This window comes from Triturus cristatus, chromosome 3_2 (genome assembly GCF_964204655.1).
Source record: "Triturus cristatus chromosome 3_2, aTriCri1.1, whole genome shotgun sequence".
Lineage (NCBI taxonomy): Eukaryota > Metazoa > Chordata > Amphibia > Caudata > Salamandridae > Triturus > Triturus cristatus.
The window spans coordinates 502459122-502747479 of NC_140584.1; the positions used below are offsets into that span (position 1 = coordinate 502459122).

At 44.8% G+C, this 288358-nt stretch overlaps 1 long non-coding RNA gene across 5 annotated transcripts; it reads left to right on the top strand.

The window, feature by feature from the left end:
- Positions 1-7845: 7845 nt before the first annotated feature.
- LOC146857620 (uncharacterized) lies at positions 7846-239331 on the top strand. Of its 5 annotated transcripts, XR_014979931.1 has the most exons (8): positions 7846-7979; positions 8068-8142; positions 8489-8569; positions 163197-163231; positions 163329-163404; positions 172278-172312; positions 172403-172478; positions 238536-239331. It is a non-coding gene; the product is annotated as an uncharacterized LOC146857620 (long non-coding RNA). The 5 variants fall into 5 exon arrangements; XR_014979929.1 differs by lacking the exons at positions 163197-163231; positions 163329-163404; positions 172278-172312; positions 172403-172478; positions 238536-239331 and adding exons at positions 28679-28800; positions 29591-31113; XR_014979928.1 differs by lacking the exons at positions 163197-163231; positions 163329-163404; positions 172278-172312; positions 172403-172478; positions 238536-239331 and adding exons at positions 28679-28725; positions 29591-31113.
- Positions 239332-288358: the final 49027 nt, after the last annotated feature.

Genomic DNA, 288358 nt, shown 5'->3' on the forward strand with positions numbered 1-288358 from the left:
CTCAGGCCCTATAGTGGCAGGCCTGAGACAGGTTTGAAACGTTACTTCTTTGTGTGGCACAATCAGTGCTGCAGGACTATTAGTAGCATTTAAATTACAGACCCTGGGTATATGGTGTATCACTTTGCAAGGGACTTTCAAGTAAATCAAATATGCCAAACAGGTGTAAGCCAATTATACCATGTTTAGAGGAGAGAGCACATGCACTTTAGCCCTCGTCAGCAGTGGTAAAGTGCCCAGAGTACTAAAGCCAACAAAAACACAGTCAAAAAAAAGATGAGGAGGAACGTGAAAAGCTTGGGGTGACCCATGAGAAAGGGATCCTTTCCAACACAGGGTTACTACTATGATTTCACTCATTGTTGTTGTTTTGCAAAGTGGATAAAGTTTACAACTTCACAGTATAAAGGTTGACAATCCTGCAAAACTTTACTAATGGGATTTTATTCCATCGCACCCTCAGCATCAGGGTGACTTATACCTTTGTATTATTGAAGCACCCTAACTCCAGTTCATTGCCTTTATTTTAGAAGCAGTTGCATGATGGTACTTATTGTGTTATAGTTCTTTCAGTCTATTTATTTTCATTGTAAATCAAGACTGGATTGCAGAATTGATTGACCCACAAAATGAAAGCTGAGGACTGAAAATAACCAGATAGAAGAGTACCTACAGAAAACACCTTCACAAAAAGTTTGTTTCAAGTCTTTTTTCAAAGAATGTCCAACCTGCATGTCCTTCCTGTGGTAGGCATCAATACATCACCATAAAAATTATCAAGGAAGTAACTGCGGATACATTACACTGCCAATTACCTACGGGACAAAGCTCTTAAAAGGGCAATAGCACCTAAACTTAGTATCCAGAAAAAGATGCCAACTTTTCCGTGTTTTAATGAAATGACTATAGTTGTTTAAGGGTGGCTTGTAGTGATTTTATACTCTTAGAAGCAAAGGAAATTATCCAGTGATTTAAAGACAGATCCTCAGTTTCATGATACTCTACCTTGAAAATCGTTTTGTAACCCTGAATGATCCACGCATAGCATGTCATCTTCAAAATGATTTAAATATTTTTTCTTGAAAATGCAAACTCTTCTAACAGCTTAGAAATGTCAGTGTGAAGAGTACTCTTTGGACATGTTAACCGAAGAACCTGCACGCAGTGTTTTCTTTTGTTAACTATACCCAATAACTATGTTACCAATAAAATTATAGTTATAAATTGTATGAAAATGTTTGTAAATATTCTGTTATGCTCTAAAGCCCTCCACGTCGTTGTTCGCTCTCGCACAAAATATTCAAATTGAAATTTAAAAAAATGATTTGTACTCCTCATCTAAGTTTTGTGGTGGAGTAGTTGGAAAGAGAAGGGTATTGGGCTCATTTGCAAGGTCACCAAAGCATGGGTGTCAATTAAGGCAGCAGCTTGCACCTATAACATTTTGGTGAATTTGCATCCATGCACCTAAGGTTGGAACATGTGTCACAAAAATGGTAGCGTAAAGTAGTACGTGAGTCTTCCAATTATAGAACATAGTAGTGAGGGCTTCCCCTGGATTAGACCAGTGTGGAAGCACTCTATAGGTGTAAAAAACCTGAGCGCCAGAGTTACATTAAGGCCACTGTAAGGTTCTGACTGTGAATATCGAGGAAAGATCACTAAAAGAGCACCAGGGGCCATTTTATAGAAAGTGTCCTGCGAGCACAACGGTCATCTGTGCCCACTTTGTGCGACCCCAGGGCATTTTGGTATTGCAGAAAAATCCGCACGCACTTGTGCGGTCCCTTCTCTAATACAGATAGCTCTGGTGCATATATAGTGGCAGCGCTAACTCAAGAGGGTGATACCTCATTTGCATGGGGGCATGGCCCCATGCAAAAGACTGAATCTCTTTGCCTCTGCACCCGTGCATATTATGGGCGGAGGCGCAAATACAAAGAATCGATCAGGTGCACTGACAGTGTGCCACCAAAAAGTGATACACTGTCAATGCGCCCCCTGATGGCATTCCTCTGTAAGGACCACAGGAGTTCTGTGGACTCCCAGACATCACCTTGCAGGTGAATAAGGTCACTCACTGCACACGCCTGCAAGAGGTTCTCTCCCCTTCTTAAAAGTGCAGGCAGGTTGCCTCCTGTACAGTGAAATACGGAGCAGCTTTGAAGCAGCTGCTCCATATTTCACTTCAATGCACTGCCCTCAGGGCAGCAGAAGTTCACAGCACATTCAACATAATACGCTAAACTTTCCCTGTTTGCACACGGCACCCCTTTTTGAAGGTACGCCGTGGCACAAAGAGGGAGAGTGCACTCTACATGTAATAGGGTGCCAGATGGCATGTGATGTATAAGGGAAGGGAGTGCCAAAACCTCTAACATCATTTAGCCTAGTGCCTGGAACATCTGTGTGCCGAAGCTGAGAGGCCTCATTTCATCAAATTAACAGAGAGAAAGAGTGTAGGGGAGAGAAGAGAGATGGTAAGGTTCAAGAATATGCAGTCTTTATTAGCATGCTACCATAATAATGCAATAAAAATATCAGCAACCAAAATTATGCTAAGATAGGTTATCCAAAAGTCCATCAAAGTAATAGACGCACTCTCGGAGGTCAAGTTGCTACACCAAGTTTAATTCTTGTTTAACCGCTACGCGTTTCGACACCAACTAAGATAGGTTATGCAGGTAAATATAGATTTGCTATACTTAGCTACACATTTATGTGCCATGCTGATATATTTTTTATGTACTACCAAAAAGTGGTATTTTCAAATGAATTAAATTTGGACTAGCCATCTAAATTGCAGAAGAGGTTATTTAGTTCATTCCAAACTGCAATTAGGAGGGATTGTGAAAGGGGCTATTTGGAAATATATTTATCATTGGTTTCTGACTGCAGTTATGATAGCAAGCCATGATAATTTACCAACACCTCAATGGAGGTGGCCATTGGAAACTCATTTGTAAAGGGGAAGCTGTCCATGTTGCTTCCCCTGTAGGAATTGTACATGCAGCCTCCTGGGGAGTAGGTAGTGGTCCTATATAGGTCGCAAACAGATGGTGCCCGTTTTTCACTCACTATGTGCAACCTGCCTGTTAGTACATTGGGCCCAATGTTTTGGTTTGAGCATGGCGGCCAGTATGAATGTTTGTTGGCTCTGTCATTGGATGAATGGGTGTTTTCAGGAAATCTAGGTTCCTTGTGTAAAACCCCCTTACCAAGACTGAATCTATTTGGAAATGCAGCAGCAGTTTAACTGAGCAGCCTAGCTTGTTACCCCTCCCTTGACAGTTGTTAGACATTGGGTTTCTGGTTGACAGAGGTATGCACCCTCTTTAAGCAGTAACCACAATCCTTATCAGGGTAAGTCAGATACACATCCTAAATTAACCTGTGCTCACACTCTGGTAGCTTGCCATAGAGCAGTTCGACTTAACCTACAAGGCAATGTGCAAAGTATTGGTTGCAACACTTCATACAGTAAAACAGCAACAATACCACACAAAGATTCCACACCAGTTTAGATAAATAGCTTATATTTTTATGAACAAAACAAGACCAAAATGACAAAATCCAATAAGTGTAACCAGAGGTATGAATTTTTAAAGAATAAATGGAAATATAGTGCTTAAATGCTTAAAGCACCAACAGGGGACATCTGATCGAGCTTGGCCGGGTTGAATCCATTAGTTCAGGCCACCTGTGATGGAGCACAGGTCAGATACAGGAACCAGCCTTGACCCACTGAAACGTACATGGGATGTGTCTTCAATGGAGTTGAGATGTTAGAAGCAAAGAGGCTATGTGTCAGCATTGAACCTCTGGATCCAGGGAGGTGTGCTGTCATCAAGCCGCGCAAATCGGAGATGCGTCTTCGTCGAGCCACAGGATGTAGGTAATGCGTCAGAAACTGGGGGTGATGCGCTGTTCAGTTGGCAATGTGAGGTCCGTGTTGCAGCGGCAATGCGTTGGCATTGAGGGAGATGTGCCGGTTCTTATCACACAATGTCATCACTGTGTGTATTTTTAGCAGTTGCAGCACTTTATTCCCACTTCCCAAGGTCCAGGACTGGATCGTCATCACTTGGCAAGGTAAGGCTTGCAGCAACCAAACTCCAGGTGCTGTTGCAGGTGGATAAGAAGTCTTAGATGTCTCTAAGACTTAGAACAGGGGGCAAGCCAGCATGCTCTTGGAGTCACCCTTGATTCAAGTTAGATGGGTACAGTCCTTCCCCAGCAGGGCCGAGGGTAGCAGGCAGCAGGGCAGCACAGCAGAAAAGCAGTTCTTCCAAAGCAGCAGTCCAGAAGAGTCACATTCCTTGTAGCAGCACAGCAGTCCTTTCTCCTAGCATAGTTCTTTACAGGTCTAGTAGTGTCTATTTTGGTGCGATCATGGACCAAGTACTGATCCCGGTTGTGTTTTTGAAGTGGAAGGGACTTCAAAGAGGGGCTTTGAAATGCACAGAGATCCTCTCTCCCAGCTCTGGCTCCAAACTCACTACAGGGGGGCTATGCAGTAATTTGTGTGAGGACATATCCTATTCAGGTGTAAGTGTCAGCTCCTCCCTCCTGTCCTGCCCAGGATAGCCCGTCAGGATGTGAATGGCCACAAATCCCCAGCTGTCACCCACCCAAGATGTATATTGGAGGCAGGCTGCAGGCACACAGGGCTAGAAGCAGAAAAGTGCCATCTTTCTAAAAGTGGCATTTTTACAAGGGTAGTGATAAATTCATCTTTACCAGAAAAGAGGATTTATCATTACCATTCCAGTGATGTGAAAGATGTCAGATCTACTTCTCAATCCGGAATTGTAGCTTACAAGAGTAATGAGGAAATCCCAATGTTAACCTATCAGAGGGGTAGACCTCACATTAGTGAAAAAACGAATTTGGGTGTTTTACACTACCAGAACATGCAAAACCTAATAGTAAATGTCCTACCTTTAGATTACACAACACCCTGTCCTATAGGTTACCTAGGGCCTACCTTAGGGGCATCCTATATACAAGAAAACTGGAGTTTAAGGCTTGGCAAGGGGATTTAAATGGAAAATTGATATGGCAGTGTACATGGCACAAACAGGATCTGCAGTGGCAGACCTGAGACATGTTTAAAGTGCGCTATGTGTGGGTGGCACAATCAGTGCTGCAGGCCCACTAGTAGCATTTAATTTACTGGCCTTGGACAGAGGTAGTGCAATATGCTAATTGTGGAAAGTGGATCTAACAATGTTTTAGGGGAGACACAAATGCACTTGTTGGCAGTGGTAAAGTGCTCAGAGTCCTAAGACCAACAAAATGAATTCAGCAAAATTGGAGACAAGCAGGCAAAACGCTTTGGGAAAGACCACACTAAGGCAGTCAAGTCTGATAGCAGTTGTGTTGCATCACAGCATTTATCGGCACCTAAAGAGTTCAGATACTGATTACTTAAATGAGGATAACAGTACTCTGGTGAATTTTTGCATGTATCTATTCTCCAGCTTCCCCTCCTGCTAAGGGCCCTATATCCCACCAAGCTAAACACAGTTAATGTTTAAATACAGGAAGCATATTTTCATGGCTGGTGCACCATCCTACCCCTCCTCTAGCATTAAGTGGCCACCACTTTTTGGTACGCACACAATGCACTGGGCCATTGTTTTAGGTTGGGGAAACCGTTGTGGGCAATTTGGGTCTATTTCCCTTTTAGAGAATGTCTTTTGATTTTAGATTTTTAGGAAATATGTTGTCACTCCCTGATCAGTGGTAAATGGCCACCCATCTATTTTGACCTTTCCAAACAATAGGGAATGGGAGATGAATTGATATAGGGTGAAGAGTCCTCTTATCAATACAATGCTTCTATGAAAAACACCTTTGTCCTTACGATTGGACACTTTCTTTCTGATCTTTCTGATCCTTTGAATTTGTGTATCACAGTAATGGTAATCCATAATGCTGTCACTGAACATAAAAATATTGTTAAGGATGCTGAATTGTCACCCATGATATGTGCCATTTTTAGGTCTCGCCTGAGCCAGCGCATGTGCTGGTCTGGCGAGACATTTAGTGAGTGGGTTTTAGAAATCCGACCACAAGCTTTTGATTGTGGCCTAAAGCTTGTGGTTATGCACGCGGACACGCGCACAGCTGCCATCTGGCTTTCCTCGCGGCACCCTTACAGCATGCGATCAGGCGCCATCTGGCTTTCCTCTCGCTTGCTCTCCCAAGCGCCTCGCTCCGCCCTCCCCCACCACAGAGCGCGTCTCACTTCGAAGTTAGCTCCCCACACCTTCGCCCCATCAGGAGAGATGTCTCATGAATGCTCACAAACGGATCATGAAAATTCAACGTATTGAAACTTTGAAGGGAAAAGGAAGTAAGAAACTTTCAAAACAATCAGTAAGACTTGTGACTGATTACACCCAATTCTCCTCAGTACTGCAGAGGAGTATTCACAAACACTGGCAAATTCTGAGGGCGGATAAAACATTGGACACTTTCACGACTTCTAGAACTCTTATAACTTATAGGAGGGGAAGAACGTTGAAATCGATTCTGAGCCCGACGGTACCTAATACCATGTTAGGCAGCAATTGGCTTACACAAAAGTCATTGGGTTTTTACAAATGTGGTGGTTGTGGGGTGTGTAGATGGGCCATGCACAATGTTACATCCTTCCATGGTTCGAATGGACGACAGTTTAAGATTAAACAGAATATCAATTGTCTAACACGGTTTGTAGTGTACATAATTGTTTGCAAGTGCAACAAACAGTATGTAGGCAGCGCTATACGTATGCTCAAAGAACGCATCAGCGAGCACATACGTGCCTTAAAACAAGTAGATGCCAGGTATCCCATGGCCATTCATGCTTCATTGTGTCCAGCACAACAAACCTATAAACAATTTAGTTTCTTTGGTATTGAACATATCCCACCAAATATGCGAGGTGGGGACAGAGAACTTAAGTTACGTAGGACTGAAGCTACTTGGATTATGAAATTGAAATCGGTTGAGCACGGGCTCAACACTGATCATGAGTTACAATTCTTTCTGGGGAACTGAGTTGGGCTTCTGGACGTATTTGTACTAATACGGCAAGAGAATTCTCGCCAATAATGTTTTTGTAAATTCCCCTTGCCCATAGATGCTTGTGTGAGAGGCATCAGGGGTGGATTCAACCCATTTTGTATTCCAAACATGTGGGAGACCTAGTCTGGATTTTACAGACATGTGTGCTGAGTTTGTCTTGAAATTTGTCTTCCTTTGGCTTATGATTACTGGTCATTGTGATGTTTCAATTACTTACTTCACACTTTCACACTTTGTCTTCTCTTATCTGTCTCTCGTTTCTCTTCATTGGGCAGTGACCTGACTAGTACGTGTATGCACATTATTACTTTAGGGTGGTGTTGCGTTCCACTGTTCGCTGTTTTCTTCTTTCTTTATTGATGGTTATCATTATGCAGTGATCTATGTATATCACTATTTAGACGTGGAAGGGTTAATCAGTGCTCTCGCATTTTTTCTGACCATGTGAGCAGGCACCTCAATATTTTCGAGGTTGCCCTGTCCTGAATGAGGAGCATCTCTAAACTTATGGTGAACTCTCCTGCTTGGATTTGCTCCGCTTTTTGATACTTTCCCTGAGATTTTGAACATTTAAATATTTTGCCATTTACGTGTTTTTTAGTCTGTTTAAATCAAGATATTTCTGTTAAACTAGTACTGCAGGGTGGTGTTATCTATAATACATGATTTTTAAATATTGTTCGGTTCGTTTTTGATTGTTTTGAATGGACAGGCATTATGGGACTTACTAGTCTTTTATTTTCATGCCACGAACGGCATCACGTCATTCGTATACGTTACGTAATGGTGGCACACATGAGATAATGCTGGGTCACGGCAGGCTTTTTCACTTCCGGTTTATTGACCGCCAGTCACGAATTGAGGGCACACACGGGACTGTTTTGTCATTCTGTATGCATGAGGTGAGTTTTAATTACAATAGGTCACATTATTTTTGCTACCTTAAATACGCCACCGCTTATTTCATTGCGGTCATTTGTTTATTTTTAGTGCAACTTTGGCCGCCACACTCGGCTTCTCCTTCCCGTTGTGCCACACGCCACTGGAGTTTGGTCTCCATAGGAGGTAACTATTACTTTGGGTTCATATGGTTTTTAGATTTGCCAGCTCTTACGTGGTGATAGGCTTTACATTTTGTCGCTGTTGGATCATTTCATAATCAGCCGCAATTTTGCTAAGGACAAATTAGCCGTTTGGTGGTTTAGTTTATTTTGTTTCATTAATTTCAGTTAGGGTTTCCTTCTCTTGATATTTGCACACAACTAGATGGATTTCCTTCATTTTTGTGGCGGATTCATATCATTGGTTGCGCAAACTAATTTCTAAGACGTTAATTTTGAGCATTGGTGGCTATTTATTTATAGTAGATAGCGTAACCTGATCCTTGCCCTCTACTTTTACGTAATTGCAGCTCTTTGGATCTGAAGTACAACTCGTATGTCGATTTTGACCTGATTACTTGCACCGTTTTGGAAAGATTACCGGTACTGTGGTATGTCCCCCTTGGGTGCACTTTCACTCGCTATAATGTCATCATGATATTTAAATGCATAGTGATTTCATCACCCCCTCTTTTGTGTTCCTGTGTTTGAATATTTTACAGAACTTAACGAATTGTACCTTTTAAGTGCCGTGAAGGTAGGATTGGGTTCTAAATGCTTCTCATTAACGATTGAAGCAAAATTTTTATTATTTCATACGTTTTAGTTGCTTTGTGGTTATTTTCATAAAATAGGTGGTGCTTATTTACCTTTTATTTTCTCCCTTCCTTCTTTCCTTGAATTGAGCATGTTTGAATGTGGGTATTTTTCTTAAACATGCCAGAAAACTGTCTGTGGTGTTAGGGCTCTAACAATAATTTGTGGCTGAATTTTAAGATACAATCATGTCAGAATGTTTATTCAGTATGCGTACAATGATGTTTATTCAAAGTTATTGTGCCCATCGAGTATTTTATTTGTGTTTTGTATATTGTCACTTCAATTTTTTGCACTGGGACTCTGTGATATGTAAACACAAGACAATATTTTCTTTTTTCGGCATTTTGTCTTTCTGCGATTTGGGGCTGTCACTTAGGGTGATTCACTTCTGATGTTAAGTCATCATCAGTCTGTTGTATAGTTTGTTGTATGTTGAAACCTACTATTGTATATTATTCCAGCCTTGAAGAAGTCGTGGGTGTTGACCCTGACGAAACACATGTCGGCTGGGCATTGAGATCTCCAATAAACATAACGAACACGAATCATCTGGAGTGTTCCTTACATATTATTGTGCCTGAACTGATCTGTATGAATAATATAATAGTCAGACTTGGATCAAGAATTAGACAGTACTAATTGTCTACATCTAATTACGTGTGTGCACAGGCCATTGAGTATAACACCCAAGATGTATATTGGAGGCAGGCTGCAGGCACACAGGGCTAAGAGCAGAAAAGTGCCATCTTTCGTAAAGTGGCATTTTTACAAGGGTAGTAATAAATTCAACTTTACCAGAAAAGAGGATTTATCATTACCATTCCAGTGAAGTGAAACATGTCAGATCTACTTCTCAATCCGGAATTGTAGCTTACAAGAGTAATGAGGAAATCCCAAAGTTAACCTATCAGAGGGGTAGACCTCACATTAGTGAAAAAACGAATTTGGGTGTTTTTCACTACCAGAACATGCAAAACCTAATAGTAAATGTCCTACCTTTAGATTACACAGCACCCTGTCCTATAGGTTACCTAGGGACAACCTTAGGGTCATCCTATATACAAGAAAACTGGAGTTTAAGGCTTGGCAGGGGGATTTAAATGGAAAATTGATATGGCAGTGTAAATGGCACAAACAGGATCTGCAGTGGCAGACCTGAGACATGTTTAAAGCGCTCTATGTGTGGGTGGCACAATCAGTGCTGCAGGCCCACTAGTAGCATTTAATTTAATGGCCTTGGGCAGAGGTAGCGCAATATGCTAATTGTGGAAAGTGGATCTACCATGTTTTAGGGGAGACACAAATGCACTTGTTGGCAGTGGTAAAGTGCTCAGAATCCTAAGACCAACAAAATGAATTCAGCAAAATTGGAGACAAGCAGGCAAAACGCTTGGGGAAAGACCACCCTAAGGCAGTCAAGTCTGATAGCAGTTGTGTTGCATCACAGTATTTATCGGCACCTAAAGAGTTCAGATACTGATTACTTGAATGAGGATAACAGTACTCTGGTGAATTTTTGCATGTCTCTATTCTCCAGCTTCCCCTCCTGCTCAGGGCCCTATATCCCACCAAGCTAAACACAGTTAATGCTTAAATACAGGAAGCATATTTTTATGGCTGGTGCACCCTCCTACCCCTCCTCTAGCAGCATTAAGTGGCCGCCACTTTTTGGCACGCACACAATGCACTGGGCCATTGTTTTAGGTTGGGGAAAAGGTTGTGGGCAATTTGGGTCTAGTTCCCTTTTAGAGAATGTCTTTTGATTTTAGATTTTTAAGAAATATGTTGTCACTCCCTGATCAGTGGTAAATGGCCACCCATCTATTTTGACCTTTCCAAACAATAGGGAATGGGAGAAAAATTGATATAGGGTGAAGGGTGAGTCCTCTTATCAATACAATGCTTCTATGAAAAACACCTTTGTCCTTACGATTGGACACTTTCTTTCTGTTCTTTCTGATCCTTTGGATTTGTGTATCACAGTAATGGTAATCCATAATGCTGTCACTGAACATAAAAACATTGTTATGGATGCTGATTTCTCACCCATGATATGTGCCATTTTTAGGTCTCGCCTGAGGCAGCGCATGCGCTGGTCTGGCGAGACATTTAGTGAGTGGGTTTTAGAAATCCGACCACAAGCTTTTGATTGTGGCCTAAAGCTTGTGGTTACGCACGCGGACACGCGCACAGCTGCCATCTGGCTTTCCTCGCGGCACCCTTACAGCACGCGATCAGGCGCCATCTGGCTTTCCTCTCGCTTGCTCTCCCAAGCGCCTCGCTCCGCCCTCCCCACCACAGAGCGCGTCTCACTTCAAAGTTAGCTCCCCTCACCTTTGCCCCAATGTTTTCAGTGTGCATTTTCGGTCCAAAAAAATGTCCTTTTTATAATACAACTGTTTTTAATTATATTAAGCGCAGTGATATCTTTAGGTTAAGTTCACGATATATAAAATTGATACACCGCGGCGCATATAGAGCTTTAAAGCAGCTCCATACATTTTCAGAGCGATGTTATCCACGTGTGCAAAAAAAAATGTCCTTCTGTAACACAACTGTTTTTTTTTATATAGAGCACTGTACAATTGGTTTTTATATGAAGCGCTGTAATAGCTTCAGGTTAAGTTCACGCAAACATGTCCTTTTGTAATACAACTGGTTTTCATATGAAGCGCTGAAATATCTTTAGGTTAAGTTTACACTATATAAAATTGACATATGGTAGGTGTAGCCCTTTGAAGTTAGCTCCCCACTCCTTCGGCGCAATGTTTTACACATGCAAAACAATGTCCTTTTGTAATAAAACAGTTTTTTATACAAACCGCTATACAACCGATTTGGATATGAAGCGCTGTGATATCTTTAGGTTAACTTCACGCTATACAAAATTGACACGCAGCACCGTGTGCAGAGCTTTAAAGCCAGTTCCCTACACACAGGCCCCGCGTATAAACTGTAGCATCCTGTTGCTGCTGCTGGTTGCATTATGTATTTGTGAATTTTTGTGTGTGGGGCAAAACACTGTGTATTATCTGCGTACATATGTAATATGTGTGCATTCAGTTGATGTGTGTGTGTGTGCGTGTGTGTGCGTGCGTGTGTGCGTCTGTGTGTGTGTGCGTGTACTCTGTATATGCGTGTGTATATTATGCGCGTGTACTGCGTTTTTCACGCCAACACAAATTTTTACCAAAAACAATGGTTACAAAACGGTGGAGCAGGAGGATTCTGTTTTTGCTCTGAGAAAGCCAGCCTGTTGGTATTTCTAAGTAGAGTTTATTGCAAGTGTTCACACTACTGCCAAGGTGTTTTATGGGTGCTGCAGAAAGGAGGTAACCCTGATAAGATAAGGATCCGGAATCAAAGACTGTGTCTGTCTTTGTGAAACATACGTGGCTGTATTCTTGGTTAGAACGTGTGCAGCTTTTCTGTTATGACAATATGGTGCAGCGTGCCTATGGGTTTTGATCCTTTGAAGGCCTACACTAATATGGGGCTTTAAATCTTGCCCTAAAGCTTAACATTTTGTGGTTCTAACAAACTTACTTTTCTCCACATGCCTGCAAAAAAAGTGTCCTACTGTAAAACAACTGGTTTTCATATGAAGCGCTATAATATCTTTAGGTTAAGTTCACGCTATATAAAATTGACAAGCAGCACAGTGGTGCGTGCAGAGCTTCTATGCCAGCTCCCCGCACACAGGCCCTGCTTGGAAACTGCAGTGCCCTGGGGCTGCTGCTCCTAGATGCCCAGTGTTTGAGTGTGGGGGAACATTATATGCTCCTTATGTGGGTACATATGTAATATGTGGCATTCAATTGGGGTACATTGTGTATATGTGTGTTCCTTCTAGACCTGTTCTTGTGTGCGTCTACGGAATTCTTGTGCCTACAAAAGAAAATATGTTCTTTTATAATGCAACTGCTGCTCACCTGAAGCACTTCGGGTAAAGTTGAAAACTTTGGGCCCAATGTTTTCCACGTGTTTGTGTTCGGATCACAAGCGCGTGTGTTCACATTCATCACGTTTTTTCGCAAGCCCATCACAAGTCAACAGTAATCTAAAGCCCACCGAGATCACATGGACAATATAGCCAACTGATTCAGGCTGCTTCCTGCACTCAGCTGGCTTAAGAAGACAAGCAATCAACTCTACATAATTCAAAAACACTGCCACACAATTAACTGCTATGCAATACTACAACATACAAATGCACACTTCATAATTCCACTACATAACACATTCAGTATCACCACAGCATCACTCAGGCAACCACAGCATCAATCTGAGCCAGCACAGCATCACTCAGCGCCACCACAGCATCACTCAACGCCACCACAGCATCACTCAGCATAACCACAGCATTACTCAGCACAACCACAGCATTACTCAGCGCCACCACAACATCACTCAGTGCCACCACAACATCACTCAGCGCAACTACAGCAACACTCAGCACCACCACAGTGTCACTAAAGCACACAACAATATTGCTCAGGGCCACAACAGCATTGGTCAGCGCCACCACAGCATCGTTCTAGGCAACCACAGCAACACTCAGCACCACAACAGCATCAGTCAGCACCACCACAGTGTCACTCTGCACCACCACAGCATCACTCAGGACCACCACAGGATCACTCAGCACCACCACAGCATCACTCAGCACCACCACAGCATCACTCAGGGACACAACAATATCACTCAACATCACCACAGCAGCATCAATCAGCACCACCACAGTGTCACTCAGCACCACCACAGCATCACATACGTCCACCACAGCATCACTCAGCACCACCACAGCATCACTATGCACTACCACAGCATCATTCAGCACCACCACAGAATCACTCAACACCACCACAGCATCACTCAGTACCACCACAGCATCACTCAGCACCACCACAACATCACTCAGGGGCACCACAACATCACTCAGCGCCACCACAAAATCACTCAGCGCCACCACAAAATCACTCAGCGCAACCACAGCAACACTCAGCACCACCACAGCGTCACTCAAGCACACAACAATATCGCTCAGGGCCACAACAGCATCACTCAGTGTCACCACAGCATCACTCTACGCAACCACAGCAACACTCAGCACCACCCCAGCATCACTCAGCACCACCACAACATCACTCAGGAACACCACAGCATCACTCAGGAACACCACAGCATCACTCAGTACCACCACAGCATCACTCTGCAGCGCCACAGCATCAATCAGCATTGCCACAGCATCAGTCAGCATCACCACAGCATCACTCAGGGCCACCACAGCATCACTCAGGGCAACAACAGCATCACTCAGGGCAACTACAGCATCACTCACCTTCACCACAGCATCACTCAGCAGCACCACAGCATCACTCAGAAACACCACAGCATCACTCAGTGCCACCACAGCATCACTATGCGCTACCACTGCATCACTCTGCAGCATCACAACAACAATCAGCATCACCACAGCATCAGTCTGCACCACCACTGCATCACTCAGGGCTACCACAGCATCACTCAGGGCCAGCACAGCATCACTCAATGCCAACACTGCATAACTCAGAGCCAGCACAGCATCACTCAATGACACCACAGCATCACTTTTTATTTACAACTTCTCAGCATGCTGCACAGCAGCCACACTTCTCTACAGCACAGCTTAGAAACATTGCATAGCCAATAGGTTTCACCTTTGGGACATTATAAGTGTTTAGTTATCCAGCACAATATCCTTCATTAAACAACATCAAGTGTTGCATGGCTAATCACTTATAAGGTCCCAAAAGCGAGACCTATTGGCTATGCCAATGCTTGTTCAAAATTATGAGCTCGCTTAACTGTGGATCTGCTTCCTTATAGAACCTCCCAGCAGGGCTCACAGTGTGTTTTAGAGATGAACCAATAAAAAAGCAGAAGTAGAAGTAAAAAAACATCTGGGGGCAAGGGTATTGAGAATGTTGTGATTTGTACCAGTAGAAGGGGAAGGAACTATCGCAGAATCAGCTCCAGACTGAGTTGCCAATTTAACTAAGGCAATTTTATCACGAACAGAAACAAAAATACTTAAGGCCCGATTCTAATTTTGTTTGGAAGGCCTCCGAATCGGATTTGGCTTTCCCGGATCCGATTCGTAGCCCTTGTTTCGGACCGAATCGTACACAGATCCGAACGACCAAGTACGATGCGAAGATCGCGGACGCATCGGCTGAATAGTTTCCGGGACCCAAACCTGTCCGTACGACTCGTTCGTAGCCGAATCGTGCCGCGCAATGGAGCCGAATTCTGAACGAGCGAGTACGATGCATGATTTGGATAGCCGCATCGCCTCTGTCTCAGCGAGACATAACAACTGTCGGAATTGTACTTCAGGGAGCTGTAGCAGGCCCCCCTTCTCCCGGGTCCCTCAGAATCTGTCACAGGGGTGTGCCCATGGGTCCCCCCAGGCATGCACAGTGTGGCGGGCACCATGGGGTGCCCCCCACAAGGTGTACGCTTTTCCCCACCCACCCCTTTTGGCCATGGGACCTGTGTACGCGTCTTCATGGGAGTCCAAGGAAACTGAGTCCGTAAGCATACGGCTGCATCATACTGGCTCGTTTGGACTCCCAGAGCACATTTCGCTTGGAAAGCCCTCCGGATCAGAGTCTTACGAGCTTTACGAGCAAGACCCGACTCGGACCCTTAATCGTGGTTTTGTTCCCATGAATTTACATGATCCTTTAATTATACAAAAAACAAGGTTCAGTCATTCTTCAGTAAAATCATACATAAGTTCTTGTTTTACAAGCAAAGTAACTATGCAACATTAATAAGATTGGTTTGAGAGATCCCTCCTTTTTCATGTCTCCTCTAGGAAGCATTCTCCCTAATGGGCTGACTTTTGAAAAAACTATTTGGAAAGACCTCAACAGAAACCAATTAATAAGGAATGCATAACAATCAGCCTACAATTATTAAATTCTCTGACAATATTGTCTTCAAACTGGCACATAAGGGTGGTGCTACAATAGAGCAAGATAAAAACACTACTTAGTAGTATATCTTAGGTTATTGGCAGAAGTAAACAGCCTCAATAAACTCTCTGGAGAACCACACTTAGTCAATCAGACCCCCAAAACAAGACTCTGAGTTCTTACTTATTAACAGTGCCAGCAATCTGTCCTTTTATAGTCTGTCCAGATACATAAGAACAGATCACCTGCACTAGGAAATCCTATTGTATTGGACATTGTCTCAATACTGGAGCCATTATCTTAGTTTGTTGATTTTTTATTTATCAGCAGAAGTGGAGTTCACGCCCTCTTTCCTGTAAGATCCTTACACAACCTTGACAATACTGAAGCACATTAGTTTGTCCCTATTTGAAAGAGTTTGGTTAGCCTTGACATTGAGGCCTTATACACTAGTATTCCACACCAAGAAACATTGCATGCATTAAGAAGGCTGCTAAGTTCAGCTTAATGGACCTGCCATACAGCAGCCCAATTTGTGATCAATTGTGCTGAGTTAGCACTAACAATTTGTTTTTAAAACTTTGAAGACTCTTTCTACCTTTGGGTAGGTGGTACTTCGATTGGCAGTTCTTTGGTGCCTTAGCCCAACAAGTCTGTGCAAGGGTCACTTAACACTAAATCATATTTGAATTCTAGAGACAGAAATGTTGATTTTCGAGAGTCATCATCCAAGATTACTCATAGAGCACCGTACTTTCGAATAATTTTTAAGAAATAGGCAGAACAGTTGAAATGTAGACACCTTCAAAGAGCAAGCAGATAATCGTAGCACCAGATTAAACCAAAGAAAATATTTTAAAAACTTGATTTAGAGAGCATCAAACATCAACTCAAAAATAATAAAGAAGCCTTGGTAGAAACATATTAAAACAATAATAAACTGGCATCAGAGAATTTTACAAGAAGTGCCCAGTACCCTGAAATACTTTTATTTGACTTTAAGAGAGAATAAATATCTATGACCAATTAATTGACACTGACCTATACCCCCGAACAATCCACAAACACAGATCATCCTTTGGAACTTGGCCCAACAGGTGGCTTTCCATGGAGAGAATGTAATGTTCGTAACCAAACTAAACCAACTACCATGACTGATGAAGGAACAGAATCCTCATGAAAGCAACACAAACATACTAAATGAAACAACACAAATGTAGTGCATACATTTGTATGCCTGTGTGACAGGCATTCAATAGGTATGACACCCAAAATAATAAAGCTAAGAACACATGAACACAAAATTAGCATTTGTTGAGCACAATAAATGCTTAATTAGTCTCTAAATACAATACAAACATTTTCTAGTATACCTTGGTTTCCTTCACTTTAAATGCCTTAGAATCTTTCTTGGCCTAATTTGAAATGTTTAAAATACTTTTGCAATTCCAGCAAGATCTTGTGGACTCTTTGTACATTTCCTGAAAATGCAATGTGTGCTCAAACTGCCCACTCTATCACAGTGAGCTTTCAATAGAAAGGCAGAGATTTAATTTCTCATGACCATCGAGCAAGGCATTGTAATGGCTAGAAACATTATCATGTTGATGAAATCCTCTTATGAAGATGGAGGTCACCGTTTTCAATTATGCGGATGACCTCCAGCTGGTCTTTAATCTCTCTTCTCCCTCTGCTGTCCTTAACTTCCAAACTGTCATGCTTCACATCAGGGACTGGATGAACCACAACCACCTGAAACTCAACCCTGATAAAACCGAGTTGGTGCTGACGGGCGGTTCATCCAGCCCCTGGTCCCCTCTTTTCTGGCCCCCCGCCCTTGGTCCCTCTCCTGCTCCCTCTTCCTCAGTTAAAACTTTAGGCATAAAACTTAATTCTCAACTCACCCTTCACTCCCAGGTCAGCTCTGTGGTATCCTCTTCTTTCCTCTCTCTGCGCACTATACGCAGGGTGTCCCGCTTCTTCACTTTTTCTGCCCTCAAACTCATTATCTTGGCCATGGTGATGTCCCGCCTGGACTATGGGAATGCCCTGTATGCCGGTATCCCCGCATACAGTTTGCGTCGCCTACAACAGATACAAAACCAGGCGGCTCGCCTGGTCTTCAATCTCCCTAAATTTCACCATTCCACCCCACTTCTGAATTCACTACATTGGCTCCCCGTGCGAGCTAGAATTCAATTCAAGCTCTCATCCATTACCTTTTTGGCCCGATCGGGCTTGGCGCCAGCCTTCATTTCTTCTGAAATTGCCTCTTATATCCCCACCAGGACTTTACGTTCCTCCTCCCAGTTCCTCCTCACCATCCCACGCTTCCGGAGAAAGAAGTGGGGAGGATCTAAATTTGCTATCCTTGCCCCTACCCTCTGGAATTCCCTTCCCCTTGAACTTCGTTCCATCACCCTCTATTCACAGTTCCGCAAATGCCTTAAAACCCACTTATTCGCTAAATCTCTTGTATAAACACTCCCCCTTCCCTCCTTGTTTTTTAACCTCAGTCTCCCGTCAGCCATAGCGCCAAGAAACCGCTGGTATACGTGCGCTCTATAAATACTTTCAAACTCAAACTCAAACTCTTATCCTCACATCATTAGCATCCTTGACTTTCCTTTATAACACACTGTCTTGAAAGATCAATTTACAGTTAGTGTAGGTAGTACATTGGTAGGTAGAATGGCTAACTCCTCACTATAGTGTTCAAAACAGATGGGTGCCATGTTGGGAATTAGTCTTCATTGAAGGAAATTTGTTAGGAGCCCAAGAACTTCTAATGTAGCACATCATTTAAAACATGATCAATACATTCATATCCTTGGAGCATAGTGTGCTAATCAGCAATTGATTGTATGACATATTTCGATATGAAGTTCTCCTATATTATGCAGAGGACAGAACAGTCTGTAGTTGTTATGAAGCAGGAGTTTTGTTTGTCCTGAAATCCCCTTTACGTCTTCCCTGTTTCAGATTTTAATCTTGTGACAGGAAGATGACAAGCCCATGCACAAATCAACTACACAATTTTATTATTGTTCAAACCCCTTAGGTGAAAAATCATCTTCACCTCAGAGAAGCCCTTCTCGGCAATAAGTAATCTGTTGATAACCAGTTAATTTTTTAGAAGCACACTATGAACACTGAGGCAAACATGAAGGGAATTGCGTTTGAAATGTTTTTCCTGATTCGATAAACTAGCATCGAGCAGTGTACACACCAAAGGCAGCCTTAAGGACCCGATTACAAGCAGTTTTGCTCTGTGCCAAAAAGTGCAGAGATAATGCACATAGTTTCTGAACAGTTTCTTAGTTAAAGCAATAGAAGACATCACAAATTGGCTGTATTTTAAACTTAGTACCATTTTGTTTATTTGTTGTATGACAGAAGCATGCGTTGCTAAACCATGCGTGCCTCTACAATCTGGCCCCAATAACAAATGAGACTAAACAACGCATTCCTTTACCATGCATGCCTTTTACCAAGCATGCCTTTACCACACAATTTCATGGTAAAGGCATGATTGGTAAAGAGACACGCATGGCAAAGATCACACCCTATCCCCCCTGCCCTGAGGCCTAAAACCTGGCCCATGGCACTAAAAACTACCCTGACCCCAGACCCACCCTTGAGCCCTTATACTGCCCCAGGTCTTAAAACTGTCCCATCTAGCCAGCCCTTAGCCTTAAACTCGTCCCAAGTCCTATAAATGTCCTCAACCCAGTCCGCCCTGAGCCCTAAAACTGCCTTCAGCTCTGAAAACTCTCCCTTCCCCCACACGCCCCTAAACCTCAGCCCCCATGTCCTAAAAACAACCCGACCCGAGCCCCACACCCTGAGCCTTGAAAACTGACACCCCACACAAGAAAGCGACCCCGCCTCCCCTGCCCTGGGGCCTAAAACCCAGACCCTGCCCTAAAAACAACCCGACTCCCCCTGAGCCTTAAAAATGAAAAACCACCCCATAAACTACCCCCAACCTCAAGCCCGGCCCCAGACCCACTTACTAGACTGCATCCCAGAGCTTCTTCTCCCAATCCTTCCTCTTCCTGTGCCCGGCCATCTGCGCATCTAGACCACACACTGCCTTAACCACGCATATGCGAGGGTTCTGCTCGTGGGAAAATTACATAACTATACTACACCTAACTATAACGTTGCATTAACCTTTGGTCTTTTCAGTGCATTTCTAATGGTTTTTTTTTAACAGAAACAAATATTTTTATCACACCTAACTATAAAGTTACTTTAACCTTTGTTTTTCTTCAGGGAATTTCTAGCGTTTTTCAACATAAAGTTGGCCGCAGGCAGAGGGTTTGGCCTCATGGTCTGCCTGCCCTGCAAGGCAACCAACCCCATGCTGTGCATGACCTTTGCTGTGCACAGCATAAGGTTGGCCCTCGGGCCCTGGGGATACCAAGCATTTTTTGTTTTGCTTATAACTTTGGCACCATTTGAGCCATCCTCATGACATTTTCAAATCTAGTACGCCAATCACTTCAGCTGCTGTCTGAAAAGTTTCAGCGTGATTCAGCCTGATTCATTAAACTAGGGCTGAGAAAAAGGGAGAGTCCCAAAACGCGTTTTTCTCATGCAATTTCCAATTGCGATTTTTGACATGACTACATTCCGAACCATTGAACAAAATTACACCAAATTTGGCAGAAAGCTAGCTATTGGTCAAGAAAGAGCCCTTATGTAGTGCAAGTCCGTTCAGTAGTTTTGGACTTATTAAAGAAAAAAGATTTATGTATATCTGGGGACACGAGTCCTCTGCGGACCTGACAGATCTCATGGTGAGATCTGATTGGCTACCAACACTTCAACCAGGAAGTGTTGGCAGCCATATTGGGACTCGAAGTTTGCCAAGTCCGAGAAAAAGTTAAAAACAAAGACAAGGGGGCAGGGTAAAAATACCCTGACCCCCTAGGCCTGGTATTCGGGTCCCACTGGGACCCCGCCGGGAGCAAAAAAAAATGTTTTTTAAATACATCCAATTCCCATGAATTTGCAGAGGATCAGTGGATCTGCAGAAATGTTTTAAAAAAACAACAAGCACGGTTCTCGTGCTTGTCGTTATTAGACCCCCAGATGGGCCAGGTCCCAAGGGGAATTACTTTATATTTGACTGGTGAGAGAGGCGCACATGGCCCTCTTTTTCGGGTCACTTTCAGTCCACTTGATGGACCACCAAACCCACAGTGGAGGTGCGGGTCCTGCCGCACTGGTGGTCTAACTGCCCTATTACAAGTTGGACTGCCAAGGGACCGCTGCTGCTGCCAGGGATCCACGATCCCTGGTGGTCTTGCAGCAGTCTGCGGCCCCTAATATGCTGGTGGTGCTGCTGCGGCACCGCCAAGCATATTAGGAGTTTACTCACTTCCACTGTTTTCATGGTAGCGAGCCCACCATAAATTGTGTGGCATGAGGAAACAAAGGACCCCCTGTTGCCACTTCACCAGGAGATGCATGCAGGGGGGCACATAGTGTGCCTCCCTATATACATGCACTCTCAATTCCTGCAGGGCATGGATTTGACAGTCCATGCCCTGCAGGAATGTGCAATGGCGTTCCCATTGTGATGCCTTGCTAAGGCTCACTTATGAGCCTTATCACTGCACTGCTTTGAGCCAGCCGTTGCTGGACCGCCCAACCTGAATGCCAGTCGGAATCCGGCGGGCGGTCTCATCATGGCACTGGGGCGCTGACAGGCAGCCCACAGCCACACTGCCAAAGTTATAATAAGGCCCTAAGTCCAATCCTAACTGGCAGGAGCATGAAACATGCTCCAGTCAAGCGGGAGCATACTTTTTATCTGTTTCCCTGCCTGCAGAAAGCAGCATTTTTAGTTGCTCCCGGTGGGCGGGAGCAATGCCGGCTCCCGCTGGAGGGAGCTATAATTTGCGCTCTCGCCACTCACTACTAATTACCTTTCATATTACATCACTCATCACATCTTCTATATCATCATTGATAATATCAATGCAGCATTTGCTGTAAAATTATTGATGAGAAAACTGTGCATGGCGGGGGCAAGAGTTATAGTTACTTTAGGACATGAGTTGTAGTTACTTGAGATAACTCTAACTCTATCTGCTGGATTTCCATGGTTTTGTGTGTGTAAAATCTGAACCAATGTATAATGTCCCTGGGCTGTCCCTGAGTGCCCATGTCCAAAGATCTATGTATATGAGAACGAAGAAATGCCAATGCTGATAATTCATTCAGAGCAGTCAATGAATCGTGGAAGATAACATCAAACAACCATGAAAATACTAATTAATAGTATTTATTTCAATATATATTCATAAAGTTTTTGATCTATCTTGTAAAAAAATTCTTTGGATACAAGAGTGAAAAGCCGTCAACACATTTATGTACACGAACATATAAACAATTTTTCAAAAAATAATTTTTAGAGAAAAACACTACACTGAACTGGTCTGCCGGGAAGACAGACGTGGTACTTTAGACCAACATTCATACACCACTCTTCATACATACCATCACACAATCAAACACAATTTCCTTCAGTAACCTACATTCATACACCACTCCTCATACATACCATCACACAATCAAACACAATTTCCTTCGGTAACCTATTTATCACTTTTTAGAATTTACCAAAGGACCAACAAAACCTGGTGGGATTGGAGCAAAAATATTTAGAGGTGCATGTCGACAATTGCAACGCGTTTCGAACCCCTAATCCTTGAATGTAAAGTGGGGGGGTTCTCCTCAGGACCAAGAAACAGAGTGGCAACGCGAGTCATGCCTTTTCAAACAGGGCCAAATCCATGGCGGAAGTATTCCCTTGGGAGAGAGAGGAATTTTCTTTTATGATGTAGTGGCGAGTTTCATTATTGAAGTGGAGCGGGGAGCTCTTGGATCTCCCTTCGGCGCCCCGCGCTGAATTCTCTTAAAATGGAGACGGCACCGCCGAATCTAATTCACGACGGGAAGCACTCGGCTTGTGGCAGGATACGGAACTTGGACCTCTGCTTCTTGGTCCTGAGGAGAACCCCCCCACTTTACATTCAAGGATTAGGGGTTCGAAACGCATCGACCTTGACCTTGTGTCTATTGTGTGAACAAACACTGGTGTAAACATAAAAAGCTGGTGCATTTAAACACATTTTTCTTAATTGAGAAGGATTTGATTAACAATTGTCGACATGCACCTCTAAATATTTTTGCTCCAATCCCACCAGGTTTTGTTGGTCCTTTGGTAAATTCTAAAAAGTGATAAATAGGTTACCGAAGGAAATTGTGTTTGATTGTGTGTTGGTATGTATGAGGATTGGTGTATGAATGTTGGTCTAAAGTACCACGTCTGTCTTCCCGGCAGACCAGTTCAGTGTAGTGTTTTTCTCTAAAAATTCTTTTTTGAAAAATTGTTTATATGTTCATGTACATAAATGTGTAGACGGCTTTTCACTTTTTACAAGATAGATCAAAAACTTTATGAATATATATTGAAATAAATACTATTAATTAGTATTTTCGTGGTTGTTTGATGTTATCTTCCACGATTCATTGACTGCTTTGAATGAATTATCAGCATTGGCATTTCTTCGTTCTCATAGTTATTTGGCTCAGCCTTGCTGATTCGAGCCACACCCATAGTTGTTCACAAAGATCTATGTAGGCAGCACTACCTTGCCTGTACACAAGAGAATCCTTCAACATCTTAGGGCCGTAAAAGAACTTGATACTTCATATCCAGGAGCTAGATATTTCCACAAAGCACACAAAGGTGTTTAAAGAGAGTTGAGATTTTCTGTGACAGATGGAATCACTAAGCCTATGGGGAAAACAGTGAGAAAAAAATGAAAGTGTTGGAGTCCAGGTATATCTTGGCATTCGACAGTAAAGAACCCATAAGATTTAACGGTGATGAATAATTGCATGTCCGTTTATAAAGAAGCAAGATTTACTTAGCTGAGTTGATTGAGAACGATTCTTGCTGCCTATCATGAATACTGTGGTAGACGTTTTGTAAGCTTCATTTTGGCTTGTTGAAAATTTGTTTTAGGTTGGTCTGTGTGCATAAGTTTTTGTTAGTTTGTTCTTTTTTATATATTATAGATCAGTCACTTGTGAATTGTTGAGTTTGGCAGTTTCTGTCAAATTGAGGATGAAAAGAGCTAATATATCGATGGTAACACCCACTTAGACCCAATTTTGTAATGGATCTTTGGCTGCTGTCTGGTCTTTGTGACTCTGATTGAGATGTCTTCAATTATGTTATCAGTGAGGTCACTGACCATGTCATAAGTGATGTAATATGCCATGTCATAAGGAGTGCATTGTGGGGAGTAGGTTATCTTTAGCTTAGGTAACAATAACTGCTGAATTTCTATGGTTTTGTGCATGTAAAAGGAGTGCCTAAGTATAATATCCCTGTAACTTTTGGTTTTTCAGTGAAAACCTATGTTTTATGTTATTTCCTAACTATAACATCCCTGTAACTTTTTTTTTTAGAAAAATTCTACAGTTTTTTTAATTGTATTTCTTAACTATAATGTACAATGTCCACTGTCAGAATAAACAAGTAATATTTATACTCAGATAACTCTCCATGCTTTGTTCTCACGATTTCAATTATCTAAAAACATAGCTACAGCAGTGTAAAAAAACTAGATATTATAGGTGCTTTTAAAAATATTTTTGGGGGGATTTGCAAATCTAGCACAAACCATTCCGATACGTACATTCCTGTACCACAGAGATTTCACAGAGTTGGAGTGATTTTTTTACAGTACTTAAAAATATATATAGACACTACAAAATGTATGTGTGAGGTAAAATCATACAATACCATATTACAATAAGTAATTTTACAATAAGGTTTTTTAATACATATTTCAAGATTTGCTGTGACTTTCTTCCATCACCGTGACATTACTGCGAACCCCATGTGACACTTCAACAAAGGGGTTAGATTAGTTAATACACCTTTCATGCATCTATAGAGGAAGCCCCTCCCAGTTTTTTTCTCCTTTGGGTGTGGTTGTGAGAAAACACACCTTGAGATAGACTCAGCAGAGACAGTTGTTTTTCCATTACTCTTTTTGCATTTAAATTCTGAATTTTTCTTAAAATGGCGACTGGAGAAAATAAAGAGTGTCACGCCACAAAATAAAGAGGTCATCAATGTATGTTGCCCAAAGGGTGACCTTCTCCACCCACTGCTCATTGGGCTCCGCCCAGGCCATGTGCTTATCCCACCAGCCAACAAAAAGGTTCACATAACTGAGGGCGAAGCATGTGCCCATGGCAGTCCCCTGTGTCTGCAAAAATAGTTACCCAGAGAACAGAAAGATGTTATAATTCAAACAAAAGGAAGCGATTTGCAATAACATCACATTGAGTTTTTGATATTTTAATGGCCTACTTTTCAGGAAAACATTTTAATGCAGTGAGGCCCTTTTACTGTATCATGCAGGTGTATAAACTGGTGATATCTAAGGTGATGGGCATGAAAACTGCTTCCTAATGGATATTCTGTATAAGCCAGATAATATCCGTGGTGTGTTGAATAAAGGAGCTTAGATCTTTGACCATGGGAAATAAGAAAGAGTCTACATATATATGTGAATGTCTGTATTAGTGAGTCATTGGTTGTCTGAGTACCTGTATGGGTATATGAATGTCTGTGTGGGTGGGTAAGGGTGTGTGTTACTGCCTGCATTAATGAGTGAGTGGGTGAGTCAGTGGCTGCATGGGTTAGTGAGTGCATCTGTAAGGAGCTGTATGGGTGACTGATTCTGTGTATGGCTGTGTTGGTGAGTGAATGGATGTGTCAGTGGTATATCGGTGAGTAACTGCATATGTGAAAGGGAGCATAGGTGAATGTTGGAGTATATGACTGCCTGTATGTGTAAGTAAGTGATTGTGAGACTGGCTGTATGGGTGAGTGTGTGCTTGTGTCACTGACAGTATCGGTGAGTGAGTATGTGTTAGTATCTGTATGAATAGGTGAGTGGGTGTGTGTTTAACTGTATAGGTGAGTAAGTGGCTGTGTGATTGACTCTATGGGTGAGTGAGTAGGTGTGTGAGTTGCTCTATGGGCGACTAACAGTGTGTGAGTGGCTTTATGGGTCTATGAGTAGATATATTAGTGTCTGTACTAGTGAGTGAGTCGGTGTATGAGTAGCTGTATGCATGTATGAGTAGATGTGTGTGTAGACCTATGAATCAGTGAGTGGGTGTGCCAGTACTGGTATGGGTGTGTCAATAGGTTTGAGAATGGGAGTCTGGAAGTTGGAGTGGGTGTATGAAAAGTTATATTGAGGTGTGAGTGGGTGCATCGGAGATACTGTGGATGATGTCATTTGAGATGTCTTCAGTGATGTCATCAGTTATGTCACTGACCATGTCATGAGTGATGTAATATGGCAGGTCATAAGCAGTGCATTGCGGGGCACAAGTGATAGTTAGCTTAGCTAACTATAACTGCTGAATTTCTCTGGTTTTGTACGAGTGAAACTATAACGTCTCTGTAACCTTTGTTTTTTTTCAGTGAATTTCTAACTTTTTTTAAATTCCATTTCCTAACTATGATGTCCCTGTAACCTTTGGATTTTTCATTGAATTTCTAAGGTTTTTTTAAATGCTAATTTCTAACTATAATGTCCCTTTAAGGTTAGTTTATTTCAGTGAATTTATATGGTATTTCAAAGTCTATTTCCTAACTATAACATCCCTTTAACCTTTGTTTTTTTCAGTGAATTTCTAAAGTTTTTTAAATGATAATTTCTAACTATAATGTCCCTGCAACCTTAGTTTTTTCAGTGACTTTCTATGTTTTTTAATAGTCTATTTTCTAACTATACCATCCCTGTGACCTTTGTTTTTTTAAGTTATTTTCTAAAGCTTTTCAAATTCTATTTCCCAACTATAATATGAATGTAACCTATGATATGTCGTATACACACTCTCAACACAAAGACTCCTGTCAGTGCACCCAAGAGGCCAAAACGTTGGTCTATTTCTTGTCAAATATTATTTTTTTAGACTTTTTGAAACTTGCGGTGACATCGCAATTATCGCGATCACATTGTGAAATCGAAAAACAAAAGCAGACATTCAACAGCTACCACCACGTTCAAAAATGTTAACATAAAAAATTAATTCTATCTAATGCATAACACACATGACTAACAGAGAACATGTTTGTACACATATATCTGCAGTAACTTTTTCCAAAACTGTGTTTGAACCCTACTTCCCATTTTCGTGATTACACCAAGAGTCGCGATGCCTCCGGTAACTGCGACGATCGCACCTATTTTAGGGTGTGCAAAACACATACATGCACACATTTTACAGTATTTTAGACACAAGGTGTTTATTACTACACGGTTTAGAGTGCTATTTTTGTGGGGAGTTTTTATAAAAACAACCATTTAAACCTATTGTCTGTTTTTGCTGTGACGCCGTGTGCTCCAACGAAATCAGTAGCCACTTTTATCGCGAATATGTAACAAAAGGACAAAATAAATGCAGACATTCAATTGCCACCACCACATTCAAAGCTTAGAACTGCATCGAGTATAACCAACACACTAAACATATTACTATCTAAATAACTGTATAATAGCATGTACAACTCCCTTACTATTTCTATAACACAGTGCATAACTTTTTCAGTGTAATCTATGACTGCATGCATCACTGTATCACTATGTCTCTCATTCACTGTACAAGTAGTTGAGGGGATCTGTGAGACGGTGCATGAGTCTATCAATACTTCTGTAATGAAATGCGTGACTACCTCAGTGCATCTATGAGTGGGTGCATTAGTGTCACAATGGGTCTGTGTAAGTCTCTTACTAAATCTGCGAGTAGGTGCATGAGTGCCTTTGTGCATTTGTAAGTAAGTGTATGACTGTCTGACAGGATCAGTGAGTCGATACATAAGTGTCTAAGGGGGTGTCTGAATGGGTGAGTGGGTGCATGAGTGACCGAGTGGATCTGTGAGTGAGTGCATAAATCTCTCAGTGTGTTTATGACTGACAGAATGAGTATCTGAGTGGTTATGTCAGTGGGTGCGTGGGTCTGTGGGTACTGCTGTGCATACATATATGAGTCTCTGAGTGTATAACTAACTGGGTACATAAGTCTCTGAGTGGGTCTAAGAGTGGCTGTGTGAGTGAATTTATGGGTGTGTGAGTGTCTGAGTAGGAATGTGAGTGGGAGTATTAGTGTCTGTGAGTGACAGCATAATCTCTGAGTAGGTGAGTGAATGGGTGCATGCATGAGTGTTTGAATGGGTGTGTGACTGGGTGTGCGAGTGTCTGGGTGGGTCTGTGAGTTGCCACATAAGCCCTGACTGGGGGAGTGAGTGGGTACATGTATATATGAGTGAGTTTGTGAGTGGGTGTCTGAGTTAATGAGTGTATGAGTGAGTGAGTGACTAAGTCCATAAATCTCTGAGAGGGTCTGTGACTGAGTGTGTGGGTGCCTGTATGGGTCTGTGAGTGGGTGTAAGAGTCTCAAAGAAGGGATGAGACTGCACGCATGAGTCTATGACTGAGTCTCTAAGTATGTGCACGAGTCTCTGAGTGGGTCTGCATGTGGATGTGTGACTCTCCAACTGAGTATGTAAGTGGGTCCATAGACACCTGAATGGGTATGTGAGTGTGTGCATCAGTATTTGAGTGGGTATGTGACTGGATGTATAAGTGTGTGAGTGAATATGTGAATAGGTGTTTAAGTGTCTGAGTGAGTTTGCGAGTGCGTACATTAGTGTGTGACAGTGACCGACAAGTGTGAACAAATATAAATATTTTTTATATTTTCACCAATATTTATGATGTCCCCGTGATGGTGCATGGGGGACCCTGATGGCAGTCGCTTCATTGTCGCGAATATTGTGTGCGATGAAAAAATCCATCACTAACACACCTATTTCTGCTTTAGGAGCCTTGATCACGGGAGGCAGTCTCTCTGATTTTCAAACAGCCCACGTGAGTTCCTTTTATCAGCGCGGGCCATTTATTCACACAGAGTGTGCACAGGAAACATTATTTTGGCTTTTAAAGGTTAGAGATGCTGTTATTTTAATGTTCTTCAAATGTTCATAACCACGTTACACCCAAACTTCTTATTAATAATATGCCAGTCCCTGAGCACAAAAATGAAGTCAGCCTGATTGCACAGTTCGTTTTTCTTTTTTTCACTCACTTGAAAGACGAGCAACTCCAATCTGCAACTTTGGAAATGCATCCTGTTGCTCCCAAACTCACCACACTTCTGGAACACAATCCCAGGGGGCAAACAGGTCGGGCTCCAAACAAATTACAATCCACCACAATTGCCACGCAAAAAAAACCCAAACCTTCAGAGGGTGGCCAGTGCATCAGCTGCGAGGCTTGCAGTAAAAATTCCAACCATTCCTCCTTTTCATTAAAAGAAGGTACACCGACACTGATTGGGTTGCCAGTCGAACACTTTAATGGTGAAAAGACACAAAGACAAGAGGCTTCCTATTCCCAACGTTTCTGCTCTAGGAGCCTTGATCACGGGAGGCAGTCTCTCTGATTTTCAAACATTTTTCTGCATTCAAAGTCCTACGAAGGAAAAGACATGCATTTGAATATTAATTACTAACAGGAGCCCACTTTGGGGAAACTTTTGCTCGTCATGGAACTACTTGTCCCAGCATGCCACTAAACTGCACTGTGCAAAGCCTATTAAGGAAAACAAATGATGATGCATGCGGATATAAACATAAAAGAGAGCGTTTCCTGTGGTGAATTTTGCAAGCCAATGAGGAAGATGCTTTCTGCATCGAAACTCGTCAGGCTAAAAACTTTCTTTTTTGTTTTGCAGAGGAGAGTTAAGAATGAAAGCCGGATGGCTGGATTGCTGCCGAGTGCCCTCCCGAAGCTCCAGGGCATTTGTTTGAAAAGAATTATCCACACGGCGGTCCGGTCGTGGGGAGGGGCACCATCTCAAGTAAAGGCAACAGAGAGGCTGTGATGGGAAACCATTCCTTGACTGTGCAGCGCAGCGATCCGAAAAACAAAGAAACTTTTCTCTGCATTCAAAATCCTACGAAGGAAAAGACATGCATTTGAATATTAATTACTAACAGGAGCCCACTTTGGGGAAACTTTTGCTCGTCATGGAACTACTTGTCCCAGCATGCCACTAAACTGCACTGTGCAAAGCCTATTAAGGAAAACAAATGATGATGCATGCAGAAATAAACATAAAAGAGAGCCTTTCCTGTGGTAATTTATGCAAGCTTATGAGGAAGATGCTTTCTGCATCGAAATGCGTCAGGCTACAAACTTTCTTTTTTGTTTTGCAGAGGAGAGTTAAGAATGAGAGCCGGATGGCTGGATTGCTGCCGAGTGCCCTCCCGAAGCTCCAGGGCATTTGTCTGAACATATATATAGATATATCAATCATTAACATTTGAAAAACAAAACTGCAATGAAAGATGATCTCCTAGGAGTTGCAAGAAAAAAGTGAGCAACGATGACATAAAATAAGAATAAGATGACATTTAGAGCTGGGTTTAGAGTCAGGGCTTCATGCAAATTCCTCTGAATTTGGGGGTACTGTTAAATGCTTGGTTGGATGATTCTCTTAGGGGGAAACTGCACAGGCAGATTTACCTTCACCATGTACTACAGCCTTGGATATACCCTTAGTTATAGCTACAAGCCTAAAGTCAGTAATAAACTGAGAAGTAATGAAGCAGAGGAAGGGACCATTGCATTGGACAAAGGATAAGACGGAATAATGGCATCAATGACCAAGTGCAGTATATGGGCGGGATAGGGATCTAATGGTGGGCCTAATTTTATAGAAAGGAAATGTTTTTTAGATCATCCTATTCTAATGGAAATGAATGCTGAGAGTCACTTCCTGGATTAGGTGGAGGGTCAGCACATGCAGGCTCTTCAAAAGTCTCATCACAACTTGAGTTCCCATCCGTAAACTTGTTGTTGTGCAAACTGCACCTGCCTAGTTTGCGACTGTGAATGGTACAGCTGACCCTTAAAGTTTAATCAAAAACGCGGGCAAATGGATTTGTGATCCTTTTCAGTATATATAGGCTGTAAAAGGTGTGGTATAGCAAGAAGAGACATGCTAGGTAAAATATTCAGAATTTAAAATGTAAACCATTTTGAAAGGTAAGATGTAATTCCCAAAACGCCTCACTATAAAAATTATCTAATATATTGCGCAAAATGCAGCTCTTTATCCAACATGCCAATAGAAGCCTGAATATTTCTTATATAGAAATTTGCCACATTTTGGCAACTTCACAAAAGCGTCAGTTACATTGTTTTATAAGGTTAGATTTAATAATGTTGCAGCATGAAAAGTTGTGTAATTCATTAGGCCCGAGTAACACACATGGCCAAACCTTTCAGAGCAGCCTCTAGCTTGCCTCAGATAATGGATGATCACAGCACTGCTATTCCCCGTGAACTCTGCTTGTATTGCTCTAGAGTTAATCCAATCAATATCCGTTGCCAAGGAATTATATCTCTGCTGGTGCATTTCAGTGTTGTGGGCAAGTTAGCTCTAGGGATACACAGACCTTTCGACTGGAGAATGCGTGAATGAATTTTCCAGGAAACATTTAGAAAACAGAATGCGCCATTTTGGAGATGCCAACTCTTATGATAGAAGCTTTCAAAGCGGTTATGCTCTCAGTCTGCCGTTTGAGTAACCCAACTGGACCACACGTACCTGGAGCGTGCAAACTCCATCTCACCTTCTGCTGTGTACAGGGGATAAATGTATCAAAAATATTGATGACCGAAATATCGACAAAAATAAGATAAAGAGTTGCTACACGTAAGTTTGTGTAAGTGTACCTTGACGTTAAACATATATTCAAGGGTGCGTAAATATGATGTTAAGATGAGTAAATCTATCCTTTCCGATACATGCTTCCCTCCACAATATTTTGGTTGTCGATGTTCATGTTGGCATGGTGTTGCTGTGGTAGATATTCTGGAAAAACAACAGTTGATGGACAGAATGCAGAACAATGTCATACATTCACCCCAGTACAGAGATCTGGGCCTAAATCCATCGTTTTTTTGCTCACCATGCCATTCCAGTTTGAACTCAGCCATATGCAAATCAGTCTTGACCCTGTGCCTCATGGGAACAGTCCAGACCGAACTGCCAAGCCAGGTCCTCCCTGGACTGGAAACAAGCATCCTAGGACCGGTTTCGGGGTTTCACCCCTCTTCAGCCAGGATAGCTTGATTCCAGTGGCATGGAGAGCACGGGACTCATGTATGAGCATAACCGTCCCCCTCGGGTGACAAATGGAAAAACAACAGTTGATGGACAGAATGCATAACAATGTCATACATTCACCCCAGTACAGAGATCTGGGCCTAAATCCATCGTTTTTTTGCTCACTATGCCATTCCAGTTTGAACTCAGCCATATGCAAATCAGTCTTGACCCTGTGCCTCATGGGAACAGTCCAGACCGAACTGCCAAGCCAGGTCCTCCCTGGACTGGAAACAAGCATCCTAGGACCGGTTTCGGGGTTTCACCCCTCTTCAGCCAGGATAGCTTGATTCCAGTGGCATGGAGAGCACGGGACTCACGTCTGAGCATACCCGTCCCCCTCGGGTGACAAATGGAAAAACAACAGTTGATGGACAGAATGCAGAACAATGTCATACATTCACCCCAGTACAGAGATCTGGGCCTAAATCCATCGTTTTTTTGCTCACCATGCCATCTAAGTTTGAACTCAGCCATATGCAAATCAGCCTTGACCCTGTGCCTCATGGGAACAGTCCAGACCGAACTGCCAAGCCAGGTCCTCCCTGGACTGGAAACAAGCATCCTAGGACCGGTTTCGGGGTTTCACCCCTCTTCAGCCAGGATAGCTTGATTCCAGTGGCATGGAGAGCACGGGACTCACGTCTGAGCATACCCGTCCCCCTCGGGTGACAAATGGAAAAACAACAGTTGATGGACAGAATGCAGAACAATGTCATACATTCACCCCAGTACAGAGATCTGGGCCTAAATCCATCGTTTTTTTGCTCACCATGCCATTCCAGTTTGAACTCAGCCATATGCAAATCAGTCTTGACCCTGTGCCTCATGGGAACAGTCCAGACCGAACTGCCAAGCCAGGTCCTCCCTGGACTGGAAACAAGCATCCTAGGACCGGTTTCGGGGTTTCACCCCTCTTCAGCCAGGATAGCTTGATTCCAGTGGCATGGAGAGCACGGGACTCACGTCTGAGCATACCCGTCGCCCTCGGGTGACAAATGGAAAAACAACAGTTGATGGACAGAATGCAGAACAATGTCATACATTCACCCCAGTACAGAGATCTGGGCCTAAATCCATCGTTTTTTTGCTCACCATGCCATCCCAGTTTGAACTCAGCCATATGCAAATCAGCATTGACCCTGTGCCTCATGGGAACAGTCCAGACCGAACTGCCAAGACAGGTCCTCCCTGGACTGGAAACAAGCATCCTAGGACCGGTGTCGGGGTTTCACCCCTCTTCAGCCAGGATAGCTTGATTCCAGTGGCATGGAGAGCACGGGACTCACGTCTGAGCATACCCGTCCCCCTCGGGTGACAAATGGAAAAACAACAGTTGATGGACAGAATGCAGAACAATGTCATACATTCACCTCAGTACAGAGATCTGGGCCTAAATCCATCGTTTTTTTGCTCACCATGATATTCCAGTTTGAACTCAGCCATATGCAAATCAGTCTTGACCCTGTGCCTCATGGGAACAGTCCAGACCGAACTGCCAAGCCAGGTCCTCCCTGGACTGGAAACAAGCATCCTAGGACCGGTTTCGGGGTTTCACCCCTCTTCAGCCAGGATAGCTTGATTCCAGTGGCATGGAGAGCACGGGACTCACGTCTGAGCATACCCGTCCCCCTCGGGTGACAAATGGAAAAACAACAGTTGATGGACAGAATGCAGAACAATGTCATACATTCACCCCAGTACAGAGATCTGGGCCTAAATCCATCGTTTTTTTGCTCACCATGCCATTCCAGTTTGAACTCAGCCATATGCAAATCAGTCTTGACCCTGAGCCTCGTGGGAACAGTCCAGACCGAACTGCCAAGCCAGGTCCTCCCTGGACTGGAAACAAGCATCCTAGGACCGGTTTCGGGGTTTCACCCCTCTTCAGCCAGGATAGCTTGATTCCAGTGGCATGGAGAGCACGGGACTCACGTCTGAGCATACCCGTCCCCCTCGGGTGACAAATGGAAAAACAACAGTTGATGGACAGAATGCAGAACAATGTCATACATTCACCCCAGTACAGAGATATGGGCCTAAATCCATCGTTTTTTTGCTCACCATGCCATTCCAGTTTGAACTCAGCCATATGCAAATCAGTCTTGACCCTGTGCCTCATGGGAACAGTCCAGACCGAACTGCCAAGCCAGGTCCTCCCTGGACTGGAAACAAGTATCCTAGGACCGGTTTCGGGGTTTCACCCCTCTTCAGCCAGGATAGCTTGATTCCAGTGGCATGGAGAGCACGGGACTCACGTCTGAGCATACCCGTCCCCCTCGGGTGACAAATGGAAAAACAACAGTTGATGGACAGAATGCAGAACAATGTCATACATTCACCCCAGTACAGAGATCTGAGCCTAAATCCATCGTTTTTTTGCTCACCATGCCATTCCAGTTTGAACTCAGCCATATGCAAATCAGTCTTGACCCTGTGCCTCATGGGAACAGTCCAGACCGAACTGCCAAGCCAGGTCCTCCCTGGACTGGAAACAAGCATCCTAGGACCGGTTTCGGGGTTTCACCCCTCTTCAGCCAGGATAGCTTGATTCCAGTGGCATGGAGAGCACGGGACTCACGTCTGAGCATACCCGTCCCCCTCGGGTGACAAATGGAAAAACAACAGTTGATGGACAGAATGCAGAACAATGTCATACATTCACCCCAGTACAGAGATCTGGGCCTAAATCCATCGTTGTTTTGCTCACCATGCCATTCCAGTTTGAACTCAGCCATATGCAAATCAGTCTTGACCCTGTGCCTCATGGGAACAGTCCAGACCGAACTGCCAAGCCAGGTCCTCCCTGGACTGGAAACAAGCATCCTAGGACCGGTTTCGGGGTTTCACCCCTCTTCAGCCAGGATAGCTTGATTCCAGTGGCATGGAGAGCACAGGACTCACGTCTGAGCATACCCGTCCCCCTCGGGTGACAAATGGAAAAACAACAGTTGATGGACAGAATGAAGAACAAGTCATACATTCACCCCAGTACAGAGATCTGAGCCTAAATCCATCGTTTTTTTGCTCACCATGCCATTCCAGTTTGAACTCAGCCATATGCAAATCAGTCTTGACCCTGTGCCTCATGGGAACAGTCCAGACCGAACTGCCAAGCCAGGTCCTCCCTGGACTGGAAACAAGCATCCTAGGACCGGTTTTGGGGTTTCACCCCTCTTCAGCCAGGATAGCTTGAGTCCAGTGGCATGGAGAGCATGGGACTCACGTCTGAGGATACCCATCCCCCTCGGGTGACAAATGGAAAAACAACAGTTGATGGACAGAATGCAGAACAATGTCATACATTCACCCCAGTACAGAGATCTGGGCCTAAATCCATCGTTTTTTTGCTCACCATGCCATTCCAGTTTGAACTCAGCCATATGCAAATCAGTCTTGACCCTGTGCCTCATGGGAACAGTCCAGACCGAACTGCCAAGCCAGGTCCTCCCTGGACTGGAAACAAGCATCCTAGGACCGGTTTCGGGGTTTCACCCCTCTTCAGCCAGGATAGCTTGATTCCAGTGGCATGGAGAGCACGGGACTCACGTCTGAGCATACCCGTCCCCCTCGGGGACTGTTCCCATGAGGCACAGGGTCAAGACTGATTTGCATATGGCCATGTCTAAACTGGGGTGGCTTATTGGGCAAAAGAACCATGGATTTAACCCAGATCTCTTGACTGGGGGAGAATGTCTGCATTGTCAGCATTCCGTCCATCATTTGTTTGTTGTAACGCTTTTCGCCCTAAGTGGGATGGGTATTCCCAGACGTGGGACCCGTGCTCACTACGCCATTGGAGTCAAGCTATCCTGGCTGATGACGGCTGATAGCCAGAAACCGGTCCTAGGATGCTTGATTCCGGTCCAGGGAAGACATGGCTTGGCAGTTCGGGCTGGACTGTTCCCATGAGGCACAGGGTCAAGACTGATTTGCATATGGCCATGTCTAAACTGGGGTGGCGTAGTGGGCAAAAGAACGATGGATTTAACCCAGATCTCTTGACTGGGGGAGAATGTCTGCATTGTCAGCATTCCGTCCATCATTTGTTTGTTGTAATGCTTTTCACCCTAAGTGGGATGGGTATTCCCAGACGTGGGACCCGTGCTCACTACGCCACTGGAGTCAAGCTATCCTGGCTGATGACGGCTGATAGCCAGAAACCGGTCCTAGGATGCTTGATTCCGGTCCAGGGAAGACATGGCTTGGCAGTTCGGGCTGGACTGTTCCCATGAGGCACAGGGTCAAGACTGATTTGCATATGGCCATGTCTAAACTGGGGTGGCGTAGTGGGCAAAAGAACGATGGATTTAACCCAGATCTCTTGACTGGGGGAGAATGTCTGCATTGTCAGCATTGCGTCCATCATTTGTTTGTTGTAACGTGGTAGATATTCTGACATACAACCCACCGTTATATTTCACGCCATTTTGAAGTACGGTTTTCAAACAATGTTGTGAATCTTTACCAAGGAAGGGTGCATATGTCCTTGGGAGCCCTCAGTGTGAAGAACGAGACTGAGCCTTGATCAGTTTCCCATCCATCCTGCTTTCTGTGGTACTGCCGCCTGTGCATCCTTCCAAACACACAGATTCTCCATGGACTACTTTGCACAACATTTCTTTCAATTTTGTGCATTTTCATTGCAGGGTGGCCGATACGTTTCAAGAAAATGTTTGTCTTTGTGAACGATCCCCTGATGTTTTTTTGACCGCACCAACTGTCATGTTTCCAGTTCTATTCCGCACGAGAGTATTTCTGCTCCCACACCCAACATGTCTATTATGTGTTAGACCAGGCAAATCTTGTTTCCTTAACCTTGGATGGAGACCTTGCATAATGCGCCTCTCATTTGCTCATCTACTGCGGCCACAACTTAAGCATTTCAAGGTATAGAGAGATAGCGAACACATTCCTTAAAAACAGCAAGCTATCGGGAATTCCCCTTCCACACATCAAACTTTGCTTTTGAAATGATACATTTGCATTTGAAAATGTAGCAATGTAATGAGAAAGGTAAACAATCTATAAGGAAGAGATATTGACATAATAATGAAGAAGAGAAAGAAAGCTTTATCATTGAACAACAGTGTGAAGAAAGTCACAAATTTGGAGGCAATATTGATACGTGACAAGACAGAAATTCGGTTGATGTATTTTGAGTACTATTGATTAACACAGAATTAAGAAACAAATGGGTCGTCATAAAGGCAAATAAAATAACTGTCCTATCCTACCCTGTCCTGTCATGATGTTTTGTGTAGCCATCATGTCTGCCGAGGGCCTGTTGCGTACAATCATTAAAGGGGTGTGTGAAATCCAGATACGTTGCATAACAGTGTGATGACATTCACATCAAAGCTTGCCTAGATGTTCACAGACTAATCGTTCTTCTACTTTTAAAAAATCTAACCACCTACAGAATTATTTATAAGCCTTATAAAACCTCATTCTTCCCATATTAACCCACCCTACAGTTTTCCTGTATAGGTGTGTTCTGACTGCTGGACTTGCCTGTCTGAGACAAAGAACCATTCTGTTAGTGATTCTTGCTTTTTAGAACAACCATAACATAAGATAACATATCATAACATAACATAATATAACATAGCATAACATATCATAACATAACGTCTTGAGGTGGGGGCCTTCAAATTGGTGCAATTCCTAACAGTTATTATGTTGTGAATTTCAGATACAACGTAAAGTCTGGCCTTAACTGTTCAGAGTGTCAGGCTGTCTAGGGAAGGTATTGTGCCTATGGGCACTTCTAGGTGTGAGAATTCAAGTTTTACATTGGCCAATGCTAACGTTTTCTGAAAGGAGCCTGCCCACGAAAATACAATACAGCTGATAACTTGACTATCAACCACATAGAGTCCTGCCAAGTACCACGCATCAGGCTTTAGACTAACATATTTCAGTGTGGTGGTCGGCATCGCCACACTGAAATGCAAAGTCACACATTTATAGCGCCTCCTCAGCTGTCAAACCAAGGGCTCTAATTAGCACCACTGTGTGACTGAGCAAGCTAGTGGCAGCACGCATCCATGCTGCCTGCAGATGGCTTGGGGGCTGGCTCAGCTGAGTTCCCTCTAGCTACAATGTTACCCATTCAGCCGACACCGCAGCATTCAGCACTGACGTCACAAGAGTTAGTCTGATTTTGCCCAATGACTGCTGCAGAGACAACGAGGACAGACACTCATTTGTCAAACAGACACACCCATAGGTGGGCCACCCATGGCAGGTGTGCGCCGTGCGGGGCACTGCAGTGCACAGTTTAAGTTTCAAACAGCACAGTCAGCCAGCTCCCTCACCTTCATTGACTCATTTTTGCTGACGGGAAAGTGTCTAACATAGTTGTTGAATTTCACTCATAATTACCCTGAAATTATGAAGATGTCACAGATAAGCAATCTGAAACCTTGCCAGCTATGCACATATTAGTGTATCAACTTCACATGATTAACTCTCATCTTGTCAACAATAGCTAACAGATGTGAGGAAAATTTAAACTTGTCTGCTGGCATAGATTGAGTAACCCTCAATAACAATACAGCATCTTTAGCATAGTTGTAGAAATGCATTACCCTGGGTGTAGCAATGCCATAAAGGGAAACATATCGATGTTAAACACAATTATATCATGAATTTAGATGTGCATGGTAAAAGAGCAATGCCTGTGTCAGATCACAGGTACTCTTTCATTTCATCAAGTGTCTGTATATTGGAGTCTATATAAAAGCAATTCACGGTAAGCATCAGCTTCTTAGGCATCTTAATTAATCTGATTTACATTATTTAGTGGTATGAGATCTCCTTTTTCTGATTGCTTGTCATGGTTTGCTGGTTTGCATGACCAGCAACATTGGTGCCTGGCCAACCCAAAACATATGTCTTGAACGAACGGTGTGATTTTTGCTGTGCAGTGGGATTTTCTGACAAACGGTACATTGATTTGTGCCTGGTTTTATTTTGTGTGCACTGCAGGCATTACTGCCATAAATGCTGAAGATGAAAATCTTTACTCTGGAATACCATTAATTGTGTGAGGCCGAGAGGGGCCAGAGTCATTAGTGGTGGCATCACAAGGAGTGGAGATAATGACAGGCAACCCATGCAATAATTTTGACAAACTCTGCCCCTAAAAAAATTGGCAGCAAGTAAAAGTATAATAAAGAGCTTTGCTGGTTTACTTAATGAGTTACAAACAGACTGCATTTTCATACAGCTGTGGGGTAAGCAGAGGTTTAAGTGGGCGGAAAAACTGGGGTTCCTAAACCTAAAGGGTTGTGGCTAAGACATGTAACTAATAAATATTCATAGGAGTTGGGGTATCTGTAACCGCTGGAATGTCTTTATGCCTTTGGGCTAGAATCAAAGTGATCTCTTCCTCCTTCACTTGATCCTCTTCACCGCCTCCTTCTTCTAGTATTTCTTCTTCTCTTAATCACCCCCTCCTGGCCGTTCTCACCATTCTGGTCCTCCTCAATTTGCTCATCATCATCATTTTCTAGATCTTCAGCAGTCCCTTATCTTTCTCGTTCTCTCATTATTCTTGTGTTCCTCCTCCTTTTGGCTTTCCCCCTAGTGATGGCCCTCTTCTGGGGTCTGACCCAACCTTGGTATTTTCTTATTGAGTTTCTGGTTGGCAGAGATTTGCGTCCTTGTCCAAACAGAAACCACAATCCTAGTCAGTGTAAGTCACAAACACATCCTAAATAAACCTGTGCTCACCCTCTGGTAGCTTGGCACAGAGCAGTCAGGCTTTTGTAAAGTATTTGTGCAACACTTCAAACAGTAACACAGTGAAAAGATTCCACACAAGGTTTGAAAAATAAAACTTAATTTTATAAAAACCAAGACCAACATGACAGAAATCCAATGAACGGAATTTGATATATGAATTTTTAAAGAAAAAATAACAATATAGCGCTTACAAGCACTGATTTGGAATATCTGATCACACTACTCAACAGATCAGGCAGCCCGCAATGGAGTGCGAGTCAGATACCGGAACCAGGTTTGGCCCACTGCAAAAGTACCTTGATGCATCGACGACAATGATGAGATGTGGGGTGCAGACAAGGCAATGCGTCATCGACAGTCCACACTGCGACAACAATGCATCAATTTTCCTCATGCAACGGTGGAGATGCGTTGGTTCCAAAGACAATGCACTAGTTCTGAAGGGAATGAGTTGACTCTGCTTTGATAGTAGAAGATGCGTCACTTCCAGAGGCGATGTGCTGGTTTTGAGAGCAATGCTCTGGTTCTGAAAGAGATACGCCAGTCCTGCTCCCACAACAGCTTCGATGAGTTGATTCCGCTCTTGCAGCAGAAGAAGCATTGGTGCTGTATTAGAACACCTCAGGCGCACTTCCAGTGGTTCAAGTTGAGGGAGCAGGGTGGGTTGAAGTTCGTTCTGTCCCTAAGTATTCGGGTCAGGAGACTAGCCAGCTAGCCCTTAGAGGCACTCTGGGTATTGGGGGCAAGAAAGGCAGGTCTAGTCCTCCCCCAAGAAAAGAGGGCAGCAGGCAGCAGGTCAGCACAGCAGTCCTTCTTCTTGGCAGGGTATCCTCAGTAGGAGTGAGTTGAGTCAGAAGTCCAGTTCTTATACCCAGTGGTGGCTTTGAAGTGGGAGAGACTTCAAAGACCGATTTGAAGTGCAGAGAAGTCCTCCTTTCCTGCCCTGGCTCCAGACACATTAATGGGGAGAATGCAGCCCTTTGAATGTGGACAGGACACAGTCTATTCAGGTGTAAGTGTGAGGCTGTGTCCAGCTCCTCCTTCCCATCCTCCAAGGAAGACCCATCAAGTCATACCTAATTTCCCTTTGTGTGTGGCTGCATAGAGGGAATGCACAAAGTCCAGCTGTCACCCACACCATATGTGTGTTAGAGACAGGCTGCAGGCACACACGTCTGGTAGCAGAAAAATAGCATCTTTCTAAAAGCGGCATTTTTAAAATAGTAATGATAAATCAACTTTCCCAGTAAAGACGATTTATTATTCCTATTCCAAAGGTATTAAACATGACAGATCTACTCTCTCTCAATCAGGAATTAGAGCTTAATTAGTGTAAAAAGGAATCTTCAATGTTATACTACGAGAGGGGTAGGCATCAAAATAGTGAAAAACACATTTCATTTTTTTCACTACCAGCACATGCAATACTTAAAAGCACCATGCCCTTTGGGCTACAGAGGGCCTACCTTAAGGGTGACTTATATGTATTAAAATGTGAGTTTATGGCTTGGCAAGGGATTTTAAATGCCAAGTCGACATGGTAGTGTAAACTGCACACACAGGCTCTGCAGTGGCAGTCCTGAGACATATTTAAACATCTACTTGAGTGGGTTTCATAAATTGCATTTAATTTACAGGCCCTGGGCACCTGTAATGCGCTCTACTAGGGACCTATAGGTAAATTACATTTGCCCGTTATGGGTAAGTCAATCAAACCATGTTTAGGGGAGTGAGTGCAAGCATTTTAGCGCTGATTAGCAGTGGAAAAGTGCACAGAGTCCTACGGCCAACAAAAATAATTCATTAAAATTAAAGACAAGCAGGCAATACATTTGGGGGAAGACCTCCCTTAGACTGACAGGCCTTACAGCAGGCCTAACAGTATTTATTGTCCTAATCCTCCTAGCCGTCCGAATTTATCTCTTCCTCCTCTGGTCCCTGATCTCGTTCCTCTTAGTCTTGATCCTTGTTTTCCTGGTCTTGTTCCTCAGGGTGAAAGCCTCTCTTACCCTTCTCCTTCTTTCAATTTTGTCCCTCCTCTTCTCCAGGCCCTCCTCAACATCCTCCTGTTCTGCATTATGTTTCTCCTTTCCTTCTGGTCCTCATTCTCATCCTAAAGTGGGCCTCCAAATCATGAACTTCTTTGACCTTATAATCCTTTTCCTACTGGGATTCTTGGTCCATGGTTCTGGTCTTTCTCTGGGTCCTGCCACTATTTCTGATCTTTCTGATTTTTCTTATTGTCCTCTTGATCCTTGTACTGATAAACCTGCTCAATCAGGGCCTTTTCACCCTGGTCCTCTTTCTCCTGGCTCTCCTGGTCCTCTTAGCGCTTGTTCTCCTGGTCTTTGCTCATGGTCCAGTTCATCCTCTTCTACTAGATCTGGTCCACCTCTTCTTCATGTCCTGGTTTCCCTAATCATGATCCTTCAGATCCTGCTCCAATTGTCATTCTCCCCTTGTTCTTTATTTCTTGACTTGATTTCATTTGAATTTTGTAAAGCACGACGTTTGCCCTAGAGCACCATGGTGCTACCTGTATTGTGAAGGAAGAACCAGCCTCTAAAGTCTACATGGGAAAAGTGAACAGCCATGTTTTAGTGACTTTCAGAAAGATAGAAAACTAGAGATATTCCTTAGGTGCTCTGGCATTTGGTTTCAGAGGTAAGAGGAGACGTGGGAAAAGCTTCTACCTCTACAAGAGGCTTTATGAATGTAAGGAACAGACACTTTCTTGGCTGTGAATGAGCACAATTAAATGTTTGGAGTGTACCATGAATTTCTGTTTTTAGGAAAGTCAGGGCCTTGAAGATACAATGCTCTGTGGGCAATGCAGAGTGCCTTAATTGCAACCCTTTTTTTAACAGGCAGTCCGTGGAGTTCTGCCCTAGCTTTGGAAACATGTTCAGAACTTTTTTTGGACCTTTTTCAGAGCCCCAACTGCTGCATTTTTGCAGTCTCTGGAGTCTTCCCTAAACAAACTGCTGGGCTCCAGCATAAAGGACATTACAGTAGTCTAGCTTTGATATTGTTAGAGAGGTGATCACTGTCTTCTGTAGATCAAATGTTAAGAAAGGAAGAATTCTCCTCAGCATTATTAAAATATGGAAGCATGAGGAAGTCAAATGATTGGTTTGGTCCCTAAAAGAAAGATTGGTGTCAAAAATAGTTCAAATTATTGTTTTAACCAATGGTTCTGGAAGTGAGCCCAGGGCTTGAGGCCACAAAGACATTTTCCAGGAAGAGGTATCCCTCCCAAAGAAGAGAAGCTCTGTCTTTCTAGAATTTCATTTGAGACAGTAGGAGATCATCCAGTTGAAAATAGCACTCATCCATTTGTTGAAGCTAGAGGTCACCTCTTCAATATTATTATTTATGGGGATGATAATTTGAGTGTCATCTGCATAAAACACTGCAGTAAAACCCGTGCGACTTTATCAATCCCATTAGAGGGTCCACATTTATATTGAATAAGGTTGGACTTAAAGAAGAACATTGGAGAACACCACAAGGCAGGGAGAATTACTTTCACCTATAATATTTCATATTGACCATATGTTCCCTTTCATCCAGAAAGGAGCTAAGTAGCTTGAAAGCCAAGCTTTAGACAACTATCTCCAACAAACGTTGTTTCAGTATTTCATGGCTTACTGTGTCAAAGACTGCAGACTGGTCCAAAAGGATCACCGCAGCCTTATCTCCCCGGTCAAGAATAGCCCTGACCTCCACTGAAACTGCGACTAGCATTGTCTCTGTGCTGTGGGCTTTCCTAAAGCTGAACCGGGAGTCATCCAGAATACCATTCTGGTCCAGAACATTTTAAAAATTCCATTAGTTTCTCCGAACGCCAAGGGGCTGATGGATGCAATCTGCAGTTGATAGAGGGGCCAGTTTATATGCTGCTTCTTATATCAAGTTAAAATAATGGGAAGCTGCAATGTTAGGGGCATGTGTAAGGGGTGGTTGGGTGGACTCAAGGTTCCTTATTAGGTCCAATCCATTGACTTTGTTCCATGACCTGACCAATTTGGCCTGGTTGGTAGAATTCAGGACTACTGTTGTTTGATTAGTATAGAAGCTAAACTGAACTGTTCCTCCAGGTGTTGTTCATCATGGGCCTTGTTCGCATTGCCCTGGTCCTCCTGGACCTGATCTTCTTGCTCCTCGTGACTTTGGTACTCATTGTCATCTTTATGCCAATCCCTGTGCTCCCAAAGACGCTCATCCACTAGGCCTTGTTCCCCATGGTCTTGATCATCCTAGTTGTGGTCCTCCTACAGGTGCTGGTGTCATGATATGTGGGCCATACTCACCTGTAAATACTAGAGAGTGGAGGAGATATGCTCCTCTGAACATCTTGGGTGTGTGAATCTTTCATAGCAGAAGAGGTCAGCATTATTCACTGAGTGTGAGTGCCACTCAGTTTGAGGCATCACATCTTCAAAACAGGCACCGTACAGATGGAGTAAATATAGACCACGGGGCACATGCATCATTCTTAATACCTGTCGCAAAAGGGCAGATTTGCAGAATATGCCCCTTTGCGACCAGTATTTTTGCATTTGGAATGCATCAACCCAACTGCAAATTCGCAATTTAAGTAATCGCAAAATGTGCGATTTCTTAAATTGCAAATGCATTTAGGGAATTACAAATCGTGATTCCCTAAATGCAATGCATGATGCAATTTTGTAATTGTGATTTCGCAATTAGGGATCACAAATTACCATACATTTAAAGTTGATGGTAATTTGTGGGAGTTCACGGATGGCCTCCTTGATTTTGGTTGTGGTGATAGGGCCTGATAGGTCATATTGGACCACTCGCAATAGTTGGGGATAGGTTAGGTTGTTCAGGAATACACCCGTGGGTTCCCTAATTGTTTCCTGGGGGGCTTTATGTAGTGTATTATAGTATTCATAGAATGCCTCATTTATTTCCTGTTGTGTGTTCAAAGTGATTCCTTCGGACTTAGTTATTTTGTGTATTGTATTGGGAGGGGGTGTATCTCACGGTATAAGTGCAAGGAGCGCTCCTGATCTGTCTGCCTCTGCATGTTTGAGCTGGGTGTAGGATTGGTAATCCATTACTCGGAGTCGCTCAAACAGTTCGGTATATTGAATGCGTGCCTTCTGTCGTGGCTCCTTTTTTAGAAGGATTGCTTGTTGCTTTCTGCTCTATATTTTTCATGTTGACTTCCACAGATTTAAGCTTCCTGTGCATTTCTTGTCTTTCCCCTACTGTGGTACCAATAGCGGTGCCCCTTATCACTGTCTTGAATGCATCCCAGTCTTTGAGGCATAACGAGTTCGAGTTAGCATTCTCTGCAAAGTAATTAGTGATAGCCAATGCCATGGTACAGCCAAAGACTGCGTCTTTTAGCATCTGGGGCCATAGTCTCCAGGTAGGGACCAGTGTAGGGATTCTGCCCGATGATAGGGTGACCTCTAATGGATAATGGTTGGAGAAGGCCTTCCCCAAGTAAGTGGCGTGGGTCGCTTCTGTTGTTATGGAGAGGGAGCAGAGTATTCTGTCTATCTCGGTGAGTAGTTGGTGGGTCAGGGAGTAGAAGGAGTATTCCTGACTGTTCGGGTTCTTTAGCTGTCAAACATCTCCCAGCGACCAACCCTTCGCCCATCTACGCAAGGCCTCCATTTGCCTGATGGGGGCTGCTCCCTGAACTGGGGCATGGGAGCGGTCCAACTGGGCATCTAGGACCGTATAATAGTCTCCACCCAACACCCATGGGTAGCCCACCCAATCTGTTAGTATTGTGTTGAGGCTTGTTAGGAAATTGTCCTGATCGTAGTTCTGGGCATATATGCTACCTAGTATTATGTTAGTGCCATCTAGCGTGCCATGAACTAAGATACACCTGTCCTGAGGGTCTAATCATTGCTCTAGTGGTACAAATGGGACCCAGTGTCTGACCCATATAGTCGCACGTCTAGCCAAGGCAGAGTATGAGGTAATGAACACTTGGCCTCTCCACTTTTTGGAGAGTTTGACCGCTTCAGAGTCTGTGAGGTGGGACTCTTGCAGTAATGCCACTTGTGCCCTACGCCTGTTTAGCTGAGCATGAATCCTATGGTGCTTGTGCATTGAATCCATCCCCCTGACGTTCCAGGCAATTATACTATACGTTCTCAGCATGGGCAAGTGTTTCTGTTTGTGGCTCGTTAGCCTGCCCGAATACCTGGGGCTAGTGATGTATGCTGGGTGGTAGGGGGTAAGCCAGAAATCCCAAAAACCCTTTCAACTTTCAATACTAGGTTCAGCTTCGTAACTATGCTGGTCCAAATAGAGTGCACAACTGTGTTAACTTTTCCCACGTTTCGGTATGCTTTCTCTATGGGCAATATGCTATTAGCTGATTGACCGGACCATGGTCTTTAATAAAGGTTTGGTGAAGCCGGGGGGATGTAAGGGTACATGACATTAGTTAAATCCATGCTAGGCTCTGTGGGCTGCACTATCAGGTCAGGGCGCCCCAGATGAGGTCCCCTTCAGCCCAAAAAGTCATCTGCCGTTTGAGGGGTAATAGATGGGCACAAAGCCATACTGTTCTCAGAGTCTGAATGCATAGTGTTTTCCTTGGAGGATTCCGGCGTGGAGGGGGGGGGGGGGGTCGCAGTCTCTGAAAGCAGCCTCTGTGGCGAATGCTGATTCCCTGTCCTTTAGGGCCTGCTCCGGTGAGGGGTTCTTTGTGGTGGTTTTACGAGTCGACTTGGTGCGGCACGTTCTTCCCCTCTCTGTCCTCCACGAGTCCTGGTGTGTGCTTTTTGACGAGGTTTCTGATGTTCTGGGGGGTAATGTGATTTCTAACCAGTCATCCACCTCTTCAGAGCTATCAAAAAAGTGTGTCTTTTGGTCATGGATGACCTTCAAGCCGGCAGGGAACAGCAGAGAGTATTTGAGCCCTAGAGCTTTAAATTATTTTTTATTCATTTGATACGAGGATCTTCTGCGTTGGACCAGGACTGTGTAGTCTGGGTACAGTGAGATCAGTCGGTTCTCATGTTGAATTTGGGATTTTACCCTGGCCATCTGCAGCAGCGCATCTCGGTCCCTATAGTTCAATATACGAGCAATCATAGAGCGTGGTGGGGCACCCATCTTTGGCCTCCCCGTGGGTATTCTGTGCTCCCTTTCGACACAGAAGAGGTCGGATAAGCCCTCAGGGCCACATGCTCTCGCATCCATTACTCCATGAATCGGGTGGCGTTAGGGCCCTTGCAGCATTACGAGGGACCTATAATACGCACATTGTTCCTCCTAGCTCTGTATTCTGCATCCTCAACCCTATCTTGCAGACCGGATACTTGTCTCTGTAGCAGTGCTATTTGCTCCATGTGTTCCTTGTGTTGCGGCATCAATTCTGTCAGGAGTTGGTTGTTGGACTTTACTGTGGATGCCAGTCAGGGTTGGATTGGGATTAGAAATCATCCCGGGCATGCTATAAAAACTTGGCCCACATTTTCATATTGCCTTTCCCCAAAACACTGCTTTGGCGAAGTTTTATAAACACCTGAAAACAAGTGAGGCCACTTCTGCTCAGGCTTATTGACCCTGCTCAGTATGCACACATTAATTGGCCAGCCCAGCGAGAGAAAGGGAGTGACACCTCTGCCGGTTGATAAAAGGGAGGTAATGGACGTCCATTTGCCTCCAGAAAGGTCACTCAGTGCCCTGCTGGTGACACATCTGAACACACCAGACACAGCCCAAATCGGACCCCCCAGGCTGCCAACATAGCAGCCCACAGCTGGAACTTCCATACCGGCCCCTCGGCCATTGCCTGAATACCTGCCCCTGCCTTACCAATCCGACTCTGATGCCAGTTTGTCGTGTTCTGTCTTTAGGCGTGCAAAGCCGGTGGTCAGTGAGCCTATTTGTTGCTCTATTGCTTTTTGTGGGTCTCTTACCTCCTGTAAGATTAGGTCCAATTTGTCCGGGGCTGACTCCATGTTGGTGGGTGGGATGCTGCTTAGTAGTGGGGTTTGGGTGAAGTTATCTACTTCCTCCTGCTGCTGCGTGGTGGGCCCTTCTGGTCCCTTCCCTTTAGGTCGTCCCATGGTGAGTGGTGGCTGGGCAAAGGCACTCTATTGGCATTCCTGTGTCTTGAGGCTGTGGTATCCACAAGCTAGAGGGCATAGGGATCACTGTCTATACAGTTCGGGGCCCGGTCTAGCGTCGTGTTGAGCCCCAGCTCCGGGATCCAGGTCACCGGACACGTTATTCAGAGCTTTCCTTCCCCACAGCGGGCGGGGGGAGGGAAAGGGATGTGAGGAGTATGTGTGGCCGCTTTCACAGGGGCTTCACCCGTACCAGCGTTAGGCCTGCACCAGAGTCTGGGTTGTTCAAAAAGGATCACGTCTGTGACATCAGCGTGTAGTCAGTCGGGTCCACTCTGATAGCTAGGTACCCAATAGGGGGATAACACCCCTCGCAGTGCCTCTCTCCGCTGTTCAGTTCATGCAGTCTTCGCAATGGAGAGTATGCCGCTTGCAGGAAACTAGCTCAGCAGGGTCTAGGCCGCATGAGGTATTGCTCAAGTAAGAGGCCCAACGGCCACAGGTTGCTCGCTTTTGTGTACCTCACACCCCTTAGATTGCACTGTCATTCATTCGACTCACCGCCATTAGGAACAGATTCCTTGGGCCACTACCCTGTGTATGCTCCCGGGTAGAGCGAAGGTAGTCCGTCCAGCCTCAGCCATCACCCCACCATCACAGGCTCAATCTGTATGGATGGACATCTTGCTCCCTCAGCCGGGGTCCAGAGTTGACTGGGAGGCCACTTGGGAGGCCTCTGTTAGTACAGGCCAGTCTAGTGGCCCAGCCACCCAGGCCCCTCGTATCACGGAAACGGACCCACAAGCGCAGCAGTGCAGTTGGAGCTCAGCGGGAGGCCCGGGGTGCAGATGCCTCCGTCTCTGCTGGCCACTCTCAGTTCCAGGCCACACGTTGGGGGGAGACCTGCTTGTGGTTGAAGCACACTGCTAGCACCTCCCCTCCGCTGCCAGGCACGTTAGGTTCTAAGCATGCGCTGCGACCGGTTTGGGCGTCTCCACCACAATCGGAGATCATTAGACATCGGTGACCTACACACCGCTCGTTCGGTGTCTCTTCTGTTCTCCTTTGCATTGGGGGTTGTTATTATTGTGGATTACGAGGTCCGGTCCTAGAGCTCGGCTACAGTGCGGCGCCATGTTCGGCGGTTAGCCATGCCCCCCAAAATGTCAGACCTGATAGCATATGTAAAATCCGTACTGGTCACAGATTTAACTTTAAGTGCCAACCCTAAGATATGTTCATTAGTCATATATTTCATTATATTGATCTGAGTTTCCCTAGGATTCTTCTGATGTGGATTATGCTTAAACAGATCTCTCTGTATTCTCTGAGCTTGGTTCTAAATTTATATAGCACTACTCTTTAAATATATCCTGTCAAAGCAAGGTTATTATAAACCCTTTCAGATCGCCACCTTCTTCTCCTTTGGGAGCATTAGGAATTCTCAAGTTTTTTCAGCTGGAATGAATTTCCAGTCTCTCGCTCATCTTTCATGTTTTGGTTCTGCACTTTCCCCTGACCTACGTCCCGATGTTCATTGCCAAATCCTAGTTAGCTTCACCTATACAGACCTCTAATGCTGTAGTCCTTTCTGTCACATCATCTCACTTTTTCCGAAGCTTGACACATGATTTGTGTACCTTTTTGATTTGATTTGGAAATGTCAAACCATTTCTGTATTTCCATCCTAAAGTCTAGTAGTATGTACTCTAAGATTGTATTTCTGGCAGGTATTCTCCTCTGGTCTCTGCCCTCTCATCTGTTCTTGTCATATCCTCTTTGCTTCTGGAAGTTTTTGTTTGGCCCAACTTGTTCCACTGTTGTGTGTGTCACCCCTGATACCAGTCAGTTCCTCAAATTTATTTAAAGTAGGTGTACCCAGATTTAATAAACTGTGTAGTTTTCCTACAGCTGACTGCTTAATTAATTCCTGGATATTGTCCACTTTCCCTGTCTGACGGTGTGGTCCCAGCTGCTAGGATGTCTTTAGTCCGTTTCGCCAAGGTTTGTGTGGCCTTCAGCTCTCCAGGGAGGTCTGAGTTATTTTGGCCCACAATTTCAAAAATGTAATTTATTGAGGGAGTACCTTTAAAATGTAGGGGAGTGTTTATGGTCCCTCTTCTTGCAGCTTTCCTAGCAGGATTTCTTATCTGAGTATCAGCCCTTTTTTGAGTAGTGCGAATTTAGTACAATGTTTCAATTCACTTGTTTTATGTGGGAGGCATTATTTCCGCTCTCATTTAAGAATCAGGTTCATGGATCCGTTTGTGACAATTGGTATTTAAACTGTCTTTCAATGTCAGATTGAGGCACGGAACGGTGTGAGCGGAGTGAGTATCTATTATAACTATTATGAACAACCCGACTATTTATATCAGTATGGCGCCTTTCCTCATTGCTAGTTGCCATAGAGGTTTTAGGGTTAATGAGGCCCCCTTGTACCTTGTCCATGTTGCCACATTTCACCCTCCACTGACTTGGATCTTTCTGTTACCTGCCGTTTTTTAGGTCGAGCCTGGGCAGCGCATGAGCTGCTCTGCGAGCTATGTTGTAATGGAATATGTACTTGAAGCCTCGCCCACTCTCTGCCCATATTTTTCATTGACTTGTGTCATTGTCCTTCGTAAATTCTGGCTTCTGATTTGTTATTAGGCTTGTTAGTCCCTCCTTAGTACCGCCATGTCTTCATTTGTATCCTCCCATGAGGATTGGCCCTTTTACTTCAGTTGTTTCACGGTGCGCCTTCTTTATTCTGTAAGCACTATTTTCTTTAATGAGTTTCTCTAACTGTAGGAGGGCAGGAGGGTCTCTCATGCGCAGTTGTAACCACCAGCTTGTTTATTTAACTCTTAGCAACCAGGGAGCTCTTCAGGTGCCATGGGAGACAGAAGGGGGAACTCAGCGATGCCTTCAAGCATTTGGAATGCCATAGGTCTTGCATTTGCAAGAGTTTCAGCTATTGACATTGTAAATGACAATGCCTTTTATTTATGTTTTTAAAACCAAAACAGAAATTAAAGGCATTGTTATTTACAATGCCAATAGCTTAAACTCGCGTAAATGCGCGACCTATTGTATAGCAGATGCTTGTCTCACTTGCCTCGCAGTAGAAGGAAGGTGTTCACACAGTCCAGCTCGAAGCTCCTATCCTGGACAACCACTATTCGCACGATAAGTCACGTACCACTATACCCTTTATTATAGTAAAAAAGGCCACTTTATTAAGACAGGTATATAGCATAAACTTCATTGATACAAACAATGTAAATCATTCAACCTCACAAATACATGGAAAATTCTAACCATTCCCTCCACCCTTAAAATCCCCAAATAGCTCAACATTGCTTCAATAAACCCCATGGTCTTCCAGCTTTCCCCATTATTCCTTCCTTCCACAACGTTTCCTTGCATAACCCAATCTCACGATCTTCCCCCATCAAGCATCCTCAAGCGATCTGGTCCAGTGTTGTTCAAAGCCACATCATTTACTCTTCACCTTCCCTGTGTTCTGTCCTCCCCCCGAGGGATGGATAAGCCCACTCAAGACTGTACAGCACCCAAAAAACCACCATCCAAGAAAACTGAAGAGTTTTCCTGCCCTTCCCAAATCTGTTGAAATGTTTGGGGAATTTATAAAACTTAATTAGTGTACCATAGGTTCTCCTTCCATAGTTTTGCAAATAATTCCCTAATTGCAAGCAAATAATATGTTTGTCCCAATTTGGATAAATGCACCCTATCACCGCGAAACATGTGAGCATTGTTCACTTTAAGATTCCCAAGAGACAAAACAGTAATGCCCATGTCAGAACAGAAAATGTTCCTTGCTCCATACAATTTACTTCTTGCTGCGTGAGTCCTTGCTCCTCTTCATATTTTCCTTGGGATAAATTCAGGCCAGATTAAGCATGAGTTGTGTTGTATAACTGACAAATCCAATTGCATTGGCTTTGTTAGTGTCAAACTTGACAGTTGAACTAAATCATTTTCCTAATTGTTCCAAGATGCGAGCCCTACTGCCTTCTATATGTGTCTCTTGAACACAAAGAAAATCTATACGTAAAGATTTAAACCAGATTGCCGCCCTGTGCCTCTTGTTTTGATCGTTTAACCCACAGATGTTAACTGTCGCAATTCGTAAACTCATGGTTTAAAATTCACCCTGACCTTACAAAGAACCCTCCTCCTCCTGCCATCTTTAAATCTCTCAATGCTTAAGTTTGCTCTCACCACGCTCCTTCGACCACCATTTTGCAACCAAATACAAACATTTTGCCTCCAGATACTCAGCTTGTTCCTTCCCCTCACAAATCGTGCTAACTCATATTGTGCTGATCCCAAACCAAACCCCACCTTAGAGCCAGCCCACCCCCCCTCACCACCCTACATCCCTTACAGACAAATAGGTCAGTCATGGCCTATGTATGGCAGCTGATCTTCCACCTCAAGCAGCGCCAGCCCCCCCCGGAAATTCCCCCATACCAATAATAAATAACCTCAGTGGACTCATCCTTAATAATAATCAAGCCCAGTGGGCCCTAACCCTTAAGACTTAAATAACCAGCAAACAACAGCGGAAAAAGAAAAGTGTCATATTTCATATCATACTTCATGTCTCCCAAAAATAAAACTCATGTCCCGTGTAAAACATTAATCAGCAGCTGTTGCCCCTCACTGTGCGATATTGCCTGTGGCCCTCTGCCCCCGCATTTCCTTTAGCTCCGTAAGAAATTCCTGCGCCTTAACCTCAGAAAAAACATTCTGACCCTCCCCTTCTGAATAACTTTTAGCCGAGCAGGAGAAAGCAAAAAAGCTTCGCAGTCCAGCCCCTGAAACGGGGTTATCATCTGTCAAAGTCTCCATCTCCGCTCGACCGTTGTATGGCAAAAGTCAGGCCGAGTAAAAGAAGGTGTGCTCCTCATATGATCGCTTTGAGTCAGGTCTGGCCCGATCTATTATAACCTGCCTTAATAAAAAGTTGCCAACAAAGATCAGAATAGCTCTAGGTTGCTCCCCTTGGCTTTTCCCATGAGCTCTCCTAAACATTGGGAAAAGATGGGCCCGCTGTATTTCCATCTCTCAGTTCCAGTGGGCAAGATCCTGAAAGGCGCCCTTCAGCAGAGTGGTAACAAAGGCCATAATGTTTTCTCCCTCCACATTTTCTTCCAAGCCAAGCAGCCGCACATTGTATCGGCGCTGCCGATTTTCAAATTCCTCAAGCTTCCAGCATACATCTAGCGACTGTTTTTCCTGGGTGGCCTTGAATGATTGTAATTTATCAACTTCGACCTTAAAGGCCCATGCAGCCATGCTGGGCATCCCTGAATTGGTGTGTGTGCAAACCAGAGTACAGAGCAAGAGGAAGGGTGAAAAAGTAGGTCTGGAGTCTGACATAATGGCCCAAACAACCAAGAGAAAAGGTAAGAAGACTGGGGAACCAGCTTCTGCACAGCAAAACATTCAGGACCCCTCTCCATCGGGAGAGGATTAGGATACCCCTGAGGGAACTGAGCCCATGGAGCTTGACCCTTACCAGGTTGAACTCTTGGGCCCAGGGGGACCTTCTGTTTCAGAAGCAAAGGGACATATCAGTGGTACCCACAGAGCTTATTGGGAAGAGGGATTACTGTATGCTGAGGCAAGAAACCCCACTCCTGGAACCACCAGGAGGGTGGTAGTGCCACAGAAGTACAGGGAGTTCCTCCTAACTTTGGCTCATGACATCCCCCTAGCTGGACATCTGGAGCAATCCAAAACTTGGAAAAGGCTAGTTAGTCACTTTTACTGGCCCCAGATGCACCAAAAGGTGAAGGAGTTTGTCAGCTCCTGTGTTACCTGTCAAGCCAGTGGCAAGACAGGTTGCCACCCGAAGGCCCCCCTAATCCTACTGCCAGGTGGGCACCTTTGAAAGGGTAGGAGTGGACATTGTGGGTCCACTTGAACCTCCCACAGCCTCAGGGAACAAATGTATTCTAGTAGTAGTGGATCATGCTACTAGGTACCCTGAGGCAATTCCACTTAGGACTACTACAGCCCCTGCAGTAGCCAATGCCCTCCTGGGTGTCTTCACCAGGGTAGGGTTTCCTAAGGAGGTGGTTTCAGACAGAGGTTCCAACTTCATGTCTGCTTACCTGACACACATGTGGAAGGAGTGTGGAGTGCAGTACAAGTTTACCACAAACCAATGGCCTTGTTGAGAGATTCAACAAGACATTGAAAGGCATGATCATGGGTCTCCCTGAGAAACTCAAAAGGAGATGGGATGTCCTGTTACCATGCCTGCTTTTCGCTTACAGAGAAGTACCACACAAGGGAGTAGGTTTCTCACCCTTTGAACTTCTGTTTGGCCATCCTGTGAGGAGACCACTTTGTCTTGTAAAAGAATGAATGAATGAATGAATGAATGGAGTTTTTATAAAGCGCGATGGCTACCCTGAGGCGTCCCAGCGCTAGCGAACTGAGTATAAAAGAGGGCTGGGAGAGGCCTCTTCAGGAGCCTAAACAAGACATAGTGGACTATGTGCTTGGCCTAAGGTCCAGAATGGCTGAGTACATGGAAAAAGCATCCAAGAACCTTGAGGCCAGCCAAGAGCTTCAGAAGCACTGGTATGACCAAAAAGCTGCACTGGTTGAATTTCAACCTGGACAACAGGTGCGTGTTTTTGGAGCCAGTGGCACCAAGGGCCCTCCAAGATAGATGGAGTGGTCCTTACCCTATCCTAGAGAGAAAGAGTGAGGTCACCTATTTAGTTTACCTGGGCACTAGCAGGACACCCAAAAGGGTTTTCCATGTGAACCGCCTTAAGCTCTACAATGACAGGGCTGACATCACCATGCTGATGGTGACTGATGAGGGACAGGAAGCAGAGAGTGAACCTCTCCCTGACCTTCTCTTCTACAGCCCACAAGATGGGTCAGTAGATGGTGTGGTCTTTTAAGACACTCTCTCTGCTCAACAGCAGACTGACTGCAAGCAAGTCTTGCAACAGTATGCTAGCCTCTTTTCCCTGACCCCTGGTCTGACAAACTGGTGTACCCATGATGTGGACACTGGTGACAGTGCACCTGTCAAAAACAAGATCTATCGTCAGTCAGACCAAGTCAAGGAAAGCATCAATGCTGAGGTCAGCATTGATGGGGGTTAGGGGTCATTGAACCCTCTGAGAGCCCCTGGGCTAGCCCAGTGGTTCTGGTCCCCAAACCTCATCAACAAAGTAGAAAGAGAGAAATGAGGTTCTGTGTGGACTATAGAGGGCTCAACTCTGTCACCAAGACAGATGCTCACCCTATTCCAAGAGCAGATGAGCTGATAGATAAATTAGGGGCAGCCCAATTCCTCAGTACCTTTGACTTAACTGCAGGGTACTGGCAGATTGGCATGGCCCCAGGAGCAAAAGAAAAGACAGCATTCTCCACACCTGATGGGCATTACCAGTTTACTGTGATGCCTTTTGGGTTAAAGAATGCCCCTGCCACCTTCCAGAGGTTGGTGAACCATGTCCTGGCTGGGCTGGAGTCCTTTAGTGAAGCTTATCTTGATGATATTGCTGTCTTTAGCTCCACATGGCAGGATCACCTGATCCACCTTGAGAAGACTTTAGAGGCTCTGCAAAAAGCAGGTCTCACTATCAAGGCATCTAAATGCCAGATAGGGCAGGGCACTCTGGTGTACTTGGGCCACCTTGTATGTGGAGGCCAGGTACAACCCCTACAACCCAAGATCCAGGCCATCCTGGACTGGGTATCTCCAACAACCCTGACCCAAGTCAGGGCATTCCTTGGCTTGACTGGGTACTACAGGAGGTTTGTGAAGGGGGATGGGTCCATTGTGACTCCCCTCACAGAGCTCACCTCCTAGAAGATGCCCAAGAAGGTTAACTGGACAGTTAGTTGCCAAAAGGCTTTTGACACCCTGAAAGAAGCAATGTGCTCAGCACCAATTCTAAAAGCTCCAGATTATGCCAAGCAGTTCATAGTGCAGAATGATGCCTCTGAGCTAGGGATAGGAGCGGTCCTATCCCAGACCAATGCTGAAGGCCAAGACCAACCTGTTGATTTTATAAGCAGGAGGCTACTCCCCAGAGAGCAGCGTTGGAGTGCCATTGAGCGGGAGGCCTTTGCTGTGGTTTGGTCCCTGAAGAAGTTGAGGCCATACTTGTTTGGTACTCACTTCCTGGTTCAAACTGACCACAGACCTCTCAGATGGCTAATGCAGATGAAAGGGGAAAATCCAAAACTACTAAGGTGGTCCATCTCCCTACAGGGAATGGACTTTGAAGTGGAACACAGACCAGGGACTGCCCATGCCAATGCAGATGGACTTTCCAGGTTCTTCCACTTAGACAATGAAGACTCCATAGAGCAAGGTTGGTCTCATCACCTTTCTTTGGGGGGGGGTTGTGTGAGAAAGTGCCATCTTTCTTGCATGATATGCCCCCACTTTTTGCTGAATTGCTGAATGTACTTTGACTGAGTGTGCCCTGGACTCCTGCCAGACAGCTGCCCAGGGCCTATGTCCCTTCACTAATAACCTCAAACCCAAATTGGCAAACATGTCAGCCCCTAATAAATGGCACCCTAGGTACCCAGGGCCTTGTGACCAGGGAAGGCCTCTAAGGGCTGCAGCACTCATTGTGCCACCCTTAGAGGCCCTGTACTCTACCACACATACACTGCCCTTGCAGGCTGAGTGTTTGGATACAAGACAAAACAAAGAGTCGACATGGCACACATCCCTGTGTGCCATGCCCACCACTTACAATGCCCTGGCATACATCAGCCACTCCTCTAGCTGGGTGCCCTATGCCAGTGGTGTGGGCACAGAAGCATGAGCCCTGTGCCCCTACAGTATCCAGGTCCATTCCTGGGCACTGTAAGTGCAGTGCTGCCATTTAAGAGTACATGGTGCTGAGAGCTCGTCAATCAATCAATCAATCAATCAATCACAGCATTTATATAGCGCACTACTCACCCGGAGGGTCTCAAGGCGCTCGGGGGGAGGGGGGGGGGGGGGTTTGGTCCGCTACTGCTCGAACAGCCAGGTCTTGAGCTGCTTCCTGAAGGCGAGGTGGTCCTGGGTCAGGCGGAGGTGGGACGGGAGGGAGTTCCAAGTCTTGGCGGCCAAGTAGGAGAAGGACCTTCCTCCTGTGGTGGCTCTTCGGATCCGGGGGATGGCGGCGAGGGCGTGGCTGGTCGAACGAAGGTGGCGTGTGGGAGCGTAGAAGTTGAGGCGGCTGTTGAGGTATGCTGGTCCTTGGTTGTGCAATGCTTTATGTGCGTGGGTCAGGAGACGGAAGGTGATTCTCTTGCTGACCGGGAGCCAGTGCAGGTCTCTCAGGTGTCCGGAGATGTGGCTGCGACGGGGGATGTCCAGGATGAGCCGGGCTGAGGCGTTCTGGATCCGCTGGAGTCTCTTCTGGAGTTTGGTGGTGGTTCCGGCGTAGAGGGAGTTGCCGTAGTCCAGACGGCTGGTGACGAGGGCCTGGGCGACCGTCTTCCTGGTCTCGGTGGGGATCCACCGGAAGATCTTTCGTAGCATGCGTAGGATGTTGAAGCAGGACGAGGATACGGCGTTGACTTGCCTGGTCATGGAGAGGGAGGAGTCCAGGACGAAGCCTAGGTTTCGTGCATGGTCTGTTGGTTTGGGTGCGCTGCCCAAGGCGGGGTGCCACCAGGAGTCATCCCAGGTGGTGGGTGAAGATCCTAGGATGAGGACTTCCGTCTTGTCCGAGTTCAGTTTCAGGCGGCTGCTCATCATCCACTTGGCTACTTCTGTCATCCCTTCGTGTAGGTTGGTTCTGGCGGTGGCGGGGTCGTTGGTGAGGGAGAGGATCATCTGGGTGTCGTCGGCGTAGGAGGTGATGTTGAGGTTGTGTTGGCGTGCGATGGCTGCGAGAGGGCTCATGTAGACGTTGAAGAGGGTTGGGCTGAGCGAGGAGCCTTGAGGAACGCCGCAGATGACTTCGGTGGCTTCTGATCTAAACGGGGGGAGGCGGACTCTCTGTGTCCTACCGGCGAGGAACGAGGTGATCCATTCCAGTGCCTTCTCCTGTATTCCGACGTTGCTGAGGCGCTGTACTAGGGTGCGGTGGCAGACAGTGTCGAAGGCCGCGGAGAGGTCCAGGAGGATGAGGGCCGCTGTTTCTCCGTTGTCGAGCAGGGCTCGGATGTCGTCGGTGGCTGCGATCAGGGCGGTCTCTGTGCTGTGGTTGGCCCGGAAGCCAGACTGCGAGGGGTCGAGGGATCCGTTCGTCTGGAGGAAGGCGGCCAGCTGCTTGTTGATGGTCTTCTCGATGACTTTAGCGGGAAACGGGAGCAGTGAGATGGGGCGAAAGTTCTTGAGGTCGGTGGGGTCGGCTGATGGCTTCTTTAGAAGAGCGCTGAGTTCGGCGTGCTTCCAGCGCTCCGGGAAGGTGGCGGTGTCGAGGGAGGTGTTGATGATGTCTCGCAGGTGGGGTGCGATGACAGCATCGGCCTTGTTGAAGATGTGGTGGGGGCAGGGGTCGGTCGGGGATCCGGAGTGGATGGAGTTCATCGTGCGGATGGTGTCTTCGGTGCTGATCGGGGTCCAGGCGCCGAGGGTGGTGGTGGGTGGCGTTGGTGCAGTCGTGGGGGGCGTTGGTTGTGTGCTGAAGCTGTTGTGTATGTCAGCGATCTTGTTGTGGAAGTAGGAGGCGAGGGAGTTGCAGAGTTCCTGCGATGGTGTGATGTCGTTGTTTCCGGCGTTGGGGTTGGAGAGCTCCTTCACGATGTTGAAGAGTTCCTTGCTGTTGTGTGCGTTGTTGTCCAGCCGCTCCTTGAATGCTGTTTTCTTGGTGGCGTGGATCAATTGATGGTGCTTTCGGGTGGCGAGCTTGAGGGTGGTCATGTTGTCAGGTGTTGGGTCTCTTCTCCAGGCTCTCTCGAGGGCTCGGCAGTTCTTCTTGGAGCTCTTGAGTTCGTCGGTGAACCATGGGGCCAACTTGCTGTCGGGTCTGCTGGGCGGGTTCCTCAGTGGGGCGAGGTCGTCTGCGCAGTTGCTGATCCACTTCGTCAGGTTGTTTGCGGCCTGGCTGGGGTTCGCTGAGCTGGCGGGAGGGTGCTGGCTCAGGGAGGCGGCGAGTTGGTCGGCCGTGATCTTGTTCCAGCTTCTTCGTGCGACCTGTCGCTGGTGGTGGTGGATCGTGGTCCTTCTGAAGCTGAAGTGGACGCAGCTGTGGTCCGTCCAGTGGAGTCCGGTGGCGTGGCTGAAGGTGATGTCTTTGCTGGATGAGAAGACGGCGTCGAGCGTGTGACCGGCGAGGTGGGTGGGGGTGGTCACGAACTCCACAGCACCATAATGGCAATACTGAAGACTGAGAAGTTTGGTATCAAACTTCTCAGCACATTAAACCCGCACTGATGCCAGTGTGGGATTTAATGTACAAAGCACCACAGAGGGCATCTTAGAGATGCCCCCTGAAACCTAACCTACAATCCACGTCTGGTCTGGGAGGCTGCCTAGGCTGCCACACAGCAGACATGTTGCTGGACCCCTGGGTAGGAGAGCCCCGCTCTCCTGGGCCTGCAACAATGCACATCCTGGGCGAGGTTCTAGGTCTCCTCCCCCAGGATGGACAGGGGGAAGCCTCAAAGGCATGCCGCCTCTGTGAGCTTCCCCAGGCCAATTGCTGCGCCCACTCTGGCGGGAAGCCTGGCCGGAAACCCCAAATAAGGACAGGGGATGTGCCAGCCTGCCAACCCCACCCCTCAAGTGGGGGAGGTGAGGTGAAGCACATCTCCGGGCGCTGGCCATCATGAAGATGGGGGCCCTGCCCAATCAGGACTAGGCTGCTGCCCCCCTCCCACAGGAGGGTGGCAAGATAGGGGATGTACCCACCCCAGGGCAGGGACCCATTGGTCCCTGCCCTTTACCTGCCTATAACGCCCCTAAATCTAGTATTTAGAGGCCCCCTGAACCTTCCCTCCTGAGATTCCAGATTCTGAAAAACAAACAAGAGCAAGAAGAAAGAAGACCTGCCGTGAAGCTGCTAAGAAGAGGAAGACACCAACTGCTTTGGCCCCAGCCCTACCAGCCTGTCGACCCTCGAACCTGCTCCTGCTACATCCTAGGACCTTTTGTGTCCAGCAACCTCACAAACCCCGGAGGACCTGGCTACTTTTTGGCTCTAAGCACCTGGGACTCCCATGAGCAGAGGCTCTGCTCAAAACCATCTTCTAACCCCTGGCATTAGCCCGGAACCGCGAACCCTGCACAGTCTGCACTCGCCAAGCCTGGCCTGTGCCTGAGTGAACAAAGGCCCCGAGGACGTCCCCCCAGCGACTGTTAACCCGAATCTGGCACCCAAGGACTCACCTCGACACTCCTGACGACGCCTGCAGCCTCAGAACCAGGTACCCCCCAACCGTGATCAACAGAGGGTAAGATTTCCCGACACCAAAAGGCACTCCTGCACCTGGCGCCCTGCGGCCCCCTGTGCCCAACTCCTGGGTACCTACCTATCCTCCAACTACCCAACTTACCTCTCGAAGTGGTGGTGGCACCTAAAGAATCTTCGTCCCGAGCTTGCAGCCTTTGTTCAACCAGGAGCTTTCCCATTGCAATCCATTGAGCGCCCGAAGGCTCAAAAGCACCCTGCACCCAGTCGCCCGAGTGGCCCTGGCAGTGTAACCTCTACACCTATCTACTTCCCCATTTGCCCTGAGCAAGTGACCAGGAGCCCAGCTCCCACAGCCGCGTGGCCTGCTATTCAACAGCCACCAACCAAGGCCCTCCTGCCTCCCATAGGATAACATTGGGCCTAACTCACTCTGCACCCGGCTGCCCCTGTGCCGCTGAGGGTGTAACAATGTACCTACCTGACCCTGGGTGACCCCTGAGTCTGTGCCCAGAACCTTAACTATGCCAGTCGAGTACTTACCCAAAAGCCGATAACCCAATTTTCCTCCATAAGGTAACATTGACTGGTTTCTTCTGAAATTTCTACGAAAACAAAAATACTCACCTGCTATTAGGAGAGATCCCAGTGCTGGATCATGGTGCCCAGCACTGACCCTGAAAAATATTCACAACCATACTTACCATTAACCCAATTTTCTTCCATAGGAAACCATTGACTGTTTTTTTGTGAAATTTCTTCGAAGTGTCGATTTGTGCATACTTTAAATATTCTTTAAAAATCGTGCTAACTGTGAAAACGTAATTACTTACCTGTTTTAGATAGAGGTCCCAGTACTCAGTCTAGGAGCCCAGTACTGGATTACAAAAGTAACGAGAACATACTCTACCTACAGCTTGAATTTTCTCCCATAGGGAATCATTGACTGTTTTTCTATGAAATTTCTTCTGTCAACTTTTAAAATAGCACAATATTGCCTAAAAATCACAACAGTAACTAAGTCGACTTTTATCACTTGTTTCTAAGAACTGTCCCAGGACTGAATCTAGGATCCAGTCCTGGAGTTACAAAAGTAATCCTGAAAGTAATCTATTGCAAATAACTTAACATTTCCATTGAGCTCAATGCATTATTGTGTTTGAAATTGTGTTGCCTATTGCAACAACCTGTAACTATCTACAAAAGTCAATTGCATATTGCAAAAGCATTTAACTAAAGCATCTCATTCTGAGAAAGTATATTTTAATACCTATTTTTGCTCCTAAAATAAAACAGACATTTATTTTTTATATAAACTAATGGCCTAGAGTTCAGTTATTGAGTGTGTGAGAACATTTGCTGACTGAGTGTGTACAACAAATGCTTTACACTGTCCTCTGATACTGCCTTACTGCTCGACCAGGCTACCACTTTAGGGGCATATCAACAACAACCGGCGATAATTATCGCTGAGCGCACTTAGCGCTCGGATAATTATCGCCGGCTGGCGCCGATTTTTATCGCTGAGATAGCGTGCTATTAGCAACGCTTTACTCAAAAGCGATAAAAATCCTAGAACTAACTGGCTAACGTGAGATTATCGCTGAAAACCCAGCGATAATCTCACGTTAGCTAGTTGATAGGGACTCACAAACTTAGCCATGATATCCACCTTCCATAGGATATCATGGCTAAGTCAGTCCTGAAGCAGGTGTTAGGAAAGTAGCGATAACAGGTGTTATCGCTACTTTTCCTGACGCTATGCTTCATAGCGTTGATGAATATAGGCCCCAGCTAGGCCCGCGGAGTACCAGGGTTCGCTCTCCTGTAACGGAAACTAGAAGGAAGTTGGCACGGAAACTGCAAAGTACAAAGACAAAGTTTATTAACCCTTAAGGGTGGTCCTACAATCCATACAACACTCTTCAGTATTGCATAGAGTAGCACAAAGAACTTGCGTACACGGTCCCCTTTTATACACAACAGAGGGGCTCATAAGTGGGTGGATACAACATGAAGCAAAGAATATTGCCTTTTATGGACATTTTCGATACAGAATCAATATATGGGCGGAGTTAACACACTCCTTGAGCCCGCGAAAACATGGTCAAGAAAAGACTAACTGATAACAGATGTGGTCAAGTCTGGGCATGCGCCAGATGGATAAAGGAGCTATTTATAGACTGTTACTAGGCAGATAACGAGAGCAGCTGACACGAAGATAGGACTCTTCTCGTGCTGAGCACGTGGAGACATGACAATACAAAATGGAGTCCAGACATTAGTCAACATAAGGGAAGAAACTCGGTCCTAAAGGGGAATTCATGTCTTTAGTGAATGCTTAATCACATCGCTGTTTTCATTTTTCAACAGACGACCCTTTCAGCATTTACTGAAGACATCCGGCTTATTAGAATAATCATCGTATATGTCAATTTTCATCATTTCTTCTATTTCTTTAGTTAAATGTTTCTGATAAGTGACATTGGCAATAGCTTTCTTATCAGGAATACAGAATGACACACATAGGGAACAGAGTAAAGGACCACATTGGATACAAATGCAACAAGAAAACAGAATTGCCACGATAATACAGAGACCAGTTAAAACCTTCCACCCCCATGTGGTGATCAATGCCCAAAACCATCCAGAAAAGGTCCAAGTGCCGTTTTCTGTATGGATTTCAGCTGCAATTTTATGTAATTTATTGATAGCATTATAGACTGATGGCGTGTGGTCAGGGATGAACACACAACAACTACTTCCGATAATTTTACATGCTCCACCTCGGTCAGCTAACATAACATCTAACACCATACGATTCTGTAATGCAACAATTCTAGTAATTTGCAATTCTTCAGTAAGATTCCCAAGTGCAGCAGCGGTTTGATTTGTCACAGCCTCTACAACTCTTGTTAATCTTCGAACTTTCCTACTATTTAGGGCAGCTCCAACAAAGAAAAACAATCCCAAGTTGAAATCAATATACTGCTGCAGGCTAGTATCAGTTTGGTCAACATCTTCAACAGATAGAGTACGTTTATACCTATTTACAGTCACATTATTCAACAACTTCAAATCTTTATGATAAGATGCAGGTGCCAAGAATACAGGAGGTAGTAGGAATGCTACATAACATACTCCGGACCAACCGGCTGGCAAACGATAATAACCCTTATTCCCACATACGAAGTATGTATTATGGGATGCTAAGAAGGTACTATTATTCAACCCGTCAATGTTCAAGATAGTGATACAGTCACTAACACCAACAGGAATATAACCCATACTCTGGACGCACAAGTCCGCTTGAGCTTGTGCCACTTGAATCACGAATTGGTCCTTCCCCACAGTGTCTCTAGTGTTCGTGAAAATGTAGGGGATCGATTCATTGTCTGGTCGATACTCTTCCCATTCCCATACTGTCCCATTCGCTTGTGGATAACCATCTTTATCTTGATGACATTCCCTATTAAGTCTGAAGAGTAACCGTCCCATTGTAGGTTTCCGTGTGGCAAAAAGCAAAGTGTACCATGCTCTACAAGAGCCATTATGAGAAAAAGGAAGAGGTATGAACGGCGTCCCTCCTTTCTTCTGAGGAACTGGCATCATACCACATATCCAACAGTTCGTAGCATTCGTAGCAACATGGGTATGATGCAACATCTGGATGAAAGTGTTATTCAAATAAGACTGACGATGCTTCAATTCTTGATACGGAAGGGTATAAAAGTAGTGCTCCTCAGGCACTGGAGTGGTCAAAACAAGCAACTCACGGGCAGGAGTCACATCCTCAACAAACCATGTGGTTATACCAACAGCAGCCACAATGATAATAAAGCTTGTTGCACAAAGAATCCTTTTCTTCTCCATCTTGTAGTAAGAAACCAATATCTTCCTGAAACTAAAAGGTTGTCAGAACTCTTCCCCTTAGGCAGCCGTTGATTTCTTCACCAGCGGGCCAAGACGGGTGTCACTACGCTAATTCAGGTCTGATCCCCCCCCCTTGCCTCATTGGCTCTCCGTTTCACCAACCTAAGGGCCGTTCTGACAATTTGTCCCGATACTGAAGAATCCACTTCCTTGGTCTGAGATGATATTGCTTTACTTCTGGAATCGTTTGGTCCTAGAAGAGCTCCTCGCTGTCGTTCGGTTCCACAACACGGCCTTTCTGGGTAGTCAGGATCTCTCGATGGTCGGTCAACACAGCAGGCTCCACCAAACCTGGCGGCACTTTCCGACAGTGCGTGGAAGGAATCCAGTTCTTCCGATTGGAGACTCGCACCGCTGTTCTTGTCGCCAACAACACCTGCTCAGGACCCGACCACCTCGGCTCCAGACTGTTCGTCCTCTCGAACGCTTTGATTAGGACATAATCTCCAGGTCGAAGAGAATGGCCTTCACCAGTGGATCGGTCAGGGAGCGCTTCTCAAACCTGTTGATGAATAGAAACCAAATTATCAGTCAATTGTGCCAAGTAATCGCTCATCATTATACAAGGTAGGTCATACACTAATTTTGGGTTTGGTGTACCCCAAATATTCATTGGGCGTCCGAACACGATCTCATATGGCGTGAGACCGGTTCGAGAATGCGGTATCGATCTAATTGACAATAATGCCAGCGGTAAGGCATCTGGCCAAGTCAAAGAAGTCGAAGCTTGAATCTTCGCGATCTTAAGCTTCAAAGTGCCATTGTACTTCTCAACTAATCCCGCAGACTGAGGGTGAAACACTGCATGAAATTTCTGGGAAACTCCCAGTCCTTTCAGTACATACTTAATAACATCTGCTATGAAATGGGGTCCGTTATCACTCCACAACAGTCTGCAAACTCCATATCGGGGGAAAAACTCCTTCAATAGCATCTTGGCCGTAGTCATTGCAGTATTGTCTTTCGTAGGGTAGGCCTCAACCCATTTGCTGAAGGCACAAACCACTACTAGAACATACTTCAGATTATTGCAGCGTTCAAGCTGAATGTAATCCATCTGCAGTACCTCAAAAGGTGCAGTGGGTGTTACAAACCCTCCTGCTGGAGTTCGTGTCCCTTTTCCAGGGTTGTACTTCAGACAAATCATACAAGTCTGTACCACCCTCTTTGCCGTACTAGCAATCTCTGGATGCTCCCAGACTTGAGTAAGCAACTTTACAATTGCGGAAGCTCCAACATGTGCTAGCCCATGTGCCATCTGAACCATAGGTTGTACAAAAGCTGTGGGTAACTTCCATCTATCCATCTGCTTATTTCTCCAACAACCTTCATCATCCAATTCTCCATCATTAGACCATTGCTCCCGTTCCTTATCGGAAGCGGTCCTCTGTATTTCCAGCACTTCTTTCCTTGCATCGTGCCATCTTTCTGCCTGCGACTTCACAACGTACATTGCAGTAGCACCAGGCTGCATCGCAGTCTCTCGTGCCACCCGGTCTGCCAAAGCATTCCCTTCTCCAACTTTATCAACCACTTTCTTATGGGCACTACATTTAATTATAGCAATCTTCTTCGGATATGTTAATGCAGTCAAGAGGTTATGAACTAACTCTCCATGCATTATCTGTGCTCCATGTGACGTTAGAAACCCTCTCTCCTTCCAGAGTAGGCTGAAATCGTGCGCTACTCCGAAGGCATAGCGGCTATCTGTATAAACATTCACACACAATCCTGCACTGAGCTCACATGCTCGTGTTAATGCTATCAGTTCCGCTGCTTGAGCTGATTTCTGTGGTATGCGTGCTGTCTCCACTATTGTTTGCAGTGTGGTAATTGCATACGCTGCTGAAGTCGTACCATCTGGGAGCTTCAGGCATGATCCGTCCACCCACAGTTCTCCATCTACATCTGTAAAGGGCGTATCCTGGAGATCAATGCGACCCTTTGTCTGTTCCTCAGTCACAAGAATACAGTCGTGTGCTTTTTGTGCTTCAGACTGAGTTTCCGGGAATGGCAACAATGTGGCCGGATTTAACGTTACACACCTCTTTAACGTAATATGAGGAGCCAAAAGCGTCAACTCATATCCCGTTAAACGGGCACTGGTCAAATGCTGCGTCTTTGTCTGATTAAGCAGGGCATCAACAGCATGGGGGACTAATACCAACAGTTTGTGAGATAACACAATTCCCTCACTTTGACGTATTGACACAGCTGTCGCCGCAACCGAGCGAAAACAACCAGGCAATGCTCGGGCAACAGGGTCAAGTACAGCCGAAAAATATGCACAAGGGCGCTGCTTGTCGCCGTGCATATGCACTAAAACTGATAATGCACATCCATCTTTCTCATGCACATACAGTGAAAAGGGCTTCATATAATCAGGGGTCCCTAACACTGGTGCTGAACAAAGGGCCTGTCGCAATTGCTGGAAGGCAATTTCACACTCATTTGACCAGGCAAGAGGAATTGGTGTGTCTTTTGTCAAAAGGGCTAACAATGGCTTAGCTATGTGTGAAAACCCTAATATCCATTGCCTACAAAAAGAAACAAGACCCAAAAATGCACGCACGTCCTTCTGTGTGGAAGGCACTGGCGTGTCCAAAATAGCTTGAATGCGATCTGGTGTGAGTGCACGCCCCTCCTTAGACAAAAGGTGACCCAAATAAGTCACCTTTGGTCTACAGAATTGCAATTTCTTCCTCGACACTTTGTGATTGTGAGATGCCAAAAAGGAAAGCAAGGATAACGTACTCTTCTCACACAGCTCAGGAGTGTCAGCCGCCAACAAGATGTCATCGACATATTGTATAAGGGCGACACCCTCGGGCAGAACAAAAGAATCCAATTGCCTTTTCAATGCTTGACTGTAAATGCTAGGGCTTTCTGTGTAGCCCTGAGGGACTCTACAAAATCGATAAGACCTATTATTCAAAGTAAAACCAAAAAGGTATCGGCTATCTGAATGAATAGGGATCGAAAAGAAGGCATTTTTCAAATCAATAACTGAAAACGTGGTCGCCGTTGGCGGGACCAAAGTGAGCAATGTCGTGATATCAGAAACCACTGGATACTGGGGAATCACAATCTTGTTTACTTCCCTTAAATCAATGATAAACCGATAAACTTTGGCGTCCGTATCTTTCTTCAAGATAGGTAAAATAGGACTGTTGCAAACATTATAGGGGACTTCTTCCACTACCCCCACCTTAATCAAATCCTGCACAATCTGAATGAGTGCCTCCTCCCCTTCCTGGGAAATGCGATACTGAGGGAGGCGCGGCAACACCGCACCCTCCTGGACGCTAATGTGGACAGGCGGGATCACCATCTGCCCCACATCGGTATCTGAAGTAGCCCACAAAGTACGAGGGAGGGAAGCTAAGACAGCCTCCTCTGTAACCACACACATACGGTCTGTCATAGGCTGGTTATCGTTCAAGATCACACGCACTCCAGTAGGGGAGCAGCGGATCGTTGCTCTGAAGTACTTGAGCATATCAAGACCCATAATGTTGTCGGGCGTGTTAGGGGCAAGCAAAAACGGACAGGGTGCAGAAAAACGGTCAACATGGAATGCAAGGGGTCGGGAAAGAGGGCTTCGAGAGAGTGTACCATCAAACCCTACCGATGTAACCATTAAGCTAGATGGGGGAGCCCTCGGAACCAATTGTTTGGACAGCGCACTGCGGGTGGCTCCTGTATCAACGAGGAACCGATCAGTAGAACCCAAAACCTTTGCTGAAACATAAGGACCCTTCTGATCAACCGGCACTTCAACTGATTCCAACCCCCATCCAACGCAATCCTACGCATGCTGCGAATCATGGTACCCAGAGCGGTCAGTCCCAGACATCTGATACTGATGTTGTCGATCAAATACGTTAGGTCTATCTCGTTGCTGAACGGTAGGTTCAAACCGAGTACGATCATTAGAATTTCCTCTGAAATTCGAAAAGCCCCCTCTACCTCTCTGTGGTCCTTGGCCACGTCCCTGACGAGATGCATACAACGCCGGGCAATCTCTGGCCCAATGACCCGACTGTTTACAATACGCACATTGATTCCTATTTACATCTGACCGACCTGAAGGGGGACCATAGAATCCTCCCCTACCTCTATCGACACCCCGACGAGGCGGACCATACACTTGCGCTAACATCACCTTTGTTTTTAAATCCTTCGATTTCTTCTCCTCCTGTCCCTTCGCTTCTTGTTCCTGACGCTCATAATACTGAGCCATAGTCAGGAGGGATGCCGGAGACGAAGTGGACCAGGAACTTTCACTCGCTTTTAGACGAGCTGCTATTCCCGGTAATAAATTCGCCACATACTTATCCACAAAAAGATGGCGACCCGTATCATCCGTAAGTGACTGACCACTGAAATCGTGAAATGTCTCCTCAAAGCGCGTAAAGAAATCTGAGACTGATTCATCAACCTTCTGTTTACACGAAGCTAACATATTCCAGTCAATCTTTTTAGGGGGAATAATTGTTTTCAACTTGGTCAAAATAGCAGCGGGGAGATCTAAAATAATCTGAGGCGGTTTTTGCGCGGGTTTCCTCTCCCTATCCTCATCCTCAATCTCAGACCACTTGGCCCTAAAAGCGGCTTCATCATCCACCTTCCGCACAGATAGCCACATATCCGGTGGTAAGATAAGGCCAAAGAACAAATCTATATCTGCTAAGGTCATAGTACAAGAATTCAAGGCCCCTTCGACTTCTTCGTAAAAGGCCGCTGGATTCTTGCGGGGGTCAGGCAATGCATTCTTTAATGCCATAACATCAGCCCTATGCCAGGGAGTATAAACCCAATTATACACAAAATATCCCTTAGCATCGGCGGAAGTAATATCTGAACTAGTTCCCGCTCCTTTAGGAGGAACATACAAAGGTGCCGCCTCTCGCATTGGTTTAGCATGCACTAGTTCGCTCTTATCTGAGTGGGAGGTAGATGAGTGGTCATCGCCGATACGTGAATCCGACTGCTTTTCCTCCTCTGCTTTTAGGCGCGCTCTCTCTTTAAGGTCACTCGCCGCGTCCCGTAATGCAAACAGCCGTCGAGCCGCATCAGGCGCCTTAGAGGGAGAAAAAACACCGTTACGTAATGCTTTAGCATCTAATACCACATCATCAGGCTCAAAAACGTATGAATATTTCCGAAAAACAGTAATCACTTCCTCAGAAAAGTGTCCCAAAAAATACAACTTCTCTTTATCCTGCCACTTTTCCCAAGAGTCCAACAAGTCAGTAAGGGATAGCTTGCCCTTGAGTGCACGAAAGGAAACTTGCCGAAGCTCACCCATTCGGTCAACTGATAACATGGACCGCGTGTCTACCTTACCCGCAACCAATCCAGAATCCTGTGATCTCGGAGCAGACGCGCCAGCATAAGGAGGCGGAGAACGATCTAATAAATAAAAATCATCTTCAAGATTAGTAAGGACAGGATAAAGTGGCTGACGGACAGCATATTGACCCGAGACTTGCAACCTACGCTCTTTCTCTTGTCTCTCCGTCAGTTCTCTTTCCTCCCGACGCTTCGCTTCCTGTGCTCGCACATGATCATTCTTCCGTTGCTCTTTATCAAACAGCGCTTTCTCACGTTTCTCTCGCTCACGCACTTCCTTCACCCATAACCGCACACATTCAAACATATCTTGACGAGCACGCCGTTTACACATACACTGTTCCACATACTCAATCTTACGCATATCAAATGATCCATACAAAGGCCAGCGCAACTCAGGATCCTTCTTGGTGTATTTCCTCCATACTGTGCTGTACATTATAGAAGAAAGACCATGTTTCACATACATATCCCTATTAGGAGTCCCCTCTGGGGGAGCTGGAGCAGATTCCTCGAGGTTCAACCGATTTCCAAAGCAGCAGCACCACTTACGGAGTGCGCTAAAAGCAGGCATGCTCAAAAATAATGCAAAATATGCAGTATTATCAAAAAAATGGCACTTAAACTCTGCGCCGTTCAAATTTACACAGCTCCGGAGAAATATCTCCACATTACCTGCCTATATGTGTTGCAACGCATATATTCTCACAGTAATCAATACAAAATATGACCGGTCATCACAAATCAAACTCAAATGGCCAACCCAGGCGTCAAAACTCGGAGCAAGTACCGTACAACGGTTCTTACCAATCAAGAGTGTCCAGATTCCAACTGCCAAGCTCCAAAATTCGCCCAAACGGCTGTCACGGCAAAACCGACAGAAGAGGTCTCAGTCGAGGACCGGCGCCACCCAGATGGTCAGTTCGGAAGGGAAGGAAGAAAACCTCGGGATGCCAGGACTAAAATGCCTCTGGCAGTGATCACATCCCCGGCCAAATTCCTCACCTTCGTCACGACCAGTCCTTCGAGCATCCGAGTCGCCGATGAGCCCCATGTTGGGCGCCAATTGATGAATATAGGCCCCAGCTAGGCCCGCGGAGTACCAGGGTTCGCTCTCCTGTAACGGAAACTATAAGGAAGTTGGCACGGAAACTGCAAAGTACAAAGACAACGTTTATTAACCCTTAAGGGTGGTCCTACAATCCATACAACACTCTTCAGTATTGCATAGAGTAGCACAAAGAACTTGCGTACACGGTCCCCTTTTATACACAACAGAGGGGCTCATAAGTGGGTGGATACAACATGAAGCAAAGAATATTGCCTTTTATGGACATTTTCGATACAGAATCAATATATGGGCGGAGTTAACACACTCCTTGAGCCCGCGAAAACATGGTCAAGAAAAGACTAACTGATAACAGATGTGGTCAAGTCTGGGCATGCGCCAGACGGATAAAGGAGCTATTTATAGACTGTTACTAGGCAGATAACGAGAGCAACTGACACGAAGATAGGACTCTTCTCATGCTGAGCACGTGGAGACATGACAATACAAAATGGAGTCCAGACATTAGTCAACATAAGGGAAGAAACTCGGTCCTAAAGGGGAATTCATGTCTTTAGTGAATGCTTAATCACATCGCTGTTTTCATTTTTCAACAGCGTGGGGCTTGATGATAGGAGAAATGTCGCTTAGCGACATTTCTCCTATCATGTCAGGTCAGGAACGCCCACTTTGCATCTCATTAAAGATGTAAAGCTGGGCGTTAGACATCCCCACACTAAAGCAAGGTTTCACGCGTTAGCGTGGCCTTGCTAATATAGTAATTTTTTATCGCCTCGTTGTAAATATGCCCCTTAGAGAGTAAGGTTATATCTAACTTTAGCCTCTGCGAAACCTCTGGGGACTGTGGACTCTGTACACACTGTACCTATTTGGGAACAGTATATACAGAGCCACTTTCTCACAACCACTCAATGCCTAAGTTCTAGATCAATACAAGTTAAAGAGTTTTATTACAAAAAAATCACAAAATGTGAGGTACAAAGATATGCAGAAAAATGCAATGAAGGCTCAGAGATAGAGTACATAGTTAGAAATCAGGAATTATTCTAAACCCCATTAAGCAGAAAAGTCAAATTCATGAGAAACACTCACTGCATCCCCAGGCAAAAGCAAAATCTCTAAATAGTCGGACAGAGTTCTTGGAGGAAAATGAAAAGTCTCTCTCAAAACAAAAACAGAATCCTGGTAGAAAAAGGAAATCATCTCATGCTCCCACTCCTCACCCCCAAAACTAGGGATTTTTCTACACATTATACACCTAAGAATGAGCAAAACAGGAGACTCAGCATGGCATGACTAACAATAGTACATATTGGACAAATCAGAAACGAGAACGCCATTAAAGGTTTTATAACACTAACCCATTTCTAAGGTAGAGGAAATCTTTCTTTAGCTTCCACAGCAACAGCGATCACATATATAAAACACAATATCGAAACATTCCTAAACAAGGACTCATACACTAGTGTGCTAGCAATCTTTCATCGGAACCTCTGGCAGAAGTGTCCTTCAGAAAGATACATCAGGAATACAATGAGAGTTTCATTCACAGTACATGCTCTCTAAGGAAAGTAATCAATTACTTCACAGTGTGTTTTGCTCAGTGAAAATTGTGGGAGAGAGGACTCACAGGGGGACAATGATTGGGAGGGGGGAATGGGCATAAGCAAGATGAACAAAAGTCTAGAAATTGCATTCTTCTTAATTAAATGGTATTTCCATGAAAATGTGGCATAACTAAGCTACGTTAATAATCACACTTTCTAATCATCATAGTTAATTGTTTCAAGTGCAACATCATAAATTCATCGGTTACAACTATATTAATCATAAAAATCATTAGTATGCACAACTTATTTCTCACACAAATTTACACTTTTGAAAATGCTTTGACAAGGCAGACTCTCCATTGAAAGAGAATCCTCAAATAGATTATTCAGCACTGTCATAACAAACAAATCAGAATTTCTGATACCTCCTAAGTCTCATTTATAGTTTTCATATAAATGTGATAATGGCAAAGCTAGGCATTGTGGAGAATCCACACTTTAGACCATATAGACACTCTGCTTACTGCCACTACCCTTATCTTATGAATTCCTATATTATTTATGTTTGATCATAGTGTATCTAAAGACTCCTACGTTGTCAAAAGGCTATATGTTGGCCTACATAAAATCCACAAAAGTTGGCACTATTAAATTAATAATAGTGTGCCCATAATAAAAGGGGTTTACAACAATGAACTAAAGAAGTGAAATATAACTTCAGACCAAATGATGCAATGTTCATCAAATGAAATTATTGTGCCTTAAACAATGATGAAGAAATGAATTAAAACCAATGATTGAATTGAGACAAAAACGAAGCTTACTGTTTTCATTACATGAAATAGATCTATAGTATAAAACTTTCACAAGAGACCACGTCTCACAGGAGTGCTGCATGGGCACACTATTATTAATTTAATAGTGCCAACTTTTGTGGATACTGTACCCAACTCTCGAAGGCCAGAGGGAGAAATCCACCAGCACCCAAACAGGATAAATCGATGAATTCATCTACACGAAGCTACACATATTAAAATACAGTGTGCCACACATCACTCCCTTATTTTACGGCCTACATAAAATGACATGGTAAGGAAAGAAATGTAGCAGTCGAACGACAGACATTTCTGTCAACCAGTGAAATATCAGGTACATTTTTAGCCTTAATGGAAGGGAAAACAACAACTGGCAGTGTAATGTGGGAGCAAAACCGTACTCCAAAATATAGACATGCCAAAAGTTTACACCCCAAAATGTTATCTCATCCAGTTCTTCCACAGGTTAAATTGCACATGTAGACACTTTTTAAGCATCAATTAGCAGAGTGAAACAGTTCAAATAAATAATGGGCCCATTCAGTAATTGAGCTCTGGATCAGTAAAAAGTTAAAGGGTTTCATTATAAAATTCAAAAATAAGTGAGACAGGGTAAAGTACTCAGTTATACAGAAAATGCAAATCAGAATTATTATAAGTCTCACATTGAAAATCCAGGAGCTTCTATACAAAATTTTCATATAACAAATCAAGCAAACTGTGAAATCATTGTGCTGTGAGCACAAGTATCATTTCTTTAGCAAATCAGAACACAAGGAAAATTACATGCCACACCTGAAAACAGAAGCACTATCCCATCTCATTAAACCTATTTAGCACCCTCTATGATATTACCATCCTGAGATGTCCTAACTAATATGAAACATTTAAACAAAGGAACTTTTCAGTGAATGAATGAACTAGAATGTACAATAGAAGGCAGCGCATAATAGGCATAACAGTGGAAATTTTGTTAATTCAGCATATATATGCAAAATTGATTATGAAAAAACATATTATTCATCATTATTAATAAACAAAATTTAATTTATTTTTTAGAAAGCTCTTAATACTGCACTTCTTACACGTGTAAGCACTGTAATTGACAGGTACATTGCTGTGATGTAACAGCAACTAATTTACTGATTATGGAGGGATGAAAGGCTGAACTGCCCTTTGCTGGCACTCAAACGCTTAACTTGGAGTGTCTAAAGCTTGCGTAATTGTCATTTCTGTAATCACGCAACATTTTTGAAAAATTACAAGAAAACAAGCAAAATACAAAGCTAACATTAATGCCACATTTTAGCATGAAATGATTCCCAACATTCATTTTGAATGCAAGGATGCAATTTACACAAAAAATAGTGTAACAAACAAGTGTGGCATTCTGTTCATGTACATTGTTCCTGTGCTCCCACCATAGGATTTTAACGTCATCTTTGAAGATAAGTGTTATGCCTGTTTTTGATGGAAAGAAAAATGCACAACTAGGCCGGAGAGGCAAGTATTTAGTACACCATCAGCCAGCGAAGAAGGAGGTAACTGATACCGTGATACATCCACAGAAATTGAAATGAGCCTCTTGGAACCTGACTCGTTAAACAAAACCACAGCATATACAGATGCTAAGCATCAGACATATATATTCAGCATCAATGAATGCAATGTGTCCAACCGAAGCGATCAAGAGTGAGTTAGGTATGTTGCCTAGGGATAATTCACTTAGCGAGGCAGAGGAAGGGGGCTGTTTTGGAGTATTCAAATCATCTTTCTGGGTAAGTACAATCTCTGTGAAATGTCCCTCGCTGTATACAATGGAAAGACAGCTAGCATTTCACTTGGAGTTCGCAACAAGTGTCACAAACTGGGGGGATGCCTGCTCTAAAAGATTTATTGAAACTCATATTTATTTTTGCAAAAGCCTTAAAATAGCATTATAATTCTTGAATCAAAATCAAAGTGTGCTTATCCCCAGCCAGCAGTTATTCTTATCTGTTAACTGTTCCATGAAGGGCCAAATGAGGCCTTGGCTTGGTAGTTGCTGTTCCAAGGCAGATCCATTCATTTGTATCTTGATAAAAAAACATAAAATCATACCTAGAACCACTAGAAGACGTTGGACAATGATACAGTTTCTTGTTTACTGTTCACCCGAACCCTCCCACCCCACATCAAAGAACCGCGCTAAACGGTTGCTTTCAAACATTCATCACAAGGCCCTGGGACACACGTTGTCATTGTAAATAATATTGCATGATATATATATATCTCATATATATTACCGACTGGTGGTCAACAGTAGGTACTTATAGTTAGGATGTAGTTTCCATAGAAAGAGAGTTTTTTTTCATTTGACGATAACTTTGACCCTGTTTAGGCCTTCATTTGTGGTGCTGTCTTAAAAGTTTCAGGTTGAAATGCCAAGCAGGGGCTGAGAAAATGGGGGGAGCACAAAACACGTTTTCACTATGTTCATTTCCATAGGAAATTTAAACACAGCTACAGCCCGAACTGCTGAATGGAATTACACCTAATTTGGGAGAAAGGTAGCTGTTGGTCCAGAACATTACTTTTTTGTAAATTGGTGCAAATCCGTTCACTTCAAACCAGGAAATGTTGGCAGCCATCTTGGGACTCGGCTTGAGCAAAGCCCCAGAAGTAACATTAAAAAAAGGGAAAGGGGGCAGTGTAAAAATACCCTGACCCTCTAGGCCTCTTGCGAGTTCCCATAGGGACCCCACAGGGACCAAAAAGCATTGAATTTTTTCAAAAATCAGCAAGAGTCGTGTTGGAACCGTGGATCCCCCAAAGGTTTTTTTAAAAATGAAGAGCAGGTTCCAGTGCTTTGTGAATAATTGGCCTCCGGGTGGGCCAGGTCCCGTGTGCATATTAATGATAAAGGAGCAGGGACGCACGCACCCCCCTTCCTAGGGCGTACTAATGGCCTGGGGACCACCACCTCCCCGCAGCTTATTTACACTTAATTGGGGGACTCTCAGACCTCCCTTGGCCCCTGGGGTTCACCACCTCCCGAGCCATATGCCAAAATGAATCGTGGGACTTCTTGGACCCCCCTGTGCCCCAGGGATTACCACCTCCCCAAGGATAATGTATTTATTATGGGGAGCCTTTTAGACCCTGCTATGGCCCCAGGGACGACCACCTCCCTGAGGACATAATGACTATGTATTGGGAACTTCAGGGACCCCCCCCAGGTGCAGGGGATTATCATCTCCTCTGGGCCAACTTCTGGGCCGTTCTCAGCCCCAGGAACCACCACCTCTATGGTCCATGGTGTTCCCGGGCCCGATATCGGCCCCCTCCCCTAAAAAAAATAGAAATTAAAAAGGCCGTGCCCCGGGGAATGAGGTCCCTGAAGTCGAAAGTGGCCCAAGGAGGGGGGCCGAATAGCCCCCTTCCCTATTGACCCCAAGGGATGGGGTCCCCGGGGCTGAAATCGGCTGGGGGAATGGGAGTCATGCGGCCTCCCTACCCTAAATCCAAAAAAAGTAAAACATAAAAAGCCAGCCAGTAAGTTCCTCCACCACTCTGCAAACCTTGGCTGCTGAAGGTCCTTGGGGGCCAACAAGACCTCCTGTTACCTTCAGCAAGTCCCACACAGTGGGATTGCTGAGAGGTCTTCAGAGGCAACAACTCCTTTCTCCACCCCTCTACAAATGCACCTCCTGGTGCACTACTGGTTGGGGGAAGAAGTACTCTTGGATGCTGAGGGTCCTTGGGGGCCAAGAAGCCCTCCTGTTACCTTCAGTAAGTCCGACACAGTGGGATTTCTGAGAGCTGGTTGGAGGCACCACTCTGCAAATGCGACTGCTAGTTAAAAAAAATAAACATTCTTTGAAAAAAACAACGGTACAGGGATGTTATAGTTAGGAAATGGAATTTGAAAAAACTTAGAAATTCACTGAAAAAACAAAGGTTACAGGGACGTTATAGTTAGGAAATAGAATTTAACAGGGACGTTATAGTTAGGTTCAGTTTTAACTCGTACAAAACCAGTGAAATTCAGTATGTATAGTTACCTGAGCTAATTATAACTCATGCCCCTGCAAGGCACTGCTTATGACCTCACATATTACATCACTCATGACATGGTCAGTGACATCGCTGATGAGACTACTGATGACATCTCAAATGACATAACTGATGACATCATATAAATATATAATGAGCTAGCCATTAGTAAGACATGCTGGGAAAAATGTGTAACCAAATAGAAAAGTATCTTTTCTTTGCACAATATAAACCAGTCACCTCTTAACATCAGACAACAAACTGGTGTTGGAAATGGAAAGGAAATTGTACTCTGGGAACCCATAAATTAGAGGTCAAGGTGTGGCAGCAGAAAGGGGGTCACGAGAGTCATGAAAAGCAAGTCTGACAGACTTGTACATTTTAATTTTTTTTAAACACTGCCACAAATAAATTGGCAACAAGGATAAATGTGACAATAACTCTGTAGTGGTTACTTAATTGGTTATCAAGACGCTACATTTTAAAATATCTTACGGAGATAAGACAGCTGCTGCAGAAGTCTTTTGTGCCAGCAATTTGCAGGGAATAATAACATAAGATAACACCGGTGAATAATGCACTTGCTGGAGAGATCTCTGTTTTGTCTAGCCACAGTTTTCCTTAAAGTAGCACAGAAGGTAATGTGTCTACTGCAAAGGAGATCTTGTGACATGCAAGTCACAGATTTGTATTTAATGTAGACAGTTCAGTAGGTTTCTCTTTATGTCACAGAAATATTTTTGTTACTTGTATTTCATAAGTTACAATCCTTCTAATATAACACAGTGAGCTATGAATCGGCATCAAGAAGCTGCATGCACCTGCAAATCATAGGTTTATTGCCTAATTGTTCAAACCTTTTGCTATGCTAAGGTTATTATAAAGGATTCCATTGGGTAGTAATAACATCTTATTAGTATAGGAAACCCCAATCGCTGCATTATGTTTTAAATTCTGGCATTGCGTTTATTCAGACGACACATTCTTACCACATAACACCTGCAGAAGGGACAATTTTTGACTCCTATACCTAGTAATCCTCATTATCTCATATACAGTTCCTGCACATTGATTTATACCCTGACACCCGACATTGGCATCAGTAGCGCTAAAAAATAAATAAAATAAAAAATAAATTAGTAAATGTTATTTAAATCATTACTCATACGGACAGATACATTAGACATTTTTGCAGTGCATGCTTATCTCGTTCAGGTGTGGAACAAAGTAAAAAACCTGCTTCCTAATCATAGTTTCCCTTAAGTATGTGTAAAGTTAGAAAAAACTGTGCACCATTGTTTCCTTCTATTACATTGGCATTGATGTGTTACTCGAATAAAAGGAGTATTGATGGCACTTTAAATCAAATCTTTGTTTTGGACCCAGCTGGAGGTGAAAATAAGAAGCCCCTAAAGCCCCCCACCCTGCCAACACCCACTGGTTGCTGCTTTGGATGGAAAGCACACAATATGTGGGTGCTGCTGATTGTATATTCAGTACATTTCATTGGGGCTAGCTTGGATACTGGAAGCAGCTAAATAACAACTGCTGGCTCCAGTTGCATACCCCTGTTTTCACACACTGCACCAAACAGAATCTGTCACATAAGTATTTTGTATAAAGTGCTTTCATTATGTGCACAGGTGGGCTTTTCCATAACAAGGGTGGAATGGGCTCTAGTGCAACCAATAAAATGGCCCCATTCTCCCTAGTTAGGCAGAAAAATAGAACCATAATTGCAGTGCAATGGGTCCATCATTACCCTTGGCCTCAGTGCATTGCTCCTCCTGCACTGCTTCTAAATACACCCCTGCTGATGGGAGCTGCATAAATTATATTTGTTAGCCCTTTAATCTGGCACCTAGAGCACTGAGAGCAAGAACAGTCTCTGAAACACAGTACTCGTCATATCTTCTAAAAGAAATGAATGCGAGTGACAGAACTTTTCAGTGACCAGGCAAGCAGAAGATTAATCCTTTCCAACACTATTCTGAAAGGACTGACATGAGAGGGTGATCTGGTACAATACTGATGCTGTAAAGTAGCAGAGGCTTTAAAACGCTGTATTAATGTACACAGCGAGGCATTAGGTCCTGACAACAATACATTTAGTTGGGAGAGGAGGTAGAAATATATATGTGGGTAATTGAATAACAGAGATATTTTTCACCAAAGAGTTCTGAGTGACATGAACTAGACAAGCAGTGTAAGGCTCGAGTTTATATTATCACTCAAAACCAATTTGAAAAGCATCCCCATTATTCATAGTTACTATTACAAATTGGGGTGTTGGTTGAGCCCAAGTCAGGCAACTACGACAATCCTAGTCTGGGTATGAAGCAGGCTACCCTAAATGAACGTATACCACCATCCCCCGTGGTAGCTTAGCACAGAACAGGCAGGCTTAATTTAGAGGCAATTTGTAAAGTATTTGTGCAACAATTCAAACAGTAAAACTGTGAAAACACCACTTTAAAAGATTCCACAACAGGATAGAGAAATAGAACTCAACTTATTAAATAAAACAGCCAAGATGACAAAAATCCAATAAGTAGACCTTGAGATATGAATGTTTAAAGAATTAGCTGTAAAATAGAGCTTAGAAGCAATAAGCGCTTATTTGGGAGATCTGGTCGCGCCGGACCGGGGCAAATTCTAAAGTTAAAGCCAATCACGATGGAGTGCCGACCAGATACAGGGACCCTTTAACGGCTGAACAAAAGTACCTTAATCCTGGTTGCGCTGATGTCAAGGATGGGGGGTGCAGCAGAGACGATGCGTCGGTGCAGACCCACTTAGCAGCAGTGATGCATTGGCTCCGATGAGTGGTGAGCTGCCATGCAGAGGTCGCCATCATCATCGAGATGGCTGTCAACCGGGATGCGAAGGCCTTGAGCCGGGAAGAGCGTCGCTCAGGGGAGGTTCCAAAGGTGATGCGTCAAGTTCGATCCAGGAAGCAGAGCCAATGCTCTGGTTCTGGTCCATGCAGGTGATGCGCTGAATCTGAGCCACGCAGCGGCAAAGTGTCACTTCGACAGAAGATGCATGGGTTCTGATGTAGCAAACACCTTAGCCAACTTTCAAGGGTTCAGGACTTGGGTGGCACCACTTGGCAGGGGAGACTCACAGTTGGCAGAGTCCAGGTGCAGAAGACAGATAGTTGGAAGTTTTTTTATATCTGTGAGACTTCTGATCAGGTGGCCAGCCAGCTAGTCCTTGGAGCCACTCTGGGTTCAAGGGAAGCAGGTCCAGTTCTTCTCACACAGTCAGGGAAACAGCTGGCAGCAGCAAAACACAGCAAGGCAGGAGTCCAGCAAAGCAGCAGTCCAGCAGGGTGGCAGACCTTCAGCAGCACAGCATTCGTTCTTCTTGGCAGAGTCTTCACCAGAAGTGTACTGATGTGGTGGTGTAAAGGGTCGAGCACCCAGTTGCGCCTTTGAAGGGGGGAGGGTACTTCAAAGACAGGTCATTGAGCTGCACAGAGGTACTCCCTTCCTCCTGCCCTGGCTTCAGACTCACTACAAGGGGGTACGCAGCCCTATTCAGGTTTAAGTAGGCTGGGTCCAGCTCCTCCATCTCATCCTGCCGGATGGCCCATCAGGTCACATCTAATATTATGATGTCATGACTTTTTTCCATGCATTATAACAGTCTGTTAATTCAATGATGCTTGGTATTGACTGGAGTTCCAAAAGGAGGTCTTGATACTATAAACTATTGTGAACTTAAAAAATTGATAGAAAGGAACTTTGCCTTCTAGGAAAACTACAGGTAGAGTACACAATCGTAAAGACCAAGCTACCTAAAAGCCATTATTGTTCTTGCCCAAAGTATATGGTTGCACCAAGAAAATGCAGACTAACTGCAGAAGAGCCGATCTCTATCTGTTTGGAGAGCGAGTCCTTTATTTATTTTTATGCCCCTTGAGGTATTCTGTGTCGTTTCTTTTTGTCTAGAGTGCGCTTGGGAGCGTGCTTCTGTGTTACCTAGGCTCGCAGGCTCTGTCAACTACTGATGACAATGTTACCAGGACAAAGACTTCCTGCTATTAAAGACTGCCACGCCTGGTATTGGGCGCTTGCTGTAAAGTTTCCTGATTGAGCGGTGATTGGAGCGGAGGATTCGGAGTAGCCGCCACTTGAAGAAACCGGCATTTTGAGACATTGGTGAACACGGTAGGGCGAGTCTTTTTGATGCGCTTACTTTTTGATTTACTTTAATGACAATAGACAGAGAAAAAGATGCTAATACTTATGTAAAGTTGATGAATACCAAAATTTGGGTGTGTTCATAACGTTGATTTGTTTTCGCTACTATTTGGTGGTCACTCAGAGCTACTGCTGTGGGAGTAAAAAGGAGTTTTTCACGATTCAACATCTAAAAGGAAAGTAAACAGAATTGAAGCACAAAGAACTGCTGCACATAAATTATGAGGAGCATTATTGGTAATATGAATACTGCCTGCTGATAAGACGCTTATTTCTCTCATCCTATTATCTAGTGGAGAATACAGAAGGGAAGAAAAAAAGACTCACAGTGACTTTATTCTATATGTTTGGAATTCTCTGTTTAAAGTCATTGTTCAATGCTTGTTGGGCAAAGAAGTTATGAGATTAAATCTATATAGAAAAACAGACACTTGTCTTCTAGGAGATCTCATTGGCACAAAAGTACACGAGTAAATTACGAGACTTTATTTTTCTCTTTCAGGTAAGCAAGAAAACATAGGGGCATATTATCAAGCACGGCGTTAAAATTATCGCCGCTTTAGCGTCAGAAAACTGCAGCTAAAGCGGCGATAATGGGCTTGATAATATGCCGCAGAGAATTCCAATAGAAGCCCATGTTGACACCAGAACATGGGCTTCTATGGGGATTCTCAAGGGTATATTATCAAGCACATTATCGCCGCTTTAGCAGCAGTTTTCTGCCGCTAAAGCGGCGATAAGTTTAACGACGTTTCTTGATAATATGCCCCTTAGTTATTGCTAATAGAAAATATTACTTATGCAATTGAGTTCTGGTTTGAGACAAGGTTCGCTAATCACAGATTCCATCTGTTCCAAGTCTCCCTCCCTGCAGTATCCTCCTTAATTCCCTTACCCTCATATAGCCACTCCGAACTTCTGGTTAAACTAATACAGAGTTGGTGCTGCTGGAAGGTGGGCTTTGAGGGTACTACTCCTGAGGAACCGTGTGTCTGCCTGTCACCTAAGCTCTCATTGTATGTGGCTGTCTAGGGGAATGCACAAAGCCCAGCTGTCACCCTCCTCAGATGTGTATCAGAGACAGGCAGCAGGCACCAAATGGCTAAAGTAAGAAAATGTCAACTTTCTAAAAGTGGCATTTTCAAAATTGCAATCTAAAATTCAACTTAAGTTTGGATTTTAAATTGTGATTCCAAAGACACCAAACATGAAAAGTCGATCTCGTCACAATTGGGAATGATAGGCCTTGAAGTAGGGAAGAATGCAAGTGGGAGTTTTTCACTACCAGGACTGTCATGTCCTTTAGGTTAGTCCCATCATGTACATACCGACTACATAAATTGTGTCCCATCCACACGACATAACGGTCTTACACAGGTGACCTTTTACCTAGTAGCTTACTACTGTCTCTCCGACATCAGGCTCTTGGTAACATATCTTAATCCCTGTACCTGAAGGACACAAACATGTCCCAGGCACGGTAGATTTATTCTGTACAAGGGTCACCACTTTTTTTCCTCCAAGGCCAAAAGCCAGCTGTGCATGATCATGTTTGCTTAGAAAAGGATTAGCAGGGAATTAGCAAATGTTTTCAAAACATATCAATTCTAGAAAAACCTTGGAGGGACAACTTTAGCATAAAAGACCCTCACTCCTCCTTAGAAAATCAATCAATCAATCAAAGACATTTATAAAGCGCACTACTCACCCGGAGGGTCTCAAGGCGCATGGGGGGGGGGGGGGTGCCGCTACTGCTCGAACAGCCAGGTCTTGAGCTTCTTCCTGAAGGAGAGGTGGTCTTGGGTCAGGCGCAGGTCGGTCGGGAGGGAGTTCCAGGTCTTGGCGGCCAGGTAGGAGAAGGACCTTCCTCCTGTTGTCGCTCTTCGGATGCGGGGGACAGCGGCGAGGGCGTGGCTGGTTGATCGGAGATGGCGTTTGGGAGCGTAGAAGTTGAGGCGGTTGTTGAGGTAGCTCGGTCCTTGGTCGTGTAGGGCTTTGTGTGCGTGGGTGAGGAGACGGAAGGTGATTCTCTTGTTGACGGGGAGCCAGTGCAGGTCTCTCAGATGTCCGGAGATGTGGCTGCGTCGGGGGATGTCGAGGATGAGTCTGGCTGAGGCGTTCTGGATCCGCTGGAGTCTCTTCTGGAGCTTGGCGGTGGTTCCGGCGTAGAGGGCGCTGCCGTAGTCCAGACGGCTGGTGACGAGGGCCTGGGTGACCGACTTCCTGGTCTCGGTGGGGATTCACCGGAAGATCTTCCGTAGCATGCGCAGGATGTTGAAGCACGACGAGGAGACGGCGTTGACTTGTCTGGTCATGGAGAGGGAGGAGTCCAGGATGAAGCCTAGGTTGCGTGCGTGGTCTGTCGGTTTGGGTGCGGTGCCCAGGGCGGGTGGCCACCAGGAGTCGTCCCAGGCGGAGGGCGAGAAGCCCAGGATGAGGACTTCCGTCTTGTGAGAGTTCAGTTTCAGGCGGCTGGTCGTCATCCACTCGGCTACGTCTTTCATCCCTTCGTGAAGGTTGGCTCTGGCGGCAGCGGGGTCGTTGGTCAGGGAGAGGATCAGCTGGGTGTCGTCAGCGTAGGAGATGATGTTGAGGTTGTGTTGGCGTGCGATGTCCGCGAGGGGGCTCATGTAGACGTTGAAGAGGGTGGGGCTGAGCGAGGATCCTTGAGGGACGCCGCAGATGACTTCGGTGGCCTCTGACTTGTACGGTGGTAGGCGGACTCTCTGTGTTCTTCCGTCGAGGAAGGAGATGATCCATTCCAGTGCCTTCTCCTGGACTCCGACGTTGCTGAGGCGCTGCACTAGGGTGCGGTGGCAGACAGTGTCGAATGCCGTGGAGAGGTCTAGGAGGATGAGGGCCGCTGTTTCTCCGTTGTCCAGCAGGGCTCGGATGTCATCGGTGGCAGCGATGAGGGCGGTCTCGGTGCTGTGGTTGGCTCGGAAGCCAGACTGTGAGGGGTCGAGGGATCCATTCGTCTCGAGGAAGGTGGCCAGCTGTTTGTTGACGGTCTTCTCGATGACTTTGGCTGGAAACGGGAGGAGCGAGATGGGGCGGTAATTCTTGAGTTCGGTGGGGTCCGATGTTGGTTTCTTTAGTAGAGCGCTGAGTTCGGCGTGCTTCCAGCTCTCAGGGAAGGTGGCGGTGTCAAAGGAGGTGTTGATGATGTCCCGCAGGTGGGGTGCGATGACAGCGTCGGCCTTGTTGAAGACGTGGTGAGGGCATGGGTCGGTCGGAGATCCGGAGTGGATAGAGTTCATAGTGCGGATGGTGTCTTCTGTGTTGATCGGGGTCCAGGCGCTGAGGGTGGTGGTGGGAGGCGTTGGTGCGGTCGTGGGGAGCGTTGTGTGTGTGCTGAAGCTGTTGTGTATGTCAGCGATCTTGTTGTGGAAGTAGGAGGCGAGGGAGTTGCAGAGGTCTTGCGATGGGGTGATGTCGTTGTTTCCGGCGTTGGGGTTGGAGAGCTCTTTCACGATGTTGAAGAGTTCCTTGCAGTTGTGTGCGTTGTTGTCCAGCCGGTCCTTGAATGCTGTTTTCTTGGTGGCATGGATCAGTTGATGGTGCTTCCGGGTGGCGAGCTTGAGGGTGGTCATGTTGTCCGGTGTTGGCTCCCTTCTCCAGGCTTTCTCGAGGGCTCGGCAGTTCTTCTTGGAGCTCTTGAGTTCGACGGTGAACCATGGGGCCTTCTTGCTGCCGGGTCTGCTGGGCGGGGTCCTCAGTGGGGCGAGTTCGTCCGCGCAGTTGTTGATCCACTTCGTGAGGTTGTCGGCGGCCTGGCTGGGGTTCGCTGAGCTGGCGGGAGGGTGCTGGCTCAGGGAAGCGGCGAGCTGGTCGGCTGTGATCTTGTTCCAGCTTCTTTGAGCGACCTGTTGCTGGTGATGGTGGGTCGTATTCTTTTTGAAGCTGAAGTGGACGCAGCTGTGGTCCGTCCAGTGGAGTCCAGTGGCGTGGCTGAAGGCGATGTCTTTGCTGGAAGAGAAGACGGCGTCGAGTGTGTGTCCGGCGAGGTGGGTGGGGGTGGACACCAGCTGCTTGAGTCCGAGGTTGGCGAGGTTGTCAAGCAGGGTGGTGGTGTTGCGGTCGTTGTTGTTCTCCAGGTGGAAGTTGAAGTTCCCGAGGAGGATGTAGTCAGCGGAGGGGAGGGCGTGCGGGCTGATGAAGTCTGCGATGTCTTCGCTGAATGGTGTGCGTGGTCCCGGTGGCCGGTAGATCAGGGTGCCTCTGAGGGTGGTCTTGGGGTCGGTGTGGATCTGGAAGTGTAGGTGTTCGGCGGTTGTCAGGGTGTCGTCAGTGTTGGTCGTGATGCGGATGGTGTTCCTGTGGATGATGGCGATGCCTCCTCCTCTGGTCTGGTTGGCGCGGTCCCTCCGGATGATCTTGTATCCCTCTGGGATGGCGATGGCGATGTCGGGCGCTGAGGAGGCGTTCATCCAGGTTTCCGTGAGGAAGGCAACGTCAGGAGATGTGGTGTCGAGGAGGTTCCAGAGTTGGACGGCGTGTCTGTGGGTGGAGCGGGTGTTGAGCAGGATGCACTTGAGGTGGTTGCTGCTGGTGTTCGGCTTGGCGGGTGCTGGTGCAGGGCAGGTCCGGATGCAGGTGAACTTGCAGGCGTGGCAGCTGAAGGGTCCGTGGCTGCGTCTCGGGGTGGCTCGGTAGCATCCCGGGATTCGGCCGGTGTTGAGTGCGTTGAGGGTGGCGGCGTCGTAGGTCCAGCGGGAGGGCGGGCGTCTGCGGGGGCCAGGGGGTCTTGCGCTTGGCGCGGTCCAGGCGCGGACGGGCGCAGATGGGCTTACCTTTGGCGCATCTTCGGCGCTCAATCGGTGCTCCCGCTGCGTGCGTCCGCTGCGCGGGCGCTGAGGGGGCGTCATAAGTGAGGAGCCTGGGAGGGCGGGTCAGCTGGGTGGTGGGGTCGGCGAATGGGATGGAGGTGGGCGGGGCCGCAGGGAGTCAGCGGCGGGAGCTCTGGGCGGCGGCCTCAGCTCGGGGGCAGGCGAGACAGGCGAGGCGGCAGGAGGGGAGATCCAGGCGGCCCAGCGGCGGCTGGGTCGCTCTAGTGCTGGAGGAGGTCGCGGGAGGCGTGGGAGGCGGGAGGGGTGATCCAAGCGGCCCAGCGGCGGCTGGGTCGCAGAGGGTGCTGGCAGGCGAGCGGGCTACTGGAACTGGCAGGCAGCTGGAGCAGCGGCTGGCAGGAGGGGTGACCTGGCCTTGACAAATAGAGGAGAATTTCTTCTAAGCTGAGACGAGGCTCTGCCGACTGATCCTTCGACAAGCAGAGATCTGACATCCCTTGCGGGGTGCCATCCTCGACGCAGAGACCGGGTCCTTCATTCAGAACCATCAGGTGAGGGGTTAGGACTTCCCTGGGGGATTCTTGGCTCCATTAGGCTTCATTCAGAAACTGTCCTGACATTCACACATACATGATTCACCCACATACCTAGGCTAGGTACATGTAGGCAGGCTACGTATTGTAGGAGTACACCAATGCTATTGTTTTATGTAATATGCTTTTATTCATCCTATTAGCACTATGGTCGAAATGTATCTACTTTTCACAATATTGGTACTAGCAATCACATTTGTCTGCTCCTGTCTTTTGATTGTCGCAGCTGATATATTTCACATTAGACTGACACTAGACTAATCAATAATTATTGAAACCATACCAATCGTCATTCTATGTGTATTCTGGGAAAAGTAAGCACGAGTGACTGAACGAAAGATACCGTATTGTTTCAACGATACCTGAGGAATCAGGGTTGTCATGTTCAGCGGTTGCCGGAAACTACCTACCACACTGTATCCAACAGGGGGGGTGGTAGTGGCACTGTAGAGCTAGCAGGTCTAACGGCAGACTCATCCTGTGGGGGTGTCCAGAGTCTGTCTGCAAACCAAGCCCTCAGTTTAGGTCACCCAAAAGGCGCAGGTCCTGGGGGGTCCTAGGAACTACACGACACAACATGTACATTTTTAAATTATGTGTCCTGCCTTTTAGATACATTGCACCTTGCCCTCTGGGTTTTCCAGGGCCTATTTTAGGGGTGACATATATGTATATAAAGGGAAGGTTTGGGCCTGGCAAAAGGTTTCTTTTGCCAGGTCAACATGGCAGTTTAAACTGCACACACAGACTCTACAAAGGCAGGCCTGAGACATGGTTAGAGGGATACTGAAGTGGCTGGTGTAATCAGTACTGCAGGCCCACTGGTAACCATTTAATTTGCGGACACTGGACACATTGTAATGTATGGTATTAGGGGCTTATAAGTAAATTAAATTTGTCAATTGGGGATGAGACAATATTATCATGTTTAGGGATGAGAGAACAAGCGCAGGTAGACAAAAAGTTGGAGGGAAGACCTCCCTAAGGCTGTGAGGTCTAACAGTTACCCTAAATACATTTTTATGTTATGTATGACCCTCTCACCTGCTGCTCAAAAGAGCCATGCATGAGTACAAGAATAATGGTGAAGACATAAACAACCCAACCTTAACTTCTACAAATGTAAAACAAGCATTGACCAGGCTGATAGGTCTTGCCTTCGGGACCTACGGTTTTGCCAATGGTTTTTGAAAATGCTGTACAGCATCAGCAAAAAGAGAAAAAAACCAAATGAGTCACAATGCATAGCGTGTAAGGGTCATAAGACTATTGAAACTTGCGTGCTAATGCAGGATGACATATGCCCGCATTTGCGTCACCACACACACAGGCGCCTACTGAATGTTGAAGGTGCTGTTTTGTTAATTTTTTTATTTATCGGTCCACTATGGCAGACACCACATGGCAGAGTAAATAAAATAAATATTTTCAATTCTGCTAAACATCAATTGAGCAAGTGGAGTGGCCCAACAGCAAATGGGAGCTGCTGGGGCCTCCAAGAAATGCAGAAACCTAACTTTTAAAGGACTATAAGGGTTGGATGCGCAAGAGAGGAGTGGGTGGGGGAAGCAGCAGGAAGTGAGTGGGGGTATTATAGAAAAATATTAACGCCAGGTGGCAGCATTTAAGGAAGGGAAAAGTAGCACATGCGGAGAGAGCCAAACGATGCATAGGGGTTTGGCGGAATGAGAAGCACATGAGAGAGCAGCACTTCATAGCGAGAGCAACACAAAGCAGGGATGGGTTTTTGCAAGAAGAAGAAGCACAGGAGGGAGACAGCTGGAAAACACATGCATGTTCATGGTGTGCGTAAGCAAAAAGAAAAAAGTAGGTCCCTAAAAGTCAGCAGTGGAAGGGTATAAATCAACCAAACAAAAAGTTATGAAAAAAAGCTATGCTCGAGGTGTGAACAATACACAAGAAGAGGAAGGCAAGCCGTTAAAGAGGAAGCAAGCCAATGTGAGTGACAACCAACCAACCAATGGTCAGCAATGGATGGGCTTTAAGCCCACTGTAAGTTTTTGATGTGGGCGGCCAGAGGCTTTCACCTACCAGACAGCTTTCAGGTGTCTGGTAGGCGAAACCTAAAAATGAGTTCGTGCAATATCACCAATCCCCCACCACCCTCTTTTTAACAGGAAAAGCAAAACCACAAAAATCAGCTTGTAAGGAAAACATAGGAATGGTTGACAGGCAGAATCCTGAGATGTTTGCATCTGTTTTACACAAAACATTAATATTGTGGTGTATAATTATATACTAAATAGTATTTTATTACAAAACAAAACACACGGTAAAAGGGATTATAGATGGACATCACCTAACCTTAATTTTAAAGATACAATATCATTCAAGAAAAATATAGGGAAGTTATAATGACTAACATCCTTCTCTCTTAATGAACTAAAGATAGAGTTAACAAGTACAATGCAGTGTGGCATCTAAAGAGTGTTCTTGCTGACCAGTTCAGGAATAGCTGGAGAAGTGCAAGGAATATGGGAAGCAATGGCTTGAGAATTCAGCAATTTTCAGATTTCTATTTTGACCCACTTGCAAAGTAATTAATTATCAGATTTATATCAAACCACGCTGGGTGAGCTTACCCTGAGACCCAGCCCTATTTGGGCAGACCCAAAGTTTTCCTGACCTTAATATACCTGTTAAACATTTTAGTCTCATTGCAGGGTTCACTGAGCTTGACCCATCCTGGTTCCTGTGGTTTCTTCTGGGGGTCTGAGGATCCACAAATGTAAGGGTAGGAATAGCAATAATAACTTTATTGCATGATTTAAAAGGAAACCTTTGCAAAGTACAAAAGATAAAATTGTGACTAAATTGAAAAAAAGTATGACACTTGTTAGGTTTGATAAAATAGAACCCCGGTTCCAGTTATAAAAAGCCCCCGGCCCCCCACAAGTCCGCGCTCTCTTGTAGGTGCGCTGGACCGCGGGTGCCTATGAAGGCAATCCCTTCAGGGCAGTTGTGGTCGTGGCCAAGGTTGTGTTTTGAGACCCAAAGTTGTCCAGCCTGTGCGCCCATCCCTTTTTTATTATCGGTTTTGTTTGGTGTTTCCGACAGCTTAGTGTGTCTGGGTGCCCACAAGGCAAGACTTCCTGCTATTGTAGAGGTCCATGGATCTGCGCGTCTAGCTGAGGTAGGGGTCGACATCTCCCCTCCCCTCGTTTTTTTGCTGCACAGACCATAAACCTCACCAGTGCACAGTCTAAGTGTGTGTTCCGTGGGTCAAAGCAAGCCAATACTGCAGATCTGCACAATCTTACTTCCTTGTTGTTCCAGGCCCTCCGTAGGAGGGTCCTTCTTTCTATCAGGAGACTTGGACACAGGCATAGAACGTGAATTATGTGTTCCCTATGGTTGCCACAAAGTCGACATAGTTCCCGGGCTTGTTCTCTTTTCCATTTGGGGAGATGGCAGGACAAGTTGATTACCCCCAATCTTAGTTTTAACAAATAGAGTTTGGTACGTGCGTTAAAAGGACTAGTTAAATAACTCTGAGGTGTTAGCTGATCATACGATATGAGGGTCATCCAACCATGGCTTCTTCTTGCAAGACCCGCCTTGTCTTCCATAGAGGAGAGCTTTTTTGCATTTATTTTTGCTAGCCTTTTGAACTCTTTTGGCTAACGTGTAGGTCCCAGACTTCGCTCAGGCCTAGGGTTTTTAGCCCGCTTGACAAGTAGCCTTGCCCCGCTAGCCATCGTTTTGTATTCAGATTGGACTATAGGTGTTCCGCTAGGTTGCCCTCTTTTGATGTCCTCAGCTTGTGGCAGCACATTAGAAAATTCATCATTCTGCCCAGCGATTGTTTGCAAATACCCAGTTCCAGCCTGATTTGTGCCGGTGATGTGAAAAATGGTAGCTGGAAGACTGTTCTAAAGATTTTAGCTATGATTTTATCTAATTGGCCACTATCCAGTCCTTTTAGCACCTCACTTCCGTATATGTTAAGGTTGGGATGACTTTTGCCTGTGCCACCTGAAGTATTGGAGCGAATGTTGGGCCAAGTAGTTTCTTATGGATAGAACTAAGAGTAAATGCTAGCGCTGTGCCTTTCTTTTTTTGCTCTCCCAGATGGCTTTTATATCTTCCATTGTTGTTAAAGAAGACTTCTAAGTACTTGTGGCATTTGGATTCTGTCATACTTTCCGAATGTAAGACCCATGCCATATTCTTTGGCATTCCCGGGCGAACCGCCAAGATTTTAGTTTTCTTGTTATTAATCGGGAGCTCCTTCTTATTTGAATAAGCGGCAATTGCGTTCATGAGCCTTTGTAAACCTATCTTTGTGTTGCTTAGGAGGACCACATCATCGGCGTATAATAGGTTTGACAGATGGAGGCTGCCTAGTTTGGGAGCATGAGAGTTGACTGCGTTTAGGGCTTCTGGGAGATCCGATAAAAATAAGTTAAAAAGTGTAGGGGCCAAGACACATCCTTGTTTAAGTCGTTTCGTTGTAAATATTGGTCGCGACAGTCTAGAACCGTCGCCAATATTTATCCTTACCCATGTGTCCTGGTGCAGTAGCTGTAGGGCTCTTAGTAGACCGTTTGGGATGTTCAATGCGGAAAGCTTCTGCCATAGCTTGGCCCTATTAACCTTGTCAAATGCCAATCTATAGTCTATAAATCCCATGTAAAATGGTCTGGCGCTAATTTCCGCCTGGTCTATCAGACACAAGAGATTAATAAGGTTAACCGGAGTGCCAGTTTCGCTTGTGAAACCAGTTTGGTTGGGAGGGATTATTGAATGTTCCTCGGCCCTTTCACGCAATGAATTCAGCAAGATCCCTGCAAAGTACTTTGATTCATTATCAATGAGAGCGTCTAACCCATAGTTTCCTGGGGATTTTTGGTCCCCTCCTTTAAAGATTGGAACAAGAATTGATCCTTGCCAAGAGGGTGAATGGTGTTCTTTGCTAAGATGGAAGTGAAGAGTGGGGCTAGCTTAGAGGCCCAGAAGGCCGGATCCTCCTTAAACAAGGCCGGAGGAATACCACCTGGTCCTGGGGCCCCATCTTTCCTGCAAATGTAAGGAAAAAAAGAATTTGGTGCAGGGCCAACCCCCACTGTGCACAGCCAAAGGTTAAGCACAGCAGGGATTGGTTGTTGGGGGACGTTAAGTGCACATTCTGGCTGATTTAATGGGCTTGCAGCCAACCCTAGCTGCACACGGCTTGGTGTAAGTCACCTTGAGGTACCTGAGCACAATACCTTGCTGAATGATCATACTGTAAACTTTGACATTAGATTAGGTTTGACAACCGTTTGTAGTGATACCTTAAGAAGGGCCCATGGTAGGTCTTCAAAACACACATTTTGGAGTGGAATGGAGTAGAGGCTTTAATTGTATTGGGGTTTTACATTTTTTAGAGAAATAAAGGTATAAATGATATATTTATAACAGATGCAAGAAGACAATTGTTAATACCTATGATTATGTCCACATCAAATTATCTCTCAATTTACTTCATTGTAACACCTTAGATCTCCTTTTGACCCTTCTGTTCCCTTTCAAGAATGATTACATCTTCCTCATGCGTGGTTTCATCTTATTTTTCTGGAATGTCACACTTTCTATAATGATTTAAATAAGCCTAAATATCCCTCTCAATCCATCATATTTTAGTATTTTTTTATTTTGGGTTTTCCATCACACACTCCAAAAATGCATATAATGCTTCTTATTCTACGCTTACCTAGATTTTCTCTCCTTTCCTACTTTTGGTTTTTGCAGCAACCTTGCCACAGAAACTGCTCTCCAGTTTTCATTAAGCTCTACTCCTCTGACAGTGATTCTAAATTGTCTTCTATTCTTGTCAGCTTTGGGCTTTTCCTTTTGTTTAACAGTCTTGTTATCCACTCACTAGTTGTCTTAAACTATTTCTCATTTGGTAATCTCTGGAAATGCTTTTCATTGGCTATCAGCTTATCTTCTAACTGCCCTCTTTTGGGACAAATATAGCCCCTTGTCAACATGGTGTAAGTTAGCTGTAAGAATGTTTGCAAGGTATTGCTCCCGCTGCATGAAGTGTCCGAGGGGATGTTTACACTTAGTATACATGCTATTGTACAGAATCTTCTGCCAGAGCCATTGGTCATTACAGGAAACATATGTGCAAGATGGGAACAGCACACACTGAATGCAGGACCATAGCTTTTAGTGTGAGAGTGCTTGAGTTTTACGTTCCTCTATGCTGTGCATAGCGTGTCCATTGAAGCATAAACCCACAGCCCCTATAGAACTGCAGTCAAGCTTGGTAAACCTATTGTTGGTCCTAATAAAAGGGAGCAGGCCAATTGGAGGTGGGGTGGTCCTGAAGTGGGGGTCTGAAATATAGGGAGAAATAATCAACAGGCCTTATTTCATATTTTCCAGGAAGTTCTAGAGTGTCTGAGTCAGGATTTAATATTAAAGTAGTTATATCCTTACTGGCAGAAGAACATGGGTGTTCATCCCAAAATACTACAGGGAGAAGCAAAGACAAAAGTCTTTGGACCACTGATCCATATTGAAGAAATAAGTATTTTCTCAACAGATCCAAATGAAGTTCCAACTTTCTATATAATGATTTGCCCCTCACTAATATCCTTAACTACTTGTTGCTAGAAACAAGGCTTCTTCTTTATAATTGCAATACCTACTTTAAAAATACCTAAACAAGGCATCTAGCAGGAGAAATCCAGCAAGAGGAAATCTCCAGGGCATTGAGTGGATGGACCAGGTCCAGGAAGAAAGACTCCAGGGTTTGTCAAGGAATGCTTGGAGGACATCGAATCCCCTAACAAAAATAGAGCATGTGCCCAAAAAAAGGAGGGCTTAAGCCGACTTGTGAAATAAGAGGTCATCAAGGTGATGGATTGAGGGCTATTGATAGGAGTTTACCTGTTGTAAGATCGAGGGAAATGTGGGGGTCATGACGAGTTGATTCCAGTTAGGTGGCCTTTAGGCACTAAAGCGAACCTACACAAGATGCCTTATCTGCCTGTGATTTTTCTAGACATTGAACCCCTTTCTACACATAGGGTTCTCTCAGCTTAAATGACAGCATTTTTGTACAGCATGGGATGGTTCAAGGAGCATAGCAAATCTATAGTCCGATAATGACGGGGGAGTGCTGCAGGGATGATGCAGTAATAATGGCTTCATTGTTTTCCACTCAGTGGTAGAGAATAGACATTAACTGCTATGGTGTAAAACCCTAGAGATGGAAAAAGCCTTCATGGTTCTTATTGGAAGATGGTACTGTTCATATGCAGAATGATGAAAAAGCCAATTTGTTGATTTAATGGAATATAAATTTCTCCAGTTGTTCAGCCCATGTGCGGGGATAATGAATTGCCTCAGTTACAACCTCAGCTCAGAGAGAGAAACATTTGTCATAATACTTCAGCCTCCATAGAGGAAGAATTAATCGTGCCACAGTTCAATTCACAGTTGTTCCACAACACAATGGCACATAATATATGTATTGATAATAACTGGTGAATACACATCAAACCATAGGAGTAAATGTAGAACTTGTCTGATGGGATTCTCAATCACAAACATGACAGATATCCCATCCACCGTATTACAAATGCCATGGGATATAATTCACTTGCAATACGACGGACGGGATATCCATCACATTTGTAACGGAGGATCCCATCCTCCAAGATCTAAATCAGGCCCTTAGCCACATTAACGGAACTTAGAGGCATCTTTTATTTCCATTGGAAAGATTCTTTTCAATAACTAGGTTACACATAGAAGATTGGAGTGAGTGGTGTATATTGGATACTGTTAGACCTGTCATCCTTAGTGTTGTCTTCCCCTGGACTTTTTGACTTTTGCCTCCTCATTTTGCTGATTCTTTTTGTTGGCCTTTTGTCCCGGAGCACTTTTTCACAGCTGACCAGTGCTAAAGTGCTTGTGCTTCTCCCATAAATATGATGACATTGTGTTAGACTTGGGGGTTTCTAGTTGGCACAGGTAGGTACTTGTGACAAATAGAGACCCTCTCCTCTAGTCAGGGTAAAGGGGTACACTCCTAAAATAACCCCAACATCCTAAAATAACCCCAGCTCACCCCCTTGGTAGCTTGGCACGAGCAGACAGGCTTATCTCAGAGGCAGTGTGTAAAGCATTTGTGAACACATACAGTAATCAAGTAACAACACTACAGATGGACACCACACAGGTTTTATATAAAAAATAAGTCTTCTTTATATAGATTTACCACAAGACCATAAACGACAAAAATCCACAATACTGTTACTTTAAGATGATAGAATTTAGCTTAGTTCTCTTTAGTTCTTAAATGTGACACTTTAAGTCAATGTACCTTTTGGATGCAACACGCAGGGCAACGAAAGTGTTGCAACGATGTTGATGCGATGAAAGTTTGGTGCAAAGAAATAAGGACGTGAAGATCTTCCAGATGCGGCACGCTTCTCCGATGTTGCGAGAAGACTCGATTTGATGCGTCAGCTGCAGCGGCAACACCACTCTACGTGATGCGACGACAGCGGCTTTGGCGGCGACACTCTTCTCCGATGTTGCGAGATGCTTCCGCTCGATGCGATAGCTTGCAGCGGCGACACACTTTACGCGATGCGACGACCACAGCTCCGACGGTGGCACGCTTCTCCGTGGATGCGAGGCGCTTTTCTTGATGCAGTGCAATGCGTCAGCTACGAAGGCTGCAATGGCGACACGCTTCTTCGGCATTGCGAGACACTTCTTCGATGATGCGAGACGCTTCCGCTCGATGCGACAGCTGCAGCGGTGACACCACTTTACGCGATGCGACGACAGTGGCTTCTCCTTCTTGAGTCACGCTTCCAGCTCCTTGCGACACGCAGTCCCTCAGAAGGTCCCAAAACAGCAGCAGGCACTTCCAAAGAACTCTAGGGAGCTGGGGGTGAGGTCTGTTGTTCCTGAGATTTCAGCAGGAGGCAAGCTCTTTTCCAAGCCCTTGGAGATCCTTCACAAGTTGAGCAAAGGTACACACAAAGTTCCTTTCTCCTCTCTTTGGCAGTAGGCAATCCCTGCAGGCCAATCCCCCAGTTTCAGGTATAGTCTCTCCTCTGTTTCTTCTTGGTTCCTCTCCTCAGCAGAGGTTTCTTCTTGTTATCCCAAAGTGATCAAAATTCTTGGGATCAGGGTCCCAATACTTATACCACAAAATCCTTTGTCCTCTGAGGGCAGAGGGGCCTTTGCCTTGTTTCAAACGGGTTCTGGTCAGTCCTGGAGCACTTTGTTTACCTGACTCCTTCTTTCCTTCCAGAGTGCAGGGCAGAGACATCAGACGCACCACAGGAGGTGGAGCCAGCATTGTGGAGGGAAAGCACAGCCCTATTCAGGTCCCAGGTGCAACTCCTCCCATCCATCTACATGGAGATCTCTCTATTCAGCCCTGTGCTGACTCACCCTGTCTCCGGGAAGTTCCCAACACCCTGGAATTCCCCAGCCCCTGTCACTCAAACTCCAGACAAGGAATACACAGCCTAGCAGAGGCAAGTTTGAATGGTTAGACAAGAAAATGTCTACTTTCTAAAAGTGGCATTTTCAAACACAGAATGTTAAAACCAACTTCACTAAAAGATGTATTTTATCATTCTGAGTTCAGGCATACTAAATTCGAATTTCTACCATGTTCCCTGAGTCAGTTAGGATTATAAGATGTAATAATCAAACTGCCCATTCTAGCCTATGGAGAACAGGTAGCCTTGCAATAGTGAAAAACGAAAATGGCTGTAATTCACTATTAGAACATGCCACACACACCAGGGCATGTCCTACCTTATACTTGCAATGCACCCTGCCCTTTGGCCTACCATAGGGGTGTCTGATATGAAGAAAAGGGAAGGTTTAGGGACTGGCAAGTGGGTGCCCTTGCCCAGTCAGCATGACAGTACCAGACTGCACACAGGCTCTGCAATGGCAGACCTTAGGCACACTTTTACTGGCTGCTTCTGTGGGTGGCACTACCAGTGCTGCAAGCCCACCAGCAGCATTTGGATTTACAAGCCCTGGGTACTCCTGGTGCACTGTACTAGGATCTGACAGGTAAACCAAACCAACCAATCATGGAATCACTAATTCATACATCAATTTACAATGGGGAGAGTATATGCACTTTAACACTGATCAGAAGTGGTAAAGTGCCCAGAGTCATAAAACAGCCAACAACAGGTCAGAAAAAATATAGGAGGAAGGCAAAAAGTTCAGGGATAACCCTGCAAAAAGGACCAAGTCCAACACATTGTATATACCTATATACCTTATTGGCATATTTGTTGTACTAATAAGTCCCTTTTAAAGTGATATACCATATACCGAGGGCCACTACTATTGGACCTGCAGTGCTCATTGTGCCACCCACACAAGTAGCCTTTCAAACCTGTCTCAGGCCTGTCAGTATAGTGCCTGTGTGTGCAGTTTACTGTCACTCTGACTTGGCATTTAAACTATTCTCTGTACTCACTGATCTTTGCACCTGGCAGCCTGTCTCCAATCCATGTCTGGGTTGGGTGACAGCTACACTTTGTGCATTGCCTCTGGACAGCCACAAACACAGGAAGGTGAGTGTTATGGTTTGTCTTTTCATGTAGGGCTCACCAGCCTTGTGACTGGCTGTACCTATGGGCATTTAGAATGTATGACATCTGACATTAGGTCACACTGCAGCTGATGCCTTGGAGGATGAGTGTGTCGTCCTAGTGTTTATGGATTCTTGAATAAACTTCAAACCATCACAGCAGATTTAGTGTACTTATTTCAATGGTACACCACAACAGTTAGGCTCATCTGCATTCAGAGCACTCATCTGCATTCTGATGGGTATTACTGGGAAGGGACGAATGGGAGGGACTAACAATTACACTCCAATAGGTAGTGTCCTGTCCACACACAAAGCAATGATTTACCCCCCAGGGTTAGCCTGGGAGCAGGACAGGGTTTAAAGCGATCCTTGTGCACTCCAGAGAACTCCTCTGAAGTCCCCCCTACATCAAAGGCACTTTTGGGTATATGTGCTAGGGCTCTGATGCCCACAAATCAGACACTTATGAATCTTGAACCGAACCTCTGTTTGAAGGACTGCTGTGCTGCCTGAAGTACTCAACTGGACTGCTTTTCTAGAAGGGCTGCTTTTCTACTTGTTCCCTGCTGCCCCTTGACTTTGCTGGAAGGAGAGTTGGACTCTGCCTTCCTGCCAAGTGATCTCCAAGGGCTTACTGGTTTGCCTCCTGTTTTCTGAAGTCTCAAGGACACAAAAGACTTCCTGCAATTTTGCTGGTGCTGCTGGACTCTGTCTTCTGTAAGTCCTACCCTAGCCTGAGGTCCCCCCTTCACGTTCAGGGCCTCAGAAGTGGATTCTGCAGCTGTTTTCTACAAAACCCGACACATCACCCCAACTCCGTGTGAAATTTCGCTGCATCGCTCTTCAACGCCAGCACAGAGGCTGCTCGACGACATCGGATCCACAACCTGCATGGCTCGACGACGATGGACAGAACGGCTCCATGACGAAGCATTGCCTACACTTCAACGGAGCTCGACGCGGGACCCCCTTTGCCTGGCTCGCCAACGATGCAGTAGGCTCTCAAAGGTGACACTTGCTCCAGCAAAGGCATTTCTTCAGTGGGACCTGCTAAGGTCCTGTAGCCGGCCTGCCGTCAATTACGGTCAGACTGAACTTTGGATTTACCTCAGTCTAGCACGACCTCAAGTAACCTTTAAGCACTATTGACTTCTGAGCACTGTTTTCACATTTATTCTTTGAAAATTCATATCTTGACTTCTGCTGATTGGATTATTGTCGTTTTGGTCTTGTTTTACTCAGATAAATATTGTCAAAGTTCTTAAACCTGTGTGGAGTCTTTATATTAGTGTATTCATTGCGTTACTGTGTGTATATGTGTGTGTGTGTTGCACAAATACTTTCCACATTGCCTCTTTAGATAAGCCTGACTGCTCTGTGCCAAGCTACCAGAGGGTGATCACAGATTATCTTTTAGTGTGTAACTAGCGTACCCTGACTAGAGTGGTGGTTTCTGCCTGGCCTGGGTGCATATCTCATCCAACGAGGAGTCCCATTTCTAACAGAGACTTTAGCATGAGTCAAGATACTGATTTCAATATTACATATTAGTCTTCCTTAACGCTGACTTCGTCCTACCCAGTGGTGTCTCATACGTCACCTGTAGCCACTAGATGATGTCTGCAATAGACACCAATTCAGCCTTCAACAGTCTCACACAACCTTCTGTGTCTGAACCTCTGGGGTTATTATATCTTCTCTGGCTGCACTATATCAAGGCTCGCTTGCATTGTCTGTAAATATGAGAGTTTGAAACTCGGCACTCAGTTTTTAATTATTTTAATGTTGGAATGCTAACCCTTGTTTGAAACATGCAGTTTACAATGCAGCATCCATACTAGAACAAATATTGACAGGCATACTACTACTAGGTAGAGATACCAAGTACTAGGTAGAGAACCTTACACATTCCAAAGTTTTACGTCACTAGCAGAAATTAAAAGTGGTGAATGACTGCATGGAGGGAGACAAGAAATGTGAACTATGCAATATGCAGGCTGATGAGAGAAAAAAATTCATTTTGCAGAGGTCAGACTCTAAAAGGCCACAGTTTGACATGGTGTACACTACTGACTTTGAAGAGTGTAAGTTTGATAATGCATTTCTACTCATTGGGCCCTCAGGCACGTGCATAAAATGCAAATGGATGTGCAGTGTATGTAGCCATTAAGCAGAAGCCTTTGCTGTGTCTCTCGCTCTATGGCCCTTGGTCCTTGCAAGTGTTTGTTGAACACTACTGGGGTTAAAGCAATATAACTGAGCCCCCTGATCTAGTGTATTCTTACCAAAAGCTGGAATGCCTTTTCTTTAATATGGGATCCGGGCCAGCTCTTGCACCGTGCGAATGAGGGAATCAATGTTGTAAGTGCTCATAATAATGAAGCATTCTCACAAACAAGGAGGCCCTAGAGTTGACGAGCTGCATTTGCACATCCCACTTGGTAGCACACCCGTGAGTGTCACTTTGGAAGGGGCATGGAGTGTTCCAGAATCTTTGAAAATTCTCCAATAGTGGGCGCGTATTGCACACCTAGTGACTGGTCCCTGGCTCCCTTCCAAATGGAGCCTAGCTTTGACCCTGCAGAGCCACTGGCTGCCAGAATCAAACCAGGAGCAGCCTAAACCCAATGCTTGTAATGGACTCTGTGGGCCATGATTGGGGGATTCTGTGGTCTGGACTCACTCAAGCGATGAGACTTACTCAAGTGATGGGAAGCCTCAACATACAGACACAGAGCTGCAGATTCACCAGCGGATCAGTGCCCATCTGCTGGGCCTTCTGTTTGGCAGGCACTCACCTTGCCCGTAGTAGGCACCTTCATAAGGAATGCCCTTATTTTTTAAATTGGTGCAGGGGCCCGATGTCCACTTGTTGCAACAATTGTAGTGTTGCATGTGCACTGACAGGGGCCATGCGTCTGCCATGTAAATATGGCCCTTGTGTGCCTTGCATACATCTACCATCCAAGGCACTCTTTGTAGACCAACCTTTCATGGGACATGCGCTGGAACATTTGACCTTTTCTCATCTACACTGCGATCGCCTTTTTGCAAATGAATTAGTTCTCCTTGTGTATTAGCTAATGAGGAAAGTCTGCCTCCATCCTTAGTGTTACAGGATGTGTCAGGGCATCGGTAACACCAAAGTTTGGAGGGTGCACAAAAGCAAGGACGTTCAGCACCACACGCTCTTTCCGTGACCAAGGCCGTCGTGTTCAGATAATACATGTTGTGACATTGACAAGAAAAAAAGCTGTTTAGAAATGCAATTTTCTGTCTTCGAATGAATGACAAGGTATGAAATTTGAAAACGTGTATCAATAATAAAGATAATTGGCTGCAGTGTTTCAGTCTGTATTCTTACAGAAGAGCTTGACTTTCGAATCTAAAAGCACATTTTGCTTGGAGTGACATATCTGAAAATTCCTTTGACAGGTTTTTTTGTTTGAACAATTGACGGTATGAATGCAATTTTCATCTTAGCTCTTCAGTTATTTTCCTGGACACGGAATGAAAAGAAAGTAGATAGAATTCAAATTATGGCAGGAGGATAAATGAAAATGCCATTCAAAAGAGTAGAAACAAAAAGCCAAGCAATAAATGGCTTGCATCAGAAATATAAACAAAATCTATCTTCAAGGCGTGGAAATGGTCTGTCACACTGTATTCTTAAATTATGATTCAACGCTGCCATGTCTTTGACAGGTTCATGAATGCAGGCTGGAAGATTGTGGAGAATTAGGAGTAAATAGGAAAGAAGCTGTAAAGTACTTTAAACTTTCCACCTTTCAATCAAAAACAGTTGGGCACCGAAAACCATTTCAAATATATAATTGGACATTATTTGGATGTCTCCAAAGCTTTACTTTCCATCCAACAATCACATTTTCCATTGTATATGCGGTAAATTAAAGAGAGAATTGTAGACCCATCATCTTAATGACCACCCGTGTGTTTGGATGTCAAGATAAAAGGTGGTCTTATTTTAAGACCTTTCGGAAGAAGCCCCAAAATCCCTGCATTAGTATTGAATTATTAATATTTCTTGTTTTTCTTGGGTAGTTTTCCACAATTTCTGAGTTCATGCTAGTGACAGTGGCGTAACTTGATGGACTGGATGATAAAGGCCCGTATTTACAGAGAATAAGGGCCAGGCTGCTCCCTCAAAACATGGTGGAAGTCTAGTCTGCCATATTAAAAGTGCCCCAGCCTACAAAGCACTTGTAATACAGTTGTAATGTTTCTGATGAAGTACACAGTCCCCAGCCTAAATTCTCATTTTGAATCACACAATGGGGAGGTCCTATGCTGTGGACCTCAGTTTGTGTTTTATTGATTTAAAAATATAACAGTATTCTCTTTTTTCTAGATACGCTACGCAAAATGCACTTCTTTGTTGCAAACAGAATCTGAAGTCCATCCTTTGGCAATGCACAATCCTGCCCTTTTTTAGTATCACTTCCACGGTGCCATTGTTGAGTGTTTTTGTTGTGTTGTGTTGGGACTCGGGCTTTCAATAGTTTTAAAAAATCTTTCTACACGTTATGCAGATATGAGATTTATAATTGTATGGAATCCTAGCCAAGCCTGGTATGTTTACAGTCAGAAAGACCTGGACCGAACTCCCCCTCAGCATCAGACGAAGCCCGACACTGCACCTATTCAGAAAGGACCTCAAGACCTGGCTCTTCGGATGACCACGGATCTGCCGCAGTTCCCCCAGTCCGGATGACCACGGATCTGCCCGCACCCCCACCCCCTCAGCGCCTTGAGACTCTAACGGGTGAGTAGTGCGCTCTATAAATCCCTGATTGATTGATTGATTGGAAGGCACGCTGAGGGTAATTTAGGAGTTTTTTTAAGACTGCTGGCCCCTTGCGGATCATTCAAATGGGTGGGAAAGGGATGTGCTTAAGAGTATTTTTTCACCAAGATGCATATTTTGCACACTTTAGTTGTAACCAGTCCGAAAGCCTTTAGTTAGTAGTGCAGGATGATGCCGCGCCATCTTCCTCCTTGTGGGAAAAAAAGATGAGCAGGAGAGGAGATGTTCCTTATTTTGTTTCAACAGGAAAACTGATCGCTAAAAGATAACAGGAGGAAGAGTGCGCGTGTGAACAGAGCTGCCCAGAGCATCAGAGGTAAAAAAAAAACGTGGTCGCATGAGGAGAAGGCACATACGTTCAGGGTCACAGTCTTCCTGGAGGATGCAGGGTAATCAGCAGTGGAACATGTATGGCAAAGCCAACGCCGCCTTTCATTTGGATTATGCATTAGTCTGTTTTAAGGGCACTTTATCCCTTTCACTGAACACCTGCATTTACCTTGACTCAACCACAGCTCGGGCTTTTTTGTTTGCCTTATACGCCCTTTTTTATATTGAAGTTACTTTGTACTGATGTTTTTGCCTTTTATGCTATATGCATTTTCTAATTTTTCTATTGATATGGTCTGTGAGTGCTGCCGAATCTTGGAGTTTTAAAAGCACTTAGATGTCATTACTGCTGGCACAGTAGCGTCCATTCATTGCCTGGGAGGTCGCGCGCTGCTCGGGCAGGTCCGGTGTAATTGGAAGTTGAATACAACCACTCAGCCCTGACATTCGAACTGAGCCTGTTTCCATGGAGAAGTATTTTTTTTTATATAAACGCCCACATTCTGCTAAAAAGATAACAGGAATAATAGATCGACTTAAATTAACACTGGCGGTAGGGTCAGCGAATGAAGACCCTGGCACCGCTAATCTTTCTATTCACCTTACAGTGTGGTAATAGCTTTCACTTTTTTTTTTATTAACGAATGTTTTCAACTTTCATTATTCCCTTAGCTCCTGCCGCAGCTGCGAAAGAAACTCATCTATGGCATGCTCCCAGCTTCTTTCGCACCCCAAGGACTTTGCTCATTTTAGTTTGGATTTTTAGCCTGCTGTGTTGCTAGTAATAGGAATGCTGGTGTATGTGGAAGGAAAGGCCACACGAAGAAAGGGTGATTTATCTTCCAGGTTATATGTTCCTGGAGGTATTGCAAGGCAATAAATTTAATGTAGCAGAAAGTGCAAACCTTATTCTGAGTCTGCTGTCGGACAGAAGGTTGAACACATTTTTTCAGATGTATCTACAACCTGTAAATGCTTGTTACGGTGCACTACTCTGACATGCATTGGAGATGAAAGGGCATTTTGCTTGTAAATAAAAATGAAATCCCCCCATTCCTAATCTGCTGGTCAAAACGCGTCCTTTTGTAAATATGAATAAAGATCATTTTCTAATACAATGCTTCTCGATCTTAAAAGGAAAGCCCATAGAGTGCAGGTTAATCCATGCTATCCAATAATAAGAACAATAACAACAACAACCACAAAACAATAACACAATAATAATAATCATAATAATTACAATATCCACAACGAAAACAACAGCTTCTTTATTTGTGATGCACTATTTCTGTTCTTCCTAGGCCACTGTAATAAATGCCCCCTCCGACTTGACTATTAGCGCCTTGCCCCCTACTCATTAGCTCCTTCGATGTTTTACATATCGGTGTTTGGAACAAATCCTTGTGGGAGTTTTGCTTTTTTTGTTTTTTTAGTTTAACATTTTTCAAAAAAGAATGAAACAAAAGCAAACAAATTATACTTAACTTTGACAAGCCAATTTATGAGTAATATGTTGTAAACTTAGAAGTTAGACAATACAACATGTTCAAACAGCTTATAAAAAGAAAGCAAAATCAAATAATGCTTGTGTTAAAACACTTGTCAATGGGAGAAGACCCAAACAAAATTTAGAAAAGAAGAAGATAGGATAGTAGAGGGGAAAGAGGAAAAGGAAAGGAAGAAGAAGAGAAAGAAAGAAAAGAGAAAAATGCAATAGTAAAAACTAACTAAGCACTCTGGATTCACAACGACTAAAAACATAAACAAAAGAACATGGTAAGTATGAAGTGTAATATTTATGAACAAAATACAGTGATATTGGCAATAAAATAAGCTTTACCACATGGATGAAGGGATAAGTGTCTGGCAAGTAGTTCCCACAAAGCTTTGCTTTGCTTTTCTTGCAGACCAGTCACGATCATACGGTTTACTAATTTGCCATGAAGTCTGTTATGAAACGAGGGATTACTTAAACCACCTAGAAATAAATCATACATTTAAAGTGGAGAGCTGATACCTACAATAACACTTATTTATCCCCACACTTGATCCCAGAACTTAGAGAGCTTGGGACACAGGAAAATAATGTGGAGGTACAATGCAACAGTTACCTATTTTGAGCTTTTTCAAGTTGAAGAGATGTGCTGGGGCATAATAAAGCCTATTGTAACAATAGTATAGTTTTTGAGTGAGATTTGCAGGGTGTGCAGTGTTGTGAATTTTCTCAAATATTTTCTCCTACATGGTGATGGATTATAAATCTAATTCCAAAGTGAGTTTAATTTTGGGTTTGGGTCTCTCTGTTGAAGTGTTTTTTGATGTTCTGTAGATAAGAGCTGCTTTGGAATGGGTGGTGATAGAGATAGGGAAACTCTGTGGGTCGTGATCCGGTGTAGGAGTGGATGGGAAGGAATGCCGTGTGGGTGAGAGCATAGGTTCCTAAAGCAGATATTGGTTAAGACATTTAGGTGGTAGCTTAAAGCATAAGGAAAGATTGTCAAAATGGATTGAGCATTGCTATAATGTAGCAGTTGTGAGTTGGTTAATAAACGGCCGGTGTACCACTCCTGCCAAAAGAGTGCTTTACCATTTTTCAAGACCAGTTTGTTATACCAAATGGGACTTTGAACAAAATACTCATATGAAGATGGGTGGACTGCCAAATACGGCTTGAACAAGGAACAGGAATTTGAAATAATTAAAGGTATTCAATACTTAGGGGGATGGCACATATAGAGGATGTCCTTGTGGATGAATCATGGCATGCTCCAATTGGTATCACAATTTGAATGTGGGATCGAAGTGATCGTAAAAACAACCTTGACACAGCTGAATGCCAAATGCTTTGTGAAGAAGAGAAAAATCAGGGAAATTACCCCCCCCCCCATAAAGACTAAGACACCCTGAGGATGTGAAGAGAAATTCAAGGAGATTCCCCATTCCAGAGAAAAAGAGATAATAACTTTCAATGGCTGTAAAGTACTTCCCAGGAAATTTAAATAGGAAACATCATAAGATATAAATTAATTCTAGAAAGTAACATCATTTTCATTGTATCAAGACAACCCCACCAAGACAGAAAGAGTGGTGACCAGCCCTGTGTCAGATTAGTAATTTTGGAGAGAGGAATATCTATATTTGTTTTGAAGGTATCGCTGAGATTATTACTATACCAGACCTGTAGGCATTTATTTTTTCAGGGTTCCAGGATAAGCCCATTCCAGTCAAGGTGGTTTTGTAATGGAATTTATTCCAAGGCATTACCTCAGACCTTTCTACATTGTTTGCAGTCAAACACCGCCAAATATGTTTTTAGCTTAATAAAGAAATGTTGAAGAGAAGATTCTTGCTTGGAGATGTAAAGAAGGATATCATCCGCATATGCAGTAAATTTAATGTGAATGTTGTAATGAAAACCAGAAATATCAGTGGAATATTTAAGTCGATGCAAAAAGGGTTGAAGGGCTATGATGAATTAAAAGGGTGATAAGGGGCAACCCTGCCTCCTGCCTCTATATAGAGGGAAGTATTGGAACTGTACTCCGTTAACCGTAACAGAAGAACATGAAGAGGAATATAGCAAGGAGTTCAGGTGTGGAAATTGAGGGCTAAACCCGTGTAATCGAAGGGCATGCATAAGGAATTGCCCATTAACTCTATTTAAAGCATTTTCTGCCTCTAAAGCTATCGCCGCATTGAAATGCTTAAGGTTGAGGGCTTTGCTTGAAATATCCGGAAAAATATGCAAGTTATTTACTTTGTGCCTATTTTTAACAAAGCCTGATTGTTAAATTTCTACTAGATCGGGCATGAGATCATTAAGACAAAGAGCTAACAATTTGGCAACAGTTTTACAATCAGTATTAATCAATTAGATGGTCCGGTAGTTTTTACATTGAGTTAAATCGCTATTTTTTGGGGGATGAGACAAATCATAGCTTCTGTAAAAGAACCCGATGAGCATTCCTTTGAGAGAAAATGATTTAGTAATTTAAGAAATTTGGGAAACAGTAATTTTGAGAAGTACTGATAAAATTTGACTTGAAAGCCACCTGGAACCAGTGCTTTACCCATAGAAAGGCGTTCAACAGCTGAGAATAATTGTTCTATGTGTAATGACTGTTTGAGAGAAATCAAATCAGGATGTGTGGACTTTTGCATGGGGTGATGAATGATGCAATAGATTCCTTAGGAGGCTTAAATGCAGGAGTGTGCAGGGCTTGGTAGTAATCAGCAAAGCAACTAGATATGTCTGTAACCCGAAACAGGTGATTACCCGATTGATTGGTTATTGATTTTATGGATAACTTATCTTTCCTACATTTCAAATAGTTGGCCAACTGAGTACCTGTTTTGGTTTTGCAGCCATAGTATCTAGCATTCATTTTTAAAAGCGTACAACATGCTTTGTCTGTGGTTGATTTGTTGAATTGAATCTTTGTAGCCACTAGGGTGTCGAGATCTGCTTTGTTGTTTCTAGAAGTGTAATACTTGTGTTTTTTATTGTTTATATTTCATAGGACGGAGGCTGATTCCTTCTACTTAGCTTTTCTTTTGCTAGAAATGTAATTAAAAATAAATCCTTTGGAAGCAGCTTTGAAAGTATCTCAAACAAATTGAAAATTGGTCTTTCCTGTGTCATTAATCCCAAAGAAGTCATGCCCATAAGCTTCAAACAAACTGAGGAAATCTTTGTCATATAGTAAGTTCTTGTTGAACCTCCAGCAAGATTTGGGAGGATGTCTGGGAGAATATATAGATCAGTACAGACAGGGGCATGGTCTGAAATCAAGATGGAACCAATTTTCAAATGACCTAGGACCTGGATCAGATTTCTACTGAGAAAGATATAGTCAATTCTAGTTTGGGAATGGGACGGAGCAGAGTAAAAAGATTCTTGAAGAGCGAGGTGAAAAAGCCTCCAGAAATTGGAGAAAGCATTGTGAGTAATTGTGTGTGTAAATGCTTTATGGGCTTTATGGGGAAGAAACTTTGTATTAGAACATCTACTTAGAAAGGGATCAAGGTTTTGATTTCAGTCACCACCCAAAATGAAATTTACCATGGGAAATTGCGCAGTTTTCTTTAGAGATATTCCTCCGAAAGGTTGGGTCAGGGTGTGTAGGACCATAGATATTCCTAATTGTAACACTGATGACATCAATTTTGAATTGAACTATGACCCATCTGCCTTGCTCATCATTATTCTGAAAAACAAGTGAAATGTTTAAATGCTTATGACACAATATTGCCTCTCTATTTTTTTATCACTCTATTTTTATGCAACACAGATGGGGGGAAATAAAGGTCGCCCAACCACTGTTTTTTAAGTTTAGCATTGTCTGCATCAGTAAGGTGCATTTCTTGAAGTAATGCCATTTGACAATTTAGTCTAGAGAGGTGAGACAAAATATGTTGTATGTTATGAGATTTCTCTAACCTTTTACTTTCTATGTTGTTATCCTATGTGGCATCTTGAAAGAAGTAATCTGTTAACAGTAAAATAATACATATACATGGGAGGCAACGGACCTTACAGTAAAATAATACATAGGTATCTTAGTTGTAAAGATAGTGATTATCCACTTGAAAGACAAATTAAAGAGGGAAAGACAGAAAAGAAGAAGGAAGAACAAATAGGGACGGATAGGGGATGAAAACCACCTGAAAAAGATAAAGCAAGTGGGCAACACAGGAAAAGAATTCCTTGGTTACAGAAATATCACTAGAAACAATAGAGACCATACTGAGGTGCATGGAAAGTGATGAACAACTTGAAGAAGATTGAGCCTGACTCTGCCCTAGCGAAAAAGAAAAAAAAGAACACATTGAACTTGTAGAGAGAAATACTACACCATTAGGGAAGGATGTAAGGGGCTGGAGGAAATAGAATATGAAACTGTTACTCAAAAGGTAAGAACAGAAGGCTAGGTTTTACAAAAAAGAAAAAACTTAACATTGGGTACAAGGGGAAGGAGTCAATAGGAGCAGCGCACTGTAATATTAGGGCAGGGATAACAGAGCCAAATATATACTTCATATGAAATTCTAGTGCTGAAATACCAAGAGAGATAAACAATTATGTTACAAAGGGGGGATTACTCTGAAGCAAACACAGTGCCTTAATAGAAAAACAATGAGTTAGTCATATAAACAAGCGAACTTGTTAAAGGCCACAGTTATGTTTTGGTAATATTGCCGATCTCCATGTCCTCATGACGATGTTGGCGGAGTCCTGGAGCTTAGATGGGTCTTCAAAAGTGTAAGAGGTCTCTTTGTAAGTATTTTTGAAGAAACAATGGTGAACTAAGCCATATCTAATGTTTATGGACGTAAGTTTTGGATTTGGGACCTTCTGAACTTTCCAGAATACCATAAAGTTGTACTTTATTCCTCTTCTCTAAGTCCTCAGTGGTCTTTTTGAGTTGCTCAATTTCTTTTGTCAACTGAGGTATGTCTGTAATATAGCACTCTATATCACTAATGCACTGCTTTATGACAGTGATACGTTGGCCTTGAGTGGACCATTTCTCCTCAATGCATATGAGAGAGACATTGGTCTCCACCACAAAGGTTTTTTTTAAAGGCCTTAATTTCTTTCAAAACATCTTCGAAAGTGAGAGGAGAAGGTGATTTGGAGGGCTTTTTGTCAGAGAAGTGGAGAATGATACAGAACTTACCATCCCAAAGTCATTGGCACCATCCATTAGAAATTAGAAATTCTCGGGAAACAACATTTACAATGCTGTCATTATATCCCAGTGCTATTACAACGCAGTTGTTTTCTTAGTACGCGATGCCTTTACATCGCAAGTCATTAGAAGGACTTGCTGTAGGGGGTGCTAAGGTATTAGAAATAAATTCCAACACCTTCCCTACTGTTGCGCAAACTGGAGTAGGAATAGTAAATAATACTATTCCTAAGTCCAGCGCGCCCCCCTACAGCAAGTCGTTCTAATGACTTTCGATGTAAAGGTATCGCGTACTAACAACGCGGTCATTGTAACGACCACGTTGTAAAAGCACGCGATGTAATACCATGCGTTGCGACATGCTATATTCGAAATTCCCAGGGATGAGGTCCCTTTGACGATTTTATGGGGGAATGGTAGGCTTGGTTGAGGATGGGAGAGTAGTGCCTCTTTCCTTTTGCTTCAAAGGTCTGCCCAATCATAGAACAATGGTAAGAGTGGGAGGCGCCCGCCTTCCGACATCCAAATCTAGTCGTGTTGTGGGGGAATGGTACATGGAAAAGGCATATTCTAGGATTTCAACTGAGCCGTTCAGAATCATTATATTCCAGGGGCCATCTTGGCGGCGCATGCAATGCGCTTCTCTTTGCTTTTATTTTTACCTAAAACTTCTCCAAGAGCAGACCCAGAAGGCCCTCCAAGTCCATCAAGAAGACCAATAGCAACGTGCAACTTTGTCCTCTATTTGGTCCCAAAAGGCTAACTCTACCATACTCTGAGTCACAACAATATCATAAAACATGGTTCGCTAAAGTCTTGAATCCCTAAAACACAATAGTAAGTAAGTAAGTAAAAACGTTTTTTTGCATAGTGTGTGATTACCCAGAGGATGTCATAGCGCTTGGGTTCCAGAAGAAAACCACAGAGCCTAAACAAATTGTCCAAATCATTTAACCTAATGAGAGAAAAGCCAAGTTTTTAGCATTTTCCTTAACAACTGTAGAATTTATCGAGATATTAAATTTAATGGCATAGCATTCCTAAGCTTGCTGGCACAGAAGAAGAAACTCCTGCCGCTTCATCTCGCCTTCTTTACTCTAGAAACCATCACCAATCTGGCCGCGCTGATTCTAAGTTTCCGACCAGGAGAATGTCATTGAAAGATTTATTTTTTAAATCAGGTCAAGTTGGGTGAAGAGTTTTATGCACCAGGCACAGTGCTTTGAAATTAACTCTCTCCTAGACTGGTAACCAATATAGGTTCAGCAAAGAATGAGAAATGGAGGTGAATTTAGGAATTTTCGAAAGCAGCTTAGCGACTGCATTCTGAAGAGAGTGAAGTTTTTTCACACAACGCTTCCGAGCACCCAGATACAAAGCATTACAATAATTGATCCTGGTAATGACTAGAGCTATGACGACTGTCTTACGTAGTTCCATCGGAATACATTGAAAAATCTTTTGCCGCAAGCAAGAAGAAGCAAGTAGAGGTGGTCTGATTAATTTGTTCTGAGAAACACAACCGAGTGTCGAAGACAACGCTCAGATTTTTAGTCTTTTGAACTAGGGACGGAGAGCCGAAGTCAGACGGCCCCCATGTGGCTTTCCAAAAAGTGGCATCAGTGGCAAAATAGACTACCTCGGTTTTTTCAGAGTTCAACTTAGGACACTTTCTGTGCATCCACCTCATGATGCAAGTCATGCGGTTGCAAAGGTGTTTAGCAACCTCTTTTGCCTCAGGTGATATCAACACCACAATTTGTGTGTTGTCAGCATAGGAAATAACAGCAAAACCAAAGCTATGGGTCAGACTGGGTAAGGGGGTGACATAAATATTAAAGTGTGGGGTTCAGAGAGGATCCCTGAGGCACCTCACATGGAAGGGAGAAAGAATCAGAGAGAAAGTCTCCATTGGCCACCCTCCTCTTCCTAATGCACTAGAAAGAACTAAGCAAAGCTAATGCTGAGTTCTTAATGGCAATCCTCTCAAGCCGATTAATAGGAAGAGAGTGGTTGACCATGTTGATGCCTTCCCACCCTTGTCAACCACCATTCTTATCCTCAGTGGCTGCTAGTAGTGCCAATTCAGTGTGGTGGTTAGCCCTAAAACCATACTGTAAGGTGTTGAGAAGATGATTGGAATTCAGAAAGGAAAGAATATCCTCATACAAAGCCCTTTCCAGCACCTTGGCTGGCAAGGGGAGGCGAGAAATAGACCTATCGTTTTTCACATCCTCGAGATCTAATGAAGGCTTTTTAACCCACTGAAGTATTGATGTTTTTTCCAGGGGGCTAGAAACTGTCATTCAATTAGAATTGTGTTGAGTAGATCCATTTAAAAAATGGACACTGTCCCAAAAACCTAATGTACAACATTCAGGGGGCAGGGGTCCAAAGGTTCACAGGACTTGGTAGACATAATGAGCTTAATTACTTTTTCCACGGACAGAAGAATTAAATTATTAAGCTCATTGAGATTAGTTACAGTATTCATATTGCACAAAATATTGCATCATGCCCAAATCAAAGCTGCAACAAGGTATACATATACTTTGTGCTTAATATGCCTACATTCAGGGATGATCAGTGTTTCTTTTGGCTGCAGATCTCAGCCATGGCACAAAGAGTTTAAAAACTTGTGCCGTACAGGTCTCTAGCCACAAAGGGAAGAGGGTAAGCTCATAAGATGTATTCGCAATAATCAATTATAGACACAGTAACTAAAGAAAATCCTAATAGGATACAAAGGCAAACATTGCAAGTTCCATAGAGCATGCTCTAATCTCAAAATAGGTGCATCCATCTTTGCAGTGATCTAATATAGTGTAAAGGGAAGAGAAAAGGTGGAAAACAACTTACTCAGTGTCCCCTATATGAAATTTGCCTCTTGTAGAGGGGCCATGCTGTCCCAAGACTATCGAATTGGGTCCAGTTTACTATATTAGGGCTGATCAAGTCCCACACTTGTGTGTCTCTCCTCTGAGGAATCATCCCTAAACCTCCTCGTATTTGGCCAGCCTATCATTAATCTTATCTGTCATTTTTTCAAAGGTTGCCATGTCATGCATAGCATGCAACCAGTGGTGGAGTGTAGAAAGTGTAGACATTTTCCAATGCCTGTGATGGGAAACAGCCTTTACAACGCTGCCTTTACATCTCGTTCCTTTAACAACGCGGTCGTTACAACGACCGTGTTGTTAGAATGCGATACCTTTACATCGCATGTCATTAGATAGACTTGCTGTAGGGGGCGCTCTAACCCAGGAAAAGTATAATTCACTAATCCAACACCTTAGATGGTCAATCAGAACCAAGTATGAGTCAGCAGTCATCCCACTATAAGCCTTCCATCTTTGGAGCTATTCAACTGTGGGCGACTGGAGTAATACAATCTCTGTGCAGCCCAGTATAGCCCCCAGTGTGCATGAAAATTGCATATGGCGCCAGTTCTGCAAACAAGGTATGTTATAATCCTGATGGAATTTTGGAAATTTTTTCAGTTGACCGTCCTGGACCATGTCATCTAGATGCAGGATTTTATGTCACTTCCATAGTGTCCAACTGATTTACTGAGTCCCTAGGGTCACAGCAGCATTACGCCATATAGATGCTTTAGTGTAAACAAATTCAGAGGTTTGCAACAGGGAATGCGTTCTGCACCATACAGAACCAGAGGCAAATGATTATGGGATTTGTGATTGCCAAATCCCTAGGTCGTTTCGTGTAGTATAAAGAGAAGTCACCTGCCACACCTAGGATGTGACTTTGCCAGTTGATAAGCCAACAGTAGCTCTCGATGTGGAGAAGGCGTAGCACACCTTTGTTGCTAGCAATGTATAGTTTTGAACTTTTCAATCTAGATTTCATTGCTCCCCAGACAAAGCACATAATCATTTTCTTAATGTCTCTGAGGAGCTCGCAGTGAACCAGCAAGGGGAGTATATCAAAGGTGTAGTTGCGCAATGTTAATTTTATTATCTTGCATCTTACCCCAAAGAGAAAGATTGAGCGACAGCCATTTCTGAAAGTATGCCTTCATTTTCTCCATCAAAGGGAGGATATTTTCAGGGATTTTATGTTGTAGATCCTTGGTTACAGAGTCCCACGTGTTTCAGCTTATCAATCTTCCATTAAAAAAACAGCATGGCCAGCAGTTAACATCAGGGCTTTACATTTCAACCATTTTATTTTGTATCCAGGAAATCTCAGGACTTGTTTGATTGGTGCCGTTAGCATCACAATCAATTTAGGGAGGTGTGTCAAAGTTAGCAAGTTGTCATTGTTGTAGTAGAATGCCTTACATTATACCACTGATGTATATACCGTGGCTACGGCCAGGGGCTCAAGCTCTAACAGAAATAGCATTGAGGAGAGCGGGCACCCCTGGCAGGTGCCACAGTAGATCCGGAAGTAAGGGGAGCAATGTCATCAGCACTTGACTGAAGCTATGGGGGAGAGTACATGTTCTTAAACCAGAGTAATGAATGTGGGGTCTACCGCCATCCTTTCCATTGTTCAGAATAAGTTACGCCATTCTATCCTGTCAAAGGCCTTTTTGGTACCTTTTAACCTGGTCCTCCAGATCGTCCTTCATGGTATTTAGACAAAATATCGAGTTTAAAATATCGGGAGACATAAATATTTGAAATTAAATATTTTGATAGATAACTATCGTAATACACAAATATCGTTGACAAGAATATTATTGTTTGAGGTAAGTGATATCATTTTAAAGACTTTTGATGTTTTTAATATCATTTTAAGTTGTGAAGAATGTAATTTTTTAAATTATTTTAATGTTTTTAAGCTGATACATTGATTTTATGTGTTACTATTGTTTATATACATGCTATTAGTTAAAAAAATATTGCTTATCATTTTAAGTTATTTAGAAGTATTATTTAATTATTACTAGTAATTTATAGTGTTGCAGCAGGTTGGTGGTTTTTTGGGGGATAAGTTGGGAAATTAATTAGGTAATAATTAGTTATGAACTTTTCAATACATTTTATTGATATGATTGATATTTATTATGTAAATTATGTAATACTGATTTATTTTCGTTATATGTTATCTGCAGGCTGTTAGGTTGATAGGGTATAGCGTGGGAAGTTAAGTAGTACTCAGTTATTATTTGTCAATTAATTATTTAATTATTTTTTATCATGCAGATTATGGAATGCTAATTTATTTTAGTTATATTTTAGTTGTGGGTTACTAGATATGTAGGGGTATAGTGTGGGAAGGAGTGAGTATTATTTTTTTTTTGTAAATTCTTTTTATTAAACCAATTCGACTGAAATACATCAATTACACATTAGCAGGCGACTTCAGTTTCTATCAGCAACAATTTCTCATTCCAATATATTTTACAAGCAATGTTTCCTTGCAGCTAGGGGGTTTCACAAGCCTCGTCATTTGCTTGCTGGCTAGGTGGGGAACACACATCACCTCTATATTGGTTCCAGGCTCCCCATACCCTACTTCACTTCCCGGGGCATCCCCTGGCTACAAACACCGACTTTTTCCTAAACATGCACCAATCCAAATCCTCCTTCCACCTCTCCAAAAGGGGCGGCTGAACTGCACCCCACAACTGCGCGATGTTCCTTTTTGCAATCATGAACGCCAGCGTAGCCCACTGCTTAGTGCATGCGTTGAGGTCAGTCGGTTCCCAGACATTCAGCAAGCACCGCCGCGCCTCTGGCTGTATATCGACCCCTAATACTGTCAGCATGGTGCGATGTATGTCTCTCCAATACGCCTCTATCTGCTGAGAGCTCCACAGTATGTGCATGAAGGTCCCAGTGTCTCCACACCCCCGTCTACACTCTCCGCTCTCCGCCTGCCCCATGCGAACCAGCCCGGGGCCCGTTACATAGGTCCTATGCAATATTTTTAGCTGCACTAATCTAAGCCTGGCCTGGGCTGCCACCACCCTCGGGGAGGAGACCGCTTCTTGCCAGTCTTCATCGTCCAGTTCTAGGCCTTCACTGTTCCACTTGCTCTTAAGAATCTGCAGTGGGTCCTCCATATTGTTAATTAACTTCCTGTAAATAAGGGAAATAGTCTTCTCTTGGGATGTGCCCGTCCAGCACTCTGGCCTCCAGTGGGGAAGCCTCTGGCAGTGTATCGTCCCTAAGGACCTGCGCCAGTAACGCATGGCGGATCTGGAGATACTGATAATATTCAGTGTCCATCATGCTATACTGTTTTTTAAGGGATGCAAACGGCAAAACCGTGCCCTTCCCCCATACATCTTTGATTCGTGTGATCCCGATAAGATCCCATTTATCAAAGCCCTTGGATTTCCAGAGGCTCCCTAACTTCTCCGAGTTCCATAACGGCGTGGCCAGTGTAAGTTTACCGTCCCATCTCAGATGCTTATTGACTACGTGCCATACCTGGACTGCGTGCGCTGTGGGGCCAGTCAACGGGAACCTGCCGGGCTTGGCATAGAGAGCCCTAGTATAGTCGCCCCCCGGGAGCAACCACCTATCCATAGCGTACCCGGGATCATCCGGGCTGCAATGTATCCCGTGGTTGATCGCCGCCAGCTGAGATGCCCAATAGTATTTTTTAAGGTCGGGGAGACCAATGCCCCCATCGTACCAATGCAGGGTCAGCTTTGAGTGTGCGATCCGGGGTCTACCGTCCCAGAGGAGGTTTCTCTGGAGACTCTCAATTTCCTTAAAGTAGGACATTGGGACCGGATCCAAAGTGTTCTGGAGAGCATACAAGGAATGAGGGAGGGCCATCATCTTGAAGAGGACCGCCCGTCCCAGCATGGAAAGAGGAAGGGATCTCCAACGTGCCACATCCGTTTTGAATCGTTGCAGGGGTGGGTCCAGATTACGAGTAAAGCGCAGTCCTGCATCCAGGGTCACATAAATCCCGAGATATCGGAAGCCTTCCGAAGCAATCGTTATTGGACAACTCTGCGGTATCTCGGGCGGGTCGCCTGCCAGGACATAAATTAACGACTTGGACCAATTAACTGTAAAACCCGAATATCTACCAAAAATAGTTAGTATGTCCAATAGGCAGACCAGTGACGCCCTAGGAGCCGCGATATAGAGTAGGATGTCGTCTGCGTACAGGGAGATCTTATCCTCCCAGTCGTTGGTCCACCTCAGCACCCAGATAGATCGGTCCTGCCTAATCCAGGCTGCCAGCGGTTCAAGAGCCAGCGCGAATAGAAGCGGCGACAGGGGGCACCCCTGGCGAGTGCCCCTGCTCTGCTGGAAGCCCTTGGACTTCTGATTATTCACCATTATACGGGCCATCGGGCCGGAGTACAGGAGACGGATCCAGCCCAGGAATTCCGGACCAAACCCAAATTTGCCCAGCACCGCAAACAGATAGGGCCACTCAACGATGTCGAATGCAATGGTGGCATCTAATGAAACCAGAGCCGCCGGTTCCTGTATAGAGGAGGCTCTACTCAGTACGCCATGGAGGCGGCGCAAGTTGAGGGCTGTGTTGCGATGTGGCATAAAACCTGATTGATCCGGGTGGACCAGTGTATTAAGTACCTTAATCAATCGTGTGGCCAACAGTTTCTCCAGGATTTTAGGCTCCGTATTTAGGAGCGAGATTGGCCTATACGATGCGCAGTTCAATCTGGGTTTGCCCTCTTTATGGATGACGACTATATTGGCCACTCGCTGATCGTATGGAAGCATTCCGAGTTCTCTACTCTCCTCCAGCATCGCTCGGATGTGGGGGGTGAGTTTATTAGCCGAAAGCTTGTATAACTCTACGGGAATACCGTTGGGACCTGTGGCTTTCCCGGACCGCACCCCTCTGATAGCCTGCGCCTCCTCCTCGTCCGTCAGTGGGGACTCCATGTATGCCCCGTTTTCATCCGAGAGTGTAGGAAGTCGTATGTCCCCTATCATCACGCTGTTTTCTTCCTCCGAGTATACCCTGGAGGTACTATAGACCGATTGGTAATAGTCGGCAAATGCGTCAGCTATTGCCTGCGGTTCGGTGATAGGAGGCGAGCCGTCTCCCTGTATCTCGGGCACCAGACGTGAGGCCCACTCCCTCCTGTCTAGCCACGCTATCAACTTCCCGGCCTTGTCACCCAGTTGGTACACTCTGCTCTGAACCTCCCTACACTGCGCCCGCGCTCCATCCCTGGCAATGCTATTGAACTCCTCCTGCCTCAACTTCAACCTGTGGAGGCCGTCTGTGGTCACCCCCTGGGCTATCTCCTCCTCCGACTTCAACACATCCTCCTCCGCTCTCACCAAATCTGCATGTCTATCCCTCTTTTTCCCTGCTATCGAAGAAACAACCTCTCCCCTAATGACTGTTTTGTAAGCCTCCCACGGGGTCTGCGCAGAATCGACCAAGCCCCAATTCTCCTGAAAGTAGTCATCAGTGGCCTTGATAGTAGTTTTTATGGATGTTCGGATCCTTCAGGTACCATGGGTTTATTGGGGCTATCCTGCCTACAATTGAAGCCACACGGGGGAGTGATCGGAGATACCCCGCCCCAGGTGACGAATCTCTTGGATAGTATGGGCCTGCGATGCTGGGACTAGGATGTAATCAATGCGCGACAGACTGCGATGCACACTTGATACATGAGTATACTGTGTCCTGTCAGGGTTGAGGGTCCGCCACCCATCCACCATCCCCATTGTTTCTAGAAAATTTGACAGCCACTTCTGAGAGGGTCGCAAGCCTCGCGGCGGGTGCCTATCCATCTCTCCGGCTACCACCGCGTTGAAGTCTCCCCCTATTACCAGGATACCCAGCGGGAATGTTAAAAAGATGGAGCCCAGATCTTTGAAAGTGTCTGCTTGCAAGCCGGGCGGGACATATATGGAGATAAATGTAGCCGTCCTCCCCTCCCACTGGCCCGAAACCCCGACATATCTGCCACGGACATCAGTCCAGGAGGCCTTGATTGTTCTTAAGTAGTATGCCCACCCCTCGGGACCCAGATGTGAATCCCGAGTGTGCTACCATCCTGTACCCTCCCCTGTGCAGGGCCATGCATTTATTCCCTACTAGGTGTGTTTCCTGTAGGAGGACTACGTCCGGGGCATGTTTCCTGACGAATTGGCTGACCATCCCCCATTGCAACAACCAACTCAACTGTAATACAAATCTCCCACCCCCCCATCCCCCCCCTCCCTGCACCCCTGCTGATTGGGTCCCCCCATAACAAACTGGCAGAGTGCCTGTCGCCCCATATCCTATCCCCAACGACAACTAAATGTAGTACCGAGGAGGCAGCCCACCCACCACCCCCAGGACCTCGAACTCTAACGGAGTTATACCCTGAATGTCACTCAGCTGTCCATTGCTGCGATGACATGTTTCCTTTGATTATGTCTCTTTCCGGGGTCCATGACCCCCATACCTGACCACGAGCACAGTGCCCATTAGTCCGCTCGCCAACTTCAAACATGTTGCTGCATCTCTTCTTCCTCGCTTCTGCGGCGTCCTCCAGCTCCATGAGCGTGTCGGCCATCTACCCAGTCTGCAGCCATTTCGGGGGTATCAAAGAACCACACCCTCCCCTCATTCTCCACTCGCAGACGCGCCGGGAACATCATAGCATACTTAATCCCTTTGTCCCTGAGCTGTTTCTTGACTGCGAGAAAAGTCTTACGTTGTTTCTGCACCAGCTGAGTGAAGTCCGGAAAGAAGGAGAGGGTGGCATTCTCGTAGCGCAGAGGGGCCGACGCCCGGGCTGACTGCAGGATAGCGTCTCTGTCTCTAAAATTGAGGACTCGCGCAATCAGTGGGCATGGGGACGCTCCGGGCTTGGGTCTCCCACCCGGGACCCTGTGCGCCCGCTCGATGGTGAAGAATTTTCCGAGGCCCTTGGGCTTGAGGTGGTTAAGAGCCAAGTCCTCCACAAAGAGGTCCGGCGCGGGTCCCTACGATTTTTCGGGCACTCCCAAAATGCGGACGTTGTTCCGTCAAGACCTCCCTTCATAATCGTCCAACTTACGTTCAGCCAGGTCACAGAAGCTCTTGAGATCTTGGACCTCGCGCTGGAGTTGCGTCACATCCTCTGTCAGGCCGGCCGTTTTTATATCCAGAGTTTTGACTTTCTCGTTTACCTTAGTGAGGTCTGTCCGTATTAGATTAACTTCTATGGAGACCGTGTCCAGCTTGTGCTCCACGGATTCCACAGCCCTCCGGCCTCCCGCGCGAGGTTCGCAGGCAGGCTCAGTCACTTAGCCCCCGGTAGCAGAAGGGGACGGGCACAGCGATCCTATCCCCCGGTCACGGTGCGCCCCTTTCAATTCACCAGCCGTGCAGTGAGTGTCTTCTCCTCCAGGTGCCGCCGCCTCAGGCTCCCCGCTCACTCAGTGGCGTCCTCCGGCGTCTCCGACGCCGCGCCGACGCCGCACCCAGGGGAAAGCCGTAGTATGTATCTGCAGCGGGAGGGAGGGGAAAAGACCACCAGTATGCCACTCAATTCCGACCCCGACCGGCGACTTTCGGTCCTCCGCCGCACTTCCTCGCAGCCCCCGCAGCACTCCAGCTCCCGGCTCAGGTACCTCGCACAGGCCCCGACCAGCGGTGCCGAGAACTCAGCCGTCAGTGGGGGCACCGACACTGGAGTTTCAGGCTTCAGCACCGCTTGCCTAGTTATTCCCAGACATGGGTAATGCAGGACAGGATCGCAGGCAGGATAAGAGTGCCCAGGAGTGGCGACTACGGAGCCTGGAGATCAAGCGGCTATCTTGCTCCGGCGCTTGGCTCCAATTATGGAATACTTCTTTTAGTTAAATTTTATGGGTGGGCTGATATGTTTGTAGGGGTACAAGCTGGGGGCTAATTAATTTATAATGAATAAAGCTTTCCATACTTTTGCACAGATTGGAGTGGGAATATTAGATGTTACCCCTTTCAAAGTCCAAAATGTTCTATAGTGTTCAGCAGTGGAGTGGGAATAGTATATTTAAACCCTCCGAACTCCAACTCTTTCTATACTTTTGTACTAACCTGAGTGGGAATAGTACATTTTACGCTCGATAGTCCAAGATTGTGTTATTTGGAGTGTGAATAGTCAATTTAACCCTTTCCGTGCTCATGACGGAACCACTCCGTCATGAGCCACGGGTGCCGTGTGCTCATGACGGAGTGGTTCCGTCATGCTGCGGCCGTTGGCGGCCGCTCCGCCCACGTGGTGCTAATTCCCCGCCTGTGCGGGCGATTAGCGCAGTGGGCGGAGACGTGACGGAACCACTCCGTCATGAGCACAGCTCAACCGTGGCTCGTGACGGAGTGGTTCCGTCACAAGCACAGCGCCACCGCACCTGCCCCCAAACCCCCCCAGCGCCGCGGCGGAATTCCTGCCGCGGCGAAGGGGTTAACCCCCTCAGAAATCCAACACTGAGTTGCACAGACTAGAGTGGGAATAGTAAATTTTGCCCATCTGAAGTCTGGAGTTGTAATAGTAAATTCTTCCCCTCCGAAATCCAACGCTTTACCTGTTGTTACCCTGTTTGTAGTGAGAATGGCAAATTTAACCTTTCTGTGAAGTCCAATGATTTCCCTACTATTGCATCGAAATGATCGCCATGCCATATTTTGAGAAAACATTCTGTGATACCCACTCCATACCGTAGAACTTATTACTGTACTTTTATGCGAGTAACTCAGTTTTGAGTCCATAGGCGGTCAGTAACCCATGGCAGATTGTTTCTGTATTACATTCTGTTTTAGGAGGACACCCTTGAGGCGATCTTTCTACTTCTACCTCCTTAGTTCTGGCTCAAAGTTCTCATGCCATTTTCTAATAATATCGGCAAACTTTTTGACAATCTAGTTTCAAACTCCTCAGAGTGTTAGTTATTTAAATTGATGAAAATGGAGTATGCATTTGGCACTAGATCGAGGTCTATGTCAGCAAATTTACTGATACCCTTAGTCAAATCTCATATTGAATGCATATTTTCATTTAGCTAAAATCTCTAGTTTAGTTTCAGTTCTTATCTTTTGTTTTAAATGCCTTCAATTTAAAACATCCAAAGGAAAATTCTGTTAAAATGAATAATGTTAAATTCTTACAATAATATACAAATAATATACTTTTTAAATTATATTGCAATATTGCATGTATTACTGTATGCGTTATATAACTTGAATGCAAATATTAAGATCTAGTTTAGAAGGAAGAATACTACTTTGATTGAATCTTCTCGCCTTTCCTAAATATCCAATTCATATAAGTTAACAAGCTAAAGAATCCCATGATTTAATTTGCTATATCTTCATCGTTGGGTCCTTACCATGTTTACAATATGCAGGTTTCTTTCCAGCTGTTTACATACTCACTCTACTATTTTACATTTTTAAGGTATCAGATCATAACTAGTGCACTATACTATTGTTATAAATTCAAATTTTCCAATTTGACTTCGCATTTCATTCTTGTAGTTGGAATTACAATAGATTCATCTGGATGAAACTGGTCAACGATTCAGTCACACTAAAGCAGTGACAATAATAGCCATTCATAGGGTTTTGGGATATTTCTCCAACTAGAATTTGGCCCTACTTTGTCAATCGGTCCAGTCATATTTATTCTACAATGTTATTATGTATGGGTGGATGCACCCTTGGCACAAGTCGGGCTACAGGCAGGTACACGGTATCCACCCACTCTTTTCACAGGGTGAATGCCGTCCCCCCTGCCAAGAAGTTGGGCCCCACAGAAATATGCTGAAGGTGTCCAGGTGTCATTTTCAGACACCGGGACACGTTCAGCAGTGCCTGCATGTATTTGGTTTCCATTCACAGCAGCAACGTGCAAGCAGAGAGGGAGCTTTTTTTCACCTCCAGCTGGGCCGAAGTTAAGGGGCCATCAGGCCTCCTTTTGTTTGAATATCTTGACTGGAGGCGCCCTGTAACCTCACACTTAAATGGTAATGCCACAGATGAAACAAAGGCACACAGCTTGTTATCTCTACACAGGTACTTAGGAGAGGCACCTTTTGCCTTTGTTCAGTCCATGTACGTAAGAGATGCATGCACTGTAAGAATGTCAGGTGTGTTGGTCTGTCCAAGTATTTACACAAATAACAATTTCAGTAGCACTATGTTATTTCTATTATAGCAATATGCAACCCAATGCAGGGTGTCAGAGCTATTTATGTAATATACACATGATACATTCACAATAAATCATGTACTTGTGTAAATCAATGTACAAGATGAGTTACATAAGACAGTGAGGGTAACAAGGTGTAGGAGTCACATGTCCTTCGTACCCCACTGTGGTCTTTTAGAAGGATTACAATTTATGAGCTGAAGGTAACAAAAGGATCTCTATGTTAAATGCAGTCACCCACTTTACTACCTACAAAACATAAAAATCTGTCATCTTCGTGTTAGATGATCTGCTTTTGCAGGAGACACAATTTCCTTCTATATATTACTTTGATTCAAATCTGGTACTTCCCAAAACACAGATCTCTCCAGCAAGTGAATTAACTACCAGAGTTATCTCACCATTATTACTATTCCCTGAGATGTACTGGGCACCTTCAAAGCAGATGCCTTCACCCAATCAAATATTTTAAAATGTAGACTTTGCAACCAATTAAGCATAAAAGATCTACTACCATGCTTCTCCTTGTTGCCAATTTCTTTGTGGCAGTGTTTAAAAAACTAAGGGGGATATTCACAAGGATCTATCACAGAGTTAACTGCACTTTTTTTTGCAGCCAAAGTTGCGATAAACTTATCGACCCAATCACAAGTTGGTGTAAACAGCCCACAGCATCAATTTACCCGCGATAGCAGCCGCAAAATACATCGCTACAGATGACCCCCGCAACTATCGCTAATAAGATGCAGAGTAGGCGTTCCCGCGCAAAAAGCAGCATCAACACCACTCCACAACTTTCACAACGACAAGCCAGGACTGTGATAAGAACACAAAACAGGCGATAAGGTGCGTTAGCAGCAGGAAAATAACACCTGCTCTGACCTGGTGCAAAGTCAACCCACAGCCTGCACCACAAAAGGGAGGACAGCCCACAGTCACAGCCACATCGGAAGGGCAACAGATGCCACGGAGCCACTGGTCATGCGGCCAGGACACACAAGAGGGCCACAGCACCCACCGCCACCACCCCAGGACCCCAACCCCCACCCGGAACACCCCCCGACCACCACAGAGGCAGCACAGACAAAGACAGCAGATCCCCAGGAAACGCACCAGGCTCACAGACCCAACATCTGACAATGTCATTGCTCACTACAGGCTCAAAAGGACAACCATCCTACGCATCCTGACCAACAACGCCCAACAGCCCGACGGCACGAACACAGCAGACAACCAACATCACACCCCACACAGAGCTGCTGGCTGTACTGCACCTGTTGGCCCCTGGTACCCCCAACCAACAGCCACCAGAATTTGAGGAGTCACACAGCCAGCCACATCCAAGTCCCTCACACCTGTCCTGGACATCATCATCAGCCTGGTACCCCAGTCCCCATACATCCAACACAATGCACAGGATCTGCTGGAGACCAAGCAAGGACCATAAGCCATAGCTGGATGCACGCACGTGTTGGGGGCAATCCACAGCACACATGTCATACCTGTGCCCCCTGGTGACACAGCACACAATCACCACAACAGAAAGCACATGTCTCACATCAATGTGCAGGCAACAACCGAACACCGTGGAACCTCCACCAATGTCACCTTCAAATACCCAGCCAGTGTGCATGATCCCTTCATCCACCGACAGTCCATTAGCAACCAGCGTTCCCAGGATGGCACCAAGGGAAATGCACAGCCCCTTGGCAAGTTCCAAATAAACACCCCACTCACCTCAACTCCACAACCATGCAACTCACAACTCTGGCAATGCAAACGTCACAAAATCACAACCAACATGCAAAAAAACATGCCCACGCACCAGACACGACAGAACAACTCGCAATGGTAACATGAGCCATCAACGGCATGGCACCTCAGCCACACACTGGCCCAATGTGGGGAAAGGTGGCAACCAGGCATGTGTGAAGGATGCAGGAGAACCATGATTGTGAAAGTACACAATGCCAAGAGTGGCGGAGATGTGCTGGACAGACCGCAGTATGCCGAACACACCCATATCCATGGTGACATACATCGCTGGTGCATGGAGTGTAGTGGACAGTGGACGCAACCATGTCACCCCAGCCAGCGGGGGAGTTTGCAGAAATGTTGCCTGTTACGCCCCCCATAAGCGTGATCGGAGTGGGATGGCCCGGCGTATGCCAGGCCAGCGTAGGGGTGTGAATAAAAAGTATGTAACCCTGGGCGTGGTCCTCTTCTGGAAAGCCCAACGTCTCTGCCAAAGTGGCACCTCTCACCATGCCACGAGGCCGAAACCGTCCTCGTGAGCGGAGTTGCCTGTGATTCTGTGCGCCTGCCGTACCCCGGCCCGCTGGACCCCGAACCCATCAGGCCCGCCCCTGCGCAGCCAGGCCACACTGATCACCTTCCGACACCGGCGTGTGTATAGGAGAGCCCACCACATGCCTGCACAAGCTCCAAACCCGAGGCCCGCGACCTTGGCAACCTCTCAGACTATCACGGTCTCCACGACACCGGCCCGCTTTAGTCCTTTCTCATTGGCATACTCTTCTGCCGCCTCCGGCCTACACTACGGCGGTCAAGTAGGCCACACATTTGGAACTGAGTCTTGATTACACCATGGCAGTGAACATTATTTAAGGCAGAGTTCATGTCACTATACTCTCTTCAATGTGGTGCCACCAAGTCTGTGCATTGCATCACAACCACACGTGTCTGCGGACTACTGCCCTCAGCCTACGCTGTGCATGAGTAGGTCACAGAATTGGAACTGAACATTGATCATTCAAAGGCAGAACACATTTCATCGCACGCAAGGAGAGGAGTAAGAGGATGACGCGTTGCAGTCCGGAGGGAATAGGATCATCGTTACGAAGGTGATCAAACAATACCGACAACTGCCCTGGTGTCACTAACTCTGTGCCTCGCGAGTCAACGACAGGTGGGTGTGGTCCCCTGCTGACTACTGCCTTTGGCCCACACTACAGCCAAGTAGGTCACACATTTGGAACTGAGGCTTGATCATACATTGTCCGTGTACGCACATAAAGAAAGATTCAACTTCACTGTACTCCCTTTGTTCAGGTGGCAGCAACCATGTGCATAGCATCCCAACGACACGTGGCTGTGGGCCCTTGCTGACTGCTTTCCCCGGCCTACACTGTGGTCGAATAGATCACACACACCTTTGAATTCAGCCTTGATTTATTTATGGCACACTTTATGTCAATGTACAGGCCTCATCGCAGACTGCATCCCCTTTCAGCTCCGGTGCCACTATGTCTATTCCCCGAGACCCATGGACACTTTCTGGTTGGACTTTGGTGGCGACTGAATCCATGGACTTGGGGTTGTCGTCACCATCATGGCGGTTATACTGAATTTGTGGCAAAAACGAGGCCGTGGCATTCCACCCCTCCATTTGCTGCTTCTGGACAGCTTCCACCCTCTGCATCATGCTCTGGAGGACACCTTCCACTGTACCCCGCAACATTCACCTCAAACATTGATGAGGACCCGCTCAGGTCACATGGCCCATCTGACTGCACCGCAAGTCACTGTCCCGTGGCAGGGTTCCTGTGCCGGGCGCAGTGCATCCGGGGCCACTAAATCTGTGCTGCTCATGTCCGGGACCCCTTCTTCTGAGATATTGGATGGCCTCTGAGGCAATGGCCTTGGAGTCATCAACGCCATGTGTCTGTGGCCCTCCGCTGTCCGCTGCCTCCGGCCTACCACTGCGGTCCACCAGGGCTCACACATCAAATTGAGTCCTGACCGGCCCGGACGTTGCATCACCGCAGGATGCACACGCCACCACCGCCAGGACCACCTCCAATCGCCATCTGCCAGAGTCGAAACTGTGGTCTGACAGGCTGAGGGAGTTGCTCACACCTGTCGTGGATGCCATCATCAGACTGATACCCTGTTCGGCACTCCAGGTGCCATTGACTCAGTGCACTGCAAGCCATTGTCCGTTACTGATAGAGTTTTGTGTTGTTGAGAGTTTGCGCATCAATGTCACCTCAAGCAGTGTGGGAGACCTGGGACGTTGATGAGGAAGATGATGCAGGTATAACACACACCACTGCATCTGCATCAAGAATCTCTCGAAGGGACACCATCCAAGACTTTTTCTTCACATGGGCACGATCAGCTGTAGTGCCCCAACCTCAGTGCACTGCAACTCACGGACACTTCTGTTTGCTCATTGTGTGCCCTCTGGACTTGCTCAAGCTACCTCCATGATGCTCCGCAGTTGTCCCCGTGATGCTGGTGTTGTCTGTTTACTTATTCAGTGAGTTAACTGTTGTATTTGTTGCCAGCATCCAACAACTCCTTGATGGCTGGCTTGCACCCACCCCACACACATCCAGCACAGGCGTCACTGTACACGTGGCCTTGTCAATAAAGGGGCTTGGCGCACGTACCCGTAGTCAGTTCAACATCATATCTGCATGTGTCCCTGTGGTCTTGTTGTATGCATGATGGCCCAGGGCCCAACAAAATTACATTGTGCTGTTATGTTATGTTATGTTATGTTACATACATTTGTAATGCGCACTGCTGCCCCAGCTAAGGGGCGTCCAGGCGCATGGCAGGTAAAAATGCAACACCACAGGAAACACAACAGAAAGGAAGAAAGTGAATTTATTAAAACAAAAAGGATTTTAAGGCTTTACGAAAGACTAAAAGATCATCTAGCAGTCGCAACTCTACAGGAAGGGAGTTCCAGAGCTCGGCTGCTCTGACCCGGAAAGAACGGCCACCGACCCGACACAGCCTGTATCGGGGAATCACAGTGAGTGCATGACCCATGGATCTCAGGGGCCGAGTAGGCACATACCAAGACAAAAGGTCCGCAAGAATAGGGGGACCTACCCCCCTCAGAATCTTGAACGCCATACACAGCACTTTAAACTGAATTCTGGCCCTGATAGGCAGCCAGTGCAGTGATCTCAATGTGCTGGAGGCAGAACAAGTACGGGGTAGGCCAACAATAGCTCTCGCCGCAGCGTTCTGGACACGTTGGAGGCGGGTAACCTCAGCCACATTGGACCCTACCAGAAGAGAGCTGGCATAGTCCAGGCGAGATAACACTGTAGCCTGGACTATCAGCTGCCTGGTGCGATGGTCAAAGAACTTCAAAACAGGGCGAAGCGACCGTAAGATACCAAAGCAACAGGCCGCGATTTTCTTCGTGTGGCCAACGTAGCTGAGGGAGGGATCCATCCATACTCCTAAGTTCTTTAATTCCGTGACCGGAAGGGGGGCCGGCCCCAGCTCCATAGGCCACCACCTGTCCCCCCATAGCTCCGATCTCTTGCCTACGATCATGATCTCTGTTTTCTTGGCGTGTACAGCGGATGCAGGCATGTCACCGCAGGCATCGGGTATGAGCTTGGACATGTAGCTTTATCGTCACCCACTCAATTCGTAAGGGGAGTGGCCTGGGCCATCGTACGCAGGTCCGACGTGGGTGTGTGACTGATATAGGCGTGCCCCTGGGCGTGGTTGTGTGCTGTGAATGTGCATCTGCATGTGTCTCTATGGCAGTGTGGGTCTCGTTTGTGGGGTGTAGGTGGTCCCTGAAGTGTAATAGACACCAATGTATGTGATCTAATTCGCCTTCCATGGGTTCGGACCCCACGCACACCTGTTCGGCCACCTCCTTTTAGCATGCTGACACATGGCATTGGGGTGCCATGTGTGGGTGAGTGAAGTGTCGTGAGCCAGCTGTGCTTGCGGGTGCTTCCTGCTGTGTGGTCTGTTGCAGGCTCTGTGTTCTCCTCTAAGTAGCTTGGCTGCCCGGGTCCTGGTGGTGGGTTGAGTGGAATGTCCATGGGCTGTTGTAGGGCATTGGTGTCAAAGGTGTGGTGGTCCTCTCCGGCATCACAGATGTGTTGTCTTCTGTGCTCTGCTGGAGGTGTTGTGTGCCCCTCTGCAATGTGAAGGGGAGATGCATGTTTACATTGTGTTGACATGTATGTTGGCGCTTTGTTCTGGGTTACATGCAGACTGTGTGACAATGTACATTGTGACTGTTTGGGAGGTGCTGACTACTGCTGCGGGACAGTGTACATTTGGACTACATGACGGATGTGAGGTCGTACACGTACATTTCCATTTCATGGTTTCCTGCTCTGTCAGATGTAGTAGGCATGTTTCTGTACATGTGTGGAGCCAGTTGTTCCCTCTGTTCTGCAGTGTCGGGTTTGCGCATTGTACCACGTTGTCGTCAATGTGGGTGTGCTGGTCTTGCAATGTATGAATGCTGCAGTGTGCCAAGGGGATGAGGGACATGATCCAGGGTAATTGTGGGTGTGCAGTGTGCTACACCTCGTTGTGCATGTGTGCCATTGTGCCTATCTCCCCCCGTGCCCCCAGTCCCTGGTCGTTACTCACCCTGTTGATGTTGTGCCAGGTCCTCTCGAGCTGTGTCCATACTCCCTACTCCTTGCACCGTCTCCGCACTGATGACTGTGGCCTCGGTTTCCTCCAGCTCCTCCTGTGGCGCAGGACTGCCACCTCCTGTGGCCGTTGCAGCCTTCCTGTTGGCAGCGGGTTTGTGCCTGGTTTAGGTTGTCACATCATGCCAGCGCCTCTTGACCTCCTCGATTGGCCTCCTCGGCCCTCTGATTGCATTATAGGCGGTCTACTTGTGTGGGTCAGTTGTTGGTAGTTTTCTGTCACCTCTGTGACGCTGATCTGGTTTTGCTGCTCCTCTCCCTATTCTCCTCGGCTGTCCCCGTCCCCGTTGTTCCTTGCTGGTGGTCTGTGGGGGTTGTGGGATTCGCGTTGGCCTCTGTGCTGGGTTAGGGTGCATCCATTTTGCTACGTGCTTTGGCTTGTTTCTGGTGTGTTGTTTCTGTGGTTTTTATGGTGCATTTTCCCGCCAGATGCGTGGGACTTGCAAGTCTGTGGCTGATTTTTGCTACTTTTTGTACTACGATTGGCCTCATCACATGATTTTTTGCGTTCTGGTTCTGCATTTTTGCGGCATGGCATTGATTTTTGCGCGGCCGTTTGACGCGTTATCTGGTGACTATCGCATGCTACCGCGGCATTGTGGATACATGGTTGGCACGGCGTAATTTTCCCGCGATAGGCTGCGAGAGTTGCACTAAGCTACTCTTGCGGTAGTTATCACACATTCTTGTGAATAAACCCCTAAATGTATTAGTTGAGGCCCAGATTTTGCGTCAGGATTGCTCGACTTATTTGGCACAACCCCATTGACAAATCTCATTTGTTTAATCTCATAATGCGCTTAAATGTACCTGATAACCATATGTCTGATGTCACTTCTTGTGATAGCGCTTTCAGTGAGGTCACGTGCAATGTCGATTGAACGCGTCATCATCTCACTTCCATACTGCCTAACCTGGTTAGCCCTGGATGCACACAATTCTTACTACAATCTGCCAATCACTGAAGAAGGTAACGCAAAGAGCATCGAAATTGTACAACGAATTCTCATCTTTCTGTTCAAAATCCATAAACTAACAGCATATGTTTAAAATCTCCCAAAAAAACCTGAAGGGAAGGAACATTACGTGTCATTACATTTCCAGAAAAAGGTGAAATTACATCCATTCCACTACATAGATGTCACGCACTCCTTCTCTTGTGGGCCAGGCGCGTTTGTTAAAGAAAGTTTAGCAATTCAGGATTGTCGAATGGGAGCTGAACCTTCACTCAAATGAACCTTGGTGAATGCTGATATGCGAGTCACCTCCCAGCACAGCGCTGCAGCTGCCAGCCTCAGGAGTTCTTTCAAAACGGTAAGAGGGAAATTAATTGCTTGCTCACAAAACTATCACTAGGACAATCCTGCAATTAGAATGTAGTACTCGTACCAGTCTCTCAGTCCACCAGATACATTTATGTATTCAACTTCAGCTTAAACGCTCATAAAGAAAGCTTGTCACGCCCAGACATTCTTTATATTTTAGAGGTAGAACTTTGATTGCCTGGAGGCAAGGCTCAGTGTTCGAGACACATGGCTACAGCAATGATAATGCAATCCATGCCAGTGAGCTAATGTATTACACTTTTTGTGCACTGGAGTGATGCTTAGGTGCACAAAAGGTGTAGCATTAGTACATTAGAGCGAGACAGACCGGGGGGGACACAGCAGGAGTAGACAGTGAGCTCAATAGGTATACAGTTGTCCCTTATGCAATTCAGTACAGGCATGCGAGTGAAGGTCAAAAGAATACAAGTAGAAAGTCAGGATACCTTTACTCATCATGCGTGTCCTTAAAAGTGACAGGTGCCACGCCCCCTTGCTGTGTCCTTAAAAGTCACAGGTGCCACGCCCCCTCGCTGTGTCCTTAAAAGTGACAGGTGCCAAACCCCTCGCTGTGCCCTTAATAGTGACAGGTGCCAAGCCCCTATGATGTGTCCTTAAAAGTGTCAGGTGCCACGCCCCCTCGCTGTGTCCTTAAAAGTGACAAGTGCCAAACCCCTATGATGGATGTGGGTGCCCCCTTTGAGCCAAGGTGCGGTGTTCCGTGGGGCGGGGCTGCTTTTGGAGACAGCAGCGAACCAGAGCCCTATGATGGAGGCTGGACATGTTGTGATGTAGAGGTGCACGCCCCTTTTAGGGTTTTCTTTAGGATACATATAAGGCCTCCTTAAGAGCCTTGTACAGCAAGTCGGCACCTGAATACGAAAAGGTTCCCATAGCAAAAATGAAGAGACACAACCCGCTCGTGAAAAGGCCCATGTGGGGTGGAAGCCAGCCATCGATAGATATTACCGAAGCTTAACACCCCTGGTAATGGACGAGAATGCTCAACAAGAAACACCTAAGGATATGGGCTGCAATGTTACTGGTTTTGGCGATGCCTGGTGTTGGCGTATGGAAGCACACAGTCTTAAGGATTGTGTATCTCGGTGGTTCCCTATTAAGGTCGATAGCAGCAGGAGTGTGGACTCGTGTAATAGCAGCGAGTATGAGGGATTCAGCTTCGTGGAACAGGACAATTTGGAAGATACGATAGTTCCACCTAACTCCCCCGTCTATGAAGACATGGATTTTCAGGAGGATACGCCTCCTGAGAAGGTAGTTGTGCAACAGCCGTGTACAAGCGTTGAAGATGATGGGGCATCGCAGGACATTAACGACTCTCAAGATTTCAGAGGGCGGTGAAAATGCTGAGGTTAGTAAAAAACTTCAACTAAACTAATGGCATGTCAATCTTTCTTCTTTTGACCCTGGGGAGCAACCCCAAAAAGAACTGAGGCCGTGGAGCCTCCTACAAAAGCGGACAGCGTAAATTCTTACTGTCTATGTTGTGAAAAACAGACTGAAAGTTCCACAAGACAAAGTACTGATGTTCCCGTGAAGCGTGGCTATGTCTCTAAGAGCGACGCTGATGTAAAATAAATTTAAGTACTATCCCACGATGACATGATGGCTGTTAAAGGTTTCGCAGTGGCTGTGGTACAAACTTGTGTCAAGCATGTCTATTACGGCCTTAGTTACAGGCATCAAATGAATGATCCTCGGCAGGCCGCGCATGAGTGTCTGGGCAGTGCATACAGAGACCGAGTAATCCGCTATATATGTAGTTTGTTAGACCTGTACAAAGTGTATAAACTGTTAAGGGTGGTGTACAGGCTGTCCGTTGAAAAGAAATATGTTCACCCAGATATGCTGAAGCTCTTGACAGCGACACTCGAGGAAACCCAACATGCCCATTACCCTGGCTTAAAACTGATGTGTATGCAGGGGCTGTGTGCGGCTTCTAAAAGAAAGATGATAGAAAAACTCGTAGAAAAGCGTATGTGTAAGCTGAATCTAAAAAATAGAAGAATAGGGTCTCTGGCCCCTCGAAGACTATTTTAAATAAATAAGGTCTTACTTAACGTGACATAATAGCGTGTATTTAGAACAAACTAGTGGAATGTTACACTGCACGGTGGTTATGTGTAAAACCGTACTTATGACGTTTACTGTGAAAATGTAAAGTACCTTCTGTTTATGTTTTGTTAATATTCTTTACCTTTAACCCCTTGCATGCCCGCCCCTTTCCCCGCCCAGTGCCGCGCCTTCCATTAGCGGGCGGAGTTCATGACGAGCTGGACTCGTCATGGGCACAGCGCCACCGCAGCCCATGACGAGTCCAGCTCGTCATGGGCACTGAAGGGGTTAATAAAAGGTCCTTATGCAAAACACTTGCCATTCATTACCTGCGGTGTAGCGGATGATAACATGCCCTGGGGGCGCTGTTAAGAAAACTTTATTATGATACACGGGGAATTGGCAGCTTGGGAAGCACCGAAGCTCTATATAAAAGGGCTGTAGATGAAAACGAACCTGTAAGCAGAGACCTGGTGAAGACCTGGTTATCAGGAGAGGAGGCATATTCACTCCATAAACCAGCCAGAAGACACTTTGAGAGGCGCCCTACAATCGTTAATGCGCAATTAGATTATCAATGGCAGGCGGATATCATCAGCCGTCAAGATTTAGCAAAACATAACAACGGAGCTCATTATATATTAATTGTCATAGACGTGCTGTCCAAGTACGCCTATGCAGAAGCGCTACGCGATAAAACTGGCCGCTTTGAAAGCCATCTTCGAGAAGGGGCAAATTCCTCAAAAACTACAAACAGACACTGGTAAAGAATTCTTAAACAATACATTTCAGAAATTATTAAAGCACCACGGAGTTCAACATTTTGTAACACACACGGAGGTAAAAGCAGCGGTTGTAGAGCGGTTTAACAGAACTTTAAAGTCAAAGATGTGGAGGTATTTTACGGCCCACAACACCTACAAATACATTGATGTTCTACAAGCTTTTTTATCTGTATATAATGCCAGTTATCACAGGACCATCAAAACAGCGCCCATAGAGGTAACTCCTAGAAATTCCTTAAATGTTTGGAGAACGGTGTACGGCCGTAATTTCGCTACAAAGGTGAAGAAGACTATTTTTTAAAAAGGTGATCACGTAAGGATTTCAAAATTGAAAGGTGTGTTTACGAAGGGCTACCAACAGACTTTTAGCGACAAAATATTTATAGTGCAAAGTGTGGAGCTTAAAGAAGGGATGTATATTTACAGTTAAAGGACTACGATGGGGAAGCGGTGTCGGGGGTCTTTTACTAGGAAGGGTTACAAAGGATACCCAACGGCCTGCACAGGGTGTATACGGTTGAAAAGATTCTGAAAAGGAAAGGTAGAGGTGCTAATAGTCAGGCATATGTCAAATGGCAGGGATGGCCGGAGAAATTTAACAGTTGGGTGTTGACCAGCTCCCTGAAGGGTGTGTGAGCTGACGACCGTCTAAAAGCTGCTGTTAAGATAGAGACAACACCCTTTTAAATCACCCTGCCGTCCAACGCTTCTAAAGACATGTTCCCCGACAACCAGATTTCTAATTATACCGTGAAATTGGCTAAGCCTGTGAACCTGAAAGGGGATTGGGAGGTAGCCCTAACCGAGATCCAATACCCTAGAACCTGGAATACATATACACAGAGCGAGGCCAAGTTTTACTTAAAGCGTGAGCAGGACCCTGTGAGCTTGCACGAGAGCATCCCATACGGCTACTACCCAAGAGTTTTAAGTGTTGTCGACGCCATTAACAAAGCCATAGGCAGCATCAAAACATATACAAATATGCATCTGTCGTTAGATAACGTCAGAAGGAAGGTGTTTCTTAAAACCCCAAGTCGCACCACAACGTTTAACTCCTCAGGTAAATTAAAAAGAGTTTTAGGAACAGTACAGAATGCGAAAAGTCCGATCGAACCGGATCACACATGCCCTGATATTAACAGGGGGTTCTACACGCTCTATGTGTATAGCGATATTGTGGAGGCCCAGAGGATCGGTGACAGTTACTCGCCGTTGTTAAGAGGGGTCCATGTACAGGGCGAAAATAATACGATGGTCAATATTCAATTCAACAAACCTGACGTCGCAGTCTCTAAAAAAACATTTTGACACTATTTCAATTAGGATCTTCGATGATCAGTCAGACCCTGTGTCCTTTAAATATGGGAAAGTTGGAGCATGGCTTGCAGCCGATCAAGATGGCCGCGACCTAAAGGAGCTTCGAGGGAGGCGTCGGTTCCCCAATTAATCCGTCAAAAATCCGGGCATTTATCCTGCCTCACTAGACACTTTCTGAAAGCTGAGGGCGAGGGGCATCGAGCGCTCTGCTTATTGGCCGGCAAGAGTCGTGTGCAATGCTGGAAGGTGCGTACTGAGGGAAGTGGCCCTGATGCGTGGACGAAGCCGGGGACTGTCGTGCTGCTGAGACCGTCGGATGTGCGCTGGAACACCTGGGCAGCGTAGAATGAAGTGGGCGATTTGGGGGATGGGGGCTGCCGGGAGCTGTACCCGCCCTCAACTACTGTCCGCGTCCTGTGCTTCCCTCTCCCCCCCCACACTTGCAGGGCGCCTACGGGGCTGTTTCAGACTCTGTGTTAATACGTAGCGCGTTAAGGCGGACCGCAACAGAAGGGGCACCTTCCTACGACGACCGCGAGCAGAGGCGGAGGCATCGCGGTCCGCACATTGGGACAAGTGCGACCGGAACCGGTGTACAGGGTGAAACGCACTGATGAGAGAGGGGGCTGGGCGCCTGGGGACGGATGTGACCTCCGCTGCCAAGTATGTCTGGACGCGTGGATGCAGCCCGGGACTGACAAGCTACTACAGCCATTGGATATAAATAGATATTAGACAGCAGTACCCCGGCTGTGGTGGGTGGCATGAGACGCAGTGCAGAACTCGGACCGGCCCTTGCTGGGTCGGGGGGTGGCATAAATTAATTACGAATTCTTCTCCCCGGGGCCCAGGCTGGCACCATTGGCGACATATGCAGCAGCATTGTGTATAAGGCTGGCGTGGCTTGGGACGGAGGCTTGGACTTAGCGAGGGAGCACTACCTGATGTAACTAAACGCCGCAGGAGTTTTGTTGAGATTAAGAAAGAACTCAGATGTAGGGAACTACCATACTCAATGTTGTTTCCGGCGAAGCTGTGTGTAGTGGCGGATGGCAAAACCTGGTTTTTTGAAAGCCCGGAGGAGGCCCACGACTGGCTCGAGGGATGGCGGCGAGTTGAAGGATCCGGAAGAACGGAGAGACGTCAACAACAGCACAGAGAAGATGATGACTCCAGGGATCGCGGTCGGGAGCGTGAGGATGACCGTGCAAAACAGACTGCGGTTAAGGACTGAAGTGCGGAGATGTTACATACTTGGGACATGCCAAGGTGGAGAGAGGCTCTATGGCTTCGCAATCTATGAGGAGGACAGTAGCTACATGTCCAAGATATGAACAACGTGGTCCTCCCACATGACGGTAGTGGGCACAAGTACCAGAGTAACATAATTGAAGAATGGGCTGTAGCGTGTTCTTGTTGATAACCTGTCTTTGAGGAGGGGATGGACGGCAGCGCTCCATGGACTTCTATCCCCCGCACGCAAGTACTGTTACTGGGATTAAAGCACTCTGCTAAGTTGGGGTGGCAGATAGTTGGGGGTCCATCTGGCAGGCAAGCAGGGAGAGGGGTGGTGGGGGGATAGTTCTTCATTTTGGGTTTGTTCCGGTTTTTAATATTTTTTTGGGCTAGCCAAATTGTGGTGAGTATGCGAGTATGGGTATACTGGATGCGGTCTTCCCTAAAACGAATTATTGGTCTGCTGTGTCTCCTACAAGGGAAACCATTGAATACTATCTGCACTCACGCACGCCCACCTCGAGACCATGATGACCAGGCGTTCATTAACGGAAGCTTGGCTTGGACGTGGGGGAGGATGGGGGGTGGATGGGAGAGAGGGAATCTAACAGTATCTAAAGAGATGCGCGCCGGCGGTGGCCCTGCTACAGGAAACACACTTAGTGGGTTCAGCCTGTAGGGCTATGGATTGATGTGGGTTCCGTATGGTGGTACACTCTGAGTTCTCCTCTGGTTCAAGGGGTGTAGGTATTTTAGTGCGTAAACAGTTCCCACTAATAGTACAACATACTTATACGGATGACCAGGGTCGATTTGCGGCAATTTCCTGTCAATGGGAAGGGAAACTGTTTAATATCGTGTCAGTATACATCTCCCCGGCCCTTCACTCAATAGCTCTCCCAGCGCTTAGCGCATTTTTATTAGGTCTTCCAGCAGGTATGATATTGATTGGTGGGGACTTTAATGCGGTCATTGATGGGACCAGGTACTACGTGTATGGGGGGCTTTTTGGATGCCCTTGGGCTTACCGATGCGTGGAGATACAGACATCCAGAAGTGCAGCAATACACGTTTCAGTCGGGGGTACATAATAGCCTTTCCCGCATCGATTATTTTTTTACAGCCGCAGACCACCTCACGAATGTGGTGGACATTGAGATCCGCCCTAGGGGTATTTCGGACTACTCGCCTTTAATGCTAACATACACAAACCATCATAAAGCGCGGAAGAGGGTCTATCCTGTGTATCCGGGGTATTTGCAAATCCCTAAGATTTCAAAAGACATAGTTGCTGCGACACAACATTACTTCCAAGAAAATGCTTCCTCAGTCCAGTCCCCAAGTATTCTTTGGGAAGCATATAAAACGGTGATATGTGGGCAGGCCATTTCCTCTGTAATAGGTCACAAGAGGGCAAAACAAGCTGAACTCGATATCATAGAGTCCGACCTGACTAATGCTACAGATCAACACGCACAGGATCCATCAGTGGAGACGTCCCGAATCCTGCGTGCTAAGCAACGTGAGTTCAGGGAATACCAGCTGGAGGAAACTAGGGCTCGGCTCCAAGCCACGCGGCATACGATATATGAGATAGGTGATAAGGCTAGTAAACTTTTAGCCTGGCTTGATAAAAAGGAGCGAGCACAAAGAACAATAGCGCAGTTGCGGAAACCGGATGGCTCATTGCCGGCTGCACTGGAAGAAATAGTGACTATTTTAGCTGGATATTTCCAGCAGGTATACGAGTCGCGGACGACAATAGAGACGGTAGAGGCTCAAACGTATATTAGGGATATTAATTTGCCTAAACTATCCCCAGAGGAAGCCCTCACCCTAGAAGCAGACTTAACGTTCGACGAACTGCAAGTGGCTATCGGCTCCCTACAGTCAGGGTAAGCGGTGAGACCTAATGGTTTACCCATTGAACTGTATAAAAAGACGGCCGCTACGACTGCCCCTTATCTTTTAAATATGTATCTTGAGAGCCTCGAGGCAGGGGAGCTCCCACAAGATCAACGCAGGGCTACCATTGTGACGATCCTGAAACCCGGTAAACCCCCTGAGGAGTGCGCCTCTTACCGTCCGATATCTTTATTTAATGCTGAAGCTAAAATATTAGCCAAACTGTTGGCGACGCGGCTGACCCCACATCTCAATCTGGGTTTATGCCTAATAGGAGCACGGCTCTGAACCTGCGGCGGCTGCAGGGCATAATGGCTCGGATGTCCTATATTCAGGAGCCGGCGGTTATCCTTTCCCCTGATGCTCGGATGGCTTTTGACATGGTGGAGTAGCCATATCTTTTTGCAGTCCTCATACACTTAGGATTTGGCCCGAAATTCTGTGCGTGGATACAACTGCTCTAGACTAAACCGCTGGCACATGTAGTGGCCAATGGTCATATCTCCAGAGACTTATCGCTAACGCGGGGAACGCGCCAGGGGTGCCCACTGTCCCCGTTGCTCTTCGCACTAGTGCTGGAGCCACTGGCGGCATGGATCAGGTGGGAGCCACTGATTCGTGGACTCCAATGGGCGCCAAACTGGGAAGACCGCATTTCTCTATATGCGGACGATGTGCTGCTGTATCTGATATCCCCTGGCCGCTCCATCTTAGTGCTCTTAAATATTTGTGAGATTTTCGGACGGGTGTCTAGCTACACCATTAATTAGTCCAAGACGGTTCTGTTTGTACTGCGTGGTCCGATGCCCTCGCTTCCGAAGGATTGCCCGCTGCAGGTCATGGAGGCCACCTTTAAATATCTCGGCATTCATATTACACCCAAACACGATGAATTCATTCTGAGAAATCTTGGGCCCCCCTTGGAGCGGTTTCAGCGTGATGCGTTGGTCTGGCGCTCCCACGCTTTTTGTATGTCTTGGAAAATACTCCGTTTCCCGTACCACTGAGCTACTTTAAGACAATCGCGTCGGAAGTTTCCGGTATGATTTGGGGGAGCAAGCCAGCGCGCATCAGGCAGGATAAGTTGGTCAGGAGCTGGTATGACGGTGGTATAGCCCTCCCTAATTTACAGTTATATTACTGGGCGGCCCAGTTAAAGGTAATTAATAGTTGGTTGCATGCTCCTCATACCGACCCAGCGTTTCAGGTGGATAGGCAAGGCCTAGGAGAGGATGGGGTCATGTCAGTGCTGTATAATAGAAATAAATCCAGACTATTGATTGGGCCCACAGTGCACACAGTTCACATATGGCTAGAGGCGCATGCCAAGTTGGGATGGAGGGGAGTTATCACACAAATGACACCACTCTGGACCTCTCAGCGGCTTGGGCGCCTAAAGAATAGCAAAGGCTTTGATAAATGGGATGCGATAGGCATATCAACGGTGAGTTGTCTCTGGAGGAAGGGCGAGGTAATCTCATTTGAACGCCTGCAGACCCAATACGAACTTGCGCCGTCCGAACTTTACAGATATACGCAGGTCAAACATGCGCTGCAGGCGGTTCTACCGGAAGGGACCATCTTGGCAGAGCCTACACCTCTGGAGGATAGGTTATTGACTGACTATATGCACAAAAGAGCCACTTCCTTAACCTATCGTAAGTTAGTAAACAACTTGCCTGACCCCACATTGGCGCTTAGACAGAAATGGGTTGCAGATTTGGGAGAATTGGATGATGCAGAATGGCAAGAGGCACTGTCGTCTCCTCGGGAAGTCGCAATACCGGCGCGCTTGCGGTTTATACAACTCAAAGTACTTCACCGCACGTACTACACCAGAGTGACCCTCTTCAAAATAGGGATGGCTGTACATCACTTCTGTCTGCGGGACTGTGGGGAGGAGGGTACTTTCTACCATACTGTGTGGGAATGTCCGAAGATTAGGGCGTACTGGGTCAAGATATTGAGGACAGTGTCTCAAACTGTGGAGGAATCGTTGATTCCGGAGCCGAAACGGTGCTTATTAAATATTTGGGGACCAATGATCTAACCCACCCGACACAGGACTGGGTAACACTAGGAATCATGTTTGCTAACAGGAATATTGTGAGGAGGTGGGGATCAGGTGAATCTCCCACGTTGCAGGAATGGTGTAGGGATCTGGATGAAGCTATGGTGGCGGAAAGGGTGGTGTATGTGCATCGGGGATGTCCTCAAAAATGGGAAAGAGTCTGGGGAAAATGGAATAAATTCAGAGAGTATATATGCGAACCACCAAGACTGGAGTCACCTCAAGTGTCCAATTAGGAGTATGGGGTGGAAAGTGTCGGGGTTGTTGTAGTGTAATGTCACGGTGGATGCTCCTAAAATCACGTATAACTGTTTCATTGACAATGTTAGAGAAGGATTGGTGATACTAACTGTATGTAGGCCATGTGTTTCTGTCATGCTTATTGATTTCAATAAAAAAAAAAAATATATATATATATATATATATATGGGAAAGTTATTGTTAAGCTACATTTAAGACCAAGATGCAACAGAGGCTATTAAGCAGGCATCATGGTGGTTGTGAAAACATACGGGGATCCTTCTATGTACAGGGACTATTACCGAAACCAGGCCGGATATGGAGGCCCGCCGTACTTTCAAGGGTCACCGTCATGTACGGGGCTGGTCTAGGAGGTTTCTTCCGCAGTCTGTTTAGAAGAGCTATGCCCTTCTTGAGAAAAGGCTATGAAATTGTAAAACCGCATGTTAAAGTGGCGGCTACGAACATTGCCCAGGACGTGGTAGGGTCTGTTACTTCGGCGGTTGCCGAGCGCATGAACAAACAGCTGCAAGAAAGCGCGGGCTTGGTGTACAGACCACGCACGCGTGTTAAAAGGAAGCGCCGTGCTTCGAGACGCAGAGGACCACCTGCCCCCTATAAAAAAAGGAGTTCTTCAATACAAACGCTCAGAAAAGAAAAACCCCAAGACGGAAGAGAACTTCGAAGAAGAAGAAGAGAGCCGCCTCTAAAGTAAATATTTTTTAAAGCGGCGCAAAATAAAGCATGGCCTTCGTACATTGTGAGTCGGGCGAGTGCGCCAAATCTGAGTTAGTCTTGTTTACTCTAAAGCCCACGCGGACAAACATCGAAAACAGCTTCTTCATGGAGGTATCGCCTTTAGCCGCTTTGAAGCCTCTGGCTCCTATAGAGTTGTATGTATCAGGGTCCACAGATATGTATTTGGATCTCAACAACACGCTACTCTGTCTTATGTTTAAAATCGTAAAAGCAGATGGATTCAATATAGCAGCAGATGCTAAAGTGACGACGATCGCTTACCCCCTAGCAACCATGTTTAATCAGGTGGACATCACCCTGGGTGATCGGCTCATCACACAGAGTGATAACACGCCTACAGAGCCTACCTCGAGAGTATTCTAAATTACAGTAGCGACGCCCTCGACACGCAACTTTCAGCGGGACTCTTCTACAAGGACACAGACAGACACTTTGAAGCCAAGGAGCTGGACGGTGACAATCAGTGTTTTGTAAAAGGAGCCAGCTTTGTGGGGGGCAGTTGCCAGTTTGACCTCCTGGGATGCATACATTCAGACCTCTTCTTCCAAGAGAAGCTGCTCATCAATGGAATTGATCTTAAAATCAAACTCACGCGCAACAAGGATGCATTCTGCCTCATCAGCGGGGATGTGGAACAGTACAAGCTGGACATACTGTCAGCAAGTCTGTTTGTAAAGCAGGTGAAAGTGTCCCCAAGCATCAGACTCGCTCACGCCGACGCTTTGCAAATATCAAATGCCAAGTACGCAGTGGAAAGAGTAGCTCTGAAGGTATTCAGCATCCCTGCGGGTACCCGGTCAACTCAGCAACCGAATTTATTAATGGGACAACTACCCAAGCTTATCATCATTGGGTTTGTGGACAATACAGCTTTTAGCGGCGTCTATGGCTCAAACCCCTTCAATTTTAAGCACTACAACATCAACTACGCAGCGCTGGTCCACGAGGGCATCGTGATTCCTGCAAAACCCTACACACCCAGTTTTAGAACCTCCAACTACATCAGGGAATACCAGGGGCTGATTTCGATAACCGGGAAGCATCTGCGGGACTGCGGGGTAGCCGTGGCAAGAGAAGGCTATGGGGCCGGATACACGCTGTTCGCATTCGACCTGACTCCTGACATGGAAGATGGTGATCACTACAACCTGGTCAAAAACGGCAATCTAAAAGCTGAAATATGATTTAATGATCCGCTAACTGCGAATGTGAACATGGTTGTATTCTCGATATATGACAGCATCAATCAGATCAACCACGGCAGACTGATTTGACTTTCTTTAAAAGTTTGTGAAATGGACACTGTACAGATACGGGACTTCTTAAGCAGACATAAATACGCTAGGAAATACTTTTTAGGTGTTTTCCCTGGCGATGGGCTACCAACCGAAATAGGGTCGAAAAGATCACGCACCCTAGTCTTTAACACAGATCCTCATTACAAGGGTGGAACCCACTGGGCTGCAGTTATAGATAGTGACAAGGTTACGGTGTTTGACAGTACAGCAGAGTTCCCCAAACACAGTATCTATACACAGCCCATATTCAAGTTTATGAAAAAGCCGCAGCGAGGGTTGAGTATAACAAGCTAAGGGTCCAGGATTCTTTAGCCATCACATGTGGGGAACACTGTATTTATTTTATCAGTAAAATGTCGGAGGGTGTGGTGTTTAGAAATTTCTCAAATCTATATTCGAGTGACCTTGTTAACAATGACAGTATAGTTGTGAAATATGTAAAACACAAGACCTGCGAAAACAGAATATAACGTTTGTCAAAATTGTAAGGGCCTGTAACATGTGTGTGTTTAATGATGAACGTTTAAAATAAAAGTCCTTTTTAAAACACGCATTCAGAATCTGTATTTTCTATGCTGCCCCATACCCCATTATTAAAAAATGTTTTAAAAAGTCGAGTGAGACGGGTTGAAAAGTTATAAAAGTGTTTATTACAAACAGTTATGTAGGTTGCGCATTACAACGACATCTATTACTAAAGAAATATATGAAAAAAATCAGACACGTTTATACACGTAATAGGCACATTTTATTCAAAAAGTCTGTAGAAACATTAAGGATGAATCCATGTATGGGCTTCGGACAATGGCCTTTTTCTCCGTACACCAGGCGCAAGTGGGTGCTCCAAGACGGGGATAGTAGAGGGGCGTCAGAGGCAGCCGGCGATGGAGGGAGGGGTGTCTTTAAACTTTCAAGCATATGGCGGTGATCGTTATTACCCATGAGTGTGGAAGGGATGTTGAGTTCAGTGGCTGCTCGTTGGAACTGATCCCAACCTCTAGGAGCATTTTGATGCGTTAGATGGCTTGGGGTGTGTGAGACCATTGACTAGGTCGTACATGTGTGAACCAACAACCGACTGCCCCTTGGAGAGAAATTCACCTCGTTCATTCCACGCTGTTAGGTCTTTAGAAGCGGGAAGTTTACTCATCAACATTTGCCCGGCCCCCTTGTGCCTCTGACTTATATTTTTTAGGAGCTCATCAACAAAGATATCCGAGGTCGGGGATGGTGTTGGCTGCGGCTGTTGAGGGTGCGTAGCAGGTGCAGGCATTGCTGGCTGTTCAGAGTCCGGGGCATATAAAGTTACCTTATTTTTTTCGGTATCCCACTGCTTGTAGTAGCTTAGAATTTTTTTTAAGGGTGCTGTTGTAAAGGGTAGCTTTGTCGTACAGGTTTAGATCCCTCCGGTTCAAAATGTCTTTAATTTCAGCATCCAGTCGTAGAGTCTCATTTCGACGTATATCCCAGGCATTGTCCGCAGAAGAGCCCAGTTTCTCCAACTGTTGTCTAGGAACCAAATACATCTTTGAGACATGCTCCATCACAGTCCTGATAGGAGGCTTGTAATTATGGGTATAACTATGCCCAGCAATGAGCCTATAAAACTCCCAGAATATTTCACCAGTTTCTTCTTGGTGATGAGTGAGACCCTTTTATTACTGAGCTTCTTGATAAGATGGCGCTTCTTCTTCAACACTTGTAACTGGCTCTTTGCTATAGGGACGTTGCCTTTTAGGGTGTATAGAGCTATTTATGAAATGGCAGCCACTAAATCATCAGAAGCAGCACAGAGGAGGGCCTTTCTGTGTTGGGGACTGGCTGTTACCAACATTTTCAGGAGGGCCAAAATGTGGCGTAGGCGGTCAGACATGGTCAACACCTGGGTTATAAGGGCTGGGGCTACAAATGTCTCTAAAGGTCTTCAGCGCTGCTTTTTATAGGCTCGGGACTTAGTCTTTGAGGTGTATGCGACTGGGAGATCAGGGGGAAAAATATCAGCCCTCAGTTTGTAGTCTTCTAGAGTGTTATTTTTTAAGTCAAACAGGTAGGTAGCCGTGGGGTTTTGAAGTAGCGTTGTTAAAGGCCTCCATGAAGAAGTGTGTGTTTCCCAGGTACATCTGCTTAGGTATGACGGATATTTGCTGTTTGTCACGGGGATTTTTAAATAAAACAAGGTATGAGGCGTTGAGTGCTATAGAGCGACTGTTCTTACCCTTGTAAAACAAGTTCTGCACAATGTAGAATATGCTTAGATTGCGATGGTGTGAATATTGAGTAAAAGCTTGCTCTAGCTCAGGATGGTCACCACCTTCACGCATAAGGTCATCAACAATTACCATGTTTCCAAGGGTTGGGGTTAGCAGCTCATCATCGTTGAGATTATCGGGTATACCTTCTATAAATCTGATATGAGGGAAGCTGCGGGATAGGTCTGTATAAAAATCTTGCCAGCACGAATAAAGCCACACGATGTTATTAGGTGTTTGGGATAAAGCACCTGCAGCATTTTCTAAGAGCTTTTTTATAAAGTAGCTTTTATAGCAGTTTGAGGGCCCTGCTAACACGCAGGAGAACGGATGCTGTAATCTGGTGTTCATTGTGCTGTTGGTGTCCTCTCTAATGTGCCTAATAACCGTATGGCAGTGTTTTATAGTCCGTAGTCAGGACCCTTTTGTCAAAAATAACGCGTAAGATTTTTTGTAGGGGCTGGGTTGTAATTTCCCACTTCTTTTTGGAACTGACTATGCAGGGCTGGTTAACAACTATGGTTCTATCATTTGTAGGATCGGCCGATGCAGAGTATTCTTGCACCAGATCCTTCAGACTGTCAAAATACATTTTTAGGGTGATGCTGACATTTAATGTTATACCTTTGCCTTCATGCACACTTTGTTGGTGTTCGTTTTGTACGAGTAGGTCTTAGGCCCGGCTGAAGTATATTCTATTATGTGCTCATCCTTATCGAGTTTGCTGGTCAAATTATCTAGATAATCCCTAAGAGGTGGATCTTCATCCCCGGTTTTCTCAGAAAAATCACAGAGTCGGTATCATGATACAGGCAGCAGTCCTGGAGTTTATCCATAACCCCGTAAAGCTCTAGACGGGTGTGTGCAGTCGTGAAGCATGCTATGAAGATGTTTATGTTGTTACACGTTGTGGAGTACTCCTTTGTGTATTTCCAGCACACAGCAGTGGTCTCGTCATCGATAAACTCACAGTTGGACCCCTCATAACAAGGGGCAAATAGGTACTTAAACAGTTCATCAAGATCTGTTATTAAGGTCGTATTTGACATGTTTGTACGCTGTGTGAATTTTCCCCATAAGGAGTTGAGGCAGAGTTTGGCTAACTGGTGGTGGGCAGGGTTGACCTCTATCAAATGGGTCCTTAAACGTATACTCTTGTGCGTGTGGTAGTCATCGATGTATTTCTGCTTTGCATCTTGACTAGTTCACCAATCGGGATGTCCTGAGGCCTCCGGTTTGTCTTTGAGAAACATATTAATGTAGTGTGAAAAGAGACGTGTCGTGGTCCTCTTAAAATGGTACACCTCGTGCCCTCTCCCAAGTCTGTAGCCTTTCTCTAAGGCAGCTTGTACCTAGATGCTGCACCAGTTCCCTGTGAGCATCCTTTGTTCTTCGGTGTGACTACAAACACCAACCTCTTTAAGCACTGCACATGTTCGACAGAGGGGTTACATCAGCTTACCATCTACTCTGTATGGTCACACTGGAAAGAAAAGCTACCGTGGAGGATAGATTTCATATTTGACTAGCCCAAAGTATTCGGAAAGGGGCTTAAAGTCTCTATATATGATTGTAGGGTGTCCTAAGGGGTATACCTTCATTTTGTTCACAAACGGGTACAGACTGGTGAAATCATAATAGTGTATTTTCTCACCTTCACCAATGGCCCTGTACAGTTGTATGGCATTTGTACGCCCTCCGAATAAGGCATAGCGGGGTTCCAGAGGTTGTGGTAAGTCATGACTCTGAAGGAAAGAGCGGAGCTCTGTGTCGGTCATTAGCATATCTAACCACTTGTGCTCCCATTGGATCCGCATAGCAAAGCCACATTTTTCAATATACTGGGCCCTCATCAGAGTATGTCTGTGTAAGTGTTCAAATTTGGCACCCATCAGTCTGTTAAACTCATGGAGTTTGTAACACTGAGGACAGCCGTGGTAAAAACAGCCGTTGTATTCAAAGGCCGTAGGCACTACCTTAATTACAGCGTACCCATCCAGGTAATAGGCACCCAGGCGGTATTCACCACCCTGTAAGGCGTGTTGAATATGTATGTCTTCCTTCTCAGAGACGTACATGAGCCATTGGATAGACGGGGTTGAATAGCGTTTCTGTTTACCATTATAGAGGTCTGGCGGCACTAGAGCGATACTTTTTGGTCTTAAAAACACGTGTTTGTAGATGGACATACACATGGAGGTCAAGGTGATGTTTTGAAAAGGGTCTATGCATTCAACCGACTTTGTCATTTGAGGCGTCTTGGGTTTCAAGACCCTGACTTTCTTAGTCATTTGAGGCGTCTTGGGTTTAAAGACCCTAACTTTCTTGGTCATAGACACCACAACATCTCTGAAGAGGTTGCAGGCCTGACGCAGGATCATTACATTGGCCTGGCAATAGGCTTTCAACTCGGTTTGAAAATGAAACTCCTTTTTCACGGTTTTCACATTACCACTGAAGAAAGCTCTCTTTCTCAGCAGGCATCATATAATCAACCCAGTAGCTGTCCGGAGGCGGCATGGGCCCCACATAATTCTGGTTTGCCCAGGTGTTAAAAAAGTGTGGAAAATAAGCTTTAGACCAGGGAAAACCAAAGGCTTTTGGTAGCTTGCTCAATTTCATGGGTAGGAAATTCAGGGTGTCTATGAACCTTTTTTGTAACTGGCCAGCCATTAACAACATCAGCTTGGAACCTTGAGTGATGAGTTTTACTGGGCCAGCATGGTATATCCTTTGAATTTGGATCGAATGAATGTATTAAGGAAATCACCAACACATGTTCGCCCCTCAAACTCCCAGCAGTCATCGGAAGTTAGATGGTGGGCGTAAATATAGTTAGGTTGGTGTACCCCCGTCTCTTGTGTGCACTCTATATCAAAAACGATGTAATCTTCGGTTTTGGTCTGGGGTCTGCCTTTAACCATGTAACAACAGTGTAATAGTCCTGCCCTACATGGAATCTGACAGCTTGGGCATTTCATGCCTTTGCATTTGTGATCTGTCGCCACATACCGGCCGCACTCTTGGCAATCCATTTTAGGGATGCATTTAACAGCTTTGCGGTGTGTATGTGCAAGCTGTCTTGCGAGCGACAAAACATCTTACAGTTATGGCACAGCACCTTCAGGGCGACATCTATGATGCACCCGTCCCTCTGGCACATCTTACAGTGTATTTCACACTGATGATGTGCCTTAGTGTTGTATATATGTTCACAATGTGTGCACACGTACTTGATTCCCAGAAAACTTTTAAGGTTCAAGATACTGTAAAAGTGATTTTCATGGTGAAGGACATATACGGTCTTGTTTTTCACACGTTCCCCGGTTGTAAAGTACTTCCAAGAACCGTTGTGATAAAGAACTTTCACCGTAACAGCGAAATAGTTCTCAAAAAGACCTATGTCGCCCAAGCTGACCATGCGGTCTGGAGGTATTTCAAGAACCTCATGGGCTTCAGCCACTCTAGACAGGATGACAGCGTCGGTGGTGTTGCGCCCCATCAGCAACCCCACGATGCTGGCCGCCAGGCAGGTGTTGACTGCTCCGTTGTTAAAGTTGAGCAACCAACGTTGTTTCTTACCAATTATGATGTAGAGGATGCTTTTAAAGGCCTGGAAACAACCCCCTCACGACCCTGTACAATGAGGGCTATGACTTTGAAAGTGCCATAGGCGACTAGTTCAGCCTTACTCTGTAAAAGCCTCGAGAGGTTTTCTAAAAATTCCACGGCATCAAACACATCGAGGGACCTTCTTTTGGTGAACAAAGGACTGTCAAAACCCTGCCCCTGGAAGCGTAGCTGGAAAAAATCATTAGGACCCACACCAACCTTTCTATGAGTGTTTGCACCACCTGCTGTATGACTAAAAGCCCATGCGTGGAGGACCTTATCTGGTGTAGGTTAATAAACCTAAACTCCTCGTAGTGTTCTGTAACGTTAAATCTCTCTACAGTACGACTGTAGCTTCTAACACTCTCTAAGAACACTGTCTCTGAATCCTCATCTTGAGGAATCTGACATGTGGGGGAGTTTGCTGCTGTATCATTTTGGGGATTCTGTTTTTTTCCGGGCTCTGGGGGCCTTTTAAGCCGCCGTGTAGCGCATATTCTGGCTTTCTTTAGCCTGCGCTGCTTAGCACTATTAGCCCAATTCTTTTTTTTTAACGGGACCATACTTTTCTAGGTAGCCTACCCCCTCCTATCTGAACAGTATGGTTTGTGCCTGTGGGTGATGTGCTCATAGAGGCCTCCGCTACAGACCTAGCCCTCGGACCTTCTGTGTCTTCCTGGTATTGGCGTGTTGGTGCTCTACCTCTCGACCCCTTCAAATGCACCCCCCTTGATCAGTCCTCTCCTGAACTTGTGTAATGTCTGGTGCATTGTACTGGTGTATGTGATTCAGACGGTGCTTGTGAAACTGTATGACAGTGCTTGAGGGGTTCCATGTACTTTTTACGCTTGAGCAAGCGTAAAAAGTGTAGGGACGTTGTCAATACAGTGTGGACCTTACTGCTATATTTATATTTGCGCTTAATTTTATTAATACCCTGGGCTTGTTGGTTCTTTAGGGGCCTACATAGTCATAGTCACGTGGGAATACTCCATATGCCGGCCGCTGTTGCTTGACACGTTTGGAGGATCACCCTTTTACACTGGCCAACCATTTGTAGTATCTTTCACTGCGCCTCCAACCCCGACCTGTCATCGCTACCGCACACCCCTAGTTTTAAGGTGGCGGTGTTAGCTTGGCATTTTAGCTTTCTGACTGACAGCTGTATGTCTTTCACATGGGCCCCTAGTACCTCTTTTGGGTTTACAGAATCATATTGCGGTGGATTAGGGATGTATACATTGCTTGGTTGTACAACTGTCTGTAATACCCCTGGACCCACTCTCGCCCCATCCGCCGCAACACCATTCTGTAAATGAGGGACCGGCGGGATCATAGAAACAGGGTCCCAGTGCGAACACCCAGGGGTGGCCATGGAAGGGTCTTCACTAAATACGTCCTCCAAACCCTGATTTGACCATTCGTCCCAACCCGTACTATTATCGCCGCATATTGCTGGTGGTGATGTGTTTGTTACACTGGACGCGGGGCTGGTTGGGTCGTACGCTCCCAGAGGGGTGATAGGTGACATAAGGGTTGGGGAGTGTAAATGGCCGTCAAAATAATCAAGGGCCCTATCGGCTAAGGAATTGTCATGGTTGTGGGCGGGTGAATGTCTAACATCTGTATACAAATCCCCATTGTATGTGTTAGAAGGACCCTTGTGCACTGCTTCTGAGGGTCTATCAAGTTTGTCTACCATCCCTGTCAACGCCTTGAGACACCAACTGCTGCCATTATAAGGGGGTCCTGAGGGTTGAGCATTTTCAGACTCTGAGTTCCTAAGCCCATGAGGCATGATTATAGAAGTTTTTGGGGGTTGGTCTAGAGGGAGCCCTTCCAAATATGCCGTTAGTTTATTTGATACTATAGAGGGTTTTCAGGGTATGGGTAGGAGCCTGCTGTGTAAGGGGCATGATTAAGGGAACTGCTACTGTTTCCACTTGTAACGCCTGTACCCCCTGCTTCTTCTTCAGATATTTTCTTGAGAGGCGATTCACTTTAGGGGGTTGGGGCTTTACCAGATCTTCTGCAGCTGCCGTCACAGCCGCTGGCCCATTAGAGATCAGGGATGTAGAGGGCTCATTCACAGATGTCACAATATTTTTTAATGAAAGATCTAGAGGCATAGTTTGGGGTTCAAGGACCACAGGTTTCTTCTTGAGGTCTAAAGTCTTTGTTTGGGACTCTGGAACCACAGACATCTTCTTGAGGTTTAAAGGACCGGGCTGGGGTTCAGGATCCCTCGGCTTCTTGTTAAGGGTGGATTTGTTTGAGAGTGGACTCCCTTTTGAGGCATTGAGAGGGTTCAGATACACAGCATCGCTTTTACACCGAACAGGCATTACGTTGTCTGAGCTTGTAAGCACATCTCTGCGGTTGTCCCCCTCCCTGTGTAGAATAGACATTCCTGTAGGAGTGTTCAACATGTTGGAGGAGGGCTTGATCTGGTATTTCACAGCAGTGCCTGTTCTCTGTTGTATGTGCTTGTAGTATGTGCAGAGCTTGTCCTGGCGTACACGCCTACTCACACATTTTGCTGCAGGCTCTACATTCTGAACTGCCTTTGTTATGTCTCTTAATGGTTTCGCAGACCTCTTGACCTTACACGTATTTTCACCGGTATTCTTTTGAACGGCTCCAAGAATGTAAGATAAAAAAAAATATCATATTAGAAAAAATAAAGAACATGTATAAGATGCTTACACTACCCACAGACACCCCGCCACAATAATTTCTACACGACCCCTTTATACAACCCCTACTACACGACGGTGTCCCCCCTTCTACTTGCGAGAATAAAACACAGTTATTTTTCTTTCGCACCCTTTTGTAAAAACACACCTGTTTTTTCCCAGCTCCTTTCTTTGTCACCGGTCCCTTTCCAGATGTTGAAGCTTTCCTCTTTAGCGGTCTTTCTTTTGTTGGCTGTGCAGCCTCTTGCAAAGCGGCGTCGGCTGTGCATGACTCTGAGGACCCTGCAAAGAAAAAAAGAATCACATTTGCGGTATAAACAAGGCCTTAGCAATTCCTTCTGAGGAGCCCTCCTACAGTACGCCCCTGGGGTTTTTGGTCTAACAAGACAGTTTAAAGAACCCTGGCATTTTTTGATTTACCTGAAAGAACCACGTTATCCTGCACACTCTGCGACGCATTTTGAGCCCCCAGGTACAGCTCTATATCGTCAGTATCTAGTTGTAGAGCGGCATCATTATCTATTAAAGCATACATACATGGGAATACCATTAGAAAAGCCGAGCTTCTGAGACAGCGGTGTATAAAGACTACTCAGAACTATGCAACATTAAATACATATACCTGCTTGCAGGGCTAGCATTTCTGCGTCGGTGATGTATATTACAGGGATGTCCTGTGTTTAGGGTCAGATTTTTTTTTTTAAAAAGGCGGTTTGAAACTACACCTCATAAACGCTGCATTACAGTTTGGTACATGCACCTTAGAAAACGTAAATACATATTACATAGAGACAAACATCCTTACACTGGGTATACGTACAACAACATCTAGGTACATGTTACATCTGTCAGAGGTACACAAAGTGTAGACATACCATGGCTGCCCACAGCTAAACAGCCTAGTAAAGTTTTGGGAAAACATACATTTAAAATTGAAAACAACCTTGCCTTGACGTTTACTTTTTTTAATAAGAACACCTCATTCTAACACAAGCCCCAAAGCATGTACAACATTAATCTATACACATATCTATATAACGGATTGTGCAAGCTGCTCTCGGGAACCCTTTTATAATTCAGTGCTTAATATCAGGATTTTAACTTATAAGCTGCAAGTAACAAACGGATATAGCGCTGATACACAATGCTTTGCGCTGCACTTACATTATATACACTCTCTGGGCTGCATTTAAAAGGGATGCATGGGGAGAGCAAAAGCATGCATTTAAAAGGGCTGACTGGGGCGAGCAAAAGCATGTATTTTAATAGCGCTGCCTGGGGGAGAGCATTTGCATACATTTAAAAAGCATGAGAAAAAACCCTACTCAACAACCTGTGTTTCTGAGTAAATCACTTAATGTACCGACACGTAGGGCCCGATTCACAGAACAAACTTAAGACAAAATCCTAAACTTAGTACCATTTTGGTATTCACAGAATGCACTTACTACTTCTGGTATTCACAGAATGAACTTACTACTTTTGCGATTCACAAAATAAACTTACTACTTTTGCTATTCACAGAATGGATTTACGACTCCTAACTTTACTTCCGCACTCGGGCCGGAAATTCCGGCCCGGAGGCGGAGCTTCCGGGCCGGAGGTGGGGATTCCGGCCAGTGGCGGATCTCCCACCTCCGGCCCGGAAGCCCCGCCACCGGGCTGGAATCCCCGCCTCCGGGCCACCAGAGGCTCACGCTGCATATCCCCAGAGAGCCCTTAATTAAACTGCATTAAATTCAATTGGTGCCTCTAACACTCCACACCATGGACAACGCTGATGAACCTGCCTCAACCTGGAGCAATGTGGACACTCCCTATGCCCCAGGGCCATCCCTGAGAACCACCAACACATAATGTTGTACCCCTGCTACACCACAGTTCAGATGGGAAACAGTACGTTTGACCCATGCTGGTGCAGAAACTCTACACATATTGGTGAGTACATAGTTGTATTATTTATTTATTATTATTTTATTTGCATACAATGTATATTATGTAGTGTACTCTGACTCCATAGACCCATATCGTATTGTTATAAGTTTGTAGGAACTGTAAAAGCCTTACGTTACAGGATTGTCGCACCTCTAATACCCTTAGTATTATTCACCCTAAATACATGCCCACATTTTTGTTAAAACACCTTTAACAGGTCCCCAACATCCCCAAAACAGTATCCTTAGACATCATAGATACAGTCATGCCTTGTATAAAATGACCATTAAAAACGTCACACCGCAGCCATGTACAACCCCTAAAACATCCACCTTTATTCACATTACATACAGTTCCCTTGCGCTTTGCGCCTTTTAAAAAACTTAAAATTACAACCACGTTTCACCTCCAACCTTATTCACATTAGACACCAACCCACAACCCCACATCATATATTATTTAAAACATTATAAACACAGTCCTACATAGCGCTAGGTACCCTTTTAAAATGCAAACTTCTTCACCTTAGATGCATTGCCCCCAATACTTTGAATAAAACTTTAAACATGCAACATTGCGCCAGCCCCCCTATTTTACTTACATCCAATAATGTGTAGCAGGTGACGCCAATCTGTAATAAGTTGCTTTGATCCATTTCCCTTTAAATTCCTGAGTTGATCCTGTGCAGCAAAACAATCCACGTATGTCATTCCCCAAGGCGTTTTTGAATGGCTATTTCTGCTGACCCCAAAGTATGCTTTTATACCTGTCCTGGCCTGCTAATTAGGTCACCACCCTTTATGGAGGTATGGTTTAGAACCAGGTAGTTGGGTCCCTGGGTGGGAACATTTTCTGACCAATGTACAGCTTATGCTAGATGCCCCCTTTAACACCTGTTAATTAAACCTACTGATTGTCCTGGGAAGAGCTGGGTAATCACCTGTGCTTAGGAATCATTCTCCTGGGTAGATTAGAGCCCTCTGAAGTTTAGGGACATGCCGGATGACCAGGGTACATTTTCTAATCAGGGCCTTGTGTGTTAGATACACCCCTTAGCATTTTGACATCTGTTAATTAAACCTATTGTCTGCTGAGGTGAGGGCTGCGTAATCAGCTGTGTTTGGGACTCATTCTCCTGGAAAGATTAGAGCCCTCTGAAGTTTAGGGACATGCTGGATGACCAGAGTACATTTTCTAATCATGGCTTTGTGTGTTAGATACACCCCTTAGCATTATGACATCTGTTAATTATTTTCTGCTGAGGGGAGGGTTGCATAATCAGCTGTGTTTGGGACTCATTCTCCTGGAAAGGCTGGGACTGGTTGATTCGTTTTTTTTCCTCTTCTCAGCTTTGCTCACAACTTTTGTCATCTTAGCACTTTGACACCTACATGTCAGAGCCCTTACCAGGAAAATTGTCCTATTGTCCTTGTGTGTTTTGACATTCTGACTTGTGAGCCTAACCCCTTGAGTCTCGTGGGAAGCTTGGGACTGGCTGATTAGTTGTTTCCTCATCTCAGCTTTGCTCTGCACACATTTAAACATGCCCAGACATCCCCCTCTTACATGAAGGCCATTCTTTGCGCACACATTTCTCTTTACATAACCTAAATGCCCTGCTAGCCTAACAAAGCCTTCAACCCCTGCACACACTTTGACACAAACCTTGTGCCACACCCCCACACAGCTCATCTCCGGTTAGGGCTGCCACCCATTCATCATGTCCCCAAACTTTTTGTGCAACAGCTGTCACCTTTAAGGACAGAAACAACCTGGCACTTTTAAGGACAAGTGTTTCATGAACCTCACACTGCCAACCTTCAGGGTGGGGGGATTTGAGGAAGGCCTGCACATTCACAGCTCAGCATGCCTAAACAACATCTGTCACAGCACTGCCATCACAGTTTTAAAACATGCCCATGAAGACACTTTTGCGCACACTTTTTTCTTTACACAACCTAAATGCCCAGCTAGCCTAACAAAGCCTTCAACCCCTGCACACACTCTGACACAAACCTTGTGCCACACCCCACAGCTCATCTCTTGGTAGGGCTGCCACACATTCATCATGTCCCCAAACGTTTTGTGCACCAGCTGTCACTTTTGGGGACCCACAGACCTGTCACTTTTAAGGACACGCATGATGAGTAAAGGTATCCTGACTTTCTACTAATACACCCAAAAAGGCAACAGCATTAGGTGAAAGAATAATAGTCCACTGGGCTAAGATGAGTCTTACGCCAACGGCTCAAAGAGGTTTGAGAGGAAAGTCGGAGGTTAAAAGAGACGGATACAAAGACCACTCACGCCCATTCTTAGCAATAGGTTTGTTTGACAGCTGCATTGTTAAAAAACAGATCTAATGCAATGCCACTAGGTCTGGTTGTAACTGGAAGTGCCTGCTCAGTTGCGGTTGAGTTTAGGTAATCAATGCGTTGTCATGCATGCATGCTGCCACTCACCCTTACATTCACGCATCCATTCATCCACCCACTGACTCCTTACATTCTTTCACGCACCCATTCATAATCACACACACAAACTTAACAAATATATGCAAACTAAATTCAAAGAATAAAAGTAGAAATAGGCAAGGGCTACTGCAAAAGCATGTGCTTTCACGTAATACCAAGTAAAATATTAAACATAACTTTGAGCTGCCGTCTTTTGGTGAAATTGTATATAAGGATTCTTTGCCTAATCATTCCAGGTTAGCTCACATGTTGCTACTAAATGTGGCAGTCATTTTGAAATGGTAAAAAATGGATAGACTGTGGCCAACAACGTTCAAGCTGACCCCCATGGTAGCAGAGGCCATGAGAGAAGAAAATAAAAAAGGAGTACCTATAAAGAGAGAAAATGCACAACTAAAGTGAACAGCCTGCAGTCCCTGGGACTGAAGCACACTCAAGTTCAGGAGGATGGGCAATAGAGCTAGCGGCTGAGGTGGGCAAACCCATTGCCTTATGTTATGTGCTGTCGTAGGTCAAACATGGCTGAAGAGCGCTGACACAAACTCCCATTTTGTATGTATATATATGTATATATTTTATAAATTTTTAGGCCTAGCCTTTGTCTCCCCAGACTATTATTTTTTTTCGAAAAACCATGCTAAATTTATGTCCATAGAGGATTTTTGTCTATGGACTTCATTCATGGGTCTGTTAAATTGCCATTTATATTTTGCTTCTGACCACTACAGCACAATGAGTGGGGCAATGGGTGAGCGCATTGTACATACTGGCACCCTTCACCTTGAGTTCTACACTAAGCCTGTGTAGATTGATTATATCTGCCATAAAATAGCTCCTTTCTCTTCAGTGAAAACTCTGGTTCAAAATGTGCTTCATTTAATTTTTTTATATTAACTTTAAATACCAGCTAATTACTTTGCCTGCATCTCAGGTGTCAAGCTTGATGGTGGTTTATTTTCTGTTTCCATTGTAAAGTTGCTGTTATAAAATTGGAGCTGCATGCAATTTGGGAACTTGCCTAAGCCTTGATTGATTCTTGTCTCCTTCGCAAATAATAATATATAAAAAACATGGCACAAATTGAAGGACTGCTATTCAATAAACATCAATAAAACAGCCACAAAATTAAGAAGTGCTAAGTATGTTGGCCTCATTTAGGTGGCAACATGTATTTTCTTTCATTATGTAGCACACATATTTCATTCAAAATAAAAAAAACAACCACTGCACTAGCCTGCCAAGGCCAGACCCACTGGCCCTGCCAGTTCTTGTTTTTATTTGTGAGAGACTGGCAAACAGTTGAAGCTATGCATACGTTTACAAATATGTAGAAAATTACCGTTTGGAAAACAATTTACAACCCCTCCAGAGAGGCCTAACAAGAACTCTAAAATGCAAATCTTCTAATCCCAGAGCTTGTCAGAAGGGCCAACATACACAAAAAAGCAATACTGACGACAGTAATCTATCAGATTTCATGTATCAAAATAACCTGACCATATCCTCACACCAAAATGGCCCACAGTTTTACATATAATATGCCCTACCATGGGGGCTGCGGGGTGAGCAAAGGCCAATATACCCCAGAAATTTCCTTAAAAATAAAAGAGTGCAGTGTGAAGGCTTGCCATGGCATCCGGTATGATTCCAGCCCTGGCTAAAAGGCCCAACAGTCTTTTCTTTCTTTTCCCATGGGGAGGGCAGGATGACTGGAGGATATGGCGTCACACTGTGCCCCTATGCCATAACAACCCCAACAGTCATTCTGCCCTCCCCTTAGGTGGCTGACTAAGGGGATTATACTCAATATACCCTCCCCAGGGGAGGCAAAAAACCTAATAGACACCAGGGATTATTTTAAAAAATGGAGTGAGGTGGCTGCGTCTGCTGTACCCCACCTTGCTAAATGGCCCAACAGTCTGTCTGACAAGGGGGCATGGCTGGAGGGTTTGGCATCAGGTCATGCACCTATGCTACAACAACTCAAGCCATCTTTCTGTACCCCCTTGGGGGGCAGAATAAGTTTATTACCCCAGTCTGTAATCTCCAGGGGTAAGAGGGGGAGGTAGAAAGCCAACTAGACAGCAGGGATTATTAAAATAAAATTAGATGGAGTAGACGCATTGGCCCTTATCCCACCCCTAAAGGGTCCAATAGTCTTTCTGCTCCTCCTGGGGTTAACAAAAAAACACTAGCCCATGTGATAAGTGTTTTTTATTTTAAAGAATGGGTTAGGAGCCTACCTGCTTTGCCCCATACTCTCAGCCTCTAAATCCAACAGGTTTTCAACCCACCCCAGGTGGTATCCCGGGGATTTTACCCAGCCACAGCCTAACCACACACATCAGGTACAATGTTTATCAGGAGAAGTGTGGAGACACCAAGGGTCTATTAGGATGGCGGGCGGACTTTCGTGCCACCCTAGCGGTGCTGGGACCGGCCACCAGTGGTGCGGCGGTCCCACACCGGCAATTAGGATGCCACCCTCTATTCCCAGCATTGGGGCGGGCGGTGCTCACAGCACCGCCCGCCACATTGCTAGGAATGCACGTCGTGCATTGGCATGCACAAGGTGACATAAGTAACACCACTATTACCAATACTGAGCCTTAATTTAATGTCCGCTTTTCTTTGGCGGGAGACTCAATTGAACGCAAACAACGTAAGTCTCAAGACCACTTTTTCCGTCTGTTTTATTTATTTATTTTCTATTTTTTAGTAGTAGGCACTTTTTAATTTTTTTAAGTGACTTCAAAAAATAAATTTCAAGAACTTATCTCCAGAACACACACAATGATTATCAATAGACATAAAAACTTTTTCACTCCAAACACATTCAGTTTGTCATATCATACATTCATTCACATACCATACTGCGCAGTTCACAAACATCCATATTGCACACATACAAATCACAAATTATTTTTCAATACAATAGAGAATTTTTCACAGCGGCCATAGAAACATTTTACAGAATCATATAAAAATGCAAATTTTTTGAAATTATTTTAAACTCTTATGGCCAATAAGCTATGGTCGACGCGTTTCAAGCCCCGTCTATTCTTGGGACTCTCATCAGGACCTAAAAACTAAAAAGACAAAAAGCGACTTAGTACTACTAGACACCTCTGCACTAATGATTCAGGTATACATTTTGCCAAATAATGTACCTTTTTTCACAAGGAGGAAACCATCCAGGGAAGTCTTTTTTAAGACCTGGATGAAAATGACCAAATAAATCAACACGACTAGATCAACATTCATCAGGTCAACCATTCAGGTGTTAATAACCAGTATGCTTACTTCGTCTCGTAGTGCAGTTGTGGGTATTTTCTGTAAAAGGGCGGGAATGGCGGAATTAGTTTCTTGGTGTATCAATTCACTGGTTAAAGGTGAATTGTTATACTAAACTGTGACTTACTTTTAGTATTCCTGTCTTCCTCGCTGAGAATGTTGTATCGTGAGAAGACCTTCAAAGAGTTGTCGGTCCAACGGTACTGGAATGGTAAAATTTACGGAATTATTTCTTCCTTCCAAGGGCAGGTCTTTTTGGGGCGATTAAAGGAAACGAGCACAGGTTGCAATCAACGTACCTTTGTTTACTTGGTGGACGCGTCTTTTTTGTTCACGTATCCACACTGGCGTGCACAAATTTGTTTGTACTATGCTGTTGAAAAAAGAGGACAGTGCTAAGTTTTCTCTTCTCGTCTCATGTAGATGATTCTTTTTTGACCTAAACTACCTTTATGTATTCTTCTGTACCTGAAGGCTTTACGGTCTTCTTTTCTGCAGCGGGGACGATGTCTGCTCTGTTCCGCGTTTCAATCCAAAATCTCGTGGGATTTGAAAGAACGTCTCAGTAATTTTAGTATTCATGGGGCTTGTAGTTCTTTGATTGGCCATGTCTAGTTCAAGAAAACCGTGATAGAGTTGCGCGGTCCCTCAAAGGAAAATAGAAAATGTGTTGAATAGCCTTTTACACTTTTTCTTGGATAGAATTTTTGGAAAGGTCTATTTAATGTCAATTGCGTGACACATGTCTTTTCAAGGATGCATCCACGCTGGAGTGGTGCAGTATGGGACTTGTAGTTGCCAGTGCGTATTCTCCTTTGGATCGCTAAGTCTCTCCACTTCACCATATGTGGTATTCCATATCTTGGTGCAACTTCTGAATGAGCGGATGATTCTAAACAGCAGTCTGGACAAGCTTTATCTTAGATTATATATTTCTGAAAGTTCATTGAGGCCATTAACAGCGGTGTTGAATTTTACTATTAGCATGGCTTCTCTTCTTGATAGTTTTGTGTCCATATCTCCTCCTCTTACATCCTGTTCCACTTTTGAGATCACCGTCCATTTTAGATCTTTTACCTGATGGTTGTTAATTTTCCAGTAGTTCACTAGTGGAGCATTCAGTACGTTTTTATTAATCCTAGATTTGTGCTGAGAGATCCGGGCTCTGATTTCTTGACTTGTTTTTCCAATGTATAATTGGTTGCATGGACATCGTATTCCATATATTACAAATCTACTTCTACAATTTGAAAAAGATTCGTGCTTCCAGTGTATTGAGTTATGAGTGAACAGTGTCCCTTCTTCCGTCGAGTCGCAACATACACAAGTTCCGCACTTATGGTGCCCAGTTACTGGAGGGAGTCCTACATAATCTCTTACCGAGATTTGTTTTGCTGCTGGCATTGCTGCTCTTACCACTTGGTTGGCAATGCTGCGATCTTTTCTGAATGCAAAGAGGCGGATTTGATTCAGTGAGTCATCCAGATATTTGATCAGATGCCAATTTTGATTAATTACTTTCTTTAAGTTGTTAGAATTAGGGCAAAAAGTGGAAACGCACACTATTCTTTTTAGAGGAGCTTTTTCTTTTTTCTCTAAGAGAGCTTCCCGCGGGGTCCACCACGCTCTTTTCATTGCTTTTTTTAGTAATTTCTTTGGGTAGCCTCTTTTCTTTAGGTTGTCAATCAGCTTACTGGCATGTTGTACATATTCGTCTTTATAGAAACAATTCCGTCTGATTCTAAGAAGTTGGCCAAACGGCAGGTTCGCTTTTAGATTCCTAGGATGGCTGCTTGCGAAATGTAGAGCTTTATTCCGGTCAGTTGGTTTTTTGAAGAGTGTGGTGACAAGTCCATTTTCAGCTGGGTAAACCTCCACATCTAAGAACGGAATTTTTATCAGAGAGTGGTTAATACTAAATTGGATCTCTTCTGTTCGATTATTTAGCCAATTGTGGAATTGTGTCAGGTTTTCTTCAGTACTTGTCCAAGTCATAAAGACGTCGTCAATGTAGCGCATCCAGTTTCCAATCCACATGGAAAAAGGATTGTCATTATAGACAAACTTTTCTTCGTATTTAGCCATAAAAAGAATGGCTAATTCTGGGGCGAATGGACAACCCATTGCAACTCCGCGGATTTGGAAATAGAAGTCTCCATTAAAGTTAAAGTAATTTTTCTTTAAGGCAAAGCATGCTAGTTCCATGATGAATTCTGTTGGAACTCTTGTTGGTCTTGGTCTACTTTCTAGGAATTGATTAATCACCGCCAGGCCTTCATCCTGGGGTATTTGTGTGTAAAGAGAGACCACATCAGTGGTGTGCGTGGATTTTTGTTTTTTAGGAATTCGAGTTCTTTTTTATTCAAGAATCCTTGTAGAAAACCTTTTTCTAGTACAGGAAACAATTTATTTTGTAGCTCCGCCGTAGGATCTTTTTTAATCTTTCGATAGCATTTAGTGTCCTCTAATTGTCTCATGACTTCAGAGGTGTAATCAGTGGTGTCCCATACCACGATTGACCCGCCTTTATCGGCCTGTTTTATTATAATGGAAGTATCTTTTTGAAGATTGGTTAGGGCTTGCATTTGGTTTTTTGAGGTGTTAAACTTGACCCATCTTTTTTTCTTTTCCATTTCAGAAATTGATGACAAAATAGTTTTTTCGAAAATTATAACTTCCTTCGGGGTTTTGTTAGTGGGGGGACAAAACAACGATTTTTTCTTCAGGCCTGTATTTTCAGTTGTCTCTGTATATGGATTTTGTGCGAAAAAGGTCTTTAACCTGATCTTACGACAGAATTCGATTGCTTCCATCTTCAATCTAACGAAGTTGGTATTTTTTGCAGGGACAAATGACAATCCTTTTTCAAGTATATTTTGTTCTTCCTGGGTCAAAATTTTCTTTGATAGATTATAGACAAGTGATGGTTCTAATTTTTGTAGTTTTGTCGGCGTGTGGACATCTCCCACGGTTGGGTATTGAATCTGACTCTTCCGCGTCCTCTCTGTTGTGCTCTGCCTAAAAAAGGAGTTTGTTGTTGTTGTTGTTGAGGATGATCTCTTCGGTTGTTATTTCTCAGTCCTACGTTTGTCTCTCCCTCACTGCCACTTGAGGAGGATGAGGTTTCAGAGAAAGTAATGAAGTTTTTGGAAGATCTGCCTTGGTATTCTGGGAGGTATCTTCGTGAATCCACACGCAAATAGAAATCCGGCTGGAGAAACGGATAAACTTTGTCTAAGGAAAAATTCCTTTTGTCCTTCTCAAATTTGTTTTCTTTTTGATTGACCGTGTAGTCTTTGAATTCTGATATCTCTTTATCCACTTTTTCCAATAGTGCTTTTGAGTCTGTAATAATCTGATTTGTTTTTATTTCGGATTCTAATGAGGCAATCTCTTCCAGTTGTTGTTTTGAGATCCGTTGCGCCGTTTCAACTGTTAGAACCATTAAATATCTGCTGCACTTTGTCTCTATTAGACTATATCCTTTTTTATACAGGGGATCCTCTATGAAAATTAACTATAAAAATTAGTGTTTTTTATTTTAAAGAATGGGTTAGGAGCCCACCTGCTTTGCCCCATACTCCCAGCCTCTAAATCCAACAGGTTTTCAACCCACCCCAGGTGGTATCCCGGGGATTTTACCCAGCCACAGCCTAACCACACACATCAGGTACAATGTTTATCAGGAGAAGTGTGGAGACACCAAGGGTCTATTAGGATGGCGGGCGGACTTTCGTGCCACCCTAGCGGTGCTGGGACCGGCCGCCAGCGGTGCGGCGGTCCCACACCGGCAATTAGGATGCCACCCTCTATTCCCAGCATTGGGGCGGGCGGTGCTCACAGCACCGCCCGCCACATTGCTAGGAATGCACGTCGTGCATTGGCATGCACAAGGTGACAGGCACCTCGCGGTGCCTGCCACTTTGTCTGTGCCAATGCCCATAGGTACCCCCCAAGTGCACCCCCCTACCCCCCCCAACTACCTGGGGGCCCGCCTGCATGCTAATATGGATGGCTGTGTCTTCCAGACACCGCCACCATGTTAGACACCTTTCCGTCCGCCGGGGTCCCCCCTGCCATCCTAATATGGCGGGGGAAATGGGAGGCAGGTGGAGAATAATGGCGGGCAGATCGCCACCGCCCATATGGGCGGTGGCGATCCACCCGCCATTATAATAGACCCCTAAGGGTTAAGAATTTTGGGGATTCAAAACTTTCCCTACAGAAATGTTAGTAAAATATGTGATTTTCACCAAAGTTTGCCCTTTACAGAATTTTCTGGGTAAGGAACACAGTGGGATCCACGGAAGTCACATCACCTTGGACTCCTGTGTATCTAGTTTTCAGAAATGTCTGGGTTAGGTAGGTTTCCCTGGGTGGCAGTGGAGAGTGAGCCCAAATTCTGCAGCTACCCACATCACCAAAATAAGTTAATTTTCAATGCTAAAAAACTTGATGTGTCCACATTGTGTTTTGGGGCCTTTTCTGATGAGGGTGTGAGGTCCAGCCACACAAGTGTGATACTGATTTTATTGGGAGACACGTAAGAAAGCTGGGTGGTACGAATTTTGTGGATGCCACCAGGTCTGGATCTTCCCCGACAGAAATCTAAGGAAATGTGTATTTCTGTCAAGCACTAACCTGTTTTATCCTGCGGAGATGAGATGGCGGTCTAGATGCTTGCTCCCAACTCCACCAGAGTACCACTGCCCCTTTGCTAGTGTTGTAGAGCGACAGGACTGGGGTTCCACAGGGGAAAGGGGACTGGAATGAGATTGAAAGAGTGTGCAGAATGAGTGGCTTCTTGGCATATCCTGAAACATTAGGAAATAATTTTAGCTCTTGTTCTTTCTATCGTCTTATGCCTTTCCCGAGTACCCCATGAGGCCTAACATATAGCTTTAGATTTCCTCTTTCCCACTTTTGGTGCACTCACTCTCTGGATGTTTATATAGTTCTTCTGATTACCTTGGAGAAAAGGTTAGAGATTAGTGTATTGAAATGTATGCAATACTTGATTAATTTACTACTACACTGTTGTTAGTGTACATACCAGAGTTCCTTCACTCCATTTGACCAAACGTTCTCTGATGGACATTTGTTAGCCAACTTATCCAATTTGCAACAAACAAGTTAGTACCAATCAATCAGATTATACAACATCTGATTATTCAGGTTATTCTAAATCAGGTAATTCTCTATGAATCAGGTTATGCAATAATTAGTAACATTGCATGATAATAGAACAGTGAGCCTTTACATTCATTGAACTTTTATCAACATATGACTCTATACTCAGATATGTTGACCTCCAAATACACAAAGTAATTCTAATGTCAGTTTTCCTATTTTGCTCTTAGGGTCGTCCATTTGCGCAACCTTGCTAGAAACTCAGGTAAGTCTAAAATCTGAATGCGATAAATAACTGGCACATTACCTCATTATCTTTGGTAAATAATAGATGTTGTTTATTCTTTATTCTTTCTTTGCAGGTGTTTAAGGGTCCATAGGTTCCCACAAAGCAGAGGACCCCAGGTGCGGCAGAGCAATTAAGACGTGAACCTACAAGTGAGTGTTCCAGAACAACAAACAGCTTCTGAAAGGAGGGTGTAGCCTTAAATAGAGGCCGTGCCCAAGATGGCTTCCTGCTCTGGAGAGAGTCCTAAATCACATGAGCGCTTGAGTATTTCTCTTAAATAAATTTGGAGAAAAGTGCATGATTCATTGCTGGACAGGGCTTTCTGTTTACATGTTGGTCCTCTATCCCTTCTGTTTTTTTTGGCCATCCTTACCTTGAACAGCCTTTCAAGGCTATCAGTTCTAAATCTTCTGCTTGGGGCTCCATTACAGCTTTCTGCTCTGAGAAAGGGAGAGCCTCATGCTGTTTTCTGCATCATGCATGGTGGAGTTTTGGCAGGCTCAACAGATTATAGCCAGAGTTTGACATTTTCAGGGCATTCTGGGCAAGAAAATAAGTGGGTGTTCCATTTTTGTCAGAAGAAGTGTGGGGATAGGGAATAGTAGAACATTCGGTAATTGTTCTTAAACTCAGAGCCTGATTCACAAAGGTAAACTTTCACCTTTGTGTAAGTTTATGATTGTTTGCTCTTCACAAAGATATTTTACTAGTATTATCTTTGACTGTGGAGTCTCTGCACATAAAAAGAAGGATAGGACAATAGGAAATCCTCTCATAGAATTGATTGATTGATTGATAGAATGTAAACTGCGGATTCATCAAGGTGGGAGTAAAAGCAATGCAAATTCTGCAAATCAGAATGCCACCTAAGCAATATTCCACTTCATGAATATTTTTTCAGACCCCTTCCTCTATGCTAATGTCATTATTGAGTCTATGACCTGAATGGGTAACTTCAGACTAGCACCTTTTATACCTTCATACAGTGGCATTACAATGTAATGTGATATAATGCTCTTTTTTTATTTAGGCATTGATGTTGATTCTTTATTTGTAGATTTCAGGGTTGTTTGTACATTACTCAGTGATACCAGTCTGTCATGTTACTCCTTGCAAAGTAAAGAGTAGGACATTGAACACCTTGTTTGGATGGAAGCAGCTACAACCTCTCTTTTACGTGGTCAATACTGTACTCTTCATCAAAACCAGTACTGGGTCCACTAAGCACTTACACTATGGCCTTCTGGAATGAAAATAACAATTTGAAAACTAATTAGCCATGCTTAAGAAGAAGGCCATGGTCTTTGGCAACCAATAATTGTGTGGGTCATTTGGTTTTAGAAGGAATAAACTATAATGGATTTGTGATTGTATGCATTTTTGGATTTCGCTTGATAACAGTTAGAAATTGTCATGTTTTTGGAGGGGTAAAACCTCTCCGAAACTTCACTGTGATGCTGGTCGGACAAAATTGCCAGGGCTGCTTTGAGTTCCCAGTTCGGCCCTGCTAGTCTATGATGATCGTACTGGTAGACACTTTACCGTAAGTGGTATGATGGGCCGTGATTTGCCTGTGTAGCAGCCACAAGAAATAAGGGGTTTAACCCCTTCGCTGCGGCGCGAATTCCGCAGCAGCGCTGGGGGTGTTTTAAGTGTGCGCTGCTGCCGCCATGCTCATGACGGAACCACGCCGTCATGAGTCACGGGTGAGCTGTGCTCATGACGGAGTGGTTCCGTCACGGCGCCGCCCACTTACGTTAGACACCCGCACAGGCGGGGAAAAGGCGCGGCGTGGGCGGAGCGACAGCCAACGGCCGCGGCATGACGGAACCTCTCCGTCATGAGCACAGCGCGACCGTGGCTCATGACGGAGTGGTTCCGTCATGAGCAGGGAAGGGGTTAAACGCAGATATGACTCAGCCATTCTATGAAACCGCTAATGTGAATCTATCTGAACGCAAAGCCTCCAATGACAGCTATATTCATTATTTAGATTCAGGCAGCTAGTTGCCATTGTCTTTATGCTCTTAAAATCAGGAAAAGATTTTACAAGCATTGTCAAAATGTCCTTTATTACCGGCTGCCAGGAGATGTTTTCGAACTATTGCTATAAGCAGTGTTTCTGACTTTATCAGTAGTGTTTAAAGGTGACAATAATTAAATATGTCCTTCCCCGCTGTCATTTGTTAAAAGGGGTGATAGATCATCCTCAAATTATTTAACAAAGTGTTTATGTTTTAAAGTGTTTTTTTGGTTTGGCATTCAAGGCAACTAAAAACAAACCCGAACATCGAAATGGAAAGGGAAAGTCCATATAACATGGCTTATAATGAGCCAAATGAATATGTTTCAGTAGCCAATTTTGAGGGCCTCCACCTAGGAATGTACTTCAACTTCAGTCCCACGCCTCACTCCATTCTGGTTTGAACTCACAATGGAGTGCGAGCGACATAACAGTTTTCTCACTTTCTTATAAGCAAAAGCATAGAAGGGAGGACATGTTGAACTATTGACTCAATGGTATAATTTCTCCAAATGTTGGTTAACAGCAGGATCCTCTTAAAGTAGGAGAGCTGAAGGAACTGTCAAAAAGAGTGATAGTGTGGGAAGGTACAGAGGAGGCACCTTTAACTAAATGGCAAGCCAGATGTTTGATGAAACAACCGTGCAGCAGTGTAAAGAGGCACATTGGGTGCTTGAAGGTGTTATGGGAAAGCACTTGCAATAGATTTGGCAGGAAGTGAAGATTCTAGATGGGAGTATAAGAAGGGTGCCAGGCAGCCGTGCTACATGCAGGTAACAGCTGTGGGGCGGTGGGGCCGAGTTGGGGGGGGGGGGATTTCGAGGCACAATGCTGAGGGAAAATTGAATAAATAAATAATTTTCCCTCGTAATCATCCACCGGAATCCCCCGCCCACCCAACCTAACCGCTGTTACCTGCACGGACCGCGGCTGGTGCCAGGAGAAACTGCAAGAATGGGAGCACCGGACGCATTACATGGCAGGAAGAAGCTCACAACAAGAGTGGTTATTCACTCTCCTTCCTTGCCTTCCAGTCTGAATTTGAAGCCCTGGGTGTCGTCTTAATTTACACATTGAGTCCACCATGCAACCTCATATCAGTGTGAATGAAAAACATGCAACCTTCCGCTAAGTCTCCTCAGTCAGGTTCACCGATTCCTATCCACAACAGAGACAACAAGGGCAAATCTCCTCCACGTCTGGTATAATATTCAATACTGAGACAGAAGGTCACTGATTACAAATGGAAATGTGGTGGAACAGAGAAAAAAGACTAGCTACCCAGAACATCTGGGCATGTATGACCATCAGCAGGCACGAGGGTCAACTATTTCTGTTTTCCATTTATACATGTCATGCACCTGAAGGAGAAATTTACTTATTTGTGCACACACATTTGTAACTATACATCACCTGGTTTTCAATGTATCATTGGTATCAGAGCTGTAATGGCTTATCCCCTAACCTTAGTCATACATTTTTGTTAAACTCTGAACCCAATGCATTTCTTTGATTAGATACTTTCGTCACATTCGTGAGCTGAGGAATAGTAATTTTTGTAATACTTTAGGAATTCTCACGCTGCTATGTTGTTGTTTAATCAGGACCTGAGAAATCAACTCTCGTCATAATTGTATCATCAGATGTTTTTTCAAAATACATATTCTTTTTGTACTTCTCTCATGGAACCCCCATTGTTCATTAATAATGTCCGCATGGTGAAATTTCTGTTGCCTAAAATTTGCCTTCTATCTTATACTTCTATGATTGTATCATACTATGATTTTTCACAATGTTATCTCAACTAATCAAGGGGTGGCAACGTCTTAGGGAAGTCATTGAGCATTTGGGAAGGCCCACAGTGGCAGCTGAGATGTCATTGATGGCACAACGACAGCCATTATCCTCTGCATTAGTGATGATGGTTACTTTCTTAAAGCATCAAACACTATCTATAATACTGGCCATCTTAATCACTCTACCTTATTCTGTGCCAACTGAACAGGCTCTAATTACTAGAAGTCCGTAGGCCAAATTGCTGTTAACTGCATCATTGGAAACATCTTAATCATTGCCATCATTTTTATTTCAATTTAAAACCAGCATAAGATCCTACTGATTCCTCCTCAACACTTTCACTTCCTGCTCAGTAAAACAAAGTAGAATCAGAAGCGAATGATTTGGCCAAGCTTAAGCATTCAGGTTGCATTTTAATGTGGGTATATATCCTCTGAAACTCCGAATGAACTTCCAAAAAGCTTTAGACATTTTTTTTATCCACCACTTCATGAAGATCTGCTGGTGACATACGTTTTTTTACTGTGTCATTTCCAAAATAAGCTCAGCATGCCTAAACAACATCTGTCACAGCACTGCCATCATAGTTTTAAAACATGCCCATGAAGACACTTTTGCGCACACTTTTTTCTTTACACAACCTAAATGCCCAGCTAGCCTAACAAAGCCTTCAACCCCTGCACACACTCTGACACAAACCTTGTGCCACACCCCGCAGCTCATCTCTTGGTAGGGCTGCCACACATTCATCATGTCCCCAAACTTTTTGTGCACCAGCTGTCACTTTTGGGGACCCGCAGACCTGTCACTTTTAAGGACACGCATGATGAGTAAAGGTATCCTGACTTTCTACTAATACACCCAAAAAGGCAACAGCATTAGGTGAAAGAATAATAGTCCACTGGGCTAAGACGAGTCTTACGCCGACGGCTCAAAGAGGTTTGAGAGGAAAGTCGGAAGTTAAAAGAGACGGATACAAAGACCACTCACGCCCATTCTTAGCAATAGGTTTGTTTGACAGCTGCATTGTTAAAAACCAGATCTAATGCAATGCCACTAGGTCTGGTTGTAACTGGAAGTGCCTGCTCAGTTGCGGTTGAGTTTAGGTAATCAATGCGTTGTCATGCATGCATGCTGCCACTCACCCTTACATTCACGCATCCATTCATCCACCCACTGACTCCTTACATTCTTTCACGCACCCATTCATAATCACACACACAAACTTAACAAATATATGCAAACTAAATTCAAAGAATAAAAGTAGAAATAGGCAAGGGCTACTGCAAAAGCATGTGCTTTCACGTAATACCAAGTAAAATATTAAACATAACTTTGAGCTGCCGTCTTTTGGTGAAATTGTATATAAGGATTATTTGCCTAATCATTCCAGGTTAGCTCACATGTTGCTACTAAATGTGGCAGTCATTTTGAAATGGTAAAAAATGGATAGACTGTGGCCAACAACGTTCAAGCTGACCCCCATGGTAGCAGAGGCCATGAGAGAAGAAAATAAAAAAGGAGTACCTATAAAGAGAGAAAATGCACAACTAAAGTGAACAGCTTGTAGTCCCTGGGACTGAAGCACACTCAAGTTCAGGAGGATGGCTAATAGAGCTAGCGGCTGAGGTGGGCAAACCCATTGCCTCATGTTATGTGCTGTCGTAGGTCAAACATGGCTGAAGAGCGCTGACACAAACTCCCATTTTGTATGTATATATATGTATATATTTTATAAATTTTTAGGCCTAGCCTTTGTCTCCCCGGACTATTGTTTTTTTTCGAAAAACCATGCTAAATTTACGTCCATAGAGGATTTTTGTCTATGGACTTCATTCATGGGTCTGTTAAATTGCCATTTATATTTTGCTTCTGACCACTACAGCACAATGAGTGGGGCAATGGGTGAGCGCATTGTACATACTGGCACCCTTCACCTTGAGTTCTACACTAAGCCTGTGTAGATTGATTATATCTGCCATAAAATAGCTCCTTTCTCTTCATTGAAAACTCTGGTTCAAAATGTGCTTCATTTAATTTTTTTATATTAACTTTAAATACCAGCTAATTACTTTGCCTGCATCTCAGGTGTCAAGCTTGATGGTGGTTTATTTTCTGTTTCCATTGTAAAGTTGCTGTTATAAAATTGGAGCTGCATGCAATTTGGGAACTTGCCTAAGCCTTGATTGATTCTTGTCTCCTTCACAAATAATAATATATAAAAAAACATGGCACAAATTGAAGGACTGCTATTCAATAAACATCAATAAAACAGCCACAAAATTAAGAAGTGCTAAGTATGTTGGCCTCATTTAGGTGGCAACATGTATTTTCTTTCATTATGTAGCACACATATTTCATTCAAAATAAAAAAAACAACCACTGCACTAGCCTGCCAAGGCCAGACCCACTGGCCCTGCCAGTTCTTGTTTTTATTTGTGAGAGCCTGGCAAACAGTTGAAGCTATGCATACGTTTACAAATATGTAGAAAATTACAGTTTGGAAAACAATTTACAACTCCTCCAGAGAGGCCTAACAAGAACTCTAAAATGCAAATCTTCTACTCCCAGAGCTTGTCAGAAGGGCCAACATACACAAAAAAGCAATACTGACGACAGTAATCTATCAGATTTCATGTATCAAAATAACCTGACCATATCCTCACACCAAAATGGCCCACAGTTTTACATATAATATGCCCTACTATGGGGGCTGCGGGGTGAGCAAAGGCCAATATACACCAGAAATTTCCTTAAAAATAAAAGAGTGCAGTGTGAAGGCTTCCCATGGCATCCGGTATGATTCCAGCCCTGGCTAAAAGGTCCAACAGTCTTTTCTTTCTTTTCCCATGGGGGAGGGCAGGATGACTGGAGGATATGGCGTTACACTGTGCCCCTATGCCATAACAACCCCAACAGTCATTCTGCCCTCCCCTTAGGTGGCTGACTAAGGGGATTACACTCAATATACCCTCCCCAGGGGAGGCAAAAAACCTAATAGACACCAGGGATTATTTTAAAAAATGGAGTGAGGTGGCTGCGTCTGCTGTACCCCACCTTGCTAAATGGTCCAACAGTCTGTCTGACAAGGGGGCATGGCTGGAGGGTTTGGCATCAGGTCATGCACCTATGCTACAACAACTCAAGCCATCTTTCTGCACCCCCTTAGGGGTCAGAATGAGTTTATTACCCCAGTCTGTAATCTCCAGGGGTAAGAGGGGGAGGTAGAAAGCCAACTAGACAGCAGGGATTATTAAAATAAAATTAGATGGAGTAGACGCATTGGCCTTATCCCACCCCTAAAGGGCCCAACAGTCTTTCTGCTCCTCCTGGGGTTAACAAAAAAACACTAGACCCTGTGATAAGTGTTTTTTATTTTAAAGAATGGGTTAGGAGCCTTCCTGCTTTGCACCATACTCTCAGCCTCTAAATCCAACAGGTTTTCAACCCACCCCAGGTGGTATCCCGGGGATTTTACCCAGCCACAGCCTAACCACACACATCAGGTACAATGTTTATCAGGAGAAGTGTGGAGACACCAAGGGTCTATTAGGATGGCGGGCGGACTTTCGTGCCACCCTAGCGGTGCTGGGACCGGCCGCCAGTGGTGCGGCGGTCCCACACGGCAATTAGGATGCCACCCTCTATTCCCAGCATTGGGGCGGGCGGTGCTCACAGCACCGCCCGCCACAATGCTAAGTATGCACGTCGTGCATTGGCATGCACAAGGTGACAGGCACCGCGCGGTGCCTGCCACTTTGAACGTGCCAATGCAGGGGGTACCATAGGTACCCCCAAAGTGCACCCCCCACCCCCCCAACTACCTGGGGGCCCGCCTGAATGCTAATATGGATGGCAGTGTCTTCCAGACACCGCCACCATGTTAGACCCCTTTCCGTCCGCCGGGGTCCCCCCTTCCATCCTAATATGGCGGGGTAAAATGGGAGGCAGGTGGAGAATAATGATGGGCAGATCGCCACCGCCCATATGGGTGGTGGCGATCCACCCGCCATTATAATAGACCCCTAAGTGTTAAGAATTTTGGGGATTCAAAACTTTCCCTACAGAAATGTTAGTAAAATATGTGATTTTCACTAAAGTTTATCCTTTACAGAATTTTCTGGGTAAGGAACTTAGTGGGATCCACGGAAGTCACATCACCTTAGACTCCTGTGTATCTAGTTTTCAGAAATGTCTGGGTTAGGTAGGTTTCCCTGGGTGGCAGTGGAGAGTGAGCCCAAATTCTGCAGCTACCCACATCACCAAAATAAGTTAATATTCAATGCTAAAAAACTTGATGTGTCTACATTGTGTTTTGGGGCCTTTTCTGATGAGGGTGTGAGGTCCAGCCACACAAGTGTGATACTGATTTTATTGGGAGATACGTACGAAAGCTGGGTGGTACGAATTTTGTGGATGCCACCAGGTCTGGATCTTCCCCAACAGAAATCTAAGGAAATGTGTATTTCTGTCAAGCACTAACCTGGTTTATCCTGCGGAGATGAGATGGCGGTCTAGATGCTTGCTCCCAACTCCACCAGAGTACCACTGCCCCTTTGCTAGTGTTGTACAGCGACAGGACTGGGGTTCCACAGGGGAAAGGGGACTGGAATGAGATTGAAAGAGTGTGCAGAATGAGTGGCTTCTTGGCGTATCCTGAAACATTAGGAAATTATTTTAGCTCTTGTTCTCTCTATCGTCTTATGCCTTTCCCGAGTACCCCATGAGGCCTAACATATAGCTTTAGATTTCCTCTTTCCCACTTTTGGTGCACTCACTCTTTGGATGTTTATATAGTTCTTCTGATTACCTTGGAGAAAAGGTTAGAGATTAGTGTATTGAAATGTATGTAATACTTGATTAATTTACTACTACACTGTTGTTAGTGTACATACAAGAGTTCCTTCATTCCATTTGACCAAACGTTCTCTGATGGACATTTGTTAGCCAACTTATCCAATTTGCAACAAACAAGTTAGTACCAATCAATCAGATTATACAACATCTGATTATTCAGGTTATTCTAAATCAGGTTATTCTCTATGAATCAGGTTATGCAATAATTAGTAACATTGCACGATAATAGAACAGTGAGCCTTTACATTCATTGAACACTTATCAACATGTGACTCTATACTCAGATATGTTGACCTCCAAATACACAAAGTAATTCTAATGTCAGTTTTCTTATTGTGTTCTTAGGGTCGTCCATTTGCGCAACCTTGCTAGAAACTCAGGTAAGTCTAAAATCTGAATGTGATAAATAACTGGCACATTACCTCATTATCTTTGGTAAATAATAGATGTTGTTTATTCTTTCTTTGCAGGTGTTTAAGGGTCCATAGGTTCCCACAAAGCAGAGGACCCCAGGTGCGGCAGAGCAATTAAGACGTGAACCTACAAGTGAGTGTTCCAGAACAGGAAACCGCTTCTGAAAGGAGGGTGTAGCCTTAAATAGAGGCCGTGCCCAAGATGGCTACCTGCTCTGGAGAGAGTCCTAAATCACATGAGCGCTTGAGTATTTCTCTTAAATAAATTTGGAGAAAAGTGCATGATTCATTGCTGGACAGGGCTTTCTGTTTACACGTTGGTCCTCTATCCCTTCTGTTTTTTTTGGCCATCCTTATCTTGAACAGCCTTTCAAGGCTATCAGTTCTAAATCTTCTGCTTGGGGCTCCATTACAGCATCCTGCCCTGAGAAAGGGAGAGCCTCATGCTGTTTTCTGCATCATGCATGGTGGTGTTTGGCAGGCTCAACAGATTCTAGCCAGAGTTTGACATTTTCAGGGCATTCAGGGTAAGAAAATAAGTGGGTGTTCCATTTTTGTCGGAAGAAGTGTGGGGATAGGGAATAGTAGAACATTTGGTAATTGTTCCTAAACTCAGAGCCTGATTCACAGAGGTAAACTTTCACCTTTGTGTAAGTTTATGATTGTTTGCTCTTCACAAAGATATTTTACTAGTATTATCTTTGACTGTGGAGTCTCTGCACATAAAAAGAAGGATAGGACAATAGGAAATCCTCTCATAGAATTGATTGATTGATTGATAGAATGTAAACTGCGGATTCATCAAGGTGGGAGTAAAAGCAATGCAAATTCTGCAAATCAGAATGCCACCTAAGCAATATTCCACTTCATGAATATTTTTTCAGACCCCTTCCTCTATGCTAATGTCATTAGTGAGTCTATGACCTGAATGGGTAACTTCAGACTAGCACCTTTTATACATTCATACAGTGGCATTTCAATGTAATGTGATATAATGCTCTTTTTTTATTTAGGCATTGATGTTCATTCTTTATTTGTAGATTTCAGGGTTGTTTGTACATTACTCAGTGATACCAGTCTGTCATGTTACTCCTTGCAAAGTAAAGAGTAGGACATTGAACACCTTGTTTGGATGGAAGCAGCTACAACCTCTCTTTTACGTGGTCAATACTGTACTCTTCATCAAAACCAGTACTGGGTCCACTAAGCACTTACACTATGGCCTTCTGGAATGAAAATAACAATTTGAAAACTAATTAGCCATGCTTAAGAAGAAGGCCATGGTCTTTGGCAACCAATAATTGTGTGGCTCATTTGGGTTTAGAAGGAATAAACTATAATGGATTTGTGATTGTATGCATTTTTGGATTTCGCTTGATAACAATTAGACATTGTCATGTTTTGGAGGGGTAAAACCTCTCCAAAACTTCACTGTGATGCGGGTCGGCCAAAATTGCCAGGGCTGCTTTGAATTCCCAGTTCGGCCCTGCTAGTCCATGATGATCGTACTGGTAGACACTTTACCGTAAGTGGTATGATGGACCGTGATTTGCCTGTGTGGCAGCCACAACAAATAAGGGGTTTAAACGCAGATATGACTCAGCCATTCTATGTTATGTGTCTCTGTTGTCTGCACTCCGGGACACCGCTAATGTGAATCTATCTGAACGCAAAGCCTCCAATGACAGCCATATTCATTATTTAGATTCAGGCAGCTAGTTGCCATTGTCTTTATGCTCTTAAAATCAGGAAAAGATTTTACAAGCATTGTCAAAATGTCCTTTATTACCGGCTGCCAGGAGATGTTTTCGAACTATTGCTATAAGCAGTGTTTCTGACTCAGTAATGTTTTAAGGTGACAATAAGTAAATATGTCCTTCCCCGCTGTCATTTGTTAAAAGGGGTGATAGATCATCCTCAAATTATTTAACAAACTGTGTATGTTTTAAAGTGTTTTTTTGGTTTGGCATTCAAGGCAACTAAAAACAAACCCGAACATCGAAATGGAAAGGGAAAGTCCATAGAACATGGCTTATAATGAGCCAGATGAATATGTTTCAGTAGCCAATTTTGAGGGCTTCCACCTAGGAATGTACTTCAACTTCAGTCCCACGCCTCACTCCATTCTGGTTTAAACTCACAATGGAGTGCGAGCGACATAACAGTTTTCTCACTTTCTTATAAGCAAAAGCATAGAAGGGAGGACATGTTGAACTATTGACTCAATGGTATAATTTCTCCAAATGTTGGTTAACAGCAGGATCCTCTTAAAGTAGGAGAGCTGGAGGAACTGCCAAAAAGAGTGATAGTGTGGGAAGGTACAGAGGAGGCACCTTTAACTAAATGGCAAGCCAGTTGTTTGATGGAACAACCGTGCAGCAGTGTAAAGAAGCACATTGGGTGCTTGAAGGTGTTATGGGAAAGCACTTGCAATGGATTTGGCAGGAAGTGAAGATTCTAGATGGGGGTATAAGAAGGGTGCCAGGCAGCCGTGGTCCATGCAGGTAACAGCTGTGGGTGGGGGGGGGCCGAGTGGGGGGGGATTTCGAGGCACAATGCTGAGGGGAAATTGAATAAATAAATAATTTTCCCTCGTCATCATCCACCGGAATCCCCCCCCACCCAACCCAACCGCTGGTACCTGCACGGACTGCGGCTGGTGCCAGGAGAAACTGCAAGAAAGGGAGCACCGGACGCATTATATGGCAGGAAGAAGCTCACAACAAGAGTGGTTATTTACTCTCCTTCCTTGCCTTCCAGTCTGAATTTGAAGCCCTGCGTGTCGTCTTAATTTACACATTGAGTCCACCATGCAACCTCATATCAGAGTGAATGAAAAACATGAAACCTTCCGCTAACTCTCCTCAGTCAGGTTCACCGATTCCTATCCACAACAGAGACAACAAGGGCAAATCTCCTCCACGTCTGGTATAATATTCAATTCTGAGACAGAAGGTCACTGATTACAAATGGAAATGTGGTGGAACAGAGAAAAACGACTAGCTACCCAGAACATCTAGGTATGTATGACCATCAGTTGGCACGAGGGTCAACTATTTCTGTTTTCCATTTATACATGTCATGCACCTCAAGGAGAAATTCTTGACCAGATCATCGGACGCGCTAACAGCCTGAATCTTGCCAGCACACTTACTTGTTTGTCATTGTCGTGAGGGGAACGGCCAACGAGAGTCCCTGCAGCCCCTTCCTGCACTTTCCATCCCGCCGTGAGGGCAACGGCCAGCAAGAACTACTCTACCCAGCGGCCAGTGCTCACCCCAGGCGCGTGCCATTGACGTCAGCAGGCAGCGCCGGGGGAGCATAAAGCCATGTCTGGTGCTCCGCAGCGCGGGACGCGCTAACAGCCTGAATCTTGCCAGCACACTTACTTGTTTGTCATTGCCGTGAGGGGAACGGCCAACGAGAGTCCCTGCAGCCCCTTCCTGTACTTTCCATCCCGCCGTGAGGGCAACGGCCAGCAAGAACTACTCTACCCAGCGGCCAGTGCTCACCCCAGGCGCGTGCCATTGACGTCAGCAGGCAGCGCCGGGGGAGCATAAAGCCGTGTCTGGTGCTCCGCAGCACGGGACACGCTAACAGCCTAAATCTTGCCAGCACACTTACATGTTTGTCATTTCCGTGAGGGGAACGGCCAATGAGAGTCCCTGCAGCCCCTTCCTGCACTTTCCATCCCACCGTGAGGGCAACGGCCAGCAAGAACTACTCTACCCAGCGGCCAGTGCTCACCCCAGGCGCGTGCCATTGACGTCAGCAGGCAGCGCCGGGGGAGCATAAAGCCGTGTCTGGTTCTCCGCAGCGTGGGACGCGCTAACAGCCTGAATCTTGCCAGCACACTTACTTGTTTGTCATTGCCGTGAGGGGAACGGCCAACGAGAGTCCCTGCAGCCCCTTCCTGCACTTTCCATCCCGCCGTGAGGGCAACGGCCAGCAAGAACTACTCTACCCAGCGGCCAGTGCTCACCCCAGGCGCGTGCCATTGATGTCAGCAGGCAGCGCCGGGGGAGCATAAAGCCGGGTCTGGTGCTCCGCAGCGCGGGACGCGCGCGGGCGGCGCCCGGGCAAAGCCCGGGCCAAGGGCGGGCCCGTTTGAGCACGTTCGTGACCGGAAGAGGCCAGGGACGGGCCCACCCCCTTTCAACTGCGAAATCCACAACCACCCTGAAGGTCAGTGAGCAGATTATTCTAAATCTAAGGCCTGCCAGTAGATTTAAAGTTTGCCGTGGGAGAAAAATACTATATACTCGCTACCGTACTGACTGTCATCTCTGTTTGAAACGTTAGCGAGCACGGACCTATCTGGCCACTGCTGATTGTACCTCCACATGGGATGGTAATGCTGTAGCTCTCTTACGCCGCCACTAGAAATCTCAGGCTGCAGCTGGAGGGGGCTACAGCTTCCAGCGACCCTAGAACCATACCGGACTGCCACCTATCATTGCGCCCGTTGGTGCAGAAAGAGGAAAGGCTCGCTTCGTGTCGCCTGTCTATGCCCGGGGGAAGGGCAGGTTTTCTGAGGCTCTTCAGAAGTACAGGGACCCCGGGACGGGCCAAAATAAAGGCTTATTATTAGACTGTCCTGTACACCATATACTGTGTGGTTGGCATTGATTGGGTACTGCTGAAGTATTATTGTTATGACGTTTTGATATGTTTATTATATAGTTATATATGTACATTGAGATCCTGATTTAGAGACCTGGAATAACCTGACTATATTACATACTAATAGTTAGATAAACCTTTTTCGCATTTCTCGCATATAGCCCGTACAAAATGACTACGCGGGAAACTAGAAGTAAGATCGTGACTGGGGGAAATAAGCTGACGGGAACACTCGATGATTTTATTGTACGTACTAATTCCCTGATAGATCAAGGGATAGTACTAATGGAGAGAAGGGTATCCCAAGATCTAGCCTTTGCTAAGAGATCATCGATGGGCAATATAGCCGTGGCACGCAGCCCTGAAAATATTTTACCTGAATCCCCCTCATTGCAAGTATATGCGGAGGTACATAATAGTGTTGCTGCTGATTTGGCCTCTCAGAACCTAAGTATTAGGGGTCTTGAATTATCAAATTCTGTGGAAGAAACCACGATAGGAGTACATTTGGATACTCAGGCTGAGGCTGCAAAAAGAAAACCAAAAGGAAAAAGGCAGGGGGCAGTTCCAAAAAACTGTGTAAAAAATACTAAGTCAATCTCTAAGACAGTAAAGGCAAAACTAGCTAAGAAGGGTGGTACTAAAGACCCTGTGGTAAATGAAACTGGGATAGAATCTGAAAAAGAAGTCACCAGCCGTAAGAAACAGTCCCTGCCTATGATAGATGTTACTCTACCAGATGAGTCATTAGTTGATATTCTTGGTGAGAGTATTAAAGATGACAGTATAGCTGATTACGCAGATAGGGAGGATTCTATGATACATACCCTGTCAACATTATTCAAATCCTTACTTGCTCCCATACAAGAGAGACTCTATGGTATAGAGAAGCTACTTCAGATGCTGCAGAAAGATATAAAGATACAGCAGTGCAGCAAGGAAAAAAGGGCAAATAATGAGATTATTTCGGTGGAACAACCGTCGATCTTAAATGATAAACGACTGTAAGAGAATAAAAGAACCCGTATAATTCCTCTCCCTAAACCTATGCAAAATATAAATGGCTCAGTGGTGACTGCAGATGTTCTGGGATCTATTTTGGTCCCTGAAGCAACTGCACCAACTATAGTTTTGCCCTCCGTACCCACTCCTAACCAAGATAAGGTACAACAGGAGAAAACTGAAAAGCGTAGAAGTATAAATCTGCCTCCAGATGCATGCCCTTACGTAGTAGTATTAACTGGGGTCCCTGAACTGGCTCCACATATTATGGAGCCCTTTGAAGCACTTAGAAATAAGGTGATTCACTGGTTAAACTCAAACTATCCCATACCATCAGTTTTGTCCAGTAGAATCCTAATGGTCCAAAGGGTTCCATGGGTGGGCTATAACAGAAAGAAATCACAGGGGAACTGCGTGGTTATAACTTTTGAAAATCCACAAACGGTAGACTACATCTGCCATGGCGTTCCTAGGAATCAGGACCTGTTAATTAAAACTAGACCCCTATCGTATTTCTATGCTCCAACTGAACAACCAGATGACAGATGGAGCTGGACTAGGAACGAAAACTGCGCAAGGGAAGGGAGGAGATATAATATGTATGGGGAGTTAAATACTACTAGGCAGGGATGGAGGGAAGATGACAACTGGACCCTCATACAGCGAAAGGTAGGAAGAAATCAAAAGGGAGACTTGTACTATAGGGGAGATTGGCCAGGCATACTGCCTGTTCCATTCTCACTCCCATGCTATAACAGATTCAGCCCACTTGATATGATTGATTGACGCCGAGGGTCTAAAAAACCCACTGAATCGTTCCCACCTGTAAACACTATTCTAAATTCATTAGCGCTCAGCCTATCTCAGGAAGACTCTGATACGACCAATGGCAATCTGTTTAACAAGTTTGTATCAGTAAGCCAAGAATTGAATAATTTGGTCAATCCGATGGTGCAAGAGTATGCTAAACAAAAAAATGGATTATTTCTACATAGCAGACAAAATTCAATCCCTGAGCCATCACAAACTTTAGAAATTTTAGGTGAACCCGTAGCTGAAATAGTTGAGACTGACGGAGGTCATATTGTTACAGATGAGGTAACAATATCTAATTACAAAGAAAATTGTACTGTGATGTTCTGGAACGTGGCAGGTTTAAAGCACAAAATTCTTAATCCTTCATGGAAGACAGCCACGGATAACATGGACATTATGGCCTTTCAAGAAACTTGGACTATAGATTCCATACATTTAATTGGCTACAAAACGTACTGTACTCCTGCAGTGAGTGGGACACATGGGAGACCCAAAGGCGGCATAACTACGTACCTCTCAAATTCTTTATCATGTGAGAGGGTTCGTTTCTACCAAAGCTGCAGCTTTTATCATAAAGTAGTCATAGATACTAAATCTGGGATTTGTCTTGTTGTTGTTAATTATTATAACAACATCCCAGGTACTGCAGTTCGGGAGATTTGGAAAGGCTAAACGAGGATCTGCAAGGGGAGATAGTTAATAAGACGAGAGAAGTAATGATTTTATGGGGGGGGGATTTTAATTGTCATCTTTGCAAAATGGGTCAAAAGGGAATTTGTGGTTTAATGTTAGAGGAAGACATTAATCTCACACATTTTGACCACACTCTAACTGGGGACTTGTTGAACGAGATATTATTTAATTGTGATTTAGGATATATAAATGAACTGGGCATGCGCCCAACATCTTTTGTCCCGACCTTTATTGGAAGGGGTGCATCGACCACTATTGATTTTATTATTTGTTCAAACACCTCTGGATTTAGGGCTTCTAACTATAAGATTTATGAAATACCATTGAGTGATCACTACCCGCAAGTACTTGAAATCGATAGCCCATTTACAGCACGCCAACAAGATAGCTTGCAGATACAGGCAGCCCCAGATGTGCAGATGGGGAGACAGAATGGGTACTCCCTCAAGTGGAGTAAAGTGGTCCCGGACGAATTCTTAGCAAAATTGGTTAATACCTGTTCAGATAGCTTTAGAATATGTCTAGATGAAAATTCAAAGAGTGACAATATAATCGAACATTTTAACATTATAGCTGCTGCCGTTAAAGAGAGTTTAAGGGTGGCTTCCAGAAATAGATTTAAAAATGACAGAAGTTGGTTCGATAATGCATGACCTAAAGCCCTGACCGAGCTTAAACATGCTATTCACCGGGAACCCCGGAACCCTACCTTAATAAGAGACTCAAGGCACCGTTACAACTCTGCATTGCAACAAAGAAAGAAAAATATAAAGAGGATGGCTTGGGAACAATTATGTGAAGCCTCACAGTCTAAAGATACATCGGCATTTTGGAGGGTGGTTAATGCGCCCCTCCTCTTTGATAATAGCAAGGCCCGCTTAGAAATTGCAATTAGTGAGGATGATTGGGTCACACATTTTTCCACCCTCTATATGAGTTCAGAAAAGTTCCCACAAAAGGTTTCTACTCCGTTACGAGATAAAGGGCTGGATGTACAAAAAGTACCATTGGAGGTCCCACGGGAGAAAGGGGGGTTTCCCGAAAAAATAGTGGTTACGTTGCCTGAGGTTTTATTGAGCCTAAAAGCAACAAAGGGTGGAAAAGCACCTGGCCCAGACGGGATCCCAGCTGACCTGTACAAAGCAAACAGTGATATCTGGGGTCCCATCTTGGTACAGCTTTTTAATGCAGCATTGGCAAAGGGTTTAAGCCCGTCATGGTTTACATCCATCATTGTCCCCATTTATAAAAAGGGAGACAGACAAAACTGCGCATGTTACAGGCCAATATCCTTACTCGATTCATCTATAAAAATCCTTGGCAGAGTGATTTTAGCTAAATTACAAAACTGGGCGGAGGATAATGGGGTAATAAGTGACCTACAGTTTGGTTTTCAAAGGGGCATAGGGACTATAGAGCAGTGCTTAAATCTATTTTTTGTTCAGCAGAAGTATATATCGATTAAGAAAGAGCGCATATACTTCGCCTTTGTCGATCTTACTTCAGCTTTTGACTGCGTGTGTCATGATAAATTATGGAAACTGATGCAAAGGATGGGCGTGGATGATTCGATTCTTTGTTTTCTAAAGGAGTTGTATTCTGGGGCTACAGCCACTGTCCGCTATGGAAAAGGGGGGGAATGTAGTAGATCTTTTGGGATAGGGCGTGGAGTGCGCCAGGGATGTGTCCTGGCGCCTTTCCTATTCCTGATATATATAAATGGGTTAGAAGATCGTCTACTGCAGGAGGGCAGGGATATGCCTGCTGTTGGTAATAGGCGTATCCCTGCGCTCCTGTATGCGGACGACGCCGTTTTAATGGCGCGAACACCAAATGCCCTTCAAAATTTAATCACATGCTTCAATAAGTTTATGCACAGTTTGGATTTAAAAATCAACTGTAGTAAAACTTATACCATGAATTGCGGAACACGTTCTAAGAAGAAGATGAAAACTATTTTAATAAATAACGTTTCTGTAGAAAACACGCCCGCCTTTTCTTATTTAGGCATCTTATTCCATGAGACTGGCTCATGGACAAACGCGATTAGGGCAAGAACTCTCTTGTTCTCAAAAACAATAATGGCCTTGAAGAGTTTCATACAGAAACTGGGAAAGAAGCCCTTTAGGGAAATTTTAACTGTTTATAATGCAACGTGTATATCGGTGGCTGTGTATGGAGCAGGACTTTGGGGGTATGCTAATATAAACGCTATCCAATTGATTGAAAACAAGTTTATGCGGTACATGCTGTCCGTACCCGATAGCATTGCAACCCTCAACTGCCACGAGGAGCTGGGGCAGCCGTATATTTCAGATATAATCAGAACTCATCCCATCCTACTATGGCACAGGGTTTGGACTGTCAATGAGTGTGTTGTAAATCGTGCCATACTCCAGGATGTGTTACAACTTGATCATGTAAATGCCTTTAAGTGGCTAAATTATGTGAAGTACTTTTTGATCGAAATATATTGTCAACAATATTTTGAGGACCCACTCTCAATGGTTCACATCTCTAGAAAATCACTGAAAAAAACCTGTATGGAACATCTCAGGGAGAAAAGAATACGTGAGGAAAAAAAGAAACAAACAGTGTGTTCCCACCAGTTGATATTGAGTGGTGCAAAATTACAACCATACTGATGTCTTTCTATGGAAACTCATGACAGATTTTGCCTTACACGTTTCAGATTTAACATTCTTTTTAGACTTTTAACTTTCCCAGAAATGAATTCTTGGTCTAATGATTTGTGTTTATGCCCATGTGATGAATTATCCTCGCAATCTGATATTCATGTGCTGTTTTTCTGCAGATTTTACATTATGCCCCGTAGGAAATTTATCATCCCAATTCTTAAAGAGATGAAGATAAATAGATGCCGCCCAGCGTTTTTAGAATTGCAAAGAATGGACACTGTATTTATTGTTGCTTCCTTGACAGAATTTTTTTTAAATGTTTTTAAATTGCGTAAATCAATGGATGGATAATTTGCTCTTGCACTTCTCCCCTGCAATAATAACTATGTATTGAATTATTTTAATTGTATTTGTATTCTTGCTGCTTTTATGGTTATTGTTTTTTAACCGAATAAAGTATATTTTGACTTGACTTGACCAGATCATCGCTTTACTTATTTGTGCACACACTTTTGTAAATATACATCACCTGGTTTTCAATGTATCATTGGTATCAGAGCTGTAATGGCTTATCCCCTAACCTTAGTCATACATTTTTGTTAAACTCTGAACCCAATGCATTTCTTTGATTAGAGGAATAGTAATTTTTGTAATACTTTAGAATTTCTCATTGTTGTTTAATCAGGACCTGAGAAATCAACTCTCGTCATAATTGTATCATCAGATGTTTTTTCAAAATACTTATTCTTTTTGTACTTCTCTCATGGAACCCCCATTGTTCATTAAGAATATCCATATGGTGAAATTTTTGTTGCCTAAAATTTGTCTTATATCTTATACTTCTATGATTGTATCGTACTATGATTTTTCACAATGTTACCTCAACTAATCAAGGGGTGGCATCTTCTTAGGGAAGTCATTGAGCATTTGGGAAGGCCCACGGTGGCAGCTGAGATGTCATTGATGGCACAACGACAGCCATTATCCTCTGCATTAGTGATGATGGTTACTTTCTTAAAGCATCAAACACTATCTATAATACTGGCCATCTTAATCACTCTACCTTATTCTGTGCCAACTGAACAGGCTCTAATTACTAGAAGTCCGCAGGCCATATTGCTGTTAACTGCATCATTGGAAACATCTTAATCATTGCCATCATTTTTATTTCAATTTAAAACCAGCATAAGATCCTACTGATTCCTCCTCAACACTTTCACTTCCTGCTCAGTAAAACAAAGTAGAATCAGCAGCGAATGATTTGGTCAAGCTGAAGCATTCAGGTTGCATTTTAATGTGGGTATATATCCTCTGAAACTCCGAATGAGCATCCAAAAAGATTTAGACATTTTTTTTATCCACCACTTTATGAAGATCTGCTGGTGACATACGTTTTTTTACTGTTTCATTTCCAAAAAAAGAAAAGAAAAAACACCACTGTGCTTTCTGTTCGCAGAGGTTCTCCCAGCCACTGTTGTCAATGTTTTCCTCATCAGCACTGGGCAGTCATTAAACAAAGGAACCTCACAATGGGAGATAACTTTCTTCCACTTTTTACTATATTCCTTTACGTGTAGGCATCAAACAAAAGCTAAACTTCATAGCTACATTACTTCCTTACAGTTATCCCAGAAAAATGTCAGGGCGTCAGAGTATATTTCTTAAGAAACATGGTAGTGCTTCTGCTTTGTACAACAAACCCCATCTGAGAATCCACCAATGACCAGCTATCATCAATTCCAAATGGATAGGTCTAAGGGAGTGTATTCATGGTTAAACAAATTAGAAATCAAAGTGATCAACGGGTGGCAGCCTTGTAAATCTCATGTGTAAGGCATACACTTATTAAATCTCACTGTTCTAGAGACAGAAATATATAACCTAATGTTGATAGATTGGGTGCCATCCAATATGTAGTATCTGCTTGGACATCCTCTCTTCAGAGGTTAGATATTCCAACTGGCAGTGAAATCATGCTACACCAACATTCTGCACAAACGAAAATGTATAATTTATCCCATAGATTTATCACCCAGCGATTGTCATGTAGTGTAAATCCTTTGCAGCATATGTTGATTCCATAATATGATAGTACATTTTAGCCTATCACTGTGGAATAATACATGTAGTGGGTATCTGTTTCTATGAAAATGGAGTTTGATTGGTATCTTTCTAACCTAAAGGGTCCCGAAGGTTTCACTTCTCTCTAAAACCAATATTCTCCTAGCCAAGCAATTTCCTTGAACTGTATTTCAGGTGCCTCGTGCGTCAACTGCCTGGCGCAATCAATGGTCAGTTGTTTCTAAAATCCTTATTTATAATGTGTCTTTAGACTTAGTAACACCTCCTTCCAGTGGAGAAATATTGAGTAACTATATATGAATATTGGAATTGGTCTTGATTAGCATTTTATTTGTAATCATTGAGTGTGAGTCACCGTCATCTTGCAGGTGGGCCACATTCCTTCATTCAATACAATAGTTATCTAGTTAGCACTATTTGATTGGTTCAGTTTTGTGTCACACAGCACAGTGGAACTGGAGTGCATGGATTACCTTTAAACATTAAACTCATTGCATCCTTTTTAACAACATCCATGGAGCTTATGAACAGTAAAATGTATGCTTTAACTGCTGACATTCCCCTTGTACATAGGTCACACCTTTTCCACGCTCAAATCTAGTTATTTCTGTTGCAATATTGTATTTTATATTCCGTCTAGAAGTCAGTTTTTTCCAATGAATATTTTATCAATTCCTCTTCTTCACATACAACTAATGCCTCGTGAGCAGCTGAAATAATTTTAATCAGTATGATTTAGTAAGCAGAGAAATGTCCAAAGGAAAGAGTTTATACGGATTATCACAATTACCCATACTTATGAAAAGAAAAGGACATTTTTTAAACAGTCAAGATAGTCTTAGAAAACAAGAAGGAGTTGGGCTGCATAAAAATGGTCTAGGAATGGGGGCCAAAGATGGACACAATAACTAAATGCTACACCTTAGGCAACACCTTTAAGGTTATGTAAATCATTACAATGATATATATATATATATATTCACTGAAAAAAACCATAGGTTTCACACATGTTATAGTTAGCTGGACATTTTACTGATAAAAAACCAATGAAATTCCCCCGTTATAGTTACTGTAGGCAACTATAACTCACGCGACCGTAATCCTCTGCTGATGCTAATACTGTATTTAGACACTTATTTGCCCATGTCTTCTTCCATTAAATTTTAGCTATACATATATTACAAATATTTTTTTTTCATAAAGACACATATGCCATCAGCAGAGGATTACGGTCGCGTGAGTTATAGTTGCCTACAGTAACTATAACGGGGGAATTTCATTGGTTTTTTATCAGTAAAATGTCCAGCTAACTATAACATGTGTGAAACCTATGGTTTTTTCAGTGAATTAGCAAGGTTTTTTAAATGCTAATTCCTAACTATAACGTGTGTGAAACCTATGGTTTTTTCAGTGAATTTGTACGGTTTTTTAAATGCTAATTTATTTATGTATTATTTTTTATATATTTATTTTACAATAAACTACGTATTAAAAATTATAATTTTTTTTTTTTTGGTTTTCACCCTGCGAATTATTATTTTTTTTTTTTGTAAAAAAAAATATTTTTTTTGTGTTTTTCAGGGTGCGCGCACTGTGCGCGCACCCCCGCGATTTTTAAAAAAAAATAATTTTTTTTTTTGCCTTCGGGGTCCTTCAGGGACCCCCTGACAAAGGCTAGGGGGTCAGGAACTCTCTACCCTGCCCCCTTTTCACGTTCGCCACCTTCCTTTTTCACTCTCGCACTGAAAACAAACAAAATGGCGGCCGACACTTCCTGATTTCGACCGATTCGAACGTTGACTAACATGTAACCACCAATCAGAATTACGCTCGCGCACGTTAGGGTGCTCGCACGGTGCTCGCACGGTGCGCGCACCCTGCGCGCATATATATATATATGCTTTTAAATGCTATTTTCTCCGGAAATAGTGAACAGATTTACACCAGACCTGCAAAAGGCACTTCCTTGACCTTATGGCTACCTCTCTGCCAAATTTCAAGTAATTCTGTTCAGCCGTTCGGGTTGTAGCTGTGTCTAAAGGTCCTATGGAAAAATGCATGGGGAAAACGCGTTTTGGGACCCCCCTTTTATCTCAGCCCCCGCTTGACGAATCCCCCCGAGACTTTCAGGGTAGGAGCGGAGCGTAGCGCCCCACCTATTTTGAAAAATTCGCGAGGATTCGTCATCCGGCGCCAAAGTTATTCAAAATAGAATGTTGCGGATTTCCTATGGAAAAGGGGTCCTAACTATAACTACCTACTGGCGACCGCCAGTAGGTAATATATATATATATATATATATATATATATATATATATATATATAAGCAATCTATGAGCAATAAAAGGATTATTTTCGGGAAGAAGGTTAAAGCATTATAATTAACAACCCTGAAACCCTCATTAAACTGAGCTCCAAGAACCTAGCAGATAACAAAAACCACATAGCCACTCACTATATATCCTATTAGAAAGACATGGCTAAAGGGACCTTAGGCAACTGTACCCGGGTCACCTGGGAGCTGAAGTTCTCACTCTGGTCAGGTATCCATGCTCTATTAGGGGTCCTCTCAGCTGCGTTTTTAATCACAGCAGTTCCACAGACTCCTACTACATACACAGTTGTGAAATGCAGGCATCATTTCAAATTTTACAAGAATTCTGCTACAAATCTATGGTAAATTACAGGACCATCAAACAAAAGCTCTGCACTTGCTTCTTGTCAACCTTAAAACTGCATTTGATGGTATACGAAGATACTCCCATTGGGGTTCCTTTCATCAACTACATTTGGGCCTTTTAGCACATATAATGAGGCTGCATGTGCCAATAAAATAAAGGATCAAAAGGGTGAAACCACACAATCTTAACAAGTGAGCCAGCGATTACAGAAGGGTAACCTCTATAATACTTGTATACATTAACAGTGTTATGAGGTGTTGGGGAGAGAATGTAGCCTTACGGCTAGAGCGGTCGACCTCAAAGTTGGGGAACCGGGTTCGAGTGTCGGCAAAGACGCTCAACATCCTGTGATTCTGGGCGAATCACTTAATCTCGCTGTGCCTAACAAAAATGAATGTGTCCATCTGTAACGAAACTGGTGCTTATGTAAAGCGATCTGATACCCGATGTCTGGGGTCTACTTCGCGCTATAAAAAAACCTCAATTTTCTTATTTTTTTTAAACATGACGCATTTGGAGTTTTGCACCAATGACGCTCCTTCAATGGTGGGGTCAAAATAGTGAACTTATTGTTCGCTGTTGAGACCTTGCCAGTATCTTACACTTCCATGGACATACAAAAAATGTGTTATGTTGGTCTGCAGAATATTGTTCTTCTGAATTGACAATAAGCACTTCAAAAACCAGGTTTTGGGCTTATAACCAGAATAAGAAGTTCATAAACTACTCACATATTAATATCTTTGAACTCATATATTTTTTGTATAGGTGTTACGTTATATTAAATGTTTTGTTATATGTTATTTGTATTACTATAACATGCAACTCACCCGGGAGGTTATCTGGTGCTGAAGCAGGAGCTGTATGGTGTGACCCAAAGTCAGGGCTAGGCTAGTCAGGTTTCTTGTGGAATTCAAGAACTGAAGAAGAGGATCTGATGTTGATGGGGCAGGTCTTTCCAGGCTTTAGGAGTGAGGTAAGAGAAGTCACAACTTCATGAACTAGGGAATGTGTGCGAGTAGGAGTCTGGCTAAGTAGAGGTTTCTGGTAGGTTTGTAGAAGTTTATGCATTTGTTGAGATATGTGTGGCTAATGTTGCTTAAAGCTATGTATGTGTGCATGAGGAGTTTGAAGAGTGCTCATTTGTGGATTGGGGACCAATGAAACTCTCTGAGGTGTGGGGCGATGTGAGTGAAGGGTGGTAGGTTGAGAGTGAGCCTGGCAAATTTTGCATGGTCTGGAGTCATTGAGTCTGTTGAACATTGATTACAACATAGAGTATGTTACCGTACTCCAGCTAGCTGGTGATGAGTGCTTGGGTGATGGCTCTGCAATTTTTGGTGGAGAGCTAATTCAAGATTTTCTTCAGAATCTTATAGGAGACGGAGATTGCGTTTATTTGGCTGGTGAGTTGGTTGTCCATTACTATTCTAATCGATATTCTGCCCTGTCCTCATTGGAGGAAAACGACTGACTGTCGGGTAATACCGGGAAGTCGAACGATAAACAAGCTATCTGTGACCTGTCTAATAAAGTAGCGACTGTTCTTTCGCCCTCTCTACCCGAATCTAACAAAGTGGATGCTGTTATAGAGAGCATAGGAACTGAACAGACACAGATTATAACCTTGCCCCCCATCGCAGACTCCCTTTTAAATTCAGACCCCTCCCCTGTAGATCCAGTAAACGGTTGTATAGTGGCAAACTGTGACCCTAATACAGGTTACCGCGTCGTTACGTGGAATATTGCTGGTTTGAAAAGGAAATTAGATTCCCCTTTCTGGAGGGATTTTATCAATATAGGGTATGATATAATATGTCTTCAGGAAACTTGGTGCGAGGAACCTATTTTTATTGAGGGATATTCAGCACACAGTTTGAACGCAGTGAGTTCGATTGCTGGAAGAGCCAAAGGTGGCCTCTTGCTTTTAATATCAACTAAACTAAACTCCTGCAGAATCAAAAGTTGCATTTCAGTGGATGTCTATTCTCAGGTACTATATCTAGAGTTTGACAAAGGGAAAGATTTGTTGCTGATACATTTTTATAATAATGTATTCACTGCTGACAGAGGTAAAATTCTGATCCAGCTAGAAAAAGAAATTGAGAGGACACAGGCAGTTTCAGGCCATCAGTCGATCGTCCTTTGGTTGGGTGATTTCAATATAAGTCCCTGTCCTTTTGCCACGAGTAATTTATGTGGATTAAGAAGGGAATGCGGTAATACGGAGGAAAACGATTGTTTACACTTCCCACATTGTGCGTAAGGTACTGCCCTAAATATGATGCTAGCTAAGTTTGACTTGGACATGTTAAGTTGTACGAAGAACAGTACTAACGAAAACTGTCCAACTTTCACTGGAAGAGGAGCTAATTCATATATTGACCATATTTTACTTTCTAATGATTGTGCATACTCCAACTTGTGTGTTAATGAGCAAACTTTAAGTGATCACAACAGTATTTCTTTATCACTGCATTGTTGGGGTTACAAAAACATGGATGCCAACAATTGTATTAACCATATCGAGGCAGTAAGACCTAATGGGTTTAGGATTAAATGGTCAAAGGTTGTCCCAGATGAATTGTTGGAGGAGGTCTTAAGAAAATGCGACATGGAGGTAAATTATTGTATTGGCGATGAGGTACACTCGCATGTTATATTTAACCACCTACGTACAATTAATGAAACAATTGACAACATACTTACAAAACCTTATAAGGGGAAAAAAGAAATCAACACTGGTTGGTTTGACAAAAGTTGTACTCAGGCTCTCCATGCTTTAAAACACGCGTTGAGCTCCAAACCTCGAAACTGTACAATAATTAAAAATTGTCGTGTTGTTTATAAAACAACCCTTATTAAGAGGAAAAAAGCTCTTCAAGAAGAGCCCTGGCACAATCTCAGCTTTGCGGCTGAAATAAATGATAGTAAATTATATTGGCATACCATAAATAGTCCCTTTTTAAAAAATGATACAGTGCCTGTAATAACCTCTCATGTTGACTGTAAATCATGGATGCACCATTTTTTAAATATTTTTAACCCGGATAGGTTAATTTTAGATTCCCATCAGGATAATGAGTTTACCTGGCCAAGATTGCCTCTGGCTATCGGCCTGGATGAGGTCTATGAGGGTCTAAGTAACAGCAAAGGTGGTAAGGCGCCTGGCCCGGATGGGGTCCTGCTGGAATTATATAAGTCCGAGTTACATCTGTGGGCCCCCATTCTGACCAGGCTATTTAACGCAGCAGTGGAGGGACAGATGCCAATTTCCTGGGGCCAGTCTATAATCATCCCCCTTTTTAAGAAGGGCTCCAGGTCCGAGGCAAGTAATTACCGTCCCATTTCCCTATTAGACGCATCTATAAAAATCATGAGCAGAATAATTTTAAATAGACTCGAGACTTGGGCCAAGGATAATTCGATAATTTCAAAGGCACAATACGGATTCAGGAAAGGTCTAGGGACATTGGAGCAGTGCGTTAATTTAGACCTCCTTATACATAAATATACTGTTGCTAAGGATGGTAATCTGTTCCTCTGTTTCGCAGACCTAAGCAGCGCCTTTGATCTTGTAGATCACAATATCTTATGGGACACCCTGTTAGATCTGGGTGCCCCCAAGGAGTGTGTATACTTTCTGGCCCGGTTATACTCCGGACTTTCATGTAAAGTACGTTATGGTCCTATGGGAGAATGCACGCCCTTTTTTAAAGTTGCAAGAGGAATTCGCCAGGGGTGCGTCTTGGCTCCGTTTTTATTTTCACTATTTATAAATGAAATTGATTCGATTTTAAGTAAATTGCCCTCAGACGCCCCTTTTATTGATGGAAGCGTTACCCCAATTTTATTATACGCAGATGATGCGGTTCTTTTATCACGAACACAGAATGGCTTACAACGCCTTATAGATAGATTTGTATCATTTACCAAAGATAGGAAACTGATAATCATTAAAACTAAGACTTTTGTTATGACCTGTGGAAAGAGGGTGAAATCCAATTCTTCCTTCTTTATTGATAAAGTTAAGATACAATCGGTCAACAGTTTCTGTTATCTGGGGATAACATTTTCTGGAAATGGGAAATGGACCAATGAGGACGAGAATGTGAGGTTAAAGATGAATAGAAATACCAGTAGTATTTTTAGATTCGCGGCTAAATTAGGGCAAAGGAGATTGAAAGATATGCTGGCTATTTACAAAGCTAGGTGTATTTCATCCGCTCTGTATGGGGCAGGAGTATGGGGCCATCATCCTGTAACTAGTTTACAAATTGATGAAAATACGTTTTTGAAGAAACTGCTATGTGCCCCCCCCTCAGTTCCCAATATTCTAACTCATATGGAAGCCGGTATTGATTTTATTATAGACCTAGCTGCATTACGCCCATTGCTACTTTGGCGCTCCATTTGGTCCAAAACTGAGACAGTATTTACACAAACAATTATCTAGGACTGTTTGAACCTTGATAATTTGTCTCGTATACCTTGGTTGAGCTATATTTACTACTGGTTTAATCTTCTGTTTGATTGTAACATTCGTCTGAACCCTGAAGCAGCTGCACTGATATCAAAGAAAGATATAAAATTGAGGTTTCTAGCATATAAGAATGCGGCTAGAGAGAATCAGTCCAGTAATTTAACAACTGTTGCTTCTTACCTTGATTTGAATTTAAGGATAGGTTTCCAGACGTATCTTGCTATTGTGACTTATAACTCCCACAGATTTGTCCTAACCCGACTAAGACTAGGGATCGTGCATCATTTAGTCTCATTTCCGGATATGAAGATCAAATCTAATATGCTGTGTCCTTGTGATAATATTGCAAAACAAAGCTGCTGTCACTTTTTACTGTTTTGTAAATTTTATTGTCATTTTAGGAAATTTTATCTAAAACCTATCCTTTTAAAACATAAGATACGCTCTACCAAATCAGCAATGAAGTTTTTAACAACTCTGGAAAGTCCTGATACCTGTTTCTTTGTGGCATCCTATGTGCTAAAATGTCTGAATATTAGGAAGTCTATAGTTTGTCTTGATTAGTTCAATTTTGTTATGTACTTTGCACATTTAGGTATCGCTCAGACTTTCATATGCATTTTTTAAATGAGTGAATTCTGGATGAACATTGTATTTTTGGTATTGTTACTATACTTAGCATCTTTTGCACATCTGCACATATTAGACATTTTATATGGAACTTGCACTTTGTTAAAAATATAATGCAGATGCTTTGTCGGTAAACTAAGTTTAATTATGAACTGTTCAAGGAAGCACTATGCACTTTAATAACAACCTTACATATTGTTTCTTGTCATGTTCAGTGTACAAGATATTTTTTGATTGCTATGTATTTTATGTGTTTTGTTCTGCTTATATGGTTGTATTTCTCACATACCGAATAAAGCTTTTGAACATGAACGAGTTGGTTGTCCATTACTATTCAGAGGTTCATTGCTGGAAAGGTTGTGGGTCTGAGTTCAGCAGACCACCAAGTGGAGTCTCAGAGCGAGGTATCTTCACTGAAGATTAATACTTCTATCTTGTCTATGTTGAGCCTGAGGCAGTTGGTTTTCAGCCATCTGGCGAGTTTGGTCATGCAGGTGGAGAAATTGATCTGTGGGTTTGGTGTCTTGTCAGAAAGAGATAGTTTGAGCTAGGTGTTGGCAGCACAATATATGATGTTGATTCAGTAGGTGTGGATGATGATGGCAATTGAGTTGAACAGAGTAAGAAACAATTTGGCACTCTGCAGATGAGGTTTACTGAATCCAAGGTGAAAGGGTCCAGGCTGACTGGCTGGGTGCGGTTTGTCAGGAAAGAGCAAATCCAGCTAAGGGATTGACCTTAGATGCCAGCTTCGAGTAGTCATTGGATCAGATAGGGGAGTGAGACTGTGTCAAAGGCTGTGGAAAGATTGAGTAGGATGAGGACCGTGGTATCATCTCTGTCCGTGATCACCCAGATGTCTGTGGCAGAGATGAAGGTGGGGTTTGTACTGTGGTTGGACCTGAACCTGGATTGAGCGGTGTTGAGGAGGTGGTTTTCAGTGAGGTGGGTGGCTGGATGTTTATTTACTATCTTTTCCATGACTTTTTCCAGGGAGGTTAGCAGGAAGATAAGCCGGTAGTTGGCTGGTGCCTTCAGGTCTACGGAGGGTTTCTGGAGGAGGGAGAGGTCTCTGGCATACATTTAGGCATTCTGGTAGGTGCCTGTGATGACTGAGTCATTCAGGAAAAAGAATGAGAGTTCTTTGATAAAGACGTGGTGAGGGCAGGGAGTCCGAAGGTGCTCCTGGGTGTATGAACTGCATTGTTGTTAAGCTTTCATGAATGGGGATTATTGACTAGGTGGTTAGGGTGGTCCTCTGGGTGTTGCTAGAGATGAGCAGGAGAGCTGCGAAAGTGGAAGTGTCAGGATTGGCTCAAAGTTTTTGTAGATGCTGGTGATCTTGTTGCTGAAAAATAGACAGATAGTTGCTTAGGTCCAGGGAGGGGGTTATGCTCATGGAGCTTGCTGACAGAAAGTTGAAGTCATTCACTTTGGCAATGATTTCCCTGGCACTGTTGGTGCTGTTTCGATGAGGTTGGTGGCTTTGATTTGTTGATGTTAGCTTCTAAGGGCGGATTTGTAGGTGCTTTTGTCTGTGTCATTGTGACTTTGTCTCCATTTGTATTCAAGTTGCTTGCAGTGGCAATTGGGGAAGCTGGGCTCTTCAGAGTACCAGCTTGCTTGTGGTCTGTTTCTCGTGTCTGTGCTGGCTTTGAAAGGAGCCAGGCTGTCATCCAGGAGTTTGAATTGGAAATGGAGTTGGGGAGATTGTTGTTGTGTTGAGACTGATGAAGTAGAATTTTGGAAAACCAGGATGTGTCTAGGATCTTGTTACAGTCCCATCATGAAGATTTGGTGATGATGTTTCTGTGGTGGTGTCGGATGGTTATGCTGAAGCTGATGAGGGTATGGTTGGGCCGGGTGATCGGTGTGGGCTTGTCTATTGTAATGTAGCTGAAGTCCATGAAGATGAGATATTGTAGGTGTCTGTCAATGTGTTAGGGGCCTTCCGCTCACTGGATGAATTCAAGGTAGGACATGTCCTTGAGGAGGTTGGTCATGTTGGGGTCATTGAGGTCCTCTAGGTGTCAGTTGAGGTCACTGATGAGGGTAAAGGTGCTGGAATCAAGAATCGGGGGGGATAAAGTGGAGTGGTGAAATGGAGTTAAGTCCAGGAGGGCGGTAGACAAGGGTGCTGCTTAGGGTATAGTTGGCAGTGAGGAGAAATGTGAAGGTCAAGTGTTCCATGTTGCTGGAGGTGCGTTTCAAGATTGTGGAGCATTGTATGGATTTTTGAGGATGGTAGCGATTTTAGCTGCAGGTCTGTTTGCCTTGTCTTGCGATCTTATATCTTGGGGGGGAATCGGCAAGGGGATGACTGGGCCGGCAAAGGTTTTGGTCAGGGAGTGCAGATTTCGTGTAGCAGATCCCTAATTTTAATGGCATGTTTAGTGAGGGAGCGAGTATTGAGGAGAATGCAGGACAGAACGTTGTAGTGGGATTGAATGTGTTTATTGAGTATGTTGGGTGTGTGAGGTGCAGGTGCAAGCGGTGAGTCCAGGAAAGTGCATGTAAAATGGCAGGTGGAGCAAGAAAATACACCTACGGTATTGAACGGCGAGGGGCGACAGCAGTGCTGTTAGATGCAAACAGGGTGCAGGGCAAGGATTGTTGTGGTGGGGTAGCAACAGGGGGAGGTGGGTGGGAGGAGGGCTAGGGGTTCTGGCGCTGGGCCCCCTGGCATGGATGGACATGGACAAGTGCAGACCAGCTTGCTTTTGTGCCATCATCGAGCAAACTGCACACATCTGCGCTGTAGTCTCCTTTAAGTGAAGACAGTTTTGGTGCAGAACCAGTGATGTCATTTCCTGTGCCGATGGATGATGGGGAATAAACCCTCTTGCTTTGCTCTTCCTTTAATGAAAATTTAGGAAGGAAACCAATTATATAATTTCCTGTGCAAATGGATGATGGGAAATCCAGGGATGTCCCTTCCAGTGCAGAGGGATGATGGGAAATGAGTCCTCGTCCTTAGTAGTTCTGTTAAAGACAATGTTGGTGGGAAACCAGTGATGTCATTTCCTGTGTAAATGCATGATGGTGATGCAGCGCGGAAACCTGGGTAACGGGAAACAGGACAAAACCCGTACCAAATATCCTCCCTTCGTCACAGACCAAATATCACTCTAACTCTTTCACTCCTGCAGTCATTGGTGGGGCCCATAACACTAACATTCACACATCACTTCACACTGGTCTGCACTTACAGGAGAGATGAATGTTCCATGCGCTGACATAAAAGGAATATCTTATAACCTATCGGAAGAAAAGTTATATTACACATCTACACACTAATATCCAACCGATCTCAATCCTAAACATCAAGATACTCCTCCCACGTGATCAATGGATCATTAAGTTGGATTAGTAATTGATGATTTAGAACCAGCTAAACCACATTTTAGGATCTTGATCTTCTCTCTTCAATAAACACAGAATGCATTTGCTTGTTAATCAATATTTGTTTATCTCTTTATCGCAAATAGTTTAGTTTACATCTAGTAAATGTATTACATTTTCATGTAAATTGCAGAACACCATATTTTCCTAAACTGGATGTCGGGCGTCCTCTAAGTCATCAAATTAGCTGTCAATCAGTCGGAATTTAGAAGTTCTTCAAGCAGAACGCTACAGTCCCAAGAATGGACAAGGACCAGAGACGTGCAAGCATCTATCCATGCCCATAAATTGTATAAAGTTCACAGTTCATCAAGGAAATGGGCAGCATTCAGTCTGTCAAAGATTCAGGAATGCAGCAGTCACGTAGCGTCACCGTCGTCTCCGTCAGCAAAAAGGAAAGGGAAAGTATAGCGCATTCTCTCTATTCTACCGTCATTTTTCTAATAAAGTAAAGTCAAGATGTAACATTTTTGCAGGATTTGGGCTTCTCCCATTGGTCGATTGGGATCGTCCGGTGAGGTTTCACACAGTTCAAGAGGTTAGGTCATCGCTTTAGATTGTTCCGGTTTCTTGTATCTGTCCTTTGTTATGGTACTTGGCCGGCTTCCCACCGTGGCCTTGCTTGGGCACAGTACGACAAGGGTCATGATGACGCCACAGGAACAAGTCGCTGCACAGTCGCACTTTGCCCGAAACCTCGTGGAATGGTGGCCATCACGTCGTGTTACGTTGGTGGCCATCTTGTTTTTAGGCCCAAAGGACAATTTAAGCAAAACAAACACAAAAAGTAATTAATTTTTTTTTTTTTGTTTTTAATTATTTTTATTGCAGGAATCAGTAAATCGTTACATAATCGGCCAGCATTATATATCAAGCAAGATCAATGAGACACAACCCTCCGTCCCCCCACTGTGAGTCGCTTACACAGCCATTTAGCCCACAACCCTAGGGTCGGGCGGCGGAATTCAATGGGGGCTCAGAAGGATGTCGAAGCTGGCCTGGATGACCCACTGTCCGTCATCTGCTTTTCCAAACAAGCCTATAAACCCAAAAAGAACACCCCACCCTTAAAACGCTACAAACCCAGGAAAACCCACCCACCCCCGCCATCAGTGCACGGCAACAACCGCAACAGGATCTACTAAAGGACCCATGGGGAGAGCAACAAAGCTGAAAAGTGCAATCGTCTATCGGGACTCGGGGCGAGCCGCTTCCTCACGTTCAGAGTCGCTGGGGGCGCAATAATCCCTAAGGGCCTGCACTAACATCTCCCATTCCAGCGCTGCCTCCTGTGCCTTCTCATTACGCTGCCTACAAGCTAGCTGGTATCTTAGCGTGCTCTCCCCCGCCGCCCACTTCAAAAGTTCACTGTGCCACCGGCCTCCCGTCGGACCAGCTCGTGCCTTCCAGTTCCTGGTCACCTCCCGTTTAGCAAGGAGCAACCCCAAATCAATGAACTTGCTAGATATTTTATTCTTGGGGGTATGAGGGAACCAGTGCAGGAGACCCACCGCCGCGTCAAACGATAAGGATCTCCCCGTCGTCTCCTCCAGGGTCTTCCCCACTTCTACCCAATAGGATGTCAATCCCGGGCAGGCCCACAGCATGTGGAGAAGGTCCGCATCCTGGGCCGGGCACCTGGGGCATTCCGCCGAAGTTGTAGCAAAATATCGCCTGATTTTCACCGGGGTCAAATATGCTCTATGGAGCACGTAGTAGTGGACCAATTGAAAGCGGGCGTGGCGTGTGCCCTTCCAGGCTCGCCGCACCAGCTGGGACCAGGTCGTCTCCGGGATCTCCTTGCCAATGTCCTCCTCCCACCGGTTTCTCAGGGTGGTGAGGGGAGCCAGCCCCTCATTGATCAGCCTGCCGTAAAGGCAAGTGACCGCCTTTACCGTGCCCGCAGACATCATCACGTATTGGCATACCGGGGATAAGGGAGGTTCCTCCTGCCCGCATCTCCAGTGCGCCTGGATCGCTCGAACAAGGGCCGAGTGCAGCAAAAAGTCGCCGCGGGGAATCCCGAAGCGATCAATGAGCTCCTGGAAGGGCAAGAGCGTCCCGTCCTCGTATAGATCACCGACTAGCTGTAGACCGGCGTCCTCCCAGGTCGCCAACCGTGACCAATCGCCCCCATGGGGCAAAGCCGTTAGCATCCCCAGAGGTATTTCGGGCGCATACGGTGTCCTCAGGTGGCCCCGGGCGTGAGCTCGGTTCCAGCACAGGCGAACGGTCCGCTCCTCCAGTGACAATTCCTGCAAGGCCAACCGTTGTCTCATCGCTATGAAGGAGAGAACATGCCTGGCCATGCCCGTTCCCCTCCTGTCTTCTGGGCCCCGGAACTCCCGGGCGATCTCCTGGGTGAAGGCCTGGAGCTGCGCCGCTAAATAATATTTTTCGAAGTCCGGCACCGCAAGCCCACCCTCCTCCTTCGGCCTCAGCAGGGTCTTGAGGGCCACCCGCCGGCGGCTCGTGCCCCAGAGGAATCCGACTATCATTGATCGTAATAGGCGAAACGTGGCCGGTGGGACCCAGAGCGGTAGTGTCCGGAAATAATACAACAACCGGGGAAGCGCCACCATTTTAAGCAAAGCGATCCGCCCTGCCACCGAGAGCGGTAGCGTGGCCCAAAAGCTCATACTGCCTCGAAGTGCTCGAATGCCCCGGGTAATGTTCCCCTCCAGGAGGTCAGAAGGTTCATGGTAGACATACACCCCTAGATACTTAAAGCAGTCGGGTTCCCATCTAATCTCCCTACCTAGAGCAGGGGTAGGGGTGCCCCTGCGGACTGGGAAAAGACAGGTCTTAGTCCAATTCACTCGGAGGCCCGAGACCTCCCCAAACTCCGTGAGCGCCGTCGCAGCCCCATGTAGGGCAGCGAGCGGGAACACAAAAAGTAATTAATACATAGAAATAATGAATAAAATGTTAACCCCTGACTAATCCGTCTATGTGCTTGCAGTTATCTAGCGTATAGCGACATTTAAAGCGTTTATATACACCTATTTGATGTCATCTATGGCGACGTAAGGAAAACGTCACAAAAGCCACATATATCATGCAGTATTCTATTTAACACACATACTACTGTTAGTCTGCGCACGTATTTTAATTATAAAAATGATTTAGCCATGCAATTTACAAACCCCACGTATATTTCGTATATTAATAATGTCGATTAATACACATGCAAACACATTTAGTAATATTATAATTAATAGATTATTTAATTAGTATATTCATGCAAAATAGGGGCAATACAAAATGTTGTACTACCCGCTCCATCAATCCCCCCTTTGGTGATTTTAAAATTTTGTATTAAATTTCATGGAGTTGAAATGAATTCTTTCTTTAATTTTACATCTCTGTCTCCCCAATTTCTTCTCTTCTGGCTGTCTTATACATGTTTTCCTTTACTTCTTCTAATTTTATTTCTTCAAATTCCCTCTCTTGTCTCTTATCTTGTCCTCTTAAATTTTCTCTTTTTAGCTTTTTCTGGATTTTCTTTCTTTTTCGACATAGACAATCTAATCTAAATATTAATACTATAAGAATCACACACGTTAATGGAAATAAGAATTTACCTAAAAAGATACTACCTAGATTTACTAAGAAATTTTTAATGTAAGATATTTTCTTACCAATCTTTTCCCAAACACTTTCAACCTCCAGTGGTGCAATTTCATCATGCAGCTCAGTTATATTTTTAATATAAATTTTCAAATCTTTACTTTTGTCTGGAATGCAAGTACAACAATGTTGATCTTTCAGCATTCCACAGACTCCACCCTCTTTTGCCAATAATATATTAAGGGCAAGTCGATTTTGCATTACCATGGCACGCATGGCAACTATTTCAGTGTTTACCAATAAAAATCTTCCAGCGGTGCTTGTTGACAAGCGATCCACTACTGTTGATAGCCTTCTAATTTTGTTTGCATTCAGAGATATTCCCACTGCTGGTATCAATGCTCCAAAGATGTCACCTACAATTTCTGACCAAGATTCTCTCTTTCTACGTGCTAAGTAACTACCTAACTTATGTACACCATCCTCTCCTCTTCCCATGTAAAAAATCTTTGGGAAAACCAGGCCTACATAACATGTGCCATACCAATGGTCTGGCAAACGATAATATGCTTTGCTCCCCCAGATAAAATATAACCCAGGAAAAACTGGATCATTTCCTCCTTTAAATCCCCATCCACCCATGATTCGGTATGTATCATGGCAGTCACTGTTACCTACAAAGTAATTATCATATGCAGTCTGATTCCTTCTAATACACAATTTTCCTTTCTGAGGCCAATCTAAAGCCATAGTTGGATTAGCTTCTCCCTTCAAATGTTTTTCCATTTCTACATCCCAAACTGTCTTTTCCACTTTTCCCTCAGATGCCTTCCTTTGCATTTTCAATCTCCTTTCTTCAACCATATCCAAAAACGTCTTTTCTTCTTTCGTTAAGCTGCAAGTCAAATTATTTCTAAATATATACTCTAATGTTAGTTCTTTAGCCTCTAAGAAAAATTCACCTAATACCTTTACAGGTTTTACCTTGTTTAGCTTGTTAATTGATGGTACGTGTGAAAATATGTTATCTACATGTTAGAAATAATATTCTAACTTCCCTGTTTGATCAAATAAACTAGCTATTACACTACATGTTATTCCATAAGTTACTGGAAGGTGGTGATAGGTCACTCCCTCCGATACAGATGCAGGTAACTACATACAAACGTAGCAGTTCTTACGTCCATTGTCTTTACATATTTATACAGTAATTTTGAAAATACATTGTTAGAAAAATCAGTTATAGACCTGTCTTTATGTAAATAATTTCTATCTATTTTAGTCAGAACTACCTTCTGAATCATTTCTACATTAGTTTTGTTTTCACTATGTCCTTCTATTGTGTCAATGGTAACTTTAAATGAGATCATCAGAGCTAGTATACTCCCCAGAACCATTAGTAATCCTGTACAATAACAACACATTTTACACCATTGTGTTAAGAATATACATCTATCTTTTCTACTATCCGTGTTTGCCATTTTTGTAAAAATGAACAGTGTCTTTTGACTTAGCCTCTTCTACTTCACAACTAGTTTGTCTAACCCAAGGCTCTAAGCACCTACTTGGTTCTACCAGTTTTTGTCTTTTTCCCGTATTTTATTGTCTTTCCATTAGCAGCATTCTTGTCTTATTCAGTTTGGCATTTCATCGTCCTTCACTTTTCCTTCGTGATCTGAATACAGAATTTCCTGAACATCCGCCTCTTCTCCAATATCGGACAAGATAACTCTCAGGATTTCCGATTCTTCGTCTTCCTCAACCACTTCCGGTACAGTCACCTCTGGATTTTCTTGGCTATCCGCCTCTTCTTTTATTTCAGGCAGGGCCACCTACGTCCATTCCGGTGACTTACACTTCTGGTTAGGTTTTCTCATTCTTTTGCTTTCCTCTATTACAATTATTTCTTCGTCTTTTGATTTCTCTTGAATAGTTACTTCATTCACCTGTTCAGCTCTTGGTGAATTTACTCATGTCAATCGATATCTCAGCCTTTTTATTTTGTTTGGCCAAACTTAATCTTTTGCTGATCTTTTCAGTTTACTTCCTTTATCATTATTTTCAGTTCACCATGCTCTCTTTCTTAAGACTCGACCTTCTGGTACTTCGTCTTCGCTTTCCTCCGACTCTGTTTCAATTTGCTTTTTACTTTCAACAGCTTTACTTTCCACCGCTTCTTTCGTTTTCCCTACTTCTGTCCCTCCTTGAGTTTCCGACGGACAATCTTCCTGCTGACTACTTGTCCCTTCCTCTAACTGGATGTTGGAGTTCCCTACACATCCTCGAGGTCTTCCGCAATAATCTTTCCCTCTCTCTAGGTATCTGGCAACTGTCCATCTAATTTTGTTGTTTCATGTGGAATTTTTCTCAATTTTTCATCTGGAACTTCTTTCTCAGCAATTTCTTTAATTGTCTTTTCACTGTCTTTTTCTTTTCTCGAGTGTAAAGTTACTTGTTCAGTCTCTGAGTCTGAGCTGGTATCAGAAATCTGTAACCTTCTTCTCAAGGAAATAATTCTTGGGACAAAAGTTAGATCCGCCTCTGTTTCCCCCCTTTCAGAGTTTTCTCTTGTTCTTGCTTCTTCATCATCTGATTCAGAACTTGATTCTGATTCATCGAAATATTCTTTTTTTTTGTTATCCACTGGATTTGGAATCCTCAATGTGTGACTTGCATGAATCCAGTTCTTGATTCCAGCACACTTCACAGATGTTGTTGTAGTCAAAATCACCTGTCGTGGTTTTCCCCACCTTGGGACCAAACAGTTCCTTCTTCTGTGTGCCTTGATTCTCACCCAGTCCCCTGGGCTCAGATCATGAGCTTGCTTCTTTTCAAGGGTGGTGGCATCCGCTCCAACCTGATGAAACACAGAATGAACTGCGTCAGCCAGGTTTTTACAGTAATCCAATACCATCTCATTAGTTATAGGCAACAGCTTGTTGACTGGTATGAACACATGACGCATTGCTCTACCCATGATGATTTCATGGGGACTCAACCCTGTAGTTCTCTCCGGAATTGATCTAATAGTCATGAGTATTAGAGGCAAGACATCAGGCCATTTCATACCTGTGGCTAAACACATTTTCCCTATTCTGTTTTTGATAGTTCCATTCATTTGTTCCACCACACCAGAAGCCTCTGGGCGATAGGCACAATGTAATTTTTGCTGTACATTCAATGCTTCACAAATCAATTTTACTATCTCATTATGAAAATGTTTTCCTCTGTCTGACTCAATGGTTACGGGAAACCAGAATCTAGGAATGAATTCCCTCAAAATCAATTTTGCCACGGTGATTCCATCACTTCTTCTTGTTGGATATGCTTCCACCCATCTAGAAAACAAACAGACCATGACTAGAACATACCTCAACATTTTGCAAGGAGGCATCTCAATGAAATCTAGTTGCATTCTGGTGAAAGGCCCTCCTTCTCGACCTATTGTTCCTAGACTCACCACTGTTTTTCTTCCAGGGTTGTACTGCTGACATATAAGGCATCTTTGACAAAGACTTTCTGCTACAAGTCTAAATTTTGCATTGTACCAGGTCTGTTTAAACAACCTTATCATGGCATCTCTCCCTATGTGTCCCTGTCCATGATACATCCGTGCCATGGCAGACACCATGCTATCAGGCATAACTGGTCTTCCATCCCGATAGACCCACACATGATCCTTCTCCCTTGGTGCACATCCTGCTTTTACCCACTGCTTCATTTCCTCATCTCCTGCTTCTTCCTGCAATTGCCTCACTTCCTCCCAGGTACCCACAATGTTAGTAAACATTAAGGTGCAAGAATTCAAATCTCTCTCTTTTGCCCGATTCACAGAATTCTGATTACGTGCACAGTATTGGGCCATATCGTTGGTGTATTTGTTGCCAATGGCGGTATAATCGCCAGATTGACTATGTGCAGCACACTTTACAACAGCCAATTGCTTAGGCAGCTGTATCGCCTCAAGCAATTTCCCAACCACTTCAGCATTCTTGATGGGAGTTCCACTCGATGTCAAAAATCCTCTCTGTAGCCATATTTAGCCAAAGTCATGCACCACACCAAAACCGTACTGACTATCAGTTATCACAGTCACTCTCACGTTCTTTCCAATCTTGCATGCTCTAGTCAAAGCAACAAGCTCAGCTACTTGGGATGATCTTACACCTTTCAGGTAGGATGCTTCCATTACTGCTGCAACTGTACATACTGCATATGCTGCACTCAACATTCCATCATCTGTTCTCAGGCAAGAACCATCTACAAACATCACAAAATCACTTTCTGGCAATGGTACATCTTTTATATCCGGACGTGGTTTGGTACAGAAGTCGAGTACATCCAGACAATCATGATCTGCTTCATCTCTGACTTCCACATTCTCAGCATCAGGCAGCAACGTTGAAGGATTCACATTCAAACATCTCTCAAGGCTCACATTCGTTGCACCTAATATGACTTTCTCATATTTTGTCAGCCGACTATGTGTCATAAACTGAGTGTGACTCCTGGTTAAAAGGATTGCCACATCATGAGGTACAAACACTTTTACAGGATATCCCATCACAATTCCTTCACTCTGCTCCAAACTCCTACAGGTAGCAGCCACTGCTTTCAGACACCCAGGTAAAGCTACAGCTACTGGGTCAAGCATGGATGAAAAGTATGCAATTGGTCTCCTCAGTTTTCCATGCTTCTGTATTAAAACAGAAAGTGCACATCCATTCCTCTCAATGCAGTACAACTCAAATTCCTTCTCGTAATCAGGCATTCCTAATGCTGGCGCTTCACACAAACCATCTCTCAGTCGTTTGAAAGCTGCCAATTCCTCTTTATTCAAATCAATGGGATCTTTCACATCACTTCTTGTCAGACGTACCAAAGGCTTTGCAATCAGGGAGAAATTGCTTATCCACTGACGACAATATCCAACCATTCCAGGAAACATTCTGACCTCTCTTTGCGTCATGGGGGCTCTCATTCCTCTTATGGTCCTGATTCTGTCTATTGTTATTATTCTCAGTCCCTTTTCGATATTATGGCCTAAATATTGTACTTCTTTTTTGCAAAATTGTAACTTTTATGGTGACACTTTAAGTCCTCAATTGGCCAGATGATTCAGCAAGGCTATAGTGTCCATTACACAAGCTTTACGAGTCTTCGACGCCACAAGAAGGTCGTCGATGTACTGTACTAACACCAAATTTTCAGGCAGTTCTTGGCTTTCTAAGGACTTTTTCAATATCTGATTAAATATTGAGAGGCTAGGAGGAGCCTAGCGCGCAACCAAGATGGCCGCGTAGGTGCGAGGCTCCCGAGGACCTCCGCGACCTCCTATGACTATCCTGAACATATCCTGTCCCAGATGAGGGGACTGTGTTGGTGAGCCTGAGCTGAGGTGGCACCCGTTTTCCGCTTCCAAATCGGACCTCGGACACCGGCTTTAGCACCGATTGAGGTTTGCGGCCTTCTCCTAGCCGAACCCCGGATTTGCGCTGTGGGGCGATCCAGTGACAAAGTGAACAACAGCGGCGGGCAGGGCTTGGTGGCTCGCGTACCCCGCACTTTCACTTTCGCTTTCGCACCCCCCTTGCTGTCTCTGCGAGGTTGGGTCGCGGGGCTTTGTGTGTTGGTGTGGCCTCGCCGGGGGACCCTGCCTGCCCGCCGGCTGTGATCCGCCCCGCAGATCTGGGGTGGCACCCCCCCGGAGCCCGTGGACCGGCTTGCCTGCCCTTCACGACGTGGCTGGTGCGACCGGGAGACTGGGACCATGGCCACGAAACAAGATGGTGACCGGGCAAAGATAAAATCGACCCGGCGTGGCGCAGCCCATCAGTCCAACAGCATGGATCGATATACCCTCCAGAAGGGATCTCCCGAGGTGCCACGCAGGTCCCCTGAGGGCCCTACTGATGCCCCCGATCTGCCCACGGATCTGACTCTGCGGGATGTCATGGGCGCCATCGCCGAGATGAAGGCCTCGGTGGGCCAGCGTTTTGATACACTGGCGCAGAAGATCGACTCGGTCCTCGTGGATGTTGGCCTGGTAAGGGCCGATCTCTCCAAGACCAACGACCGAGTCGATTCTTTGGCCCACACCGCATCGGGCCTTACGACAGATGTGGCGGCCCTACAAACGGAGGTGCGCCGGCTTGCTCGGGCGAGTGCGCTGATGGATCGCCGCCTGGAGGACTCCGAGAGTCGGGCCCGGAGGAACAACATCCGTATCATCGGGGTGCCTGAGGGACGTGAGGAGGCGGCGGCGGACCTTTTCGTGGAAGACCTGATTGTTACCCATCTCCAGCCACGGGGGCTGAGTAAATTCTTTGCTGTGGAGAGGGCCCACAGGGTTCCCGGGGGAAGGCCTAAGGACCGATTAGACTTGACAATATGGACATTAATTTTTATCCTGATTTCACCCCTGCGGTCCAGAAGCAGAGACTGAGCTTCCTCGGTGTCAAACGCCGTCTTCGGGACCTAAACCTCAAATACGCCATGCTTTTCCCAGCTAAGCTGCGAGTGGCGGTGGATGGTCGCACGCACTTTTTTGATCGTCCCGAAGCGGCCGGGGACTGGCTGGATACTCTGTCTGGGGATCGGGGTGGCGGGGGGGGAGCGGCCGGGGGAGAGGGCTCGCCGGATCAAGACTGAGGGACTAATATTAGGCCTCGCTCGGGACAAAAATGATGCCACTTTTGACCATACGTCGGTTCGCTAAAGTTCCCCTCCTATGGAGGTTGTGTGGGGTCTCTTGGGGGTTCTCCCTCCTCCTCTGGGGGTCTAGTTAGTTTAACTATCTATGGGGCGACAGGCACACTGCACGTTGGGGGGGGTGTCTGGGCTCATGCAGGGGTGCAGGGAGGGGGGAGTTCTGTTGGGGTGGGTGGGCAGGGATGGGGTGTTGTTCGTTATTATCACAAGGCAACCCTTTTTTTGTGTTGTATCTACTGTGCTCTCGGGGGGACGAATGATGGTTTCTGTGTATGATGGGGGGTAGGGAATTAACTTTGTTGTCTTGGAACGTTAATGGACTGGGGGACAGGATCAAACGAGGTGTGGTCCTGCAGTATCTGAAGCGACTCTCGCCCGATGTAGTCTTTCTGCAGGAGACACACCTTATTGGCAATTCCTTCTGCGCCATGAATCGGCGTGGCTACCGCCTCGTGGCCCACTCGGGCTTCACGTCAGGCTCAAGGGGTGTGGGTATCATGGTAAAGAACTCGCTCCCGTTAGAAATTGATGAGGTGCTCCACGATGATAGGGGACGTTACACTGTCTTGGTGGGGAGAATGGAGGGCAAAGTGGTTGTCTTTGTGTCAGTGTACGTCCCACCGGGGTTGCAGTCGACCACCTTTGCAGACCTGGGGTGCCTCCTCCTTGGCCTTCCAGGGGGGCTTCTGGTGGTGGGGGGGGATTTCAACGCGGTGGTTTCTGGGACTGTGGATCGTCACCCCCCTAGGGACCTCCCCCGGGCACAGGCGTGGCTATCCGGCCTCTTGGATACACTGGGATTGGTGGACTGCTGGCGCTTAAAACATCCCACGCAGCTGCAGTACACTTTCCACTCGGGGGCCCATGGTAGTCTCTCACGGCTTGATTATGTCCTTGTCCCGGCGGCCTATGTCGGGAGGGTGGGGGAGGTGCGCCATTTGGCACGGGGTATCTCGGACCACTCCCCGCTTCTGTTGCATTTCGATGTCTTTCCGAGGGGTGAGAGCAGGGTGGTCCCAATCAATTCCTGGTACCTGCGCGACCCCACCATTCGCGCTGACTTGATTAAATCCCTCCAGCGCTATTTTGATGAGAATGTGGGGTCAGTGCCTTCGGCTATCTCCCTGTGGGAGGCCTTCAAAACAGTACTCAGAGGGGAGGCCCTATCCCTTATTTCCCACGCCCGGAGGCGCGAGCGGGAGGAGGTGACCCGGGTGGAGGCTGAAATAGCTGAGTTGGAGGGTAATCTAGAAGATGGGGTGACGGATGCTGCACTACATGTCCTCCATCTCAAACAAGCGGCTTATAGGGCCCTCGTTACGGAGGCGGCCAGGGGCCTTAGTAGAGAGCAACAGGGTCGACTGTATGATGTGGGTGATAAGGCTGGTAAACTGATAGCGTGGTTGGATAAAAAGGAGAGAGCGAATCGTGTGGTCCCGCTGATTGAGAAAACGAATGGTGTGTGTGTAACTGAGCCAGAAGAAATTGTCTCCTGTTTCGCGGATTATTTCCGCGAGGTGTATTCCCCAGTCTCTTCTTGCTCTGAAGAGGATTCCCGTGCCCTGCTCAGGGATATCGCGCTGCCTTCCCTTTCCGGAGAGGACAGGGTGTCGCTGGACGCCGCTCCCACCTCCGACGAAATCGCCCTCGCCATACGCTCGGTCGCTTCTGGCAAGGCCATGGGCCCGAATGGTATCCCTATCGAGTTGTATAAGCTGCGACCGGATACATTGGCGCCTCACCTCCGCGCAATGTTCCTGGCGGCCCACTCGCTGGGCTCCCTCCCGCTTGACCAGCGTCTGGCTACAATCGTGGTGATCCACAAGGAAGGGAGACCTCGGGACCGGGTTACTTCTTATCGGCCTATCTCACTACTGAATGCGGAGCCCAAAATTCTCGCCAAGGTACTGGCCAATCGGCTGGTCGGTGTGGTGGGAGATCTGGTTCATCAGGACCAGTCTGGCTTTATTCCCCATCGCAACACAGCCCTTAACCTGCGGCGTTTGCATGGGGTGCTCGCGCGCGTCCCATTTATACGGGAACCGGCCATTTTGGCGTCCTTGGACGCCACCATGGCGTTTGACACGCTTGAGTGGCCATACATCTGGGCGATGCTTGCGAAGTTCGGATTTGGCCCAGGATTCATCAGTTGGGTCAAATTGTTGTATTCGGGCCCATTGGCGCAGGTGGTCGTGAACGGAAGAGTATCGGCCCCGTTTGAGCTGGGCCGGGGCACGCGACAGGGCTGTCCCTTGTCGCCGCTTCTTTTTGCGCTTGCCTTGGAGCCCCTGGCGGAGTGGCTGCGGTGGGAGCCTTCCATCCGTGGTCTCCGTTGGACCCCCGAGTATGAGGACCGCGTATCCCTATACGCTGATGACATCCTTCTGTACCTAGCCTCCCCACGTAAATCACTTATAGTGCTGGTTGATGTTTTACATTTGTTTGGTCGTAACTCCGGTCTCGTCATCAACTGGGCTAAATCGTGCGTGTATGTTCTCTCTGGGGAGGCTCCTATTCTCCCGCGGGGCTGTCCGATCCAGATCGCCCCGCAGGGATTTCGGTACCTGGGTGTCTTCATTACTCTGGACCCGGAGGCCCGGTATGAACGGAACCTGCTTCCCCCCCTCCAGCGCCTGCGGGTAGATGTCGCCGGGCGGCATTGTTCAAGATGATGTCTCTGCCGCGTTTCCTGTACGCTTTGCAGAACACTATGGACTTAGTCCCGGCGCGCTACTTCCGTGAGGTGGAGAGTCTGCAACGCCGCCTGTTCTGGGACGAGAGGCCGCGTATTGCCCTGGCGAAGCTGACGCTCCCATGGTATGACGGGGGGATTGCCCTCCCGGATATTAAACGGTACTATTGGGCCTCCCAGCTCGCTGCAATTAACCATGGCCTATACGGGCCCGCCTTAAACCCGGCATTCGAAATGGACAAGATGCTCCTGCCAGGTGGCGACTACAATCGAGCGCTCTATTCTAGCGCGCCCGATGCTCGTCTGACGGGCCCCACGCGTGTCATGGTGCAAGTCTGGCACGCGGCCAATGCAGCTATGGGGTGGAAGGACCGTTTGACCCGGGCGTCACCACTATACGCGTCTGAGCGGTTAGGTTCCCTGTGGACCTCTAAGGGCTTTGAGAAGTGGGACATAATAGGTATCAGTAAAGTGGGGGATCTCTGGACGAGGGGAGGATTTAAAACGTTCGATATGCTGCAGACGGAATTTCAGTTGCAGGGCAGTGAATACTTTCGGTATTTGCAGGTCCGTCATGCGCTGGGCTCCGTCTTCTTGGACGTTGCCTCCATCCCGGAATATTCCCCCCTGGAGGATAGAATGCTGGATGGGCACGTCCCGGACAGCACGATCTCACTGATATACAAAAAGCTGATAAACGACCGCTCGGGCCTGTTGACTGCCCTTCGTGCGGCTTGGGTTGCCGACGGGCTGGAGTTGGACGACGAGGACTGGACCTCCGCGGTGGCCTCCCCGAAGGAGGTGGCCATACCGGCTCGCCTTCGCTTCGTCCAGCTCAAGATACTCCACCGGGTCTACATGACGGGGCCAAAGCTTCTGCGTATGGGCTATGCTGGAGATGGGTTGTGTAAGCGTGGGTGTGGTGCTTTGGGGACCTTTCTGCATATTTTATGGGAGTGCCCGGAGGTGGAAGGGTTCTGGCGTGGTGTACATGAAGTGCTGCGACTGGTTACGCATGTGGCGCTGTTGCCTGAAGCGAGGAGATGCCTGTTAAATGTGTGGGAACCGACTGATTACTCGGCGCCGCAGACGTGGTGGGTGACTCTGGGATATATGATAGCCAAGCGTGATATTGCTCAACTGTGGGGATCCCAGAGGCCCCCGACAGTCTCGGCCTGGAAAGAACACATGGACTGGTGCATGTTTCGAGAAAAGGTGGTGTGGGTAAGCCTGGGACATGGGTGAAAGTATGGGGCCCCTGGAACGCCTACCGCGGGGGTATCTGTGCACCACCGTTGCTGCCTGATACCTCGCCTGCCCCATCCCCTTAGCCGACTCGTTCCCCCGCTGCCGGGCATTGGGTTCCCCCAGTCCTCGCTCTGTTCTCTTCCCCCTCTTTAGACTTCTGTGGATAGTTGGGATCCCCCCTCTAGGGGAGTACGTGCTGCTATTTTCGATTGTGGGTTGCCTTGTGGGTGTGGTTTTCTTGTTGTTCTTAAATTAAAATGAAACCGCATAATGGGGTCTGGATGATGTGGCTTTTGACGTTGTTACCTACTGAGAAATGGTCCTCCGTAACACCACGTGTTCCATAAATGTATGTCGTATGTTCCTATCATTGCTAGCAGCCGGCCGGAAGGTCGTAGGCCCATACTTGTATACTCTTAAGACTTGTAATAAACGGTTTAAAAAAAAAAAAATAAAAAAAAATAAATATTGAGAGGCTTTCTGTATACCCTTGTGGAATTCGGCACCAATCCAAAATACGTTCGCCAAAACGAAACGCAAAAATCTGCTGGCTGTCATGGTGCAATGGGATGGAAAAGAAAGCATGGCATAAGTCAATTACAGTATACCATTCTGTATCATGGGGAATCTGATACAAAATCACAGATGGATTTGGTACAATGGGACAACATGACACAACGATTTTGTTTATCTTTCTCAAATCTTGCACTATCCTGAACTTTCCATTAGGCTTTTTCAGTCCCATAATTGAAGAATTACATGGACTACTCATTATCTCTCTCAAAATACCTTGTTTTATCATTTTCTCAATTATAGGGGTAACTCCTTCAACTATCTCATGTGTCAGTTTATATTGAGGGACATTTGGATAGCTTATTCCTTCCTTCACTGCTATTTTTACTGGGTCCACATTTCTCATTAGTCCCACATCTTCTCCCGTGAAATCCCAGACTTTTGCCTTTACAGTCTGTTTTAATTCTTTAGCTCATTTCTCAGGGTTAAATATAGCATAGGCTTCAGTAACCTCAGTTTCCCTGTTTGCCATAGTCATCTTATACAGTACATCTTCATCAGGGGTCTCAAATGCTATACCATCAGGGGTTCAGGAAATAGTGCAATTCATTTTGCACAGAAAATCCCTACCTAACAAATTCACAGACCTTGCGTCGCACACAACAAAGCGGTGCATTTCAGAAAATTTCCCTATGCTAACTTTCACTGGTTCTGTCAGATAAGTTTTAATCTGTCTGTTGGATACACCAACTACTTGGATTGTTTCATCCAAGAGAGGAAGATTCTTAACACCAGCTGACCTAACAGTTGATCGAGTAGCACCAGTATCTACTAGGAAAGTAATATTTTCATTATTTATCTTCCCATCCACAAATGGGCCTGTCTGGTCTACTTCTAGAGTTGCGCCAAGTACGCACTCTTCTTCCTTCCCTCGGCACCGTCAATAACCTTTTTCTGACTCACTCTCATCGCGTTGTAGCCAATACTGCGAAACAGCGGTAGCGCGTGGCAGCTTAGTTACCTGTTCTTCGTTGTAGAATCTTGTCTCATTACTGTATTTCTGTGAAGTTTTGCTTTGTGGAAATGGCGGTTTTGGCACCTGATTCTGTCGGGTAACAACCTGCTGCTGTCGCTGCGGTTGACCACTTACCTCATTCTGCACCTGTGGATTCAATGATGCATTTTCATTATTAGTACTTGGGGGAAATTTACACTTGGATTTCCAATGCCCTACTCTTCCGCAATTATGACATGGGAATTCCTTTTTAGCTTCTTCTATATTAAAATTTCCCTTACCTTTCCCATTAATGAATTTTGGTTTGGGTCCTGTATTATTCGCTTGTTCCACTAACTGAGCTTCCTGTCTCTCTGCCACTTTTACTTGTGCCCACATAGCTTTCTCTTTTAATTTACGCTTTTTGGCTTCAATCTCATCACTAAAATATTTTGCATGTCTTAATACTTCATCTATTTTCTTGTTTTGCCAATCTACAGTATGTTGCTTGATCATTTCACTAATTTCTGGACGTAAACCATATACAAATCTGTATACAAAATGGCTCAAATCCTTTTCACTCAGGTTCTCATCACCAATGAACTGTTTAAAGGCCAGGATTAACCTCTCGTAATATGCGTGTACTGACTCCTTACTTTCCTGATGAGTTTGGTCAATTTTTACCCAATCAGTTTCTTTGGGAGGTACTTTATTTTTCAGAAAGGCAATAACCTGTTCATATTTCTTCATAACTTCTGGGTCAGGGGCTCCTGTCTTTGGGTCCCTAGGGTATTCTTGTGTGGGCCAATTTATCAGCAGCTTGCACTCTGTCCATAAATCTGCTGGTACTATTATGTCAAACAGGCTGTTTAGGTCAATCCATAATACTTTGGATAATTTCACAAATCTGTCCACTTGCCTATACCACTCGACAGGCTTTTCGCGTAGTCGAGGGAAATCATTGGTAAATGACGAAATATCTTGCCTAGTCCATGGAACATGTACATATCCTCCTCCTGGAATTTCTCTCATGGGGCATTCTGTTACTACTTTTTCTTTTTCTCTTACAGGAAAAGCTGCAAAAGTTGTATCTGAGGCATCATCTCGTTTTCGATACCACCTGCTTCTCCATTTATCCACATATCCCCATTTTCTCAACAGGATAATTATTTCCTTAATCTGACTTATGGTCTTCAAATTTTCAATATCTTTTTCAGTAAAATCTATTCGATATGGTTTCTGTAGAGCCTTTACCTTTTCAATATCTATACCCATTTGATTTGCTACTTCCTCCAATTTTTCATGCAGATTTTTTGCTCTCCAAATTATACTTTTACACAGAAATAGCAACTCCTCATCCTGATAAGTGTTTAACTTCTCTGTAGGGATAGCTCCTACTATTAGTTCTTCCAGAACCATTCGTAGCTTGGCCACATCTATTGATTGGGATTCTTTGTCTATTCTCTGCAAGCTTCTCAACCATTCACTTAATTCCTCTGAAGTAGGACCTACTGGTTTCTCTACATTACTTTGTTCCAAGTCTTTTTGAGTTTCTAATACTGATTCCATTGTCTTTGTAGGTCTTTCTGTTATATTTGGACTTAATATCAGGTTTCTAGGACCATTTGGCTCGATCGTACTCACTGTTTGTCTCCATGGATTTTCATCTATACTTTGCTTTGGCCTCTCATTCTGTTTATTACTGTTATAAGAAACCGTTAAACAATGTTCACTATCTTTCTGTTTATCAAAAATAGGCATTACAGGGCCTATAGTTACGGGAACAGTCACAGCTTCTAGGTTTTTAGTCAATTCTCTTATCTTTTCAGTTAATTCCAAAGTTGTTTTTGCTAATTCTGCCGAATTTTCACCACTCACTTTATCATTTGATTTTCTCTCTATTTCTCTGAAAGAATTATTTTTCCCTAATTCTTTGGGAACTGGTTCAGTCTTTATGATTCGCAAAGTTTCTCTCATTCGGGCACTTGGTGTCAACATTTCAGATTCTGGTTGATATGGGGGTGGATTTTTATAAAACATGTCATCAAGAACATCATCCTCCGATTCATTCACTCCATACCCTCTTGATTCTATATTATGTCTCTTTTCCGTACATTTTTTACCTCCGATTTCTTCAACGTTTCTTACAGGAAACTACCCATCAGTCATACTTGCATTTCCCCTCCTCCTCATTCTGTCATCATGATTTTCATGCCCATATCTACCAAACATGTACCTGTATCTTTCGCCACTCCTCTGTCTCTCTCTGTCATGCATCTCATCTTCCCATTCTGTTAGTGCTTCAAAGTGTGTTGGTCTAGGTCTGGGTTCTAGATTCATCATTTTCTCTCTCAAATTTCTCAAAACCGCTAAATTAAACGAACCGTGCTCTGGAAATGCCAAAACTCCATCACTCTTTGTGTATTTCACCCAATTATATAACCAAATACAAGTATGATATCCGTATTTCGCAACCATAAAGGATGCGGGGGTTTTCGGTGGGGGAAGCAACTGTCCCTCCCTAGTCACAATCGGTTTGTCCTTTTTAAACAATTTCTTGATTTTCCTAAACCAGGGCTTTTTCTCCTTTTCAGGTGGATCATAATACATCATTTTGTCTTTCGAGTATCGCTAGTCTTTTCCTTACGACTGTTCTGTTATTTTAACCAATCGCAGCGCGACTCACACCAATGCACCAATCCGGAGCATCTATGTCACCTCTTCACTTCTCCAATCCCAGCGCGTCTCACACTTGCGCACCAATCAGCAGCGTCTACGTCACCCTGTAATTCTCCACTCCTAGCGCAGCATGCACTAACACATCAATCAGGGGCGTCTACGCTTCTTACTGACTAGCCAATCCCAGCGCGTCTTTTCTGACGTTAGCCTTTCTCGCTGTCGCAGCTCCTGCTCCTGCGCCTGTTGACCCCTCGTTTACAAAATATTATCGGTAACTTTTCTTACGTTCTTTTTACTTGACAAATCTGTTAGTAACGACATAAAAACGCCACCATTGTCCGCTTCGCTAACCAAAGAATAGTTAATGACCTTTCTCACAAGAATTCCGTCTTTCCCGAGAGCAGCGCTTACCTCTGCCCCACTACGGAATCGTTACTTCCGTTGATAAAGTAGCACATCCCTCTACCTTACCCTTCTAACAAGCATCAGCTAACCATTTCTCCAGAATTAAGACACCTAGTTGGAGACCCAATGCTCCTGAGAAATAAAACCAGAGTTTCCCAATTAACCTGAATGCCTTTTCATTCACGCACTTTCACACGAAAAAATGCAATACATTCACACAGAATTCTGTCTTTCCCGAGAACAGCGAACAGTCTTTCCTACTACAGAATTATGACATACGTTAATAAAGTAGCACTTCCCTCTACTTTATCCTTCTAACAAGCTTAGGGAACACCTATTACCTTTCCAGTGATAAGCGTTATCAGAGCTCCTTCTGGACTCCTGGTACCTAAGACATAAATTTCACAGGTGACCTTCGCTACCATACAGTTCTTTCATACAGAGGATATTTCTAATGGCAACACACGACGATGTCACCGAATCGAACCCAGACAATGCATCATGCAACTTCAATCATAACACGTTTCCCCTGTGTACCTACAGGGCAACAACAATTCCATCTTTCCAGAGAGCAGTGCTTACCTCTGCTCTACTACGGAACCGTTACAAACTTCCGACTTCCTACCTCCCAGAAGCCGTGCAAACAGCATAGAACCTGACGCGACTCAACATAGAGTGTTAATATATAAACCAATACTTTCCAATAATCAATAAGCTATTTACAAGCAATAATCACCAAACCAAAGGAATAAACACCATCATTCTGCTACCAGAAAAACTGATGCAGCGCGGAAACCTGGGTAGCGGGAAACAGGACAAAACCCGTACCAAATATCCTCCCTTCGTCACAGACCAAATATCACTCTAACTATTTCACTCCTGCGGTCATTGGTGGGGCCCATAACACCAACATTCACACATCACTTCACACTGGTCTGCACTTACAGGAGAGATGAATGTTCCATGCGCTGACATGAAAGGAATATCTTATAACCTATAGGAAGAAAAGTTATATTACACATCTACACACTAATATCCTACCGATCTCAATCCTAAACATCAAGATACTCCTCCCACGTGATCACTGGATCATTTAGTTGGATTAGTAATTGGTGATTTAGAACCAGCTAAATCCACATTTTAGGATCTTGATCTTCTCTCTTCAATAAACACAAAATGCATTTGCTTGTTAATCAATATTTGTTTATCTATTTATCGCAAAGAGTTTAGTTTACATCTAGTAAATTTATTACATTTTCATGTAAATCGCAGAACACCATATTTACCTAAACTGGCTATCGGGCGTCCTCTAAGTCATCAAATTAGCTGTCAATCAGTCGGAATTTAGAAGTTCTTCAGGCAGCACGCTACAGTCCCAAGAATGGACAAGGACCAGAGACATGCAAGCATCTATCAGTGCCCATAATTTTTATAAAGTTCGCAGTTCATCAAGGAAATGGGCAGCATTCAGTCTGTCAAAGATTCAGGAACGCAGCAGTCATGTAGCGTCACCGTCGTCTCCGTCAGCAAAAAGGAAAGGGAAAGTATAGCGCATTCTCTCTATTCTACCGTCATTTTTATAATAAAGTAATGTCAAGATGTAACATTTTTGCAGGATTTGGGCTTCTCCCATTGGTCGATTGGGATCGTCCGGTGAGGTTTCACACAGTTCAAGAGGTTAGGTCATCGTTTTAGATTGTTCCGGTTTCTTGTATCTGTCCTTTATTATGGTACTTGGCTGGCATCCCACCGTGGACTTGCTTGGGCACAGTACGACAAGGGTCATGACGAGGCCACAGGAACAAGTCGCTGCACAGTCACACTTCGCCCGAAACCTCGTGGAATGGTGGCCATCACGTCGTGTTATATTGGCGGCCATCTTGTTTTTAGGCCCAAAGGACAACTTAAGCAAAACAAACACAAAAAGAAATTAATACATAGAAATAATGAATAAAATATTAACCCCTTACTAATCCCTCTATGTGCTTGTAGTTATCTAGCGTATAGCGACATTTAAAGCGTTTATATTCACCTATTTGATGTCATCTAGGGCGACATAATGAAAACATCACAAAAGCCACATATATCATGCAGTATTCTATTTAACACATATACCACTGTTAGTATGCGTACGTATTTTAATTATAAAAATTATTTAGCCATGCAATTTGCAAAGCCCACGTATATTTCATATATTAATAATGTCGATTAATACGCATGCAAACACATTTAGTAATATTATAATTAATAGATTATTTAATTAGTATCTTCATGCAAAATAGGGGGGTATACAACATTTTGTACTACCCGCTCCATCAATGGCAAATCCAGTGGTGTCACTTTCTGCACAGTAATGTGAGTTACTGTGCAGATGGATGATGGGAATTCCAATGATGTCAGTTCCTTTGCAGGTGATGGCAGGCTAAGTGTGGATGCTACTCCGAAGAAAGAACTCTTCAAAAGCAACACCCTGGTAGCATGTCATTGTAATACTGCAAAATTCGATCTGAAACTAATGGTAGAATTTCTTCTTCTGTCCTAGAAGTATTTATGGCCCGGGCACAGGCAGCAGCCTGTTATTGGTCTGATCGTTGTGTTTTTCAAGTGTTGCTGTGACAAAGAAGGAAACACAATTTTAAATGAATAGATCTGTCATGTTCATCCCTAAACACTCCCTATATAGCCCTACCATTGAAAATGTTCCCTAGGCAATTGAATCCTTAACAGAGCTGAAACCTCTCCTTTATTTGGTAACAACCTAGGGTAAGGAAGAATTTTGACACTTTTAGAGCAGCCATGCTGGAAGTAATAGGGTTCCAGGCAGGGAAACTACACTGGTGTAACTAAGTCCATGGTCTCCTATCTGAAGAAAGACTGTAAAGCACCTGGCACTCTACAGACATAGCTGCAAGGATTCCCAAGCCCATGCATGACTCGTTGATCCAATCATGTTTTTTTCTTAGAATTCTGGGACTTGTAGTCTCATTTATCGTAACATAAAGCCAGGACTACAAGTAACAGAATTCTAGGAAAAAAAACAGGACTGAGCGAGATAATCATACATGGACCTGGGAAACTTGGCAGGCATGCCAACACTAGTAAACATTTTTTCATTCTTCTATTTATATTCTCCATTTTTAAACTTCTTATTTTTAGATTTGAGTTCCAGTTCAGTCCACGCGTAGAAATATTATGCTATTTCCAAAGTTTCCCATGTTAGTGTTGTGTCACTCCGGACCTCTTACAAAAACACGAACAGATGCAACGTTCGTCCAAGACAGTGTTTATTGAAGACCCAATGCATTTCGGGCATACCAGTGCCCTTCGTCAGGGGTAACTAGAATTAACAATAGAAACATTTGCGTTAACACATTGTACTTTGTTGTGATATTACCTCTACTGTATTAAAAATATATTTCGCTCGTGAGTTACCAAAATGTGTACAACAAACATATAAGAAATTCTACCATCAACTAGCTTTTAGACTAGTGAATCAGTGAAGCCTGTACGGGCCGCATACTGTTAACTCTGAAATCTCCCTTGTTTTTCATTGCAACTTGCCGTGTATAGCCTTAGATAACTAGCGCGAATGATTATAGCCTGTCATTTAACTCTATTATATCCCATTATCAATAGTGCGATGTTATACCAATGTCCCTCTTCATAGCCACTATACCATTTCTGTTGCAGCCGTCTGAATGTGACCCACCTTTCTCACAACATCATTGGTTCAAAAAATGATGATGTTGTGAGAAAGGTGGGTCACATTCAGACGGCTGCAACAGAAATGGTATAGTGGCTATGAAGAGGGACATTGGTATAACATCGCACTATTGATAATGGGATATAATAGAGTTAAATGACAGGCTATAATCATTCGCGCTAGTTATCTAAGGCTATACACGGCAAGTTGCAATGAAAAACAAGGGAGATTTCAGAGTTAACAGTATGCGGCCCGTACAGGCTTCACTGATTCACTAGTCTAAAAGCTAGTTGATGGTAGAATTTCTTATATGTTTGTTGTACACATTTTGGTAACTCACGAGCGAAATATATTTTTAATACAGTAGAGGTAATATCACAACAAAGTACAATGTGTTAACGCAAATGTTTCTATTGTTAATTCTAGTTACCCCTGACGAAGGGCACTGGTATGCCCGAAATGCATTGGGTCTTCAATAAACACTGTCTTGGACGAACGTTGCATCTGTTCGTGTTTTTGTAAGAGGTCCGGAGTGACACAACACTAACATGGGAAACTTTGGAAATAGCATAATATTTCTACGCGTGGACTGAACTGGAACTCAAATCTAAAAATAAGAAGTTTAAAAATGGAGAATATAAATAGAAGAATGAAAAAATTGTATAGTACAAGCAGGCGCAGGAAAGGCGCTGTTTAAGCTGTGCAGCAGGAATGGGGAACAAATGAGCCTCATTTAACGATATGTTTAATAGAGTGTCATGAGGGCAAGACACTTTTCCTGTGTGCACGCATTCATGGAGGAAGTTGATGACAACGTATAAACATTGATGAAACAGGAGTGCATCTCAAATCTCTAATCATGAACACTAGTAAACAGACACACAGAAGAGGACGTTAAGACCGCTTTTAACCACTGGGTGGTGACAAAGCATTTTAAAAGTCGAAAATTAGGGAGGATAACTAAGGGGCTCATTATGACGTCTGCCCGCCCGCCACCATAACGGTGATGGGACCAACCGCCGGAGGTGCGGCGGTCCCACCGGTCCAAATAGGATGCGCTCGCCCTACTGGCGGGGGTATCCTGGCCTTTTACCATTGTGGACGGTGCTGCTGGCTGCAGCACCGTCCGCAATGGTAAAAGGGCATGCACAGCATTTCCCTGCACCACGTGGCAGGCACCACGCGGTGCCTGCCACTTGGTGCAGGGAACTGCAGCCCAAGCCCACCCCCCCACCTTCCCACCCCCCCCAGGGGCCCGCAACAGGCCCCCAAAGCCCATCCCCGCCAGCCTTTTCGGGGATGCCGCCATGGAAGGGCCTGTATACCACCCACATCATAATATGGCTGGTGGTGCCTGCTAGGCACCGCCACCATGTTACTGGCCCAGCACCGCCTGGCCGGCAATCGGAACGATTGCCGTCCGGCAGAAAAGCGGCAGATGGACTTTGCGACCGCCGCGATACCCACCGCCGTCATAATATGGCAGGGCGTATTTCTCGTTACGATGGCGTAACGGTCGCCACCGCCGGCTCGGCAGTGGCGATCGTTACGCCAACGTAATGAGCCCCTAAGTCATCCATATTATTCGACTGCATGCCCTCTTTTGTGTATTACATAGGTTGTGTTTGAAGAGTCTATATGTTAAATTTACATATGGCATTCAGCTTCTAGCAACTTTCACTCACTCATGGGAAATGGCTTCTTCCTATTGTCTGCGTTGTCTCCACTGTGAGGACATGGATGAATCTGACGTTCATTTTCTTTTTTTCCCTCCAGTGTATTACGGTCCCAGAAAAAAATGGTTTAATTCAAGCATTGAGGTACTCAACCACTTCACGAGTTTGAGGCTGGGCATGACACTTCTGGTCTTTAAATAGGACTATAAGGTTTTACTTAACACAGCAGTGACAAATGTCATCCATATTTCCTGTATTGTGTACAACAATTAAAAAAAAAACAAAGGACAAACTAATGCTCAAAGAGCTTTGTGAGCTGAACTGGAAACGGTTATAATGAAAATCCTTCCTCGGGAGGCTGATGTCTCTAGTTTCATCACTGGAAGCCATTTAATGGCTGTTGATTGTTATCCTATCTTAAAAGTCCCCGGGTTTGTATATGAATCTGTAGACAGTTGAGAAGATTTAGGCAAAGCAGATGTCTCCGTATATGCTACCAAGCAAAAAGACCAAGAGGAAAAATACATCATTTGAATGCATACTTTTACTTTGGACATTAAATAAAAAAGCTGAAATGTACTCATGTGACAGAAGGGATGTTCTGTTTCCGTGCTTTGCATCGCTGCAACCTATAAGCGTGTGTTTTATATTTATATATGCAAGATGTGACACATATCTACACATGGCCATTTATTGAGAGGGAACAGGTTTTTTTAGTCGTACATAGCATAAAAAGAAAAATGCCACCCTCCTGTAGTTGGTATATATGTTATTTATTTTAGTGTTCAAGAATAGGACATCCTGCTGCTCCCATCTGATATTTGTAAGTATTTTATGAAAATCACAAACTTTGAATTCTCAGTGTTCTTAACTAAACATCACCCAGAATGAAAGAGTGCTTGAAGTTTATCAACTGTTTACACTAAGGGCCTCATTTATGAGAAGTGACGTATCGCTGCGTGAAAGCAGCGATGTGTCACTTCTCAGTGCGTCCTCCTTACAACATAATGGATGCGTCATATTTACTGTATGACGCATTATGTCGCAAGGAGTTACAGATACGTCAGTATTTCTGACGTATCTGTAGGCGCAAAAGTGACGCATTGCTGGAGTGTGTCATTAAAGTGATGCAACTCCAGCAATGTGTCCTTTCACACGGGGCAAGCCCCATGTGAAAGGGCCTGCGCCAGTCTTACGCCTAAGATATTGATGGATTTGCACCCATAAAGTGGAGCATCTCGTAGATTTCACTGTGTCACTTCTATGAGGCTTACTTACATGGGAACGCCCACCCTGCATACATTATACCTGACGCAGGTATAATGTAGCGCAGGGGTTTACAAAGTGACGTATCTGCCCAGATGCGTCACTTTGTAAATAGGGCGCAACAGGAGGCATGTTTTACGCCACCGATGCGTAAAAAAAAGTGATGCACCGGAAGCGCAAAACTGTTGCAAGGGCTCATAAATAAGACCCTAAATACTTTAAGCTCCGTAAATTCAACTCCTTTTCCATAATGACAGCAATGCCGCTTTCTTCTGTGTTGAAAATCACTGCCTAGAAAGCAGGAAAGACTGGTCATGCTGGCATCCCCTGGTAGGCTAGTGGCTATGCAGTTGCTTCCAGAGTAGGATGGCTTGCTATTACCCAGCCATGCCCCCAAAGAATCCATTCTAGTCATGGCTCCCAGTGTGGGGAGGCAGGGTTGGACTGGGAACAGCAACCAGCCCTGGCTGCTTGACAGGCCCTGGGAGAGGCGTAGAAAGGGAGTGTGCTAGTAAAAAGCACTGCTCTTGCTTTTGTTACAGGGGGCTGGTATTGCAGCACTGCTGCAAAACTGGTTCTCAGTGACAACACAGGCCCCCGTGGCCAGAAAACCAGCCCCCACCCCTCCGGCCCAACAGGAAACGCCTGGTGCCTGCAACGGCCAGTCCGACCCTGTGGGAAGAGTTTGCACATATTGCCAGGACTGATTTTGATTTCTAGACCGACTTTGCTACTAGGGAGCAAGCATGGCGGGTGGGGTTGCTCATGGCAAGCATTTCTGCTTTCATGTCATTGGTCTGCTCTGCATTTGTCTTTGAAGTTCAAAGGCCTGCTGCAGCCCTGACTCCCCTGCGCCAACGCTAAAGGCAGTCTCTGTGGGGGTAAGGAAAGAGGGGTCACTCAGCTCACTTCACCAGAGCCGGACTGGCCGTAGCGGGCACCGGACATTTCCCCGGTGGGCCACCAGGGTGGGGGCCGATTTAGGCCCCAGGGTGGCCATTTTTGTTACCGGGGGCCAGGAATAACGGCCGCTGGTAACAAAATAGACTGAAACCTACCCTAGAAAACACCTCAGTGGCACCCTCTTCCCCTCAGCGGGGGGTGGGGACGTGGAGCAGGACGAGCAGTTTGCCATGGCTGGTTTCAGTTCCCAGTCCAACCCTTCACTTCATGCTACTACAGCAATACAGCAATAAAGCATCCTCTCCCTCCTAGCCTGGCATTATGCCACTACTAGTAACCTGTAATGAATTGTTATAGGCGATTTGTGACATATTTTATTATATGCACAGACCGACATTATAAGTGGCTTTCATTAGAGAATAATTCACACAAGATATTACACTCCCATCTCTTACACAGACAGACCAAATTATCATGTCCGCTTGTGAAGCAACTAATTAATTTGGCTGTTTACAGCTGTGGCTGAGTTGAGGGAAACCCTTGACTGGCAACTGGAGCCTTGTGTATTTTTCATACTTGGACATATTAGGACAACAGGTACATCTGACTACCAATGACTTAGGATTTATAAACAATTATGTCTTGATGGGATGCTTCAGCTCTTAGTGAAGTTTCTCTTACTATTTCCTAAGAAAAGTCAAAATGTTGCTAGAACTTGTAGCACCTTTTATGGTTTTCTCTCTTGAAACACAATGGCCAAAAATGTGCAATTCGTGCTTAATTGCATTCCTCTTTTTACATGACATGCCACATAATCAGGGAGCTGCCATGGCTCCCTTCACCATGACTCCCTCCACCACGACAGCCTGATTTACAAAGGTAACTTAGACTTTTATGTAATTTACACTGTTGCATAAGCTTAATACATTTTGGCTATTCACAAAATCTGAGTGTAGATTTACTGCAAAAGTGTAATTTACATGTCTCTGTTAAATTGAAAGACCTGGTGGCTATACATTTTGAGTACTTTTACTACTTTTGGGCTAGACACAAAATCCATAAGCTATACGTTTGAGTAAACTCACCCTCAGATTTCCCAGTGTGTGTCTGCACCTGACTGCAGTGGGATTTCTGGAGTTCCATGGGACGGGGGCTCCCGTTCCAGGTATTATCTTTGGGAGGTGCAATAACTGTCTCTTTGCCTCTGCATCCATGCTCACAATATAGCGCAGAGCAGAGGTTAAGTGATCTCTCAGTAACATAGGGCTATGCCGTTATGTTAATGAGAGAATGCCCCCTTAGAATCGTGTTGGAGATATATGTACCCAGGCATGATCTGTATTAAAGACGTGGGTGCATATTTGTGGCTCCTTCTCTAATGTCACAGCTCTCCTGGAGCACATACGTGGGTGGACACACCTGTTGTGTCCCCAGGACACTTTATGTACAGTCCATGGTATCTATGCAGTGGTATATCAATATACCAAGCATAATAGCAAATACAGCACAGACACATCTGTGCAATATAAATACTTGTGATGGCTGGTACAGCTATTAAAGGATTTAATGCAAAATAACATGTAGCAAAGCAAAATTATACATTCCTGTATGACAATTTCAAATAGAACATTTTATATAGCCCTCTTACCCTGTTCATACTTCAGCCAGACGTACATACATTGTAGCATCATAGATTACCAAAGACCCCCATCCTTTTCTCTTTGTTTTGTTGCATTGTTAATAACTCAGCAGTTTTCTTGTTTTGTGCTTTTTATAATCTTAGTTTCTGATATATTTTTCTAGTTCTGGTTATGTTATTCCATATCTTGATAGATGATCTTCACACTCAGCATGAGGATATATTTCTTCTCCTATTACCTTCTGTTAAAAATTGAGTTGCTGGTTGTCAGAGGTATGCACCCTGTCCAAGCAGGAAGCAACATCCTAGTCAGTATTAAACTGGGCTCACCCTCTGGTAGCTTGGCATGAAGCAGGCAGGATTAATTTAAGAGGGAAATGTAGTTTAAAGCACCAACCAGGTCGCACTAGACCCGGGTAAATCCAAATGTTTGGCTGTCTGCGATGGAGCGTGGGTCGGATACAGGGACCAGGCTTGGCCGCAAGCAAGAAGCGGTGCATTGCCGTCAAAACAGAGGACTGAGGATGATGCATTGGTGCCGAGCTGGGAAAAGTCAGAGATGCATCGGAAACTGGAGCCGTTGTGATGGGCAGTCAGCGATGCAGTGTTCGTGGTTCTCACAGCAACGGCGATATATCAGGATCGAGTGAGATGCGGCACTTCCAATTGGCACAAAGGAGTCAATGCGTGGGTTATCGTATAGCAGGACTCTATATCCACTTTGAAGGGCCCAGGCCTGGATTGTCACCACTTGGCAGGGCAAGACTTGCAGCAAGCTAAGTCCAGGTGCTGTTGCAGAATGAATTGAAATCTCTGATGTCCCTGAGACTTAGAACAGGGAGCAAGACCAGCAATCTCGCGGAGTCTCTATGAGTTCACAAGAGATGGGTCCAGTTCTTCCTCCACCAGGTCAGAGGGTAGCAGACAGCAGGGCAGCACAGCAGAAAAGCATGTCTTCCAGGGCAGCAGTTCAGTAGAGTGGCAGTCCTTGTAGCAGCACAGCAGTCCTTCCTTCTGGCAGAGATATTCACGGGTCCAGTAGTATACTGAAGTGGTAGGGTCAGAAGTCCAATTCTCATACCCAGTGGTGACTTTGAAGTTGATTTGACTTCAAAAAAGGGCTTTAAAGTGCAAAGAGGTCCTCCCTCCCAGGTCTGGCTCCAGACTCGTAACAGGGGGGTATGCAGCTCTTTGTGTCGGTACAGGGCAGAGCCTATTCAGGTGTGTCAGCTCGTCCCTCCTATCTTGCGCAGATTAAAATCTTTTCTAATAGTAGCATAAATAATGTCATCTACTGCATCAAGTGTCCGTGAGGATTACCATATATTGGTAAAATCACTCAACCAATACGTAAACAGATACTGCAACATCAATTCGGTATTCGTTGCAGGATAGAACATGCTCCATTGGTTAAGCATTAAAAACAAAAGCTTCATTCTGAGAAATAAATGCTATGGTGGGTTGCGGATGTGGTTAAGCCATCAATAAGATCATCTAGTATCGATCACATGTTAACTATCAAAGAAAACTGTTGGATTTGTAACACAGATAGTGTACAGAATGGGTTGAATGTGGCAGTTGAATGGCAAACACTTGCACACCTATGTTGAATTCTTGGCTATCTTTTTCATTGTCTGATATCTCTTTAATTGATTCATGTATATTCTGTATAACAACCATGTACTCTGTAATCAGTTCATGTTGAGATTTGATTTAAGATGTCCATGTGTAAAAGTATAAGATCTATATCGCTATACGTGAATACTGAAATATGTCCTGCCCTCATTTAGAATATATGTTCATTAAAAGCTACAAACTTCTAAATTGTTTTTTCAATTCTAACTCTGTCATTTATCAGTTTGTTGCAATTTGTATCTTAACTTGTTTGCACATACTTTTAACATCTAATGTGTCTAACCAAGGAACGTTGGAAATACTCTTGCCTGTTGTTCCACAGATTACTCAATGTGTCAGACGCGGTCCTTCGCTCACATATTTGAGTTAATTTTAAGTTCAATTATCCAAGGACTCGAAGGAACCTTGGCTGCTATTATATTAAGATATTCATTATAGCACATCATAAATCTTTAGTGTCTTTGCTCTATCATACAGATCAGTAGACATTACTCTTGTTAAATAAGTCAGAGGCTTTTCACATTTGAAAGTATTTTAAAGAACATTCTCTACTCATGAAACACATTCCAATATGGTGGCTATGATAACTCCCCTATCGGGCCATTTCGTATATGTCTGATGCCTATTCCACTTATGTTGTAGGAATCAATTTAAACCTGTATTACTAATATCTGAGACACATTAGAGTGTCCTTAAAATAAATAATTTACATCGTTAAACGGCAACGTGCCGCAAGATGTTATATATAGTTTTTTAATTAATGGTTATTTTTTGGAATCATTACAGACATTTATGTCTGCAATGTAATTCATTAGTCATGAAACTGTGTTTTTTCAGTTGGATAACCTTTATAAATTGTGATCTTTTCTTAAATATAATATTAAGCAAATGCCACCGATTGGAACCTGGACCGGGGAAGGTGAAGCCGGACCCAATGGGGGCCTGGGCCAAATGCTGCCCGGAGGCGGGAAGCTTACCCCCCCCCACGTAATCCCAGGAAAAAGGGACGACCGTGATTGGTCGCCCCGAGTTGAACACGGCCTCCCCCAACCAGGGGAGCAGGCCGTAAGCTGCTGAGGGGATTAAGGAGGGGGCTGGCAGCCCCCTCAACCATTCAATCCCCTCCGACGGTAGAGAGAGAAGGAATACTTGAAGAATCGGCTGATGGTCGGATCGAGCCATCGCGGACCTGACCTGTAGAAGCAAGCAAGAGCCGGTTTCGCCGTCGGCCAGAATCAACAGAAGCAGCCGCAGAGGACCGGGCCCTGCTATGAGGGTCTCCAGCCAACCCAATCCGGGCTTAGGCAGCCCAGAGCATCAGTAACAATTTTCTTGCCTTCCGGGCTGGCTGAATCGACAGCGGGGGGACAGCCGTCTGTGGGTCATCGCAGCCTGCCCCCTGCGCACCCATACCTTTCCTGGCTTATCCGGGTGGCCTTGAGGACCAAGGAGAGCAGAAGACCGGTACCTGCTTTTAAGGGGCCCGGGCTTTTCCGATCCAGGAATCGGCAGCATTTTTTCCTGCCGAGGCCCCAGCACCACTAACAGTTTCCCCGCCGAGGCCCCAGCAACAGGAGCACTTTCCCCCGCCATTCGGGCTTGCTGTATCAGCCTGCCCGCATCACCTCCTGCGATTCCTGCTGCACCGTGAGTGGCAAAGGAGAGGCCATCACTACGCCCGGGAGCACTGGAATCCAGCGGACAAAACCGTCCAGCCTGTGGAGCACCTACCGAGCCTCGGTCCATGCGCCTTAAAGGGGCAGAACCTGGACAACGTCGGAAAGGCGTCTTTAAGGGGCCGGGGCAATCGAGGCAAGAGGAGCGAGTTTTACGGTGCTCTTGGACTATCAGGGGAATATTTACATCGGAACCATCGGGGGCAAGCGGTAGGGAGTAAATTCGCTATTTTGCGCAAGTTGGGCCAACAAGCACGAGCTACAACAACGCCGGTTACAGGAGGATTGGATTGCTTTGTTGTTTGGGGTTGTTGTGAAGAGTTTTTGCCAGGACAAAAGGAGTTTATATTGGGCTGGCCAGCAAGTGTGGGGCAGCTGGGAGAGCAACACAACCCCCTGCGCGCTTCAGGAACACTGAAGGCAAAGCAGAAACGTCCCAGGCGGGAAAAAGGAGGCAAAGGGGGGGCAACGGCTGGATGATGATCTTCAGGTGATGCTGGATAAAGCCAGGGAATTGATGGCTATGAAAGGGCAATCATGGGTGGACAAGCAGATCAAGGAAGGAGCCAATGGGAGAGGAAAGAAGCAGCACCAGGCATTCCCGCCTGCACCACCCACCAAGAAGTTCAAACCAAGGGGGTATGCAGCCAAAACGGTGGCTCACAAAGAATACCGCGGTAAGGGCCAATGTCCCGGTGACCACGAAGGCGGCAAAAGGTGGGCCAAAGGGCGCATGAGCCAGGAGCAAGAGGGCGGCATCCCCCAGCTGGTGTACAGCTCCGACGCCGAGGAGAGCAGCGAGGACGAAGGGTCTTCTAGCCAGCACGGCGGCCTCTCACAACTGGCGCAGCAATAGGAACACCACGGAGAAGGGTAAGCACCACCAGAGATACAGAGGGGGGTGTGTGGTCAGGCGCAGCGCGATAGTCTATTGTAAAGGCGCCCAGGGCACATATTGAATCTGGGTACACAGCAGGGCAATGCAAGGGCCCAGGCCACATCAGCCCCCTTGGCATCTAGGGCAGGGAAGGGACCAGCAGGGCTTCCAGGGGGAGGCATGGGGTCCACCGGCTTGGATGCCTTGGTGGCAGGATCCCCATTTGGGGTAGGTCCACCATGGGCCTCAGGAAGCCAGGGAAGCGGCAAGGAGCCTGGGCAAGAGCCAGACTTAACGGGAGGCACAAAGAAGGCAGCAGGCAAGGGTAAATAGAGCCCCCAGCTGGCACGGCAGGGCAAGGTAGAGCCACCAGAGGAGACCGCACAAGGGGAGGCAGCGGCCTTCGGGCCAGCAAAGCAGGTGATGGTGGGGCAGGAGGGGCGGACACAGACCAGAAAGGGAAACCGGCCAGTGCATACCTTCGCCCTTCCCCAAGCGACCCTCCCACTACCACAAAGCTTATGGGGTTGGCCAATCACATCCCGCTAGCCGTGAAAGAAAGGATATGGCGGAAGGAGTTTATAGATATTTTCTCCCTGCTAGAGCTACACCAGGCAGGATTAGACTTGACAGTACAGGACAAGAAAGACGATGATAGGAGGGAGAGGCGCAAGCCCAGGGTAGAGAGAACAATTGAGAATGGGTTGAAAGCGTTCAGGACCCTGGCCTGCGTTTTTGGGGAAAATTTCTCCCAGAACGCGGCGGCGCTCATTTTTGTACGAGCAGAAAGTGCATGAGGCACAACAGCAATATCAGGGGGAGGTATGGTTAAAATACGATGAGGGTTTTAGGGAGAAGATACAAACTTGGCCTGTGATCGAATGGGACTGGCAAGACATGGAGGGTTTCTCAACACACATGGTGGCAGCCAGGGAAGGCATCAGCTCCAGGGACATCAATTTTCGCTCCTATGGGAGTAAGGGCAGATATGAAGGCCAGGGGTTCAAGGGTAAGAGCCAAGGAACCACTAAATCTGGGATACCATGCTGGAAATTTAACAAAGATGTTTGCAAATGGGGGGCAGGATGTAGGTTTAAGCACGCATTCGGGTCATGTAGGGGAAACCACCCTGCAATCTGCTGCAAGTAAGGCCAGGGAGCTGGAGCGGGCAAAGAAAGAACCAGCACAAAGAAGAGGCGAGCGCCCCAACCTCCGTCGGGGAGCACAGGGCCAAGGGCAGGGGGCAGCTGCTACCAACCCCGATTAAGACCAGCAGGCTGGTTTATCTATTAGGTCAGTATCCAAAGGCAACAGACCGATAAAATTGGCAGAGGATTTCACTCAAGGTTTCATAATACCCTTCAAAGGTCGCGAAGGGGCTTGGGAGAGCCCGAACCTTAAATTGGTAAGAGAAAACACAAGCATAGCAAGAGACAAGGTAGGCAAGGAGGTCCAACTGGGGTGGGTGGCTGGCCCTTTCAACTCCCCTCACTTGAAAAATTGATGGTCTCCCCACTAGGAGTGGTACCTAAGAAGGAGGAAGGAAAATTCAGGCTGATAGACCATCTCTCCCACCCGCAAGGGCTATCCGTCAATGACTGGCTGGAGCAGGATGATTGCACAGTAGCCTATGCTTCAGTGGATGATGCAGTAGACCTGATACGGCAGGAAGGAAAGGGAGCCCTACTAGCCAAGACAGACATTGAGTCGGCTTTCCGACTCCTGCCGGTCCACCCAGACAGCTCCCATTTGTTAGGTTTCCTGCTAGACGGGAAATATCACTACAACAGATGCTTGCCAATGGGGTGCTCAATATCATGTGCGTATTTTGAGGCATTCAGCAGTTTCCTAGAGTGGGAAGTAGGGAGAAAGGCCCCACGAGGGGGTCGGGTCCATTACTTGGACGATTTCCTGTTTATCGACTAGGCAAACACAGGCACTTGCGCCCTTCTCCTGCAGAGTTTCACAGTGCTGGTGCAGGAACTAGGGAAATCGCTAGCTCAAGACAAGACAGAGGGCCCAACCACCAAACTGTCCTTCCTAGGGATAGAGCTAGACACGATTGCAGGAACATGCAGATTACCACCCTGCACAGTAGCTGAGCTCATGGAGATCATAGGTAGGCTGAGGCAAGAAAAGAAGGCCACACTAGGAGAGGTGCAGCAGCTTCTGGGGAAACTGAACTTCGCCACAAGGGTGATCTCAGCGGGGCGGGCATTTGCAGAAAGGCTGGCATGGCTGACTAGGGGCACAATGCAAAAACACCACAGGGTCTGCTTAACACAAGGGGTAAAAGCAGATCTAGAACAGTGAGAAGCATTCTTATCCGATTTCAATGGCATCTTGATGTGACGTGAGCCATGAGTACAGGCGAGTCAGCTCAAGCTCTACACAGATGCAGCAGGGGGCCTCAGTTTAGGGGCCATCCTGGGGACAGCGTGGGCAGCAGGAGAATGGCCATAAGCCTGGAAGCAAGCAGAGGCCACGGTGAACATCCTGCTACTGGAGCTATTCCCCATAGTAGTGGCTTTTCACATTTGGGCAGAACGGTTAGCAAACAGGCAGATAACTCTGTGGTCTGACTACCATGCAGTAGTTCAGGCGATCAACAGGGGGATGGCAAAATGCGCGGCTGTGGTAGCCCTGTTGAGGAGGCTCGTCCAATGCCAACTGAAGGCAAATATAGCGCATAGGGAGCGACACATCCCAGGAATAGACAACTCAGTTGGGGATGCCATTTCTCATTTTCAGTGGGCAAGATTCCGAGACCTCGCTCCGAATGCAGACCAAAGGATTACCCAGGTGCCGGTGGAAGTATGGGCATGGGTGGAGCTGGTTTAGAATGATGCTGGAACATGCACTGGCCCCAAAAACAATGCACCATTACTACAAGTGCTGGGAAACATTTATTGGAACCACTGGGCTAAGAAAGGACCAACCGGCAGGGCAGTGTGAGGCCCTGGGTTTCATAGATGGGGCTTTTAGAGCGGGTAAAACAAAGTCTTGGGCCCAGACCCATCTGAGCGCAGTGGCATGCTACTCAAAAATGGCATCAGGGCAGGACCCCACCAGGGGCTTCCACTGCAGGATGACTTGAAAGTGTGGGGCAGAATGCAGAAGGCAAGTCCAGACACAAGAAGGCCTGTTCATTTCCAATTGCTGCAGCAAATAGCAGGGGCTCTTGGCAAGGTATGCTCATCAGAGAGCGTAGCCATACTGTTCAGGGCAGCTTTCGCACTAGCTTGCTTTGGGGCATTCAGAGTGAGCGAACTGGTGGCCCCAGCATCAAGGGATGCAGGAACGGTATGCATACACCTATCAGACGTTAGCTTCAGGGTGGGCACATGGACATGATGCCACGAAGGTCCAAGACAGACCAAGCGGGTAAAGGAAGATGGATCAGAATACATTGCATAAGGGAAAAATCATGCAGGCCGGTATGTCTGGTACGTAGATACATGGCAACCACAGAAACCAGAGAAGGGCCGTTATTCAGACATAAGGAGGGGACAGAAATCGATATATGTTTGTAAATAGTTGTAAATTAAGATAGGTTTTTTAGAATTACTAATATGCACTTTAGTTTGTCATGGTATGTACAGACAATTATAGTTTGTTTCTCTTATTGTAGGAGGTATCAGAATTATGGCCACCTGAAGAAGGCAGAACGCCGAAACGCGCGTAGAATCAAGCATTAGCCATAACCAATGATTATTTCCTATGTTGTTTTCTGTTTTTCATTGTTTTTGTGTCTCCTTTTGGTATTTCTTTGTATAGTAGAATCACAAGTGTCTACACGAATATGACATGACATAATGATTTTGATACAGAATATGTATAAAGAAGAGCTATACATATATATATAAAAATGAGAACAAGAAAGTAAGAAATAAAATGAGTTAATGAAAAAATACGTGTATTAGTTGTCATATTCAACCAATAGGGGTTCAAAACTGAAGTGTTTGATTCTTTGTGCATTACCTTTGTTGAATTGTTTCCTATATAGTTTTGTTCAAAAAAATAAGGGAAAAATCATGCAGGCCGGTATGCCTGGTACGTAGATACATGGCAACCACAGAAACCAGAGAAGGGCCGTTATTCAGACATAAGGAGGGGACGTTCCTTAGCCATTTCCAATTTATAGCAGTGATGAGGAAGGCCCTGGGGGCAGCAGGGCTCCAACCCAGGGCATTCGGTTCCCATTCATTTAGGATAGGGGCCCCGACCACGGGGGCGGGGCGGGGCTGGGCATGGGCAGCGAGCAGATCAAGGGGGTTTGGCGTTGGGCATCGGGCGCGTTTAAACTGTACATTGCCTCACCTCATACTGAACCCTGATTTTCTCTCCCCCATAGGTCCAGCCACGAGGTGCAGAACGGTGGGGTTCGTGGGACACTCCTCTGTCCCACGGGCACAACAGTGGGCGACAGCCAGATGCGAATTCGGAGGCATATGGCTGTGGGACACCAGGGCGGTATGGATGGGCCGGTCCGAAATGAAATGGGACCAACTGTTACCCGCAGTTCGGGAAGTGCTAGAGAATGGTGGCAAACTGGATGCAGTAATAGGCCACCTGGGAGGTAACAACCTGGCCGCACAGGGCAGGAGGCCCCTACTAATGACAATACAGGCGGACTTAGCTGCTTTGGAAAAACTGGTGCGCCCTGCCGAAATAATCTTCTTGGAGATAATAGTGAGGAAGTCCTGGGGTGGTGATTCACCTGGGGGCAGTGAAGAGCTCCAGACGCAAGCTAAACATTACTATGACAAAGATATGCAGGGCCAACGGATGGGGATTCATAAGGCACAGCTTCATAAACCTTAGGTTGCCAGGCTACCACCTGGAAGTTGGCATGCACCTGACAGGGGTGGGGCTGGATATGTTCCTGCTAAACATTGTGGCAGTGTTAGAGCAAATGGGTTTCTCATAAACAAGGGGGAAGCACAGGGGAGCAAAGAGGGGAGCTCCCTCCGATCGGTGAGACAGTAGGTAGCGTGGTGGAAGACAACCTAGAAGTATAGGAAAGGAAGAGAACTTGATAAAAGTAGATGGAAGGCTCACGCAGTGTCCTTGGGATGCCTCAAGGCAGGGACACTGAGGGAGCAACCAGTGGGCAGTAGCCATGGAGAGAGTAGATGGAAGGCTCCCACAGGGCCCTTGGGATGCCTCACGGTAGGGGTACCAAAGTAGCGAGAGGTAGAACTCAGCCGCAGGCTGGATAGATGAGCTGCTCACATGGGGTCCTTGGGATGGCACATGGAAGGGACCCGGAAGAGCAGGGAGGGCCAAGTTGGCACTCAAGGCAAGCGGGACGGCACTTGCGGCCCGGGCAAGTCCGGACGGACACCCACCAAGTCGGTAGCAAGTTGAAGCCCAACCCCTTTGGCAACAGCAGCCGTGGTATTGTGAGATCAACAGTTAGTTAAAGTCTGTTCACTCTTGTTTCTGGCAGCACTGTGAGGTGCTGTTCAAGCTGGTTTTCAGCACGGAAAGCGCTACAGGCACTAAATCGAATATTTACATTTACATCCATTGGCGGAATCTCACTGAGTTTTTACATAAATATGTGGAAATTCATGGAGTCAAATTCCACTAGTTCCGCCCACCCCTAGTAATCACCTATATATCCCAGAATCGATCAGCACTTTTAACCAAATATCAATGTTGTTTTATATCAGTTCAAGGCTTTCTGTAACACTGAGCATGCTCGCTAAATTTCATGGCTCTAAAAGGCCCAGAAGCCAGTGGGCTCAGTGTTGTACCTTACACATTTCTAACAGTGTAACTTTGTTTTCAAACTTGGAAAGTGGAAGCGGACTTTTGAGAGAATGATGGGACTGGTGTTGTACATATGAGGGATATCTTCCCCTCTAGGCCATTCCGAGCTGTGACGAGGATAAGATCCTTCACCTTAGATCATTTTTTACTGAAGGTAACACATTTCTGTCACATGATCAAGCTTCATTTACTTGTATTAAGAGAATACATATATATAAAATGTTGATTTTCTATTAATTTTAGCTCTAGGCTCCGGAATTTTAGCTTTAGTCTCTAAGTGGCCATTTCCTAGAGAGAGCCCTATTAGTTGAAATGAAAATTTTCTTTGATGTTTTGCGGTGCAGTAATTGTGAGTCGCAACCCCCAGATTAATGAAGTTTTCACAGTGCGACTCCAGATACAGGAAGAAGCGCACAGTACGCCACCGGAGACTAGTAGAAGAGGATCGGAGGCACATTTGGAGGATCGTGCAGTCACTATATGGTCAGAAAGCCACACACCGTGTAGGGAGACCTGGGTCTGACATTACCAAACCTGCGCCCATATCCCACTGGGGTAGGGGTCAAATACTCATTGTAAAGGGCATCTGTAAGGGATGCAGCCCTACGGGATATCTTCTAAAGGGGAGTACCCTGAAGTGTGCTTGGAATCCCAGTCTACCGCTCTGACTGCTTTGAAACAGTGCGAGCTGGGAAAGACAACAACTGGAACATGACTCCCCAACATTATAAATGACTACGAAACCTGACGGCATGGTCAAAGACAAAGGAAATCGTGCATCTCAAACTAACAGAATTTCAAAGTATGCACACCTTCCCCCATAGGATCCTGGAGCGCAGGCAGCGTCCCTAACAGAACAACAAGGAAATATGCAAGATTCGGTGAACCCGGACCCATCTATGGCAGATGTACTGGAGGCTATACATGCCACCCATGATGAAATGGTACATAAAATAGACACAGTCACCATTGAGGTCAACCAGCTCCGTTGTGACCCCCACAAAGTCATAGACAGGGTCTTTTGACAAATTTGAGAGTACTATTTTTCCGACTCCATTTGATCTTCCCCTCAGTCTGTACTACTTCCTCCCCCTTGTTAAACTGTCCGTTCTCATTAGTTTTTCTTTTAACCCTACAATCCTTCATACAATGCCCTCCTATCCCACAGTACATACATAGTTTCTGTTTTCTTCTCTTCTCGCTCTCCTCAGCTGACAGAGGGCCCCTGATGCATCAGACAAGTTGGTCCCCTGGTTCCATTGGTTTGCCTGGGCTGTGGACCATTACTTCCTTTTATTCTGTCATCTGTACACGACTTGATTGGGCAGATTGTGAACAACTTATTTTCTGTTTGAGTTCTGTATCCCTTTTTTTCTATTAGTCTATGATCTAATTGAACAGTTATTTCTATCAATCCCTCAAAATTACCAGTCAAGTTCACAACTTGAGCTAAAAGTTCACTTCTTAGCCCTTGATAGAAAAGAGAAGCCCGTTTAGCCTCTGGCCAATCTGTCTCTATGACTAATCTCTTAAACATTGTTATGTAACACAGTGAGTCCTATGAGAGCCTTGTCATAATGTGATTAACTACTGATCTGGGGTAAGGATATGTGTTTTTCTGTTGAACAGTTTTTGCATTGCCCCACAAAAGGTGGTAAAATCGTATAACGTGGTCATTATGTTCTGTGATGGGTATGGACCAGCTTGCAGCATTCCTCTTCCCCAGATATGACAATACAAAAGCAGTTTTGGTCTGATGATCCGAGAAAGCTGCTTTTTTGCACAAAAAGTGTCATTTGCAGTGATTGATGAATATTCCATATTATCTTGGATCTCCATCGTACCTTTCATGAGGGGCTGCACTGGAGCTGATGTGTAAGAAAGATAGGATACCTGTTTTCCTAGTCCCTGTGCATGTGCTGGTGAGGAAGATGTAGCAGTATGATTTAAGTTTGCACCGGAACTGGACACTGGTAGGGGTAAGGTCCAAGGTTTAATGTTGGCCTAGCCCTTTCCCCGGTATCTGTCTTTCCCTTGCGAGACAACCCTGCTACGTTCTTGCATACTGATCTTAAATCCTTATGGAGATCCTGATTTTCTACTCTAGAGGCCTGTACTTCCTGCTGTAGGCTTGTGCTGGTTTCCAAAATACAAGTCAATACGCAGTTGGTGTCCATCGCTCATGCTAATAAAACAATGTGGGTGTTGGACTTGGCCCTTTTTGCAGGGTCATCCCTAAACTTTTTGCCTTCCTCCGGTATTTTGTCTGACCTGGTGTTGGCTTTTTTATGACTCTGGGCACCTTACCACTGCTGACCAGTGCTAAGGTGCATATGCTCTCCCTATGGTAAAATGTATACATTAATTGATATTCATGATTGGTTTATTGGATTTACTGTCAGTCCCCAGTAAAGTGCACCAGGAGTGCCAGGGCTTGTGAATGCCAATGCTGCTAGTGGGCCTGCAGCACTGGTTGTGCCACCCACAGAAGCGGCCTAGTAAAATGTGTATAGGGTCTGCCACCGCAGACCCTGTGCGCGGTCTGGGACCGTCGCGCTGACTGCGCAAGTGCCCCCACTTGCCAGTCCCTAAACCTTCCCTTACCTACATATTAGCCACTCCTCTGGTAGGCCCACGGGCAGGGTGCATTGTAGGCATAAGGTAGGACATGCCCTGATGTGTGTGGCATGTCTTAGTAGTGAATTACAGCCCTTTTCGTTTTTCACTATTGAAGGCTACCTGCTCTCCATAGGCCAGAATGGGCTGCTGGAGTCACTACATGCTGTGACCCCAGTGGACTCAGAGAGCATGGTAGAATGTCAAGTTTAGTATGCCTGAACTCAGAATAATAAAATACTTCTTGTAGTCAAGTTTATTTTAATATCCTGGGTTTGTAAATACTACTTTTAGAAAGTTAGTATTTACTGACCTGGCCATTCAGTCCGCCTCTGCTGTGTGTATGTGTTCTGCCTGGCAACAGTAAGGAGCAGGGTTGGGGAATCCCCAGAGACAGGTTGGCTGCCAGGTGGTGGGTAGAGAGGTGACACCTGGATGGGTGGGAGGAGTACACCTTGACTCTTGAATAGACCTGTGCTCTGCCACCACAAAGCCGGCGCCGCCCCCTGTGGAGCGGCTGATGTCTCTGCCCTGCTGCTGAAAGGAAAGAGCAGAGTCACCATAACAAAGTGCTCCAGAACTGGACTGAGCCAGGCCCAGGCCCCCTGGCGCTAAAGAACAAAAGAATCATGGTATAAAAGTAGGAGCCTGGCTCCTAAGAAATCAGAATCCTGTTTACCACAAAGAACCTCTGCCCGACTAGAAGGAGAAGAAGACGCTGGAGGAGCTGGCCTGCTGCTTGCCTTGCTGAGAAAGGAGAGGAAGAGACTTACTGAAAAGACTTTGCTACTTTGTGCTTGAACATTCTCCAAGGGCTTGATCTGAGCTTGCCCCCTGAACTGAACCCCAGGACCAGTGGGTTCTCTGTGCTTTTGCTCGTCCTCCAATTCGAGCCGTGTGTGCATCCCGCTGGAAAGAGACTGCGCCCCTCATCGCCCCTCCTAGGGCCGTGACACTCAGAAGCTTGCCTGCCTCAAACCCGTGAGAGCCCCGCTCCGTCCAGAGCCGCTCTCTGTCCCCGGGCCAGGCCGCCTGCATCCCTGTCACCGCCTGCTACTGGAGCGCGCTGACCGCGCTATCACCCCTCCCGCCGGAAGCCGTCCGACGACTGTGATCTACGCCGGGTCATCCAGCTGCACTGACCGTGCCCTGCGACCCCGCTTCGCTATCCCCGGACATCTCAGGCCGCGCCGCCCCCGCTGTGGAGACCCTCCGGCACCGCCGTGCTAAAGGGTCGCTGGCCGCGCCTGCCTACTTGCCCACACCTGCTGATTGAGGACCCAAGAACACTTCCCAAGCTGAGAGTCGCACCGACCTGTGCCGACTCTCCACATCACGAAAGAAGTTCCAGTATCGGGCTCGGGGCCCGCAACGCCTTATTTCCCCGTTCACAGGAGCCGATCTCTGTGAGTACTGGAACCACAAGTAACATTTGCAAGAGACTACAAGGTCTCCATTTGAAGCTACGAACAAAGAACATTTGCCTGCTTTATAACCTGGTGGCATAGCGAAAACGTTATTGGTCTTGTGATAAGTCTGCTGAGATATATACCTATTTTTACATAAAGAAGCGTATTTTTCTACATATCCAAGGTTGGTGTCCGTTTCTGGGGGGATTGATGTATTTACTGTGTGTGTGATTGTAAGTGCTTAACCAACAACGCCTGAGGAATCGCCTTGGCTGCTCACGCCACGCACCTAGAGGGTGAGCAAGGGTCATTCACAAGGGGTTATCCTGCGCCCTGACATAGAGGAGAGGGTTCCTGCTTGACACAAGGGCAACCTTGTGCCAACCAGAGATCCCGGACTCTAACAGTGGGTTAGGTAATCTGTAAGAATCAAGGATGAACAGATTTCCACTAACCTTTTGATCACCACAGCGGAATGGATTACAGCAGCTATCTAACCGTGCCCGTCAGTGATCCCCGTGGAGAGCAACTCTCACTTGCTCGTTCCAGAGGAACACTCAAAGTAATGGGGGAATAGGACAAAATAATAAACTAGCCAACTGCTGGCTAGCCTCTGCAACTGGACTTAATTTGTTTCTCCTTGTTTCATGCATGGAGGATTTCAGTTGTTGTAGGGTATTGTGCTGTGCTGCAAAAGATACAGAGTACTATTTCACCTGCAAATGTTTCAGCATTCAATTGACTAACATTTTAACACCACACGATCTTAACCAAATGTACCTGGGTCTGGCTTCTGTGACTTGATTAATATAAACATACATCTCACTTTTTCTTATTGGAAAAACCCAGTGAGCTAATTGCTAGCTATGCTCAGTTTTTCTTTCAGCAGGAGATGCACTAAGCACCTTTCCATATACCTCTGCAAACATAAGGTTTAAACTTTAGGTGAAACACACTGTGGACTAGTCTCTTTTTTTCTAAGTAGTCTTTCTGGGTTTCTTCAGGAATGCTGATCCACTTCGTAAAGCTCAAATCGTGTGCCCACTATGGCCTTTAGTCTTTAGTCTCTTGCGCTAGCTCTTGGGCTACTTAGCATGCACACGCTTGCAGATAACTAAGTTCTAACAATTATCTCTCTCTTTGTTTTAGGGTTTGATTTTCCAGATGACCGCCAAGAGACAGGAGGAGGACTCCGACATTATCCAGGGGGTGGAGACCAGGCTATTACTCTTCTCTTCTCAGGAGTGGGATCACTGGATGTGCTCAAAAAGACTTCTGATTTACTAGCAAAGCAGGGTCCCATTGGGTGTGTTATTTATACCACTGCAAGGCAAGATGGCTGCCGAGATTTCCAAATCTTATGTGGTCGGGTTTGAAGGTTTCAGAGCTTTTAAACTCCTCAAGGAAATTTTCTCATGCATTTGATTGACCCAAATGAATGCGCATGAATACACTTTGGCATCACTAAGACTTATATTGTCTCCAATACATGCGCACATCTTTTAAAATTCATAATCTCATTAACATGTGCATTCCTTCAACGTGTTGGGTATTGTCTGGTATTGAATATACCCTATCTGCAGTACTAACCATCCATACCCTCATACATGCACGTGTTCCCCTACACACCTTACCCCTCCACTTAAGTACCCATTGGATTCACCCGGAAAAGGGCTTGATTATGGGTGCTTTCCAAGACACTACATAGGGTAGCATGTGTGTGGAGATAACAGGTGTGCCAGAAGGCCCAGTTACTCTACTCGAGCCTCAGTTCTGACTATAAACAGTTGTGTATGTCCCCCTTGCAAATCACGCTAGAAGGCGCCAAATCTCACTTGTGCTCTCCAACTTTGATTCTTGGCCATTGTTCTTGAGTCCTGTTTTTTTAATCCACATATTCAAATATTCAACTAGTTGGAGACAGGCTGCCTGTTTTGTGGGATCAGTACGCAATGGTGGAATTGCCATGAAAAATTATTGATTGTACAATGGGAGTGACAGTAGGTAATCTCACTGTGTAATTTAAAAAAAGGAAATAAATGGTGAAGTGTCTTGAGAGGCTAAAGCTTATTTCTGCTGAACGAACAATATGTGTAGCTGTGCCTAAGTCTGATTCAATGTGAATATCAAGATTATGCACAGATTTTGCTGGGAAAGGAGGTGTTTCATTGCAGCAAGGCCAGTTAAGCAACTTCACAGTGCTATGTGTGGCTGGGAATACAAGTTCTTACTAGGCCTGGGCGGCAAATTCCGTTCCGCTCGCGGAATTTGCGTAATTTGTGTAATTTCGCGTTCCGCGGAGAACGCGAAATTGCTCAAAAGTCTGCTTTCCGCGATTTCGCGAAATTTTTGCTTGTTCGCGTTCTCAAATGCATGTTCGCGAGATATTTCTCCTCGAGCACGCAAACAGCAATTGCGAACAGGAAAAAAACATCGCGAACACGCAATTCCGCGTGTTCGCGGAATTTCTGCGTGTTCGCGGAGATTTTTTACCGTTTCGCGGAGATTTGCGTAACGCAATTACGCGAATTCCGCCCACCCCTAGTTCTTACCTGAGTTTAGCTTTAGATAAAAAAGTACATTTGCTACCGGATAGCTGAAAGAATTTTGGCTAAATAAAACATGGGGGTTTATGTGAATGCTTGATCCTGCAACACTCCAAAAAAAAGTTGACCGTCATCTGCACACATGAAGAATTCTGCTCCTATATGTCTTAAGAGCTGAGCAAGAGGAGTTGTAAAGATATTGAAGAGACGGGGGGAAGAAGAGATCCCTGAGGTACCCCAAATGTTGCTTCTTTTGATTTAGATAAGATATGAGGAAAATATACTTATTTTGTTCGATCAATAAGAAATGATTCAGCCATGATAGTACCAGAAATTCAATGCCAATGTCTGCCATTCTTGGAAGTGTGATATGGTGATCAATGGGGTCAAATTGAGCTGAAAGGTCCAGGGTCACCAAGGCCCCTGATCCTCTAGCATTCATCCTTCTTCTAAGGGTATCTTACACTTAGATAACACTCTATTATGTATCACAGCCTGGGTGAAATCCAGCTTTGTGATTGTGAAGATATAAGTTCAATTCCCCATGTTTTTGTAATTAAAGGAACACAATGTTCTGAAGTAGTTTAGGTACATAAGGTGAGAGGCAAATAGAATCATTTCCTGGTTCAATGAAGGTCTTTTTCAGGAGTAGGTAGAATATAGCTTCCCTCCAGCCTGAAGGGACTAGGTTGATGTTAACGGAGCATTAGAAAATATTTCTCACTACAGTAGCCAAATAGATGATAAGTTGTTTAAAATATTTGGCAGGGTAAGAGTCTAAAAACAAACCCAAAGGATGGCTTTGTATATTTGTGCTATTAAATCTGCTACTGCGATGGCCATAAACATGTTAAGTTTTAGTATCATTTTCTCTTTTGAAGGTGATTGCATACTATTCTGTATGGGTCTGTCTAAGCTGTTTGGGCAGGCAATGTATTCATTTTCAATTTTAATTCCTACATTAGTTTTTTTTTTCTATGAAATAGCTTGACAGATTCTCACAATGGTCTGGAGAAGAGACAATATCAGTATTGAATGCCATGGGGTCTTGTAGTTCATTTATGATTAATAAAGAGCAACACAGCTACCTCATTAGGTTGTTTTCACGACTCATGCTTCTCTGCTGTGAATTGAATATCTCAACCATTGTCTTTAAACTGGCATCACATCAATGATCATTTGTTGAACTGACAATAATTCTACTTACTATGAGAGAGCTGTCACTTTCCCAAAATAGGAATTTGCCTATAGTAGCAAAAAACACTATGATCAGAATTAATTTTTTATTCTCAAAAGGATATACTTCTTCAGATGAGGGCGAACCCTATTTCAAATTTTCAGCAGATGATCTCTGCCAATACCTGGGTAGTACCAAAGGATCTACAACATGTTGGCACTTAATAAAAATGCAAATCGCTGAAAAAGAAATACAACATTTTGTAGGAAGCAGAAATTGAGAAACAAATCACTGGTGAAGCAGTCCTCATAAACAATGTCAGTTCCTTCCATAGACAGCAATTCCTAAGAGCCGTGTTATGTTGAAAAAATATTTTTGGAGTCAACTGACAAGGGAAAATTAACTGTTCAATAACATATATACAGCCAACTATTTCAATAATGCCAATTTTTCTAGAATGCGAAAGTCGAGTAGGGTTTGGGGAAAGATAAGCTAACCAATTTTCTAGAACACAGTGCTGAATTATTCAGAGTACTGTGGCCCAGATTTACTAAAGGCTTGTGCTGGGATTTTTGTGATGGAAGCCATTACAGTGCAAACAGGAATGATGTATTAACTTTCATGCGCAAAAGCTATTTGTAGGAAATTGGGTCACTGGTTGAGTGGGGTGAAGCCGTTCTCAAGCAGCCACCACAGTGCTCTGTTAGAGTAAAGTCACAGGTATACCCCAAATTAAACTGTGCTCAACCATTTGGTAGCTTGGCACAGAGCAGTCAGGCTTAACTTTGAGGAAATATGTAAAGTACTTAGACAATACTTCAAATAGTATTAAAGTGAAAACTAGAGTAACATTCAATAAATAATTTAAGACCAAAACAATAAAAACCAATCATTAGAAGCAAAGATATGTACTTTTAAAGATTTATGTGAAAATAGCACCAAAAAAGCAAAAAGCACCACTCACATCTATCTGGTCGTGCGAGACCGGATGATAGCCACAAGTTCAGATTTACTGCAACGGAGCACAGTCTGGATACAGGGACCAGGTAAGTCATGCTTAAAAAAGTTACCTTCACAGTCCATTGCAAAGAGTTCTGTTCACGGTGGAAAGGACTGCATGGAACAGGGAAAGTGTCACAGATATTCTTCTGTGTGGCATAAAGAGCAGGTCAGACAATGGTCGTAGCTGTAGTGTGAAGATCCTGTCATGCTTTGAAGACAACTGTGACTAGGGCTTCACGTTAGTGAACCCTGCGAGTTGTTGATGTTGTAGCACGAAGTGCTGATGTCGCATTGCTGGGCATAGTAGGCGTTCACTGTAGTGGGAAGAGTCGGGTTTGCCAGAACTTTGCGTTGGTGGGTGCCAAGATCATGGCACGAACAAACCAGTTCAGGAGGAGCCTAAAAACTTCAGGGGTGCTCAACTGAGGCCACACTAAGGGTCCAGGACCTGAGTGGAACCACGTAGGGGCCACAAACTCACTCTAGCAGAGACCATCAGGGCTCAGGCAGGTCCACTTGCAAGTCTAAGCAGCAGGTCAGCTGGACAGTTCCAGGGAGCCTCTGGAGATTATGTTAATGTAGCTCAGAGCAGAATGCCAGTTAACTGATCATTAGAGTAACTTCAGCCTGGGATGAAGGGTGCAGGTGCCAAGCAAGGCATCAGATAGCAGAGTAGCAGGACAGCACAGTGGCAGTACTTCTGCCAGCAAAGCAGCACAGCAGTCCTTCTTCTGTCCACAGGTCCAGGAGGGTACTCAAGAGTTGGGGTCTGAGGTCCAATATTCATACCTGGTGCACATTTTGAAGTAGGAGAAGCTTGTAGAGTTTTCCACCCCATGCGGTGTCAGGTATCCCCTTCATCCCTGCCATGGTGCCAGATTGTCTGGGGACACAACAGACCAGTGTCAAACCCTTTGTGTGAGTGCTTAGGCAGAGCCTTTGTAATATGTAAGTGTGATAGGTGACAGCTCCTCCCCCTCATTAACTCAAAGTGATCCATCCTGGCAACACTTAGCTTCCCTTTGTCTCACTGTCTGGGAGCGATACTCAAAGACCAACTGCCAGCTACACCTAGTCATGTGACCCAGGTTCAGGCTGCAGGAACCAAATGGTTAGGACAATAACATGTTGACTTTCTAAAATTGGCATTTTCAGAATTGTGACTAGAATTCAGTGTTCATCATTAAAGAGGGCTTTCAATTATAGTTCCTCAGACACCAAACTTGAGCTGTCTACCGGCTCCCAATTGAAAGGTATCAGTTATTAAATATAATAATGTAACCCATTTTTATCCTACTGGAGAGGTAGGCCTTTCAGCAGTTAGGAACAAATGAATGAGTTTTCCACTACCAGGACAAATAAAACGTAAAAGAACATATCCAACATTTTAAATAAAGAGCACCCAGCCCTCTGGGCAGTTCAGAGCCTAACCTACCGGTGACTAATATGGATCAAAAAGGTTGGTTTAGGCCAGGCAAAAGGTTTATTTTACCAGGTTGAAATAACAGTTTAAAAACTGCACATTCAGGCTGCAATAACAGGCCTATGACACGTTTAAAGGGCTATTTGAGTATGTAGAACAAATATGTGTTGCAGGCCCACGAGTAGCATTTAATTTGCAGGGCCTGGGTACATATAGTACCACTTTACTAGGGACTTACAAGTAATTTAAATGTGCAAGATGGGTGTAATCCAATTCTACCAGGCCTAAAGGAGAGATCACATTCACTTTAGCACTGGTTAAAGTGTGCAGGGTCCTAAAGCTAGCAAAAATTGAGTCAGCAAAACAGAAGGTTGGAAGACAAACGGTTGGGGGATGTCAGTTCCTACACTATTTGTATGAGAAGGGTATGTGTATAGGCCAGGCCAGTGCCAAAACTTTTGGTTTTGCCACAAAACCAGATCTACTAGATTAGCATCATCTAGTTTTGCCCCAAATCCCAATGCCAAGTCAAAGTAAATGCAATGAATGGGCCAAGTGGTATATAACCCGATATACCTACTTGTAACATGTGTGCTTTGTTCTAAAGCACATATCCTACATGTCTGAACCCCACGCTGTTGGCTGCACTTAGGAATATGTAACAGAGGATGTACCTTAAATATAAAGCCTATAGTAACCAACAAAAACTTGCTTTTGCGCCACAGCACAAGGCCTATGTCATGCAAAGCGCCATTTTTGGCATTCTCTCCACTTGACTTTGAAAATACAGTGCTTCTCTGTTTTCTATTACTCATGCAATGCTGCACATTCATTTTTTTGCGTTGTGCTCCGTTTTATGAAACACAGTAAATTTGGCCCTAAGGGTCATGTATATAAGTATCTTTGTGTATGGTATTTCCATAGCAGGAACCTAGCCAAAAGACACCAGAGTGCTGTACATGATCAAAGACAAGTCTACGGTCAAAGAGAAAGAAAAGTGGAGAGGAAACTGGGCTGTGGATACTTAATGCACTGTGAAGTGATGCTCTTTCAAGAGGTGATTTTTAAACTCTTTCCAAAATTGGAGCAACTTTAGGGCTTTTCCGGATGATGGAATGTTGTTCTAGATCCTGGGTACATAGATGGAAAAGGTCTGCTGTCTTGATTTTTCTATCTATATTTCTTAGTCTGCAATGTGATGGCGTCCTGCCTGTGGGTGGCTGAGATCCACCAGAGACAGTTAGCTTGTCTGCAGGATCGGTGGAGGTGATGATTGTGTTTAGGCCTGAGCGGAATTTCAATTATGCCAGAGTAGTTGGAGTAATTTCGGAAATTCTGCGTTACTCCTTGACATGGAATTACCGATAATTATAGCAACTAGTCCTCCTTGCGTAATTAGGAGTAATTTGCTAACTCAAGAGCACATTTAGCTTGCGCTCACTGTCTAGGTCTCACCTACGCAGCGCGCATGCGCTGCTTAGGAAAAAGATCTTTAGTCATCGGCACAGCTTTGTGGGCAAAAACGTGCACGCGTTGCATTGCTTCCAATGGCAACGCGTGCACATTTGGTAATTCCCTAGCGGGAGCGAGCAGCGCCATATGGTAGCAATTAAAGCTCCTGACGCTGCTCGCTTCCGCAAGGAAAATGCTTTCACTTTTGCTGCCATTTGGATTTTTTTTTGCTCCCTGTGAGTACACATCTGTCTATTCAAATGTACTGCACGGTACAGTTATTCCTTGAGCCCACTAGGTGGCGGTAAAAGATAAGTGATGGCCAGGTCGCCTGACGCTCGGAATGTATTCTTGTTTTAGTACTAGAGCGCTCTCAACACTACTGGCACAGGCAAGCAGGGAGGGCACCAGGCAACTCGGTAGGGCAGAGGCTGTTCAGAAGAACTTAATCACGTGAGTTTAGCCTCAGCTCTGCTATGCTACATCATCCAAGTGCCGTTCTTTTGCACCCTTACAAGTGTGTACAAAGTCTCGTGGAAGGACGCTTAGCAGAAAGGAGAGACTTGGTCCAACTGATCTAAAGGTACACAGGCAATATCAATAGGTAAACGGGTGTGTTCTTTTCTGGGTTTGACATTTAAAAAAAATCTATATTGGGGATAAAAATACACCAGAAGCACGAGTGCGGTACGCTTGTTTTTTTTACTTGCGCGCGCTTGTTCCTTTTCATATCGGGAACACCTTGAGGAGATAGCGGCAGCAGGGTCCCAGGAAGTACGCCAGCGTATCCTGAGGAGGTTGGCCAGCCGGCAGCGCAAGGGGAGGTAAGAGCGTGCTGAAGACCGTCATGGCGCTGGGAGTCATGGTGTAAAGCAGCGAGGTTACGTATGGGTATCAGTGGGTTTGCTATGTGCATAATCCTTGTACAAAACCATTATTTAGACAAATAAAAAAAAAATGCTTCAATGGTGCAGGTTCGGGCAGGAGTCTTTTGTGATGTGCAGCAGTTAGTATGATTCGCCGATTATCAAAAGGTTTCGGCGCTTTCTCAGCGATTGGAATCGCACCTCCCCCGAAGGCAAGTCGTAGGAGGGGGGGACAAGGTTTACGATGACGCACTCGGGCCAGTTATTTACCCACTTATGGCCGACTCCGTTGAGGCCATTGAATTAAAAGTGGCATTTTTGTATTGCCATTAACAAGAATCGGCCGATAGCACAGGGTACTAATCCAGCACCGTTTATGCACGCTTACAGAATTTGTCTGATGGTAGGGGACGCGGGATTGGCGGGATGGTACATTGACTTCACTGAATTAAGATTTGGGAGTCGTCATTCAGGGCTTTGAGCGGTTTATAATTGTTTTGTGTGACAGCACTGGTGTCTGGAGAATAACTAAATCTCCCCTTTAAGTGACACCACGAGTTTTCACGATTCGATCAGCAGGCCCTAGGGACGGCTTTCACAAGTGATGCTGTGCTACAATAGAGGTTGAGTCTCCAGGGCACGTTGTACGCATGGGATAGCTTCAGATAGCAGGAAATATGTGTCCTGGGCTCCCTAACTAGCGAAGCGGGGGTTCGAGCCCAGCTAAGGACGGGTGTTTTGACCGCAGCTGATAATCATAAGTGTGTATAGCCCAGTTATGGTTATTCTTGTGCAAGGGCAAGGTTTGGTTCACCCTCTAGAGCAGCCAACAGTCGCATTGGTATTATGACTCACCAGGGAGCTAGACTTGCTAGTGTGCTGGCTTTGAGGCATGTCTACATGGGTTTCAGATATTATGAGGGTCTAAGATTTGCAGTTACGAACTGTTGTTTACACTGCCACCTAGGGGCCACACCAGGAACTGTTAATTTAGGGCTACCAGGTTCAGGAGTGGAAGGCCTCCATACCTACACACATTCATATAGGAGCCATCACCACTCCCATTCTTGATGGTAGTAGCCAAGTTTCAGTTTAAGGCCGCGGTGGAGTGGCTGGTAGGTGAGTTAAAAATGGGCATTATTCCGTTGCTGGAGTAATGAGAGGCTCCTCCTCCTAAGGTCTGCAAGTAAGGAAAGTAGAATCGAGAGAAAGATTGTGTATTTGCATGCTTCAGCCCTGTGTGCGCCCGCACTCTGGATACACGTACTTCTTAGCGATCGCCTCGGCTGTTGCCGAGACCACGGCAGTTTCCACGTTTAAGTCGTTCTTAGCAATTTGAGCAATTTGAAAATAAAATGCAGACACTGACTGCATGGTGATATTGTAATTGTGTTTTCTTCAGTGGGTTTCGGTGTCTGCAGCAGTCTAGCATTTCCTAGCCAGTGATATGTCGTGTTCCAGTTTCTGACACAAACTTCTAAAAAATAATTTATTAACCACTTTTATTCCTACTATAGAGTGTAAGAAGGGCGAACTTTTCAAGCGGGCATACCACTGTGGCACGTGAGTCTGTAATGCGTGCATGAAAGCATCATTCTCTCTCTTGTTGTTTATCAAGCTTAATAGCAAACACAATCTCGTCTAAAAATAAATATGCAGCTGTGTAAAACCGATTATGTAGCTTCATAAGAAAAAAATATATTTATAGAACAGTGCGCAATGCGAGGTTGGGAAGGCCTTTCCTTCGCTCATCAGGGAATATTAATACCCATATAGAGGACCGGGTGCAATGTGAGCGTTTGCTCATAGGGCATTGTTTTGTTGGCCCACAAAAAGTGCTAAACGTGAATGAATATGAAGCTGAGAGTTTGCACAGTAGATTACAAATCTATGCGAGTTCTCCAAAGTTCCCTGGCCACTCCTTGATTTGCCTCTTAGTTTAAGGCTCGTGAGATGCATCTCACAACGCTAAAGTAAAAAGCTCCCCATCCATTATAAAAGATGATATCAAACTTTTAAGAAACTGTTGACACGCAGAAGCAAAGCCAACAAGCCTTGGCATAGCCAATAGGTCTCGCCTATGGGAACTTATAAGTGTTTAGTTATGCAGCACAATTTCCTTGGTGCAACAACATTAACTGTTGCATGGCTAAGCACTTATAAGGTTCCAAAGGTGAGACCTATTGGCTATGCCAATGCTTGTTTTCTTTTGCATTTAGCGCTGTTCCTTTGTGCAAAATGCATCCCCACGTCAATTTTGGATGTGAGGGCATATTTTTGCACTAAAAAAACCCGCTAAACTAAGAATTACTCTTCTCGTGTAATGGAAGCTGGTTGTAAAGCTCTAAAATATAAGACTGCAAGTTATGAGGATAGAAATAAAGAAGAAACTGGAAACAAAGACGATCAATATGAGTGCCCTCGTTTTTTCAGGTCCTGTAAGTAAAGAGAGCTACCAGCAGGATTGGGGATTCCAAGGTTGGGGAACTGATACACCCAGTATTACTGGGCAAACTAATCCTTCAGATTTTATCAGAAACAAATCCACCAGCTCATACCAGGAGAAGGCAAAATACACAGAAGGTGGGGTTCACTTTGAAAATCCTTGTGCAAACACTGATTCCATTTCGGCTTTCACTAATTGATACTAAAGTACAGGAGACCATCCTAAGGTGCAATGGTCACACGTGGAACTATGCTAATACCAGGACGTATACCCAGTGTGGGAGTACCACCCCATAGTTCTCTGCCATTCATATTAAGGACCTTAAAACACTGCAGTGGCCAGTGCACAACACCCACATCCAGTTAATCACAAAGAGAGGGTTACCAAAAACTGGTAAATTACATTGAAAAAAGTTGCCAAATTCTGTCGGTTTATCTTTCTGTGTGGAAACTAATCAGTTGTACATATAGACATACTTATAGTGTTTGAAAGGTTAAAAATGTACTCTTGATCCATAGCATTAATTGGCTGGTCGCCTCCGTCCCTAGATGAAGCCCCTCCCAAGTGCGGCAAATAAGCAAATAAAATAAAATATTATTTAAGAAATAACAGTAGCCGAAAAGCCTGCTTATGATGTTGAGAATCGGATACACAGAAAGAATGTAAGAGAAGACAGAGATGACGAAGCTTCCTCGGGATATGAATCAACCAGATTTGTGCACTGGGAATAGCAGCAGCGATTCTGAAAAGGAGATTAAGAAAAGATCGACAACAGCAGCAAGTGAGCTATTGTGCCTACATCTCACAGATCAATTTTCAATTATAGAAAAAAATGCTCTTGAGTCTTCTTTTGTCAATCACCGCTTCTGCAGAGTTTTAAAGGAAGCTTCTACTTCTTAAGTATTTTTCCTCCATGACTGAGGATGTTGTTTATCTGCTGGTGAACACTAAATCTGGACTCACATAATACAGCTGGTTTAAAGTTGGGGGTCATATGTTGAAAATGTATTCCCCCTTTGAGAATTATAGGCAGTTTGTGTCCAATAATTGTTGCAATCTATCCTTTGGTGAAGCACACATAATACAAACGTTTGCTCAGCCTGAAGCATGGTGATTCGAAACAACTATACAGTGACGTGTGTAAAGCAGTTTTGAGATGTATTATTGATGATAACCCATTTTTAAAATTATAGTCATGGACGTCGAGCAACATTATTGGTGATGCCAATCAAACTACATTCCATGCAAATATATACTGCATTTGTCTCACAGCTGTGTATAGCATTTGATGCCAAATTGTAAAAATAAGACCAAATAGTGAATTTTAGGACATCATCTACGCATACAATGGCTACAAAGCCACAGGTTCTGAAGAGAAATTCATGCAAAAGCTCTAGATGTTATGTGGGAGCCAAACTAACCTGGTCTTCACCAGGAGTGATTGAGGGTCATCCTCCCCTTCCAAGACCATTGACAGTTATTCTCAAAACCTGGCAGACCTAATTGGGTGGGGACAAAGTAGAATCATTACACATTATGCATTTCTAACAATCTCAGATTGTAGACAGATCTGAAACGTTTATGCGACAGATAACACTAAAAAACGTATACTTTCAGGCCTAACGGCGGTAGTCACATTGATATAATAAGTTTAATCAAGATAGATCTTCAAATATCAGTATTTGACACATGGACAGCATCAGCCTTACATGTTTGTTTAATATTCACATACAGAGAATTCAGGAAAATGCATAATTTTTGCATGATCATCCACATTTCTGCTGGTGTTTTGTACTAGAACTCTGCTAACCAGGTCTCAGTGCATGTGCTCAGACCTCTAAATATGTATATTTAACTTACGTGTAAGTCCCTAGCATATAGTACAAAGTGAAATCGGACCCTCTAATTTAAATGTCACTGGTGAACTGTGGCACCCATTGTGCAACCCGCTACAGTGACAGTGCAATTCTGACTGCAGGCCTACCTCTGTAGCCCGCTTTTGCAATTTTAAACTGCAAATTCGACCTGTCAAAATACCCTTTTTGTTTTAAAGTTTTATTAAGTCACCCTTAAGTAAGCATTATTGCCCATAAGGCATGGTGCATGATATTTAAAAGTTTAATGTTCAGCATTTCTTTGCAGTGAAAAAGCATTAAAAGCTGTTTTCACTGTAGCAGGGTTAGCTGTTCCATAGGAAGCATTGGATTACCGTATTACATTTAATAATGCTATCTCCGCCTACGAAATTCCTACAAAGTTAATTCTTGGCCTTTCTAAAAATATTTATTACAAGTTCAATTCACTGGTAAAGTTGGATTTGTAATACTTATTTTAGAATAGGGACTTATAGAAAGTCACCTGTTTCCTGCCTGAAGCCTCTTGAAGCCCTTTTGCATAAGCTTCTAACTGTCACACAGGAGCTGGTTAGCCCTGTGTTGAAGTGTGAACTTTCTCCCACAGCTTACACAAAGGCCTCGGGAGAGGGTAGTTGTTCTCTTCCTCTGGTAGGATAGCCATCCAGGATTTGCCCAATAACGTAACTACAAAGAATCCTAATCTATCACAGGCAGATGTATTTAACATCTGGGCCTATTTCCTCCTTTGTCTCTCTAGTCAACCATGTACCATCCCAGGCACACGGGCTGCTTTTATAAGAAATATAAGGCTCTCATTGCACCCTATCTTATTGATATGTATCAGGAGGTGGTGGAGGCAGGGGTGCTACCACCTACCCTGAGTGAGGCAGTTATAATTCTTCTTCCGAAGCCCAGGAAGGACACACTGAATTGTAGCTCATATCGACCGCTGTCCCTTTTAAACTTTGATAGTAAGATCCTAGATAAAATCTTGGCAACGAGGCTTGCATTAATCGTTGAGCAGCTGATATCGCCAGCACAATTGGGTTTCATTCCTCACAAGGCAACAGCTCTAAATCTTCGTACCCCGTTTGCCACACTGCAAAGGATCTCACCGGTTGCCGCTGTGCTACTCGATGCGGAAAAAGCTTTTGACTCGCTTGAGTGGCCCTTCTTATATGCTAAGATTGGATGGCTGGGGGTGACGGAATGGTTCCTTGTGGTTGTTAAATTGTTGTACACGCTACCCACAGCACGTATCCGACTCAATGGAACTTTAACAGATGCGTTTAAACTCACTTGGGGGATGCGGCAGGGATGTCTCCTCTCTACCATGTGATTTGTGGTAGCACTCAATCCAGTGGTGTGACATCTCCAGGAGAGGCACAGCCATCGGGGGCTGCAGTTCAATACAGGTCCCCTACTTCTCACATTGTATGCAGACAATATCAAACTGTATGTAAGACACCTGGATGACAACCTAACCCCACTCCTCTGGGAAGTGTTAAGATATGCAATGAATGAGCCACAATTAAATTTGTTGTTTTTCCTTTATTCAAATTACTCCAATGTTTTCAATATTTCATTCCGTTTCATTCTGTCACATGAAAAGCCATTTTATGTATCTTTAATTCTAATGCAGTAGGCGTGTCCATCCGGACCTCTTTCTTCTAAAGCAGGAACTATACATAATTCATCCTCGATAGTGAATAGTTTGCAATGCATTTCGGGCCATATTTTTTGCCCTTCGTCAGGGATTCACTACAAATGTAAATAACAGAAGTTAAACTGTATGTTTACACGAACATAAATTGTACTGGCTCAGAAGTCACTCATTATGTATTCGTTTTCTTAAAAATGCTTAAATCGGCGTCTTCCCTCTAGCTGATCAACATAAATGAAATAACTCTCCCTCCTTTTTTCAGAACACCAATTTGTAATAAAACATTAAACTGTTAACCCCACTACTTAGATTCAATGGTTCTATGGTGCCCCTCAAAACCAGCCTTGTAGAACTCCCCTCATACCTGTCATGCGTATAATGGCCTCATTCCTAGTTTGTTGAACTGTCTAACTACTCTCTAACACCTGCTTTCCTTTTAACCACGTTAACCATGACTCCTCCCCTGTTTATTCATTGGTCATTCCCGTTTTACTACAAGACCCATAATTCACCTCGATGAATTAACATTACATTAGAGCTTCCACCAACTAGATTACTCCGTCCACCCTTACGATGTTAATAACTACGCCATTTCATTAGATGTATAATTGAGCATTTCTCAAATGATGTACATCTGAAGACAACATTAAGGTGATAAAACAAGGAGTGCACTCGGCTAACTGATTGCATGAAGAACAGTGGAATACCCACTGGCGTGGTGTGATGACTCTGTGAAATATCTTGGAATTCACATCCACAGAGAAAAGGATGGTATCCTGCAGCTGAATTACGGCTTGGTTATGGAGACGTTGGGACGTAACATAGAACGTTGGCTGATGTTGCCCTCATCAATGGCAGGTAAAATAGCTATAATTAAGATGGTTGTTCTTCCACAATTTGTATTTATATATTTTCCAAAACATCCCTATCCCGTTGTATAATAGCTTCTTCATAGACCTCCAAACGCTGTTGATACGGCTGGTGTGGGGGGAAAACAGCCCTGCATTGACTGGGATACCTTAATGTTGCCCAATGAGAAGGGAGAGTTTGGATTTACCATTTGGTAGCACAGGCGAGTTTTGCCCAACACTGGTACCATGCAGATGTCGGGATCCCTTACCACAGACCGGAAGCCGATCTGTCACTTCCGGCTGCACTAAACATCATGTTACCAGTTGGGTTTCTGCGTGACCCGCACAATATCCAAACATTGGCCACAACCAGCTGGGCATGGCATAAACTACTAAGGGTAACTGAATCCCACATATTATATTCATCCTCATTGCCTCTAGCGGGTAATGGTTGAATCCCCATTTTGCAGGAGGCATTGGTAAAGCGCACATTGGCTAAATTCCATCTTCTAACATTTGGCGACTTGTTCCCCAAAGGTCATATTTTTTCGCGCACGGAGGACCCACACTTCCATGATGCCACTATAATGGATCACTTTGTGTAGCAGCTGCTTCAAAGGGCATTGCGGGCAAATATGTTTAGTTATCCATTCGAACCCCCTGAATTCCCGATACTGACAGGGGTTATTAAGGACCGGGATGGGAGCCATCAGTAGCGGCCCGTGGTGGGATTGCTGCTGGGCGCTGACGTGGGGTGGGGGAGGGGCAGGGTGGGGGGTAGTAAACTACAGATTATGGCTGATTAGAGGTAAGTAAGCATATAAATGAATAAAACGAATTTCGTTGCGCGCGCTGCATCGCCAAATGCTCTTTGCTGTTGCCACTCCATCCCAGACCTACATCACCGATTTAGTAATTGGTGACCCCATCACGCCTCTAGGTCGTTGGGCTTTCTTTAAAAAGGGGACCTTCCAGAGAGGGATCCCCGCCAATGCCCTGTCCTGAATGAGCCATCTTTTTTCCGATTCTGGCCTTGCCTATTCAACCAAATACCTCAATTGCACAGCTTTATAGTAGCTATGGAGATCTGGGATTCCCAGCCCACCTGCTTCTGCTCTCATATATCCCAGCGCTTTACTCATCCTAGTTTTCTTTCCGGCCCAGACAAACTGATTAATATCTCGCTGAAGCGAAGTAATCAGCCCTGGGGGAGGCAGCGCCGGCAAGGTCTGGAACAAGTAGAGTGCTTTAGGTAGAAGGGACATTTTATCTGCTGCTATTCTCCCCAGCAGCGAGAGACGATGTTTACTCCAGGAGTCCAGATCTTTTTTCACTTGCTGTGTCAGCCTGGCGTAGTTTAGGTGAGTCGTTTCGCTCAAAGACGCTGCCAGTTCTAGGCCCAAGTAAGGGACAGAACTCCACCATCCGTATTCCAGAGAGCCATCCCTCCCCAGGGTCGAGGGCCTGGGGTGATGGATTCAAGTTCAGTATCAGGTATTTCCCCACATTGACCCGATAACCCAACATACGACCAAATGCGTCCAGCTCCTCTAAAAAGGCAGGGAGGGAATCTCTAGGTTCCGTCAATGCCGTGATCACGTCATCAGCGTAGAGGCTAATAGGATGCCTCTCACCCCCAAACGGAATCCCCTTTATGTTGGGGTTATCCCTGACACTCTGTGCCAAAGGCTCAATGTAGAGGACAAAGAGCAAGGGGGACAGCGGACAAACCTGTCTTGTGCCCCTCTGAATGGGGAATGGGTGGGTAAAAACACCATTTACTCATATAGAGGTCAGAGGGCGGGTGTAGCAACAACTTACCCACTCTCTGAATTTCTCACCCAAGCCTACCTTGGACATCGTATGACTAAGGAACCCCCAATCCACTCGGTCCAGCGCTTTTTCAGCCTTGACGGTTAATAGTATTGCATCCATGTGCGTCTGGTGGGCCTTGTCTATGAGATGGAGTACCCTCTTGGTGTTGTCCGCGCTCTGATGGGATTGAATAAACCCCGCCTGGTCGGGCTCGATCAGGATCAGCATACAGGGGCCCAGTCGAGCAGCAAGGATTCCTGTAAAAAGTTTAAAGTCGACATTAAGTAAAGATATGGGGTGACATGAACCGCAGCATTGTCTATCTTTACCTGGCTTGGGCAACACCACTATGGCCGCTGCCAGAATGGATGCGGGGATCGGGCTTGCACTCCCAAAGGAGTTGAACAGCCTTGTCAGGACCGGGGCTAAGATGTGGCAGAATTTCTTATAGAAAAGCGCGGAGAAGCCGTCCGGGCCGTGGGACTTGAGCAGCTTGAGGTGCAAAATCGCTGTAATCACCTCCTCAACTCGGATAGGAGCATCCAGAGCTGAGGCCTGATCAGGGGTGAGCATGGACAAAGTAACAGATTGCATGTAGTCCAAGGCAGCGGATTCTGAGGTGGTATCTGCTGTGTATAAGCTTTCGTAGAATTCGCTAAAAGAGTGGGCAATCTCCTGGTCATCAGTGACCTCCCTCTGTTCTGTCCCTCTCAGTGAAGAAACATTAGTTTTCTGTCTCTGGGCTTGCAACCTATTGGCTAAGAGACGGCCCGTACGGTCCCCCCAACATAGTAAGTGTGCTTCAGCCTGACTGCTGCATACTCAGCTCTATCCAGGTCTATTCCAGCCAGCTGCGCCCTATCTGCTTTTAGGTGCTTCCAGACTCGGGCGTGCCTGTCCTGCTATGTACTATTTCCAGTTCATATATTTGGGCTGCGAAACTAGCTCTCAATTTCTTGCGTTCCTTATTATCGGCCGCTGACAATGCTATAAGCTCCCCCCGCACTACTGTCTTCATTGCTTCCCATAATGTCGCTAATAATACGCCAGGCGTAGTGTTAATGGCAGAGTATTCCTGGATACTTTTAGCTGTCAGACCACTATTGTCTTGTGAAGCATACTTTCTTTAAGTCTCCAACAGCCAGCCGGGCGGGGGCTGGATGGCAATGATACGTGTATGGTTAGTGCGTCGTGATCTGAAAGGGTCATAGGATCTATATGCACCACCGTTACTGCCCTTGTGACCTCCCTTGTCCCTAGAAAGTAATCAATGCGGGCATAGAACTTTTGTGCGTGGGAGAAGAAAGTGTATTGGGTCGAGGTCGGGTGCATCTCCCTCCATATGTCCACAAAAACCCAATTCCTGCAACCACTGCTTCCCTACCCCAGACAATTCTCCTTTGTACCAGGAGGAGGCCTGGGAGCGATCCCTGGTCGCAGCCATCACCAAATTCAAGTCCTTCCCAATCTAGGTCATGCGATTTTGTGGGGCCACAACGTGGTATATGCTAGCAATCTTCCCTTCAATTCTGCCACTTTCTCCTGTACCACCCCCTTACAGCGTGTAGATAGGAGCAGGGCCACTCCCACCTTTTTCTCTCCTGCAGAGGAGAAATATTGCTGTGGGAACGCCTTCGATCTCATGCGGTGGCAATCCATCGCAAGGAGGTGCATCTCCTGCAGGAGACACATATCTGCCTCTGCCTTTTCCAGGTATGAAAGGATCACCCTCCGTTTGACTGGGTTGTTAATCGTGAGTATCCTCACCTCCTCCGTGGCCATAAGAGATGGACGTGGGGTAATTTGCTACGGCCCTTAGAGTGGATTGGTCTTCCCAGTAAGCCTAAGCACCCGTCCCTTAAAGCTGATTGAATAAGATCCATGTGGGAGTGTAAATGAAGTAGTTCCCAGAGCATCAAGGACCCCTTAGGTGAAAGCTTTGTGTGTACCGGACCCTCCTCCCTCCCCACCCTAACCCCAACAAACAGAAAAATAGGAACCCCAAACATTTGTCCCGCAGTCGCGGTGTACCTCCGCGTCTCCTTGGTGAAACAGTTTGTAAGGAGCATCTTATGGCCATCAACGTTTCCCCCATCCCCGGGCCCCCTGCCATCCCCAGCAAGCTTTAGGTCACTTAGCTGACATAACAAGTAGAGTGCTCTTCATCTCAGGGAGTGAGTTCAGCAGCCGCACCATCACCTTTTATATAAAAAATGCTAAATATATTTTAAAGAAATAAATGATAAATATTTTTAAAAATATATATGAATACATTAGAAATGTTTAAAAAATAATTATTTGTGTATTTTATTTAAATTCTGAATAATTAAGTCATTGTTTTTAAACACTTATCTTTAATTGTCTTGTAATAATGTTATAATAGAGAATCACTGTTATTTTCTAGAGGTTTGTTATTTCATGATGATGTATTTAGGTATCTGGCTTTGAATCTTTTGATTTTTATTAGGTTAATCTTCAAAAATATGTTGTGATCATTAATTTACTATTGTATTTTATGATATTAATTATATTGATATACTTAGTTTAGTTCTGATTTTAATTATGTTTACAGTTTGCAATATTTGTAATTATTTTGTTAAATATGGTTTGTTAACCCCTTCGCCGCGGCACGAATTTTGCCGTGGCACTGGCGGGGTTTGGGGGCAGCGCGGCACCGCCATGCTCGTGACGAAACCACTCCGTCATGAGTAGGCCTGGAAAGTAAAAGTTTTCCCTTTGGACTATTCTTACATCAATGGTGAAGGCACTACTTAGGTGTCATGTCAAAGAGAGGATATGGTTAAGGAAGATTTACAGTACAGCCATTCGGCTGGAGAGTTTCCAGTGCTGATCGTTGATTAACGACTTCATTCTATTAGGAACCATTGACATTTGTGGACAATATGGACCCATTTAGAACATTTGGGTTTTCGGAGGACCAATATAATAAAATAATCGGCTCCGTACCTAAAACCGGAAATAAATTAACGGTGATAACCGGTAACAATGATCAATGGGGTAAAGTATTCAATCTAAAAAAGAAACTAATACGTACGGAACTACACGCGGAGTTCCTCACTGAATATCTTAAAGCCGGTGTAATTCCAATAGGATTACAGATTAGAAACGAACCAGGGCTATTCATAGAGAACAAAAAGTTCCTAGATATTTGGACACAAATCGCAAATAGATGTAGTAGGGACTGGATAATTCTCATTATTGAGACAGCGCAAGAAATGATCATCATAGAAAAAAAGGAGATTGAGGAATTAGAAAAAACCCTTTTTGACAACACAGCATTGGAAGATGCTAAAAAGAGACTTGAGGACATCAATCAAGAGGTTAACGGATATAGGGAATATCTAATTAATAAGAAAACAATCAAGCTCAAGAAAGATGTCAATAAATTTAGTCTAGAATTAGTGTATCCCTATACGGCTAAGGATTATTTTTCCCAATCCAGGGAAATAAGAGGACCCAGATCATCTGAACCTAGACCAATCTACTCAAGAGGAGGGAGGAAGATGGTTACCTTTTCGGAGACATCTGGCTCGAGTAGTGAGGAAGATGGACCCTCTAATCCAGATGAGGGTGGTCAAACCCCTTATAACAATCATGGGGATTTTTTAGAACGTCGCCCACGGAGGGGCAACAGAGGAAACATGGGTCAGGGAAGGAACCAATACCAACTAAATCCTCCCCAGGAGTATCTCAAGACACGCAACCAACGATATTGGCGCTAGATCAGGTTAATACCAACAAAATTCCCATTATCAATCTATCAAATAGGGTTCTCAGTAAGGAAGAAATAGAGGTCCTAGGTAGAGGGTTCACTTTTGCCCCTACATCCAATGTTAAGAAATTCACGTTAGAAAAGGATTTAAGAGCTTTTTTTAGGAAGATCAGACTAACAAGATTTTTTGAGAATAGGGATTTTGTGACCCCAGTCAATATTTCTGGTCTTAAAGGGAAGTCTACCTTTACACCCCCGGTTAATTCTGTCAGTAAAAATGTGGAGATCTTTGAACACATAGTGGACATGAGGATCAAAGACATTGTTCACAATGCCTTTCCTGACAATAACAACATGTCCAAAGACTTAAGACAGGCTCTCAAAAACCTCAAAGAAGACCCAAACCTTATTATCAAACCTGCTGATAAGGGGGGAGGAGTTGTTGTCTTTGATTCTGATGATTATGACCGAAAAATGCAGTCCTTATTGGGGGTTGAGGACCACTACCAGAAAGTCCCTCATTCGAGATTGATAACCTTAACTAAACTCGTGAACGATACACTGTTAGAGGCAGACCACAATGGTTGGGTGTGCGAAGCTGAATTGAAATTCCTTAGGAATGATAATGCCCTTACACCGGCAATTTATGGTTTGCCGAAGATTCATAAAAATGAAAGGGATCCTCCGATGCGACCCATTGTTAGTGGCATTGGCTCACTTTTAGAACCCTTTAGCCAATATGCAGACTCTTTTTTGAAACCTTTGGTTACCCAACAAAAATCCTATGTTAGAGACACCACTCATATAATCTCTATGATCGAGGGTGCCAGTTTCAATGAGAATACACAGTGGCTGGTTACCCTCGACATAGAAGCATTATACACAAATATCCCGCAGGATGACACCATTAGAGTCATGAGTGAATGCCTAACCCCTGAGGCAACCAGAGGAGCAAATAAGGAATTTATTCTCAAATGCATCACCCTAGTTCTTAAAAACAATATGTTTTTATTTAAGGATGATCTTTTCCTCCAGCGCAAAGGCACGAGCATGGGGGCTACCTGTGCGCCGAGCCTAGCTTGCCTTTATGTTGGCAATTTTGAAAATATACATATCCATAATGAGGCGGCGCCTTTCTTTGAAAACATCACTCTATGGCGCCGCTTTATAGATGATATTTTTTTCATTTGGGAAGGTGAGGAGAGAATACTGCTGGAATTCCTTGAGTGGCTAAATCTTGGTGACCCTAATCTTAAGTTCACAGCCCAATATGATAATGTGTCAGTTAACTTCTTAGATATTACCATCAAAAACATAGAAGGTACCCTCATGGTCGAACTTTTTTCAAAACCCACGGACAAGAACACACTTTTACATTATAAAAGCTATCATCCCCGTGCCCAGAGGGATAATATACCCTTTGGGCAGTTCTTGCGTTTACGCAGGAACTGCACAACTTTGGAAGATTTTTATAAACACTCTGAGACACTTAAGGGCAAACTCCTTGATCGTGGGTACCCGAGGAAACTTATAAAACAAGCTTTTAAACGAGCGAGGTTTTATAATCGTGAAAGTATGTTCGAACGAAACCAAGACAATAAAAATAGTAAGGAACCAGTATCAGAGAAACGCCTTGTGTGTGTAACACAATTTCCAAATATTAGCAATAAACTGAAAAATGTTATCAATTCGAATTGGGAGATTCTCAATGAAGGCATGGAGATAAAACTCCAAAAACCGTTGTTTGCCTTTAAACGGAATGACAACATCCGCAAAAATCTAGTCACCACTTACAAACCAAACAAACCCCAGGTTCAGGCCTCGATACACATGCAGAAAGTTGTAGGTAACTTTCCATGTGGATCATGTAGCATTTGTGAACATTGCTTAAACACCAAATCGGTGTCACACAATGGCTCTACTCTTACCTCTAAAAGCTTGAATAACTGCAGGAGCAGTAACGTGATATACCTCTTAGTCTGCCCATGTGGTTTAGCCTATGTAGGCGAAACGGGGAGAGAGCTGAGACTCCGATTGCTGGAGCATAGATCGGCATTGAAAACTAAGAAACATAATGCCCCCCTTGTGGAACACTATGAATTGTTGAAACATAAATATACAGACTTTAAATGGTTTGTAATTGAGAAAATCAGTGGTAACCTAAGAGGGGGCAATATGGAAAAGAAACGGAAAAATAGGGAACAATGGTACATATCCATTCTGGACAGTGTAAGCAGGGGTCTAAACACAAAGGAGGATTGGATGAGATTGGTAATGTAGAATTCTATCCAATCTCAACAATCTGTTTCCCTTGGCGTTAGTGTTGGCTCTAAAACCACATTTTGCAGATTGATTAATAGTGGTTCGCACAGTGATATTAAGAACCATATCAGTTACTAAATTTAGGACCCTGTAACCTATATAACCGTACATTTTAATCTTCAATGTTCGATCTTTTAAACGGACCGAGGGGTCTGGATATGTTTGACTATGCAGATTAACTTTGTGTCCCTTACAATATTTACCGTTGTAGGGAAGCACAAAGATAAGGACAATATAGAGATCGCCACTGCGTACACCTATGAATTGATTGGCCCTTCTGGCTTTGGTGTCCACTGACGCCTTTTTGACACCCTACATATTGATCAAGTGATATATAGGTTTTTAGTCATAAGGTTTAACTTTGATTAATCTGTTGGACCCCCGTTTCAATCAGTTAACTAAAGGGTACGGGGTACCGATTATAATATGACGCCATCTATAGACAGATATTCTATACGTATCCTTTATATCGTTAAGTTTTTCTCCTGGCACCAATACAGAAATGGTGAATATAATGGAAGCCATTATTTAATTAGTTCTGGATTTGGCTCCTATACGTTATAGATACCTTTATTTGGACCAGATCTGATATTAAACAAAGCGCGAGCACTCGCTGATTCTAACTAGAACACGGTGAGCGAAAGAATCATAACAACACTCCAATATGGCGGCCAAACAGACCTAACAGAATCCATCTACCCTTACGGGGAGGGTCCCATATGGATGACGTAGTCGGGGCCGGAACCGTGTATTTAAGACATACACACTACGGCTATTGCGTTTACCCGCGATAGACGAGGGAGCAAAACGAGGACCGGAGCGAGTAGAGCTATACAGGCAAGTCTCGGGCAGTGTGATACAAATTAACATTTCTTTGACCCTTGAGCATAGTTGACAAGGGTATTGACCGTTGGGTGTGCACCGTTTGGTGCAACGTTGGGGGTATTCGCACTTTATGTGGCACTACCCTTTGTTTTTATTCTTGTCTTCGTGGAAGACTAAAAAACTTTTTGGATAATATAGATTAGTCATTAAAACTATGACAAACTCACGTACAGGGGCACTATTTCCATTTAGAACTTATTGGTCTAAGGGGCTCGTTACCGCCAATAGTACGATACCCAATACTGCAGTGGGAATAACGTACACTCATGTGATGTTTTTATTTGATTTGGCGCCAATAACGAGGGCCATTTTCTTCCTTTGTAGCCTACCAGCATCAAACAGATGAAAGGGCGACGCTGGCGAATTGTTTTAATAAGCGGAGTTTAAGCATTAATTATCATCGCCTACATTTTGTCACCACCGGTTATCTAAATACGGGGTGTCGAGAGGTAAGCCAAGGCTATCTTTCCAATATACGTGAGACTAATTCAACAGTGTCTCATCCGAATCTATCCTAATTTAGATGCTTTTCCATCCTAGGGTGTAACGCCTACAGTGTCTTTGCTTCAGTTATACTATAAGGAGGTATATCATCACAATCGGTCTACGATGTGTAGAGAATACAAATTAATTTAAGTGAGTATTTACTTCATGCATCGGCCCATTGGACACTTTAACACTATTCAGTTAATTGGATGATGTTCAGTGTGGCTCATTTTTCTACCATCTACAGACACATCTACACCATTCCCTTTCACCTTTGCGAGGAAGCAGAATTATAAATTGGAGACGGCGAGTGGTGTATGAACCCTCACAGTTTACAGACTTCTCCCCAAACTTCTAAATTTGAGGTACATTTATTATATGTTGGTTTGTTCAGTTTTGGTGACTAGATTATTATTCAGGGCAGATTTATTCATTTGTTTGAACCTCTGTCATGCTGGCTGCCCGTCTAAAATACTTAACCATACTTGACATTTAGAGTCTATATTAGGCTCATTGACAGCCACCTCTATATATAATATACTTTATGCCTCGTCTTTTTCTAATCTTTTCTATTCTTTCTGTTCCCGATTAACCGGAAATATGTCTTTCCTTGTTTGATCCAGCCACAGCAATGAGCAATATTATGAATGAATTTGTAACCAATTAAAAAATTTTTTTTGGATTTAATGAAAGGTGTTTTAATTTGTTAACTTGAAGTCTTCATAATGTTCATCTATAATCTTTAAGAATCGATGTTGTCTTTTATTGACTATGACAGTAATTTGATCATGGACTGTATGCACTTTTTTCTGTTAGGTATTTTTAGAAGCTTGATTTACGGAAGGAAGGACCCCAATTACTTGTCCTGAAGAAGGTGGCTCTATAATTTGTTCCACCGAAACGCGTCGACGCCTGTTACCTAAGTTGTATTTGTCCTGGGACCAATTACCGAAAATTAGGGTTTAGTAAGCTTAGCGGTACTGGTCCCAAGGTAACACAAACCAACAAGATTGAAGCACAAGTGAGGTTCCTTTATTACATTATGTGTCCTTCCGATTAACTTGTGTGTTTTAGAATTGTGAGATATATAGCTGATTTTTAATTAAAATTGTGTTCATATTCATATGAAGACATTCGGTTTTTATAAATAGGATTTTTTAATGTATTGATTTATTCTGTATGTGTCTATTATGCGCACTTCAATTTTAATTTTAAATTTGTTTTAATAAAACATGTATTGAGTTACTAAATTTCCTTTATGTATTCTCTTTGTTTACTTACATTGCTGTGTTTTGGATCACTCTTGTGACACTTTCTTTGGAAAGATTGTTTTTCATTTATATATTGACTTCCTCTGTGCACACTGTTAAGTAGTTCCGCATCTTTTATGTCTATTGGTTTGGCTGTGGTAGAAATCTTCCTTAACCATATCCTCTCTTTGACATGACACCTAAGTAGTGCCTTCACCATTGATGTAAGAATAGTCCAAAGGGAAAACTTTTACTTTACAGTATATTTTGGTGCTCTGTTCCTTTGGACGTTATTGAGCCCCTCTCCTTGTGTTTACGATGAGTAGGCCTGGGCCAAAATTCCGTTCCGTTCGCGGAAATTGCGATATTTTGGCATTTTCGCGTTCCGCGAAAATGTCAAAATTTCCGCATTCCGCAGCTTAGCGATAATTTGTTTCTTGCTTGCGCTGTAAAAAAATTAATTCTCGCGTGCGTGCGATTGCCTTACCTGAATCCCCGCGTTCGCCGACAAGTTTTCCCAACCCGGTCGCGTTCTCCACGAGATGTTGGATGTTGGAAGCCATTTTGCGCTGTCTCGCGACAGTTCGTGGCCGCATTAACGTCATTTGTCGCACGATCATGTCATTTGTCGCGCGATCACGTCTTTCTTCTCGCGATCATGCACCGTGCGAGTATGAGAAGATTGAGATCTCGAACACGTCATTCTACATCGCGAGCGAGCGGGCACGTCTAATGGAACACGAACAGGAGAACGAGACCCCGAACACGTCATATCCAACGCGACAGGGACAAAGAGAACGCAATCATGTAATTTTCGACACGCCGGCGGAAGTAATGTGAAGCTCGATAACTCGAACATGTAAAATTTTCAATTTGGAGAGGAATATCAGCTCTAGCAGCATGAAACCTTCTGCAAATGCTGATTTTGGATGAAAACAACTCCTTACATTGACATTTGGCTGTCCTTTTTTGTGCAAGGAGTCATTTTTTTAAAAGGTGGAGAGAAGGAGGAAGTGACACAGAATCTCCAACTTCCTGTTCCTGTCCAGCAGGCTCCTCCCAGTGCTTTGTCCATCTCCTGCTCATTCTGCCTTTGGATTTGGAGCTGGAAAGATCACTCTTTTTGTCTGCTGCATCATTGCAATTGGATTTGAGGATTTTTGGAATAGGATATTTTACAAGTAAGTGGTTGTTGTGTCTGTTTGATTGTGGGCATTGCAGTTGTTGTAAGTAACTACAATTTATTTTTGATAATTAATTATCATCATTCCTTTTTTGTTTTTTAAATTATGTGGGTAGTAGTAGTAGGCCCGAGCTAGCCATGGGCATGGCCTAATGGGTGTGTGCATGATGAAGCAACTGTTCCTTTTGTTGTTTTTTGAATGTATTTCATTTTCAAGCACATTTAGGGCATGGATGGCATTGGATTTAGTTGGGGAAGTGTGCTTTTTGGGGGTGGCCTTTGTGATGTTGTTGGGCCTGGCCATGTGGCTGGTGGCCATTTTGAAGCCTAGGCCTGCAAGCTTGCCTGGCCGTGTCTGCCAACAGGCCTGCTTTTTCATCCACTGGGATCAGTTCAGGTAGCCACAGCTTTATTGATCAAGTGTTTTCTGTGTGATCTGTTGAATTTAGACATCATTTAGGTCATGGATGGCATTGGATTGAGTTGGGGAAGTGTGTTTTTTGGGGGTGGCCTTTGTGATGTTGTTGGGCCTGGCCATGTGGCTGGTGGCCATTTTGAAGCCTAGGCCTGCAAGCTTGCCTGGCCTTGTCTGCCAACAGGCCTGCTTTTTCATCCACTAGGATCAGAGCATGTAGCCACAGCTTTATTGATCAAGTGTTTTCTGTGTGATCTGTTGAATTTAGACATCATTTAGGGCATGGATGACATTGGATTGAGTTGGGGAAGTGTGTTTTTTGGGGGTGGCCTTTGTGATGTTGTTGGGCCTGGCCATGTGGCTGGTGGCCATTTTGAAGCCTAGGCCTGCAAGCTTGCCTGGCCTTGTCTGCCAACAGGCCTGCTTTTTCATCCACTAGGATCAGAGCAGGTAGCCACAGCTTTATTGATCAAGTGTTTTCTGTATGATCTGTTGAATTTCGACATCATTTAGGGCATGGATGGCATTGGATTGAGTTGGGGAAGTGTGTTTTTTGGGGGTGGCCTTTGTGATGTTGTTGGGCCTGGCCATGTGGCTGGTGGCCATTTTGAAGCCTAGGCCTGCAAGCTTGCCTGGCCTTGTCTGCCAACAGGCCTGCTTTTTCATCCACTAGGATCAGAGCAGGTAACCACAGCTTTATTAATCAAGTATTTTCTGTGTGATCTGTTGAATTTAGACATCATTTAGGGCATGGATGGCATTGGATTGAGTTGGGGAAGTGTGTTTTTTGGGGGTAGCCTTTGTGATGTTGTTGGGCCTGGCCATGTGGCTGGTGGCAATTTTGAAGCCTAGGCCTGCAAGCTTGCCTGGCCTTGTCTGCCAACAGGCCTGCTTTTTCATCCACTAGGATCAGAGCATGTAGCCACAGCTTTATTGATCAAGTGTTTTCTATGTGATCTGTTGAATTTAGACATCATTTAGGGCATGGATGGCATTGGATTGAGTTGGGGAAGTGTGTTTTTTGGGGGTGGCCTTTGTGATGTTGTTGGGCCTGGCCATGTGGCTGGTGGCCATTTTGAAGCCTAGGCCTGCAAGCTTGCCTGGCCTTGTCTGCCAACAGGCCTGCTTTTTCATCCACTAGGATCAGAGCAGGTAGCCACAGCTTTATTAATCAAGTGTTTTCTGTGTGATCTGTTGAATTTAGACATCATTTAGGGCATGGATGGCATTGGATTGAGTTGGGGAAGTGTGTTTTTTGGGGGTGGCCTTTGTGATGTTGTTGGGCCTGGCCATGTGGCTGGTGGCCATTTTGAAGCCTAGGCGTGCAAGCTTGCCTGGCCTTGTCTGCCAACAGGCCTGCTTTTTCATCCACGAGGATCAGAGCAGGTAGCCACAGCTTTATTGATCAAGTGTTTTCTGTGTGATCTGTTGAATTTAGACATCATTTAGGGCATGGATGGCATTGGATTGAGTGGGGAAGTGTGTTTTTTGGGGGTGGCCTTTGTGATGTTGTTGGGCCTGGCCATGTGGCTGGTGGCCATTTTGAAGCCTAGGCCTGCAAGCTTGCCTGGCCTTGTCTGCCAACAGGCCTGCTTTTTCATCCACTATGATCAGAGCAGGTAGCCACAGCTTTATTGATCAAGTGTTTTCTATGTGATCTGTTGAATTTATACATCATTTAGGGCATGGATGGCATTGGATTGAGTTGGGGAAGTGTGTTTTTTGGGGGTGGCCTTTGTGATGTTGTTGGGCCTGGCCATGTGGCTGGTGGCCATTTTGAAGCCTAGGCCTGCAAGCTTGCCTGGCCTTGTCTGCCAACAGGCCTGCTTTTTCATCCACTAGGATCAGAGCAGGTAGCCATAGCTTTATTGATCAAGTGTTTTCTAAGTGATCTGTTGAATTTAGACATCATTTAGGGCATGGATGGCATTGGATTGAGTTGGGGAAGTGTGTTTATTGGGGGTGGCCTTTGTGATGTTGTTGGGCCTGTCCATGTGGCTAGTGGCCATTTTGAAGCCTAGGCCTGCAAGCTTGCCTGGCCTTGTCTGCCAACAGGCCCGCTTTTTCATCCACTAGGATCAGAGCAGGTAGCCATAGCTTTATTGATCAAGTGTTTTCTATGTGATCTGTTGAATTTAGACATCATTTAGGGCATGGATGGCATTGGATTGAGTTGGGGAAGTGTGTTTTTTGGGGTGGCCTTTCTGATGTTGGTTGTCTTAAAGACATGCTTTTGTTGTATGTGTCTGGTGTGTTGGTGTGCAATGCATGCACCCTGCAGACCTTTTTGGGGCCTTTGAATGTTCGTATTTCCATTTTGTTGCATTAAAAAGGCAGAGCAGTGTGCTTTAGCATGCATCCTTTTCCTGGCTTTTATAGGCCTTTTGTGAGCTCCAGGTGTTTCCCAGGCCCCCGGCTTGTTTGTGATTTGTGAGTGTCCATGTGGGTGGTGGCCTTTTTTGGTGTTTGGACTGTGAGTTATTAGTGTCCTGCTTTTGCCATAGGCCTGCATGGTTTTCCTATTGGCTATTTGGCTTACTGCTTCCATCCATCCACCCCCTTTGCCAGCAGCAGCTCCATGGATGCTGAGATGCTCAAATAATTTAATGGTCCACCCCACTTTCATTACATTTTTATTTTGGTGGTTATTATCAACTTTCGTATCCTTCCTGAGAGTGTAGTGTGTGGCTGCACACAGTAGTATAACATAGCTCTAGTAAAAAAAAAAAAGTCATAAATGGCTAGACTATCTTTTGTTTGCACTAGTACAGTACTAAGTAACTGAACCACAACAACAAATGCAACATTTCACTGATGTTCTTCTCCTGTCTTATTTGCTTTTAGGTGCACAAAAGACAGAGTAGGAGGTGTCATCAGCATCACCCGGCCACCCGTTGTACTGCCAGCCAGACAGAAGTCCTGCTGCGCATCACGTCCACGTGTGCCCAGAACTTGTTGTGCATCTGCATCCTGCCTGACATCTGAAGAAGATGGCCCCAAAGAAAGGTACCAGGTCCAGTACCAAGAAAGTTGGCGGTGAGAAGAAGGAACAGAAAAAGGAAGTGCCATTAACCACGACTGGTGGTGTGCCGGCCAATGTTTTTTTGGCACCAAAAAAGTTACGCCTGCAGCAACGTTGTCCGGGAACCAAGCTGGGAGCAGCACAGCGGTCCAACCACACCAACCTAGGCCCAAGGGCTTTAGTGTCGCAGAGGTAGCCAGTCTACTAATGAGCAGCGATGTTGAAGAAATGTCATTACTACAAAGTAGTACACAATCAAGTTCAACGCAGGCGCCAACTCAGCCGATCAGTGTGCAGCCGCTGCAACAAGAACAGCAGCTGTCGCCGCAACAAGAACAGCAGCAGCCGCCGCAACAAGAACAGCAGCAGCCGCCGCAATAAGAACAGCAGCAGCCGCCGCAACAAGAACAGCAGCAGCCGCCGCAACAAGAACAGCAGCAGCCGCCGCAACAGCCCACCATAGCAGTTGTTGCTCCTGACGTAGGGGCATTTCAGGAAATCGAGCTTCCTGCAGACAAAGTGGAGCAAAGTCAAACCACTGTTTCAGAAGATCTATTGTCTTCCAGACCACCAGCAAGGAAAAGGAGGCTTAGTCCATCATCTTCTTCTTCAAGCCCCGCTGCTGATGATCGTGATGACACTTGGGTCCCACCAGCTCGGTCTGAGAGTGATATACGCCACAAGACAATGCTTCTGAAAAGGAAGGTCACAGAAAAACTTAGAGTTATGGAAGTAGATGTAGAAGAGGGGGGTGATGATGTTGATGAAGACGAGCCAGTCATCACGCACATTACTCCCGCCCCAAAGGGATTGGAGACCAACATTCTCACCCTATCCAGAAAGGCTGCTACTGAGCAGGATGTAGCACGGATCTCACCAACACAGGTTACACCACCACTACCTCCAGCTGCCATATTTTCCAAGGCCCGGCAGGTACCTACATCCAGCTCAACCATCTCAGTAGGTAGTGGTAGTAAAAGTCACAGTGTAGGTGCACAGGGTCACACATTTTCAAACACCCTCTCAAGTTCATCTGGTGTTGAAAGTGGCACATTCAGCAGTGCCAGAAAGTTCTCCTCCCCAGTTTGGGACTTCTTTTCTGTTAGCGCCAAGGAGGAGAACGTTGCTATATGCTCAATTTTTCGGCAAGGTGTTCGGCGTGGTAAGCTTGGTACAAATTATGGTACCGGAGGACAAGCAAGTCATCTCAGAATACACCACACTATCGTGTGGGAGGATCACCTACTTAAGTTAAAAGAAAGTAGAAAAAGTCAACCCATTGAAGTTGGTCAGGATGAATCAGAGAGCGATATTATTGCGGTGGCAGGTGAAGAGGGAGGCATTTCTAGCCCTGTCCCCAGTAGTGCAGTGGTGGTAACGCCCACATCCTCCTCAGTAACATCAGAGTGGCACCGCAGTAAGAGCCATACTCAGAGTCTGTGTGAGACACCAAGGCGACCGGCGAGTACCTCAATGAGACAATCTGTGTCGTTGAGCCGTAGTGGGTTAATGAAAACAGCACCACTAAGGAAAGTAAGCCAGCCTACCATTGAGAGCATGTTTAGGTTGGAGGGGCAGTTCCAACGCAACCACCCAACGGCACGATTGTACAATGCGAAGCTGGCTAAAATGTTAGCGCTGGACCTTCTTCCTTTTTCATTTGTGGAAGGGGTGGGTTTCCTTGAATTTGTGTCTGCCATCTGCCTGAAATGGAAAGTTCCCAGCCGGTCCTATTTCGCAAGAATTGCTGTTCCCGGCACTACATCATGATGTGCTGGAATTGGTTGGACAAGCTTTGCAGAAGAGTGCTGTGCACAATATCCACCTGACAACAGACATGTGGAGTAGTTGCCAAGCCACAGATTACATGTGCATCACTGCACACTGGATCTCTTTTGTGGGGGTTAAAGATAAACTATCTGCACAAGGTGTTGTTGACACAGCTGCGATTTTTGAAGGTACTCGTAAACATGCAACTGTAGTCATGTTCGCCATGGAGAAATCTCATACGGCTGAAAACATTTTACACGAGTTTCGCACCAAGGTTTTGGAATGGCTGCGGCCCAGAGGGCTTCGTATTGGTTTTGTTGCCACAGACAATGGCAGTAATGTACTTAAGGCCATGGAACTTGGTTCCTATTTCAGGGTTCCGTGTTTGGCGCACTGCATAAACATTATAGTTCAAGACTTTCTGAAAAAAGTACCCATAGTCAGCAATTTACTGGCCATCTGCCGAAGAATATGCACTCATTTCAGCCATTCTTTTAAAGCTCGGAAGCAGCTGAGGATCATCCAACGTGAATTTAGGAGGCCAGTCAAGGCACTCATCCAGGAGGTGGCAACACGTTGGAACTCAACGTATTACATGCTTGATCGTCTGTACGAACAGCACATGTCACTCCATGAATATGTCTGGAAAAGAAGAGGGGATGCTAGTGCTACTGTTAAAGGCATGATCCTTGACATGGAGCAATGGAGCCTAATTAAATGCCTGACTGAGATGCTTTCTCCTTTTGAGGTCTTCACACGTGAAGTCAGTAAGGAGGACTGTACAATGGGCCAAGCTATCCCATTATTGCAAATGCTAGAGTATGAGCTGAATAATGTGTCTGAATCATACAAAGGTGTAGAGGACAGAAGGCAAGCCCATGACATGGTGGAGAGCTTATCCCGGCGCTTAACTGAAAATGTAAGGTTACAAAATAAAATTTTGTCACAAGAACATTACATTTGTGCCACAATTCTGGATCCACGTGCAAAATTGGGACTACTGAAGACATTCCTTGCTTTTTCCGACAATGATGTTGCCCGCTACAAAAGTTGTATAGCTGAAGCAGCCAGTAAGTTGGAAAACGAATGGCTGCTAATTAAAAGCCCGCAAGATCAACCCACAACAAGTACTGATACTGAAGCAGGCCATGCAGAATCAAGTGCAACTTCGTCGGCTGAGGGAAGTGCGGTTGGCTCACAATCACAACACTCACCATCACTATCGACTACAGAAACAATAACTGGATCATTAGGCCGAGTATAATCATTATCATTACAGGATTGGTATGTAAAGATGGGCTATTGTAAGCACAGTGCTGATGCACAGAAAAAACAGCACAAAAGCTTACCAGCAGCAACCCTGAATATTGAGCGGATGGTCCAGGCCTATCTGGACGACCCAACAGAGGTGTACGTTGATCAAAACCCATTGCAGTATTGGTATAGGAAAAGGTCTGAATGGCCACAGCTCAGCAGGCTGGCGATAAGCTATCTGGCTTGCCCTGTCGCAAGTGTCTCTTCCGAACGTGTTTTCAGTGCTGCTGGTTCCATTGTAACATTGAGAAGGACCAGTCTAGCTCCAAAAAACGTGGAGAGGTTAACAATGATCAAAATGAATCAGCACTTCATACCACCGAATTACACAATACATGAATCAACGGAGGAAGATGAGGACAGCGGCTCAGGTGACGGAAGTATTGTGTCAGATGATTACCTACTACTGGCTGAACCCCCAGAGTTTGAGGATGAGCTATACTTCCCTGACAATTAGGCTCGCACTTACTGTCTTCCTCCCTTTTTTTCCCCTTTGTTTATGTGTCTGTCGTTCCGGTTATAAACTTGTGAATCACAACAAATCCATTACCACCGTCTTCTAATCTTCTAATTTAATATACAAGTTTCAGGTGTCTGCTATTTGACAGTACAGTCCTCCGAATCCAGCTCCTCCGCTCCATCATACTGAATCTCCTGCTCAATTCCATTTCCCTCATGAATGATGATTGGATGATGGTAACAACAAATTCAAACTTTCCTAGTCCTTCCAAAAGAAGTGGACCATGAATCAGATGACTACTATAGCTATCCTCCTTTCAGAGCCGAGAGAGACTGGCCATTAACTGAAAATAAGATGGAACAGGTAATGATTGATACCATGCATTGGACGCAGAGTCGAAGACTGAATGATTTAGATTTTGTTGTGTTTGTTGTTCCTGAATTTATGTAATTGTGCACTGTCACTAATCAACTTTCTACAGAACACTAGTAATTTCCCCCTTCTTGCAAATAAGAAGTTGGTACTTCTCCTGCAGCTTGGTGACCCATTGCTTTTAATTCAATACAGGAAGGGGACTCACTCAATCTGCGCAATGAGTATGATTGACACAACAGCACCGTCCATCATGATGATGGTGAAATAGACGGCCCGTTAACTTAAGATGAGAAGGAACAGGTAATGATTGATGCCATGCATTGGACGCAGAGTCGCAGACTGAATGATTTAGATTTTGTTGTGTTTGTTGTGCATGAATTTATGTAATTGTGCACTGCCACTAATCAACTTTCTACAGAACACACTAATTTCCCCCTTCTTGCAAATAAGAAATTGGTACTTCTCCTGCAGCTTGGTGACCCATTGCTTTTAATTCAATACAGGAAGGGGACTCACTCAATCTGCGCAATGAGTATGATTGACACAACAGCACCGTCCATCATGATGATGGCGAAATAGACGGCCCGTTAACTTAAGATGAGAAGGAACAGGTAATGATTGATGCCATGCATTGGACGCAGAGTCGCAGACTGAATGATTTAGATTTTGTTGTGTTTGTTGTGCATGAATTTATGTAATTGTGCACTGCCACTAATCAACTTTCTACAGAACACACTCATTTCCCCCTTCTTGCAAATAAGAAATTGGTACTTCTCCTGCAGCTTGGTGACCCATTGCTTTTAATTCAATACAGGAAGGGGACTCACTCAATCTGCGCAATGAGTATGATTGACACAACAGCACCGTCCATCATGATGATGGCGAAATAGACGGCCCGTTAACTTTAGATGAGAAGGAACAGGTAATGATGACAATTAATGGCATGCATTGGACACCTGACTCTCAGCTATTGGTGTTTGTGTTTGCTTTGTTTGTTTGTTGTGCACAAAGTGATATCAAAGTGTACTAGTAATCTATCTTTCTGTACACAATAAAGAATGACTCAAGTCAGTAATATTTATATTTCTACTCTTGTTGTGTCATAAAAATTTTACTTATACTGCAGGCCGATCTTCACAGTCAGTCAGTAAAAGTATCAGAGATGATGATGATTAAGTCAGGACTCAGGAGGACGTTTCATCATGAGTGTCATTAAACAGAAAAGCCAAAAGGTAAACCCTTCAACAACAACAACCATAGCAGACCCAAATGTCTGTGTAGAAGTTGAATAGAGTCTAGCGGTGGGATGACTGCAGTGCATTGATTTTACTAACGTAAACTGTAAAATGCTATGTTTGGAATGGATAATGTGCTTTGCGTTTGTCCAACTCTTTGAGAGAAAAAAAAGAATTTTAAGTGTTAACGTAGGATGTGCTAATGCTAAGCACTGTGGGCCTGTTACTGTTGAAGGTCAATGCTGGAAACAGACTAGAGTAGAGATGATGCATAGTTGCCACCTCGGAAAGTGTTCTTGTTGCACTACACCATCACTTGTGCATTAGTTTTAACTTTCTTTCTCAATATCCCCTTTGGTTTTCAATCTACAATTACAGGCCGGGCCTTGCTCGAAACTCTGTAAAACATTACAATGCATATTAATTACCTTACCAATCAATCACCTTTTTTTTCCAGCTGGGCAGTGGCGAGTGGCGAGGCGACACACCCAAGATTGATGGACGAGAGGAGCAAGAGGAATGCCGAGATGCAAAAATCCAGTCCACATTTTTGAGCAGGATAAGACAGTAACAGTATCCACTTTTATCTTCTTTTAAATAATTTGATTAAATCTTGTATACAATCTTTACAACAGTGTGTTCTTGGAGTTGTTATTATCAATCATCATTAGGTGTGCTCTGTGTTTACGATTCTTCCCTACCAATATTTAAAATTTCTATTTGCTATCTGTTAAAGTATTAAGGCCGGAACAACAGAACAAGAACTAGAAGTGTATGTAATACGGGTCTCTCATCATCATGCATGCATTGCCTTTTTCTCCCTTTAAATATGGATATGGTAGTCTTCAATGATTGTCGTTTGTTTGTCTATGTATGCATACTGTTTTTCTATGTCAAACCTTTCCCAAAAACCCCCTTCCCATCCACTCAACAAACCCTAACCCTCTTCCCCCGGGCTGTGTGATTTATTGTCGAGGTGTAACTAAATTAAATGTACACCAATACTTAATCACACACTTGCTGGGGTGGATGTGGTGAACGCAACACTACTTCAATTTCAAGGCAGAGCGATGATCTTCTTCTGCTTGGCCACCCATGAGTAGGATATTTCAGAGGTTATTTTTTTTAACAAAGGAACATATACCTCAGCATGAATTGCCGGCATTGATTGGATTTGTTTGTTGTCATTCCTCATATACAGCACTAACTGTTAGGCTGTAGGCCTATTCAAGTGACTCGACACAACTATAGTTTGTAACTCTGTCTAGTAGGCTATCCTCCTAACCACAATTCTGTTTTTTTGTCAAATATTTAAGCATATTATGCTCGGTAAGTTCTGTACTGTACTTCATTCAACTACTCCTCTAACAGTCTCTCAAAGGCGATTGACTGTCTCCTTTTTTTTTTTTTGCAAATGCTGCTGCCCTGCCAGTGTCTACTACTACTACTATGCTACCACCACCACCACCCCAATCATGGCATGTATGAAAAAGGAAACCATCTTCACCATGCAGCCAGTGCTGTGCCACAGTTGGACATAAACATCAAGCACCGGTAAGAGAGAAGTTTGGGGGAGGCAGAATTAATAATGGACATGTTGTCAATGATTTCATTTTCACACACCACTCCAAAGAATGCATAGACTAGAGGACAGGCTGAAAGTACTAGAAGGACCAGTCAATGAGTGAGGTGTGTCACATCTATCTGTTTGTGTCTTATACAGTCAGCCAATTATTGAAATCAAACACAGGCTATGGGCGGCCATGCACCAGCAAGGAAACAGTGTGATGTAAAACAGTTACCCCACCTACAAAACATTAACAACATTGCATGTAACATAGAAAAATATATTTAATTTACCCTAACAAAAATAAACTAAACCCACAAAAGCTGACCCACCCCCCTCCCTAACCCCAACCAATGTCCATAGAAGTCCGTAACACCCAAACAAGTTCCCACCCACCCACCCAAACAAGAATTAAAAAAGGGGCAGAACAGGATGACAGGGACTAAGTGGTGGGGCGGGACTGAAGGAGGACACACATCTGGCGCATCTCGTCCTCTAAACGGGCGACGCGGCGTCTAAGGCCGCGGCAGTTGCAGCCACAGTGGGGGGGGCACCGGAGATGGCACGGTGGTGGCGGGCAGCCGCCAGACGGTGGCGCTGTACTGCTGGAGGGCGGTGGCTGGGGCCCGGGGCACTGGAGGAGGCTTGAACAATTGCTGCCGCAGTCTCCTCCTCCTCCTCGGCTAGGACCACCAGCCGCCGGTATTCCCGCTGGATTGCCTCCAGCTTCCGGCGCCGTGCCTTGGCGGCCAACTCCTTCCGGTTGAGTTTCGGAGTAGCTGTGTATCAAAAAGAAAAAAACAAGACAATTGTAAAATATACTCTTATAAAGCACAGTAGTACATAACATTTTAAATGTCGCCCGTCCTTCTTCCTTCCACCCATCTTTCACTTTTTAGTTGAACTGTGCACTAGGTGATCTTCTCCATAAAACTTTCAAAGCGGAGTTGAAATCAGATAGATGAGGCCATTGGTTACTCAATGCTCCCGCTCCTATGCCAATTAAAGGGAATTCTAGTCTTCTAGTTCACTCTTCAAACGTCCCCAACAACTCATACTTACTTACACCATCGGATAGCGGGCGGACTTTGTCCGCCCGCCATCCTCATGCTAAAAAGGGTGGGGGTCCCGTAGGAACAATTAATTAGGATGATGCGCCCAGCACAGTGGCGGGCGCATCCTGTTTTTTTTACATTCTGGTTGGCGTTGCCGAAAGCAATGCTAAAATGTTGTGCTGCTTTTCCAAGCACAACATGACGGGTCCCCGCACGGAGCCTGTCACGTTTTGCTTTAAAAGGCCGGGGGTACCATAGCATAGGTAGGTACCCTCCATGGTGTCCCCCAAGCATACTCTGCAATGTCTGCATGCCTTTCCATGGCGGACGGCAATGCCGCCACGCAAAGGCATTCCAAAATGCAGATTATATGGCTGGCGGTGTGTTCAGAGAGACACCACCGGCATATTGAACCCGTTTCCGCCTGGTCGACATGTGGGGGGGTCTGAATATTTTCTACAGGGATGGCCGGAGGTTTGCCCCTGTGGTGTCTGCAGTGAATTCCAGCCGGCCCGGCGGGGGCAATTCGCCCACCATCCTAATGGGGCCCTAAGTCACAACTGTACAGTATACATATACATACAGTACACCCTTGCAGTGAGTGTACTGTCAAGTTCAACAATAGTTAAGGATTATGAATCTAACTTACCACCCCCTGCCACTGGTGCTCCCACTCCCCCTGCCGCTCCATCGGTATCGGCAGCAACTGCCTCATCCTCGCCCTCCGCGTCGCCTTCTTCGCTGGCCCCGGCAGTGGTGGTCGGTAGTGCGCCTAGAAAACATTACACATTTGTTAGGCGTCATATACACCTCCCCCCTATTGATCAGTAGCAAGGTTGAAAAATGAGTTAATACTAACAGACGTCACTAGTACAAATCAGGTAGTAGTACAGTAGACACTAATAGTTATATATGATCATTGTAGCCTTTGCTTAATTAGCCCTAGCCATGCTACCATTTTACCTTTGTGTCTTTTCTTTTTGCACATGTGACGTTACCTTGCAGCTTCTTAAGACACCTTTGAGCCCACATGACCTGCCTCACACTGCTACTGTCTAGACTGTAGTGTACGCGCTGCGTACAAGCGGTCAACAAACATTAACAAGCCACTTTTTTAGGAAGTACTGGTGTACTACTGTTACTGTTAGTCCATATTGCTTATCCATAAATGCCACCCCTTTTGGCACGGCTGAGAAATGCTTGCAAGTTGCAATATACTAACGCACACCATTTCATTTTTCGCATTACAGACGCAAGATTCCCTTCTACGAACCAGAGCTTCTGAATGATGCAACAACTACCAGTACTAGGTTCTTCTAAGGTGAGGGGTCACTTCACTCACATCTTCATTTATAAATTTATATAAACTAAATTCCTAGGGGATGGTGGTGCTGCCTTCCACCACTGTTCAGTTATCATGATTTAATTCCCAACTGTATAAGTGTAACAATGTATATTGTTTTAATGTTATTGATTTTCCGGTTGGTGCTGCATTTATAAGAAAACAGTGTACAGACCTTCTCAAATTGAAATAAACATTTTGAACTTACATAGACTTGGTGGTATTTGGTGTGGACTACCTTACACGAGTGAGCAAATTAAAGTAAGGGTGTGCATGTGAATTGCTTCCACGACTGAGAGGTTGGGTGTGTTATGTTCTGGGTTGTCTACTTGTTGGGTATCTTGGGGGGAGGGTTCCGAGACCTAATAGTTATGAGAAGACAGTACTATAGTCAAGCAGTGGAATTGTGGTGGGTGCGGAATTTCTGATTGAGGTGTGCAAGGAAGGTCCAACCTACCATTACCAACATCCTATTTTCTGTTGCAAATGTCTGTGTATGTGCAAGATCCCTACAGCAGTAGTATGTCCTATAGGGTATCATATCAAAATAGTAATAAATCTGGTAGGGCTGTTGTTGCTGTGAATTTTCAAAGCCTCAAGATCAATAAGAGTAAAAGTAGTACAAGACGACGACCCAACGGATTGGACTCAATGGCTCGAGCTACTGGTGAATATGAGTTTTATATTACAACCTTTCACAAAGAGTGGCACTGGCCAACTGGGCAAGACTAGCTACTACAGTACAGACAGACTGATAGTATGTAGTAGTAGTAGTACTCAGAGTCATCATAGCGGAGGCAGGGATAAGATTTTTGAAACCGTACAGATCGAAGGATAATTGGTGGTAAAAAAATAGCATTTGGAAACAAACAATAGTTCGTGAAAAATATGGGGCAGTAAAAGTTATGGAATAAGAAATATTATTAAAAACAAAAAGACTTACTGGGGCCAGCAGAGGAGCCCTCAGTGGTGTCCTCCTGGTGGTGTTCTGCCTGTCCAGCCGACTGCCCAGTCCCTGTCAGTCTGCCCCTGGGTGCTGATGAACAGGAAAGATATAAGAAAGAGACAAACATTGATGGATGCTGTCAAACAAATACAATATTTTTCAACAACGGTCAAAAAACACTTATGTAAACAACAATTGCAATAACTCAATTGACCGATCTCATCTGGTCAACAAGTAATATCGGGGGATTCGCAGTTCGACTACTCAAGTTACTATTTATCAACAGTAATCCAGTCTTCTATTCTGATTCCAGAAAACTAAGTTACAACTAAGCCTAAGTACAACGTACCACCCAACCTAGCCCCCCTATTCCAGGCATGCCAATTGTACATTAAGTATGCATTTCCACTGTATTCCTCAACAATGCGTATGGTCAAATCATGGAGGACAGACACATCAACATTTTTTGTATACACCAAATTTTGGTTTGATTGATGCTGATCTGCTACTGCTAAGTAACTGCTAAGCCTACCACCACTCATTGAACAAACTAGAAAAGGTTCTAATAAAGACTGCCGTACTAGCAGCACATCACGTAACTGAGTGAGGGGGCATCACGCATACCACTAACAAATTAGAAGCTCAAACAAAGTAGTGTACCTAAACATCAATCCGCCCCTATCTATTAGTGACGGGACAAAGTAAGGAGTGGACTAGAGTCACTGTAGCATTACGTAACTTAATTTCTCTAAAATAAACTCGTAAAGAATCACGCTAAGCAAGCGCAAACGCAAAGCTGCAAACAAGTAAGATTAGTAGTAGCGCAGAAGAGCACCATGATCACAGAAGACTTTTAAACGTTATTAACCTGGAATGTATTGTAAGCAGTAACATTCTTGCTGGTTGGAAGGAAAAAAAAATATTCGCAATATATAACACAGAGCAGAAGAACAGACACAAAGTTGTAATAATTAAATAGGTACTCACCAAGCCCCTGGACCTCCACTCCTAGCGGGTCCAGCAGATCCTGCTCACGGTCCAGGATGTCGGACCACCGGTGCGTCAGCTGCGCCCGGGTGCGCCGGACCCCAGAGATGCGCGACATTGCCCGGCGCACCTTCCCCCACTGCTGCCGGCGCTCCCAGAGGCCGTACCCGGACCCAGGCCTGCCACCTGCTGCCAGGGTTGAGGGGAGGTGGCGCTGCACAAAGAAAATTAGTGCAGCCAACTCCACCTCCCCAAATAAGGCCCCTGCCTGCACCCCTTGTGGGCGCCGCCTTCCGCAAGGAAGGCGGTCGCGGCTCTGGCTACGCCGGCGAACAGCCCTACCCTTGGACATGGTTCTGAGGACGGGGCGGGAAAGAAAGGTAAATTAATTAGGATGATGCGCCCAGCACAGTGGCGGGCGCATCCTGTTTTTTTTACATTTTGCTTGGCGTTGCCGAAAGCAATGCTAAAATGTTGTGCTGCTTTTCCAAGCACAACATGACGGGTCCCCGCACGGAGCCTGTCACGTTTTGCTTTAAAAGGCTTTCGGCAACGCCAACCAGAATGTTAAAAAAACAGGATGCGCCCGCCACTGTGCTGGGCGCATCATAGCATAGGTAGGTACCCTCCATGGGGTCCCCCAAGCATACTCTGCAATGTCTGCATGCCTTTCCATGGCGGACGGCAATGCCGCCACGCAAAGGCATTCCAAAATGCAGATTATATGGCTGGCGGTGTGTTCAGAGAGACACCACCGGCATATTGAACCCTTTTCCGCCTGGTCGACATGTGGGGGGTCTGAATATTTTCTACAGGAATGGCGGGAGGTTTGCCCCTGCGGTGTCTGCAGTGAATTCCAGCCGGCCCGGCGGGGGCAATTCGCCCACCATCCTAATGGGGCCCTAAGTCACAACTGTACAGTATACATATACATACAGTACACACTTGCAGTGAGTGTACTGTCAAGTTCAACAATAGTTAAGGATTATGAATCTAACTTACCACCGCCTGCCACTGGTGCTCCCACTCCCCCTGCCGCTCCATCGGTATCGGCAGCAACTGCCTCATCCTCGCCCTCCGCGTCGCCTTCTTCACTGGCCCCGGCAGTGGTGGTCGGTAGTGCGCCTAGAAAACATTACACATTTGTTAGGCGTCATATACACCTCCCCCCTATTGATCAGTAGCAAGGTTGAAAAATGAGTTAATACTAACATACATCACTAGTACAAATCAGATAGTAGTACAGTAGACACTAATAGTTATATATGATCATTGTAGCCTTTGCTTAATTAGCCCTAGCCATGCTACCATTTTACCTTTGTGTCTTTTCTTTTTGCACATGTGACGTTACCTTGCAGCTTCTTAAGACACCTTTGAGCCCAGATGACCTGCCTCACACTGCTACTGTCTAGACTGTAGTGTACGCGCTGCGTACAAGCGGTCAACAAACATTAACAAGCCACTTTTTTAGGAAGTACTGGTGTACTACTGTTACTGTTAGTCCATATTGCTTATCCATAAATACCACCCCTTTTGGCACGGCTGAGAAATGCTTGCAAGTTGCAATATACTAACGCACACCATTTCATTTTTCGCATTACAGACGCAAGATTCCCTTCTACGAACCAGAGCTTCTGAATGATGCAACAACTACCAGTACTAGGTTCTTCTAAGGTGAGGGGTCACTTCACTCACATCTTCATTTATAAATTTATATAAACTAAATTCCTAGAGGATGGTGGTGCTGCCTTCCACCACTGTTCAGTTATCATGATTTAATTCCCAACTGTATAAGTGTAACAATGTATATTGTTTTAATGTTATTGATTTTCCGGTTGGTGCTGCATTTATAAGAAAACAGTGTACAGACCTTCTCAAATTGAAATAAACATTTTGAACTTACATAGACTTGGTGGTATTTGGTGTGGACTACCTTACACGAGTGAGCAAATTAAAGTAAGGGTGAGCATGTGAATTGCTTCCACGACTGAGAGGTTGGGTGTGTTATGTTCTGGGTTGTCTACTTGTTGGGTATCTTGGGGGGAGGGTTCCGAGACCTAATAGTTATGACAAGACAGTACTATAGTCAAGCAGTGGAATTGTGGTGGGTGCGGAATTTCTGATTGAGGTGTGCAAGGAAGGTCCAACCTACCATTACCAACATCCTATTTTCTGTTGCAAATGTCTGTGTATGTGCAAGATCCCTACAGCAGTAGTATGTCCTATAGGGTATCATATCAAAATAGTAATAAATCTGGTAGGGCTGTTGTTGCTGTGAATTTTCAAAGCCTCAAGATCAATAAGAGTAAAAGTAGTACAAGACGACGACCCAACGGATTGGACTCAATGGCTCGAGCTACTGGTGAATATGAGTTTTATATTACAACCTTTCACAAAGAGTGGCACTGGCCAACTGGGCAAGACTAGCTACTACAGTACAGACAGACTGATAGTATGTAGTAGTAGTAGTACTCAGAGTCATCATAGCGGAGGCAGGGATAAGATTTTTGAAACCGTACAGATCGAAGGATAATTGGTGGTAAAAAAATAGCATTTGGAAACAAACAATAGTTCGTGAAAAATATGGGGCAGTAAAAGTTATGGAATAAGAAATATTATTAAAAACAAAAAGACTTACTGGGGCCAGCAGAGGAGCCCTCAGTGGTGTCCTCCTGGTGGTGTTCTGCCTGTCCCGCCGACTGCCCAGTCCCTGTCAGTCTGCCCCTGTGTGCTGATGAACAGGAAAGATATAAGAAAGAGACAAACATTGATGGATGGTGTCAAACAAATACAATATTTTTCAACAACGGTCAAAAAACACTTATGTAAACAACAATTGCAATAACTCAATTGACCGATCTCATCTGGTCAACAAGTAATATCGGGGGATTCGCAGTTCGACTACTCAAGTTACTATTTATCAACAGTAATCCAGTCTTCTATTCTGATTCCAGAAAACTAAGTTACAACCAAGCCTAAGTACAACGTACCACCCAACCTAGCCCCCCTATTCCAGGCATGCCAATTGTACATTAAGTATGCATTTCCACTGTATTCCTCAACAATGCGTATGGTCAAATCATGGAGGACAGACACATCAACATTTTTTGTATACACCAAATTTTGGTTTGATTGATGCTGATCTGCTACTGCTAAGTAACTGCTAAGCCTACCACCACTCATTGCACAAACTAGAAAAGGTTCTAATAAAGACTGCCGTACTAGCAGCACATCACGTAACTGAGTGAGGGGGCATCACGCATACCACTAACAAATTAGAAGCTCAAACAAAGTAGTGTACCTAAACATCAATCCGCCCCTATCTATTAGTTACGGGACAAAGTAAGGAGTGGACTAGAGTCACTGTAGCATTACGTAACTTAATTTCTCTAAAATAAACTCGTAAAGAATCACGCTAAGCAAGCGCAAACGCAAAGCTGCAAACAAGTAAGATTAGTAGTAGCGCAGAAGAGCACCATAATCACAGAAGACTTTTAAACGTTATTAACCTGGAATGTATTGTAAGCAGTAACATTCTTGCTGGTTGGAAGGAAAAAAAAATATTCGCAATATATAACACAGAGCAGAAGAACAGACACAAAGTTGTAATAATTAAATAGGTACTCACCAAGCCCCTGGACCTCCACTCCTAGCAGGTCCAGCAGATCCTGCTCACGGTCCAGGATGTCGGACCACCGGTGCATCAGCTGCGCCCGGGTGCGCCGGACCCCAGAGATGCGCGACATTGCCTGGCGCACCTTCCCCCACTGCTGCCGGCGCTCCCGGAGGCCGTACCCGGACCTAGGCCTGCCACCTGCTGCCAGGGTTGAGGGGAGGTGGCGCTGCACAAAGAAAATTAGTGCAGCCAACTCCACCTCCCCAAATAAGGCCCCTGCCTGCACCCCTTGTGGGCGCCGCCTTCCGCAAGGAAGGCGGTCGCGGCTCTGGCTGCGCCGGCGAACATCCCTACCCTTGGACATGGTTCTGAGGACGGGGCGGGAAAGAAAAGGTAAAATAAATAAAGGAGTAAAGGAAATAAATAGCAGTCATTAGAAACAGAAAAAGGAGCTAAAAAACAAAAAAAGTAGACAAAAACCAAAAATATAGAAGCAGGAAAATAGTTACAGAAATAATAAGTAATAAAGATCCCAAAAAAGTGGCTATAAACAAAGGATTGAAAAGATTTTGGGAGGATTGAAAATCAGGCCCCAGAACCATGCAATAGAGTGAAAAACAAGATGGCCGCGTCCATTGCGACCACGTGCGCAAGTTCGCGCAATATTTTTTCCCCGAGCAAGCAAAAAGCAACGCGATCAAGTAAAAGCGGTCGCGAACAGGAAATATCGACCGCGAACGGGCGCGAACATGCATTGCGCGACCCGGAACAGGAAGTAAGCATCGCGAGAGGGCGGGACAAGTGAAAACAAGATAGCCGCGCCCGTGAGCAACCGCATAGGTAAGTTGGCGACCCGCGATCACGCACTAAATACCGCGAACAGGCGGGAAAAAAACTTCTGCGTCTTCGCGATATTTCCGGCGTGTTTGCGGAGATTTTCAGCATTTTCGCGATAACTTGCGAAAGTTAATTTCGCAAATTCCGCCCACCCCTAGTCATGAGCCACGGGCACGCTGTGCTCATGACGGAGTGGTTCTGTCACGACTCCGCCCACTCGCGCTAATCGCCCGCACAGGCGGGGAACCAGCGCCGCGTGGGCGGAGCGGCCGCCAACGGCCACAGCATGACGGAACCACTCCGTCATGAGCACACGGCGCCCGTGGCTCATGACGGAGTGGTTCCGTCATGAGCAGGGAAGGGGTTAATAACAAGCTTGCCCTTTTTAGATCTTATTTATTTGTGTAATGTTGTTGAGTTTATGGTTTGATTCATATTTTATCCCTCTCAACATTTTCCCAATGTGTCTTCATTTAGTGTGTGGTTAGTAAATCAACCACCCCCTAACAACCCACAAGGGCTTCAACACGTTCCTTAATGTGGCTAAGATAGGAAAGGAGATAGTAAATTAAACACCCTCAAAGCCTAACATATTCCCCAGTGTGACTACGTTTGCAGTAGGAATTGTACATCTAACACCAATAAAGTCCAAACCTTTCCCCAGTATAGCTATGTCTGGAGTGGGAATCGTAAAACTGAGTCTCCAAAGTCACACACTAGTATGTTTGTTCCCCAGTGTGGCTACGTTTGGACGGGCAATAGTACATTTTCCACTTCCAGAGTTCAAGACTTTCCCAATGTGGCCAACTTTAGAGTATAAATAGTATATTTGTCATCCACAATGCCAACACGTTGCTCAATGTGGCTATGTTCATAGTGGGAATATTATATCTGAATCCCCATAAAGACCAACACTTTTCCAAGTGTGGCTAAGCTGGGAGTGGTAATTGAATATCTGAAACCTCCAAAGTGCATTACTTTCCACAATATGGTTATGTTTGAAGTGGAAATAGTACATTTGAGGCCCTTAGAGTGTAATACTTTACCCAGCGTGCCTTCGTTGACCAATGTGCTCAAATGTGGAATTTGAATTTTTTGTGTTAGGCGCACAAAGTCATACAGTAATTAAAACCTTTGTTAACAGTTATGCTAATATTTTACATGTATATTCATAATGTAGGCAACAATGCAATGTAAATTATTTTTATTTTAAAATTATTACAATTAAAAAAAGTGATTTTTGACTCTTGTATAATTAAAGAAATGTATCATTACACACATTTAATAATTTGTTTTTCATTTTTTTACATGATATATTTGCCATTTTTGAAATACTTTTTTAACTTATTGTGATTGTTACATACGTTTAAATACTGTACATAAATTAAGTTACATATTTATTAGTATGTTGAATATTTATTAATTTTAATATGTACACCATTTGTAAAAATATTTTTGACATTTTTACATTTTGTAAGTATATGTAAGCAGACTATGGTCATAATTTTTTTTTATATTTGTTTCAAGTGTTTTTCCTACCAGGTGTTGCATGTTTGTAGCCTGTCTCTTTCTTTGTCGTTCTGTGTGCAGGTCTCCAACATGGTGGATCCTTGTTGCAGTTCTCTGGTCCAGGTAAGAGCATTTTCTAACTTACATATAAAGGATTTAGGTTTACTAGATGGGGAGTAAATTCTTAGTAAGGTTAGGTGTTGTAGGTTAGTTTAGTTTCACTGTTTAGAAAGAAATGGGTGTGGTCGTAGATTTTTACCTTACATTCAGAAGGCCACATTGTGTTATGTTTGATATAAATGGCTAGTTTAGATGTGTATGGTATATTTTCCGCTTTTATGGCAGTGGCCACTTAGTCATGGGGGGTATCCGCACTTGGGGAGAAATCTCTGCAATGAGAATTCTCATCGCGGAGACTCCCCCATGACTGCAGGGTATGGTTTTAAATATCTTTTTTTCCTGACTACTTTCAAGGGAAGAGTGGCTAAGCAAGATCATAGGAAGGTGAAACATTTTAAAATGATTTGTATCCGGTACTGGAAGCAAAGAAACAGTATGTGAAAAAATTCCACAGTTTTCACTGAGAAAGGAATGCAATTTACCACTCATCCCAGCAGCCACTTAATCCCCCAGCCACCCGATGGTTCTTTCCCACCTCCACAGTCTGGAGAGATTGAGGAACTAGACAAAACCATATGCACTTATTTAGATTATCAGTCCCAGCCACAGTATTTGCAGAAGTTAGAAAACAATACCTAACAAACAGGAAATTATTGGTATATCATCGTGAAAGGTATACTTGACATTTTAAAAATCAAGTAGTCAGAATTTCAACACTGCAAAACAAATTTTTAATAATGGGTGAAATTGCTAGGAAAGGATGAGTAAAAACAATGATTATAGGGGAATGCAAATGGAAAGGAGATACCTAAAAGAGGAGTGACGGAAACGTTTGTGCCACAGTAACAAAACGAGGGGAAAGTAACTACAGACAAGAGGAAGTCAGCTGACAAAATGGAGAAGTATTTAAAAGAAAAGACAAGGATATGAGTGGGGTTGCTGGACATTAAAGTGAATAAGGGGAAGGTGAGAAAAATGCAATCTACAGAAGGTCATAATGCATACTGGGTGAGAATTGTAAAAAGTAAGAAATAATAAAAATCACCTAACAGCACCAGCAGCAATGGCATCTCTGGAGCTCTTGCAATGCCCTCATAGGCCTGGAGGTTCTCAAACTCCCTCCCAGTTTTTTGGGTTGCTCTGAAAGGAGGAAAAAAAAGGAAAACTCATTATTAGTAGTACTTTCTACAAAGAGCATTTTACAGGAAAACAAATCAACTGCCTAAATATCCTATCTTATTTTCGCTGCAACCTCCAACTAAAAATAGTTTCCTCTACTATAAATCGTCTCCTATAAATATTGATTGTCCACTCGCTTCATACATTTTTTGCAATTTTTTCACTATGAAACTTATAGGCAAAGTCAGTCTCCCCTTGTAATACAGAAATGGAGACTGTACTGGCAGCAGATCAGTTATGGAGTAACGCCCAAACTCTTGATATTAGACTTTCCTTGGCATCTCATACATCAGCCTAAGAATACCTGTCTCACCTTAGAACAGAATTCAGGCAGCATGATAAATGTTTTGTCCACTTCACTCCTTCCCCTCCCAATCCTCAAGCCCCACACCCTGCACCCTCTCTGTCAGACTGACAAGTTTGGGGGCCACAACCCCTCACCAATTACAAATTGTTTACAGAAACCCTAATGTATTATAACACAAATGTTATTTTTATTTATGTACATGATACATTCATATTCCCATAAATTATTGGTTCCACTTACCCTGTTGCTAGAAATTTCCATTTCAAACATAGAGGGGGACCCATTAAAATGAGGTTCAGTGTGATAGATCATGCTAAGAAAAATATGAGGGAATGCAATAAAGAAATCTTACTGTGTAGATTGGAATCCAAGTACATTCTTTCCCTCAATAGCAAAGAAGCTTGGGAGAATGTTGTTGAAGAGATGTATATTTATCTGTAGAAGTATTGGATGAATTGTTATGCTGCCTTCTTTTGGTAGGATGCCTTTGTGATGAAATGTTTTAAAGTATTTTTAATGTCAATATTTTTGTTCTTGTGTATTCTTCTCCCTCTCTTTTAAATACGGGAATATGACTTTATCGTGGGCAGAAATGAAAACAAATGTGTTGCTATAATTATCAGATTTGATGAAGCAGGGATATGATACATTGAAATATTCAAATGCTCGGTTGCAGCAAGAATTGTAAAACGTGGCCCACGTGGGTAAAATTGTTATTAGAGATGTAGATTGCATTTGGGTAGGAGTATAATTACGGATATATTAGATTGCTTGAATTTATATGTTGATCAGGGTAGGAATTTATATATATTGGGGCAGATTTATAAGCCCTGTGCGTCACTTTTGCGCCGCCGTTGCGTCACTTTTGTGACGCAGCAGCGGCGCCAAGCCGGCGCCATGCTGCGGCAGATTTACAACGTGACGCATCTAGGGAGATGCGTCACGTTGTAAAGCTTGCGCCACATGTGGGCGTACCGTCACGGGGGGGCGTTCCAGCGCAGGAACGTCTCTAAAAAGTGGCTGAGTGAAATCTACAAGATTTCACTCAGTCACTTATCCGGACATGCTGCGTCAAATCCCTGTGCCTGCTTGAAGCAGGCGTAGGGATTGACGCAGCATGTTAGGGATGGGGCACCCCGAGCCTTGCTGGAGCTGCGTCGCGCTTGCGACGCAACTCCAGCAATGCGCCGCATTTCCGACTGGAGATGCGTCACGCATCTGCCCATCCGAGTGCCACGGTGCGCCGCATTGTAAATGCGGCGCATCAGTGGTGGCGCACGGGTGGGCAGGTGCGTCGCAACTCGTCTGGCGCATCTCTGCTGATTAGCAGGGATGCGCCAGAAGTCATAAATCTGCCCCTATGTATTTAAATTAATTTGGGAACTGAAATATATGTTGTGTATCAGAGAAAGATAGCACTGTATTTTCCTTAAAGAATTGATGAAGCCATATTAACACTTTCTCTCTACATGGTTGCCGAAAAATTGTCCTAATTTTAATTTTAATACATTTTTTATGCCAGGTAGATGAGTTTACAAAATGAACTCTATTGTTGAGACATTGAAATAGAATGGGGTGCATTAATCTGCATGTGTTTTGGAAGATGGTTTGCGACATACATGAGGGTCATTGGGAAAACGATACAAAGGGGCTGATTACAATGGCGAACGGACTGGAGTCCGTCCGCCATCGTGGTGGTGACCAAGACCATCCGCAATACATGCGGCGGTCCTGCACACCCAATTAGGAGGCGACTGCCACTATGGCTGGCGGTGGCGGTCCTTCCGCCATCTTAATGACCCCTGAAGTCTTTAAATGAAAAGGGATAAATAAAAAAAATTCCACCTGAGCCCATAGACGACAATCATCATCAATGTTATCTAATAGCCAATAAGTGGATAGTTTTAAACAAAAAGCATTGTAACAAGTTTGAAAATCTGGATAGTTAACTCCACTGTAC